General features: G+C 36.8%; 6 protein-coding genes across 9 annotated transcripts; 3 read left to right on the forward strand and 3 right to left on the reverse strand.

Moving 5' to 3' along the window:
* Nucleotides 1–7,066: 7,066 nt before the first annotated feature.
* kcnj10a (potassium inwardly rectifying channel subfamily J member 10a) lies at nt 7,067–40,432 on the reverse strand. The gene is made up of 6 exons (XM_056460952.1): nt 39,907–40,432; nt 29,562–29,924; nt 28,120–28,331; nt 25,354–25,485; nt 25,090–25,267; nt 7,067–8,916 (listed from the first exon to the last, which is right to left on the reverse strand). Exons 2-6 carry the CDS (start codon nt 29,920–29,922, stop codon nt 8,522–8,524), a joined length of 1,278 nt encoding a protein of 425 aa, XP_056316927.1. The 5' UTR covers nt 29,923–29,924; nt 39,907–40,432; the 3' UTR covers nt 7,067–8,521.
* Nucleotides 40,433–71,286: 30,854 nt separating this feature from the next.
* Nucleotides 71,287–81,626, forward strand: LOC130232616 (purine nucleoside phosphorylase-like). The gene is made up of 5 exons (XM_056462593.1): nt 71,287–71,379; nt 76,943–77,109; nt 79,599–79,698; nt 81,256–81,434; nt 81,545–81,626. The coding sequence occupies exons 1-5, from the start codon at nt 71,287–71,289 to the stop codon at nt 81,624–81,626; spliced, it is 621 nt and encodes a 206-aa protein (XP_056318568.1).
* A 22,281-nt stretch (nt 81,627–103,907) lies between these two features.
* Nucleotides 103,908–118,043, forward strand: LOC130231608 (purine nucleoside phosphorylase-like). Its single transcript, XM_056460953.1, has 6 exons — nt 103,908–104,149; nt 107,153–107,322; nt 109,831–109,934; nt 111,498–111,673; nt 113,963–114,153; nt 116,067–118,043. The coding sequence occupies exons 1-6, from the start codon at nt 104,127–104,129 to the stop codon at nt 116,282–116,284; spliced, it is 882 nt and encodes a 293-aa protein (XP_056316928.1). The 5' UTR covers nt 103,908–104,126; the 3' UTR covers nt 116,285–118,043.
* A 1,151-nt stretch (nt 118,044–119,194) lies between these two features.
* On the reverse strand, nt 119,195–124,473 carry dusp19b (dual specificity phosphatase 19b). 2 transcript variants are annotated; one of them, XM_056462657.1, is made up of 4 exons: nt 123,789–124,465; nt 123,358–123,404; nt 122,923–123,075; nt 119,195–120,438 (listed from the first exon to the last, which is right to left on the reverse strand). In XM_056462657.1, the coding sequence occupies exons 1-4, from the start codon at nt 124,012–124,014 to the stop codon at nt 120,253–120,255; spliced, it is 612 nt and encodes a 203-aa protein (XP_056318632.1). In that variant the 5' UTR covers nt 124,015–124,465; the 3' UTR covers nt 119,195–120,252. The 2 variants fall into 2 exon arrangements, with proteins under 2 accessions (XP_056318632.1, XP_056318633.1); XM_056462658.1 differs by having other exon boundaries at nt 120,280–120,438; nt 122,918–123,075; nt 123,789–124,473.
* A 449-nt stretch (nt 124,474–124,922) lies between these two features.
* Nucleotides 124,923–186,107, reverse strand: capn1 (calpain 1). Of its 3 annotated transcripts, none has more exons than XM_056460955.1 (22): nt 185,921–186,107; nt 171,131–171,439; nt 170,722–170,791; nt 165,540–165,658; nt 153,116–153,249; nt 152,172–152,340; nt 146,878–146,961; nt 143,632–143,717; nt 143,467–143,541; nt 141,855–142,015; nt 141,582–141,742; nt 141,469–141,480; nt 137,744–137,955; nt 136,685–136,724; nt 135,354–135,419; nt 133,727–133,784; nt 130,265–130,329; nt 129,819–129,887; nt 128,556–128,634; nt 128,353–128,469; nt 126,655–126,713; nt 124,923–125,660 (listed from the first exon to the last, which is right to left on the reverse strand). In XM_056460955.1, exons 2-22 carry the CDS (start codon nt 171,380–171,382, stop codon nt 125,634–125,636), a joined length of 2,115 nt encoding a protein of 704 aa, XP_056316930.1. In that variant the 5' UTR covers nt 171,383–171,439; nt 185,921–186,107; the 3' UTR covers nt 124,923–125,633. The 3 variants fall into 3 exon arrangements, with proteins under 3 accessions (XP_056316930.1, XP_056316929.1, XP_056316931.1); XM_056460954.1 differs by having other exon boundaries at nt 171,131–171,498; XM_056460956.1 differs by lacking the exon at nt 141,469–141,480 and having other exon boundaries at nt 171,131–171,498.
* A 3,487-nt stretch (nt 186,108–189,594) lies between these two features.
* sf3b2 (splicing factor 3b, subunit 2) lies at nt 189,595–231,683 on the forward strand. Its single transcript, XM_056460957.1, has 21 exons — nt 189,595–189,732; nt 190,156–190,199; nt 190,284–190,340; nt 193,388–193,543; nt 196,611–196,737; nt 200,926–201,023; nt 201,121–201,229; nt 204,218–204,306; nt 204,382–204,573; nt 209,175–209,297; nt 209,373–209,453; nt 210,667–210,894; nt 214,571–214,720; nt 216,677–216,766; nt 216,858–216,965; nt 218,343–218,450; nt 220,812–220,954; nt 222,377–222,484; nt 225,085–225,184; nt 228,220–228,414; nt 231,487–231,683. The coding sequence occupies exons 1-21, from the start codon at nt 189,633–189,635 to the stop codon at nt 231,556–231,558; spliced, it is 2,478 nt and encodes an 825-aa protein (XP_056316932.1). The 5' UTR covers nt 189,595–189,632; the 3' UTR covers nt 231,559–231,683.
* The last annotated feature ends 18,317 nt before the right edge of the window (nt 231,684–250,000 follow it).

Genomic DNA, 250,000 nt, shown 5'->3' on the forward strand with positions numbered 1-250,000 from the left:
CTGTAATTATATTAAATAAATAAATAAATGAACATATATAAACACATACAGCCCCTTACAGTCTCCGATATGTTACCAATTACAGAAGAACTACACACAGACATTTAGTGCTTATTTAGGTTCAAAACAACACAAAATATAGCCCACAGTCAGTGCAAACCTCTCATCTGTGTCTGTAATCTTCAGCAGCACATGTAGCCTCTGTTAGACAGTAATTCCGTCATTCCCGGTTCTTATTAGTCCAAAAGGTGAAGATAATAAGTTAGTTAATCAAGGCATTTTGTTCATGTTTGCTGAAAAATAACGTGCTCCTTTTTTCCGGCTTCTCCTTTGTTTCTTCACGCTTCACTCTCGCGTTTGTCAGTGTCTGACAGGATCGGGTTTCAAAAGCACGTCAATAATCAAGTGCAGGTTATTATCATCAGCTCAAGAAGTTTGTTATTTCAGATATAATGTGAGACGCGCGCGAGCGCTAGCAAGAAAGCGAAACTGCTCGCGCCTCAGACTGGCTCGTAAAAAACTACGCGGCACAGGGTAAATCTGCTCTTCTTCTTGGCTTTGTGGCTGTTTATCAAGACGACGACAAGGTTTGTTTGAGCCTAGATCGACCATGGCTCGTTATTATATGTATTTATAATTCCGCTGTGATCTCTCGCTGTGTATTTCAAACATGGCGGTTTTTTGTTTTCATTCTGGTTTGTTGCGTAAGTGAATGACGCATCTCTGTAAACCAATAGCGTTCAGCTGCGTGTGTGCCTCCGCCTTTTGGTACTCTTTCTCATGTTTGGTACCCTTTCGAAAGGGTGCCGAAAAAGTGGTACGGTTCGGTTCGGTACGCTTTTTGACAGTGGAAACGGCCATAAAAGCGTACCAAACCGAACCGTACCATACCACTCAGTGGAAACGGGCCATTTGTGTTTCTCTCTCTCTCTCTCTCTCTCTCTCTCTCTCTCTCTCTCTCTCTCTCTCTCTCTCTCTCTCTCTCTCTCTCTCTCTCTCTCTCTCTCTCTCTCTCTCTCTCTCTCTTTCTCGCTTTGTTCTCCCATATCCGCTTTCATTACTCACAGGTTCCGTTCATTGGTCTATTCAGCTGTCAGTCATTTCCTCCCCAGTTACATCATTCTTATATCACATCCAATAAGCAAAGACCACCCGTCATAAAAGCAGGCGCCTGACCACTTGCCAGCCCCTTTCTTCTCTTGTTTTCTTGTTCCGCTTGTTTGTGTTTATGGCGTTGCCTTTAGAAAAACCCTGTCTAACTGTGTATTGTTGTTGCCCGTTTCTGTGTGCACGTTATCTGTCTGTTATTTGTATATCATTCCATTTCTCCGTTTACATTGATTACGAGGCTTGGACGAAGAGGACAGGTAAGAAGGTCACGTGACATACATTTTGCAACACTTAGGACTGCTCTTCTGTATAGTACATTAGGCTAGGGGCGAGCGCCACCCCTTGTACTTTTTGGTTAGATAGATGGAGTAGACAGTCAGGACTCGGAAGACTCTTCGCGTGTTAATTATTTTATTTTCACATAGTTAGTTAGCTAGATGCTTCTGGGAAGTTAGATTTAGTTTGGGTTTTGTTCTTTTCGTTTCTGTAGCGCCGTCCACGTCCCTTCTGCCAGCTCTCCCGTTTTTCCCTGTCTTTGTATTTGTCTCAGTGCAAAGATCATTTCTCATATTGAATATTTTCCCTTTTTTTTCAGATGGTTCTTTCTTAATTTTTGTATTTATTAAAATTACAGATTGTAAGTTCTGTTTGTTAAACCAATGGTTTTTGCAGTATTATTTTTGTATAAATGGAAAGCAAATGACATTTGTCTCCTCCCTTTTTTGCTGATCCGAAAAATGGTCCGATCTGCGAGTCAAAAACTGTAGTGTGATCCGAATATTTTATATTTTAACTTATCCATCAATCTCTCCATCTTTTGGCCTATCTATCCTTTCATTTCATTCTTATATTTGGCTATCTATCCTTTTATATACTCATATATGTACGTATCCACCAATGCATCAATCTACCTATTCCTGCATACATTTGTCCACCCATCTACCCAAGTCTCCAACCATTTATTCATCTATCTGTCCATCCATTTGGCCATCTGTCCATCCATCCATTTACGTGTCCATCCATCCATCTTTCCACTTGCCTATCTGTGCCTCTATTCTACTGTACGCCTCTTTCTCTCCATCCATTCCATCTATCCTTTAATCCATTCATCTACCATTCATCTGCCCATCCTTTTATCCATCCATTCATATATCCAATAATCCATCCATCCATCAATTCATCCAACCTTCTATCCTTCCATCTGTCTACTTATCCATCTGTCCTTCCATCCATCCATCTATCCCCCATCCAATGTAACTTTTCATCCATACCTGTCCACATATCTGTCTGTCAGTCAATCCATCATCCATCTTTATCCATACATCCGTGCGTCCAGCCATCTGTTTGTCCATCCCTCCAACTATGCCCACCTCTCTTTCCATCTATCTATCTGGTTGTCCATCCTCTAATCCGTCTATCATCCAGCCATCATTATCCATCCATCCATCATTGTCATTTCATTTGTTGGTCTATTGATCATTCCATTCGCTCATTTCATCCATGTCATTGCATTCATTCATACATCTTTGTCTATCTATTTGTCTGTCTGTCCACACATCAATCCATTTATCCATTCACCCATCCATCTGTCCATCCATCCACACATCTGTCCCTTCACACAACCGTCCATCTATCTATTCATTTTTAATTCATTATTCAATCATTCATCCATTTTTCTATCCACACATCCATCCGTCTGTCCATCCATCCACATATCCACTCATCCTTCAATCCGCACATCTATCATCCATCCACACATCCAGTCATCCATCCATTCACACGTCCATCCATCCATCCATTCGTCTTTAATTCATTTCAGTCATCCATCCATTCATTATTCCGTCCACACATGTATCCGTCTGACCATCTGTTCATCCATCCACACATTTGTCCCTTCACACATCCGTCTATCTATTCATTTTAATTCATTATTCAATCATCCATCCATTTTTCTATCCACACATCCATCCGTCTGTCCATCCACCCATCAGTCTGTTCATCCATCCACATATCCACTCATCCTTCAATCCGCTCATCCATCCATTCACAAGTCCATCCATCCATGTCTTCATCTTTCATTAATTTCAGTCATCCATCCATTCATTATTCCTTCCACACATCTATCCGTCTGACCACCTGTCCATCCACATATCCATTCGTCCTTCAAATTACACATCCATCCATCCACACGTCCTTACGTCCATCCATTTATCCACACATCCATCCATCTATTCATCATTCTATTCATCCATCCATTATTGCATCATCCATTCATTCCTTCATTATTCCATCATCCATCCATTCATTCATCCATCCCATTCCATTCAAATATCTAGCTGTCCATCTATCTATCTGTATCCACACATCCATCCGTCTGTCCGTTCTTCCATTCACCCATCCATCTGTCTATCAATTCACACATCCATCCATCTATTCATCATTCCATCCATTCATCATTCCATCAACTATTCATTGATTCATTAATTCCATTCATCCCATTCCATATATATATATGTCTGTTCACACATCCATCCAAACGTCCATCCATCCATCCGCACAGGCATTTCTCATTCCATCAACCATTCATTCGTCATTCCATCATTAATCCATTTGTCATTCCATTCCTCCACCCATCCAATACATTTTTTAACTGGGCCTTAAACAGCAAATCAATTTCAATAAACGGACAGGAGAGTAAAAAAATTCTGTCAAAAATTACAAATTTGGGTGTTTTGATTCTCCCTGTATTACTACGTTCACAATTCCCAGAAACATGCTGTAAAGTGATGTAATCTAAGGTGCACCTGTATCACTTCACTCTTTCATTTTCAAGAAGCAGGGAAGTTTGGGGAACATACAGCGCTCCGCTCAGATGATCAGCAGGTGTTAAGAAACTAACATATTACACCGTTCTGCGAATACACTGATAAAATCACGCAGCAGCTGCTTCAAAACTTCTCATTTATTAAAAACAGTCATTTGACATCATTAGCAGTTAAAGTGATGAAAGTCCAGTTCTGACAGTGACTAAACACCAAAGGAAATTCATGAAAAACACGTTTCCTCACAGCCACAGTTAAAGACAGGCAAAATGTGCTTAAGACCAAGCAAAGTCCTTCTTTTTTAACAACATTAACCATTCATAATAACAATAATAATAATAATAATATGTTAAGTAAGCGGTTGCCAATTCATAATTAGGTTTATATTATTTACATCAAGATAAAGAGCTTAAATTTGAACTCTTATGAAATAAGATTCATAAAATTTATGTTTGTACAAACAATACTAATAATAATTGTCTTAATTTTTGACATATAGCTCAATTGTTATTATTTGTACTCTTAAAATGCTGGGTACTATTGTAACCCAACATTGGGTCAAATATGGCCCATATTAGGTTAAATTTTAATTTGAAAATATAATACAAAATTAACTCAACTTTGAGTTACGACAAACCAAGCATTTTACTCTGTGTTATTATTATTATTATTATTATTATTATTACTGACTCTTACAACCCAGGTTCTTTCTGAACACGTACCGCTATTCTGGAGAGCGCCGAATACGTCCCAGGAGCTATGTTTTTTTTGTTGTTGTTTTGTTTTTTGTTTTTTTGCAGTTTTTGTTTTTGCGAATCCACCAGAGGCCGCTGTGTAAGCTTTTTCAGATCTCAAATTTGTCTCACGAGTGCCATTCTCTCCTGCTGTTCTCATGTAAATCCACTAGAGGCCACTGTCGACTGGCTGACGGACCCACCCCCCTCCTTCCCCAAACCCTCCTGATAGTGTTTTCAAAAGCACCAACTGACCAGCGCTCACCCACTTCTCTTAACCCAACCGATAGTGTTTTCAAAAGCAGTCCAGAAAAAGAAAAGCCCTCAGGGCCGCCTGATTTTTACCCCGATCTCAGATTTTACCACATTCTCACCCTGTTATTTACATATTTCATTTTTTGTCTTTTGTTTTTGTTTTACTTGCTTTCTAGAACTATTCTTTGCTGGGCTTGAACCCTGTCTTCATGGTCAACTCCGCTCGGCATCTAAAGTCTTCCGACGTATGCGGTGAGCCACTGGACAAACTGATAACAGCAGGAAAGCCGTCCGCACAGAGGTAAGTGGTCAGCTGGTAAACGCAAAAGGGAACGGCGTCATACCACCTCGTAGTGTTCGTTTTAAAGACGAAATGCAGCCATTACGTTCCTCTGGCTACATAATTCACGATCTCCAGATATGTATATAGGGGTATGTTTTCAGAATGAACCTATGTTGGACTCATAGTCACTTTGACTATATGTCAAAATACATTCTTTCTCTTTTCTTCATCATCATCATCGTCATCATCATCACATTTAAAGAGCATGTACAGTTAAGTTGGACCCCAAAAATATCAAAAATAAACCTTCCTCCTCAAGTTAAAGTGCTTTTAGTATTGTTAACAAACATCATTATGTTTATTCCAGTGACAAAAAATCAACTATAGGGAAAAAACCTACACATTTACCCAAAATAGCTCTATACTGGCACTGTTAGACATGAATATAGAGTTTAAAAAATCACGTAGATGGATTCCAACGCAGTCTCTCAATAAAAACACGCACATGTTATTCAATCTATCCTGCTCTAGCATCAGCTACAGTACAGTGGCTTAAATAATATGATTTAGTTTTCAGTCGGTGAAACCCTCCAGTTCATCCGTAATCCTTCTGCAGAAAAAACAGGGGGATATCCGCGTGTCTATTAAATCAGGTTTTGTCCATCAGAGTTGACAGAATAGCTGTTTCTCAGATCTGTGGCACTGCTTTTGCTTGGCCACAAGGTGGTGGTGAATTAATCCATTATTCCCAGTGAGCAGGTCCTTCATATGAGCGCCGGTTTTGTCATGTATAAAGCAGCAGATCTATGTTGAATCATCCTTTTGATTCCACATGGTGTAATAGTTTAGTAGCTTACAGTATTTCTCTTTTATACTCTCTTGACTGTGTTCGGAGTGGTAGACTAGCATGCTTTGCCACTGTGCCATTAGTTTAGTATTACAGTTTCATTACATGTTCAATTCAGTAAATTATTTGCTTTAAAATAGGCAGTTTAATTGTAGCTTTGATGACTTGTGGAACGTCTGGATAATGGGTTTATCAGCTGCTTGAGTGTGATGCTAAAAACAGTTTGAATGCCCTGTAAGAAGCTTTTAATGAAAGATTAAATCGTGGCTGATATTATAGTCAGTTCTGACATGTAATATCGAATGCTTTGCTCTAAATGTCTGTTCTACACATGGAAAAACATGCCTGTACACATTGTTTGCAAAATAATACTTGATAATACATGATAAACACATGTTCAGTTTTATGTGAAACCCCAATATTGCATTGATTTCGACATTGCTAGTAAGTGGCTGCAAAAGTTTAATTCCGTACTGGAGTTATAAAAACATGATCGAGAGCAGCAAGTCGTATATGAAATAAAACCATATCATTTTTAGGATTCTTTTAAGATTTTTGAACTTATGATTTTATTATGATTTCAATTGACTAAAATACAAGTGTAGTATAGTTATAAATGGAGTTTTTGTTGCATGTTTTTCCTTTAATCTCATTCAGTGTAAAAATTAGTTTTCCCTCGGCTTAGTCCCTGATTATCAGGGGTCGGTACAGCAGAACGAACCCCCAACTACTCTGGCTTTAAGCAATAGATGCCCTTCCATTTACAACACAGTACTGGGAAAACAATTGTTTATATATATATATATATATATATATATATATATATATATATATATATATATATATATATATATATATATACATATATATATACATATATATATACATATATGTATGTATATATACATATATGTATGTATATATACATATATGTATGTATGTATGTATGTATGTGTATGTATATATAAATGTATGTATGTGTATGTATGTATGTTTATGTATGTATGTATGTATGTGTGTGTGTATGTATGTATGTATGTATGTATGTATGTATGTATGTATGTATGTATACATTTTTTTGTGTAAGCAAGTATTTTACAGTACTTTTAAAGTCCTTTAAATGGTCTGTCAGTGTTTTCAAACTATTATATTTGATTCACCAACGTCACACAAGTGGAAATTTTACATCTGTCACATCCATAACAGAAAAGTGTCACATGCATAACGGATCTTTTCCCTCATAAATGCAAAAATGTCAAATCAAATCAACCATTTTTGTTCTGTAGTGATCCAACTCTTATTCTTTTGATTAGCATTGTTTCTTTTGGGTTGTGCAGTTTAATTCACAGAATTTCTACCGAGTATGTTGTATACTGTAAACTCGCAAACTATTTGTCACATCCATAACACATGTTTATTTCCCTCATTTAAAGTATTAAACATGTTTACAGACTGATATTTTTCTGATCCCATAACTCTGTGGGGAGTTGTTTTGGAAAATGTAAACCATTGTTTCAATATAATGTTAATGTATACTTTCTGTGTGTATTTGTGTTTTGAGTTTTACTGCAAATGTCACATCCATAACGCTGGAATTGCTCATATATAATACCCAAACATGGAAAATCTCATCCTTTTCACCCATGTGTAGCCATTCTCAGTTTCTCTGGATCTGCTAGATTTATTAGCTATGGATTTGAGTAAAATGTTAATATTTGTCTTATTATATATCATCTGATATCATTTCTTGCCAATTTTAGATTATTTATTTATTTTTAGGATGATGGTTGGTCTGAATTGCGAATGTTTTCATTTGCTGTTATTGAAAGTGAAGGTTATTTGACTAAATATTGTATTTTTTACGTCTTTTGAGGTTCAAAAATTGGCATTGTTTTATCTACAAATTAATGTAAACATGTCTAAACATTTCTTTTTTTTTTGTTACAGAATTTTATACATAACAAAAACAGTTAACTGAAAATTTGGTAATGTCAGCCAAAGTATTGTCATCAGTAGTATTCAGAATAATGTTTTACTCAAACACATAACTTTTAAATATCCACAGAAACTCCAAATTTTTCAAGTATTTCAGTATTTAAAGTAGTCTATGTATGTTTTGATTTTAGTCTTTGCAAAAACAAATGTAGGCAGAGGCATATTTTTCCAACCGTTTTGCCATATCTGATCTTTGGCAGAGAAACTGCACAGGTACACACACACACACACACAACATACCGCAGAAAAATCAAGGAAAGTATGCTAGTGCACTAATCCGAACACAGCCGCTCTATCTCTTCCTCTTCTCCATTTCATGCTTGTATGCCAGTGTATTTCAGCGCTAGCCAACTCTGCTGGCATGCTACCTTGTAACACAGGTAAGCTCAGTGGCATCAAAAAAAAAAAAGTTGGCTAACGCTGAATCGACTCAAGCAATTTATCTCCATCAGAGCTCCAAGTTATTTTTCTCTGATTACACGTTACTGATGCGCACGCTAAGCTGATCTCGGACACGCCCTCTGTCCCGCCCCCGTTCCTCCCGGTAACTCTCCTCCAGTCGCATCTTCTCAGTATCCGCCCCTTTTTCTCCGCTGCCTTGATGCTGTGGTGTTTGTGTATGGGAGGGCGGGGCTTGTTTGAAAAGGGGTGGAGTCTTGGTCTTGGCAACCTTGTCAAAGAAAGCGAAGTCTGCGACGTATTTTCCAGAGGGTGAGAGGGAGACGACGGGCGGGAACTCGTAGCCCCACAGGATCTCGTCAGGCAGGTAGGAGGTGCGCACCTGACAGGTGGCCGAGGTCGGTTCAACTGTAGCACTCATGATCACCAGCAGCTCAAAGTCAGCCAGCTCCGGATCAGTCCACCCGCCACCTTAAACAGACGAGAGATAAAATATGTGGTCAATCCATCCAAATTAAGCAATTTTTAAAACTGTTTCTCTCCTCTCTAAGTAATGTGTATTTATATAGCGCATTTATTCACCCAAACACCCAAAGCACTTCACAATCATGAGAGGGGAGTTTCTCCACACCACCACCAGTGTGCAGCATCCACTTGGATGATGCAATGGCAGCCAGAGGACAATGGCACCAATGCGCTCCCCACACGCCAGTTATAGGGGGAGTGGAGAAACAGTGATAGAGCCCATGGAAGAAATTTGGCCAGGACACCGAGGCTACACCCCTACTCTTTTTTCCAGAAGTGCCATGGGATTTTTAATGACCACAGAGTCATGTTCACACCAGACGCGGCACGTACGGATAAATCACAATATTCACGCGTAAATAGACGCGTAAACATTTTAAGTTAACTTGCTTCGTTCGTGCGTCGAAATCACTTCACAATAGACACGTATTCGTGTCATCGGCAGGGCTTCTATCTGCCCGGTGACTAGCTTAATTGCTAAATGGCTAACATGGATTTTATTGAGAGAATTGCTGTGTTTATGTGCTTTATCAAGGCTGAAAAACAGCATCAATTCATTTGGAGCCGTGTCTTAGACCACTAGATCCTTTCAGAGGTGCAGCTGCTCTGTATCAACTCCCCCAGAAACTGTACCTGGATGATGGAAGCGGGGCTTCCGATTGAGCCGAGTCCAGTTTGATCAACTGTTGTTTGGTGTCGGCAAGAGGATTTCCCCCTAGCACGACAGGTGCTACATCATAAGCACGAACCTACAAGAGAAAGCTCCTGATTGGTTAACGCGGCGCGAATGTTGGCTAAAGTTCAGATTTTGTCTATTCGTGTCTTTGCATTGACTTAACATGTAAGTCACTCGTGCTTGACACTTCTTCTGCGTCTGGTGTGAACGCAGCAAGTCTCATCCGAAAGATGGTGCTCACTGTGGCTTCTACTTCAGATGTGGTATAGAAGAAGGTACATTTTTGCATATTACATGGCTGTGCCCTAAAGTCAAAGTGTTGTGGGTACGAGTATGCAATATCATATCACAGATTCATGGAATTGATTTTCCATTGATCTGGTTATTGAGCAATTATACACATTCTAACCTCCACCATAATCATGCTATTAAGCATTGAGCTATTTGACGTTGTTTTCTCTTCTGGCTGTCGTTATCGGTCTCACACAATTTTTTCCATTTTTTTGAAAGTCTTGATAACTCCATCGTAGAGTTTTTCTTTTATTTCAATAAATGGGATTGCAAAGAAATTACTTTCCTATTCACTGCGCTCTAAGTTTATCAACTATGATGACTTCTGCGGCCGAGAAACCTGGAAATGTGAAAAGGGTCTATCTATATGTGGGTCTATCTATAAGGATCTATCTATATGTGGATCTATCTATAAGGGCCTATCTACATGTGGATGTATCTATAAGGGTCTATCTATATGTGGATGTATCTATAAGGGTCTATCTATATGTGGATCTATCTATAAGGGTCTATCTATAAGGATCTATCTATATGTGGATCTATTTATAAGGATCTATCTATATGTGGATCTATCTATAAGGGTCTATCTATATGTGGATCTATCTATAAGGGTCTATCTATATGTGGCTCTATCTATAAGTGATTCAGAACTGCACTCCACCCAGTGGTCCAACAAAGAATTACAATCCAAAAGAATACAAAAACAGACAAAGAGAATTGGATGAATAAATAGACTGAGAATTGGATGGATGGATGAAAAGAGACAAAGATAATTGGATGGATGGATGAACAGATAGACAAAGTATTGATGAACGGATTGATGAACAAGTGGACTGGGAATTAGATGGATGGATGTACAGATATTGGATGACGGTATTGGATGGATGGATGAACTAATAGACTGAGAATTGGATGGATGGGTGGATGGATGGATGGATGAAAAGATAGACAAAGATAATTGGATGGATGAACAAATAGAATAAGAATTGGATGGATGGATGGATGGATGAACGGATAGACAAAGTATTGATGAACGGATTGATGAACAAGTGGACTGGGAATTAGATGGATGGATGTACAGATAAACAAAGATAATTGGATTGATGGATGAACAAATAGATTGAGGATTGGATGGATGGATGGATGAAAAGACAAAGATAATTGGATGGATGGATGAACAGATAGACAGAGTATGGGATGAATTAACAAATAGACTAAGAATTGGATTGATTGATGGATGGATGAAAAGATGGACAGAGAATTTGATAGATAGATGAACAGATAGAGTATTGGATGGATGGATGGATGAACAAATACACTGAAAATTGAATGAATAAACAGACAAGGTAAACTAGATGGACGGATGAAGAGATAGACAGTATTGGATGGATGGATGAACGAATAGACTGAGAATTGGATGGATGGATGGATGGATGAAAAGATAGACAAAGATAATTGGATGTATGAACAAATAGAATAAGAATTGGATGGATGGATGGATGGATGAACAGATAGACAAAGTATTGATGAACGGATTGATGAACAAGTGGACTGGGAATTAGATGGATGGATTTACAGATAAACAAAGATAATTGGATTGATGGATGAACAAATAGATTGAGGACTGGATGGATGGATGGATGAAAAGACAAAGATAATTGGATGGATGAACAAATAGAATAAGAATTGGATGGATGGATGGATGAACGGATAGACAAAGTGTATGGGGTGAATGAACAAATAGACTAAGAATTGGAAGGTTGGATGGATAAAAAGACAGACAAAGGTAATTGGATGGATGGATTGATAGATGTATAGAAGTTCCAAGATACATGAATGGATGCAAGTTGGGTGGATGGTTGATGGATAGATTAAAGGATATGCAAACGATATCATTTTGAGGTTGACTTAATAAAAAATAATTACAGATTAAGACAGGAACTTGTAGCCACAAAACGATAATTATGATGACAGGCCTTCAAACCAGCACAAAAACACTCTCTGCAAATATTGCTCAATTATCGTCACAAGAAAAAAATCCCCCAAAATATCATGATAATCCCTATGAGCAACAGTGAATGCTCTGTACTTTTAGTCTGCCATTTTAACTATAGTTTAAGGCAAAAGATGAAATTTCACTTTATGCGACTGTATGCAAGTATGAAACTATACCAGCAGAAATACTAATGCCTTCACTCGTAAACATGCCATTCACCCACTGACACACACACACACACACACACACACCTGCATCAACATCCCACATTCAGAGCGAGAGACGATCATCTGTGAAAACAGTCTGTCTTTTAACCCAGAGCCAGTTCTGCATTCTGGGAGCAAAAAACATTGGTTTCATAACCCACAAACACACAAGATCGCTTCATGCTCACAAAATGTCAGACATCGACACACAGATGTCACCAATTAAATGTATTTGAGCACTTGACATTGAACACAACGATATTAATTTAAGTATATTTTTGAAGTCTTAATTTAAAGACAGCACAAGCATATATTTCAAGTAACTATAAGGGTATTGCAGTAACAACAGATGATTATTTTTAATGCGTTTTCTGATCCATTAATTCAAAGCATGCTGCGTAATGACTGCAAACACGCCGACATGTTCATTGTGAGTGTATAGAGATGCTCTGGTGTCGTTCACACATGCTGATCATTGCTGGACTCAGTGGAAAGACCCTCAGGGGATGTCGCTGCGTATACTAGCAGGCATGTTGATCACAGATCTGATGTGGACTCTGACTGTGTCTTCAAACCGTTTGAGGAGACACACATACAATATATAGGTCATTTCCACTATCTGTTTAAAAAAAATAGGGATCTAAGAACCAAATATTATAACTACATTAACATTAGGGCTGCACTTTATATCATTTCAGCCAGGATATCGTAATGCAATGTCAAGTAGGGATTATAATACCACATTTTACATATGATTATTGAATTTCTGACTACTGTTAGATTCCACAGAAAATCCTAAAACACAAATCTCCTTTATGGCTGTTTCACATTATTATCCTCTGAATAACGCTTCGTCTGATCCCGCTGGACTTCTGAAGTAATTCCCAACCTGGTCTTGATGACAAATCTCCTCCCAAAATGACAGCAGCCTCTTCGTTTACAAGTTTGTAATGTCGAGTAGGGATTATAATAACTAGACACCACATTTTATAATTGAATTTCTGACTACTGTTAGATTCCACAGAAAATCCTAAAACACTGTTTATTTCATTTGTGAAGTTTATTTATAAACTAATTTCGAGAGGATCACGAGATTATGATTGAACACGGCTGGTTCTGCATTAACTATGTATGATCCACCAATCAGATGATTCCTAACCCACTATAAAGAGCCAGGGTTTCTCACTACAGTCATCTTCGATTTGAAAAACCCCCCTTCCACCCCTACTCCTCCACCTTTCCGTTCATAGGGCGGCACGGTGGCCCAGTGGTTAGCACTGTTGCCTCACAGCAAGAATGTCACCGGTTCTAGTCCTTTAACAGGTCGTTTCTGTCCGAAGTTGGCATGTTCTTCCCTTGCTCGCGTGCGTTTCCCCCGGGTTCTCCGGTTTCCTCCCACATCCCAAAAACATGCTCTACATGTGAATTGAGCAATACAGTCAAACTTTCATCCAGCAGCATTTCTCTTCATAGCAATCATTTTAGTCATCAGCTCTTATCAAAAAGGGGAGTTGTCGAGATCTACCTGAGCTCAAAGCTCCCCTCTCGCCCTGCAAACGGGAGGGAGCCCAGGGCTCAAGGACCTTTTGAGCTCAGGGCTCTCTCCCGGGAAAGCATGCCAATCTTGCTTATTATCAATCATCAGCTAAGTGTGAACTCTTGAAATATCTATTATGTAGTCCTATTCATCTCTCCTTGTAATTAAGCTTATTATATTTCATGCACATACTCCCCTTCAAAATAATCCCAATCAATCTAAAATCATGAAATATTTCCAAATAGAGTTAATAAGTCATCTTGTGAAATTATATATGACCTCTGTAGACTACAGCGACCTCCGTAGACTACAGCGAATAGTCCGGACTGCTGAACGAATCACTGGCACAACCCTTCCTACACTTCAAGAACTGTACTCTTCCAGAGTGAGTAAAAGGGCTCGCAAAATCACTCTGGACCCCTCACACCCAGCACACTACCTGTTCGAACTGTTACCGTCTGGTCGGCGCTTCAGAGCACCAAGCACAAAAACAGCCAGACACAGGAAAAGTTTCTTTCCTCAGGCTGTCTACCTTATGAACAGTTAAATATCCCCCTACTGTGCAATAAATATGTGCAATACTTTCTCATACGCACGTGTACACAGCACCTTATATCAATATACAATGCAATACCTTCTCCATTCGCACTTGTACACAGCACCTTATAACCTGTATATTTATAGCAATCTGTACATACAACTCAACATCCAGGTTTCTTGACTAACCGCATCTGTTTAATGTTTATCTTTTTCATATTTTTTTTCTCATATTTATTTTGTGTTGTCACTTGTCACTTTATGTACACTGGAAGCTTCTGTAGCCAAAACAAATTCCTTGTGTGTGTGTGAAGCACACTTGGCAATAAAACTGATTCTGATTCTGATTATATTCATATTTCAGTATATATTGCAGACAAACAAAATATCGCAATGTCGTTCTTTTCCAATACCATGCAGCACTAATTGACATTGACTATGTTTACATGGACATCAGTAGTCTAGTTATTTGCCTTAATCCAAGTAAGATAATAATATAATTAAGATGTTTACTTGAGTTGCTTTTTGAATGTTCCTTTCATGTTCCCGTTTCACATGTTAAAGTAAAAAGTCTGATTAACGTCTTTACCTCACCATTCAACGCTAGTTTCCTCTGGCATTTCACGGTTTGTGTTCGTCATGGCATCAAGCATTTCAAGTTCATGAACTGCAGTTCATTTCTCACACTCTGCGTGCAAACAAATGGTGACGGATACAAATTCTCAAGCAGCAGGCCACCTCTGCCATTTCATTCACTAACTCTTCATTCATGCCCCCGTGACAAGCTCTGAGGTACTTCATAATGTACATTTCTTTCAGAATTCTCAGCATAGTTAATGTTTCCTGAAAAGTGCTACAAAATGGTAATAGTTTGATTTAAGATGTTACATGTCATGCGCTTATAATGCCACTAAGACAGACATACTCCACATCTTAATTTGATTTTTGTTTAGTATGATTATGACTTTAGTCATATGACTCTAGATTCAGGTCATCAAAAATTGCTGTTTACATAGTAGACATGTACTCTTAATCAGAGTATTGTCTTAATCATATTAAAATCAGAGTATTGGTGTCCATGTAAATGAACTGAGTACAATATACAAAATATTAAGTCAAAAAACTACAAGTTATAAAAGTTCAAAAGGCGGACACTCAATGAAGCGATAATTGATCTTCTTGATGATTGTTTTTTCATAATTGTTGGAGGCCGAAATCAAAATTGAAGTTCAATTGATTGTGTAGCCCTGCTTGCAAAGTTTCTTATAGTCAGGAGAATGTCTGGTGATGCAACAGATATTAAGCAGCCTCTCTACTAATGCTCTGAGAATTATTTGCCAATTAGCATGTAGTTGAAATGTAACTTATAGCAAAGTCCATTTAGGGCAAGTCATTTCACCTGGCAGCCATCTTTAAAACACCTCTCTCTGGCATTCTGCTTGAAAGGTGAAACATCAAATTCTCCAAAACTGTTTGCCAAGCCTATGCTTAAACTTCATATTTGGAATCATCAATAAATTAAACAGCCACTGTCTCAAAGTTTAGTTTCTAAGTGTTTGAATTACACACAATCTTAATTTTTCAGGTTGCCCTATCTAATGCGCATGCACACAGGAAGGGAACAAGATCTGGACACTAACCTCTTTTATGGCTGTTTTACACATTATCATCCTCTGAATAATGCTTCGATAGGTTACGCTTCTCTTCTAAACTAATTCCCAACTTGGACTTGATGTCATATATCCTCCCACAATGATAGTGCCATCTTTGTTTACATGTTTGTGGTCATTTGAATAGTTGCTGTCATGTGTTATGCATTTGACAGGACGGACTGTACCTCGCGATTCTTTCATACAGATTACAAAAGCCGACAACATTTCTTTTCGACAGCAGTTGGTTCATTTAAAAGGAGAGATTTCAAGCTTATGTGGATATCTTTCTTGTGTGTGAAGCAAGTATTCGCTGAGAATCCAGTGCGTTTGCCGACCCCAAAGGGTTCAAAACAATCTCAGAAACTGTCATAAAAACAAACGTCTGATCCGAGCATCTCCCCTGGAGAATTGTTACTCTATTGACCTTATTTGGCGATGTGGAAATGCGCTTGAGTAACAATAGGAATATCAAATGGCAACTGCTTGCTCTACAAACAAGTGTGTTCATGACTATATGTAAAAAATAGAATAATATAATAAGATCAGTTTGCAACAAGCAGCATAATGAGCCGTTTTGTCAATGAGATCCAAAGTCTTGAGCCAAAACGATTCTTACGTGAAGAACATGGTCAATTTCCATCAATGTCTGACTCCTGTACTAGAAGGCGTCGCTTCATTCGCCATATTGACCGTTATACTTTCCCTCCATTCAAAACTAAACAAGTGACAAGTCTTGTTGTATCCTATAGTCTGATTAGAGCTGATAGTCAATTAAAAAAACCCTCAAAATACAGTGATACACAAATTTAGTGTGTAACCACAACTGAACATGCAATCTTTACGTAATCCTTTACATCAAATGCTTACGTAAGTCAAGTGGACACAAGCTCTGTGGTCCATATGGCTTTATTGTGAGTTTTCACTAGTCTCCTGCAGAGGCCCGTGTCTTTCCTCCTCACCCTCTTACACAAACACAATGCCACATTCAGCAGACTGGCACACTGGGTATTTCGTTTTTTACTATAGATTCACACACACACATTGGCACTCATCCGCACACATACACTTACACACAGCCACTCATGCGTGTGCATATTTAAGTGGTAACACAGTGACACGCTTCACCGCACGTTTTTTCGAAACCACTGCCAGTTTCTACTTAATTGATATGCAAATGTGAGAGCAATCTAAATGGCTGTTTGTGTTAGCAGAAAATATTTACAGTCAACACACAAAACAAGCGGATATGATGAAACGGGAAGACTTTAATTTGGATAAGGGTAGCATTAGGCGTAAGTGGAGTCCATTAAAAATAACCCTATACCGTATAATCCGACTACAGTCAATTACACTGGGGCAATCAGGCGAGATGCGCAGAAGCATTGAGACACCAAAAACGAGTACAAGAGGAGATGCGTGTGCTTTTAAAAACGCATAGGCATGCAAGATGATGGATTAATTCAGTGAATAAAGTGCAGACACAGGGAGCGGAGGGTCTGAAAGTTTGGGCCCTCGATGGGGTAGAGACTGGGACCGTAACTGGATCCACGACCTGCGTGTCAGCACCAGGAACTGGGCTGCTTTGTGCCTCTAATGAGACGCTCTGGCACGCTTTCATACACGCATTCCAGCCAAAGAGAGGGAATGTATGAAAGAGAGAGGGATGGGGGACTGATAAACGCTACATCTGAAAGAAAGAAGGGGGAAAATGAGATGGAGGGAGGAAGGGGACAATTAATGCATCTCTTCTGCCAATAATAGAAATCCCCCAAGTTCCTGTAAACAAGCCCCCCACCTCCGTTAAAAAGTCATTATTGAATTTTCTGCAATTCACACTAAATCTTTGTTTAAAGCGGAGAGAATGTGAAGTCTGCTTCTCTCATTTAACCTCTGAAAATTTAATTTTAAGAAACGTTTTTCCCATAAAGGACTTCAGTAATCTCCAACTCCAGCCTTGACACCAGAGTTCCTCTGTAATTTGGGCTTGTCTGTTTTTGACCACTTCCAGAGGTATTCAAAAACACATTTGAAGGGATCGCTTTTATAGTACACTCATGTTGTCGAATCCATTTGAACAGCACAAGTTCACGTACCCTCGGCTTACTGACCAAACAGGGATCTGAATGTTATGAGAAAGCGCATTAAAACAGGGTATTCATACTTCTGTGTGTTGTTCCTAAACACAAAAAGTAGGACTGAAATCACTCTTATGTCATGTAAAAAGGGTTCAATCGAAAATATCAATGAAATCTGAAGACAATATAGATACAAGAGATCCAGCTGCATGTTAATAGAGTTATAATGAAAGGCCGTCACATCAGGTTTTGACACAGTCTAACCACCAGGCCTGGTTCCACAAGAACTAATTTCCCCCTGACCATTGTCTTCCTTGCGTTCGCATCCTCACTAGGAACCCTACAGTCATGTGAACCCGCCAACAACAACGTCAAGCTATTCTACTGTACATGTATATGTCATGTATTTGCCCAATTAGCATACACTTGTATTACTATTAATTCCTGTTGTACTGGATTAGACTTTTTTTAGAACCAATCCGATCCCGATACCAAAATTCTGAGAATCAACCGATACAAATCCGATCCCGATACTGTGCCGTTTTTTATTTATTTATTTTTTTAACATAATAGTTTCTAAATTTCTGGTGCTAAACTGAAATATTTTATCTTCTTTAGTAAAAATAACAGACCTATAGACCTACTGTATGACAGAATACACAATATAACTAAAAACATGATGCTTGCTAAAAACTATAGGCTACATTATCATTAAAAATCATCTTTTTGAAACGAATTTCGTTATAATTTTCTGGTTTATGTATTTTTTGTTGGTCAGTTATCTACAAAATAAACAAGAATATTTGAGGTGACGTTCAAAACAAGGTCCGCTTATACGCTCCAGCGCACAAATTGACAAACAGGTCTGTTAAATAAAATATTAATATAAATAATAATACAGTAAAACATTCACAGTTTCAGAGTGGACTATATTAGACTAAATAATTTTCTGTTAATGACAATCCATATATGCGCCCGTCAGTTTCACTTTTATAAATTTCAAGAGTTCACACTTAGATATTGTTTGACAACTGTTAGCAGGTTTGGCATGCTGTCCCGGGAGAGAACCCTGAGCTCGGAGATAGGTGAGCCCAGGGCTCCCGCCTGGTCCATAGAGCATATGAGGGGAGTACGAGATCAGGTGGTTCTCGAGAGCTCCCCGTGGTAAAAGAAGAAAGGAGGAGAAGGGGTGGATGGGGGGTTTCTTCAGAAAACGAAGATAAGAGAGTAGTTCTAGCTAGGCTACTTATAGTGAGTTGGGGTTAATCTGATTGGCTAACTAGTGAATGTAGATGAGTGGCCAGCTGCAGTCAATCATATCAAGTGCTCCTCTCCAAATTAGTTTGAAAACTTCACTTAATCAACTATTCTGGCCACAGTGAGCCAGGCTTTACAAACTTTTCGCAGCACTTAAAGTATTCTCCTCGGAAGAATAAACTCAGTCGGAAGGACGACAGAACAGAAACTTATTGTGAGAATAATTTTACTGAGCGGCGCTCGTCACGTCTGCGCAGCCGTTTGCATGAATGAAGCGCTTGATGCATCGCTGAGACACAACGCGCAGCCCTGCGGACACTTTCAAAACTAGCACAAAGAGAAGAAATCAGTGCGTTGAGGATCTGTCCAATGTATTATTGAGCCTTTTCTCATTTAAAGTTTCAGGTAGGCCTAGTATGTGTTTAAAGAGCAGGTAATAACCCTCTCTACTCCAGTGTTGCGAATGCTATCTGCTGGTCTAACAGACACAGTACAACATGATTTAGGAACATCAATGAACTCCTAGTTGCAGGTCAAAATGAAGCAATTTAATGCAAAACTAAATGCATTTCTCCGCTGATTATTAAAACTAACAAGAACAAATAGTCTTGGAGACATTTTTTCATGTTGTCATAAACGCGGCAGACAGTAAATGAATGGAGAATGATTGACAGGCGCAGCTGCAGGAAGCATTGAGCTGAATATGAATTTAAGCCTGAGAATATTCATCTGTATTTCACATTAAACTATAGAATGGCTTCAGAACATTTAGGTTATAGTCGCCTACATGACAACTTTCTAGTGCCTTATGCCTTCGTGGCTTTGTTGGTTTATAAATTACACAGAATTGCTCACACGCAAGATCGGATTTGGATCGGTACCAGCTGGTCGATACCTGATCCAGCAAAAATATGCGATATCGAACCGATATCCGATCCAAGTATCGGGATCGGTGCATCCCTAATTAAACTGCAGCTATAAATTGCAAACTAGTTTAGTGCACCCAAATGGCATTTCTTGAACTAAGGTCACTGTTAGGTCCTTCAGTGTTAATGCACTAAAAATCAAGTATTTCTGCCAATAGTTCTTGGAACTGTGAAAAGTTCCTCCGATATGAAAGTGCCTGAATATACTATAACACAGTGGTTCTCAAACTGTGGTACGTGTACCACTAGAGGTACGTGGGCTTCCTTTTAGTGGTACGTGTAGAAATACTGAATCACGATATAAATGAATACACTTTTAACCCTTTGACAAGAACAATTACTCTGATGTGATTAGCACCGACTGTTCTCTGAAGCGTACGATCACATCGGTGTGCTTAGAATGTTTACTTTAGTTCATTGCGTTATCAGATGCTAAACATCAACCCGCTTTGGTGCAGAGCCAGAGAAAGAGGCGTGTGGCCGCGGCGCTTGTGGAGCAGATACACGATGGAGAAGCGATTTCACAGACCAGTGGTGTTGTGTTGGCATTTCAGTTACTGCAAACTCCGGAATATCCCCATGCTGCATCATTGGTAAAATAATTATCACAAATGTATGGAAAAGAAATGTGTGTTCTTAGTTGTGTAAAATAATGCGTGTTCTCCATATAGTTATTTGTTTTGTAAAGCAGCGTGGCTTTCGATTAATTTGTTTCCTCAGATTTAGGCTAATTCATCCGGATGTGATTCAAATGCTGTGGGACACAGAACAAGCATGCTTGAAGCTTGGAGCTAGAATATAGCTTAATTAAAGTTAGCTTCTGTGTGCGGTTAACACAAACTCCACGGTCCACTTAAGATGAGATCTTAAATCATGGAAATTCGGCACGTATGAATGGATAAATCACGTATGAATTGGTCAAGCAGAGTATTTATGCATGAAATCACTCACTTTCCTGACACACGTACTATAAAGGAGGCGCAGTAAGCAGATCTAATTTCTAATTCATTTATTTTAAAATACAAGCTAATGTTTAGATTTCAAAGATACACATGTCATGTGTGCATGCAACTTATTTCAAAATGTATCATAAATGGTTTATAGTCAGCGCCAATAGCCTAGTGGTTAGTGTGTCAACATATAGCACCCCAGTGCTCGCAGCGACCCGAGTTCGATTCCCAGCTCGAGGTCCATTGCCGATCCTTCCCCTCTCTCTGCTCCTACACTTTCCTGGCTGTTAAGCTCCACTGTCTTGTCATTAAAGGTGAAAACCCCTAAAAAATAATTATAAAAAAAGGTTAATATATAAATATGATAACATATAGCCTATATTTATGAGGTCCAAGCAACATTTCCAGGTTTTGATGAATAGGTTACTATTTGTTAATACTTTACATTAAAGTACAGCAGTTTTCTTTTTACTTTAAGAACAGTAGCCCACCATTTTTATTAACGTTTAAAGCACATTTTAAATGTTGACTATTTATTTTGTTAATTTTCTTACCTATAAGCACAGTACAGTGTTAATGTTCAAACTATTTATAATGTTTAGTGTCTGACAATTATAATTATTCTTAATAATAGGACTGAATGTGCCTCGTCATAATGGTGGTACTTGGAGAGACAACTGTTTTCTGAGGTGGTACTTGATGAAACAGTTTGAGAGCCACTGCTATAACAGATACACATCGCATCTGCCATGTTTTTCTTACAAACATGGCCCCAACAGGGAAACTTGTAAGTTGGAAAATGTTTCCAATTTGCATTTATGATGTTGTGCATTTGTGCACTTCCATTGTCATTAGGCATATTTTGACTTGGCCCAGCATCCCAGAACTCAACACAGAGCAACCTAGCAGGTTGCACATCAATGGCTTAGCTGCTGTCCAATAACACTTTCAAATGGTACGTCCAGTTAAGCCGAGACAAACAGTAAACGCACAAATCCAGTTCACGTTTACCCTCATGATTAATCTAGTAGCGGCAAAATGGAAACATAAATTGAGCCACTTTGGCCTGTCACGCGCACTTGATTCAGGTGTGAAGTGTCAGTGGAAACAGGGCACCAGTGTGTGCTCCGAGTGCCAGAACTGCCTGAACTTTCTGCCTCCGCCGTGACCTCTGTGCTGAAACGGAGCTCCTCTGGTGTGTCTGACACCTTTCCCCACACTGCTGTTTCACGTTTCTCACTCGGGGGCCGAAGCTTATCCACACGGTCCCTGCTCTCAGGTGTTTCCTAATGACAGTTTTCATCTGCCAACATACAGCACCTCCTCTGCACACAAACACTCAGAAGCTAAAATACATTAAAGGCACAAATGAAAACTTACTCACTATGGACCCTTTTCACAAGCCTGTTATAATGCATTTAACAGTCATCAGCATCTTAAATCCTTTTATATTTACAAATGAAATGAAGTTGACCAGACACAATATAATAAGTATTTTGTGTTCACATTGTCTGCAATGAAATACAAGTCAAAGAATTGTTTTTATTTATGTTTTCCTTATTGTCACAAAAAGTTTCTGATTTAAAGGGCACCTATGGTGAAAAATCTACTTTAAAAGACAGACATGTGTTTAGGTATAGTGTATAGACCGTCATATTGACCAGTCCTTTTTGTTTTTTCAAATTTAACAACATAAAAAACTGGACCAATTGGAGCGGTTTTCAGGTCGACCTCAACTTTACGTAGGAGTGCGGTCCCCCCGTCCACCGAATTGATTGACAGTTGCGCAGTAACATGTCCGGTAGTCACGTGTATAATCATATCATCAAGAGAGGACGAGCGCAAAACAGCCGGGAATAAAAGCTCTGTTCAGTTCGCTAGGATCATCAATCATCATCATACGTGATCAAGAGTGAGTTTAACAAGTTTAAAATGTTTTAAAACAGCATGTGTGTAATGAATTACAGCGATTCACTTCAGCTTCACTTAATCAGTACAGAACAATTGTCAGTGTCAGAACAATTATAGAGGAAGGCGCTTCAATCCCGGTTTGTGGACGTTAAATCAGGTTTATTTTTACATTAACATAACAGATATGCGTGCAAACAGAGTGTGAAGCTAAACGCGCGTGCTGTCTCTCTCTCTCTCTCTCTCTCTCTCTCTCTCTCTCTCTCTCTGTGGGTGTCTGCGTTGGTGTGTGTCTGCACTATGTGTGTGTGTGTGTGTGTGTGCGTGAACTTTGTAATGTCATTGTGTGACTCATGGTTGAGACTCACAATAAAATGCATTAAATACTCATTGGTAAAGTTCTTACTGTAGTATTTCTCACGAACGCGACATGAGAACTGCGTCCTGAGGCAGCCGAAGGCAGCGATTGAGGCATGTTGCTGACAGGCACGTGGGAACGGTGGGCGGGGAGGACTAGCCTTAAAGGCCCAGTACAAAAAAACAGCAACCAGGTTTGACCGGCTATGATACAGACACTACAGACAGCTATAACAAATACTCGATGGTTATTTTGAGCTGAAACTTTACAGACACATTCTGGGGACACAAAAGACTTGTCTTAAATCTAGAAAAAGGGGTAACCTATGTGCCCTTTAAGTTGTATGTGAATTAGTCTGATGTTCAGTGAGGTTTGCAACATTGACTTTATTATAACAGAATGCTGCTTTGATACCGTCTAATTGTGTGCTTGGTGAGCAGATGATTGCTGGTTCATTCCCAACAGAAATCTATGAGCCAACGGTGCAAGACACATAAGGCTGCACCAGCTCAACCTGTACCTGAACTGTTTTACATTTACACATCGGGCAGATGCTTGACCCATGACCTTGGCATTGCTAGCAACATTCTCTTCCAGCTGAGCTACAATGACAACAGTTCAGCTTACAGTAGAGAGTAAGAAATACTTAATACTTAACAACTTGCACTGTCCACATGAATGGAAAATTTGGGGTGCATTAGGCAATCCCTATACCCACTATAACCCTATACCCACATTAGGCCATCCCTTTACCCATTATAACCCTATACCCACATTAGGCAATCCCTATACCCACTATAACCCTATACCCACATTAGGCCATCCCTATACCCACAATAACCCTATACTCACATTAGGCCATTCCTATACCCACAATAACCCTATACTCACATTAGGCCATCCCTATACCCACTATTACGCTATACCCACATTAGGCCATCCTTATACTCACATTAGGCCATCGTTATACCCCTATACCCACATTAGGCAATCCCTATACCAACATTAGGCCATCCCTATACCCACCATTACGCTATACCCACATTAGGCAATCCCTATACCAACATTAGGCCATCCCTATACCCACTATTCCGCTATAACCACATTAGGCCATCCCCATACCCACATTAGGCAATCCCTATACCACCATTAGGCCATCCCTATACCCACTACAGTTTCAAACACCACTAGAAATGTCTGCTCCCTCAAATAGTGCACTAGTGGGTAAATAGTGCAATATATGAGGGAGCAGCTATTTCTAGTAGTGTTTGAAACCATAGTGGACATTCTGAAGTGTGCTGTATCAATTATGTTATGCAACACAATAATGCGTGTACAACACATGTACACTAAATAGCTAGAAAATACCCATAATGCACTGTGAGTTTTCACGCCAAGTGAATTGCTGCGTCTGACAACAGTAGGGCATCCACAATGGATTCCTATCGGTGTGCGTTTCTAAATTAAATAATTTCATTAATAAATTAATATTTTTATACATGACAGAATTCATTACTAATAGGCAGTTCTCTTTTAAATAACTACCAATGGGTTTGACCAAGAAGTTGAAAAACTAATCCGTCTGAGGGATTTATCAATCAGCAAAACAAAACAGCATCCATTCAGTGCACTCAGTAGTGCTCCAATTCATTTGCTTGTTTACATTCACTACTTCAAGTGGACTAATTAATGGACCCAACATGCCATTTTTTGCTCCAGTAATCAATCTCATTCTCCCATGCTTCCATACCTTTGGCGGCCCATGCCCGCAATGGGCTGTTGTCATCTATCACATGGTAGAAAGTGAGGGGTAGGATAAGAAAGGGACTGTCACTAGATGTGTCCACTTGGAAGGCTACATTCCTCTGATCCAGACGCACAGTCTCACCCTCTTTAGTCTGCGATGTCTGCAGCAGTTTACCTGACACCTGTGCAATCAGAGATATGAGTTAAACTCATGTGACTGTACAAATGAATATGGAATTAATCACAATTTCGCCAAAGATGTGTTCACCTGGCAGCCCAGAAGCAGGCTCTTACGCATATTAGCCACTCGAATCATGAGACAAGGTCGACCCTCGTGATTGGCTACCACGGCATGCTGACTGAACTTCACCGTCTCGCCACGCTTTTTTGGCCGAGCTACCTGCAGACCACAGAGAAAACATTTACACTATATTAGATCTGAGAGACCTATACAGGTTATCAGATTGTTCAAATCTACACATGAATCAAATTCTAGAATGGCCGCATGGTTAATCTGAATAATAGTCTGATTTACTTTGAATCAAACCACTTTGAGATACTGAAAACACCAGCGGCCTCATGTACAAAGACTTGCGTTGAATTCATACTAAAACATTACGTACAGACAAAGCTGTAAATGTGCTTGCGCAGTATAAAAAAAATCAGATGTATGAAACACTGCGTACGCGGAATCCCACACATATTCTCTTTGTACATCCAAATTAACGTGTAACTGAGCGCACGAGTGCAAAACCCCTCCCTGCCTCCTCCCCTGTATAAATATGGTAATGATTCAACTTTGGCAAAACCAAACGAAAAAGCAATGGCAAAAGTAAGCAAGCAAAAGAGAAACTTCACAGAATGTGAATTGGAGGTGCTCCTATCGGAGGTAGACCGCAGAAAACTGTGTTATTTGCAAGTTTTTCCTCCGGAATTAATAACAGAAGTGAAAAAATAGAGTGTGAGAGTTTAGCTGACGCGGTTAACGCAGTGGGGTCTGAACATCGCACTGTGCGTGAATTAAAAAAGAAATGGTCTGATGTAAAGGTGCAGGTTAAGAGGAGAACAGCGGCGCACCATCAAAGTGTGGACCGAACAGGGGAGGCTGAACTAACACCCTTTGAGGAGACAGTTGCCTCAATTGTGGGCGGCACTTTACTGTCTGGAGTAGTATCTGTGTCTGTGGGAGACACAGATTAGAGGAACACTTTGTTAGAGCGGTATAGCAGTACCCCTCCTTATATACCTGCTAGACATGCGGATGATCCCGTCCCATACAGCTGGCATTGCACGGCTCAAAGACGACTGGCTTAACCCTGAGCGGTCTGTCAGTTCCCTTTGGAAAGAACCAGTTGCCAGGATACTTTGTTGGTGCGGTACTTTTTAGTGTGCAATTTAACTTAATTGCCTCTAGGAGTCGCCAATGGAAATAAAACAAACACACATAAGAAATACACGTACGCCAGGCATGAAGTTGGCATGGACCAACCAAGCAGCAACCTCCCGCTCTCCCTCGGGAGGCCAATACGGAAGTAACTGAAACTGCAATTCATCAAAATTCCGCTGGTTCTGGCTCCATAATAGAGCAAATTGCAATTGAGCGCACTGTTAGAATGGCCAACTTTACAGCAGAAAAAAAGGTGTTTACAGCCTGGTACAAAGAACGATTTTGGTTCATTTAGCTATTATTACCCTCCATGATCACTGTGAGGGGGGTGAATTTTTTTATAACTCATCCATTTCCTTTATATTAAGTTTGCATAATTAAGGGCGTGGCCACTTGAGTGACAGCTAGGTCTCGCTGGTTGCCGTCACTTCACCTCAGCTGAATCCGGCAGATTAGCCACTGATCTCGGCATATTCATCGTATTTTTGTTTTGTTTTATGTGGCTTTACACAGTCAGCTACCTTTTGGATTTATTTCTTACAATTATCAGATGATATGGGATGCTGTGTGTATTTAATTGTGCTCACAAACCATTCACGTGGCCTCCGTTTCCCATGTGAGTAAAGTTATATACTTATACACCATCTCTATAAATGTGTGTGTTTTATTTAAGATCATTTATCATTAATATTTTTCTTTAGACCCGTAAAGCACTCCAGAGTGTGACAGATTGATTATCTGTAGGCTCTAGAACAGTCATCTGAAGCGTTATCATACAGTGTTATGCTGGATTTCATCAATAGTCTTGCATTTACTAACACACACTATATTTGAAGTGTTTGGAAGTAATTTGCATTTTCCTCCTGTAGAAAAACATCATAAGAACAATGTTTAGTGGCTCAATGTATTACTACAGTGTTTTTAAAAGTCTAAACACTTTATTGATATAGTGTACAGCCAAGCACATGTGGTCAGAACACAAACAAGTCGCAGGTAATAAAGTATCAAGCGTTTCTCCCAAAGTAAAGTCTGTCTGCCAGGTCTAAGCAAAGTGCCAGCAGGTGTCTGTAGCTCCGCCCACTCTCCGCCTCTTTGCCGTTGTTTGGTATCGCGCTGTGGGTGCGATGACGCGCGAACAAAATGGCAACGGTTGGCCGCGCCTACTTGTAGCTTCTTTTGCAGTGTTCAGAAACCTATGGGTGATGTCACGGATACTACGTCCATATATTTTACAGTCTATGGGACCAACGCACATTCTCACTTTCATACATCATTAATAAATTCAAACGTGAGCGTGAAATCTGGCGTACGCAGCGTTGATACATGGGGCCCCAGATATGCTCATGTGAATGAACACAATAAACATGGTTAACTAAATTGCATTAACTCATATTAAAAAGTCAAGCTTTCTTTAGGACTTGTGGTGGTTTTCTGTCAATATAAAATTTCAGTGTACTATACAATTAACAAACACGTTTTGCAAAACCAGAAGCTTAATTCACACAAAATTTGTATATATTTTATTACAACAAAAATTACAAAACTTTATTATTCCAAACCACAATCAGCTCTAATATCCTGCAATCTCTAGTTAGTACATTTACAGAGAAAACAAACCAATGTTTACCTAAATTGTAAGGGCTATACCTTGGCGAGGAAGGTTCCAGTGATGAAGATCTCCATCACCATTGTGATCACAAGTTGCACGATCAGCAGGATGATAGCGAGTGGACATTCCTCAGTAATGCAGCGAAAGCCATAGCCAATCGTAGTTTGTGATTCCAGGGAGAAAAGAAACGCTCCGGTCAGAGTCTGAACCTGCATGACACATGGCGTATGGTTGGATGGAGGATCAAACTCTGGAGAGAAATGAAAATAACAGTGTTAGCTTCATGCTAACATTTGTCAAACAATATCCAGTCTGTGCTTAAATCAATAGCTCACCCCAAGAAAAATGAAAATTACCCCATGATTTACTCACCCACAAGCCATTCTTGATGTGTGTATATCTACACAGTTGGAGTAGTTTTTAAATTGTATCCTGGCTCTTCTATGCTGTATAATGGTGCTGGATAAGCAGCCAAGGGGTTAATGTCTTGTGAAGCGGATCAGTGTATTTTATTAAAATATTTTATTAAAAATACTTATCATTTTTAATTTATTAACGCCAAGCTCTGACTTCCAGTAGTGGTCAAATGTAAACAAACTGTGCACTAGATGCATCTATTACTTGAGCTTCTGCTACAAATGCGTCCTAAAGTCCGCTTGAGCCAGAAGTTGCTGAGACTTTTATTTCAGCATGCTGATGTACTTCCAACTGAAACTAAACATTGAGTAGGGGGCTGTGCTTTCTTTTGTGCACCATTCCCCTATAGCAAACTAACGGTAAGGGAAGGTATTAATATGCAGTTGCTATGGAAACCCTCTGAATGACATCAGCAATAGGACCACCACTTCAAATGCGGAAGCAAATGGTCAGACTTTCACTGGATTAACTTGCACAGATTAGTTATTCACCTCAAGAATAACAGCTAGTAAAAATATGTGTGCTAGTAAAATAAACATTGTAAATTTTCATTTCAAGTGGATGTCAAGTCATACGTTGTATACGTCAGTCGCGCAAAACGTGCATTTGGTCACCGCCGGAAGTCAACGACTGGAGTTTATCATTTAAAAATTGTAAATAATTTTGTTACAAAACCTATGGCTGTGCAATTACTCAAAATTTGATTATGATTTTTGGCTCCAATGTCTATGATAAAATATTAATCGAAATAATAATGTGAAAATAACGCATACGAAAATTTCAAGCTTCGGTGTGCAAAGACCTTTACTGCCATTGCATTTTCCATGTCTGTATGACGTTCACATTCAAACTGAATAACAAAACAAAACACCAAAAATTTGTTTAAACTAAATAAAATGTGCTTTTAAAAAAATGGCTACAACTATTCAAGAGCATAGATACTCCAACTGTGTTCGTCTGTCAGAAACAGTCATGTACACCGACGATTGCTAGAAAATTCTGGGGTAATTTTTGTTTTTTGTGTGAACTATTACTTTTAAAGCACATCCAGCTTCCTCCTCACCTAGTAAATCTCCATGCACGAGGGCCACTAAGTACCACAGGACCCCAAAGACAAACCAGGTGCCAGCAAAGGTGGCCGAAAACAGGAAAAGCTTGTAGCGCCACTGCATGTCTAGGAAAGTGGTCCAGAGGTCCCGCAGGTAAAGCGTCCCACGGCCGCTCACGTGTTCGATGCGAACGTTGCTCCGCCCATCTTTGGACAGAACCCGTCGCCGGCGTCTCAAAGCCGCGGGGCCATTTCCTGTGGAAGCTCCACCCCCTCCACCACCTAAGAGGGGCTTCAGGACATCTGTCTGTGTCTGGGAGTGGCAGACTTTCTGGGGGGATTGGCTACGGGAGGAAGGGGGCGTGGCTGAAGTCATAGCTGTAGGGATAAGAGAGAGATGTTCAGGAGCAGAAGTGCAATAGCGGCAAGAGCAGAATATACAGAATATTCAACCTCCTGTAATTTTCTTTTTTAAATATTTCCCAAATGGTGTTTAACAGAGCAAGGAATTTTTCACAGTATTTCCTAGAATATTTTTTTCTTCTAGAGAAAGTCTTAAGCAATATAAGCCCACTTATAGCAATATTTATAATATTTAAGCAATATTTTTTTTTATCTCGACTGTCTACAGAACGAACCATTGTTACACAACGACTTGTCTAATAACCCTAACTCGCTTAGTTAACCTAATTAACCTAGTTAAGCCTTTAAATGTCACTTTAAGCTAAATACTAGCATCTTGAAAAATATCTAGTCTAATATTATTTACTGTCATCATGACAAAGATAAAATAAATCAGTTATTAAAAATGAGTTATTAAAACTATTATGATTAGAAACGTGTTATTAAAACTATATCATCTAGAAGCGATATCACCACATGGGTTCAGGACTACTTTGACAAACCTTTATCAAGTGCCACAATACATAGTTACACCCATATATGCCAGTTAAAACTGTACTGTGCCAAACGGAATCCCTATGTTAACAAGTGTCCAGAAGTGCGTTTGACTTCTCTGAGCTCTGAGACATCTGGGATGGACCATCACACAGTTGAAACATCACTGTGATCAGATAATTCAGTATTTCGGGTATATTTGGGGAGAAATGGACGCCCTGTGCTCTGGACCAAAGAGGAAAAGCATCATCCAGACTGTTTCCAGCAACAAGTCTTAAAGCCAAAGTCTGCCATGGTACTGGGTTGTGTCAAGTGCAAGTTACCTTTGCTAAGAGTACTATGTAATGGCACCATTAATGCTGAAAAGTACATAGAGATTTTGGAGCACAATATGCTGCTGCCTTTTCCATGGATATTTCAACAAGACAATGTAAAACCACTTTCTGCCACATTACAAAGTCCTGGCTGCGGAGGAAGAAGATACAGGTACTTGACTGGCCTGTCTGCAGTCCCGACCTGTGTCCAATAGAGAATGTGTGGCACATTTTGTTGTGCGACAACCACGACCCCATACTGTTGCGCACCTTAAAGGCTTGTACACACGGGACGTTTTCGTTTGCGTTTTACGAGACATTTTTCTGCATTCAAACCCAATCGATTTTCACTGACGTCAAGCAGAAGAGTATGCAAAATCACTCCTTGACGTTAGATGGCGCTACACAACTTTAAGCTTCTGACACCGCGCTTATAACACAGAAGAAGAGGAAGAGAGAAAGTTCACATGCTTGTTGTTAAAGTTACTAGTAACTCGAACAAGCATGCATGGTTCAAGTAGCAGCTCCAGCTCTAGCGATGAAGAAATGATTATTGTTCACAGTGCAATAAGCAGCTCCACGTTCATATCGCCTCTGGGCATCTTCTTCAATGTGCGCTCGCATTGACAGTTTTGTGCTTGAGCACCTCCAAGTGCTGTTTACTGTAACTTCAGCAGCTCCATGCATGTGAACAAAAGTGGCAATCTGATTGGAGGAGATGGTTTTGACGTGGCACGTCAAAACAAAAAAACGAGCATGAGGCGTTTCTTTAGAAATGACGCTTTTACACCTGCCGTTTTGCACATTGGTGTGCACGATCATTTTGCCGCCCTTTATTTAGTCACGAGGCGTTAAACGTCAACGGAAAACAAGCGCAAAAACATCTCTGTGTGCACTAAGGCTTGTTTGCAGAAAGAATGGGACAAAATTACACCTGAAACGCTTCATCACTTGGTGTCTTCAGTCCCTAAACATCTTTTAAGTGTTGTGAAAAGTAAATGGCAACATTACAAAGTGGTAAATGCTTTACTGTTCCAACTTTCTTGCAAGGACCAAAATTGAAATACGTATTTATTTGGGGGGGGGGGTTGGGGGAATAGAATAGAAATGAGAAATTATAAGGAACACATGTTGAACTGTCTGCAGTGAAGTCAAAGTAAATTTAGAAATCACTATTTGTTTTTATTTGCATGTTTCATACTGTCAAAACTTTTTCTGATTTGGGGTTGTAGTTTATTACAGTTAAATATAAAAGTTCCAAAAATAAAATGACTATTATATTTTTTCCACTACAGTAATGACAAGACACACTTGTAAAATGCAACCTGCATATTTCTTTTTTTATTCAAGTTTTGCTTAAAGTGCACTACAGCAATACTGAACAATTGTACGGTAACTAGTCAGTCTGAATTTTCAATTGCCATTTATTTATTTCCTAATAATTCCGGTTATGCCTCAGTTTACAGTTCCAGTTATCAGATCAGGTTACAGAAGCACTTAGTATCTTATTACTCTAACATAGAAAGCAGTTCTTCTTAATGAAAAACCCATCTAGCAGTTAAGCTTGCGTGTGAGAAACCCATCACCTTATCTCATTCTCTAAAAAACCAGGTCATCCAGTAGCATTTTAGAAGAAACGGCAAAGAAAAGCAAGAGTTTCCATCTCCATCTGAGCTCTTTCCGAAGTAAAGAGAGACTCATTAGAGACACATTAGCGAAGTTTCTCTAAGAGCAGAAATGGCCAAAGTAGCTTTCACAGTGATGTTTATCGCGGACACGTGAGCGCATCCTTCCCTCTTGAGGTTCGTGTGTGCCAGGATCGGGTCCGGGGACGACACTGGTGGTCCATTTGTCTTTATTTTACTTTTTTTGACTCCACATTCAGACCCTCCAGCTGCCCGAGCGCATTAAATGCCCCTCATTGACGCAGTGGACGCAGCTGCCCTTTCTCATTTAAAGGCTGCCCATCAGCGCTGACCGGCTCAGTTGGCTGAAAAGGGCGACTTATTCACCGTCCCAAAAGCACAAAAAAAAACCTCAGGAAGGAATCGCAGATGAAAAGAGCGCCACCATGTTTTCCATATTCTCAGCATTCCTCAGGGGATGACATTTCTGAGCACTTCACCTTTAGAAACACTGACTGTTTTAAGGTGAATTGAACACTGCATCTCCTGTTGAACTTTATCACACTTTGTTTTTTAAGGTACAGTTCTTGCTGCGTGAAATGAGAAAACGACTAATATCCAATAATATTCTACATTATTTTTAACCCTTGTGTCTTGTTCAAATTGACTATACTTCCATTATAATGACATTTTTGATTGTAAAGCCATGACAACATAATCATTCGTTCTTGATTATTGGTGGTTTTCCCTGTGTGGAGAAGGTCAAATGTGATTTTTATCGTTACTCATCAGTCGGCACCATTAACCATTTAGATAGGCCTGTGCAAAAAAATGTCAGGGTTTTATATGGAATTAACAGAGATTATAACGTGTGTTCATAAATACACTTACTACTTTTACCAGTTTCTGAGAGCTGAGCTGCTTATTTCGATTTTTCTCAGACATATCAAGTGCACAAAGATCTCTCTCCCACACACTATACTCCATATAAAAGCCCAAAACTAAGCTTTTTTTGCACTGCTACTGTTGATCAACTGTACAAATGACACATTTGACCTCTTCCCAACAGCGAAAACCAGCAACAATCAAGAATGCATGATTATATGGTGTCAAGGCTTAGCAATAAAAATGTCATTATAATGGAAGTCAATGGGGCAAAAACAGACACTAACATAACAAAAAGGTAGTGGATTTGCCCAGAGTGTATTGTTGAATTTTTGTTTTCAAAGCATTTGCCCAAAATATTTGTCAAAATTAGATTTATCACCAAAAATCAGTACATTTGCTCAAACACAGAGAAAGTTGTGGCCAAATTAAGCCTCAAAATAGTGGATAAAAACACCCCCAACAGCACACAAGGGTTAATAATAAAAAGGTAATAAGCCACAAGTTAATAGTGAGAATTGGTACTTAAGATTTAATACAAGTCTTTTGTGTCTCCAGAATGTGTCTGTAAAGTTTCAGCTCAAAATACCCATCACATTATACATTATACCTTTGTGTATTGAAAATTTCAGCTGTTTTGACTTTGTAGCTGTTTTTGTTGCCTGTGCCTTTAATGCAAATGAACTGATTCTCCCCACCCACCATTCCCATGTGAGTGTCAGAGCAATCGCTCACTAAATTGCTATGATGGGTGTAGCTTCTCCTGCTGTGTCTCGCGCATAAGCAGCACAGTGACAGACAAGAATGAAGCATAGTACAGTAAGAACTTTCTTAACTGTTATTTGATGTAGGTGTTGTGGAGTTAATTCAAGCCTTTTTGCAACGATGAGTCACACACAATGTCGTTATAAAGTTTGCGTGCGTGCACACACTCACACACACACACGTTTAGCTTTGCACTGGAAATGTGACAGGATACACGTTAATATCCGCTGCTGTATGGACATCCGTTATGTTAATGTTCAAAATAAACCTGATTTAACATCCACAAACCGGGATTGAAGCGTCTTCCTTTATAATTGTACTGACATGCGGCTGTGATGATGAATTATGAAACGATTTTTACTGTTTTTATTACAAACATGCTCTGTTTTAGAAACGTGTTAAACTTGTGAAACTCATTCTCGAGGTGCTGATGATCACAGAGAGCTGAACAGATCTTTTAATCCCGGTTGCTTTGCGCACGTTAGGTCTTAGGATATGATTATTCACATCACTATAGAGACATGTTAATAATATGTGGCTGTCAATCAATTCGTGGACGGGGAAACCGCACTCCTATGTCACGTTGCGGTGGGCCTCAAAATGGGAGGGATTTGGATCCTATTTTAATGTCAAGAAATGTTTAAAAATAGACTTGTTTCTATCACTCCAATATGAGAGTGGACACACTATACTTACACACAGTCCTGTCCAAACAGCTTACAAACTTTTCATCATAGGTGCCCTTTAAACTAAAGTGTTACCAGAATTGTTTTTGTGAATGCAAACGACACATTACCTGGATGGGAAATAGAAATCATGCATTGAAAGAGACCTATTAAGCGCCTTTTTAAAAGATGTAAATTAAGTCTCTGATGCGCGTGTGTGTGTGTGTGTGTGTGTGTGTGTGTGCGCGTGTGTGTGCGTGCGTGCGTGCGTGCGTGTGTGTGTGCGTGCGTGTGTGTGTGCGTGTGTGTAAAGTTTCAGCTCAAAATAGTCTTGTTTTTGCTTTAAAATAAGGTGCTAGTGTAAGGAGGAGTGTTTCTACAGGTGGTTTGTCAAGTCCACTCACCTGTGAGAGACACAGTGAATACACAATGTTTTTTATGATGTTCAGTGATTGTTTAAAAATGTCTTCTGCAAGTAAACAAAACTGGTGCAAGTGTCGATTAAAATGACAGAGAGATGAAAGAGTGCGTTTTCTACAGGTGGTTTGTCAAGCCCACTCACCTGTGTGAAATTACCTGTGTCAGAATATTATTTCTGAAAACAACACTCATCTAAAAAACACTTCTTGATTTAAGAGTTTTTATATATTAGCACTGGAAACAAGACAAAATTTTTCATATAATATATTTAATAAAATAAATGATGGAGTAATTGGGGGTTCATTCCACTGTGGCGACTCCTGATAAATCAGGGACTAAGTCGAAGGAAAAAATTAATTTATGAATGAAAGAACAAGACAAATACTTTAAGAAAAGCATTTTATCCAGTGCAGTCTCCTGACAAACAAAAAGGACAGCCTCAATATTTCCCTACACTGACAGCTTTATTTCCAAGACTCATCCAAGAATCACTTCCTAGCCTCAACTCATTCATTCTCCCCTTTCTTGTTTAAACGTCCCAGTTTTTACCTCCGTCTCCCTTCAGACTCTGCCTTCCGCAACCAAATCAAATAAATAAATGAAATGAATGAGTAGCGGGGAGATGTGATACGCTCTCCCCTCTCTGACCCGGCTCTGGACTCACGCTGAGGGAATGAATAGGTATCTGTCTGGATCTCTGTGCTCTGAATACTAACGCTGGAGGAGGCGGTTCTCGACTGCGGGCACGTGTTATAAGCCGAGTGTACACACAGCTGACCTCTGAACTCGCCCACACAAATACAGTACGTACAGCAGACAAACGTTGACTGATCGTGCACTTGTCATGCTCTCAGAGACCTTCAGATCTGAGGACTGTACATGCATAAATGCTGGAAATTACTTCTACAGACAAACATACATTGTACCTACGCTTGAATGTTGTACCTACATTGTACCTACGCTTGAATGTGATTTATAATATGAATACGGAAATATCTTATATATATATATATATATATATATATACAGTTGGGGGGAAATTATTCGCCCCCTATGCAATGCTTATTCTTTTACAAATATTTATCAAGTTAAATTTTTCTTATAATATGTTTTCTGCTGGAGAAAGTCTTATTTGATTTTATTTCAGCTAGAATGAAAGCAGTTTTTTTTTAACCATTTTAAGGTCATTATTATTAGCCCCCTCAAGCAATGCATGGTTTAGATTGTCTACAGAACAAACCGGTTATACAATGAGTATGTTTACATAGACACCAATAACCCGATTTTATTACGATTAAGACAATCCTCTGATTAAGAGTTTACCACGTAAACAGCTATTTTATTTTATTAATTTCATCTGATTAAGGTCATAATCGAATTAAGAGAAATCGAATTAAGACATGTGGAGTATGCCGCTTTTATTACTGAAGTGCAGTACAGACATGTAAACACCTTAATCAAAATATTACCGTCATGTAGGACTTTTCGCCGCATTTTGCAACAGGATAATCCACACACACATGGCTGTTTGACACTATTCTCTGCACCTACCAAGTCAGTGAAGACCACGGGCACCTGCATCGCGAAATGCAGAGTTTTTTTTCTCCCAATTTAGCGTACGGTATGAAAATTCCATTAAAACAACACTCCTCCAGCTGTTGCATCCAATTATTGTCTTCGATTAAGGCAAATAATTTGATTACTGATGTCCATGTAAACGTAGTCAATGACTCGCCCAATTACCCTAACTTAAACCTAACCTAATTAACCTAGTTAAGCCTTTAAATGTCACTTTAAGCTGAATACTAGTATCTTGAAGAATATCTAGTCAAAAATTATTTACTGTCATCATGACAAAGATAAAATAAATCAGTTATTAGAGATGAGTTATTAAAACTATTATGATTAGAAATCTGTTGAAAAAATCTCTCTGTTAAACTATAAAATATATTAAATAATTTTAATTTAACACGAGGGCGAATCATTTTGACTTCAACTCTATATATAATCTGCCATATGTTATATACAGTAGTCAACATGTGAAGTGGATCAGAAATATTAATATTGCATAAATCTAATACATTAATTCATAAATGCATTTTAATAAATGTTAATATAAAAATATTGGTGTCGTTTAAAACACATTTTGGTTTTAGGGCAACTTTGAGGAACGTTTTTGGTCCACTTCAACACTACATTTAACATGTGTATATATACGTATTTGTATTTTTATAATAAACTCTATGCATTTATTGCAAAACATAAAAACTTATGAAATAAAATTATTTTACTTGTGTTAACTTTCAAGATTTAACTGTAATTGTTAAAGATTAATATATAATGAATTTTTTTACAATATTTTTAAATATAAATTGCATATATGTACATATAATATATTATAATATATATAATATAACTTGTATTTTTTTATATATTTATTATCTGTTTTTTGTCCTGTCTCTGTAATCCTGTTGCACTGTAGAAGCTCTGTCACCAAAACAAATTCCTCGTATGTGTGAACATACCTGGCAATAAAGCTCTTTCTGATTCTGATAATATATGCTCATGTGTATATATATATATATATACATATAATTTTTTGACACATGGCATTCATTCATTTTCTTTTAGCTTAGTCTCTTTATTCGTCTGGGACTGCCACAGCGGAATGAACCGCCATCTATTCCAGGTTCTGTTTACACAGCGGATGCCCTTCCAGCTGCAACCCAATACTGGGAAACACCCATTCACACAGACACACTCATACAGTATGGCCAATTTAGTTTATTCAATTCACCTATAGCGCATGTGTTTGGACTGTGGGGGAAACCCACGCCAACACGGGGAGAACATGCAAATTGACCCAGCCAGGACTCAAACCAGTGACCTTCTTGCGGTGAGGCAACAGTACTAACCACTGAGCCACCATGTCGCCTATACATGACATGTGTCTGAAATTGATATACATTCTTGATTTGCACATCAGAGTTCTACACTCTTTAATTAAAGTAAATTGGACAAGAAAAACAATACATTAACCACAGTATATTCTGAGTGAAATTAACAGCAAAGAATAATGAAGTGTCCAGACTGTTGACTTGCCTAATTCTTAGTTATTTTACTATTGCACTGCTTAGCAAAAAGCTTTAAAATACTGTTTAATTTTGACTAGAAAACAATACATTAGGTATATCAGTGTGAAATTTGTTTATGCACCAATGTTTGTTGTCATTACTAAAACAAATAACGAGCTGTGTCCAGAGTGTTAACTCGTATTGTAATCATACACAAGAAACGACACTTAAGAGGCCATGTTGTTTCACTGTGGAGTGTACAAATTGTCATCGTATTTTTTTTTTTCTCGCTCTTCCTCTCACTTTCTGTCCTCACTCGTTCCCTTTCTTTCTCACTCTCTGTCCTGTACACACAAGAATCCTTTTGTTTGGAGATGAGATGAAAGAGACAAAAGCCACCATTGAAAAATACAACACTGCAAGTGTGTGTGTGAGAGAGAGAGAGGAAAGAATGACATCGAGAGATGGACAGAAAACAAACTCGATATTAAAACTCTCATCAGTATTCTGAGGCTGTGCAAACTTTTACTTTGCTCTATTCAGCATGATCCAATGCACTTTTTTTCATTCGATCCAGTGCAAAGTCGTTTAAGAGATCGACATTTCTGGTTAAAGGCTGCAGTCTGGTCTGCTAAGTTCATTTATTTGCTTGAAGAGCTCGGATTAAATGTCCAAAATGATAAGGTTAAAATGAATGAGGTGGAAAAAAGGGAAGGAAAAGCCCAAAGAGGAAATCCAAAAACTTCTGCCAGTTCAGATGTTTGCCAGAAAGAGCCATGGGGAGCATATCAGATCAGTTGAAAGCAAGAAAAGAAAACCCACACGATGCTGCGTTTCAGTCAAAGTCTATGAAATGATTTGATAGTGGCGGATAATGCCTCCTCTTTTATATCTCCACATCAGTAAATGTTGTTTTTCGCTCATAAATGATACTAATTTATGCAGCTGCATTCTAGATGATTCTATGTTTTCATAACCCAACATTGGGTCAAATATGAACAAACCCAAATATAAGGTTACAATATGCCATTTAAATTTCATTTAACACTGGGAGTTTGTCCATATTTGACCCAACATCGGATCACGACAACACATCACTTATTTGAGTGTGAGCAAACTATAACTAAACTGAATTAAAAACATTAACATACACTAAATCAACTACTTCTGTAATAAAGGTATCTAAAACGTGTTTTCGCTGCAGATAAATTCATCTGACAAGACCAAACCAATGCAATGCAACCAATAACACAACACAACATTTGGATGCCAGTCAAATTTTCCTTGATAGTAAACAGAAGATGTTTATGTTCTGCATGAAAACATTAAACACATTGAAGTCCAGTGCTTCATGAAAATACAGCTAATAAAAGTACAGAAATTATCTTCAAAATTAACTTAAGCAACTTAATAAACGATAAGCCATTTAAACAAACAAGCTGTTGGCTACCCATCAGAACAACTTAACATTCAGCACTGGCTTGTGAGCATATTATTTTACCATAATGTTTACAAAATATCTTGTTGAGATGCACCTGTTTCTTGGTGAACTGCTGCATTAAGGATAAGAATAGTGATTTAGTGCAAAACTGCACTCATTTAAGATAAATGACATCGTTATGATACTTGTGACACAATATAAGCACACATACTCCTCTAGGCCTCACAATAAGTGACTTTGCCATGTATTTTAAAACTTTTACTTCAGCACTTACCTTTAACCGAGGACTTGAACGCAGAGCTCTCTATCAATGATGTACAAGTCACTCCTGATTTCCAATGTTAGGAAACATCAGAGAATAATAATCTGAGGTGGAAAATCAATATATACACACGCGCGTTCCTGTCAACAAAATTCGCGCCAAAAAAACGACTAGCCTCGGAGGTCTCATAATTCTACGCTTGTTTGTCATTCAAATAAACAAATAACACACAACTAATAACACCCTTGGTATCTAGATGTGTGACAAACAATTTAGACTCACTTAAAGTTAAACCTGTATACAATATAAAGTCGATTCGACCCTAATAATAAGTTCGCATAAGTGTCAGTCAGTGCCGGTCCCGGTCGAATGTTACCGATTTATTATGTAATGTCGTCCTCTATATCTCTCTGTCTCTCTCTCTCCCCTCCTTCTCCTTGCTCTCTTTCTATCTGCCTTGTCCTATAAGTGGAACTTCTCAATAACTTTTGTTAGCAGCTCTATCAGAAAACTGTCTCCTCTCGTCTCAGTCCTGGCTTTCATTGTTGATGTAAATACGTACTTTCAGCGCCTCAGCACTATTTAATTCATTAATTCAGTGGCCCTCCGCTCCTCCTCCCACCCCCCTGTGTCTCCATCTGTAAATAGAGCCCTTTTTGTTGAGCTCCTCCGCCTTTGTAAACTTTTCTGCTTGATTTAAATATGTCGAAATCAAGGAACTGTATGTTGCTATTGTTCACAGGACGCGTTCATTATGTATAAATGCGACCTCGGATGTTCAATTAGTTCTGTGGCTTTTTATTTCCCCCCTCCCTTTTTTTCTGTCCCCCAAGCGGAATTTGCGACTTTCGGAGTGACATGACTTTGAAGTCGATCCATGTCCGCTTGAATAAAAGCGCAGTAAGCAGGTGCAAAACTTTGAATAGAGGCGTAGAAATAATTGGACACTGTAATTCTGCTTAAGGGAGAACTTTTCGTGTTTTGTAACATTCATTAATACTAAAATTGACCAGAATAGCTGATTAAAAACAGCAAAAGTCAAGAAAAAAATCTAAAAAATACAGTTCAACAGTGAATCGTTTAGCTTGTTAAAAATATAGCAATTATTTGAAATGAATTACGCAGGGGTTATTTCGAAATATATCGATTATTTTGTTTTTTGCTTTTATTGTGAATAAAAGTAGATGTGTAAGGTATAAAAGTTGACTGCACTCAAATTACTGTTTGTTCAAACTGCATATTTAATATGAGTTCAACCAACACAATTCCTAAGTTTTTTTTGGGGGGGGGAGACAACTTAATTGTTTTATGTTCGATCCAATTATTATTTTTTTAATTATTAAGTTAACTTAATTGGTTTGTGTTGTGACAACATGAAGGAATTGTATGGAACCTATCATTTTTTACAGTGTTTTATAGTGTCAGTGGCCCTATATCAGGATTCACAACCCAGAGAGAACATTTTTAGAAAGAAATTTACCTTGCATATGTATTATTTGAAAGCTTTATGTCATGTCGACGTGTTATCTATTTTAAAAGATGACTCCACGGCTTAGACTTAATTTAAAATGCCACACTTTACATTGTCTGATTTATTTATTAATAATACTACTAATAATAAATGGGCATATAATTATAATTATTATTTTTATTTTACTATTTTTATTATTATTATTGTATAAAACGACAACGTAAAGAGTGGCAGTATGTGCAATTATCATAGCCTATAAAATTGTTTCTGGATCTTTTTTTTTTTTTTTAAGTCTCCTTAACAGTGAAAAAAAGTCTCCTTAACAGTGGTTGGAGTCTCTGAAACGTCTGAAATCCAACAAGCGCCGTCATACAAAACTAATGAAATGTAATTATTTACACTCTTAAGGTTCTATAGGCCGGACATCAACCGAGGCTTGTTGTGGCGGAAGTAAAATTTACCGCGTGCTCTATAAATGGAGCAGACACATAAATCTGCACGCAGACCGCCGCACAATCCGGTTTGCGCCGCGAGACATTTTGCGCGCCTCTTGTTCACACGCGCATCAATCTCCAGTTTTTTCCCGCCCATCTGACAAAGCGCGCGATTTTCTTGGACCGGAAAGAACTCACAGTTGAAGAAGATTTAGGAATCAAACATAAGTATAGATGAAACAACTTTAAAATAAGTGAACTTTTGAAGCACATGTTTGTGAATAAAGAGCCACTGAAAAACAAATAGGAGAATCTTTAAATAGTTAAAAAATCCATCACCCAGAGATGCAAATGAGAGGATGCAGATACACAAGAGAAGAATGGATGGATGGAGGAGAACAGGATGAGGCATAAAAAGGAAGTGGAGGTGAAGTTAGTCGATCAGGACTCTTTTTCTGTCGGAAGAGACTTGTTCTTCTGTTCTCGCTCTTTGTTGACACTTTTCTCTGGCATCAGTTTGTTTACTGGACACAAAGTTCACTTGCTTTTCCTACTGAACTTCCGTCTCTCTCTCTCTCTCTCTCTCTCTCTCTCTCTCTCTCTCTCTCTCTCTCTCTCTCTCTCTCTCTCTCTCTCTCTCTCTCTCTCTCTGAAGTGTCACTTCTAAGATGTTCACATTTATACTAAACAGAACTGAATCATGTTTAATTAGGCCTGTCACAACAGTCAATACATCGACTTATGCAATACTTGCAGATGACCTCAATAGTTTTTTGCCGTTGCAATATATATTTACAAATTCACAAATAATGTTAAAGCCATTTTACAATGACATTTACATTCTACCTCACCGCTATCAAAGTTTATAATTGGACATTTACCTAACAGGACATTTTTAATAGTGTATAATAGGACATTTAACGTTTTAACATCAAATTATAGAATCTAAATAACCTTAAAAAGGATAAATATTTTAAAGTGTTTATTAATTATTGTGTAATTAGTGGCATTAAACGATCTCAAAACGACAATATTATCGCATATCGCAACAATTTCTAACAATATATCGCACAACAAAATTCCCTTATCGTGATAGGCCTAGTTTTAATTAAACATCAACTCAACTACTAAACATTATGGCTTTTTTAAAATCTTTTCTTCCCAATGTCAAGCTGCTTTGACACCGTTTACATTGTATAAAGTGCTCTAGAAATAAAGATGAACTGAATGGAATTGATATTCAACTCCGTTTTATAGCCTGTCTGTCAGTTCAGTCTAGCTGTACAACCTTTATTGTGACTTTCAATGCTTTTTGTAGCACACACACAAACACTGAGCATTGATTTTCATTCAGGATTTGTTTTTTATTTGTTTTTTTATTTGTTTGGGGTACCAATGCACATTTACTGTCCAAGGGAGCCGCTCGGTGAAGTTTTATGCCTTCGCAGTGAGGGGAGGTTTATTTGCACAATCAGCGAGAGAAGTTTTATTGGGGTGATCAGTGTTGAGTCCTGTACCGCACAGCTGGCCTCATGGTTCAGCCAAGGGATTCTCCCTCGTGTTCGTCCATTCCTGCGTTCAGATCTGCGGTCTCTTAGGAACCCTTCGCTCTAGAGCCCTCCTGTGGCTATTAAAGAGATGCTTCCAGCTGGTAGGTGTCCAAATTCTATAAAAACAAATTAAAAACTGTTCTCATTGGTCAATTGAGGAAACCCATGCCAACACGAGGAGAACATGCAAACTCCACACAGAAATGCCAACTAGCTCAGCCGGGGCTCAAACCAGCGACCTTCTTGCTGTGAGTCCTTCATGCTACCCACTGCGCCACCCTGACGCATTTTCCTGTGATGAAAGAGTTTATAAAAATTCTGAATGATGAAGCAATTCAACTATTGATTTTTCATTTATGCCAAAAAAATATTTGAATATTAAGTAAAGATTATACTCCATGAAGTTTTTTTTTTGTAAGTTTCCAACCATATATCAATTTTTTGGTCAGTAATGCATTGCTAGGAACTTAATTTGAAGAAAAGGGGATTTTTCTCAGCATTTTATTTAACCCTCAGATTCCAGATTTTACATTAGTTGTATATTGGACAATTATTGTTCTATATAAAGGTTGAAATGTTATTTATTTAACTTTGATATGATGTTAAAAAAGTAAGAATTTGACTACTAGTTTTGTAGTCTAGTGTCAAATATTTTGTCACTTTTGTTTTCCAAAGATACTTTGGCTTTCATATTTTCAGAAATACATGTTCTGTGATGTGACTTGGTGCATTCAGTCTTGAACAAACTGAAGAACATTCAGCTTTTATGACTTGAAAATTGCTTTTAAATTACATTTCTTAACACATTTTGGCATTTTTCATTTATTAAAAATGAATGAGGGCACCTTATGCATCAATAACCTGATTGATTTGGATTTCTTTTTTGAACAGCTTCCCAAATCCTCTTGCTTTAGAGTAGGGGTCACCAATCTCGGTTGAAGCAAGTTGGTTTAGTTCCAACTTGCTTCAAAACACCTGCCTGGGTGTTTCAAGTATACCTAGTAAGACCTTGATTAGCTTGTTCAGGTGTGTTTGATTAGAGTTGGAGCTAAAATCTGCAGGACACCGGCCCTCCAGGAACAAGTTTGGTGACCCCTGCTTTAGAGAAAGGCTCATCAATATATGAACAACTCCAGTAGAGGGCAGTGCTGCGCTGTTCATCTTCAGTATAAACAGAAAAGTATTGTATACACACACACTACAGTACATCACTTACTATTTATGCAAAAATATGTGTTATATAAAGACAAAAGTATTAGCCCTTTAATTATTTGAATTTGAAAGTTGGTTTGAATTTTTTAATATATTTCCCAAATTATGTTTAACAGAGCATGTTTAACTTACATCAGAGAAAAAGGCATCATGGTGGCGCAGTGGTTAGCACGATCACCTCACAGCAAGAAGGTTGCTGGTTCGAACCTCAGCTAGGTCAGTTGGCATTTCTGTGTGGAGTCCGCATGTTCTCCTCGTGTTAGCGTGGGTTTCCTATGGGCGCTCCGGTTTTCCAAAGACATGTGGTAGAGGTGAATTGGGTAGGCTAAATTGTCCATAGTGTTTGTGTGTGAATGAGTGTGTATGGGTGTTTCACAGTGATGGGTTGCAGCTGGAAGGGCATCCGTTGTGTAAAGCATATGCTGGATAAGTTGGCGGTTCATTCCGCTGGGGCGACCCCTGATTAATAAAGGGACTAAGCCGAAAAGAAAATAAATAAATGAATGGTCGTCATATAAATCTGCTTTAATTAGTCATAATTGTGTGCAATGTAGGAGAGAACTGTGATTTTTGTGACACTGTGGCTGATAATGTGCATTGCAGAATGTGTGATAAAAGAAATCACCTGAATATGTAAATGAATGAATAATGAGACAACATTTGTACAGGAAAATGTCTTTATTTACATTGAAGTCAGCATTATAATAGTGCATATTTTGTTTATTTTCTAACGTTATCAACCTACTATTGCAATTAACCTTCAGTAATGTGTTATTGCACAGACTGAATGCTTATCAAATCTGACAGAAATTGATAATGCAAATGCAGAGACTGATAAGGGCTAATCTGCTTTCGGGTTAGAAGCTGATGCGTGAAATCCCCAAATAACTCGACACATAGATCAACTTAAAAATAAGAGGGAAAAATTATAATTGTGGCGGCTCAGTGGTTAACACTGTGGCCTCACAGTTAGAGGGTCGCTAGTTTGAGTCCCAGCCGGGCCAGTTGGTGTTTCTGAGTGGAGTTTGCATGTTCTCCCCGTGTTGTTGTGGGTTTCCTCCGGGTGCTCCGGTTTCCCCCACAGTCCAAACACTATAGGGGAATTGAATAAACTAAATTGGCTATAGTGTATGAGTGTGTGTGTGTGTGTGTGTGTGAATGTGAAAGTGTGTATGGGTGTTTCCCAGTATTGGATTGCATTTGGAAAAGGATCTACTGCATAAAACATATGCCGGAATAATTGGCGATTCATTCCGCTGTGGTGACCCCTGATAAAGAAGGGACTAAGCCGAAGGAAAATGAATGAATGAAATTATAACTGTTGTAATCTCTCAAGGAAATGTTATGCCGGCCAATCAAATGCTACTGGGGCATGCATTAATGATCCCATCTGCAACATATCATCCACGTTTTGTTCGGATTGGCCTGACCTTCACCAGGATTTCACACACAGGATTTTCATTAGAATGAGGAAACAATGGTGTTTGAGGCTCACAGTATGAACTCTTATTCATATCTAGATATTCATTCTATGGGACCTTCAAGAATATGAAAAATACATGGTCTTGTCCTTATTATTTCTCCTTTTTATTTTTAAGAGTTTATTGAGTGCTACTAGAATGGCTGAATGTGAGATTGCAGTTATTTGAATTGAATTGGGATTTAATTGATGAAAATTGCAGTATAAAATATGCACAATGCAATATATTGGAGAGTCATATATCATGTTAATCTTGAATTATGACTTCAAATATAATATTGCAACTCAGAAGAACTGCTGTATTCAAAACATTTCATTGGAATCAAGTAATTCGTACCAGTTCAATCAACAGGAAGCTGAGCAACTTTTATTAAATTCCAAATGACGTCAATTACCAAAAAGCTGTTATTATGACTATAATTCACCGCAATCTTTTTATGGCATTTATCTGGTAGAAAACAATGAGAGGGAATCTAATCTGTTAGTCATTTATTATCTCATTATCTTCATTCGACACTATGGTTCACTTATGGACTCATTTCTGATAATAATACTACAATATACACACTACCTGACAAAAGTCTTGTCGCCTATCCAAGTTTTAGGAACAACAAATAATAACTGGACTTTTAGTTGATCATTTGGTATCAGAAGTGGCTAATATGAAGGCAAAGACCTCTAGATTACTCTTATTTTACCACAATAACATATGATCATGCCTTGATTATTAATGATTTAATTAGAACAGCAAGGTCTGACGTTGCTTAGACAAAAGTCTTGTCACAGAACAGAAATAATGTCCAGTATAGAATATGTGGTCATGCTGCAGTGGAAACAGAGTGAATATTGTGTCTGACTCCATCATGAGCTTGGAGGACTGCATCCATACATCTCTGCAATGACTCAAATCACTGATTAATAAAGTCATCTGGAATGGCAAAGAAAGCGTTCCTGCAGGACTCCCAGAGTTCATCAAGAGACTTTAGTTTAATATTCAATGCCTCCTCTATCTTTCCCCAGACATGCTCGATAATGTTCATGTCTGGTGACTGGGCTGGCCAATCCTGGAGCACCTTGACCTTCTTTGCGTTCAGGATCTTTGATGTGGAGGCTGAAGTATGAGAAGGAGCGCTATCCTGCTGGAGAATTTGACCTCCCCTGTGGTTTGTAATGTAATGGGCAGCACAAATGTCTCGATACCTCAGGCTGTTGATGTTGCCATCCACTCTGCAGATCTCTCACACACCCCCATACTGAATGTAAACCCAAACCATGATTTTTTCTTCACCAAACTTGACTGATTTCTATGGGAATCTTGGGTCCATGCGGGTTTCAGTAGGTCTTCTGCAATATTTGTGATAATTGGGATGCAGTTCAACAGATTATTCATAAAGAAAATCAACCTTTTTCTACTTTTCAACTAGAAGTCAAGTTATTATTTGTTGTTCTTACAACTGTGATAGACGACAAGACTTTTGTCAGCTAGTGTATATTGCATTAAGGGACCTTAATCATTCTTCCAAAGACTTAACCTTGAAAAGTTTGAAAAAGTGACTTTAATGAACATTATTAATAGTGTAAAGTGATATATTGTCTGGGTTGTTGTTGTATATTACACTACAAAAAAACCTTGTAATAAACAGCCTGTACATTTTCTGTTATTTGACAGGCTTATTTCTCTGTATATTATTTAAAACAATTAAAATGTTAATAAAAGTCACTTTGTTGAACCGTAAAGTTGAATTTTCAACACCAAAAGTCGACAGAGCAGAGATCAACATCCCATAATGCAATTCTCAACCATAAATAAACAGAAAACACTTGTGAATCACAAAATATGGTAACTGTTAATCAACAGATATCCTTTACAGTGAGTAAAACAGTCCTGATATCCTATAGATCACATGTAAACTGTCAGACAAAATCACATTTGTTCTGCAGTTGTTCTACGTGTCTTTTTTCCTCATATTTGTGTGGAAATAACTTACGGCAAGTTCCCTAATCTCATATGTTTAAGAAACATTCAAGATTTTTGAGCATCATCTTTTTTCCTCTTATTAAAAGACACCATCAGCGAGCAGATTTCTCTTCTGACGCATTAAAAAAAGCTGTAAAGTAACAGATGACTTTAATCTTGTATTGTGGAAGTCATCTCTTCATCTGCTTCTCCTTAAATGACCGACATCAATCTCACGTGGAGGACACAGACAGGTTTGCATTTGTCCTCAACTTGCTACAGCTAATATGAAACGGCAAGCCTCTTCAAATAGTTCATCTAATTTTCCCTTTCAGCAGGAGCACGTTACTTCAACAATAAAGGCCTTCAGGATCACTCGTGAGGATGAAAGTGAAGGTCGGCGGTTTCACGCATGACACAGGAGTCGTTTTCCACGTATGTCCTTACGTAATCATCTCCGGTTTACGAGGGTCATATTTATGTCTGAGAGAGAAGTGAGAAATCGAACAATCTCTGACATCAAGGACCGAACGCGACACCATTGTTGACACACAGCAACCTCTGTGTTCTGTTATCAGTACTGTGTGTTAGGTACAGTTCGTTTCTGTATGTATGACTTCCTTCTGTTGAGCGCAAATACGAGGTTTTGCAATGTTTGCATGTGCTGTTTTCCCTATTGGATACATTCTAGGGGCTAGCTGTGTTTATTGATTTCAGACTGTGACTTGGCACGGTGGCTCAGTGGTAAGCCTTGTGGCCTCACAGCAAGAAGGTCGCTGGTTTGAGTCCCAACTGGCATTTCTGTGTGGAGTTTGCATGTTCTCACCGTGTTGGCGTGGGTTTCCTCCGGGTGCTCCGGTTTTCCCCTAGAGTCGACAGCAATCCAGAAAAACAAAGGCCCTTGTGTAATTTATACCACGTTTTCAGATTTTAACACGTTCTCACCCTGTTATTTACTTGTTCATTTTATTTTTTAGCTTTTTGTCTTACCCGCTTTCTGGATCCGTTCTTCGTGGTCAACTCCTCTCTGCGTCTCAAGTCTGCCGACGTACATGGCGAGCTACTGGACAAACTGGTAACAGTTGAAAAGCCGTCCACACAGAGGTAAGCGCGATACGGAACGTTGTTATACTGTCCCATGGCGTTCGCTTTAAAGATGAAATGCAGCCATACGTACTAGGACTGTGCAATTAATCGAAAATTCGGTTTCAATTTTGTTTTCTAACGATAACGAAAAAGTATTAATCGAGATAAACGATTATTGCAGCATATACCGCCCCCTTTGCAGTTGTACACATTTGTTGCTCTGCAGAGCTCAGTTCCACGTGAACATTACTGAAAGCAGGTGCTGTAATGCAACGTCTGCAGCACGGGATGCTCATCATTCACTGATGTACATTCGAATCATTCATGTTTTTAAAAGTGCAAAAGAGATCGCATGCTGTTGTGTGTGCGCACTCAGTCTCAGAGACGAGACGATTGTTCCAACACAATCTCACGGCAATTCGTAACTTTTTGATTTAGTGGCTAATTCGTATGAATTCGTACGATCTAATTCGTACATTTTCGTACGATTTGCTCATCCCCCAATAACGGTTGGGTTTAGGGGTGGGGTTAGGTGCCACGCCTCCTTTTAAAAATCGTACAATTTCGTACGAGTGAACTCTGACTGAATTAGCCACTATACTGACAAAACGTAAAATACTTACGTTTTCTCGTGAGATCAGGCTGGATTATTCATATTAACTCTCATTTATGTAATAAACAAACGAGTTAAGAAACAAAAGACATGTGAAAGAGACGCCATTAAACAGAACCGTACTGCTCTTAAAGTGACAGTGCACAATATTCCTGCTGCCGACTGTCTTTATCATTAATCAAACAACAAAAGGAGAAAATCCCTTACTGCTCTTGACTGAAGGACTTTTGTAGCGATAATGAACGTTTTTTTCTTATAGTGAAGATGCTTAAAGCACAGTTTGTTTCATATTTTTATTCTATTGTTTATTTCCCTTTCCTTATTTACAAGGAGGAAAATAACTGTATATATACACAGTTGAAGTAGGAATTATTAGCCCTCCTGAATTATTAGTGACCCTTTTATTTAATAGAAAGAAGTTTGTTTTTTTTTTCAACACATTTCTAAACAATAGTTTTAATAACTAGTTTTTATATATTGCTTAAGGCGGCTAATAATATTGACCTTAAAATAGGTTTCAAAATATTTAAACCTGCTTTTATTCTAGCCAAAATAAAACAGAAGCAAAAGCACGAGAAGAAAAAATATTATAGGAAACACTATAAAAAATTTCTTGCTCTGTTAAACATCATTTGGAAAATATTTATAAATTTATTTGTAAAAATCACAGGAGCGCGAATAATTTTGACTTCTACTGATAATAGTTTTGATTAATCCTGATTACAATTATGACCAAAAAAATCGTGATTATGATTTTTCCCATAATCGAGCAGCCCTAATACGTACTTCTGGCTACATAATTCGTGATCTCCAGGTGAATTGGGTAAACTAAATTGGCCAAATGAGTGTGTGTGTGAGAATATGAGTGTGTATGAGTGTTTTCCAGTACTGGGTTGCGGCTGGAAGGGCATCCGCTGCGTATAGTTGCTGGAATGGTTGCCGATTCATTCCACTGTGGCGACCCCTGATAAATAAGGGACTAAGCTGAAGGAAGATGAATTAACACTTAGGTTTTTTCATTGGATGGGTTCAGGAAGCTAAAGCAAGTTAATTTTTAATTCTCATGGTGCGTTTACCAGAAACATGGGTTGTTGTTGTTCTCTCAGAATGCCTGACAGGCTTATCAGCAGTTCAATGTGAAGTGGAGCACTGTTTTATTAGGCTTTTTTACAGGACCACGATGTAGCCAGAAGCAGACATTTTTCCCAAGATATTTGTTAAGTTTATGACACCTGTTCTCATTTCTTGAGAGACTTTATTTATTATATCTGTGTTTTGAGAAACGAGCCTGATAGGAGTTATCTAGCCTTGAAGCAGCTCTCTCTCTCTCTCTCTCTCTCTCTCTCTCTCTCTCTCTCTCTCTCTCTCTCTCTCTCTCTCTCTCTCTCTCTCTCTCTCTCTCTCTCTCTCTCTCTCTCTCTCTCTCTCTCTCTCTCTCTCTCTCTCTCTCTCTCTCTCTCTCTCTCTCTCTCTCTCTCTGGTGTGTGTGTGTGTGTGAGAGAGTGAGATGTGTCAGAAAGGTAACCAACTACATCTCCGACATTGTGGCGCAGGAGGAGCAGATATACTGTACTGGGCCTTGAGCGACATCTAAAAAGTCCTTGAAAGATATGCTTCTTAAACTGACGTCCACATGTTAAGATTTTCCAATTTTATCTGTTCAACCAACCAGAGTCTTTTAAGGGCATGACGTGGTTGACCTTTTAGAGTATAATCACTTGAATTGCAATATCGGACCATGATGTTTCTTTCAACAACTTTTAACCTTTGAAAAAGGGACTTTTATTGAACATTTTCAATAGTTTAAAGTGATAGATTTCCTGTTAATGTTGTTTATTTCCAACCCAGGCTCATTCTGAAAACGTACCTCTACCGACATTTCTGGAGATTGCGAAATACATCCCGACGGCACGTTTTTCTGCAGTTTTTGTTTTTGTGATTCCACATGAGGCCGCTGTGTATGCTTTTTGAAATCTCAGATTTCTCTCACGAGTGCCATTCGCACCTGGTGTTCTAACGTAAACCCACCAGAGGCCGCTGTCGACTGACTTTTTGACTGACTGAGTGAACAATCGACTGACACCCACCCTCCCTAAACCCAATCAATTTTATTGATTGACCCGCACACCCACTTTCCTAAACCCAGCCAACACGTTTCAAAGGCAATTCAAAAAAAGAAAAGCCCTCGTCTGATTTTTACCACGTTGTCAGATTTTACCACATTCTCGCCCTGCTATTTACTTGTTTATTTTATTTTTTATATTGTTTTTGTTTTACCTTCTCTCTGGAACCGTTCTTCACCTGACGAACTCCGTCGTCGTGGTCAACTCCTTTTTGCGTCTCAAGTTCGCCGATGTACATGGGGTGCTAACGAGTCAAACTGGTTGCAGCCGAAATGGCATCCATACGGAGGTAAGCAGTCAGCTGGTAAGCGCGAAAAGGAACGGAGTCACACCGCCCCGTAGCATTCGTTTAAAAAAAAATTATATTCAGCCATACGCACCTCTGGCTACGTAATTCGCAGTCTCCAGAAACGTCTGTAGGGCTACGTTTTCAAAATGAGCCCGTGTTGTTTATTTCACTGTATATTATTTTTTATACATTATATTAATTCAAACTACTCAAATGTCAATAAAAGTCACTTTGATAAACTGAAGAGTTGAATTTCCAACATCAGAAGTCAACAGAGCAGAGATCAACATCCCATAATGCAATTCACAGCAGGAAATAAACAGAAAACACTTGTGAAGCACAATATATATATATTTTTCAGTATAAGTTTTCAGGAAAAAAAACAACTGGAATAACTTGGAAAGTCATGATTGGCCAATCAGAATCAAGTATTCCAGAGAACATTCATTCATTCATTTTCTTTTCGGCTTAGTCCCTTTATTAATCCGCGGTCGCCACAGCAGAATGAACCGCCAACATATCCAGCACATGTTTCCAGCTGCAACCCATCTCTGGGAAACATCCATTCACACTCATTCACACACATACACTACGGACAATTTAGCCTACTCAATTCGCCTGTACCGCATGTCTTTGGACTGTGGGGGAAACCGGAGCACCCAGAGGAAACTCACGCGAACGCAGGGAGAACATGCAAACTCCACATAGAAACGCCAACTGACCCAGCCGAGGCTTGAACCAGCAACCTTCTTGAAGTGAGGCGACAGCACTACCTACTGCGCCACTGCGTCGCCTCCAGAGAACAGTATTATAATATTAGTTAATAAACTGGGAACTAACAGGAGCAGTCCCATTACTAACTGTAAACATAAAGAGTTCAATAAGGCCTTATTAGTAATAGCTATAAGATTTTTAATTGGCTTAAAATTGAACAATCCTTGGCCTTAACACTTCACAGTCCCAGCAAAATTAATATGCTTATATATAATAATCCTTTCAATTCTTGGAAATCTGTAAATAATGTGTTATTAAGTGTTACTCAGACTTCAGGTTTGGGTCAGAGAAACCATGTTGAAGGTGAGAAACACTGCTGAATGTGTTTCCATAATGTTATGTAATGAATGTGTGGGTCAGTGTGACTGCAGAAAGGCATTTGGACTGGAACCAAGACAAATGTAGACTTTTACACGTTTTAAATGCTGAACTTTATGCGCAGCAAACACAGCTTTGGCAAATACACAGAGGAGGCCAGAACTCATTAGTGAACTACTCCAATGTGGAATACTTGGTCATTTAAAGAGACGGTTCCCCCTGAAGTGAAAATCTTTCATTATTTAATCACGCTCAATCTGTTCCTGTTTGAGTTTCTTTCTTCTGTTGAACACAAGAGGAGATGGACTGAAGATTGTGGTTGTTGCTGGAAAGGATACAGCTGTGACCTCTACCATAAACTCAATCCTCACAGTCATTATACAAAGCATTATTTTATTAACAACTACCTATACTCCAACCGTAAACCTACCCCTCATTTTAATGTACTAATATTAATTGTTGTACAGTGTCACAAAAAATGTGCTATATATACGTTAGTACCCACAGCTGTATCCCATCTAGGTTTACCGAATATTATTGGAAAATGTATTCACTTCTACTTCCTGTTTTGCCAACCCAGGCTCATTCTGAAAGCGTATATATGCTATATAAATTTCTGCAGAGCGCCAAATACGTCCCAGAAGGAATGTTTCTGCAGTCTTTGCTGTAGTGAGTTTACCAGAGGCCGCTGTATGCATTTTTCAGATCTCAAATTTCTCTCGCGAGTGGCATTTGCGCCTGCTGTTCTTGTGTAAATCCACCAGAGGGCACTGTCGACTGACTGACTGACCAATCGACTGACCCACCCTCCTCCTTCCCTAAACCCAACCGACAGTGTTTTCAAAAGCAGTCCAGCCCTCGTGTAATTTTTACCACGTTTTCAGATTTTAACACGTTCTCACCCTGTTATTTACTTGTTTATTTTCTTTTTTGCTTTGTTTTTGTTTTAGCCGCTTTCTGGAACCATTCTTCGCGATCAACTCCTCTCTGCATCTCAGGTCTGCCGACGTACATGGCAAGCTACTGGACAAACGGGTGACAGCGAAAAAGCTATCCACACAGAGGTAAGCGCGATAAGGAACGGCGTCATACTGCCCCATGGCTTTCGCTTTAAAGACGAAATGCAGCCATACATGCTTCTGGCTACACAATTCGTGATCTCCATACATGTACATAGGGCTACGTTTTCAGAATGAGCCTATGTTGCCTTTTGTTTCTACTATAGACGTCAATGGCTTCCTTACCCACAACATTCTTCAGAATATCGTGTTTTATCTTGAAGAAATTCATCCATAAAAGTTTAGAACCACTTAAGTTAGTAAACAGTGAGAAATGTACACTTTTAGCTGACGTTTCCCTTTGATATAGAACATTTAAACTGAAAAGAGATTTTGAACACTCTTAGAATTAGAAAGAACACAGAGTTACAGGAACACAGAACACATTCCAAAAGTGATGTAAGAGGAAGTGCAGGCTTTAACCACAGAGTATTTTGGTTGTTGCTTGAAGGGATACAGCTGTTCAGCTATTCATATTATTAATTACACGGTTTCTGCAGGGTCTTAAAAGGTCTTAAAATGACTTAAATCTCAAAATCTAATATTTAGGCCTTAAAAAGTCTTGAATTTACTGAAATATTGTGTTGTTGGTCTTAAATCTTTTATAAACAGGTCTTAAGTTTCCTTTGTTCATGTTTTGCTACCAAATCTGGCCAAAACCCATACAATCACCAACAGTCATCTCAATAAAACTTTAAACTTTTTAATGAAAAAGGTCATTTTTAATTCTGTTTATCACAATAGTTTAATTATTTTCCTCACAGTAACATTTGTTCAGTTCTCCATGTATTTACTGCTGAAAACGCAGACCGGGACAGATTGTTGTTATAGTTTTTAAAACTTAACATTTAATTTTTTTATTTTAAAGAAAGATTATGTAGGAAAAACGTGTATGAATACAACTAGAGCTTGGCTTGTTTTTACACAATATTTAAAATATTTAGCCAAGAAATAAAATCTCAAATATATATATTTTTTAATTAAAAATGCATTATTGTATTAATAAATGTATTAAATTCTAATCATTTTTTTAAAAGGGCAATTAAAATCTTTTCCATCTGGGCCCTTTGAAAAATTCCTTAGCCTTTAGCTCTCTTTTTTTTATAAACATTTATTTATTTTTTTTTATTAGATAGGACAGTATTGAGACAGGAAGTGAAGTTGGAGAGTGAGGGGGGGTAGGGTAGGGAAATGTCCTCGAGCCGGGATTCGAACTCGTGACGCCCTGACGTGCAACTGCACCATATGTGGGCGCGCTAACCACTAGGCTATTGCGCCAACAGCCTTTAAATGGGTCTTTAATTTTAATGGGTCTAAAATTTCATACATAATGGGACCAAAAAGTCTTAAATTTAAGTCTGTGAAACCTGCAGAAACCCTGTAATGAAATTAGCCATTAAATTGCATTTTATTAACAGCTACCCCTGCATGAGCCCTCACAGTAATGAAAAAACAGTACTTATACCAAGCATTATTCATATTATTAATCAAATTACCCATTAAACTGCATTTTATAGACACCTAACCCTCACAGTATTGCAAAACCAGAAATTATATTGAGTTTTATTTATATTATATTAATTAAATTCGCCATGAAATTGCATTTTATTATCAGCTACCCCTGCATGAACCCTTACAGTAACATTAAAATGGTAACCACTGTTGTAGTGTCACAAAAATGATGCTATATTGCTGTGTGTATCCACAGCTGTATCCCCTCTAGACTTTATCTATTATCCTTATAGCAAAAGCAATTTGTTCTTCAAGATGACCTGCTCATTGTGTCTTATCAGGCATATGAAGAAATTATCACCGAGTCGACTCGACTGCCACCTTCTATCAGAATGTGGAGACTCTAGAACATGCCGTCTCTTTATATAATCTCTCTAAACAGTAAACAGTGAGTTAAAATGGGTGATAAGCCAAGATAAGTGCATGATTTATCAAGTGTGTCGCCATAAAACACTTCCCATCACTTACTGTCAGACTTGGTCAACAACGTAAACTAGCCGGAATTTACCGTTTCAACATGTCCCAAAACTCACCCCGTCACAAGTGTCATACCAGCGTTATCAAATCCAGAAACTGTGTAAAAGAATAATACGTGGCACAGACATATTATAATGCGCAGACATTGTTTATTTTAGCACATATTTAGGCCAAGGCCCTTTAGGTCAGTCAGCTTACATTGGGACGTGAAGGAACTGTGTGGGACTGGGGCGATTGGTGCGCACGGGGGGCGTTTGTGTCGCTTCAGGAATAAAAGTGAATGTCCTGCATGTCCCTCCCAAAACTGTTTTCTTTGATTACCGTTGCACAACACTATGTGCTTTTTTGCAAGTCACTGTACACAAAGTTTAGGGATCAGTAGAGTTTGCTGATGTATTGAACAAAGACAAAACTTCCAGTGTTTTCGGCACTGAAAGGGCATCCTTAAAAATCCAGAGCTCTTCTTAAGGGGCTGTTTATGTAATACCATATTCACCTAAACACTGAAAGGTTTGTATGCATGTTGGCTGATCTTTTTGCATGACGGGCCTAAAAGTAATTTTTGGATTCAAAGTTTTTGGAAATGGTAACATTGCCATGTATCTAGAAAAATGCAGTTTTTATGTAAAAAAGCATGTGTTTGTATTAAGGTTTTCAGTTTATAGGCATTCAATTTCATTCCAGAATTGTGGACATTTCAAGAATTTCCAATAGATTTGCTGAATCTGTAATGATGTAAGCCTATTACAGATCTATGATTTACAGTAAACTGAATCCATTATTAATGTAAAATGCTTAAATGGGATCGTATGGTGGCCAAGAGAGCTTAACGTGCTGTAATTTAATTTAATTTAAGAAAAGCGACAGCAAATAGAGAAAAGATCATCTGTTTGACAGCAGACATGCCGCGCATCCTCACAACGCAAACACATTTTTAAAAAATGAGCTGCATGTTCTCAAAATGCAAACAAATTAATAAAATGCACTGAATTTCACACAACACCAACAATTTAATAAAACGCACAGCATTTTCGCACAACTCAAACAATTTAATAAAACGCACCACATTTTCACACAACGTAAACAATTAACAAAAACGCTCCACATTTTCTCACAACGCAAATAAGTTCATAAGACGCGCTACATTTTCACACAATGCAAATAAGTTAATAGGATGCGCTACATTTTCTCACAACGCAAATAAGTTAATAGGACGCGCTACATTTTCTCACAATGCAAATAAGTTCATAAGACGCGCTACATTTTCTCACAACGCAAATAAGTTAATAAGACGCGCTACATTTTCACACAACGCAAATAAGTTAATAGGACGCGCTACATTTTCTCACAACGCAAATAAGTTAATAAGACGCGCTACATTTTCACACAACGCAAATAAGTTAATAAGACGCGCTACATTTTCACACAACGCAAATAAGTTCATAAGACGCGCTACATTTTCACACAACGCAAATAAGTTAATAAGACGCGCTACATTTTCACACAACGCAAATAAGTTCATAAGACGCGCTACATTTTCTCACAACGCAAATAAGTTCATAAGACGCGCTACATTTTCACACAACGCAAATAAGTTCATAAGACGCGCTACATTTTCTCACAACGCAAACAAGTTAATAGGACGCGCTACATTTTCACACAACGCAATTAAGTTCATAAGACGCGCTACATTTTCACACAACGCAAATAAGTTAATAGGACACGCTACATTTTCACACAACGCAAATAAGTTAATAGGACGCGCTACATTTTCACACAACGCAAATAAGTTAATAGGACGCACTACATTTTCACACAACGCAAACAAGTTAATAGGACGCGCTACATTTTCACACAACGCAATTAAGTTCATAAGATGCGCTACATTTTCTCACAACGCAAATAAGTTAATAGTACGCGCTACATTTTCACACAACGCAAATAAGTTAATAGGACGCGCTACATTTTCACACAATGCAAATAAGTTAATAGGACGCGCTACATTTTCACACAACGCAAATAAGTTAATAGGACGCGCTACATTTTCTCACAACGCAAATAAGTTCATAAGACGCGCTACATTTTCACACAACGCAAATAAGTTCATAAGACGCGCTACATTTTCTCACAACGCAAATAAGTTCATAAGACGCGCTACATTTTCTCACAACGCAAACAAGTTAATAGGACGTGCTACATTTTCTCATAACGCAAATAAGTTCATAAGACGCGCTACATTTTCACACAACGCAAACAAGTTATTGGACACGCTACATTTTCACACAACGCAAAAAAGTTAATAGGACACGCTACATTTTCTCACAACGCAAATAAGTTCATAAGACGCGCTACATTTTCTCACAACGCAAACAAGTTAATAGGACGCGCTACATTTTTACACAATGCAAATAAGTTAATAAGACGCGCTACATTTTCTCACAACGCAAATAAGTTCATAAAACACACTACATTTTCTCACAACGCAAAAAAGTTAATAAGACGCGCTACATTTTCTCACAACGCAAATAAGTTCATAAAACACGTTACATTTTCTCACAAAGCAAACACATTATTAAAATTCACTGTATTTTCTCACAACGCAAACAAATTACAAAAGTGTGAAGCATTTTCACACAACGCAAACAATTTACGAAAACGCACTGCATTTTCACACAAGGCAAACAAGTTAATAAGACGCGCTACATTTTCTCATAACGCAAATAAGTTCATAAGACGCGCTACATTTTCACACAACGCAAACAAGTTAATAGGACACGCTACATTTTCTCACAACGCAAACAAGTTAATAGGACGCGCTACATTTTCTCACAACGCAAATAAGTTAATAGGACATGCTACATTTTCTCACAACGCAAACAAGTTAATAGGACACGCTACATTTTCACACAACACAAATAAGTTCATAAGACGCGCTACATTTTCTCACAACGCAAACAAGTTAATAGGACGCGCTACATTTTCACACAATGCAAATAAGTTAATAAGACGCACTACATTTTCTCACAACGCAAATAAGTTAATAGGACACGCTACATTTTCTCACAACGCAAATAAGTTCATAAGACGCGCTACATTTTCTCACAACGCAAACAAGTTAATAGGACGCGCTACATTTTCACACAATGCAAATAAGCTAATAAGACGCGCTACATTTTCTCACAACGCAAATAAGTTAATAAGACGCGCTACATTTTCTCACAACGCAAATAAGTTAATAGGACGCGCTACATTTTCTCACAACGCAAATAAGTTAATAAGACGCGCTACATTTTCTCACAACGCAAATAAGTTAATAAGACGCGCTACATTTTCTCACAACGCAAATAAGTTAATAAGACGCGCTACAACGCAAACACATTATTAAAATTCACTGTATTTTCTCACAACGCAAACAAATTACAAAAGTGTGAAGCATTTTCACACAACGCAAACAATTTACGAAAACGCACTGCATTTTCACACAAGGCAAACACGTAAGAGCAGCAGTGAGTAAGTGCTATAGACAAGTTTCAGGTGTGTAAAGTCTAAGAAGCTAAGCATTAGTAAATTTTTTTTCGAGAGAGAGTACAGTTAGTGGTATAGCCAGAGAGGCAGTTACAGATTAGGAAGGAAAGTGGAGACTAAATAGTTGAGTTTTTAGTCGTTTCTTGAAGACAGCAAGTGACTCTGCTGTTCTGATGTAGTTAGGGAGTTCATTCCACCAACTGGGCAGATTGAATGTGAGAGTTCGGGAAAGTGATTTCTTCCCCCTTAGGGATGGAACCACGAGGCGACGTTCATTCACAGAACGCAAGTTTCTGGAGGGCACATAAATCTGCAGAAGTGAGAGCAGATAAGGAGCACAGCTAGAGGTCGCTTTGTAAGCAAACATCAGAGCTTTGAATTTGATGCGAGCAGCAACTGGCAGCCAGTGCAAACGGGTGAGTAGCGGAGTGACATGTGCTCTTTTGGGTTCATCAAAGACCACTCGTGCTGCTGCGTTCTGAAGCAGCTGAAGAGGTTTGATAGAATTAGCTGGAAGCCCGGCTAGTAGAGAGTTGCTATAATCCAGTTTGGAGAGAACAAGAGCTTGAACAATGAGTTGAGCTGCATGTTCAGATAGGAAGGGTCGGACCTTTCTGATGTTATAGAGTGCGAATCTGCGAGATCGAGCAGTTCTAGAAATGTGGTCAGAGAAGTTTAGTTGATCATCAATCGTTAATCCAAGGCTTTTTATTAAGGTGTTTACGTAAAGTGCTTTCATGTAAGATTTACCTGTAATTTTGGGGTGACTTTAACTGCAGTTCGGCAGTTTCACCTTCACTCATGAACATTTCATTCATGCCCCCGTGACAAACTGGAGTTTTAGACGCAAATAAGCAGAAAGGACTGGTGAGAGTGTTATGGAATTTAATAACGCACAGCAAATGGAAAGAAAAAACTCCCGAATTTCGGGATGTTTGTGTGCGTGTGTGTGTGCAGTCCTTTACTGACAGCCGCTTTGTGTAGATCTTGTCGGAAAATATGGCGAAAAGTCCTACATGACGGTAATAGTTTGATTGCGGTGTTTACTTCAGTAATGCCACTAATATCTGCATACTCCACATCTCTTAATTCCATTTCTGTTTAGTTCAGTTATGACTTTAGTCGCATTAAGGTGATCAAAAATCGCTGTTTGGAGCTTATGTAGGCCTACAGTTCAACATTCATGTTTACCTGAATAAACAGTTAGTAAACACAAGTACATCTTATTGAACATCATTTATTTTCATCACCAATTATCATAGTAGAACAGTTTCTCAAGCTGTTTGTGATGCATTTTGGAAACAGGAGATGAGCCCCTGGTCTAATGCGCCACCTGGCTTGAGAAACCCGTTCACGACTTACTTTTAGTCATCATTTAGGTAGCACACATATTCTGAATGCCTTCTGCAGAATTCAAATGAGCCATTTTAATCTAGATTCATTCCAAGATTACAGTGAGATTAATCTAGATTACAAAATGAATCTATGCCCGCCTATAGTTTCAATAATGCATTAGTAAATATTGAGATTAATAATTGCTAGTCTTTGTGCCTAGCCTTGTGGAACAGTACACAGACATATAGAGCAACTGTTCTTATGGGGACCCTAATTTGATTCCCATATGTACAGTTAAATCTAAATTATTAGCCCCCCTGTATCTTTTTACCCCAATTTCTGTTTAGCAGATTTTTTTCAACACATTTCTAAACATAATAGTTTTAATAACTCATTTCTAATAAGTGATTTATTTTATCTTTTCCATGATGACAATAAATAATATTTGACTAGATATTTTTCAGGAAACTAGTATTCAGCTTAAAGTCACATTTAAAGGCTTAACTAGGTTAATTAGGGTAATTAGGCAAGTCATTGTATAACAGTGGTTTGTTCTGGAGACAACCCAAAACAAATATTTCTTAAGGGGGCTAATAATATTGACCTTAAAATGGTTTAAACAAATTAAAAACTAGCCGAAATAAAACAAACAAGACTTTCTCTAGAAGAAAAAATATTATAGGAAATACTGTGAAATATTTCCTTGCGCCTTGAATATTTCCTTGCTCTGTTCAACATCATTTGGGAAAATATTTGAAAAAGAAATTCACAGGAGGGCGAATAATTCTGACTTCAACTGTATGTATCTTACAGGACCCTTCTGTTTGATGCAGATCACAAGAGTAAACTCTGATTATCGTGCAAGGCAAAAGCATCTGGTTCTGCCATACAGGTTGCACTTCATTCACTGAGCCAGGGTTTGTGCAGATTCTCCAGTCATGTGTCTCTGTGTCAATCTGTAGATCCTTATCATAAAGGTCAAAGTTGAAGCCCAGAAAATTCTCCATTCCTGAATCTCATAGCAAGTTAAAAGACGTGCCGTTTTTTACTCGTGACCGTCTCAACTGAGCTTGTGGTTCTTTGAGAATCTTCTCAATAAAGGCTGATGCATGAACTTCTGTCTGTCTGTCCGTGTGTTTGTGTGTGTGTGCGCGCCAGCTGATCAGCCTCAGAGAAGCCGAGCTAAACTTGTTAAACACACAAAGGCATTTCACATGTACTTCACACACTCTCGCTCATTAATAAGAATGGGGTCAGTGTGTGTGATGATGCTGCGATGTGCTCGCTAGACTTGCGCTGTCCAGGACATGTGACATTACAATTATCAAGCGCAGATAATTTGATTAACAGGCTCTTATGCATGCCGCTTGTTGTGTAAAAATGAATGCATTCAAGTCAATTATTCAAGTAACTCTTTGATAATGAATGTACTGTACTATTAACTCTAGTGAACTGATAAACTGTAATCAATACTGTAGTATACTTTAGTTTTTACTATAGTAAACTGTGGTTTATTGTAGTATAATATACTTGTAGTGTAACAATTTGAAATAAGTGTAGCTCCTTTAAGAGAGAAAAGACGGGGAAGGGCATGTGAAGGAGATTTGGTTCGATAACTGGGAGTGGGGGCCATAGTTGTATAGTATCTTACAATACTATATAGTTGTTGAAAACTCATTTGTTTCCATTACTATAGTTGTGTTACTATAGCAACTATAGAATACTATAGGAACTTTAGAATGACCACAACAGATTAAGATAAGTCAAAGACTATAGAATACACAAGACATGTCACTTGTTTACTTTTGAATGGGGAAAAGTGTAACAGTCAATATGGCAGTGAAGCCCTGCCTTCTAGTACATGAGCCAATCAGTGATCACTATATGGCGAACAAAGCCCGCCTTCTAGTACATGAGCAAATCAGCGATCACTATATGGTGAATAAAGCCCGCCTTCTAGTACATGAACCAATCAGCGATCACTATATGGCGAATAAAGCCCGCCTTCTAGTACATGAGCCAAGCAGCGATCACTATATGGCGAATAAAGCCCGCCTTCTAGTACATGAGCCAATCAGCGATCACTATATGGTAAATAAAGCCCGCCTTCTAGTACATGAGCCAATCAGCGATCACTATATGGCGAATAAAGCCCGCCTTCTAGTACATGAGACAATCAGCGATCACTATATGGCGAATAAAGCCCGCCTTCTAGTACATGAGCCAATCAGCGATCACTATATGTGAATAAAGCCCGCCTTCTAGTACATGAGCCAATCAGCGATCACTATATGGCGAATAAAGCCCGCCTTCTAGTATATGAGCCAATCAGCGATCACTATATGGCGAATAAAGCCCGCCTTCTAGTACATGAGCCAATCAGCGATCACTATATGGTAAATAAAGCCCGCCTTCTAGTACATGAGCCAATCAGCGATCACTATATGGCGAATAAAGCCCGCCTTCTAGTACATGAGCCAATCAGCGATCACTATATGGTAAATAAAGCCCGCCTTCTAGTACATGAGCCAATCAGCGATCACTATATGGCGAATAAAGCCCGCCTTCTAGTACATGAGCCAAGCAGCGATCACTATATGGCGAATAAAGCCCGCCTTCTAGTACATGAGCCAATCAGCAATCACTATATGGCGAATAAAGCCCGCCTTCTAGTACATGAGCCAATCAGCGATCACTATATGGCGAATAAAGCCCGCCTTCTAGTACATGAGCCAAGCAGCGATCACTATATGGCGAATAAAGCCCGCCTTCTAGTACATGAGCCAATCAGCGATCACTATATGGCGAATAAAGCCCGCCTTCTAGTACATGAGCCAAGCAGCGATCACTATATGGCGAATAAAGCCCGCCTTCTAGTATATGAGCCAATCAGCGATCACTATATGGCGAATAAAGCCCGCCTTCTAGTACATGAGCCAATCAGCGATCACTATATGGCGAATAAAGCCCGCCTTCTAGTACATGAGCCAATCAGCGATCACTATATGGTAAATAAAGCCCGCCTTCTAGTACATGAGCCAATCAGCGATCACTATATGGCGAATAAAGCCCGACTTCTAGTACATGAGCCAATCAGCGATCACTATATGGCGAATAAAGCCCGCCTTCTAGTACATGAGCCAATCAGCGATCACTATATGGCGAATAAAGCCCGCCTTCTAGTACATGAGCCAATCAGCGATCGCTATAAAATGACAATTCCCCAGGGGAGGGGCTTGGACTAGACTGTGACTGTGATTGGCCGTGAAGGTCATCAGTTCACTGCTCTTCACCGAGTGCAAACACAGATACACGAACACTGGAGCGTTTTAAAGCCGCGAAGATCAGTCAAGTCATCAGCGGATCGCTCGGCTGTGGTTGCACTCGGTAAACATCAGTGTAGAGCGGTGAACTGATGACCTTCAAAGCCAATCACAGTCATTTCTGTTGAGCACTGGTGAATACTATGGCAAATCAGAGGTGTTTATGAACGCGCTCACAAAAGCTTAAATGTTGGCAGGACATTGACAGGGTTTTTTTTTTTTTTCAATTTCAGTACAGAAGTTCAGTATCGTCACAATGTATCGTCTAATGTAGTGAAAGAATCAGTTCATTAACTTGAGTTCGATAAATGGCATCCAAAAATGTGTGTTTGGGAAAGATAACGTTAGCCAACTAGTGCCATTTCTCTTAACTTAGCTGAAAATGAGCTCTGATATCCTTTTTATTTTCACTATCCATTCTGAACAGACCTTCAGGTCACTCGGAAGGCGGTTATATATTTATATATTTATTTTATTTATTATAAATTTGAGTCACTTTCTCTTTGCTGATAAGATAACAGCCAGGTACACAACGTTCCTCTGTGACTACAGGCAATACTTCAGGGTTTCTTCCCACTGCAGCCTCGATTTCGCTTTTAAAATGGCAGCCGTCTGAAATCAGTCTATTACTTCAGAAGACCAGCATGATCTGACGAAGTATTATCCAGAGGCTGATAATGTGTAACACGGCCATAAATGAGGTTGGTGTCGTGATCTCGTTCCTTTTGAGGCAACCTGAAATATGCAGATTTTGTTTGATTTGAACGTTTATAAACAAAGCTAATGAGACAGTTGTTGTTTAATTTTTATGACGATTCCGATTATGTAATGTAATCGTAAGTTTGGCTAACAGTTTTGGAGAATTTGATGTTTCCCCATTCAGACAGAATGCTCTAAATCATAACAGTGAGAAATTAGGCCTCCTGTCCTTGTTCTGCTGGACACGTTGCGTAACAAACCTGGCACTGGGAAAGCTTTGGGAACATTTTTATTGATTCTTAAAGGCTGCAGCCACTGGAGGAAAAGGCGAGATTGTTTAGTGTCATCATTACCGAGCGGCTGACGGATTGGTCAGGATACAGGCGTGTCGCCTTGTGCAAAGAAAAACCTCAAATACCACGTCATCCGATCAGCCATTACTGATGACCCTCTTTAAGAGCTGTGACTGAAACAAAAACAGCGGCTCCTAACAGACTTTACATTATAGGTGAGGATGTAAATATTATGCTTATCCGTGTGTAAATTAGTCACATGTCTGCCTCGACAACAACAACAGCCTCTTTCATAAAAAGCAGCATTTCATTGACGTCAAGGACTGCGATGGTGCAGTTGAGTAAGTTGATGTGCTGTCGAAACAAGTATTGCACGATACTGGAACTCACAGGATTAAAAGGAAATCACTTCATGTTGGCTTGAGAAAATCTTTCTTCATCTTCTGAGACTATTTTTAAAGTGTGTCTCCTCCTAGACCTTTCAAGCTGTAGCCACTAAACACGGGTCAGACCTTTAGACTGTTCTCACTCAGGCTGCTATATCTCTTCCATCTGATAGAACTTTCAGTTGTCCAAAAACAGACCTGGAAATGTGGTAATGCATGTTAATCATGCTAGAAAAGATGATAATCATGTTAGCAACATGCTAATCATGCTATAATTGTCCTAGTAACTTGCTAATCATGTTAGGACAATGCTAGTAGCATGCCCTTTTTTAACCTACTGTTTGGGTAATTTGACTCAACCTTGACTTATAACAACCCAGCATTTTTTAGAATGCACACTAACCATAGTTTAATGGTATTTGTGGTAAAACTGTAGTAATATAAATGTAATCAATACACCAAGGAAACATGGTTATGGCACTTCTACTCCAAAAAAATCATAGAAAATTATTATAAGGTGCTTAAAAACAAACATTTTACCAACATGTTAATCATGCCCTACCCTGCTGAAAAATCCAGCTTAAACCAGCCTAGGCTGGATTGCTGGTTTCAGCTGGTTGACCAGCCTGGTTTTAGAGGGGTTTTGGCCATTTCCAGTCTGGTCTTAGCTGGTTAGGTGGGAAAATGACAAGCTAAATCCAGCTAAAACCAGCTTGACCAGTCTGGTTTAAGCTGGACATAGCTGGTCTAGACTGGTCAAGCTGGATTTAGCTGGTCATTTTTCAGCCTAACCAGCTAAGACCAGGCTGGAAATGGCTGGAAACCAGTCTGGAAATGGCCAAAACCCCTCTAAAACCAGGCTGGTCGACCAGCTAAAACCAGCCAACCAGCCTAGGCTGGTTTAAGCTGTTTTTTTCAGTATCATTCTAGTAACTTGCTAATCATGCTAGGAAATGCTAGTAGCATGCTAGCCATATTAACAAGGTGCTACTGACATGCTAGTCATACTAGAAACATACTAACATGATAATCATGCAGGCAACTTTCTAGTAACATGCTAATCATGGTAGAATCATGTTAACAACATGCCAATCCATCATGATGGAAACATGCTAACAACGTGGTAATAATGTTACCAATTTGCATTTAATATGTTAATTGTGCTAGAATCATCATGCTAGCAACCACATAGCAACACCTTAACAACTGCCTTGGGACCACCTAGATCAGAGATCACCAAAGTTGTTCCTGGTGGTCCGGTGTCCTGCAGATTTTTGCTCCAACTCTAATCAAACACACCTGAACAAGCTAATTAAGGTCTTACTAGGTATACTTAAACACCCAGGCAGGTGTGTTGAGGCAAGTTGGAGCTAAACCCTGCAGGGACACCGGCCCTCCAGGAACGAGATTGGTGACCCCTGACCTAGATTATCCAACCACTCTATTCAAGCAACTGCCGAGCCACCACTTAGATTACTGTCTTATTTTTTAATACAAACCGTTCTCACTCCTGTTCACTCGGTTTTCCAAAAACAGACCCTGAAAATGTGTTGACGCATGCTAATAATGTTAGAAAAAGACTAACAATGTCATGCTATAATCATTCTAACATGCCAATCATGCTAAGAATATGCTAGTAGCATGTTAGTCAAGCTAGCAATGTGCTATTGTCATGCTAATCATACTAGAAAGATACTAACAACATGATAATCATACTAGCAACATCCTTGTAAGATGCTAATCACGCTAGAATCATGCTAATCTTGTTAGAAAGATGCAAGCATTATGCTAACAACATGTTATTGACATGCTAATCATACTAGAATGATGCCAATCATGTAAAAATAATGCTAACAACATGATAGTAAAACTAACAACATGCTAATTGTGACAAAAACATGCTAACAACATGATAATCATGCTAACAGTTTGCAAATAACAGGTTAATCATGCTAGAATCATCTTAATCATGCTAGCAATGTTCTAGCAACCACACAGCAACACCCTAAACTCCCTTTAAACTCCAAGCTTTTAAACTACTTCAAACTTTCAGGCTTGTCTCAAAGTTTGTCTTTAAACTTTATCTAGTTTTGATATTATTTTCCATTACTAACTAACCGTGAGCTGGTTTTTGATGGACAGGATCGCGTGTGGGAAGTGAGGTGCTATTTAAATATAGCACTTATCTTCTACATTGTGTAATGTGTGTAAAACAGGTCAGAGGTCAACGAGGGTCACGACCTTGCCCTCACAGAGCACTATTTGGTCTGGTATGTAACTTCAAATCTGAAATAAAGCATGACCATTCAAACATAGCACCCCCATTATAAAAACAGAGCCGTGGTTTTGTTGTTAAACCACACAAAATGCTGGGTTGTTTGTAGCACAATTGAGTAAGTTACTTCAAAAAGTGATTAATTACATCTTTAAAAACGTATTTCAATGACTTTTCTAATTAATTTTCTGCAAAGTAACCTGTTTACACAATAAGTAACTGAATTACTTGACTGAATTCAATCAATAAATTCAATTAAAAGAAAATTCACAGAAATCCCAATGCATAGACAATAGAAATTAAACTCTTATTTAGTAGTGTTTAAAAAAATTACCCCCTTTAATTTTAAGCAACATATGTATAAAAAAGCCAAATGTTTACAAAGTAATGACACCATATTTCATACACACCATATTTTGAGATACATTTTCTCAAGCATGTATTGTCAGATGAATATTTATATATGAAAATATACACAATTACTGTGGTTCTCTGAATGTTTATCCTGTATTGTCGTTAACTAATTTCTCAATACAGTTTTGCGTAAGTATATGCAAATATCTTGATAAATGTAGATCTTTTTATTAATAATTCTGTATATATTTTGATATACAAATATATTTTGCAATTACTCTGCGTCTCTGAACTGATTTATACACACTTAAAACTGTTGGGTTAATAATAACCCAACAGGTAACCCATAGATGGGTCAATTTGGCACCGACCTTCTGCTGGGTTATTTTTAACCCAATCCATTGGGTTGATAAGGTTAACCCAACAATTTGGGTTATAAAAATAACTAATTTGTTGGGTTATTTTGCCAAAAAGTGGCTTAACCACTATATAATAATAAATTATTATTATTATTATAATAGTCGTAATCTTTATATGTAAATAAAAAATACACAGCTTTTATTACATTGGCAAAGCTTTATTTAAATCCCTGAATTCAGTGCCACTCCTTTCACAATAACAAACGTCTGAGAGCAGTTTAGTTCATCCCCCAGCAGCAGGACAAGAGGGTTCTGTCTCTGTTGCTCCTCCTCCTCTAAGTACTGAACTGAATACAAGTATACACACATGAATTAAATAATGTCCAACATTTATTGTCATAAATAATGCACCTAGAATTCACAAATCAACAAATTCTTGTTTTGCCTCCTGGTATGAGGGCCCGAACCTTCTTGCTGCACAATCTGTATGGCAGTGAAGAAATGATAGCTGGCTGAGTTGTTAAAGCGACATCTCCAAAGTGGAATCTCCAAGGCTGTCTTTATATCAAACAGAAAAAGAACAATAATTAAACTCAAAATAAGATCCTCATATCAAAGGTGAAATGCTACAAATTGGGATTAAAACAGAGCTGTTATGCAGGATTCAAAAATTGTAACCCAACTGGTTGAGTTATTAAATAAATAACCCAATAAAAGTTTTAAAATAACCTAACAAAGCACCAAATATTTTTTACTCAACCATTGGGTTAAATAAATAACCCAACGTTTTTTAGAGTGTACAGAACTGTTGCATTCATGTACAGCATTTAACAACATAAGTAACAGTTTACTTTGCTTTTAGTTGTTATTTACTTGGGTGCAACTAACTACACCCAACACTGTCAAATATACACAAACCAAAGTAAATCTATTTCATTTAAATTAAAATGACACTTTTTAACCCAATGGTTGGGTCATTTGACTCAACCTTGAGTTAAAACAACCCAGGGCTTTTTAGGCAAGGCAAGGCAAGTTTATTTATATAGCACATTCATACACAGTGGCAATTCAAAGTGCTTTACACAAACAGGAATAAAAGAAACAAGTGAAGAGAAATAAAAACAAATAATAAAAATGGTAAAAAAAATTAAATAAATAAGCATAAAACAGATAAAATGTGTTATAAAAGAATGAAAAAGAAAAGAAAGACACATAATGCGATCTGTTCGGATGTAGCACAGTGCTCATTCAGTAAAGGCACAGCTAAACAGATGGGTTTTCAGTCTTGATGTGAATGTGTCTAATGTTGGAGCACATCTGATCATTTCTGGAAGCTGATTCCAGCAGCAGGGGCGCTGTTAGTAGCTGAAAAGCCGATTCACCCTGCTTTGACTGAACTCTTGGAGTTTCTAGTTTATTTGATCCTAAAGATCCGAGTGATCTGTTAGGTTTGTATTCAGTGAGCAGATCTGTAATGTATTGAGCTCCTAGGCCATTTAGTGATTTATAGAGCAGTAAATAATACTTTAAAATCTATTCTGAATGTAACTGGGAGCCAGTGTAAAGACCTGAGGACAGGTGTGATGTGCTCTGATTTCCTGGTTCTGGTCAGAATTCTGGCCGCAGCGTTCTTGGATGAGCTGCAACTGTCTGACTGTTTTTTGGGGAGGCCAAGTGGAGGAGGCCATTACAGTAATCCACCCTGCTGCTGATAAAGGCATGAACAAGTTTCTCTAAGTCTTCAATGGAAACAAAAACATCTAATTCTTGCAATGTTTTTGAGCTGATAGTATGCTGATTACTGACTGCTTTGACATGAACCTATTAAAACTCAGATCTGACTCCAGAGTCACACCAAGATTCTGGACCTTATGTTTTGTTGTTTGACTCTTAGAGCCAAGGTACGCATTCATCACTTGAGAACCGCATCTCTGTTCCCAAACGCAATCACTTCAGTCTTCTCTTTGTCATCAGCATAGCGGTGGTAGAAGATTTGGTTCTTTCTCATTATTTGGCTCAGAGGGAGCATATAAAGGTTGAACAGGAGAGGTGCCAGAATCGAGCCTTTTTAGAGTATATACTACCATGTTTATTTACACTGTTAACGCTTTTTGTAAATGACACGGTATTTAACTGTAATATGAACTGCACTTTACTGTAGGACAGTTTATGCGGTATGTTACTGTATTTAAAGTTGCTCTGTGAACATTACTGTATGTTTTACAGTGAAAATATATATATAATTCTGTAAATACATGTACAACAAGATAAACAGTGCTGTAAATACTGTATTTTTGCTGTAATTGATTTACAGTAAGTTATTGGCGAACTGCTGCCAGTTAAGTTACTGTAGATTCTTCAGGGAAATTAACAATGTATGGTATTTGTGGTGAAATTGTGGTAATACAATGGCAGTCAATACACTGAGGAAACATGGTTACGGCACTTTACTAAAATAAAATTATTATTATCAAAAGGGTGCTCCAACGATGTCTGTGACAAACATGATATTTAGGAAAAATGAAGAGCATGTTGAAGGACTGAATTCTGTGGTCTTGACTCAGGAACAGGGAGGGGGTAAAGTGAGTCAAATGTGTGCACTTAAATACACACCCAAACATTCAAACTATTATAATTAGCTGTTTTTGAAGTTCAGTTTTTTGTTAATAGCAAGTCAAGCAGCATGTTTTTAAACAGTGTTGCATCAAATCTGGACAAACCCAACATTGCAACATTTTTAAATTGTATTTCTTTAACCCAAACTCAGCTTTTGGTTTAATGCTTAAGATTGCATTATTAGTCCCTAATTTATTAGGGGTCACCACAGCAGCTGTGGTTGCCAGTATTTCACCGTTAAAAATCGGTACAAACCGCAAAAGTAATTCCGAATTCTTACAGTAAACTACCGTATTTCATTAATTTAGATGTAATATGTCTGTATTTGAATTACCAACATTCAACACATATTTGTTACACAGATAGACACGTTAACACACGCCACATGCAGGTGGTGATGAGTAGTTACATAATAAACCAATGTTCATCACAAAAACTTTTCCTACAAGCAGAAGAGTGTATCAGTGTATAGAAGGTGCTCAGTGTCATTCACACAGATACTAAACACCCGTATGGTGACACACATAAAATTAAAGTCATCAGATAAACATTGTTTATCATATTAGATGTAACATAAACCTCTAATGTACAGAACTGATGGGGAAACGACTAAAAAGATCCATAATCGCATCACAAAAAGCATAAAAAGTGATGTGCCATGCAGGGATTCTGGAAATGTCAATTACGGTTATTTGCTGTATATTTAAGAAAACAAATTGTTAACCAGGTTACAGATTTTTACTGAAGGCATTTTTACAGTTTTACCGTTGAAATCACGGCCATTTTTTACAGTGTAACTTGAACAAACAATTAATAATACATTTATTACAGTATTTATTCATATGTGTAATCATCAATAAAAACACACTACACTGTAAATAAGCAGTTTTCCATATTTTGTGATTCATGTTTTAGTTTTCTCCATTTATTTTCTGCTTCTGAATTGCGTTGTGTGATCTTGATCTTTCTTCCAACAACTTTTAACATTGAAAAGTTCGAAAACTTGACTTTTATGAACATTTTTAATAGTGTAAAGTGCTATATTGTCCTGGGTTGGGGTTGTATATTACACTACAATAACCTTGTAATAAACTGCCAGTCATTTACTGTTATTTTACAGACTCATTTCTCTAGATATTGTTCCTTATACATTATATTATTTTAAACTACTCAAATGTCAATAAAAGTCCTTGTTAAACTGTAGAGTTGATTTTGGAACATCAGAAGTCAACAGAGCAGAGATCACAAACTCCCATAATGGCAATTCACAATTCGTAAATAAACAGAAAACACTTGTGAAACTGTTAATTAACAGATATTTTCAGGTGTATTTATTAGGTCTGTTAATTTTAAAAATGTATACTGTAAAAAAAGCGATTACTTAGGTTATTTGACCTTTTTAAAAGTGATTAAACCCGTTGCCTTAAAAGCAACAAGTTGATTTTACTTCCCACGTCAGTAAACCCATTGACTTAACTAATTTTTTAGAATTATGCAGTTTATTTACTTAATATTATAAGGCGACGAGTTTACTCTCATTTTTTTTTATTGTCAAATTTGTACAATAACAGGGAATAGACAATTATATTTCGTACCTGTAAATGTCGCATAGAAGGAAAAACAAATAATAATAACAGGAAAATAACCAAAAGAAGTGTTTGCTTGAGTGCGATTTACATGAATTAAAGCTGTTTACTCTCATTTTAAAGTAAGACCATTTCAATGTGGTGCTGGCATTGGCCCATGAACATTCCTGGTTGTTACAAACTATTTAACCGTAACAAGAGGCAATTCAATCATGACTTTAACGTTAAAACAGCTATCATAACATTATTTATCATCATATAGCTCTTTTTGGGTTCTCTGAAGCTTTGGATATTAAAGATGTGAAACAGGAAACACTGTGGCACCATTGTTTTTGTTTACGTCCCTCAAAATGGTCTAATCGCTTTTTACAGTGGTAGTAGCCTACATTTTAAGCCATGATTATAAATGCTGTTTGTTTGTGCTGGCTAAAGTCAGACCAAGTTCATTCATTGTCGGCTATTTCTATATCCGAATCATTGTGAATCTGAGCCCAAAACACATTAACCCACATGCTGGTGTTTATATAGTTGGATGACGTTCAGTCACATGCCTTGTATCCCTACATTTCTAATAGCTGAAACCAGTTTTATGAGGCCATTTTAGACTGTGATAGCTGTTACTCAAGCCCAAAACTCACCCTGGCCACGGGCGCTTGCGTCAGAGGGGTGTGTGTGTGTGTGTTCATTTGCGTCATAGCGCGGGAGGAGTGGTGGAAACGGAGGCTCTATAAGAATACCGGCTACGTGAGCGACGCTTCAGGAATTTTAAATCACTTTCAACGAGTGTTCAACCGTTATATCGACGACGGTTTCTTTTAAATAGGCATTTCCGTTATTCGTTTCCCCGGTGCTTCGTTGGATACTTTATACACATCTGGCGCTTAAAAACACTGAAGTTTCCGTTCTGCATTGTTGAAGGACCAAACCAGCGATTTGAAAGATGTTTCCTGAGAGCAACACTGGGTACAGTATTATTATCATTCATTTTTCCACTTGTATTTTGGTTTCTTTCGAGTTTTTAATGTGTTGTTAGATTGTGAATTTAATTTGATTCCCGCTTCATTGTAGCTAAAGCAATGCCTTTGTTAAAAGTTTTTAAAAGTTGATCTTTATTAATAATGTAATTCATTATCGTTGTGGAGTTAATTTAATCGGGTTTTCTCGGTGAGGAGCACGTGGTGATGCGCGGGTGTGAGTCTAGAACAGCTGCCAGTGGGCGGAAACTGGTGCTCCGTTTTTTTGTGTCGTGATTTAAAGGGACAGTCCACCCTGAAATAAATATGTCATCTACTTTCCTGCACTTGTTTCAAATGTGTTTGAGGTTTTTCTTCTGTTGAACACACAGGAAGATATCCTGGAGAATGTTGGATAAGAAACAGCCATTGACTTCCATATTTGTTTCCTATTATTGTCAATGTCAATGGCTGCTTTTCCCCAACATTCTTCAAAAAACTTCTTGTTGGGTGTTTAATAGAGGAAATAAATGATTAAAAGTTAGAACCACTTGAGTGTGAGTAAATGATGAGGAAATTGTCTTTTTTTTAGATTAACTGTCTCTTTAAGGGTGGACATTTTGAGTTTTAACGCTCAGATTTATGTAATAATTGAAACAAAAATCTGCTGTTTTCCTTTATTTTTATTATCTCAAAAATTAGAATTTGGATTTCATTTCAGTTCTGATTTCTATTTCAGTTGTATCCAAGAAGTATAATAGTATTATTGTAAAATACACAATTAGCACCATTTTTATTCAAAATGCTCACTACCTAGTGGCTCGTTACCTACCAAATATTAAGAAATTGGCTGTTTATAATCACTTATAAAGCACATATTCCACATCCTTAACCCCAATACCTAACTACTACCTTAATAACTGTTAATAAGCAGCTAATTATGAGTTTATTGAAGTAAAATCCATAGTTAAGGGTTATTAATAGTGATAATTGTACTTTAAGATAAAGTGTGACACAATATTCAGTTGTTGGCTGTTCCAGATTGACTATATCTACAAGAATTACCTTTGGATAAAAGACTGACAATATTTTACAATCATTTATGTTGTTGGACATTGTCTGTTTTTACATTTTTTTATATATATATATATATATATATATATATATATATATATATATATATATATATATATATTTTTTTTTTTTTTAATTTATTTATTTATTTTGACAGCTCAAAACTGTACTTTCTACAGTTAAACTCTAAATCTACTTGCGAAGTCAACTTAGGCCACTGTGCTAATCATAAAGATGCTCAGTCACTGAAGGTTTATTTCAGTAGCAGATTCTCCGATTACTGCAGTGAAGTGTTGAAGAGTGGCTCACGTTTCACATCTGCAAACACATTTTTATTTGCTATCTGCAAGCTTTACAGCCATTCAGATCTGTTACAGTATTTGGTATTGAAACTTAATATATATGCAGATGCCTTTGTTTACACAACTTGCATAACTGATGAATGTGAATGTCTAGTATGAACGTGCCTCCTGAATGGGAAGTGTGCGCGCGCTTACATAACCAGAGGTCTCAAGAATTTTTCCACTCTTTCTCTCCCTCTCTCCCCATTTTATTCTCTCTTTCTCAGCATTGTGTTCGATAGGCAAAATTGGCCATTTACACAAGCTGAAGGGAAATAAAAACTGAACAAAACACAAATCAATTATTTTATTAAATCATTTAATTATGGTGGATTTTCTTTATTGTAAGTCATGATGAATTTGTCACATTTGAAAGCATTTGGTGGAGTAATAACACTGTTTATTATGTCGAATGATTTATTTCTATTTTTAAATGCAATGTATTATAAGTAGGCTCATGCAGAAATACGCAGATTTTTAGCTCATTGAGTCTATTTACTCATGTAAATGTGTGTAAATATGTTTAGTCAGTTTTATATTAATATCAGTAATATTATCGCCTACTATGAAAATTTATATGATTTTATTAACAATACAGTTTATAAAATATTTTCTGTCTTTTAGTAGATATAGTTTCACCAAACAAGTGGATCTAATTAGATTTGGATTGTAAACCTAATTTAAAAAAAAAAAGTTATCATTTTATTCACTCTTTAAATTTTTTAGTTACTGTACTGCCAAAAACAATCTGCAGCTTCTGTCTGGCCCTGATTATGGCTGTGTATTGTCAATCCTTTTTAATAATTATGTTTAATAAAAGTTGTTCAAATTTTCTCTCTCGTGATTTGGAAAAGTCAGTGTTTTAAGACCGTTAAATTCATCTGTTATACTGTTCCTAAGGTATTGTATGTTTATTTTTTTTTACGTGTTTGTCGTGACTATTTAATTGAGTATTTAGGGCAACAGCATCTCCAGCAGTAAAGGACTACTGTGCACCCCATGATTCAACTAACATCTCAAAATCAAATCGCTTATAAACCAACAACCAAGCATGCTATAGACCTGAACAGTGCAGTGGCTTTACTTTATATCCACTGAAAAGAAAAATCTCCAAAGATGCGTTTTTAAGCTGTAAAGAAATCAGTGTTTTTAAACTAATGAAGACAGCAGAAGTCAGTGATTTATTTGAATTATTTTAATTATAAATGTTTTATAATTATATTATAAACAATATAATTATATAATTATATTATAAATGTTTCTTAAAATAAAATATATTGTGTTCAATGGTTGAAAAAGTTGCTGTTTTTTTTACATTTAGAAATAACTTCTAATAGAGCAGTAATCGCAATCCTGTGATGGTTTTATCCAAGGTTTTCATACCGTCAGAATCTTCTAGCAGCCCATGCCTAAATGGTGTGTGAATGAAGCTTAATGTTTGTTAAATGAAGAGGAAATGCTAGTTTTTAATTGCTGATCAGATAGTTTTCTGACATTTTGTAAACATTTGACTTTGTTTTTGAGATTTGAATGTAAATTAAAGAGGTTTAAAGAGCCCTTTCTGTCTGTCTGCAGGTACAGTTTGAGGATTGCCAGGCCACCGCTGACTGGCTCCTGTCCCAGACTGCAGTGCGCCCTCTGGTGGGCATCGTGTGCGGTTCGGGTCTGGGTGGATTGGCTGATGCTCTGAAAGACCAGGTCCTTCAACTACCGGGACATTCCCAACTTTCCTCAGAGTACAGGTGAGGCTTTTCAGAGACAGTTGAAGTCAAATTATTCGCCTTCCTGTGAATTTCCAATTTTTCTCAAATGATGTTTAACGGAGCAAGGAATTTTTCACAGTATTTCCTATAATTTTTTTTCTTCGGAGAAAGTCTTATTTGTTTTATTTTGGCTAGAATAAAAGCAGTTTTATTTATTTTTTTCAATTTTAAGGTCAAAATTATTAGCCCCATTAAACAATATTTTTGAATAGTCTACAGAAATAGCCATTGTTTTACAATGACTTGCCTAATTACCCTAATAACCTAGTTAAGCCTTTAAATGTCACTTTAGGCTGAATACTAGTATCTTGAAACATATCTAGTCAAATATTATCATGGCAAAGATAAAATAAATCAGTTATTAAAATGAGTTATTACTATTATTGTTACGTGTTAAGTTGTTAAGATATCAAAAAGGATGAAACGAACAATCAGTGAGTCTACTGATGCTGGATGAATGAGAACACAACAAACCACTTGTTAAGTGAAACAAATTAAGTATTTAATATTCAGTGAATGTCAGACAATGAATAGAGAATGTAATATAAATGTAATTTTAAATAATCGAATTAAAGAAAATAGGAGTGTTGCCAAAACAAAGAAATAAATATAACAAAACGGTCTAACTAAACCCCAACCCACTAAACTGACTAACCAAAGAAAAATGCAGAAACAAAACTGTAATCTTCAGCACGTAGCTTAACTAAACTTCATAACCTCAAAACATAATCACACATGTGGCAACGCCTCCTTAAACTAACTAACAAATAAATATCCTAAACTGCTCACATTACTAGAGTTCTCGTAAAGTACACACTGTTAGTCATTAGCAAAACAAAACCTCATATAATCCAATTCTCACAAAGATCGTTCAACTTCTCACTAGATAAAAACTGAGCTGCACAAGCATATCTAATAAAGCAGTCTCTTAATGAGAGAGAAAACTAGAACACAGCAAATCGTAAGCAAATCAACACAAATGAACAGGCTGGCGACAAGTGAGGAGACTGGCTGTGAGCCAAGCGCTCCTCAAGAACAGCGCAAGCGCACGGCTTTTATACGGAGCGGACCGGTTCTGATTGGCGTGTCGATGGTGATTGACAGCTCCTTTGACCAATGGTTGCACACCTAGAACCAGCACATGACACACAGCAGAAAAGAAAGAGAAGAGCACGCAAAACAGAACAAACAAACATACGTGAAACGTAACAATTATGTTTAGAAATGTGTTGAAAAAATCTTCTTTCCGTTAAAACATAAATTAGGGAAAAATTATACAGGGGGGCTAATAAATCTGACTGATACTGAATGCTTTGTCTCTCAAAAACCTGGGCTCTTATTTATAAAACTTTGCTTAGAATCCATCCTGAAAGTGAACGCACACCAGAATACAGCTGTCCACATTCTCCCGTCAGGCCACTTCCCACACAAAAGTTGTGATCTATAAAAAACAAACTTGATGGGAGAATGTGCACAGCAGTAAGTCTTAAATTTAACTCAATCCAGCCACTTTAAATCATCATGTTTACTTTTAGTGATGGTTTCTACGCAAAGTTTTATAAATAATACACCCAGGCCATTACTTATAGGAATAGTTCGCCCCAAAGTTGAAGTACACACCATGGATACATAAAAAAGATATTTTGAAAAATGTTAAATTTTTTACCCGTAGAATTCTATTAGTTAAGCATTTTATTAAAAAATCCTGACTTTTTTTTCTTTAAATTGTACATTCACATCTGGAAATAGTGAATTTCTGAGATTATATTTAATGATTCTGACTTTTCTTTCCTCATAATTCTTCATTTATATATTTTCATTTTGACTATTGTATCACTATTGTGACATTTTGTACATTTCTTTTTTCTTTATACATTTACATCTCAATTCTCAAAAAATAAATGCATTCCTGTTTGCAACTTTATTCATGTTTTTAATGCAGACTGAGTTAATATTTCCTGATTCAGATTTTCTTTTCTTAGTTTATATCTTTTATTTTGGACTATTTCCCTGGAAATCACTTTTATCTCATAATACAGATTTTTTTCTCATCATTTAAAGTTAATATTTTGTCATTTTTGTTAATACTTTACATTTTTTTTCTAATTTCTCTGTTTACATCATTTTTATTTATTCAGACTTTTTGAATTCTACATTTACATCTTGAAATTGTGAATTTCTGAGTTTACATTTGCCCAATCGGACTATTTTCCTCATTCTCAAGTTTATCAAACAAACCTGTAACCACTGACACCCATAATAGGACAAAAACAAATACTATTGTGGTCAATGGTTACAGGTTTCCAACATTCTTCAAAATATCTTCTTTTGTGTTCAAGATTAACAAAAAGAAACAAACCAGGTTTGTGACAAACGAAGGGTGACCAGATGCTAACAGAACTTTTAGTTTTGGGTGAAAGATCCAGTTAATTTCTTCCCTGAATTTGTGCATTTGTCCTCGTCTGCAGTTCACGGTCGGGTCGGCTGGTCTTTGGCACTTTAAAGGGCAGGCCGTGTGTCTGCATGCAGGGGCGCTTTCATCTCTATGAAGGATATCCCATCCAGAAGGTATGGAAAACCTCTTAATATTTGCATTTCAGTTTAAAATCTGGCTGCACGATGACTCAGTGGTTAGCACTGTGGCCTCACAGCAGGAAAGGTCGCTGGTTTGAGTCCCGGCTAGTCCAGTTGGCTCTTCTGTGTGAAGTTTGCATGTTCTCCCCATGTTGGCGTGGGTTTCCTTCCCTAAATTGAGAAGTTTGTATGTGTGTAACTAGTAGCTGACAGTCAGTGTGTAAAAGATATTAAAATATGATACTCATAAGCAGCTTTTTTGGCAGATATTTTTGTCCTCAATGGACCTATGTTTTTTTAAGCTAAAATTGAAAGACCTCTGACTTCAATATCCATTTAACAGGAGCTAACCAAGTGCAGCCGACTTTACTCTAAATCACCTGATAAATCTAATAGTCTGAATGAAAACCCAATTAGATTTAACTGTTAGTCTTGTGTGTGTGATTGATTATTTGACCCTGAGGAATGCAAACATTACACTTGTGTGTGTGCCGTATGTATGTGTGTGTGTGTGTGTGTGTGTGTGTGTGTGTGTGTGTACATGTTTTTGTGACATATCAGGACACAATCTGTATAATGACATAGGTATGACACAGGTATTTCAAGAAGGTGGTGAAATATGGGGGCATTGTTCAATTCCTCATTTTTGAAAAAGCTAAAGGGTTGGGTTTAGGGGTATGGTGGGGTTAGGGCAATAGAAAATACAGTTTGCACAGTATAAAAACAATGGAAACCTATGTAATGTCCCCCACAATGTAAAAAACAAGCGTGTGTGTGTGAAAATGTAATGCTAAAATAACAAGATAAAACAGGTGTGCATCTAAAGGTCGAGAACTGCATTAACACCCACTATAACACACGTTACCAAAAATACTCCCACTCTGTGTCATCATCAATGGGGAAAAAAACGTAGTTAAATTGATTCCAACATTATTTTTCTGTCACGTTGTAGTTGTATGTGGTGTGGTGTGAACTCTAATACTCTTTTAAAGGGATAGTTCACTTAAGAAAATTAACATATACTTATCAAACATTGCATTAAAAGGTTGCAAACCTTGATGACTTTCTTTTTTCTGTTGTACACAAATATATATTTAATAAATGTTATTGATGTGTTTTTCTCTACTATTCAAGTCAATAGTTACTTTCATTTTGTGTGAACTATCCCTTTAAATTTACAATGTTTTACTTCTATCTGTATCATTATAGTATATTAGTTATTATAGTTATCATCCTTGGTGTGAAAGTAATGACGTGAGTTTCAGATGGGGATGGATTGGATTTTTTGGCTGATATTAATAACTGATAACTCTTATGATTTGGAGACTGATAACTGATATATTAGCCGATATAAAAGCCGATTATAGTGCACTGGACAAGACTAAACAAGTTCTGTACAGGCAGTTCTGTACAATTACATAGTCTATCAGCTTAAAGATATCAGCCTAATTTTGATATCAGACCGATAACATTGTAAATAGCTATTGATATGGCTGCAGATATATCGTGCATCCCTAGTTTCAGAGCATTTGTTTGTTTGTTCTGCTGCAGATTACGATGCCGATGCGGATTTTCAAGATGCTGGGTGTGGAGACAGTGATTCTTACCAACGCTGCTGGCGGTTTGAACCAAGATTATAAAGTAGGAGACATCATGATCATCAAAGACCACCTCAACATGCCTGGATTTGCAGGAGGAAACAACCCTCTGGCGGGACACAACGACGAAAGGCATGTTATATGTGTTATTATATTCACAGCGCTGCCTTTACATTAACACACTCACGCAATGCAGATGTTTGAGATTCCACACGTTCCCTGTTATATAAGCCTTATATAAGCGTTGTGGACTTGAAACCCGTAACCAACTACATCTCCGACATTGTGGCGCAGGAGGAGCAGATATACTGTACTGGGCCTTGAGCGACATCTAAAAAGTCCTTGAAAGATATGCTTCTTAAACTGACGTCCACATGTTAAGATTTTCCAATTTTATCTGTTCAACCAACCAGAGTCTTTTAAGGGCATGACGTGGTTGACCTTTTAGAGTATAATCACTTGAATTGCAATATCGGACCATGATGTTTCTTTCAACAACTTTTAACCTTTGAAAAAGGGACTTTTATTGAACATTTTCAATAGTTTAAAGTGATAGATTTCCTGTTAATGTTGTTTATTTCCAACCCAGGCTCATTCTGAAAACGTATCTCTACCAACGTTTCTGGAGACCGCGAAATACATCCCGACGGCACGTTTTTCTGCAGTTTTTGTTTTTGCGAATCCACATGAGGCCACTGTGTATGCTTTTTGAGATCTCAGATTTCTCTCACATGTGCCATTCACGCCTGCTGTTCTCGCGTAAACCCACCAAAGGCCGCTGTCGACTGATTATTGACTGACTGAGTGAACAATCGACTGACACCCACCCTCCCTAAACCCAATCAATGTTATAGATTGACCCGCACACCCACTTTCCTAAACCCAACCAACACGTTTCAAAGGCAATTCAAAAAAGAAAAGCCCTCGTCTGATTTTTATCACGTTGTCAGATTTTACCACATTCTCGCCCTGCTATTTACTTGTTTATTTTATTTTTTATATTGTTTTGTTTTACCTTCTCTCTGGAACCGTTCTTCACCTGACGAACTCCGTCGTCGTGGTCAACTCTTTGCGTCTCAAGTCCGCCGACGTACATGGCTCGCTAACGAGTCAAACTGGTTGCAGCCGAAATTGGCGTCCATACGGAGGTAAGCAGTCAGCTGGTAAGCGCGAAAAGGAACGGCGTCACACCGCCCCGTAGCATTCGTTTAAAAAAAAAATTATATTCAGCCATACGCACCTCTGGCTACGTAATTCGCAGTCTCCAGAAACGTCTGTAGGGCTACGTTTTTAGAATGAGCCCGTGTTGTTTATTTCTCTGTATATTATTTTTTATACATTATATTATTTCAAACTACTCAAATGTCAATAAAAGTCACTTTGTTAAACTGAAGAGTTGAATTTCCAACATCAGAAGTCAACAGAGCAGAGATCAACATCCCATAATGCAATTCACAGCAGGAAATAAACAGAAAACACTTGTGAAGCACAATATATATATATATATATATTTTTTCAGTATAAGTTTTCAGGAAAAAAAACAACTGGAATAACTTGGAAAGTCATGATTGGCCAATCAGAATCAAGTATTCCAGAGAACATTCATTCATTCATTTTCTTTTCGGCTTAGTCCCTTTATTAATCCACGGTCGCCACAGCAGAATGAACCGCCAACTTATCCAGCACATGTTTCCAGCTGCAACCCGTCTCTGGGAAACATCCATTCACACTCATTCACACACATACACTACGGACAATTTAGCCTACTCAATTCGCCTGTACCGCATGTCTTTGGACTGTGGGGGAAACCGGAGCACCCAGAGGAAACTCACGCGAACGCAGGGAGAACATGCAAACTCCACATAGAAACGCCAACTGACCCAGCCGAGGCTTGAACCAGCAACCTTCTTGAAGTGAGGCGACAGCACTACCTACTGCGCCACTGCGTCGCCTCCAGAGAACAGTATTATAATATTAGTTAATAAACTGGGAACTAACAGGAGCAGTCCCATTACTAACTGTAAACATAAAGAGTTCAATAAGGCCTTATTAGTATAGCTATAAGATTTTTAATTGGCTTAAAATTGAACAATCCTTGGCCTTAACACTTCACAGTCCCAGCAAAATTAATATGCTTATATAATAATCCTTTCAATTCTTGGAAATCTGTAAATAATGTGTTATTAAGTGTTACTCAGACTTCAGGTTTGGGTCAGAGAAACCATGTTTAAGGTGAGAAACACTGCTGAATGTGTTTCCATAATGTTATGTAATGAATGTGTGGGTCAGTGTGACTGCAGAAAGGCATTTGGACTGGAACCAAGACAAATGTAGACTTTTACACGTTTTAAATGCTGAACTTTATGCGCAGCAAACACAGCTTTGGCAAATACACAGAGGAGGCCAGAACTCATTAGTGAACTACTCCAATGTGGAATACTTGCTCATTTAAAGAGACGGTTCCCCCTGAAATGAAAATCTTTCATTATTTAATCACGCTCAATCTGTTCCTGTTTGAGTTTCTTTCTTCTGTTGAACACAAAAGGAGATGGACTGAAGATTGTGGTTGTTGCTGGAAGGGATACAGCTGTGACCTCTACCATAAACTCAACCCTCACAGTCATTATACAAAGCATTATTTTATTAACGTCTACAATACTCCAACTCTAAACCTACCCCTCATTGTAATGTAGTAATATTAATTGTACAGTGTCACAAAAAAATATGCCATATTGTCTTTAGTACTCACAGCTGTATCCCATCTAGATTTACCGTAGATTATTGGAAAATGCATTCACTTCCACTTCCTGTTTTGCCAACCCAGGCTCATTCTGAAAGCGTATATACGCTAAATAAATTTCTGCGGAGCGCCAAATACGTCCCAGAAGGAATGTTTCTGCAGTCTTTGTTGTAGTGAGTTTACCAGAGGCCGCTGTATGCATTTTTCAGATCTCAAATTTATCTCGCGAGTGACATTTGCGCCTGCTCTTACTGCCTAAATCCACCAGAGGTCACTGTCGACTGACTGACTGACTGACAAATCAACTGACCCACCCACATCCCTAAATACAACTGACAGTGTTTCAAAAGCAGTCCAGCCCTCGTGTAATTTTTACCACGTTTTCAGATTTTAACACGTTCTCACCCTGTTATTTACTTGTTTATTTTTTTTTGCTTTGTTTTTGTTTTAGAGCTTTCTGGAACCATTCTTCGCGATCAACTCCTCTCTGCATCTCAGGTCGCCGACGTACATGGCAAGCTACTGGACAAACGGGTGACAGCGAAAAAGCTATCCACACGAGGTAAGCGCGATAAGGAACGGCGTCATACCCCATGGCTTTCGCTTTAAAGACGAAATGCAGCCATACATGCTTCTGGCTACACAATTCGTGATCTCCATACATGTACATAGGGCTACGTTTTCAGAATGAGCCTATGTTGCCTTTTGTTTCTACTATAGACGTCAATGCTTCCTTACCCACAACTTCTTCAGAATATCGTGTTTTATCTTGAAGAAATTCATCCATAAAAGTTTAGAACCACTTAAGTTAGTAAACAGTGGAAATGTACACTTTAGCTGACGTTCCCTTTGATATAGAACATTTAAACTGAAAAGAGATTTTGAACACTCTTAGAATTAGAAAGAACACAGAGTTACAGGAACACAGAACACATTCCAAAAGTGATGTAAGAGGAAGTGCAGGCTTTAACCACAGAGTATTTTGGTTGTTGCTTGAAGGGATACAGCTGTTCAGCTATTCATTATTAATTACACGGTTTCTGCAGGGTCTTAAAAGTTTAAAATGACTTAAATCTCAAAATCTAAATTTTAGGCCTTAAAAAAGTCTTGAATTTACTGAAATATTGTGTTGTTGGTCTTAAATCTTTTATAAACAGGTCTTAAGTTTCCTTTGTTCATGTTTTGCTACCAAATCTGGCCAAAACCCATACAATCACCAACAGTCATCTCAAAAAACTTTAAACTTTTTAATGAAAAAGGTCATTTTTAATTCTGTTTATCACAATAGTTTAATTATTTTCCTCACAGTAACATTTGTTCAGTTCTCCATGTATTTACTGCTGAAAACGCAGACCGGGACAGATTGTTGTTATAGTTTTTAAAACTTAACATTTAATTTTTTTATTTTAAAGAAAGATTATGTAGGAAAACGTGTATGAATACAACTAGAGCTTGGCTTGTTTTTACACAATATTTAAAATATTTAGCCAAGAAATAAAATCTCAAAATATATATTTTTTAATTAAAAATGCATTATTGTATTAATAAATGTATTAAATTCGAATCATTTTTTAAAAGGGCAATTAAAATCTTTTCCATCTGGGCCCTTTGAAAAATTTCTTAGCCTTTAGCTCTCTTTTTTTATAAACATTTATTTATTTTTTTTTATTAGATAGGACAGTATTGAGACAGGAAGTGAAGTTGGAGAGTGAGGGGGGATAGGGTAGGGAAATGTCCTCGAGCCGAGATTCGAACTTGGAACGCCCTGACATGCAACTGCACCATATGTGGGCACGCTAACCACTAGGCTATTGCGCCAGCAGGGTCTCTTAATGGTTCTAAAATTTCATACATAATGGGACCAAAAAGTCTTAAATTTAAGTCTTAAACCTGCAGATACCCTGTAATGAAATTAGCCATTAAATTGCATTTTATTAACAGCTGCATGAGCCCTCACAGTAATGAAAAAACAGTACTTATACCAAGCATTATTCATATTATTAATCAAATTACCCATTAAACTGCATTTTATAAACACCTAACCCTCACAGTAATGTAAAACCAGAAATTATATTGAGTTTTATTTATATTATATTAATTAAATTCGTCATGAAATTGCATTTTATTATCAGCTACCCCTGCATGAACCCTTACAGTAACATTAAAATGGTAACCACTGTTGTAGTGTCACAAAAATGATGCTATATTGCTGTGTGTATCCACAGCTGTATCCCCTCTAGACTTTATCTATTATCCTTATAGCAAAAGCAATTTGTTCTTCAAGATGACCTGCTCATTGTGTCTTATCAGGCATATGAAGAAATTATCACCGAGTCGACTCGACTGCCACCTTCTATCAGAATGTGGAGACTCTAGAACATGCCGTCTCTTTATATAATCTCTCTAAACAGTAAACAGTGGGTTAAAATGGCCGATAAGCCAAGATAAGTGCATGATTTATCAAGTGTGTTACCATAAAACACTTCCCATCACTTACTGTCAGACTTGGTCAACAACGTAAACTAGCCGGAATTTACCGTTTCAACATGTCCCAAAACTCACCCCGTCACAAGTGTCATAACAGCGTTATCAAATCCAGAAACTGTGTAAAAGAATAATACGTGGCACAGACATATTATAATGCGCAGACATTGTTTATTTTAGCACATATTTAGGCCAAGGCCCTTTAGGTCAGTCAGCTTACATTGGGACGTGAAGGAACTGTGTGGGACTGGGGCGATTGGTGCGCACGGGGGGCGTTTGTGTCGCTTCAGGAATAAAAGTGAATGTCCTGCATGTCCCTCCCAAAACTGTTTTCTTTGATTACCGTTGCACAACACTATGTGCTTTTTTGCAAGTCACTGTACACAAAGTTTAGGGATCAGTAGAGTTTGCTGATGTATTGAACAAAGACAAAACTTCCAGTGTTTTCGGCACTGAAAGGGCATCCTTAAAAATCCAGAGCTCTTCTTAAGGGGCTGTTTATGTAATACCATATTCACCTAAACATTGGAAGGTTTGTGTGCATGTTGGCTGATCTTTTTGCATGACGGGCCTAAAAGTAGTTTTTGGAAATGCTAACATTGCCATGTATCTAGAAAAAGGCAGTTTTTATGTAAAAAAGCATGTGTTTGTATTAAGGTTTTCAGTTTATAGGCATTCAATTTCATTCCAGAATTGTGGACATTTCAAGAATTTCCAATAGATTTGCTGAATCTGTAATGATGTAAGCCTATTACAGATCTATGATTTACAGTAAACTGAATCCATTATTAATGTAAAATGCTTAAATGGGATCGTATGGTGGCCAAGAGAGCTTAACGTGCTGTAATTTAATTTAATTTAAGAAAAGCGACAGCAAATAGAGAAAAGATCATCTGTTTGACAGCAGACATGCCGCGCATCCTCACAACGCAAACACATTTTTAAAAAATGAGCTGCATGTTCTCAAAATGCAAACAAATTAATAAAATGCACTGAATTTCACACAACACGAACAATTTAATAAAACGCACAGCATTTTCGCACAACTCAAACAATTTAATAAAACGCACCACATTTTCACACAACGTAAACAATTAACAAAACGCTCCACATTTTCTCACAACGCAAATAAGTTCATAAGACGCGCTACATTTTCACACAATGCAAATAAGTTAATAGGATGCGCTACATTTTCTCACAACGAAATAAGTTAATAGGACGCGCTACATTTTCTCACAATGCAAATAAGTTCATAAGACGCGCTACATTTTCTCACAACGCAAATAAGTTAATAAGACGCGCTACATTTCACACAACGCAAATAAGTTAATAGGACGCGCTACATTTTCTCACAACGCAAATAAGTTAATAAGACGCGCTACATTTTCACACAACGCAAATAAGTTAATAAGACGCGCTACATTTTCACACAACGCAAATAAGTTCATAAGACGCGCTACATTTTCACACAACGCAAATAAGTTAATAAGACGCACTACATTTCACACAACGCAAATAAGTTCATAAACGCGCTACATTTTCTCACAACGCAAAAAGTTCATAAGACGCGCTACATTTTCACACAACGCAAATAAGTTCATAAGACGCGCTACATTTTCTCACAACGCAACAAGTTAATAGGACGCGCTACATTTTCACACAACGCAATTAAGTTCATAAGACGCGCTACATTTTCACACAACGCAAATAAGTTAATAGGACGCGCTACATTTTCACACAACGCAAATAAGTTAATAGGACGCGCTACATTTTCACACAACGCAAATAAGTTAATAGGACGCACTACATTTTCACACAACGCAAACAAGTTAATAGGACGCGCTACATTTTCACACAACGCAAATAAGTTAATAGGATGCGCTACATTTTCTCACAACGCAAATAAGTTAATAGGACGCGCTACATTTTCACACAACGCAAATAAGTTAATAGGACGCGCTACATTTTCACACAATGCAAATAAGTTAATAGGACGCGCTACATTTTCACACAACGCAAATAAGTTAATAGGACGCGCTACATTTTCTCACAACGCAAATAAGTTCATAAGACGCGCTACATTTTCTCACAACGCAAATAAGTTCATAAGACGCGCTACATTTTCTCACAACGCAAATAAGTTCATAAGACGCGCTACATTCTCACAAACGCAAACAAGTTATAGGACGTGCTACATTTCTCATAACGCAAATAAGTTCATAAGACGCGCTACATTTTCACACAACGCAAACAAGTTATTGACACGCTACATTTTCACACAACGCAAAAAAGTTATAGGACACGCTACATTTTCTCACAACGCAAATAAAGTTCATAAGACGCGCTACATTTTCTCACAACGAAACAAGTTAATAGGACGCGCTACATTTTTACACAATGCAATAAGTTAATAAGACGCCTACATTTTCTCACAACGCAAATAAGTTCAAACACACTACATTTTCACAACGCAAAAAAGTTATAAGACGCGCTACATTTTCGCACAACGCAAATAAGTTCAAAAACACGTTACATTTTCTCACAAAGCAAACACATTATAAAATCACTGTATTTTCTCACAACGCAAAAATTACAAAAGTGGAAGCATTTTTCACACACGCAAACAATTTACGAAAACGCACTGCATTTTCACACAAGGCAAACAAGTTAATAAGACGCGCTACATTTTCTCATAACGCAAATAAGTTCATAAGAAGCGCTACATTTTCACACAACGCAAACAAGTTAATAGGACACGCTACATTTTCCACAACGCAAACAATTAATAGGACGCGCTACATTTTCTCACAACGCAAATAAGTTAATAGGACATGCTACATTTTCTCACAACGCAAACAAGTAATAGGACACGCTACATTTTCACACAACACAAATAAGTTCATAAGACGCGCTACATTTTCTCACAACGCAAATAAGTTAATAGGACGCGCTACATTTTCTCACAATGCAAATAAGTTAATAAGACGCACTACATTTTCTCACAACGCAAATAAGTTAATAGGACACGCTACATTTTCTCACAACGCAAATAAGTTCATAAGACGCGCTACATTTCTCACAACGCAAACAAGTTAATAGGACGCGCTACATTTTCACACAATGCAAATAAGTTAATAGGACGCGCTACATTTTCTCACAACGCAAATAAGTTAATAAGACGCGCTACATTTTCTCACAACGCAAATAAGTTAATAGGACGCGCTACATTTTCTCACAACGCAAATAAGTTAATAAGACGCGCTACATTTTCTCACAACGCAAATAAGTTAATAAGACGCGCTACATTTTCTCACAACGCAAATAAGTTAATAAGACGCGCTACAACGCAAACACATTATTAAAATTCACTGTATTTTCTCACAACGCAAACAAATTACAAAAGTGTGAAGCATTTTCACACAACGCAAACAATTTACGAAAACGCACTGCATTTTCACACAAGGCAAACACGTAGAGCAGCAGTGAGTAAGTGCTATAGACAAGTTTCAGGTGTGTAAAGTCTAAGAAGCTAAGCATTAGTAAATTTTTTTTCGAGAGAGAGTACAGTTAGTGGTATAGCCAGAGAGGCAGTTACAGATTAGGAAGGAAAGTGGAGACTAAATAGTTGAGTTTTTAGTCGTTTCTTGAAGACAGCAAGTGACTCTGCTGTTCTGATGTAGTTAGGGAGTTCATTCCACCAACTGGGCAGATTGAATGTGAGAGTTCGGGAAAGTGATTTCTTCCCCTTAGGGATGGAACCACGAGGCGACGTTCATTCACAGAACGCAAGTTTCTGGAGGGCACATAAATCTGCAGAAGTGAGAGCAGATAAGGAGCACAGCTAGAGGTCGCTTTGTAAGCAACATCGAGCTTGAATTTGATGCGAGCAGCAACTGGCAGCCAGTGCAAACGGGTGGTAGCGGAGTGACATGTGCTCTTTTGGGTTCATCAAAGACCACTCGTGCTGCTGCGTTCTGAAGCAGCTGAGAGGTTGATAGAATTAGCTGGAAGCCCGGCTAGTAGAGAGTTGCTATAATCCAGTTGGAGAGAACAAGAGCTTGAACAATGAGTGAGCTGCATGTTCAGCTAGGAAGGGTCGGACCTTTCTGATGTTATAGAGTGCGAATCTGCGAGATCGAGCAGTTCTAGGAACTGTGGTCAGAGAAGTTTAGTTGATCATCAATCGTTACTCCAAGCTCTTTTTATTAAGGTGTTACGTAAAGTGCTTTCATGTAAGATTACCTGTAATTTGGGTGACTTTAACTGCAGTTCGGCAGTTTCACTTCACTCGTGAACATTTCATTCATGCCCCCGTGACAACTGGAGTTTTTTAGACGCAAATAAGCAGAAAGGAATGGTGAGAGTGTTATGGAATTTAATAACGCACAGCAAATGGAAAGAAAAACTCCCGAATTTCGGGATGTTGTGTGCGGTGTGTTGTGTGCAGTCCTTACTGACAGCCGCTTGTGTAGATCTTGTCGGAAAAATATGGCGGAAAAGCCTACATGACGGTAATAGTTTGATTGCGGTGTTTACTTCCAGTATGCCACTAATATCTGCTACTCCACATCTCTTAATTCCATTTGTCTTAGTTCAGTTATGACTTTAGTCGCATTAAGGTGATCAAAAATCGCTGGTTGGAAGCTTATGTAGGCTACAGTTCAACATTCATGTTTACCTGAATAACGTAGTAAACACAAGTACATCTTATTGAACATCATTTATTTTCATCACCAATATCATAGTAGAACAGTTTCTCAAGCTGTTTGTGAGCATTTGGAAAACAGGAGATGAAGCCCCTGGTCTAATGCGCCACCTGGCTTGAGAAACCGTTCACGACTTACTTTTAGTCATCATTTAGGTAGCACACATATTCTGAATGCCTTCTGCAGAATTCAAATGAGCCATTTTAATCTAGATTCATTCCAAGATTACAGTGAGATTAATCTAGATTACAAAATGAATCTATGCCCACCTATAGTTTCAATCATGTATTAGTAAATATTGAGATTCATAATTGCTAGTCTTTGTGCCTAGCCTTGTGGAACAGTACACAGACATATAGAGCAACTGTTCTTATGGGGACCCTAATTTGATTCCCATATGTACAGTTAAAGTCTAAATTATTAGCCCCCCTGTATATTTTTCCCCCAATTTCTGTTTAGCAGATTTTTTTCAACACATTTCTAAACATAATAGTTTTATTAACTTATTTCTAATAACTGATTTATTTTATCTTTTCCATGATGACAGTAAATAATATTAGACTAGATATTTTTCAGGAAACTAGTATTCAGCTTAAAGTGACATTTAAAGGCTTAACTAGGTTAATTAGGGTAATTAGGCAAGTCATTGTATAACAGTGGTTTGTTCTGGAGACAACCCCAAAACAATATTTCTTAAGGGGCTAATAATATTGACCTTAAAATGGTTTAAACAATTAAAAACTAGCCGAAAATAAAACAAACAAGACTTTCTCCAGAAGAAAAAATATTATAGGAAAAACTGTGAAATATTTCTTTGCGCCTTGAATAATTCCTTGCTCTGTTCAACATCATTTGGGAAAATATTTGAAAAAGAAATTCACAGGAGGGCGAATAATTCTGACTTCAACTGTATATATCTTACAGGACCCTTCTGTTTGATGCAGGTCACAAGAGTAAACTCTGATTATCGTGCAAGCAAAAGCATCTGGTTCTGCCATACAGGTTGCACTTCATTCACTGAGCCAGGGTTGTGCAGATTCTCCAGTCATGTGTCTCTCGTGTCAATCTGTAGATCCTTATCATAAAGGTCAAGTTGAAGCCCAGAAAATTCTCCATTCCTGAATCTCATAGCAAGTTAAAAGACGTGCCGTTTTTTACTCGTGACCGTCTCAACTGAGCTTGTGGTTCTTTGAGAATCTTCTCAATAAAGGCTGATGCATGAATTCTGTCTGTCTGTCCGTGGTGTTGTGTGTGTGTGCGCGCCAGTGATCAGCCTCAGAGAAGCCGAGCTAAACTTGTTAAACACACAAAGGCATTTCACATGTACTTCACACACTCTCGCTCATTAATAAGAATGGGGTCAGTGTGTGTGATGATGCTGCGATGTGCTCGCTAGACTTGCGCTGTCCAGGACATGTGACATACAATTATCACGCGCAGATAATTTGATTAACAGGTCTTATGCATGCCGCTTGTTGTGTAAAAATGAATGCATTCAAGTCAATTATTCAAGTAACTCTTTGAAATGAATTACTGTACTATTAACTCTAGTGAACTGATAAACTGTAATCAATACTGTAGTATACTTTAGTTTTTCCTATAGTAAACTGTGGTTATTGTAGTATAATATACTTGTAGTGTAACAATTTGAAATAGTTGTAGCTCCTTTAAGAGAGAAAAGACGGGGAAGGGCATGTGAGGAGATTTGTTCGATAACTGGAGTGGGGCCATAGTTGTATAGTAATCTTACAATACTATATAGTTGTTGAAAACTCATTTGTTTCCATTACTATAGTTGTGTTACTATAGCAACTATAGAATACTATAGGACTTTAGAATGACCACAACAGATTAAGATAAGTCAAAGACTATAGAATACACAAGACATGGCACTTGTTTACTTTTGAATGGGAAAAGTGTTGTAACAGTCAATATGGCAGTGAAGCCCTGCCTTCTAGTACATGAGCCAAGCAGTAGCACTATATGGCGAACAAAGCCCCTTCTAGTACATGAGCCAAATCCGTCGATCACTATATGGTGAATTAAAGCCCGCCTTCTAGTACATGAACCAATCAGCGATCACTATATGGCGAATAAGCCCGCCTTCTAGTACATGAGCCAAGCAGCGATCACTATTATGGCGAATAAAGCCCCGCCTTCTAGTACATGAGCCAATCAGCGATCACTATATGGTAAATAAAGCCCGCCTTCTAGTACATGAGCCAATCAGCGATCACTATATGGCGAATAAAGCCCGCCTTCTAGTACATGAGACAATCAGCGATCACTATATGGCGAATAAAGCCCGCCTTCTAGTACATGAGCCAATCAGCGATCACTATATGTGAATAAAGCCCGCCTTCTAGTACATGAGCCAATCAGCGATCACTATATGGCGAATAAAGCCCGCCTTCTAGTATATGAGCCAATCAGCGATCACTATATGGCGAATAAAGCCCGCCTTCTAGTACATGAGCCAATCAGCGATTCACTATATGGTAATAAAGCCCGCCTTCTAGTACATGAGCCAATCGCGATCACTATATGGCGAATAAAGCCCGCCTTCTAGTACATGAGCCAATCAGCGATCACTATATGGTAAATAAAGCCCGCCTTCTAGTACATGAGCCAATCAGCGATCACTATATGGGCGAATAAAGCCCCGCCTTCTAGTACATGAGCCAAGCAGCGATCACTATATGGCGAATAAAGCCCGCCTTCTAGTACATGAGCCAATCAGCAATCACTATATGGCGAATAAGCCCGCCTTCTAGTACATGGAGCCAATCACGCGATCACTATATGGCGAATAAAGCCCGCCTTCTAGTACATGAGCACAAGCCAGCGATCACTATATGGCGAATAAAGCCCGCCTTCTAGTACATGAGCCAATCAGCGATCACATATGGCGAATAAAGCCCGCCTTCTAGTACATGAGCCAAGCAGCGATCACTATATGGCGAATAAAGCCCGCCTTCTAGTATATGAGCAATCAGCGATCACTATATGGCGAATAAAGCCCGCCTTCTAGTACATGAGCCAATCAGCGATCACTATATGGCGAATAAAAGCCCGCCTTCTAGTACATGAGCCAATCAGCGATCACTATATGTAAATAAGCCCGCCTTCTAGTACATGAGCCAATCAGCGATCACTATTATGGCGAATAAAGCCCGACTTCTAGTACATGAGCAATCAGCGATCACTATATGGCGAATAAAGCCCGCCTTCTAGTACATGAGCCAATCAGCGATCACTATATGGCGAATAAAGCCCGCCTTCTAGTACATGAGCCAATCAGCGATCGCTATAAAATGACAATTCCCCAGGGGAGGGGCTTTGGACTAGACTGTGACTGTGATTGGCCGTGAAGGTCATCAGTTTCACTGCTCTTCACCGAGTGCAAACACAGATACACGAACACTGGAGCGTTTTAAAGCCGCGAAGATCAGTCGGGTCATCAGCGGATCGCTCGGCTGTGGTTGCACTCGGTAAACATCAGTGAAGAGCGGTGAACTGATGACCTTCACAGCCAATCACAGTCATTTCTGTTGAGCACTGGTGAATACTATGGCAAATCAGAGGTGTTTTGAAACACGCTCAACAGCGCTTAAATGTTGGCAGGAAATTGACGGGTTTTTTTTTTTTATTATTTCAGTACAGAAATTCAGTATCGTCACAAGTCTAATGTAGTGAAAGAATCAGTTCATTAACTTGAGTTCGATAAATGGCATCCAAAAATGTGTGTTTGGGAAAGATAACATTAGCCAACTAGTCCCATTTCCCTTAACTTAGCTGAAAATGTGCTCTGATATCCTTTTTATTTTCACTATTCATTCTGAACGGACCTTCAGGTCACTCGGAAGGTGGTGAAATTATACATTTAAGTCACTTTCAAGATAACAGCCAGGTACAAAACGTTCCTGTGTGACTACAGACGATACTTCAGGGTTTCTTCCCACCGCAGCCTCGATTTCGCTTTTAAAATGGCAGCTGCATGAAATCAGTCTATTACTTCAGAAGACCAGCATGATCTGACGAAGTATTATCCAGAGGCTGATAATGTGTAACACGGCCATAAATGAGGTTGGTGTCGTGATCTCGTTCCTTTTGAGGCAACCTGAAATATGCAGATTTTGTTTGATTTGAATGTTTATAAACAAAGCTAATGAGACAGTTGTTGTTTAATTTTTATGACGATTCCGATTATGTAATGTAATCGTAAGTTTGGCTAACAGTTTTGGAGAATTTGATGTTTCCCCATTCAGACAGAATGCTCTAAATCATAACAGTGAGAAATTAGGCCTCCTGTCCTTGTTCTGCTGGACACGTTGCGTAACAAACCTGGCACTGGGAAAGCTTTGGGAACATTTTTATTGATTCTTAAAGGCTGCAGCCACTGGAGGAAAAGGCGAGATTGTTTAGTGTCATCATTACCGAGCGGCTGACGGATTGGTCAGGATACAGGCGTGTCGCCTTGTGCAAAGAAAAACCTCAAATACCACGTCATCCGATCAGCCATTACTGATGACCCTCTTTTAGAGCTGTGACTGAAACAAAACAGCGGCTCCCTAACAGACTTTACATTATAGGTGAGGATGTAAATATTATGCTTATCCGTGTGTAAATTAGTCACATGTCTGCCTCGACAACAACAACAGCCTCTTTCATAAAAAGCAGCATTTCATTGACGTCAAGGACTGCGATGGTGCAGTTGAGTAAGTTGATGTGCTGTCGAAACAAGTATTGCATGATGCTGGAACTCACAGGATTAAAAGGAAATCACTTTATGTTGGCTTGAGAAAATCTTTCTTCATCTTCTGAGACTATTTTTAAAGTGTGTCTCCTCCTAGACCTTTCAAGCTGTAGCCACTAAACGCGGGTCAGACCTTTAGACTGTTCTCACTCTGGTTGCTATATCTCTTCCATCTGATAGAACTTTCAGTTGTCTAAAAACAGACCTGGAAATGTGGTAATGCATGTTAATCATGCTAGAAAAGATGATAATCATGTTAGCAACATGCTAATCATGCTATAATTGTCCTAGTAACTTGCTAATCATGTTAGGACAATGCTAGTAGCATGCCCTTTTTTAACCTACTGTTTGGGTAATTTGACTCAACCTTGACTTATAACAACCCAGCATTTTTTAGAATGCACACTAACCATAGTTTAATGGTATTTGTGGTAAAACTGTAGTAATATAAATGTAATCAATACACCAAGGAAACATGGTTATGGCACTTCTACTCCAAAAAAATCATAGAAAATTATTATAAGGTGCTTAAAAACAACATTTTACCAACATGTTAATCATGCCCTACCCTGCTGAAAAATCCAGCTTAAACCAGCCTAAGCTGGTTGGCTGGTTTTAGCTGGTTGACCAGCCTGCTTTTAGAGGGGTTTTGGCCATTTCCAGTCTGGTCTTAGCTGGTTAGGTGGGAAAATGACAAGCTAAATCCAGCTAAAACCAGCTTGACCAGTCTGGTTTAAGCTGGACATAGCTGGTCTAGACTGGTCAAGCTGGATTTAGCTGGTCATTTTTCAGCCTAACCAGCTAAGACCAGGCTGGAAATGGCTGGAAACCAGTCTGGAAATGGCCAAAACCCCTCTAAAACCAGGCTGGTCGACCAGCTAAAACCAGCCAACCAGCCTAGGCTGGTTTAAGCTGTTTTTTTCAGTAGGGTAATCATTCTAGTAACTTGCTAATCATGCTAGGAAATGCTAGTAGCATGCTAGCCATATTAACAAGGTGCTACTGACATGCTAGTCATACTAGAAACATACTAACATGATAATCATGCAGGCAACTTTCTAGTAACATGCTAATCATGGTAGTATCATGTTAACAACATGCCAATCCATAATGATGGAAAGATGCTAACAACATGGTAATAATGTTAGCTATTTGCATTTAATATGTTAATTGTGCTAGAATCATCATGCTAGCAACCACATAGCAACACCTTAACAACTGCCTTGGGACCACCTAGATCAGGGACCACCAAAGTTGTTCCTGGAGGGCCGGTGTTCTGCAGATTTTAGCTCCAACTCTAATCAAACACACCTGAACAAGCTAATCAAGGTCTTACTAGGTATAGTTAAAACACCCAGGCAGGTGTGTTGAGGCAAGTTGGAGCTAAACCCTGCCGACCCTCCAGGAACGAGATTGATGACCCCTGACCTGGATTATCCAACCACTCTATTCAGGCAACTGCCGAGCCACCACTTAGATTACTGTCTTATTTTTTAATACAAACCGTTCTCACTCCTGTTCACTCGGTTTTCCGAAAACAGACCCTGAAAATGTGTTGACGCATGCTAATAATGTTAGAAAAAGACTAACAATGTCATGCTATAATCATTCTAACATGCCAATGATGCTAAGAATATGCTAGTAGCATGTTAGTCAAGCTAGCAATGTGCTATTGTCGTCCTAATCATACTATAAAGATACTAACAACATGATAATCATGGTAGCAACATCCTTGTAAGATGCTAATCACGCTAGAATCATGCTAATCTTGTTAGAAAGATGCAAGCATTATGCTAACAACATGTTATTGACATGCTAATCATACTAGAATGATGCCAATCATGTAAAAATAATGCTAACAACATGATAGTAAAACTAACAACATGCTAATTGTGACAAAAACATGCTAACAACATGATAATCATGCTAACAGTTTGCAAATAACAGGTTAATCATGCTAGAATCATCTTAATCATGCTAGCAATGTTCTAGCAACCACACAGCAACACCCTAAACTCCCTTTAAACTCCAAGCTTTTAAACTACTTCAAACTTTCAGGCTTGTCTCAAAGTTTGTCTTTAAACTTTATCTAGTTTGATATTATTTTCCATTACTAACTAACCGTGAGCTGGTTTTTGATAGACAGGATCGCGTGTGGGAAGTGAGGTGCTATTTAAATATAGCACTTATCTTCTACATTGTGTAATGTGTGTAAAACAGGTCAGAGGTCAACGAGGGTCACGACCTTTGCCCTCACAGAGCACTATTTGGTCTGGTATTTAACTTCAATCTGAAATAAAGCATGACCATTCAAACATAGCACCCCCATTATAAAAACAGAGCCGTGGTTTTGTTGTTAAACCACACAAAATGCTGGGTTGTTGTAGCACAATTGAGTAAGTTACTTCAAAAAGTGATTAATTACATCTTTAAAAACGTATTTCAATGACTTTTCTAATTAATTTTCTGCAAAGTAACCTGTTTACACAATAAGTAACTGAATTACTTGACTGAATTCAATCAATAAATTCAATTAAAAGAAAATTCACAGAAATCCCAATGCATAGACAATAGAAATTAAACTCTTATTTAGTAGTGTTTAAAAAAATTACCCCCTTTAATTTTAAGCAACATATGTATAAAAAAGCCAAATGTTTACAAAGTAATGACACCATATTTCATACACACCATATTTTGAGATACATTTTCTCAAGCATGTATTGTCAGATGAATATTTATATATGAAATATACACAATTACTGTGGTTCTCTGAATGTTTATCCTGTATTGTCGTTAACTAATTTCTCAATACAGTTTTGCGTAAGTATATGCAAATATCTTGATAAATGTAGATCTTTTTATTAATAATTCTGTATATATTTTGATATACAAATATATTTTGCAATTACTCTGCGTCTCTGAACTGATTTATACACACTTAAAACTGTTGGGTTAATAATAACCCAACAGGTAACCCATAGATGGGTCAATTTGGCACCGACCTTCTGCTGGGTTATTTTTAACCCAATCCATTGGGTTGATAAGGTTAACCCAACAATTTGGGTTATAAAAATAACTAATTTGTTGGGTTATTTTGCCAAAAAGTGGCTTAACCACTATATAATAATAAATTATTATTATTATTATAATAGTCGTAATCTTTATATGTAAATAAAAAATACACAGCTTTTATTACATTGGCAAAGCTTTATTTAAATCCCTGAATTCAGTGCCACTCCTTTCACAATAACAAACGTCTGAGAGCAGTTTAGTTCATCCCCCAGCAGCAGGACAAGAGGGTTCTGTCTCTGTTGCTCCTCCTCCTCTAAGTACTGAACGAAATACAAGTATACACACATGAATTAAATAATGTCCAACATTTATTGTCATAAATAATGCACCTAGACGTCGCAAATCAACAAATTCTTGTTTTGCCTCCTGGTACGAGGGCCGAACCTTCTTGCTGCACAATCTGTATGGCGGTGGAGAAAGAATAGCTGGCTGAGTTGTTAAAGCACCATCTCCAAAGCGGGATCTCCAAGGCTGTCTTTATATCAAACAGTAAAAAACACAATAATTAAACTCAAAATAAGATCCTCATATCAAAGGTGAAATGCTACAAATTGGGATTAAAACAGAGCTGTTATGCAGGATTCAAAAATTGTAACCCAACTGGTTGAGTTATTAAATAAATAACCCAATAAAAGTTTTAAAATAACCTAACAAGCACCAAATATTTTTTACTCAACCATTGGGTTAAATAAATAACCCAACGTTTTTTAGAGTGTACAGAACTGTTGCATTCATGTACAGCATTTAACAACATAAGTAACAGTTTACTTTGCTTTTAGTTATTATTTACTTGGGTGCAACTAACTACACCCAACACTGTCAAATATACACAAACCCAAAGTAAATCTATTTCATTTAAATTAAAATGACACTTTTTAACCCAATGGTTGGGTCATTTGACTCAACCTTGAGTTAAAACAACCCAGGGCTTTTTAGGCAAGGCAAGGCAAGTTTATTTATATAGCACATTTCATACACAGTGGCAATTCAAAGTGCTTTACACAAACAGGAATAAAAGAAACAAGTAGAAGAGAAATAAAAACAAATAATAAAAATGGTAAAAAAAATTAAATAAATAAGCATAAAAACAGATAAAATGTGTTATAAAAGAATGAAAAAGAAAAGAAAGACACAATAATGCGATCTGTCGGATGTAGCACAGTGCTCATTCAGTAAAGGCACAGCTAAACAGATGTGTTTTCAGTCTTGATGTGAATGTGTCTAATGTTGGAGCACATCTGATCATTTCTGGAAGCTGATTCCAGCAGCAGGGGGCGCTGTTAGTAGCTGAAAGCCGATTCACCCTGCTTTGACTGAACTCTTGGAGTTTCTAGTTTATTTGATCCTAAAGATCCGAGTGATCTGTTAGGTTTGTATTCAGTGAGCAGATCTGTAATGTATTGAGCTCCTAGGCCATTTAGTGATTTATAGAGCAGTAATAATACTTTAAAATCTATTCTGAATGTAACTGGGAGCCAGTGTAAAGACCTGAGGACAGGTGTGATGTGCTCTGATTTCCTGGTTCTGGTCAGAATTCTGGCCGCAGCGTTCTGGATGAGCTGCAACTGTCTGACTGTTTTTTGGGGAGGCCAGTGAGGAGGCCATTACAGTAATCCACCCTGCTGCTGATAAAGGCATGAACAAGTTTCTCTAAGTCTTCAATGGAAACAAAACATCTAATTCTTGCAATGTTTTTGAGCTGATAGTATGCTGATTTACTGACTGCTTTGACATGACTATTAAAACTCAGATCTGACTCCAGAGTCACACCAAGATTCTGGACCTTATGTTTTGTTGTTTGACTCTTAGAGCCAAGGTACGCATTCACCTTGAGAACCGCATCTCTGTTCCCAAACGCAATCACTTCAGTCTTCTCTTTGTCATCAGCATAGCTGTGGTAGGAGATTTGGTTCTTTCTCATTATTTGGCTCAGAGGGAGCATATAAAGGTTGAACAGGAGAGGTGCCAGAATCGAGCCTTTTTAGAGTATATACTAACCATGGTTTATTTACACTGTTAACGATTTTTGTAAATGACACGGTATTTAACTGTAATATGAACTGCACTTTACTGTAGGACAGTTATGCGGTATGTTACTGTATTTTAAAGTTGCTCTGTGAACATTACTGTATGTTTTACAGTGAAAATATATATATAATTCTGTAAATACATGTACAACAAGATAAACAGTGCTGTAAATACTGTATTTTTGCTGTAATTGATTTACAGTAAGTTATTGGCGAACTGCTGCCAGTTAAGTTACTGTAGATTCTTCAGGAAATTAACAATGTATGGTATTTGTGGTGAAATTGTGGTAATACAAATGGCAGTCAATACACTGAGGAAACATGGTTACGGCACTTTTACTAAAATAAAATTATTATTATCAAAAGGTGCTCCAACGATGTCTGTGACAAACATGATATTTAGGAAAAATGAAGAGCATGTTGAAGGACTGAATTCTGTGGTCTTGACTCAGGAACAGGGAGGGGTAAAGTGAGTCAAAATGTGTGCACTTAAATACACACCCAAACATTCAAACTATTATAATTAGCTGTTTTTGAAGTTCAGTTTTTTTGTTAAGTCAAAGCAGCATGTTTTTAAACAGTGTTGCATCAAATCTGGACAAACCCAACATTGCAACATTTTTTAAATTGTATTTCTTTAACCCAAACTCAGCTTTTGGTTTAATGCTTAAGATTGCATTATTAGTCCCTAATTTATTAGGGGTCACCACAGCAGCTGTGGTTGCCAGTATTTCACCGTTAAAAATACGGTACAAACCGCAAAAGTAATTCCGAATTCTTACAGTAAACTACCGTATTTCATTAATTTAGATGTAATATGTCTGTATTTTGAATTACCAACATTCACACATATTTTGTTACACAGATAGACACGTTAACACACGCCACATGCAGGTGGTGATGAGTAAGTTACATAATAAACCAATGTTCATCACAAAAACTTTTCCTACAAGCAGAAGAGTGTATCAGTGTATAGAAGGTGCTCAGTGTCATTCACACAGATACTAAACACCAGTATGGTGACACACATAAAATTAAAGTCATCAGATAAACATTGTTTATCAATATTAGATGTAACATAAACCTCTAATGTACAGAACTGATGGGGAAACGACTAAAAAGATCCATAATCGCATCAACAAAAAGCATAAAAAGTGATGTGCCATGCAGGGATTTCTGGAAATGTCAATTTACGGTTATTTGCTGTATATTTTAAGAAAACAAATTGTTAACCAGGTTACAGATTTTTACTGAAGCATTTTTACAGTTTTTACCGTTGAAATCACGGCCATTTTTACAGTGTAACTTGAACAAACAATTAATAATACATTTATTACAGTATTTATTCATATGTGTAATCATCAATAAAAACACACTACACTGTAAATAAGCAGTTTTCCATATTTTGTGATTCATGTTTTAGTTTTCTCCCATTTATTTCTGCTTCTGAATTGCGTTGTGTGATCTTGATCTTTCTTCCAACAACTTTTAACATTGAAAAGTTCGAAAACTTGACTTTTATGAACATTTTTAATAGTGTAAAGTGCTATATTGTCTGGGTTGGTGTTGTATATTACACTACAATAACCTTGTAATAAACTGCCAGTCATTTACTGTTATTTTACAGACTCATTTCTCTAGATATTGTTCCTTATACATTATATTATTTTAAACTACTCAAATGTCAATAAAAGTCACTTTGTTAAACTGTAGAGTTGAATTTTGAACATCAGAAGTCAACAGAGCAGAGATCAACATCCCATAATGCAATTCACAATCGTAAATAAACAGAAAACACTTGTGAAACTGTTAATTAACAGATATTTTCAGTGTATTTATTAGTTCTTGTTAATTTTAAAAATGTATACTGTAAAAAAAGCGATTACTTAGGTTATTTGACCTTTTTAAAAGTGATTAAACCCGTTGCCTTAAAAGCAACAAGTTGATTTTACTTCAAGTCAGTAAACCCATTGACTTAACTTAATTTTTAGAATTATGCAGTTTATTTACTTAATAATTATAAGGCGACGAGTTTACTCTCATTTTTTTTTTATTGTCAAATTTGTACAATAACAGGGAAATATGACAATTATATTTCGTAACTGTAAATGTCGCATAGAAGGAAAAACAAATAATAATAACAGGAAAATAAACCAAAAGAAGTGGTTTGCTTGAGTGGATTTACATGAATTAAAGCTTGTTTACTCTCATTTTAAAGTAAAGACCATTTCAATGTGGTGCTGGCATTGGCCCATGAACATTTCCTGGTTGTTATCAAACTATTTAACCGTAACAAGAGGCAATTCAATCATGACTTAACGTTAAAACAGCTATCATAACATTATTTATCATCATATAGCTCTTTTTGGGTTCTCTGAAGCTTTGGATATTAAAGATGTGAAACAGGAAACACGTTGGCACCATTGTTTTTGTTTACGTCCCTCAAAATGGTCTAATCGCTTTTTACAGTGTAGTAGCCTACATTTTAAGCCATGATTATAAATGCTGTTTGGTTTGTGCTGGCTAAAGTCAGACCAAGTTCATTCATTGTCGGCTATTTCTATATCCGAATCATTGTGAATCTGAGCCCAAAACACATTAACCCACATGCTGGTGTTTATATATTTGGATGACGTTCAGTCACATGCCTTTGTATCCCTACATTTCTAATAGCTGAAACCCAGTTTTATGAGGCCATTTTAGACTGTGATAGCTGTTACTCAAGCCCAAAACTCACCCTGGCCACGGGCGCTTGCGTCAGAGGGGTGTGTGTGTGTGTGTTCATTTGCGTCATAGCGCGGGAGGAGTGGTGGAAACGGAGGCTCTATAAGAATACCGGCTACGTGAGCGACGCTTCAGGAATTTTAAATCACTTTCAACGAGTGTTCAACCGTTATATCGACGACGGTTTCTTTTAAATAGGCATTTCCGTTATTCGTTTCCCCGGTGCTTCGTTGGATACTTTATACACATCTGGCGCTTAAAAACACTGAAGTTTCCGTTCTGCATTGTTGAAGGACCAAACCAGCGATTTGAAAGATGTTTCCTGAGAGCAACACTGGGTACAGTATTATTATCATTCATTTTTCCACTTGTATTTTGGTTTCTTTCGAGTTTTTAATGTGTTGTTTAGATTGTGAATTTAATTTGATTCCCGCTTCATTGTAGCTAAAGCAATGCCTTTGTTAAAAGTTTTTAAAAGTTGATCTTTATTAATAATGTAATTCATTATCGTTGTGGAGTTAATTTAATCGGGTTTTCTCGGTGAGGAGCACGTGGTGATGCGCGGGTGTGAGTCTAGAACAGCTGCCAGTGGGCGGAAACTGGTGCTCGTTTTTTTGTGTCGTGATTTAAAGGGACAGTCCACCCTGAAATAAATATGTCATCTACTTTCCTGCACTTGTTTCAAATGTGTTTGAGGTTTTTCTTCTGTTGAACACACAGGAAGATATCCTGAGAATGTTGGATAAGAAACAGCCATTGACTTCCATATTTGTTTCCTATTATTGTCAATGTCAATGGCTGCTTTTCCCCAACATTCTTCAAAAAACTTCTGTTGGGTGTTTAATAGAGGAAATAAATGATTAAAAGTTAGAACCACTTGAGTGTGAGTAAATGATGAGGAAATTGTCTTTTTTTTAGATTAACTGTCTCTTTAAGGGTGGACATTTTGAGTTTTAACGCTCAGATTTATGTAATAATTGAAACAAAAATCTGCTGTTTTCCTTTATTTTTATTATCTCAAAATTAGAATTTGGATTTCATTTCAGTTCTGATTTCTATTTCAGTTGTATCCAAGAAGTATAATAGTATTATTGTAAAATACACAATTAGCACCATTTTTATTCAAAATGCTCACTACCTAGTGGCTCGTTACCTACCAAATATTAAGAAATTGGCTGTTTATAATCACTTATAAAGCACATATTCCACATCCTTAACCCCAATACCTAACTACTACCTTAATAACTGTTAATAAGCAGCTAATTATGAGTTTATTGAAGTAAAATCCATAGTTAAGGGTTATTAATAGTGATAATTGTACTTTAAGATAAAGTGTGACACAAATATTCAGTTGTTGGCTGTTCCAGATTGACTATATCTACAAGAATTACCTTTGGATAAAAGACTGACAATATTTTACAATCATTTATGTTGTTGGACATTGTCTGTTTTTACATTTTTCTTATATATATATATATATATATATATATATATATATATATATATATATATATATATATATATATATAATTTTTTTTTTTTTTTAATTTATTTATTTATTTTGACAGCTCAAAACTGTACTTTCTACAGTTAAACTCTAAATCTACTTGCGAAGTCAACTTAGGCCACTGTGCTAATCATAAAGATGCTCAGTCACTGAAGGTTTATTTCAGTAGCAGATTCTCCGATTACTGCAGTGAAGTGTTGAAGAGTGGCTCACGTTTCACATCTGCAAACACATTTTTATTTGCTATCTGCAAGCTTTACAGCCATTCAGATCTGTTACAGTATTTGGTATTGAAACTATATAATATATATGCAGATGCCTTTGTTTACACAACTTGCATAACTGATGAATGTGAATGTCTAGTATGAACGTGCCTCCTGAATGGGAAGTGTGCGCGCGCTTACATAACCAGAGGTCTCAAGAATTTTTCCACTCTTTCTCTCCCTCTCTCCCCATTTTATTCTCTCTTTCTCAGCATTGTGTTCGATAGGCAAAATTGGCCATTTACACAAGCTGAAGGGAAATAAAAACTGAACAAAACACAAATCAATTATTTTATTAAATCATTTAATTATGGTGGATTTTCTTTATTGTAAGTCATGATGAATTTGTCACATTTGAAAGCATTTGGTGGAGTAATAACACTGTTTATTTATGTCGAATGATTTATTTCTATTTTTAAATGCAATGTATTATAAGTAGGCTCATGCAGAAATACGCAGATTTTTAGCTCATTGAGTCTATTTACTCATGTAAATGTGTGTAAATATGTTTAGTCAGTTTTTATATTAATATCAGTAATATTATCGCCTACTATGAAAATATTTATATGATTTTATTAACAATACAGTTTATAAAATAATATTTTCTGTCTTTTAGTAGATATAGTTTCACCAAACAAGTGGATCTAATTAGATTTGGATTGTAAACCTTAATTTAAAAAAAAAAAGTTATCATTTTATTCACTCTTTAAATTTTTTAGTTACTGTACTGCCAAAAACAATCTGCAGCTTCTGTCTGGCCCTGATTATGGCTGTGTATTGTCAATCCTTTTTAATAATTATGTTTAATAAAAGTTGTTCAAATTTTCTCTCTCGTGATTTGGAAAAGTCAGTGTTTTAAGACCGCTAAATTCATCTGTTATACTGTTCCTAAGGTATTTGTATGTCTTTATTTTTTTTTACGTGTTTGTCGTGACTATTTAATTGAGTATTTAGGGCAACAGCATCTCCAGCAGTAAAGGACTACTGTGCACCCCATGATTCAACTAACATCTCAAAATCAAATCGCTTATAAACCAACAACCAAGCATGCTATAGACCTGAACAGTGCAGTGGCTTTACTTTATATCCACTGAAAAGAAAAATCTCCAAAGATGCGTTTTTAAGCTGTAAAGAAATCAGTGTTTTTAAACTAATGAAGACAGCAGAAGTCAGTGATTTATTTGAATTATTTTAATTATAAATGTTTTATAATTATATTATAAACAATATAATTATATAATTATATTATAAATGTTTCTTAAAATAAAATATATTGTGTTCAATGGTTGAAAAAGTTGCTGTTTTTTTTACATTTAGAAATAACTTCTAATAGAGCAGTAATCGCAATCCTGTGATGGTTTTATCCAAGGTTTTCATACCGTCAGAATCTTCTAGCAGCCCATGCCTAAATGGTGTGTGAATGAAGCTTAATGTTTGTTAAATGAAGAGGAAATGCTAGTTTTTAATTGCTGATCAGATAGTTTTCTGACATTTTGTAAACATTTGACTTTGTTTTTGAGATTTGAATGTAAATTAAAGAGGTTTAAAGAGCCCTTTCTGTCTGTCTGCAGGTACAGTTTTGAGGATTGCCAGGCCACCGCTGACTGGCTCCTGTCCCAGACTGCAGTGCGCCCTCTGGTGGGCATCGTGTGCGGTTCGGGTCTGGGTGGATTGGCTGATGCTCTGAAAGACCAGGTGGCCTTCAACTACCGGGACATTCCCAACTTTCCTCAGAGTACAGGTGAGGCTTTCTCAGAGACAGTTGAAGTCAAAATTATTCGCCTTCCTGTGAATTTCCAATTTTTCTCAAATGATGTTTAACGGAGCAAGGAATTTTTCACAGTATTTCCTATAATTTTTTTTCTTCCGGAGAAAGTCTTATTTGTTTTATTTTGGCTAGAATAAAAGCAGTTTTTATTTTATTTTTTTCAATTTTAAGGTCAAAATTATTAGCCCCATTAAACAATATATTTTTGAATAGTCTACAGAAATAGCCATTGTTTTACAATGACTTGCCTAATTACCCTAATAACCTAGTTAAGCCTTTAAATGTCACTTTAGGCTGAATACTAGTATCTTGAAACATATCTAGTCAAATATTATCATGGCAAAGATAAAATAAATCAGTTATTAAAATGAGTTATTACTATTATTGTTACGTGTTTAAGTTGTTAAGATATCAAAAAGGATGAAACGTAACAATCAGTGAGTCTACTGATGCTGGATGAATGAGAACACAACAACCACTTGTTAAGTGAAACAAATTAAGTATTTAATATTCAGTGAATGTCAGACAATGAATAGAGAATGTAATATAAATGTAATTTTAAATAATCGAATTAAAGAAAATAGGAGTGTTGCCAAAACAAAGAAATAAATATAACAAAACGGTCTAACTAAACCCCAACCCACTAAACTGACTAACCAAAGAAAAATGCAGAAACAAAACTGTAATCTTCAGCACGTAGCTTAACTAAACTTCATAACCTCAAAACATAATCACACATGTGGCAACGCCTCCTTAAACTAACTAACAAATAAATATCCTAAACTGCTCACATTACTAGAGTTCTCGTAAAGTACACACTGTTAGTCATTAGCAAAACAAAACCTCATATAATCCAATTCTCACAAAGATCGTTCAACTTCTCACTAGATAATAAACTGAGCTGCACAAGCATATCTAATAAAGCAGTCTCTTAATGAAGAGAAAACTAGAACACAGCAAATCGTAAGCAAATCAACACAAATGAACAGGCTGGCCGACACAAGTGAGGAGACTGGCTGTGAGCCAAGCGCTCCTCAAGAACAGCGCAAGCGCACGGCTTTTATACGGAGCGGACCCGGTTCTGATTGGCGTGTCGATGGTGATTGACAGCTCCTTTGACCAATGGTTGCACACCTAGAACCAGCACATGACACACAGCAGAAAAGAAAGAGAAGAGCACGCAAAACAGAACAAACAAAACATACGTGAAACGTAACAATTATGTTTAGAAATGTGTTGAAAAAATCTTCTTTCCGTTAAAACATAAATTAGGGAAAAATTATACAGGGGGGCTAATAAATCTGACTGATACTGAATGCTTTGTCTCTCAAAAACCTGGGCTCTTATTTATAAAACTTTGCTTAGAATCCATCCTGAAAGTGAACGCACACCAGAATACAGCTGTCCACATTCTCCCGTCAGGCCACTTCCCACACAAAAGTTGTGATCTATAAAAAACAAACTTGATGGGAGAATGTGCACAGCAGTAAGTCTTAAATTTAACTCAATCCAGCCACTTTAAATCATCATGTTTACTTTTAGTGATGGTTTCTACGCAAAGTTTTATAAATAATACACCCAGGCCATTACTTATAGGAATAGTTCGCCCCAAAGTTGAAGTTTACACACCATGGATACATAAAAAAGATATTTTGAAAAATGTTAAATTTTTTACCCGTAGAATTCTATTAGTTAAGCATTTTATTAAAAAATCCTGACTTTTTTTTCTTTAAATTGTACATTCACATCTGGAAATAGTGAATTTCTGAGATTATATTTAATGATTCTGACTTTTCTTTCCTCATAATTCTTCATTTATATATTTTCATTTTGACTATTGTATCACTATTGTGACATTTTGTACATTTCTTTTTTCTTTATACATTTACATCTCAATTCTCAAAAAATAAATGCATTCCTGTTTGCAACTTTATTCATGTTTTTAATGCAGACTGAGTTAATATTTCCTGATTCAGATTTTTCTTTTCTTAGTTTATATCTTTTATTTTGGACTATTTCCCTGGAAATCACTTTTATCTCATAATACAGATTTTTTTTCTCATCATTTAAAGTTAATATTTTGTCATTTTTTGTTAATACTTTACATTTTTTTTCTAATTTCTCTGTTTACATCATTTTTATTTATTCAGACTTTTTGAATTCTACATTTACATCTTGAAATTGTGAATTTCTGAGTTTACATTTGCCCAATCGGACTATTTTCCTCATTCTCAAGTTTATCAAACAAACCTGTAACCACTGACACCCATAATAGGACAAAAAACAAATACTATTGCGGTCAATGGTTACAGGTTTCCAACATTCTTCAAAATATCTTCTTTTGTGTTCAAGATTAACAAAAAGAAACAAACCAGGTTTGTGACAAACGAAGGGTGACCAGATGCTAACAGAACTTTTAGTTTTGGGTGAAAGATCCAGTTAATTTCTTCCCTGAATTTGTGCATTTGTCCTCGTCTGCAGTTCACGGTCATGCGGGTCGGCTGGTCTTTGGCACTTTAAAGGGCAGGCCGTGTGTCTGCATGCAGGGGCGCTTTCATCTCTATGAAGGATATCCCATCCAGAAGGTATGGAAAACCTCTTAATATTTGCATTTCAGTTTAAAATCTGGCTGCACGATGACTCAGTGGTTAGCACTGTGGCCTCACAGCAGGAAAGGTCGCTGGTTTGAGTCCCGGCTAGTCCAGTTGGCTCTTCTGTGTGAAGTTTGCATGTTCTCCCCATGTTGGCGTGGGTTTCCTTCCCTAAATTGAGAAGTTTGTATGTGTGTAACTAGTAGCTGACAGTCAGTGTGTAAAAGATATTAAAATATGATACTCATAAGCAGCTTTTTTGGCAGATATTTTTGTCCTCAATGGACCTATGTTTTTTTAAGCTAAAATTGAAAGACCTCTGACTTCAATATCCATTTAACAGGAGCTAACCAAGTGCAGCCGACTTTACTCTAAATCACCTGATAAATCTAATAGTCTGAATGAAAACCCAATTAGATTTAACTGTTAGTCTTGTGTGTGTGATTGATTATTTGACCCTGAGGAATGCAAACATTACACTTGTGTGTGTGCGCGTATGTATGTGTGTGTGTGTGTGTGTGTGTGTGTGTGTGTGTGTGTACATGTTTTTGTGACATATCAGGACACAAATCTGTATAATGACATAGGTATGACACAGGTATTTCAAGAAGGTGGTGAAATATGGGGGCATTGTTCAATTCCTCATTTTTGAAAAAGCTAAAGGGTTGGGTTTAGGGGTATGGTGGGGTTAGGGCAATAGAAAATACAGTTTGCACAGTATAAAAACAATGGAAACCTATGTAATGTCCCCCACAATGTACAAAAACAAGCGTGTGTGTGTGAAAATGTAATGCTAAAATAACAAGATATAAACAGGTGTGCATCTAAAGGTCGAGAACTGCATTAACACCCACTATAACACACGTTACCAAAAATACTCCCACTCTGTGTCATCATCAATGGGGAAAAAAACGTAGTTAAATTGATTCCAACATTATTTTTCTGTCACGTTGTAGTTGTAGGTGTGGTGTGAACTCTAATACTCTTTTAAAGGGATAGTTCACTTAAGAAAATTAACATATACTTATCATTAACATTGCATTAAAAGGTTGCAAACCTTGATGACTTTCTTTTTTCTGTTGTACACAAATATATATTTAATAAATGTTATTGATGTGTTTTTCTCTACTATTCAAGTCAATAGTTACTTTCATTTTTGTGTGAACTATCCCTTTAAATTTACAATGTTTTACTTCTATCTGTATCATTATAGTATATTAGTTATTATAGTTATCATCCTTGGTGTGAAAGTAATGACGTGAGTTTCAGATGGGGATGGATTGGATTTTTTGGCTGATATTAATAACTGATAACTCTTATGATTTGGAGACTGATAACTGATATATTAGCCGATATAAAAGCCGATTATAGTGCACTGGACAAGACTAAACAAGTTCTGTACAGGCAGTTCTGTACAATTACATAGTCTATCAGCTTAAAGATATCAGCCTAATTTTGATATCAGACCGATAACATTGTAAATAGCTATATTGATATGGCTGCAGATATATCGTGCATCCCTAGTTTCAGAGCATTTGTTTGTTTGTTCTGCTGCAGATTACGATGCCGATGCGGATTTTCAAGATGCTGGGTGTGGAGACAGTGATTCTTACCAACGCTGCTGGCGGTTTGAACCAAGATTATAAAGTAGGAGACATCATGATCATCAAAGACCACCTCAACATGCCTGGATTTGCAGGAAACAACCCTCTGGCGGGACACAACGACGAAAGGCATGTTTATATGTGTTTATTATATTCACAGCGCTGCCTTTACATTAACACACTCACGCAATGCAGATGTTTGAGATTCCACACGTTCCCTGTTATATAAGCCTTATATAAGCGTTGTGGACTTGAAACCCACGATTAATTTGTACATAAACGAGACATGGCAAAGGGAATGGGACATCTGCATAAATTATAAATTACATGAACTTAACCTGAAAATAAATGAAAGACACTTAGTAAATTATCATTTTGAGACATGGCATGATCAAACTGTCTATACTAGATGTTGAATTGGACATTCTAGGTTGACTCATTTTATTTACTCAATAACGAAGACCCACCTAAATATAATTACTGCCAGGCTGCTCTTACTATCAAACATATTCTGTTGGAAGGTGGAAGTTTGAATACAATTAGACAACACTTTTATAAGGAGAGTACTTTGATGGACATTTTTAAAAAGGTACCACCAGGAAGAGTATTAAATTATTTATCAAACATTGAACTGAAAATCATATGTAACTTTGAATATATTTTTAGTGTGAATTTTATTTATTTATATTTTATATATTTATCTAAGTAACTTTTTATTGTAAAACGAATTTGTTTTTATCATGTAATATTTTCTGTATATCCATCTAGCCATGAAAAGCCATGAAAGTTGCTGATGTGGCAATAAATAAATAATAATATATAAATGTTGTTACCATCTACTTATTTTCTAGAGGTTTTGAGAAAAGGTAACAAGGGGAAACTTTTATTTATATATATATATGGGAACATTTTATGTAGGGTATATTGGTCAAATGAAAAATAGGACAAAAGAAGCTGCATGAATAATAAAAGTGAAGCCATCCCCTGAAAGACTGACCCCCTTCATGTTTACAAACACAAGTGCAGCTGGTTAAAGCTCAATTCTGGTTCATGATCTCAGAATTTACTGCTATTTTGACATAAATGTGTGAACGGTGCTTTTCCGTAAAAAATTCAGAATGTCCTTGCCTGTGTGAACAGCAAATTTTTTTCATTTAGCTATGAAGTTCTGGAAATTTTCTGGATATTTAATGGTATCACTGTGTGAAAGGGGCTAGAGTCACAATTTCACAGGTATAATAATAATAATATACAGCTGAAGTGTAAATTATTTGCACTCCTGTGAATTTTTTTTTCCTTATATTTCTCAAATGATGTTTAACAGAGCAAGGATTTTTTCACAGTATTTCCTATAATATTCTTTCTTCTGGAGAAAGTCTTATTTCAAAGTTGTCGAAAAGGGGTAACAGATTTATTAAACACAAATTTCCAATATCAAAACCAGCAAGGGAACAAAAGGCCAAAACAACAAATAAAACAAAGTACGCTACCTAATATAAAGGATCTCTTACCTAAAATACCAAACTACCAAAAATAAAGTTCTGTAAATTAAACAATTCTACCCTCCTTGACTATCCTTTAAACAGGAGAAAAAGTGACAAAAGAAAAAGGGCCTTCCCTTATATCATTCAGCAGGAAATAAACATTTAGCCGCAGCTTATACAGAATACCGTCATATTACCGCACTTAACAGAGTATCTCACCAGATGAGAGGGTTGCGGACAGGAAATAAACGCTCATCCACCACTAATGCAACTTACCATCCTATTACCGTATTTAACAGAGTAGATACTGTATTTAACTCACTAGATGACTTTAAAAAAGGATTTCGGACAGAAAGATATCAATGCACACACGGAGAACTTAGAGCGATCTGCTCACACACACACACAACAGCCAGGGGAAACGGGAGGAGAACTCGATGACCAGTGTCAACAGCGTGCTTTTATAATTGGCGCCGCCCCTCTCACAGCTGCACCTGATCTCCGCTCATGTGGAGAGAATTGTCAAAATAAGTTACTCAATATGTAACCGTTTTATTTTGGCTAGAATAAAAGCAGTTTTTATTTTTTTTAAAAACATTTTAAGCCCTTTTAAGCTATATTTTCTGATAGTCTACAGAACAAACCACTGTTATACAATGACTTGCCTAATTAATCTATCTTTACCCTAATTAACCTAGTGAAGCTTTTAAATGTCACTTTAAGCTGTATAGAAGTATCTTGAAGAATATCTAGTCTAATATTATTTACTGTCATCATGACAAAGATAAAATAAATCAATTAGAAATGAGTTATTAAAACTAATATGATTAGAAATGTGTTGAAGAAATCTTTGTTTCGTTAAACAGAAATTGGGGAAAATATACAGGGGGGCTAATAAATCTGACTTCAACTGTATATTGTTGATTTTCTTCAGGTTTGGAGTGCGTTTCCCCTGCATGTCTGACGCGTATGATCGAGAGCTGCAGCAGATGGCTCTGGATGTGGGCTCAGAACTGGGCTTCAGTGATTTCCTGCGGGAGGGGGTTTACTGTGTTCTCGGAGGACCGTCGTTCGAGACCATCGCTGAGTGCCGCATGCTGCACAAACTGGGTGCTGACGCTGTCGGTAAGAGTTTGCAGCTTCATTTATCATCCGATCCAACAGCTCTGTCATAGTTATGCAGTTCTCTGATTGGAGTATTCAAACACTGACAACAATTTCTAATGACAGCATGCTAAGTGCTCTAGGCTAGTTTTTAACAGGAGACGGTGCTCTAGGCTAGTTTACAACAGGAGATGGTGCTCTAGGCTAGTTTTTAAAGCTAGTTTTTAACAGGAGATGGTGCTCTAGGCTAGTTTTTAAAGCTAGTTTTTAACAGGAGATGGTGCTCTAGGGTAGTTTCTAAAGCTAGTTTTTAACAGGAGACGGTGCTCTAGGCTAGTTTTCAACAGGCAATAGTGCTCTAGGCTAGTTTTCAACAGGAGATGGTGCTCTAGGCTAGTTTACAACAGGAGATGGTGCTCTAGGCTAGTTTTTAAAGCTAGTTTTTAACAGCAGACGAATCTCTAGACTAGTTTTTAAAAAAGTGCTCTAGGAAATTTTTTTTTACAGCAGATCTCTTTCTGGGCTAGTTTTTAACAGCAGATGGCACTCTAGACTAGTTTTTAACAGCAGATGGCGCTCTAGGTTAGTTTTTTTTACAGCCGATCTCTTTCTAGGCTAGTTTTTAACAGCAGATGGTGCTCTAGGCTAGTTCTTAAAGCTAGTTTTTATCAGCCTATAACACTCTAGGCTAGTTTTTATCAGCAGACGGTGCTCTAGGCTAGTTTTAAAGCTAGTTTTCAACAGCAGATAGCTATCTAGGCTAGTTTTTATCAGCAGACGGTGCTCTAGGCTAGTTTTTAACAGCAGGTGGCACTCTAGGCTAGTTTTTATCAGCAGACGGTGCTCTAGGCTAGTTTTAAAGCTAGTTTTCAACAGCAGATGGCTATCCAGGCTAGTTTTTAACAGCAGACGGTGCTCTAGGCTAGTTTTTAAAGCTAGTTTTTAAGAGCAGGTGGCACTCTAGGCTAGTTTTTATCAGCAGATGGCACTCTAGACTAGTTTTTAACAGCAGATGGCGCTCTAGGTTAGTTTTTGTACAGCAGATCTTTTTCTAGGCTAGTTTTTATCAGCAGATGGTGCTCTAGGCTAGTTTTTAAAGCTAGTTTTCAACAGCAGATGGTGCTCTAGGCTAGTTCTTAAAGCTAGTTTTTAAGAGCAGGTGGCACTCTAGGCTAGTTTTTATCAGCAGATGGCACTCTAGACTAGTTTTTAACAGCAGATGGCACTCTAGGCTAGTTTTTAAGAGCAGACGGTGCTCTAGGCTAGTTTTTATCAGCAGACGGTGCTCTAGGCTAGTTTTTAAAGCTAGTTTTCAACAGCAGATGGTGCTCTAGGCTAGTTCTTAAAGCTAGTTTTTAAGAGCAGGTGGCACTCTAGGCTAGTTTTTATCAGCAGATGGCACTCTAGACTAGTTTTTAACAGCAGATGGCACTCTAGGCTAGTTTTTAACAGCAGACGGTGCTCTAGGCTAGTTTTTATCAGCAGACGGTGCTCTAGGCTAGTTTTTAAAGCTAGTTTTCAACAGCAGATGGTGCTCTAGGCTAGTTCTTAAAGCTAGTTTTTATCAGCAGATGGCACTCTAGGCTAGTTTTTATCAGCAGACGGTGCTCTAGGCTAGTTTTTAAAGCTATTTTTTAACAGCAGGTGGCACTCTAGGCTAGGTTTTATCAGCAGATGAATCTCTAGGCTAGTTTTTAAAAGAAAGTGTTCTAGGCAAATTGTTTTTACAGCAGATCTCTTTCTAGGCTATTTTTTAGCAGATGCTATTTATCAGGGAAAAAAATGTCAATAGCTACGGGTTTCTGACATTTTTCGAAGTATCTTATTTTGTGTTTAAAAGAAGAAAAAAGTTCCACTGGATAAGTAAATGATGAGAGAATTTTCATTTTTGAGTGAACTATCCCCTTAATAAGCAGACCATATCTCTCTTTCAGGCATGAGTACAGTTCATGAGGTGATTGTAGCACGTCACTGCGGGATGCGCGTCTTCGCTCTGTCTTTGATAACCAATAAAGCGGTTATGGATTATGACAGCGAGGAAAAGGCCAACCATGAGGAGGTCCTGCAGACGGGCAAACAGAGAGCGGAGCAGCTGGAGAGACTGGTGTCCACTATAATCACCCGGCTGGAGCACAACAACAACTACGCCTAAAACCGCTCGGGGCGGAAAAATACCTGCTGCTCAACTGCCATATTATAATGCACTGTTGAAGAAACTAGCTAGGTTAATCAAGACCGTCCTAGAAGGGATACAGCTGCGGCCAGAAGTTAACAATAATTATTAATATTATTTATTAAATTGTATTTTAATAATGTTTACCCCTAAACCCAGCCCTCACTGTAATGTAAAAACAGTAATTATACCAGAGTATTATTCATATTATTTATTAAACTACCCATTAGTTGTATTTTATGGTCTACTTCGAACCTCAAACCATCACAGTAATGTAAAAACAGTAATTATACCCTAATATTATTCATATTATTTATTAAACTACCCATTGAATTGTATTTTAACATCTACCCCAACCTTAAACTCAACACTTATAGTAATGTTAAATATATATAATATTGTTGTACAGTGTCATAAAAAATGAAGCTATACTGATGTGTATCCACAGCTGTATCCCTTCTAGACTTGTTTCTTTCTCAAACAGTGTCGCACATCATATCCCAACATTAATCACAGACCAAAGAACGCATACAACTCATCTGTGAGCAAAAACAAATGGTTGTGGTTTCAGAAACCATGTTTTACAGGTCAATTCCATTCAGCTGATGTTTATTTATGTTTATTGAATCTTCTTTTACATCGAAATTCTGTCAGGGTGCGAATTATACATGGACTTTTCAATGGGGTCAGATTTTTGGGTAATATTAGTTTAATACATGCTTCAGTAAATCAAATGTATATTTATATCAATTACATCTAATTTATTAATAAGACGTAATTAAGTTTTCAGTGTTTTGAAGGATATTCGGTGTACATTAACCTCATTTCCGAGATTATTGTAGGTAAAACTGTCTAATTATAGTTTATTTTAAGTTATATGTCGATTAAAAACACATATTTAACGAGAAATACGTCTTTTGAATACTCACGATGTCCGCTGGTGCTCTTGAAATGCCGGTTTCAGACTGTTGAATTGGCGCGATTATGACTCCTATAATGGTATGACCCGTTATAGGGGTGGTCAAATGTACATTTATATTATCTATTATTATAATTATTAATAATATTATTTAAGATACAGACAAGAGAAACTATTTCTTACTTTTAAAGGTCTGACCCCCATTTTGTTTTGACGTCCTTCAAGGAGGATCAAGCTTTAATTAGGGAAGTCAAGCCACCCCTGTAATTCGCACTCTCAATACTGTTTTACAGCCTTCGTTCGTGTTTGGTCTGGCTGATGTTTTGCTCTTATGTATATAGACTCGGTCAACAGGATAGTGCTTATGTTTTCGTTTTCTCTTTAAAAAGACCTAGTAATAATTATAATTGTTACATTCCTTTGAATGCTAATGTTTCTTATCTCTAACTTGACGTTTACAATGTTACAGGTGTTTTAATTCTGAGAAGTTGAATCGTCTGTAAAACTTATAATTCTTTGTAGTGTTTGTCTGGAGATGTACAGTTAAATATCACCTTTTTTTAACATTATTAGTAAAATTGGCTATTTATTATTTATGTCTCCATCTTGTTTTTAGTGTGAGTTTTGTGTACAATATATTGCACATTTTATTTGTCAAAAAAATGCTTGTCATGTTTCTACAGAGCCATTAGAAGAAATATGTGGGGGGGGAATAAGATGTCAGTAGAAATGACATCCGTGCTCTTGCTAAACATTTGGATTCCCCTAAAAACTTGTCATGCAAAAGCATTTAATAATAAATATATTACATTTTTTGTCCCATGTTGTATGTTGTCCATTGTGTCGTCCAATATATGTATTTCCCCCAACCTTAGTTTATTTAAAGTTTATTAAAAAATTTTACTTGAACGTCATTTAAAAAAAACAATTGTCTTTTAATCCACGTTAAGACTTTGTGCACCGTGACTTCTCCAGTGTTCATATTTAATCAGATCTAATACAAAAATAGTTGATTTTAAGGAAGCAAAACTAGCTTCACAACTGGTTCATTTTCGCACGCTGACAATTGCAATAATACAAATATTTATATACATATTCCAGCTAATTCTATCAAACCTCTTCAGCTGCTTCAGAACGCAGCAGCACGAGTGGTCTTTGATGAACCCAAAAGAGCACATGTCACTCCGCTACTCACCCGTTTGCACTGGCTGCCAGTTGCTGCTCGCATCAAATTCAAAGCTCTGATGTTTGCTTACAAAGCGACCTCTGGCTTTGCTCCTTCGTATCTGCTCTCACTTCTGCAGATTTATGTGCCCTCCAGAAACTTGCGTTCTGTGAATGAACGTCGCCTCGTTGTTCCATCCCTAAGAGGGAAGAAATCACTTTCCCGAACTCTCACATTCAATCTGCCCAGTTGGTGGAATGAACTCCCTAACTACATCAGAACAGCAGAGTCACTTGCTGTCTTCAAGAAACGACTATAAACTCAACTATTTAGTCTCCACTTTCCTTCCTAATCTGTAACTGCCTCTCGGGCTATACCACTAACTGTACTCTCTCTCAAAAAAATAAATTACATTACTAATGCTTTGCTTCTTAGACTTTACACACCTGAAACTTGTCTATAGCACTTGTTCACTGCTGCTCTTATAGTTGTGTAAATTGCTTCCTTGTCCTCATTTGTAAGTCGCTTTGGATAAAAGCGTCTGCTAAATGACTAAATGTAAATGTATATATATATTTTTTTTTTTTCTTTTTTGAGGGGGGGGGGGGGGTTCTGACCAAATAATATTAGTAACTGTATAGCAATATAAAGAATACAGTAAACGAATACAATCATTTTACACAATATCCACATCGGATAAACAGGAAAGAAGAAAAAAGTGAAATAAAAATAATAAAAAGTTTGAAAGATTTATATTATAAGATATATATGAAAGATTATATATACATACCTACAACACAATATAAAAGGTGAACATAAAAAAAAACTATTATAACAATGGTAAAAAATAAACGAATGTAAATAAAAAAAATGTAATTTAAATACACAAAGCATAGAGTGCAGCGTTTCTACATCCAACGATTTTAAGAATTAACAGGGGAATCGAAATTGGTATAATTTTGACCTAAATAAAATCGTATCTGCTACTGTTTCCGGGTCTAAGCCGCTACTCATTTGAATTGAGAAAATGTCCGTTCATGGTCACTTTTACACAACAGTCTCTGGACTTGCTGCATCACAAATACCAAAATATTACCAATTTTTAAAAAAATAAATCACTTTCTGGCCATCGGATATTACGTATGGATATATATGTTGCGATCGTAATTTTGTAAAACGTAAAGCTTTGTAAACGTTTATTATTACCATTTGATGAGTCTCCCCATTCAGTTTGATAAAGCGTTTAGACCCGAAAGCCGCTTCGCGTGACGTCACACTTAAAAAGCGGATATTGTGACGCAAGCGAGGGTTCTAGTTAAAATTGCGTCACAATGAATTTTAAAATAAAAGTCCCAAACTAAACCAATTGAAAATGTCAAGAACATTAATAAAAAGTTTAATTCATGAAACAAGTGTAACCATTAATTTAAAAATAAATATATATATGAAGCATAATCAATCAAACAAACATTAGAAATCATCATGGAATTTCTTTACAGTTTTATAATGGAAATTAGATTAGTTTTAATGGAAACTATAATGGTCTTTTGGGCTTCTACTGGTAATTATTTGCCTTCTATTGGTGGTATGTTAAAATGACAATATACAATTTAATGGTGTTTGTGTTGGAAAACATTATAACTTTTATAATAGTTTCTGTATATTGTTTAATTCTGTTTCCATTTATTGGCAGTAAAACGTCTCAATACTGGTTCTGGAGCTTCTTATGTTGTGTGTGTGTGTGTGTGTGAAATATCCAGCACACCTGTGTGACCTCATCAGCTCATCAGCATAATGATGCAGCAGGTGTGAGAAACATGTAGGCACTGAAAACACATATGCTTGTGTGTATGAGTGTGTGTGTCATGCTGGATTGTATGTCTTGAGCTGCAGGAGGAAGCCTGGGTTTGGCTGAATGTGTGGTCTGGAGGATTTGACAACACTGAAGGCTTCATCAAACGACATCTTCAGCTCAGACATCAGGAACCCGATGACCACTGAAGCAGAGCGAGAAACTCCAGCGTTACAGTGAACCAACACCACGCCATCCTAGAGAAGAACAACAAGAAGAGGAGGACAGGTCAGAGATACACACAGACCACTTCATTCTGAACAAGAAAAGGATAGGTCAGAGAAACGCATATATATATATATATATATATATATATATATATATATATATATATATATATATATATATATATATATATATATATATATATATATATATATATATATATATATATATATATATATATATATAAGCACACCCCTCACAAATCTCTATTAAGTCCATTTGTTTAATAGGAAGCTATACAATATTATATTTGTGCATATACATTAGATTAATCAGTACTGAAGCCAAATCTGAAGCTAATATAACAAAATTACTTACGATAACGGTCCTAAACTAGTACACCCTATATGTATGTGTGTGTGTATATATATATATATATATATATATATATATATATATATATATATATATATATATATATATATATATATATATATATATATATATAATTTTTTTGCTGACTTAATAGAATAACACCAAGCATTGAATTAATTGTTTAATCGTAATCTAATTGTTATTTCGCCACCTTTACAGTGCTGTATGTGAAGCTACATGTACGTTGTGCGTGTTTTTAAAAAAATCATGGTTAATTTTATAATTATTTATGAAATGGAGCTACAGGGCTCAGCATATATAAGTACACCCCTCACAAATCTCTCTATTATGTTCAGAGTTTAAAATAAGAAGCTATACAATATTATATTTGTGCATATATATTAGATTAAACAGTACTGAAGCCAAATCTGGAGCTAATCTAACAAAATAACCAGAGTGTCTGCGGGGTCTTAAAATGTCTTAAATTCACAGAAATATTGTCTTGTAGGTCTTAAATCATTTTAAACAGGTCTTAATTTTAAAACTTGTTGAAGTAATGTTACCTAATTGGGTCGACACCCATCCAATAACCAACAAACTATCTACATTTATTTATATATATATATATATATATATATATATTGCAAAGAGATGTTCATTTCACAACAGCTGTTAGACATTTTACAGCACTTTTATTTATAATCAGGAAAACACAAAACTATTACACAATTCTTCCTGATAACAGCAATATATCCTTTACATAATCTTCCATTTACACAAAAACTATTTACAGAAGAAAGTGTGGGTGGACATAATATTTATTAATAGTCATGAAACTTATAACTGAGTCTCATTAGGTTGAATAGGAGTTTTACTCAATTAATTTGGACCAAAAGCAAACAAATATATTTATTGATTTATTCGTGCACTTTTCTTCATAATACATATCAGCGATTCCATGCAAATGTCAACCTTACCATGAAAAAAAATAAGTAATAGCAAAACTGTTTCTGTGTTTTGTGTAGGCTTGTATTTTACAGTGCTTTAAAAATACTCAAATGTCTCTGTCGATGTTTTCAAACTATTATATTTGATTTACCAAAGTCACACAAGTGGCAATTTCACATCGGTCACATCCATAACAGAGAGATGTCACATCCATAACGAAGCTTTTGCCTCATAAATGCAAAAATATTAAATCAAATTAAATCAGTCATGTTTGTTCTCTAGTGAGCTGACACTTCTTCTTTTGATTTTCATTGTTTCTTTGGGGTTGTGCAGTTTAATTCACAGAATTTCTACTAAGTATGTCATATACTGCAAACTTGCAGACTTTTTTTGGTCACATCCATAACGCATGTTTATTTCCCCTTATTTAAAATATAAAACATGTTTACAGACTGATGTGTTTCCGCTCCCACAACTGTGTCTAGTTGATTTGCAAAATATAAAGAGATGTTTCAGTATAAAGTTAACACACACTTCCTCTGTCAATTTATGTTGTGAGATTTTACTGCAAATGTCACATCCATAATGCTGGAATTCCTCATATATAACAAGGTTAAACTTATCAAAAAAAACATTGTTAAAGTCTATAAAACTTATTTTCTTCACACATTAAATTATGGGCTTATGGGCTTTTTTCCAACAGGAAACCATTGGTCCAACCGGGCTATTTCCTTAGTGTTTAGTGGTCTTAAAGTCTTAAATGTGACTTGATAAAACCTGCAGAAACCCTGATAACTTACAATAACGGTCCAAAAACTAGAACACCCAAATATATGTTATAGAAAAATATTAAATACAAATTAAACAAAGAAAAAAAATCAAGAGAACCCAAAAACATTGAAGGATTTAGTTGAAATGTTGTAGGTTGTAATTTATTTGTGCTATATTTAGCTTGAATTTAATGATATCTTTCAATTTTTAAAGATGTTTGGTGAGCAAAACATTATTTTCATAAATATATCGGTTTAATAAATCCGTGTTGTTTAAATGCACCAATATATATTGCCTATATTCACTGAAAAATGGAGAAAAACATTCATTTTCAAAATGGGCTCTGTATATACACACACATACATACATACATACATACATACATACATACATACATGTATGTGTATATACACACACCTCACCTGCTCTCTGGCTTGTGTTATGAACTCGAAGCATTCTGGGAAGTATGCAGTGATGTCCGTCTCTGGGAGATCTAACATGCTGACAGTCTTATATGTGAAGAGCTCAGGAAACACGTTCTCCACCCCGGACGCCACATTCAGCACATGCGTCACCTACAGCAATAATACAAATCAGTAAACACATCAACATCCTCGTCTTCTCTGGATTTAAGATGGGTTTGAGTAAAATATTGAACACCTTAGTTTAAGTTTATAGAGCTTAAACAACAACAACATTAAAAAATAGAAATTTTACCCAAACATAAGAATAAATCACACTTGCGGAGAAACTGAGAGCGTAAAATAGTACTTTTAATACGAGAATCTAGTTGCGTAAAGTGTGTATAGATCTAATAATTTCAATATACAAGATACATTTAAAATTAAATCTGTTACCTTTAGTTTCTTCAACGTGTCGATGTCGTGAGCAGCATCCTGAGATGCTAAATATAAATAATTGAAGGTTTCAGTGTTAATACTTGATATGTCGTAGTATAAAGTTATCCTAATATAAATAATAGCTTGTGTTTTGACCTTTTAAATGCCTCATACATAGTTTTCTCATTCATTCATTTTCCTTCAGCTTAGTAACTTAATTTATCAGGGGCTGCCACAGCGGAATGAACCACCAACTATTCCAGGACATGTTTTACACAGCAAATGCTCTTCCAGCTGCAACCCAGTACTGGGAAACACCCATATGAATTAAATGAATATAATACATGATTACCATCACGTTACAGTGGAGGTTTTGTCAGATTTTCACAATAAATACAGCAGTTTCACAATAAATAGAGAATAAATATGTGTTAACAGTAAACCCGCACAGAGCAGCAGGAAGGGTGTGATGATTCCCACTTGCAGATCCAGACTGAAGTCCTGCACGAAGCCGCAGGTGTCCGCGCTCTGGCTCTCCGGGTCCGGCGTGCTGTGGTAATCAGCGCCGCTGCGAGTCTCCATGAGGACCTGACCGCTCACTGTGGTCACTCTGGTGCTCTGCTTCCGTAACCGAGCCGTGGAGAAACCCGCGATCTCCTGCGCCAGAGAACTCATCTTTATTTATCTACTCATGACATCCGAAATACTGAGAAACTAGAGAAATGCGCTCAAAACAACACCGACAACGTTGCTAGTCATTGTGCTAAAGGGATACAGTCGCGACCGGATGTTAACGAGAATCATTTGTCAAATTACCCATTAATTGTATTTTATTAATGTATATGTAACGTCTACTCTTAAATGCCTCACAGTAACGTAAAAACAGTAATTATACCGAGTATTATTCATACTATTTATTAAATTACCCAATAATTGTAATTTATTAACATATACCCCAAGCTCCAAACCCTCACAGTAATCTGAAAACCGCAAACATGCCGAATGTTATTCATGTTATTTATTAAATTACTCATTAAATTGTATTTTATTGACGTCCACCCCAACCCTCACAGTTGTGTAAAAATATTTATTATTGTAGTTTCATAAAAATCATCGTATCCGCAGCTGTATCCCTTCTAGACTTCACAACAAAACAAACGGGAACTAGTTAGCTACACCCACGGATTTCAAAATAAAGGCCCCTCGAGCTCTTCGCGCTGTTTCCGCCTGTCATTTACACAAAATGCCGCTTCCATTGCTAATAAATATGACCTTCAATATTTATTCAGTATCTTATATTCAATATTAATAATACGCTTTTTAGAGCACTTTAACTAGTAGCTTTGAATGTACCTCGTGTTTTTCCAAGCAACAATCAACTTCCGGTGAAAGTTAACTTAGCAATTGAAATAGATTGAACATAAAACAACGGAGTTGTCCTTTCAAAAGCCTCAAGAATTGTCTTGTTTCTGCTAAATTTAAATAAGTAGTTCGAACAAGCAACAAAAATCATTTTGAGGTGAATGAACAGAAGTCAAAGCACTGTTAAATATACAATTGAATACAGATTTCATTAGTTTCTTTAAAAGAAAGTTTATTGAAAACCCACATAATAAAAGTTGAACAAAAATCATGTAAAACCTGCTGCTTGGCACAAATAAAGACAGAAAAATCCCCTCCACCACTTTTTCATATACATTTCCTTTAAGATAAGTGCAGTTCAGTCTGGCGGTGAACTAATGAAATAAACCAAACATGATCTGTTCCCACTTCTGAATGAATGACATGTAAACGGTACTAAAGGAATGTGTATGACATGTGAATAAAACAGTCGGCTTGTTTAAAACATCCTTTGGTTTTCTAGCACATTGAACAGTTTTCCCAGATAAAACATTTAAAGCTGGCTTCAATCTACAGCATCATCATCTGTTCATTAATAAAACAGACACATTCAGATATGACATTCACTAAAACAAAGATATGCATCATAAAATATTGAATAAAAACTGATTTCTCTTGGCATAGTAAGTGTGAACGTGTCTCATCTGGCAGTCCAATGGAAATACATGCAGCTTGATTCAGAAGTGACTATAAACTCCCTGTAAATGAACACCTTGATGCGTTTCTTCTTGGCTTTCCTCACATTTGGCACTGTATTTCTGTAATCGCGCTGTGATTACAGACGCTGTAAACAGGGCTTCATTAATAAGGCGGTTTCTCTGAGAGATGCATTGCAGGAGAAGTGGAATAATGAAGGCACAATGAACGTCTGAGCGTCAACATCGGTGTCCATTTCAGGCAAACATGGTCAGAGTGATCCACTGAGAGAGAGAAATAACATCATATAAGAGCAGACAATAATTACAGGGTGCATACAGGAATCAGAGAGCTGACTTTAATACTTTTAAAACACTTTTAAAGGTCCCAGAAATTAAAATAAAGTGTTTTATTAGGTATTAGTATCAGTATTGCTAGTATTAAGCATATCTATTAGCTAGTGTGTTCTAAAACAGTGAAACAATTTGTGTTAGGATAGTATAAACATGTAAAGCTTGTAGTTTGTCACTTCAGCCTAAATGCATCAATGGTTTTATTCACGTCACCTCATACTTCAGTTTCTCATCAAATCTTCTGACCAATCAAATGCTCTCTAGTGTCTGACATGCCCCGCACCCTTCAAGACCCTTCTCATTTGCTTTTCATTTGATGCACTTGAGCTTAAGCACTCTTACTGGCAGACCTGTGAGAAACGAAGCTCTATTGGCTGTTTTTTTTTAAAGGGGAGGAGCTACACTACGTCCCACCCTCTCCTTGTTTCAGTTGAGATTACGTCAAACATTGAATAAAAACCAAAGCACTTCATAGGACGTTTAAACCTTTTTTCGTACATCTTAAGATCTCATCGCTACTTTAGGTTTTAACCTGTAACATTGATGACATTTGAACTTGCTGTTTACTTTAATACTGATTGTAAGAAAGCATAACCAACAAGTCTTGACTAGTGATGACGTATTATCAACGCATTATAATTTAGAAGGGGGAAAAATAAATATTTACCAAATCAATGATTAGACCAATGTAAAAAAAGAGAACTTTATGTGAGGCTTTAGCAAACTGAATTTAAATGAATGAATGAAACTCACTGATGTATTGACTTTATGGCCGTCTGTGATTTTCAAAAAAGTGCCAAGTGCCTTGGTTACTCCATGAGCAAAATTAGCTTAGAGCACTTTTAAATGCGTATTAGTTTGTTTTCCCCGCCCCCTGTCTAAAACAGCAGTAATTAGTGATTTAAAATGTTTATGAGAGTCAAACCTGGAAGAATGTGAGTGAAATGACTCCATCAGCATCTGTGTCCAGACTCTTGAACGTCTCTGTAAAACACAGACCGAAATATCAGGACAAGCTCACTGAGCTCTGATTTTGAGACAATTTATTCTCTTAATGTCCTTGTACTGCTCAAAGCTGCATTCATTTGATCGAAACATATACAGTCTGTCCAGATTGTTGCAGGGACGCTCCGTTTACACTATTTATTTATTTATTTTTTCCATGTGTGACCTTAAATGACTGCTTCTGTGACTGCCTTTCTCATAACGTATGGCATTATTTGCTTTAATAATAAACATAATAGTTTTAATGACTCTTTCTTTTATCTTTGCCATGATGACAGCACATCATATTTGACTAGATATTCTTCAAGATGCTTTTATTCAGCTTAAAGTGACATTTAAAGGCTTGACTAGGGTAATTAGGGTAAAGTTAGGGTAATTAGGCAAGTCATTGTATAACAGTGGTTTGTTCTGTAGACAATTGAAACAAATATTGCTTAAGGGGCTTAATAATATTGACCTTAAAATGGTCTAAAAAAATGTAAAGCTGCTTTTATTCTAGCCGAATTAAAACAAATAAGACTTTCTCCGGAAGAAAAAATATTATAGGAAATACTGTGAAAAATTCTTTGCTGTTATTTCTGTTTGAAATGCTTGAAAAGGGGAAAGAAAGAAAGAAAAAAGTAAAAACACAGGAGCACTAATAGTATTACGCATCCCACATGACAAGATGACAAGCAGAGGAATAAACTCACTACAGTTTGACAAATATTGCAGCTGTTGGACAACATAATGGACTTTTTTTGAGGCTTTTTAGGTGAGAATGTAGTCGTTTAGATTGCAACTATGCAGTTTATTTATAAGGACGGTGCCTATTTTTAATAGTTATAATTTCGGTCATTAGCCTGTCATATTGAGCAGAGCAAAGACGGTTGACATTCCGCCACAAGATGGCGACAGAGACTGCATAATAAGTGCTTAGAGGAGAAAAACAGCGTAAATTACAGCTGATCAAATCATTATTAAACAGGTAAGTGACACTAAGCTGATCTCACTCTTTTGTATTTTGTAGCGCTGTACTATGCTGCATTTATACCATAGTGATCTGCTAGTGTCTGCTTTGGTTTGGCTTTTTCCGAGTTAATTATTTTAATCTCCTGATCCCAACAGAGAAATACTGGGGAATCTCTCTAGACTTACAGCATTTCATGCCGTTCAGCCTTAAAATCAGCTGTTTTGTCATCAATTTAGACATTACGCTAGAGAATCATTCAAACAATAGCTCCAGTGATGGTGGTGAATTAGTAACGGCTTCTGCTGTTCTGACGTCAGCTGCAGATGTGAATGAATGGCGGAAGAAAGTAGTTCCTCATACAAAAGGATTTTTAGACTCTCCGTGTTTGATTTTCTTTTTTATATACACGATTACACCACTGAACTGTTGTATAAACGCAATATCACGCTCGTAGCAGTGCAATATAGCTGTATATAGTCACGCCTGCCTCCGACCAGTGCAAATATACAGCTATATTGCACTCCTACCAGTGTGATATATATTTTGTATGTGTATATATATAAACCAACCAGCTATAAGGACAATCCCAACATGCAATGCAAACGTGAAGAAAAGCCTATAATATTATATAGCATAAATGATAGTATTTAAGACTTCAACACTGACTGAACATGGTCTCCAGTCGCACTAAACAGGACACAAAGTTGTCGAAATCCACAGAGAGATCCTCCTCAGTGTAGCGCAGGATGATCAGCTGGAATAAATGATTGTTCAGCTTAAATCCTGCAGAAAGACAAAAACAAAGTCAGGACAGAGAGAGTCCACACACACACACAAAACGCAGCAGATATCAGTGTGTGTCGCTGTACCTGCTGTTTCCAGAGCTTTCCTCATCTCATACGAGCTCATAGTGCCTGATTTATCCACATCGTGATCGCGGAAGATTTGCTAGAAACACACGAGCAGAAAGAGAAAGGAAAATCGGGTCAATTTAAAGCAAGCTGGAAGTCAAATTATTTTATTTTACTTTAATGGTGATGATTCAGTTTTTATTTGTCTGAAAACAAACATCTTCATTTATAGGACTGTACTGTTATATAGAGCAGAGGTGGGCAAACTCGGTCCCTGGAGGGCCGGTGTCCTGCAGAGTTCAGCTCCAACTCTGATTAAACACACCTGCTTATAGATTTCTAGTGATATTGAAGACACTGATTAGCATGTTCAGGTGTGTTTGATTGGTGTTGGAGCTAAACTGTGCAGGACACCGGCCCTCCAGGACTGAATTTGCCCACCCTTGATATAGAGGATGTGTGTGTGTGTATATATAGGATAGTTTACTGAGATATACAAGTAAATCTGTCCAGAAACATTTTTGTTATCTGTGTGCTTTTCCAGAGGTCGTGGCTGCTTAACTTTGATTTATTTAGTCACTCATATTAGTATTATTAAATATTCAATATTAGAGTTATTTAATAATAGGAATTTATTTTAGTACTTATATTATTTTAGAATTCCCTCTCCATAATTTATTTAAATTTATTTTCCTCTTCAAATTTGTATTTATTTACTTGATCAATTTTTCAATTTGTTATAGTTTATGATCTACTTTTGTAGTAATATAACCCCTGTCACAATATCCTTACGTTTCCAGCTTATAATTGATCGTATTATTTAAAAGCACATTGTATATTCACCCTGAACATTTGAAATGCCACATGTAAAAATTGTTTATTTATTATGTTGGCTATTAGATTGAAAGGTAATTTTTCTTTTTTTTTTTCCTTTACATTTTTCTTTATTATTATTATTATTATTATTATTATTATTATTATTATTACTACCAATACTATTTTTCTTTTCATATGGTTGTGTAATTATAAACAAAAATCACTAAATTAAACTGTATTGAATAAAAATGGGTTAAAAGCAATACAGAATTGTCATGCATTAGTTAAACTTTTGTTTTTGTTTTTTTAGTAACATGTAAATACTTAACATTTCAGGCTGGCAGGTCATAACATGGAAAACGTACATTAAAATAAGTAATGCTTTTAATAGGTGTAAATCTCAATGCTTTACTAACCCATCATAAACGCTACATACTATAACCATGCATATAAATATCCTCTCACCAGGTAGCGTTTAATCTTCTCCCACAATACATGAAACTCTACGAGTCCGAGTTTCCCACTGCCATCAGTCTGAATATATCAAGGACAATAATAGTAATGATATATAATAATAATAATAATAATAATAACAGCAAATCCAGCAGAAATAAAGTAAGAGAGACTGAAATTAATGTTAGATGTGAGACTTTCCATCATAACACAACACTGTCTGTCTGTCTATCTGTCTATCTATCTGTCTATCTATCTGTCTATCTATCTATCTATCTATCTATCTATCTATCTATCTATCTATCTATCTATCTATCTATCTATCTATCTATCTATCTATCTATCTATCTATCTATCTATCTATCTATCTATCTATCTATCTATCTATCTATCTATCTATCTATCTATCTATCTATCTATCTATCTATCTATCTTTGTGTTTTGTTATTAAAGGATACGTCCATGAGGTTGATCATACTCCGACACGACTCCTTACCAAAGCCGTCTGTCTTTAAATCTTTATCTGTGGATATAAACACAAAACAGACTCATTATTCATTTACTCTGCTTGAAATACACTCTTTTTACTAGGTGTAATGATAATCTCAGGTGTCCCTGTAATGTGTCTGTGATGTTTCAGCATGACATAGGTCATGGATCATAAATTACCACGCTGTAAAAGTCATTTTTTGAGTGGAAACAAAAATACTGTTTTCATGTGTCTCTTTAAATGCAAATGAGCAGGAGGAGCCATTACAGCTTGTGCTTTGGTTACACTTAGAAACAATGCTGTTTTCATGTGTCTCTTTAAATGCAAATGACCTGGCGGAGCCTTTACAGTGTATGCTTTGGTTACACTTAGAAACAATGTGGTTTTCATGCGTGTCTCTTTAAATGCAAATGAGCGGGAGGAGCCTCTAAACAGCTTGTGCCTCGGTGACTCTAGAAACAAAACTGCATTCTTGTGTGTCTCTTTAAATGCAAATGAGGAGGTGGAGACTTTACAGCTTGTGCCTCAGTTAATCTAGAAACAAAACTTTTCATGTTTGTCTCTTTAAATGCGAATAAGCAGGGGGAGCCTTTACAGTTTGTGCCTTGGTTACTCAAAAATAGCTTTTGTTTTTATGTGTGTCTCTTTAAATGGAAATGAGCTACTGGAGTCTTTACAGCTTGTTCCTAGGTTACTCTTGAAACAACAAACCAAACATCTGCATGTGTTTTAAAGTCTGTTGATGAACCTTAATTTGCATACTACCCATCGTATATAATATTCGAACATAGAATTAGCGTCCCAAATCACAGTATATTAAAATGAGTATTCCAAAGTTACCTCGATGGTCTACTATTTCTGGTAGTTAATTTAACCAGTAATATTACCCACAAACTATTTTGTTTGTGAACTTTGTATGTCTCACAGCTAAAACGCTCAATCTGTGCCATGTCATTGGCTCATATTGCATCGTTCACACCGCCTCATTTGCGTGAACTGTGCTGTAGCATAACTATTGTGTCTTTGCAAGCTTCAACTGCATCTGATGTAAACGCACTGTAACAATGTGCACTAATACAAAAAACATTGTATATATGGATGCAAACTTTATAAAGTCTTGTCACAGGGTTTCTGCACATATCATAATGTCAAATTTAAGACATTTTAAGACCATTAAGTATTAAACTTAAGACCTACATCACAATATCAAAAACGAGAGAAAATCCAAAATCACAAAATTAGTGGTAAAATATGTATTTAAATTGAACAGTACTGAAGACAGGTTATATACACCAGTAAACTACAGAATAAAGACATCTTAAGGCTGATTTATACTTTCACCTGGCGCTGCATCGCGGACATCCGCTGACTGTGCGCGCACCTCACGAAACGGATGAGGCTTTTATACTTGACTCATTTACCGTTGTGATATTTTTTTCATTTTTAAACTAATTATTTTTATCGTTTTACAAATTATTTTATTGATTTTTTTAAGGATTTTATAACCATTCAAGATTTTTTAAATTAAACTTTGATGCATCACTCGCTTTTGTTCATATCTCAGACAGTTCTACCTATTAAAGTTCTTTACAATTATGTTTTTATTATGGCAAGAATAAAAGCAAAAAAACCTTAAACTAAAAATACGGATGTTTTCTTTATTTCTATTTTGCCCACTCCACAATTCACACATTACTGTCTGGCTAGTTTCTGTCCTCTACTTATAAGCTAAAAAGGCAACAATGGTCCAACATTCCTGACCATTATCACCAATAAAGTCTAGAAATTGGGCATCAGTATACTGTAAACCGATAGGTTCAAATATTCATTTCCAGTTATCAAAGAAATAATTTGTTACTTAATTTTAGTTTGTAGCTATTAAATTGTTTTATCTTCAAAATGGTAACCTATACACATCAGTGTAAGACCTATAAATGGTGGAAAAACATACTCTGTAATATTAAAACCACCTGGGTCTCCACTTTAGCCATGGCATCTTTTTTTTTTGTTTTTTTATTTATTATTTTTTTTAACACTCTCATCCCTCAAGTTTTTTCGAACTTTTCCAAAACCGATCCTCTTTTCCCACTGCTGTTGCAATTTCTAGCCGAGAATTATTGATCATCTGGTTATCTCTGTGATGATCACGCATGGACGGATCATAAAGATGTCTGTACAGTCGTACCTATTTCAGACAAAATCTCTTCAAAGTGATTCATTCATTCATTTTCTCTTCTGCTTAGTCCCTTTATTAATCTGGGGTCGCCACAGCGGAATGAACCACCAACTTATCCAGCATATGTTATACGCAGCGGATGCCCTTCCAGCTGCAACTTATCACTGGGAAACAAAGTGATTCATATTCAACTCAAATAAAATGCGGTGCCGCGCGAACTGTTCACCCGAAAACGGTTCACTCCACCAGCGGAAATCATGTCGCGCGCACCAAAAGTGAACCTCTGCAAACACAGCGATGACATCACATTCGCTGCGCGCACAGAGTTTAATAACAGAGAGCTGATTGGCTATTGCATGTTGGCCTCATTTGTAGTCTTAATGCTGCAAATTACATTTGGACTAGTGAAATAAAGAACTACAACACCACGAAAACCAAGCAACAGCAACAAAAAATATTTAAATGAGCATTAGATGTAGCGTTACATGGACATCGGAAAAATGTTCAATTTAAAGGCCTAAAATTTCAATTATTTTATTTTATTTATTTTTTTTATTGTATTTATTTATTTATTATTTATTTATTTATTTATTTTTTAAATAATTTTATTTTATTATTTTTTTTTATTTTTTAATTTTTAGATTAAGACCCCGCAGAAACCCTATTGCAGTGTTTCCCAACCCTGTTCCTGAAGGCACACCAACAGTCCACATTTTCAACCTCTCCCTAATCAAACACACCTGAATCCTCTAATCATAACATCAGAAGAGACTCAAACACCTGAAGTTAATGGGTCAGAAAAGGGAGACATCCAAAATATGTACTGTTGCTGTGCCTCCAGGAACAGGGTTGGGAAACACTGCCCTATTGTCAGTTTAAACTCCTGATATACAGTTTCCTGAGTGACAAAGTGCACATACAAGACATTTCAGTATATTACATTTCAGAAAATCTTAAGTATTTGTTTTAAGCATTGATTTTAAAAGGTAACCCCTTTATATTAAGTCACAATGATTTTAACTAAGACTATAACCCAAATAAACTACTACTTAGCAGGTTATTAATAGCAAGCTAGAAGTTGGGCAGGATTGGGGATGTAGAATAATATCAAACTTCTATAACTACTAATGAACAGTCAATATCTTAATAATAGGCAGGTCATAAACCAGTAGTTAATAGCCTGAACTGTGACTCAAACTAAAGTGTCATCCTTTAAAATAAAAAAGGCTTTTGTGTAACATGCTTATATCTCACGTTTGGCAATGATTCTGTTCAGGATTGTCTGTAGCTCCGTCACACTGATCTCCATGTCCTAGAGAACACATTTATGCACAAGTGAATTACATATAATAATAATAATAATAATAATAATAATAATAATATTTATAATAATAATAATAATAATACATTTTATTTGTAATGCGCTTTTCTTAAACTCCTTAAACAAGGCAAAATACTAACAATACAAGGCAAGCAAAACAGCACAACAATAAAATGATGCAATAAAACAGTAAGAATATGAACCATAAGAGAATAAAACTTATCAAATTGATCATCCTAAGTTAAAGGCAATGCTAAAAAGGTGAGTCTTAAGAAGTTTCATAAAACAGTCCAGAGAGGCAGCATTCCTAATCCTGATGGGTAGTGCTTTCCACAGCTTAGGCGCACTGTATGACAAAGCCCTCCCACCCATGGTCTTGAGTTTACAGCGTGGCTGATGCAGGGTAAGTCCTGCTGCCGGACGAAGACTGTGGGCTGGGGTGGCGAGAGTCACCAGGTCACAGATGTAACATGGTGCCAACACCATGCACTGCTTTGAAGGTTAAACTCAATCCGGGATTTAATAGGAAGCCAGTGTAATTGTTGTAGCACAGGAGTAATATGGTGGCGTGATGATGTGTGTGTCAGAACCCGTGCAGCGAAATTTTGTATATACTGTAGTCTTCTGAGGGAACTTGTAGGTAAACCCCCAAAAAGTGAATTACAGAAATCGAGACTCGATGTGATAAAGGCATGGATAAGCCTCTCTGCATTAGGTCGTGAGAGAAATGGACTAATCCGTGCAATATTGCGGAGATGAAAGCAAGCAGTTTTTGTTAAGTGTTTGAAGTGGGAGTTAAAACTGAGCTGTGCATCAAAGAGCACCCCAAGGTTACGCACATGGGTAAAAGGAGACCGTTGAACATTATCAACCGAAAGTGTGACATCCTCATACTGGCTAACATTATTAGGAGTGCCCATTAGTAAGACCTCAGCTTTGGAACTGTTTAATTTAAGGTAGCTTTGATTCATCCAAGATTTAATTTCTAAAAGACAGGTAGATAAAACCGACGAAGCATTGTTAAGATCAGGGCGAGCACTAACATAGATTTGAGTGTCATCAGCATCGCAGTGGTACCCCAAGCCATATTTACTTATAATCTGATACAACTAAACAACAGTGGACCAAGGACAGAGCCCTGAGGAACACCCTGATGCAGTGGTACAGTCCGAGATCTATGAACATCTCGCTGACCGCTCTCAGTTTGTCTGCTTGGGTAAGAGACAATCCAGTTAATCACTGTACCAGACAAACCAATCCCCTTCCTGAGCCTGTCCAGCAGTATACTGTCACATATAGTGTCAAAAGCAGCAGTGAGATCTGACAAGACGACAATGCCACAGGCCCCAATATCCGCAGTTAGACGAAGGTCATTTATGACCCTAACTAGAGCAGTTTCGGTACTGTGACCTGCTCTGAAACCAGACTGAAACTTCTCAAATAGAGTGTTTGCATGAAGATGATTATGGAGTTGGCTCACCATCACATGTTCAAGGACTTCAAGGATATAAAACATGATTAATATATTGAGCATGTGCATTCGGAAGGCGTTTCTCTCACCGCTCCAGCCAGCTGTCTGAAGAGACTCTTAAAACCAGCGTCAATCTGACTCTCATCCAGACGTTGCTAGACAGAAAGAGGAAGAACGTTTATTATAGATCTGTATTAAATGTAAATATTGCAGTTTAAGTTTTTACTAACATGAATAAACAATGAACACAATCATTATAGTGTTTATTCACCTAAATACAGTCATTCCTTGTTAGTTCTAGTTAACTTAAAGTGCATTAACTACTGTAAACAAGCACTACTTTGATTTTATTCATGCATTAGTGAATGTTCAACTATGATTAATAAATGCTGTACATGTTTTATGGTCGTAATTAATGTTAGTAAACACATTAACTAGCATCACCCAATCGAATCTTATTGTAAAGTGACTCATTTAATCTTTTAATATATTCATGTTTATTTTTAAATATCTTTTTATATATAGATCTAGTTATTTATAGTTATATACGGTGCTTAATTTGTGAATTGCGAGGTCCCGGAACAGATCTGGTTAACGGATCCGGCATGTTACCTCAGGATGTAAAGGTGTCGCGCACGAGCGTAGCGTGGCATGTGGGTTATCGGGGGGGGTATCGCGGACTAAAGTGAGGAGGGTTGGGGAGTCGTGAAAAAAAGTGAAAGTGAACCGCGGGTGGGGAGGAGGACGGTCGGTAAAATGAGGTGCTGGATCCGGCGTGTTCCGGCTAAAATTAAGGCCTGGTTATACAGCAGCGAAAATCTAGCTTTATCTATAGTGAATGCAGTAGTGTATAATGCGTAACAGTAATCTTTAACTGAGACTGTCACAACATAATGAAATCGCTGATCTATATTTTAGCAAATAAAAAAAAAAATATATATATATATATATATAAATAACATATGTACAGTTAAAGTAAAAAAAATAGTTTTTTTATATTTCCCAAATGATGTTTAACAGAGCAAGGAATTTTCCCACAATATTTCCTATAATATGTTTTCTTCTGGAGAAAGCCTATTATTATTTCGGCTAGAATAAAAGCTTTAAAGTTTTAATTTATTAAATCTATTTTAAGGTCAATATTATTAGCCCCCTTAAGCAACATTTGTTTTGGATTGTTTACAGAACAAACCACTGTTATACAATGACTTCCCTAATTACCGTAATTTACCTAGTTATTCATTAAAGTCACTTTAAGATGAATTCTAGTAAGTCAAATATTATACACTCATCATGTCAAAGATAAAAGAAATCAGTTCTTAGAAATTTATAAAAGCTATTGTGTTGGAAAAAATATGCAGGTGGGCTAATAATTCTGACTTCATCTGTATATCTTTAAAATATAGAAATTTCTTCTCACCTCCTCAGGAATTTCAGCTGTGACTTTATCATCCATTTCTCTGAAAGGCATAAAGACGGTTACATTCATTCATATTCATATTTATATTTATATTTATATATATATATATATATATATACATACACATACACAGTTCTGTCAGGTTCTTGAATTTGATTCTGCAATGATTGTACAGCATCTTTACCCTTGTGTATTACTTCATGCACATACAGCGACAAGCAGAGGACATCCTACAGTTTGACAAATATTACAGCTGCTGGACAACATAATGTACATAATGACCAACACATTATCAAAGTTTAACTTTTTCAGCATTGATTCAATCTCTATAAAAGTACAATTCAATTAACCAATCAGAACTGGCAGCAGTATCCATTCTAATTATGGCTACATCAGTATAGTGTGTGTGTGTGTGTGTGTGTGTGTGTGTGTGTGTGTGTGTGTGTGTGTGTAATGCACAAGAAAATGGCCTTTTGCTTATTCACCCAACCCCTGAGAGAACAATATAAAATGAAAGCAAAAGATCCCACAATATACAGTTGAAGTCAGAATTATTAGTGCTCCTGAATTATTAGCCCTCCTGTATGTTATTACATTTCTAATCATAATAGTTTTAATAACTCATTTCTAATAACTGATTTATTTTATCTTTGTCTTGATGACAGTAAATAATATTAGACTAGATATTTTTCAAGACACTTCTATACAGCTTAAAGTAACTTTAAAGGCTTAACTAGGTTAATTAGGTTAACTAGTAGGTTAGGGTAATTAGGCAAGTCAGTGTATAACAGTGGTTTGTTCTGGAGACGATTGAAAACAAATATTTCTTAAGGGGGCTAATAATATTGACCTTAAAATGGGCTTAAAAAAAATAAAAACTGCTTTTATTCTAGCCGAAATAAAACCAAGACTTTCTCCAGTTGAAAATGATTATAGGAAATACTGTGAGAAAATCCTTGCTCTGTTAAACATCATTTGGGAAATATTTAAAAAAGAAAATTCACAGGAGGGCGAATCTAATTCTGACTTCAGCTGTAGGCCTCGTGACCCCAGACTTACTCTGAGTTGGCGGGTTTCTCTGAGAAAACTCTGAGCACGAAATCGGCCTCTTTGTTTGGCTCGAAGGTGGACGGGACGATGATGTACTCGCCCGCGGGCAGCCGGAAACGAGAGCTCACCTCCCGCAGGTTAATGAAAAGCTCAGATCGAGCGCTGGATGCGTGAGTGAGGAAGAAATCCCGCTTCAGATGAACACCAGACTGACCCAGAAACTGAAAGAGAGCGCAAAAAGTAGAGTACAGGGTGAGGGGGGGGGTGTCCTTTTATAGAAACAGTACACTTTTTTAGGGGGGGCGGGGGGTGTGGGAATCGACTGATTTTATAGATGCCCTAAAAGTTAAACTGTTGAGTTTTAGCATTTTTCAATCCATTTAGCTGATATCTGGTTTTGGCGGGAGCACTTTTAGCTTAGCTTAGCATAAATAATTGAATCGGATTAGACCATTAGCATCTCGTTTAAAAAAATATATATAAAAAAAATAAAAAGTTTTGATAATTTTACTATTTTAAAGCATTAAGACCATTGGAAAACGGAAAAGTTGCTATTTTCTATGCTCATACTGTATATAGCTAGGAACTAGAGGTCTCCACAGGACAATTTTTATTTATTTATTTAGTTTTATGTCCTGCTCCCACCAGGTTTTCTCCTGCACTCGACTGCTCCCACTGCCCACTTAGAATAAATTTCTACCCGACCCGACCAATCCAGCTGAATTTAGTTTCCAAAACAGAGAGATAACGGATAAAACAGTAGGTTTTGCAAGAATTGTAGGCTAAATGTCAGTTTTATTTGCCCCTTTGTGTTGAGACATGAGTGCCGCCTTAAACCTGAGGTTCCAGTCTTCTGAACATTAGCATGTTACTTAAAATGAAACCATTCAGATGGCGCTCTCTGGTGCAGTAGAAATATGAATATTGAGTCATAGATGGGTGCCACGGACAGCTGCCGACTTGCAGCATCAGTGTGCGTACGCTGATGTTTAAAATTCTAAAATGTATGGTGCTACGTGGCGCGACGCAGCCGGTGTGACCCCCTTGACTGCTAAAGGGTAAAACCTTTAGGTATTATCACATCGCGGAAAGGGTATCATTAATGCATAAACACTCCCATGCATCAGACTTGCCTGATGTTGGTTTACTAACAGTAAACTAACCATTTTCTGATGCAAGCTGAAGGACGGCACATCTTCACTTTGCTCTGCCATGGTACAGCCTGCTCTGAGGACCGTTTTGCAGATGATTTGCTCACAGACTGTGCGAATAAAATAAATGTGCAGAAAACACTGGTTATGCGTTCAGCATGTGTAACAGGCGTGAGCACTGGCTGTACTGGTGTTCAATAAGTATGAGGAAATCTCAGATATGCTATTTTGAAATAGCGTTGAGACTCGGCAGCGCTATATTGTTAGCCTGCTTGCTCCAGTTCAAATTACACGAGTTACCGACCGCTACTGCGTTTTTATTTGGAAATTTATTCCCGCGCCGCAAGAAATCTGGTCGAATCATGCGGCTCCCGCGGTACAGCAGTGGAAATGCAGACCTCTGCTAGAAACTTTATCCTCATTCTGCCGTAATAATCGAGGTATTTTGTTGCTGTAACAGAAGCTGGCACAATGATATTCCGCTACATTAGACCTAAAAAAAAGTCAGAAAATAGCAACATTTCTTCTTCTGTTGCTCTTAGTACTTGATTTCTTGTGAATAGTTATCCAAATTCTTTCATCATTTTTAAGTGAGATGCTAATGGTCTAATCTGATTCAATGATCTATGCTAAGCTAAGCTAAAAGGGCTACAGAGTTCACCTGAATATATTAAAAAGTGGTCACTGTTTAACTCTGGAGAGTTGTAAAATGAGACCATTTCCAAAAAAAAGTGGAGTATTCCTTTAAAACGTTGCTTAGTTATTGCTGAACCTTTTAATAAGCTATTACTGGGGTAACTGTGTGGTTGTTAGGGTATTTCTAGGGCATTGGTAACTGGTTGCTAAAGTGTTTTGAACATCTTGTTATAGTTTTGCGGTTTCTAGGGGGTTGCTAAGATGTTATATTTAATTTGTTTGTTCTTGTTGTGGTTGCTGGGTGGTTTCTAGGGCGTTACTTGAGAGTTCCGTGTTAGGATGTTGCTTTATGGGTAATAAGGTGTTTTGAATTGTTGGAGGTACTGTTGCTAGGGTGTTCTGTGTGGTTGCTAGGGCATTATTAGGGTGTTGTGCTACAATTTTATGGTGTTTTGAATGGGTTAACACTTATACATTGCTGCTAGGGTGTTCTGTGTGGTTGCTAGGGCATTATTAGGGTGTTGTGCTACAATGTTATGGTGTTTTGAATGGGTTAACACTTATACATTGCTGCTAGGGTGTTCTGTGTGGCTTCTAGGGCATTATTAGGGTGTTGTGCTACAATGTTATGGTGTTTTGAATGGGTTAACACATTTATACATTGCTGCTAGGGTGTTCTGTGTGGCTTCTAGGGCATTATTAGGGTGTTGTGCTACAATGTTATGGTGTTTTGAATGGGTTAAAACATTTATACATTGCTGCTAGGGTGTTCTGTGTGGTTAATAGGGCATCATTAGGGTGTTGTGCTACAATGTTATGGTGTTTTGAATAGGTTAACACATTTATACATTGCTGCTAGGGTGTTCTGTGTGGTTTCTATGGCATTACTTGGCTGTTGTGTTACAATGTTATGTTGTTTTGAACAGTTTAAAAACAATTATACATTGTTGCTAGGGTGTTCTGTGTGGTTTCTGGGTGATTACTTGAGAGCTTTGTGTTAGGATGATGCCTTATGTAGTAAGGTGTTTTGAATAGTAAAGAGATATTATTGCTAGGGTGTTCTGTGTGGTTTCTAGGGCATTATTTGGGTGCTGTGCTACAATGTTATGGTGTTTTGAATGGGTTAAAACATTTATACATTGCTGCTGTGGGGGGTTTCTTGGGCATTCCTTGAGTGTTCTGTGTTGGGATGTTGTTTTACGGTGGGTAGCAAGAGGTTTTGAATAGTTTGAGATTGTTGCTAGGGTGTTTTGCTAGGGTGTTCTGTGTGGTTGCTGGGTGGTTTATAGGGCAACAATTGGGTGTTGTGCTACAATGTTATAGTGTTTTGAACAGTTTAAAAACATGTATACATTGCTGCGAGGGTGTTCTGTGTGGTTTCTGGGTGCTTTATAGGGCATTACTTGGGTGTTGTTACAATGTTGTGATGTTTTAGAGTTTTTAAAATGCATACATTGTTGCTAGGTGGTTTCTATCTAGGGTGTCACTTAGGTGTTAGATGTTAGGGTGTTGCTCTATGGGTAGTACGATCTGTTTTTTTTTTTTTTGGCTGTTTAAAAGACATTTATATATAGTTGCTAGGGTGCTATGTGTGACTGCTATGTGGTTTCCTAGGACATACATGATTGCTAAGGTGTTTTGAATGGTTATTAGTAAATTTTTATAAACGTGGTTTTATAAACATTGTGTGTCATACATATGGTTGCTATGTGGTTGTGTTGTATTCTGTATTGCAATTAGTGAAATTTTATAGACAAATATTTATTATTAACCCACTCATTTTCTAAAATCGAATTCATTTCACATTTTATAAGCCATTGCTAACACAACTTTTCTTATTTATTTCTCTGAAGCTGTTCAGGAACAATCTATTGTATGGATAGCTGTGTATTTATAAATGATAATTGTCTTGAATTGATTTAAAAGGCCATGGTCAGCTGTCCTCACCTCTCTTGGCACCTGAAAAAAAATGTTGAAAATCAGAAAATGTGCAACTGAACTAAAATACCTAATTTGAACACACTTTTAGACGGTAAAACCGAAGCGACGCGCTCTCTGACCTCATAAATGGCGAATCCGATGGTCTCCATGTCCTGCCCTTCTCTCCTCTTCTTCCTGCGGTCCTTCTGCATCAGCGCCACCAGGAAGCTGCACTCTGATTGGCCGGGAGAATCCGGGTGTTTCAGAGCCACCTTGAACTGCGGGTTGATCCAGAATGTTGCTGTGGGAAGAGAAGATTTTGAACCAACTATGATAACTTCTGCTACTGAGGAGCTCGTGAATGTGAAAAGGGTCCATAGTGTGGTAAAATCTTCAGCGTTTAATTGCAATACCTGGATAGTTCCTGCAGCCGCCGGCAGTGCTTCCTCTCCTCCATTCACCGTTATAGTTGGCGGTGCTCCACTTCTTCACCTGACTGGCCTGCAGAGCGTCCGCCGTCAGGTTGCAGATTTCTAAACGGGTGAACTCGCGCAGAAAGTCACTGAACGACATCCTGATGGAGAGACACCAACAACAGATGATGCAACTTGAGAAGTGCAGTCAGACATGATGAGTTATACTGAAATCATTTTACAGTGTTATTTTATTTAATAATTTAAATAAAGTTATTCTGTTCATCAAGGCGGCATTTATTAAATGTAAAAAAAACATTAAATTGTTAAATATTTATTAAATAGTTATTTATTTCTTATTGTGTGTAGTTTCAAATTAAATTATTACTCCAGTCATTATTGATTTTATTACAATAATAATAATAATAATAATAATAATAATAATAATAATAATAATAATAAATTTAGAGTGATTTTGAAGGATCACGTGACTCTGAAGACTGGAGTAATGAAGCTGCAAATTCATCATTAAAATCACTGGAATAAATGATTAAATTAAATTATAAACTAGTTTTGAACAGTTATTTTGTAGTGCGATACCATTTCACAGTTTGTACTGTATTTTTGATTTAATGCAGCCTCAGTGAGCCGGATAAGATTATTTTAAAAACCTTTAAAAATCCTACTGACCCCAAACTTTTGACCGGTAATGTAAATTGTTTATTCATACAGATTTTATCAGATCAATTATACAGTGAAGACTGTACAGTGTTAATTTACATTGATTATTGCATTTCTCAACCTCAATGCTGTTACATTCCACCAAAAACTACGAAGCGCTGTTTATTGTATTTATTTATTTTTGTTCTGTTGCTTTCGTCTGTGCTTGATTTTGTTTGGTATATTTTTGATAAATTTGTATATTTGGTGCAGATGCAGTCCACTAAAATTATAAATACTTTCCAAATAGAGTTACTCAAGTCATCTTGTGACATTATATAAAAATTGCAGACAAAACAAAATATCAAAATGTCCGTTTTTTCCAATGTCGTGCAGCCTTACTGTGGGCTATTGTTTTTATTAGATTTAAAATTGTTGTTTTAAGTAATTTTATTCCATCATGGAATGTTAATGGCTCTTTATATGCAAGTAACATAGTAGTTACAGTATTAAATATCGAATTTAATTATTAAATATTGAATTGTTTGGCGTCAGGTGTTATTTTTGCTAGCTCACATTGTTATTCTGAAAGTGAATAGTTAATCCAGTCAAATTAATCCGCTGAGAATTAGTTTGTTTTTGTGATCTTCAATCAAAGTCTGAACATTTGATTCTAACCAGTGAATCCAGCTCGTGTAATCAATATTGTGAAGCACTAGCTTTGTTTCCATCCACCTATTTTTATGCTCATTTAAGGTATGCACAGTAAAAAAAAAAATCTTAATGTAAAACTGCACACAAATTTAGAAAATTTAATATTCAATTTTAGTTGGAAGCACATCAACATACTGAAGTAAAAGTCTCAGCAACTTCCGGTTTATGAGGATGAGTAAAAAAATCCATTGAAAAAAAAAAAACATCCACAGAACACCTTGACAATATCTGAGCTCACCAGAACTCTCCGTCCTCACTGCGGTTCTGTAATCGGCCCCTGACGGAGCGGTCCACATTGTCCCATTCGCGAGAGCTGAAAACACGCATCAGAAACATCACCAGGACAGTAAAACACAGTGTGAACAGTAAAACAGAAGTTTTACTGGTGTAAATGAACACTCACTTGTCACTCCAGGCTCCAGTCCACTCCACTTCCCCCCACGGGTTCCTGATGCGCACCAGTTTGGTCATGTTCCCCCTGTAGACCACCTGATCACACACATTTACATCTTAATTACAGTACATCTTTAAAATTAACTATTTTCTAATACAGCAAGCACTTATCAGCCCTCCTGTTGACTTACAGGACAAATATAACCTATAACCATTTTAACAGCACCTAAATAGTTTTTGTTCGTTTTATTTATTTATTTATTTTTAATCTTGAAATGTTGTTATTTTTTTCTAAAAACTCCAACATCATCAGGCATGTGATCAGCCGGGGACAAACAGGTAGACGAGACATCGCCACCCTTTGAAAAATAAATAAATAAATAAATAAATAAAATTAATCTATTACAATTTATTTATTTATTTATTTATTCATATATATATATATATATAAATGGTTTCCGCTACATTCATTCTTCCATGGCGGGGGGCCACGCCAAAATTCATCCCGCCACGGCTACATTACAGCTTTTCATTAAAAACATATTTTTTTTAATAGTGGGTGATAATCGCACCAAAACGTATTAAAGGGTAAGTGAATTATAACCACGTGAACTTTCCTGTAATCGACCGTAGTAGTGCTGTGCGTCATTTGCTTAACCCTTTAAGGTTACGAGCTGACTGACTGACTGACTGGCAGGTGCGTGATGCGTCAGGCCAGCAAACACGACGTATAGCCATTTTACTTTACTTCAGGACGCATTAATACTACTCTGTAGGTCTATTGGAGACATTCAGAAATATTCCTAGCAAATCTAATAAATGTTGGAGACATACTCGTTGCATAAACGCACTAAATCACACTTCAGCAGTGTTTATTTGAGAGCGCACAAGAAGATCTGCGCTCAGTGTTGCCAGATGATACTGACTGTTTCCAGCCCAAAAGCTGTCGAGATCACAAGCGTTTATACACTGTTCTAAGCTTATGTATGCGAAGAACGGGGGCTATGGCATCTCTTTGGAAGATCAAAACAGGTTTATAAGGGGAGACCGGGGCTGGCGGGCACGCCGTTGCAAAACCGCTCTCATTTTCACTACCCGCCTATGTCACTTTTTACCTGCAAAAATAAATTTAAAACCGCCCAATCTGGCAACACTGTCTGCGCTTGAGCAGCGCGTATTTGAGGGCGCGCAAGAAGCTTTGTGCACAAACAGAGGAAATCTACGCGCAAGCAAAGAGATTCACATGCTGTAGGCTATTACATGAATGCGATCTCGACTCGTAAAGCTGCGGTCACATTAAGCTGCGGTCACACTGGGCTTTTCCTCCCATAGACTTCCATTCATACGCACGCGAATGCGTCAGACCGGAAACGCATGGTCATGCGTTAAGTTTCGCACTTCGCTGCTGTGCAAAGTAGCTTGTTGAACTCTGACCTGCGAAATCGCATCACTTGAGTCGTGAGACCAATCAAGGATCAAAACACGACCTCTCTGGACAGAAATTTTTAACATGGAGCAAATCGCTCACTCGCTAAGAAAAAACTTCTTAACACCACAAAATCTACACACACACACACACACACACACACACACACACACACACACACACACACACACACAAATCCTTTTTTTTATCCTTATAAGGATTCACTAAACATGCAAGCATGTGAATTAAAGGTACTGTGGTACTGTGTGTGTGTGTGTGAGTGTAAAATGAGCCCACAGAGGAGCCGGAGCCTGCTATGAGAAGCTACTGTAGGCTGAATATGTAAAGCACTGAATATACAGTTGAAGTCAGAATTATTAGCCCCCCTGAATTATTAGCCCCCTGTTTATTTTTTTCCCCAATTTCTGTTTAACGGAGAGCAGATTTCTTAAACACATTTCTGAACATATTTTTAATAACTCATCTCTAATAACTGATTTATTTTATCTTTGTCATGATGACAGCACATAATATTAGACTAGATATTTTTTAAGACACTTCTATACAGCTTAAAGTGACATTTAAAGGCTTAACTAGGTTAATTAGGTTAACTACGCAGGTTGGGGTAATTAGGCAAGTTATTGTATAATGATGGTTTGTTCTGTAGACTATCGTAAAAAAATTTGCTTAAAGGGGCTAATAATATTGACCTTAAAATGGGCTTTAAAAAATTAAAACTTTTATTCTAGCCGAAATAAAACAAATAAGACTTTCTCCTGACGAAAAAAACATCAGACCTGCTGTGAAAATTTCCTTGCTCTGTTAAACATCATTTGGGAAATATTTAAATAATACTAATAATACTGACTTCAACTGTATATGATAATTTATATGAAGTTATATCTGTGAAAGGCACTCAGGAGAGTGAGAAACACATTATTAAGTTAATAATAAAGTTAATAAACACTTGAAGTTGCATCTATGAAGTGACATCTCTGGTGTGAAAACGCGGACCTGAGCTAGCAGGGCTGAGAGCCAAGAATAGCAGAACCAGCTAAACATACGCTTGACCTTTAAGTAAAGTAAAAACTCAGCCAAAGATGGTCAGAAGTTAAAACGAGAGCACCTAGAGGTGGGGTGGAGACACCGTATAAAATGTACGCGGAAAACAAACACTTCAGAATTGTTCAGGAGACACTTCAGATTGCTCTAAGGTAGAGATCACCAAACCTGTTCCCGGAGGTCCGGTGTCCTGCAGATTTTAGCTCCAACCCTAATCAAACACACCTGAACAAGCTAATCAAGGTCTTACTAGGTATACTTGAAACACCCAGGCAGGTGTGTTGAGGCAAGTTGGAGCTAAACCCTGCAGGGCACCGGACCTCCAGGAACAAGATTGGTGACCCCTGCTCTAAGGTCTGCTCTGCACTTTCTCGGCTTTATTATGTGTGAATGAAGTCTATTTTCTGCTATCCAAAACCGCCAGTCTATTCGTCGTTGATTACTGAAAAGGTTTTTGGTGAAGATGAGGTTGTTTCTTCATCCAAAATAGATTTGAGGATTGAAATTAAATTGATCTGCTTTGGTTTAGAGGTTTAGTGAAGGCGGGAAGTTTTTGACCCATATGATGAATGGCGTATACAGAATTATAAGACCATGCTGAGGTTAAGACAATAGGAAGCATACATTTTGATTCAATGCTACATTTAATTTAGAGTTTTATGAGTTGATAGGAGCTTTAGTTGACTGTAAAGGATGAAAGGACCCTCAGATAGAGTCAGTCTGTCAGATTGTGTGTCTAGTAGCTGTTTTAGTAAGTCTTTGGCTCACCTCTTCTGCTCCGGTCACAGAGTATGCATGACCTTTGACCAGCTTCTTAAAGGTCACCGCCTCCATGTCAAACTTACTGGTGATCTTGTAAACAAACAAACAAAAAATACAAATCGGATATTTAGTATTAAAATCTATTAACTTCCAAGTTTTATTTTTATCTCCCCTTTTATTTCCATAAATTGATTAAAAATGAATGTTTTGACAACTAAAGATAAAGATAATGGAATTAAATAAAAGTTTATATAAAATAAATAAAGTTTCCCAAAAGTCTATTAAACATGACAAAAGCACAAAATTTAAAACACTAAAACTATTAAGTCATTTATGAGGAAATAAAATAAAGCTGAAAATAAAGTACTATTAGACTTAAATAAAATAGACTTAAACCAAAATAAATTGAAAAACTGCACCTCTAACAGTATTAAAAAAACATCTATATACTTTTATATAAATGCAAACAAATGAAACTGTTAAAAGCACAAAGTTGCATTGAAATCTTAAGTTATAAACATGCTAATTGAAAATGTCTAGAAATACTATACAATACTGGTCTTTGGTGGAGATGTGGCCACAATTAGCAAAAAACAGGTCCATTTAAGTTTCTGTGTCTGTACAAACCTCATGAATGATTAAAATGGTCCTTCCTGATTAGTTGCCTGTTGCTTAACATCTGCCAATGATATTCCAGCACCTCAGTGTTGCATACCACACACATTTACTGCTGCAGTTCACACTGAGCACTGAGGCTTCAAAACATACACAATTCAGATTTTACCGCTAGGATAAGAATCACTCAAAATAAAAATAAATAAATAAATAAATAAATAAAATACAGTGTACTTACACCTTTCCCAAAATCTAAAATAAAATGTTTAATTTCATATTTAAGATGCAAATAAACGACATTTAAGAGTTGTTCGCTTAATGTTAAATATATTTGCATTCACACTGACGACATGATGATTGTTTTGTTTGTTTTTGTGTAGGCTTTTCTTGCATTACCACTTGTAACCAGCAGATGTCCTCAGTGTGCTGCATTTCTAATGCATCTTACCAGTGAGTCCAGCTCGTCAGGTGTGGTGTAACGGATCACAGATCTCACGGTTCAGATCACATAATGGGTTTTTTTAGCCAAAACGAGACAAATAATTTGCAAGAAATTTGCTTTCCATTTATTACAAAAACAGCACTGCAAGACACTTTTGGTTTTAACAATCAGAACTGAGAACCTGTAATTTTATTACAAATAAAATGAAGAAATAATCAGCTGAATAAAAATAAATAGTAAAATATTCAGTCCTGTGAAAAATTCACTGTTACTGCTACTGTTGCTGATAACACTAAATGTAGAAATCTAACATTATCATTGGTACAACCCATATTTATAATTAGTCTCATTTTTAATAAATGATTCAGTGATTCACTCAAAAAGCATCATGTTTCATTGCTGGATGATCATTTTTGAAGAAGTATTTAGTGGCATTTTCTTGAAGGCTGGTTGTCGCCACCTACTGGTTAAATGTAATTTCTGCCTACAACGTTTATTTTTGAGCGTCAAGTTAAATGCAAATGACTGTGATTTTAATCTTTAGCATAATCATCAGTGGTTTTATCTAAACTATGAACTGTTCTTCTGTGTTATTTGACTGTAACTTAATTTTTGCGTTTTAAGATGTGAATGCAGCAATTTATGTTGTGTGGGTGTTAAGTTCCTGATTTTTTAATGATTAAACGTGCAGCTTACACTGAATGCATTGATGGAGGCTAAACAAGCAGTGACCTTTATTGAAACCCATCACTTCCTCAATAACCCATCACAACTTCTTCTGTCATCATTATATTTTACAGGAAAGTCTAAATGCTTTTAATACATGTAACTTAAATGATGCTAGAGGCGACCTCTCTGCGATCATTATAAATTTAGGATTAATTTACTAGTAAAAATGTATTAATCCATGGCTCACGTGTTTCGTGAACCGTAGGTTATGATCCGTTCAAATCACAGATCAACCATTATCTGTTACACCCCTACTCGTCAGTCTGGTCAAACACTAGCTACTAGGGCTGCACGATTCTGGCTAAAATGTGAATCATGATTTTTTATTTTTTTGCTTTAAATCAATATCACAATTTTCTCACGATTCTGTAGATGTAAAATAAAGGTTAATATGATTAGCCTATTATTATTGTTAATTCTCAAACATATTGTAAAACAATAATAATATTAATAATAAATAATAATAATAATAATAAATAATAATAATAAATAATTAATAATAATAATAATAATAATAATAATAAATAATAATAATAATAATAAATAATAATAATAATAAATAATAATAATAATAATAATAAAAAATAATAAATAATAATAATAATAAAAAATAATAATAAATAATAATAATAATAATAATAATAAAAAATAATAATAATAATAATAATAATAAATAATAAATAATAATAATAATAATAATAATAATAAAAATAATAATAAATTAATAATAATTAATAATAATAATTAATAATAATAATAATAATAATAATAAAAATAATAATAATAAATTAATAATAATTAATAATAATAATAATAATAATAATAAATAATAATAATAATAGGCCTACAGTATGTGTAGCTCTACTGTTGGTTAAAATGCAACATTTTGTACAGTCATTATGGTGGTTGAACAGACTTTCAATATGTCCTGTAAGCAAACATTTATTTTCATGCACAACACTGTGTTCGCTATGAAAGAAAGAACATATCAAATGCTTTCACTTTCCAGTGCGGTTGATGGCTGCCTTCTGAGGAAAAAGCACACATGCTAATCATTCTTTCAGCACGGCTCTTAAACGATCGCTCTGTGCAACAAACTGAACGTTATTTACAACTTTATTACTTGTTATTCACAGCATATGCAGGTTCTGTTCACAAAAGTAGTCGTGATTGGTGTGCACGCGTGCATTTTTGTTAGTCAAACAGCTCATGGACCGTTCGCCTCATGTGATTTCGCAGCCGTGAATACATCATTACATTTAGATAGAAATGACATTTCTGGGTGAATTCTACCTTATGAATACAGTCTGTGACACTTTTAATGCCATTTGAAGGTGTCCATGTTGCTGTGAAAACTTGTGCTTCTGCCCTTTACGCTTCCCTCCTGACCTTAAAAATATAATTGGCTGAATCGTAGAAAAGCTGAATTAAGATCGTGTGCGAGGTCGAACTGAGATTGCGATCTATTTTCGATTTAATCGTGCAGGCCTACTAGCTACATTTTCATTCCACTTTTTAAAAGCTTATTTTAGATATGCACAATAAAAAAAAATATCTTAATTTAAAAGCCAAGATGCGTACAAATTTTTAAAATGAAAAAGCAACGAAATTTCTTTCTGATAAAAGAAAATGCACAAACTACAAAGGAAACATTTACCTTTTATAAACTCCAACATGTGCATCAAAAAGTTATGTTTTTTGTTTTGTTTTATTATTAAAACCTGAAACCATTGTAATTTCAGCTTAAATTTATAATTATTTTAATTTTTAAATTAGAACTGATTTAAAATAAAAACACAGATCCTGCTACAGGCACATGCACAGACTCTAGTGTTTTATTTGGTCACACTTTATTTTGATGGTCCATTTGTTGAATTTAAGTTGCATGGCAACGAATTCTCATTAAATTACAATTAGACTGTTAGGTTAGGGTTACTGTAAGTTGACATGTACTTGCAAAGTTTCTTTATGGCCCGTTTCCACTGAGTGGTACGGTTCGGTTTGGTTTGGTACGCTTTTATGGCCATTTCCACTGTCAAAAGGCATACTGAACCGAACCACTTTTTCGGCACCCTTTCGAAAGGGTACCAAACACGAGAAAGGGTACCAAAAGGCGGAGCCACACGCGCAGCTGAACGCTATTGGTTTACAGAGATACGTCATTCACTTGCGCAACAAGCCAGAATGAAAACAAAAAACCTGCCATGTTTAAAATACACAGCGAGAGATTATAGTGGAATTATAATTACATATAATAATGAGCCATGGTCGATCTGGGCTCAAACAAACCTTGTCGTCATCTGGATGAACAGCCACAAAGCCAAGAAGAAGAGCAGATTTACCCTGTGCCCCGTAGTTTTTTACGAGCCAGTCTGAGACGCGAGCGGTTTCGCTTTCTTGTTAGCGCTTGCGCGCGTCTAACATTATATCTGAAATAACAAACTTCTTGAGCTGATGATAATAACCTGCGCTTGATTATTGACGAGCTTTTGAAACCCGATCCTGTCAGACTCTGACAAACGCGAGAGTGAAGCGTGAAGAAACAAAGGAGAAGCCGGAAAAAAGGAGCACATTATTATTCAGCAAACATGAACAAACTGCCATGATTAACTAACTTATTATCTTCACCTTTTGGACTAATATGAACCGGGAATGAGGGAATTACTGTCAAACAGAGGCTACATGTGCTGCTGAAGACTACAGACACAGATGAGAGGTTTTCACTGACTGTAGGCTATATATTGTGTTGTTTTGAACCTAAATACTGACGAAATGTCTGCTATTTGTATTTCTTCTGTAGTTGGTAACATATCGGAGACTGTAAGGGGCTGTATGTGTTTATATATGTTCATTTATTTAGTTATTTAATATAATTACAGACGTTACAGTAGACACTGTCTTTGATCTGCAGTTATAATCAACTCCTGTTCATTGAAAGGTTAGTAATAAACATTTCTACACAAGTATTTATGTGTGTAAAGCATCTGTTTTGTGAGAAGTGCTTCTCATATGATATGTGAGTGACCTGTACAGCTTTATTGTAGACATTTCCTCGAGCGAGAATGACGTCGACTGAAACTTTCTGTCATACACCACACCCACCAAAAGGGTACCCTTGGTAGTGGAAACGCAAGCCTGATAAAGGTGACCTGTACCAAACCGAACCGTACCGTACCAGTCAGTGGAAACGAGCCATTATAGTCAGTTAAATGTCTGTTAAAGGAGCAGTATCAGCAGATGTTAAGCAGACAGTCTACTAATACTCAAATGACCATCAAAATAAAATGTTTCCTTCAATCTTATGCAAAAAGCAAAGTGGTTTATTTACTTTTATTTCAATAGTTAATAATTATTACCTTTTTTAGTAAGACAAATGATTATTAAAGAAACACTTTCAAGCAGTTTCAAGAACTTCATCCAAAATCTAAGCACTTTTTCTTAATAAAAGGTGAAAACAGAAGATTAAAATTCAAGTGTTCAAGCATTCCCAGCCCGCTGTAAATCCCACACTCACATCAATAGAGCAGCCCAGCAGTGAGCCTCTCTCGATGGCGCGGCCGATAATGCTGAAGAGGTCAGCGGGAGCTTTCTTTAACTCGTACATCTCTGTGACTCCACCGGTGAAATCCTCGAAACCCTCACACGTGCTGCCGCCGGACAGAGCCTCGTAACAGCCGTTCAGCCTGTAGACAAAGACCGAGTGCATGAGGTTTGAATGTATGCGAGGTAAAATATTAAGCCCCGTTCACACGAAGCATGATAACTATAAATATGATAAATATATCTGCATCCACACTGACGAATGATAACAATCTGTTTATTTTGATTTTGCGCTTTTCTTTTTGCATTACCCCCTTGTAACCAGCAGATGTCCTCAGTGTGCTGCCTTTCTAGCACATCTGACCAGTGAATCCAGCTCGTGTAATCAAACGATCACAGTCACTACTACATTTAAAACTCTAATGGCAATACAAACTTGTAGGCGCACCCTGACCTGTGGTTGAGTAATTTAATTTCAGAATCAATTTTTGGGTAAACTGAATTATTTAAGGGCCGACGTGGTGGCGCAGTGGTTAGCACTGTCACCTCACAGCAAGAAGGTTGCTGGTTCGAGCCTCGGCTGGGTCAGTTGGCATTTCTGTGTGGAGTTAGCATTTTCTCCTCACATTCGCGTGGTTTCCTCCGGGTGCTCCGGTTTCCCTCAAAAGTCCAAAGACATGTGGTACAAGTGAATTGGGTAGGTGTGTGTGTGTGTGTAAATTGTCCGGTGTGTGTGTGCGTGTGTGTGTGAGAGAGAATGGATGTTTCCCAGTGATGGGTTGCAGCTGGAAGGGCATCCGCTGTGTAAAAACATGCTGAATGAGTTGGCGGTTCATTCCGCTGTGGCGACCCCAGATTTATAAAGGGACTAAGCCAAAAAAAAAAATGAATGAATGAATTATTTAAGGACTGTCATACTTGGCGTAGGCCTTCTCCAGCAGAGCGCTCCAGAACTCTCCACCCTCTGCCGAGTGCACGAATAACAGTTTGCCATCCTTCACCGGCAGCCGGTCGTCGATCACCACGTCCACCCATTCACCGAACTGCCAGAACTGCAGAGCGAGAGACAGATTCATGCACACTCTTAAAGAGACAGTTCACACAGTAATAAAGATTTTACTCTTCATTTACTCTCCCTCAAGGGGTTACAAACCATTATGAGTTTCTTTCTTCTGCTGAACACAAAAGAAGATATTTAGAAGAATGTTGGAAACCTGACATCCATGGTAGCAAAAAATACTTTGGAAGTCAGTGGTGACGGGTTTCAAACCTTCTTCAATAACTTTTTGTGTGTTCAGCAGAAGAAAGAAACTTGTAAAGCTTTGAAAAATACACATTTTTGGGATGATCTCTTTAATCCAAGACACTACAGTACACTGGTACAACCCTTCCTACTCCCCAAGAACTGTACTTATCCAGAGCGAGCAGGAGGGCTGCCAAAATCACTCTGGACCCCTCACACCCAGCACACTGCCTCTTTGAACTGTTACCTTCTGGTCGACGCTACAAAGCACTGCGCACCAGAACAGCCCGACACAGAAACAGTTTCTTCCCTCAGGCAATCCATCTCATGAACACTTGATGATAATAATTGTGGAACCAACATCACTACTTGCTGTACACCTTTATACACATATACACTTATTTAACAACACACTTTACATGCCAATTTGCACATAACAGCTGCACATATAACATTGTATATAGTAATAAACACGTACATACACTTGTCAATCTGTATATTTGCACTCACTACTTACTTCTATTTTTTTAAATATATTTACTATCTGTTTTTGTCCTGTCTCTGTTATCCTGTTGCACTGTAGAAGCTCTGTCACCAAAACAAATTCCTCATATGTGTGAACATACCTGGCAATAAAGCTCTTTCTGACTCTGATACAGGCAAAAAACACATCATTCACAGGTTAATTTAGGGTTTTTGGGGTTATTTTGCATTTCATAATATCCAGAATACACTTCTGTGTTTCACGTTATCTAGCTGCGTCTGTAGATTTCAATCGCAATGCATATTGTTAACACCTTTACAGGGCACTCACTTAAATACTTATCCAGCTCACCTTTATTTGTATAGCGCTTATACAATGTAGATTGTGTCAAAGCAGCTTCACATAAAAGGTCATAGTAAATAGGAACAGTGTAGTTCAGTTTGTAGTGTTTAAGTTCAGTTTACTTATTAAAAGATCTTTGAGCTGTCGTGATTTTTCTATATTTTTTTCTATTATTTTCTAATTTCCTTTCTATAAATTCTGTTGAATGCATACGTTTTTATGAAACCTTTATTTATGAAACCTTTTCAAACTAAATAAATAAATTTTACTTCTATAAATGATCACTTTCAGATAGAAAATAAATAAATAAAGATCAATGTTTCATGCTGAAGTGATCTATCGGTCAGCCAACACGTTTATCAACAAATTTTGTCAAAAAAACAGGGTTGCCAAGTCTACAGTTTTCACGCAGAACTGAACTACTTTTAACAACTTGACATTTTTTTTCTTCTGCAGGTTGAAAGTTTGTCATATTGCATAAATTACACAAACAAAATACTGGAGATGTGCAGTTTCTGTTTCCATAGTAAGAATTGACAAAGCTCTATCTTACGTATTTGTAATCTGCAACCGTTTCGGTTTCCAAGCTAACAGAATGACAGAACTCTTCAGGATTGTTGCTAAATAACAGCTAATGTGTTAGCAATGTGTGACTGTAACGGTTTTCACGGTAACAAATTAGCAAAACTCTGCATGACTGTTGCAAAATGTAGCTAATGTGTTTGTAATGTGCGACTGCTTCGGTTTCCATGATATAAATATAATATAACTACTGTAGTCTGTGAGCTACAGAAAGAAGTCCATTCATTAAAATTTAATTAGGAATATATTGAATGTTTATTTTAGACTTTTAAAATGCCATTATTTTAAAATTTAATCTCACAAGTTTGGGGTTCGTTTTCGTTGTAGTGGTTGTAGCGTTTGCTCGCATATATTAGATTTTTAATTCAAATGCAAATGGCAGTCATATGATTTTATTCATGAAAATACATTTTTGTTTAATTAAAATATTTTAAAAATATACATTGCTTGTCAAAAAAAAGAAACGTGTATAATGCAAACAGTGATGTAAGACACATTTAACAAATCGGAGTGGCTTATTTTGACACTTGCCTGGTATTAATTGGGATGATTTTGTTGTGAAAACCTGGCAACCTGGCATCAACTTTTGAGGCATTCATTTGTATTAGTGTTTGTCCAGCAGGTGGAGCCCAAACACACACACACACACACACAGCTGCATCTAATCAGTTAATAATCTGATTAATAGATTACAATGATTACATCTCATTAGCCCAGAGATAATATTCTACAATACCCAATAATTCACTTTGATGACGCTTCGTGTGTGCGTGTGTGTGTGTGTGTGTGTGTGTGTGTTTTTTCAGGAATAACATGAATTGCACAGATAATATTGAAATAGCTGGCTCCACATATAATGCAGATCATTTGCTGTTTGTTTTGTTGCATTTACTGCTAAAAAGCCTCCGCTGTTTTCCAGGAAGTAATAAAGAAATTAGATGGAAACACTTGGATGATTACATTCATTCATTAATTTTCTTTTCGGCTTAGTCCCTTTATTAATCCGGGGTCGCCACAGCGGAATCAACCGCCAACTTATCCAGCCTTTGTTTTATGCAGCGGATGCCCTTCCAGCTGCAACCCGTCACTGGGAAGCACATACACACTTATTCACACACATACACTATAGCCTACCCAATTCACCTGTACCGCATGTCTTTGGACTGTGGGGGAAATCGGAGCACCCGGAGGAAACCCACGCGAACGCAGGGAGAACATGCAAACTCCACACAGAAACGCCAACTGACCCAGCCGAGGCTCAAACCAGCGACCTTCTTGCTGTGAGGCGACAGCACTACCTATTGCACCACTGCGTCGCCTGCATGATTACATTATAACATAATTATGACTTCCGAAGCTTCAATAAGGCCATTTTCTTTTAGATTTAATTAAATGTTTGTAGTTATTTGTGAAATGTAGAGGCATCATGCGAGTGAAAATGTTGAAGGCTGTCCTCCAGCAGTCATGCACTGTGAGAATGGCAGCTTGACTCTTTAGGGAACTCATTAATTATTCATGAATAGGCATTTATTGGTGCAGCAGGAAACGCAGCACTTGTGGGTGTCTATTCAAATGATCTGTCATTAATACTGACACTTACGATTATAGAAAGAACTTGTGTTTGTTAGTTAGATTTGTTGAATTGGAGTTTGTGAAAGTATTTAGTGCTTTAGTTCTTGCTTTGTTGACATTAAAAGTCTGACCTAAGTGACTACTCTGACTACCACTCTGTTTTGCCCCTTTTGGATTTGTTTGCTGATTGTAAATTAGGGGTGGGCGGTACACCGGTGTCATAGTCATCACCGGTGTGACATTGCGACACGACATGGATTTTCTAATACCGTCAATACCGTAATAAATCAATTATGCACCTTGAACGGCTGCATTTACATCAATAATAGCTAATTCTAAATAATAAGGCATTCAATTTTCTTCAAACGTTCAGTTGTGGTCTGAATACATGTCCTTATACTACAGGGCTCGAAATTGCAACCATTTTGGTCGCATGAGCGCCCGAAATGGAATCTATGCGCCCTCATAATATATTTGGGAGCATTTGTGTGTCTGAATATAATGGTTGTAGAGCAATCTGATTTGATTTTCTCTAAAAACTTGCTGAATCGCTCTACCCTGCTGCTGTATTGGTTCATATTAGCTGTCAGTCACTCAACGCTTCCCGCTGTCAGATAACAGGGAGCTTTTGTTACTGCAGGAAATGCAAACGGCTGAAGAGTGAAAAGTGCACAGGTTTGCAAACCTCACCTAAAGTTATAATAATAATAATAATGGCGCAGATGACAGCGATCATGACATGAGGTAAATGTTGATCCGCCAGCTGAGATCAATCGAGTGTTTTCGGAGAAGGTGCCTGAATCTCGATGCGTTGCATTCACCGCGTGTTCAGCGCAAATGTCCGCTAAATATAAAGTCTAATACTGTACACATCATCGCCAAAGAAACTCACCTTTACTAAGTTTACACTGAAACTACGGCTCATAACAAAGAGCGGAATTGCGCCGGTGGTCATCATGAGAATCCTGCTCTGTCTGCTTATAAATTGGTGCGGCTGACTCGCCTGCTTTATTCCACCAACACAGAGAAATGAAGATCAGCTCATAACGAGACTGAGCATTTACAATGACCCAAACCAAAACTTTTAAAGAGTGATAAAAGTGAGACTTTCTTTTGTCCGTTCTTCCTTGAGATGTATATAATTTTGTTATTTAAAGTAATACTGTGATATTATACCGTCACCGTTCAAAAGATGAAAAATATTGTGATATTAATTTTAGGTCATATCGCCCACCCCTATTGTAAATATTTGTACATGCTAAGTAGGGAGCTTGACGCCATTTTCTTTTGTACTTTTTTTAATTGATTGTTTTTTGGACGAGGGAGTAAGGTAAGAAAGTGTATTTCATTTTCTTTCTTTTTGCTGAAAATAGGGAATTTAGAGGGGATTTAAATTAGTATTGTTTTGTTTATTGTTTTGGCCTGGACAGCTCCTGAAGTTGAGAAAAAAAAAAAAGACAAATTTAGTTTGAGAAAATCATTGTGAAAATAAAATCTTTATATATTTTCTTAAGCAGCATTGTGTGTGTAGTCTTCCCTTTTATGTTGCGTCCTTACCACTAGACGGGGCGTAAAACACACACACACACACGCACACACACACACACACACACTCACTCACTCACTCACTCACTCACTCACTCTTACTTTAAATGCGCACTTGTGTAAACAGCCATTCAAGTAAGTTACGATAGATTTAAGAAATTCGTCAAAAATGCTGCATGTATAATCTAGTTTAGTTTCAGAAGGTGTGATTACTAAAAATCTAAAACTGATTTATAGATTATTATTCGTTAATAGTAAGCATGTAGGTTATATTATGTAAGCAGAGTTATTTAGAGCCACTTTTTGTTTAATAAAAACACTGTTTATATTAATTTTGACTACACATAACCAACATTGGGTGTTACGGTGGCTCAAAGGTTAGCACTGTCACCTCACAGTAAGAAGGTCGCTGGTTTGAGCCTCGTCTCTGTGTGGAGTTTGCATGTTGTTCCCGTGTTGGCGTGGGTTTCCCTCACAGTCCAAACACATGCGCTATAGGGGAATTGGATTAAATTGGCTTTAGTGTATGAGTGTGTGTGTGTGTGTGTGTGTGTGTGTGTGTGTTAAAGCAAGTGTGTATGGGTGCAAGTTTGGTGGAAGTGTATCCGCTGTGTATAACATATGCTGAATAAGTTGACGGTTCATTCTGCGGTGGCGACCCCTGATTAATAAAGGGACTAAGCCGAAGGAAAATGAATGAATGACCAACATTTTAACTTGAGAAGAGTTAAGAAATCATCATGTTGAGGAATCTCCCTCATTTTCAGTCTAAACATTTATTCAGTTGTCATTTTCTAAAACAAACTATATACAGTATGTATGTATGTATGTATGTATGTATGTATGTATGTATGTATGTATGTATATATGTATATGTGTATGTATATGTGTGTATATATATATATATATATATATATATATATATATATATATATATATATATATATATATATATATATATATATATATATATATATATATATATATATATATATATATATATATGTATATATATATATGTATATATATATAAGGGCTGTCAAAATTAGCGCGTTAACGCATGCGATTATTTTGAAATATTTAACACGTTAAAAAAAGTGAACGCAGTTGCAGTTTTTATTTATTTCCTGTTGTGGCCGACGTGTGTTCAACGTGCAAAGAAATATTGATAAGACCAAGGACGCGCTTTTAGAAGGAAAGTTTCAGTATAAAACAATTAATGTAGCATCACCAGGCTATCCAGCGTTTCCTCCAGAGTTTCATGCGATTTCGGGAGTTTCATTTTTAATCTTAAGACTTTAACTGCAGTTCACTTTTATTCAGCAACATTTGTTCATGCCTCGTGACAATTATTGGATGAAAATATTAAGTAAGGACTGTTTTAATGAAATATAATACCGCATGGCGAACGGAAAGAAAAACCTCCGCATTTCGGGACTCAGTGGTCCTTTAAAGCAATCAAAAATTGCTGCTTACATGGTAGACTCTTAATCAAAGTATTACTGACTGTGCCAAAGGAAGTCTCTTTAAGGCATTCGATATGTATTCTATAGACTTTGCAGTGTCTGTATCCCTCAAAGCTGTTTAGCATTAAATGTTTAGAGATGGTGTGACCAAAGTCCCTGTAAGAAGTCTTTAGTTTTGATATGTGCCTTTGATGTACCTCTTGGCCACAATTGTCCCCCAATAATGTCAATAGACTGGACTGTCTTAGCAACTGGCTAAATGTTAAGGAGGACTAAGCAGAACTGTTTCTACTTTATAATTAATGTTCTCAACTCTCAGCAATACAACTTTACAATGAGTACAATAGTTTGTATTCAATACTTTATTATTATTATTTATAATATTTTTTTTTCCATATTTGCAATGCCTGTATTTAGGACTTTTTTTTTGTAGTCCACTTAGAATCCAACATGGAAATCATTTTTGTTTGTTATTGCCATTTTATTGTTTTGAAATTCAAATTACACTTACATGCCTGTTTTATTTCTGTAATAATAAATATGGCTTTTTTATGATTAATCACCAAAAAAATGTTTTTTAATATTTTTTTTAATTAATTGACAACTCCAATATATATATATAGATTAGACTTCCCCTTTAACTGTATACCAAATTTGTTTAACTCTCATCCTAATTTGTTGCAATTGGTGCATTTTTGTTTATATTTTGCGCCATTCCCCGCCCCCTGATATATATATATATATATATATATATATATATATATATAGATATATATATATATATATAGATATATATATATATATATATATATATAGATATATAGATATATAGATATATATATATATATATATATATATATATATAGATATATAGATATATAGATATATATATAGATAGATAGATCGATCTATATCTATATATAGTGTTTAACACCGTGAAAGTGTGTGTGTGTGTCTTTATAACTGAGTGAGAGAGTTGTGTGTGTGTGTGTGTATAGGAGTGACAGATGCAATAGTGAACACATTTAAATCCTAAAACAGCTCAGTGTTTTTGTTCACCTGCTCATCCATGCACGATGCACAAGTGCGACCGTGCATGCGTGTATTTTTGGAGCGTTTGTGCGCGTGCAAGTGTGAGAGTATTTGATGATGATGATATATTTAGCAGTTCAGGGTCTAACTGAACTTTCGTAAGACTGACTGCGTTGCATTTACTTTATTATCCAGAAAGTCTCCTGCAAATAATAAATACACAAAAAAGAGTGGATGGACGGACGGACAGACAGACAGACAGACAGATAAAGACACGTAAAGTGTGTATATATACGTTTATATGTATATACGTATAGACAAGTCTGCTGTTTAATAGTTTTTTTCTGGATATGAGTGTGTCCAGCTTTCATCAGTAGACAACAATGTCTATCTGACAGTGAATTACAGTGAATTATACTAAAATGTCCTTCAGTGCAATAATAATTTATATACACTCAGCTTTTAGCCATCCGTTAGCAAGTTTTCCTAAAAGAAAAGAAAATTAATGAGTTAATAAACTTGTTTTAGTAAATTAATAAGCAAGTTAATTGCTAAATAAGCAAGTTAATTATAAAAAATAAACAGTTTTAATTTTAATTGAATTGCTTTTAAATGGTTTACTGTTTAGTTTAATAAGACTTAAGCAAGTTAATCGTTAATATAAAAATATATATTAATTACTAAACTTGTTTTCATAAAAGATGAAATAACTTAAGACTAAAGAAGCACGTCTTAATTAGAAAACAAAGCTAATTAATTACTAAATCTGTTTTGTAACTGTTTTAACATAATATTTCTTAATACATTTTAATAAATCCAGGTCAGATTAGGTATGTTCTTTAATTTATATGTAAATATACCCGTTTTATTCTAGTTTTTCTCCGTTAATTAGCTGATCCTTTTTTAATTAAAAAAAGACTCCATAAGACTAGTAAGACCTAGGTCCAATCCCAATTCTATTTTTGTACCCCTTTCCCTTGGCCCTTGAAACAGAATGTAAAGGGGAAGGGCTTCAAAATTTACCCCTAAATAATGGGACAGCACTACAGCACCTGCACATGTCATCATATATATCATGGCAATCTCTTGCTTCATATGAGATCAGACGATGGCGACTGCTGTAGTTACTCCAGTTGTGTTATTTTTCGGTATTTATCTTCAGGAAATCCCTGAAGGCATATATCATGGCCATAATCATCTATGTAAACACAAAAAACAGCATTAACATTATAGCAGACACTGTAAAAAGCTCATGCTCAGCCACTAGACTTTTCTGACAGGGGATTCCAGTGTCATTTAGTGATAATGTTGTGGGACTGCTATACAGGAGTTATTATTAGGGATTATAGAAAGCAAAATGTAGCTGTTTTTATTGTAGTATTGTACCGAGCGCTTTTAGGAATATATTAAAACATGTGCTTGTTTGGTGTAAGAATTCATAATAATGACTTTAATAATAATAATTTGTGGATCTCCTTACTTCCGTGTGCAGCCATGCTGCCGTTGTAGATGGTGCATTCTGGAATATTTTCTCACCCCTTGGTTTCGAGTGTGGTCCTGAAAAATCTCCCTTTGAAGGGGTATCTAGCCCTTCCCCTTAGCCCAGTGGTGGGCAAACTTGATCCTGGAGGGCCGGTGTCCTGCATAGTTTAGCTCCAACACTAATCAAAAACACCTGAACATGTTAATCAGTGTCTTCATGATCACCAGAAATCTATAAGCAGGTGTGTTTGATTATAGTTAGAGCTGTACTGTGCAGGACACCGGCCCTCAAGGACAGAGTTTGCCCGCCCCTGCCTTAGCCCTATGCCTTCAAGCTAAAGATAATTAGGTAAGGGCTAACGGGTAGAATTGGAATTGGGCCTTAATAAAACTAAAGAAAACGTAAGACAAAAAAAGATTTGAGAATTTGAGAAAAAAAATAAATAAATAAAATAAATAAATAAATAAATAAATAAAAAATAATAAAAAAATCACTTTAAAAAATTTAATAAAATAAAAGATAACTTTAAAAAAATTAAATAAAAAAATCACTTTAAAAAATTTAATAAAATAAAAAATTACTTAAAAAAATAAATGAAATAAAAAAAAAATCACTTTAAAAAATTTTATAAAATAAAAAATTACTTTAAAAAAATAAAATAAAAAAATCACTTTAAAAAAATTTATAATAATAATAATAATAATAATAAGTAAAATAAAAAAAAATCACTTAAAAAATTTCAAAAAAAAGAAAAAAAAAAAAAAGAAAAAAGTCTTAATTAATTCATTTAGGTCAGGTTAGGTATGCTCTATAATTTGTATATAAATATACCCTTTTTTACTCGTTTTGCTCTGAAACAAAGACAGGGCCTTAAAGGACTAATAAGAATAAGAATTAGTTTTATTTAGGTTTATTATGATAAAGTTATAATTTAAACATATTTAAAGTGCATTAATTACTAAACTTGTTTTGCAACTGTTTGACACGATAACTTACTACTTAATACATTTGAATCATTCTAGGTAAGTTCTATAACTGTGTGTGTGTGTATATATATATATATAAATATAGAAAGTATAAGCCATATGTGGACATCTCTTAAATGCAGATGCTTGTGAAAATGAAAAATAGACTCTTACTTGCACTTAATGTTTTTGATGTCTGAGAACTTTCATGAGTATGATCATCATGCCAAACTATTTCTCAAACATGAAGGATTTAGTGTTGCATTATCACTCGCTGTCTGGACAAATGGTGAAAGAGCTCTTGTCGTGTTTGCTGTGCCCCCATTACCCATAATGCCACTGAGGTTATTTGAACGGTGTAGTGAACAAACCTTCCCTCGACACACACATTAACACACACATCAAGCGTAATCACTCACACTGAAACACACTTACTGTGAGTGCATTAATCTACAATGAGAACATTTCAAGCTTTATCAGCTTTACACAGAAGACTAAACTATTAGCCCTCCTGTGAAATGAATTCAATTATTTAACAAAATAATATGCTAAAAAATAATATCTTAAGTAGGCTACTAATATTAGCAGTTTTAACTTCTTTTTTAATTCCAAAAATAAGACTTAATGACACTAATAAAACTTAAGAAATAAGACTTAATACTCAATAAGACTTGAGACTTAAGAATAATACAACTTTATGAGACAGACTTCACGTTATAAGACTAATAAGACTTAAGCCTAATAAGACTTAAGACAAATAAGACATTAGACTTAAAAATAATACAACTAATACGACTTAATAATACTAATAAGACTTAAAACATTATAAGACTAATAAAACTTAAGACTAATCAGACTTGAGACTAATAAAACTAGTTTGACCGATTCTCAATTTCGATGTTTTTTTTATTTTTTATTTTATTTTTTTTTTATTGTATTGTCCTTCATACATGTTTTGAGCTTATCGACTTGATCAGGGAATATGTCTTGACAATCCACACGGACGTGCCTTAGTAAAGCATAACGTCATGTATCATTTTAATTGTTGCACATTAGTCTGAATGTAAATCCCCTCGTCAGGCAGCACTGGAGCAGCGTGAGAGAGTGGACCAAAGCGCGTCAAACGAAAGGTATTAACAAAAGAAAAATACACAACTGAAGACATTATTTAAATGCCTGTATTTGTTGTTTTTGCACCAGCTCTGCAATGCACATCCACAACTTCATGCATTGGGTTAACTTAGGCTGTCTAGTCTCCGTGTTCAGTCCGTTTCTACCATGAAACCCAGACAGGCAGTCAGGCAGCGTAATACAGAGAGTGGACCAAAGCGCATTGGTGCAATTATAATGCATCTAATATTTTTCTAACAAAATAAATAAATTAAATTAAATTTAATCGCGATACCTCGGTTTAATAAAAAAATTAAATAATCTTAAAACGTCATTTCTAATTAATTGAGGGGGGAAAAAAAAACAAATTATCGCCCAGCCCTAAATAAGACTATTTTTACTTAAGACTAATAAGACTTAAAACTTTATAAGACTAATAAAACTTAAGACTTAATAAGACTATTAGGACTTAATACTCAAGACTAACTTGAGATGTAAGATTTAATAGTCATTAAGGAGGTCGCACACCAGATGTGATGCGAACATTTTTTTATTTAAAACATAGATTTCTAACAGGGTACGCACACCGGCGTATTATTAAGACTAATCAAACTAATAAGACTTAAGACTAATAAGACTTAAGACTTAATAAGACTTAATGCTTGATAAGACTTAAGACTATTAAGACCTTAGAATAATAAAACTTAAGACATAATAAAACTTAATATGTAAGACTTAATACTCATTAGATGTAAGACTTAATACCCAATAAGACTAATAATACTTAAGACTTAATACTAAAGACTTTTTTTATCTCTACGTTTTATTATTCTATGGTCTAAATAGTCTTAAGACGTAATAAAACTTAAGATGTCAGTCTTAATACTCTTTAGACTTAAGACTTAACTCAATAAGACTAATGAGACTTAAGACAATAAGGCTAATAAAACTAATACAACGTAAGACTGATAAGACATAAGACATGAGAAATAAGACGACTTAAGACGTAATTCAATAAAACTTAAGACTAATAAGAATTTAGATTTAATAAGACTAATAAAACTAATATGACTTAAGAATTAAGCCACAAGAAATAAGACTATTAAAACGTATTGGTCTTATTAAGTCTTAGGAAATAAGACAAAAGACTTGATACTCTATAAGATTTAATACTTTAATAAGATTAATAAAACTCAAGACATAAGACATTATAAGACTTAAGACTGAATACTTTACCCAAAAGAAAAATATAATAGGAAATACTTTAAAAACTCACAATTGAATAATACATTCAAACTAATAAATAATTTAATAATAAATGTCTTTAATAATAAATAACAGGGCAAATAATAATTTTGACTGTGCACTGTACATGCGGTGTTTCTAAGCAGCGCTTCATTATTTACTCACACACACACCATTGCCCTTGGCAGTGTGTTTACAGAGCAAAGTTCACAGAGGGTTTACAGCTATAATGGCAGACAGGATTGCTGTTGTTGTCTCTTTTTTTTGACGTACCTGGAAGTGGAATATTCCTGCATATCTGCTGTCAAAGTCCTGTCCGTGCGGCACCACACGGTGCAGCAGATTATCATTCAGAGTCAGAGACGCGATAGCAGCTAGCAGCCAACAATCACCTGAGCAAAACATACACACATATATTACACAGGAGACAAAAGATGACGTGAGGGAAAGTAGTTATTATGCAGTGTCCAGCATTAATAAGTCATAAGTGTACATATTTGGGAATTTTTTATAGATCATCTGAAATTGAATAAATCTTTCCATTGATATGTGGGAGGTTAGGATAATGTTTGGATGAGAAACAACTATTTGGAATCTGACACCATTTACCAACTACACACTACAAACTTTATAAGACTAAAAAGAATATAAGCTGTATAAAGACTCAAGACTCTATAAGACTTAAGACTATATAAGACTAAATGTGACTAAATACCACTAGAGACTTAGTCTTATACAGGCTTAAATAGTCTTATTTAGTCTTTTAAAATATTAAGGACTCCATAAGACTCAATAAGAGTTGAATAAATACAACTTAAGACTTAATATTTCATCAGAATAAATTAGACTAAATGAAACCTAATACTTTATAACAGTAAAAAAGATTATATGAGACTAAATAAGACTTTATAAATGACACTTAAGACTTACAATCCTGAACGATTGTAGCATGAACATGGCTCCCATGTCACACTGTAATCTCAGCTGTCATAATGTCAGACTGAACAACAATGAGAGGTGCCAAAGATGGAAGAAAACTCCATCAAAATGATGAGTTTGACATCATCCAGCCGTGACACTTTCACTTTCACATATATGGCGCTCCGATTGGTTCTTGGATTGATACTCATCGCTGCTGTTGTCACACTGCAGGAAAGAGTCGGAAATCTTCTGACACTGCCAGAACTTCATCGGAGGACATATCTGATCCCAACGAGCACTAAGCGGCTGTCAGTGAACATGTCAAACTAACGATCAAAGATCACCGTTTTTAGCCTACGATTTCAGGAATAGTTTAGGACTGCCCGGATTTATCGCAGATGACAAAATCGTGGCTGAAATCTCACAGTGTGAGCAGGGCTTAAGACTGTATGACTGTAAAGACTACTTAAGACTTAATACTTTATAACACTGATTGGAGCAGGGCTTAATACAATATGAGACTAAAGACTATATGAGACTAAAGACTCCATAAGACTGCTCTATTCAATGTTATAAAGTATGGGGTCTTAAGTCTTATGGAGTCTTTAGTCTCCTATAGTCTTAAGTCCTGCTCTTTTCAGTGTTATAAAGTATTGAGTCTTAAGTCTTATGGAGTCTTTAGTCTCATATAGTCTTAAGTCCTGCTCTATTCAGTGTTAAAAAGTATTGAGTCTTAAGACTATATGAGACTAAAGACTCCATAAGACTTAAGACTTAATACTTTATAACACTGATTGGAGCAGGGCTTAATACAATATAAGACTAAAGACTCCATAATACTTAAGACTTAAGACTCAATACTTTATAACACTGAATAGAGCATGACTTAAGACTATAGGAGACTAAAGACTTCATAAGCCTTAAGACTTAATACTTTAACACTGAATAAGGCTTAAATGAGACTAATAAGACTTGAAACTTAAGTCTTAATTAGTCTTATAAAATCTGTAGTCTTATAATGTATTAAGAATAAATGAGATTTAATAAGACTTAAGGCTAAATCAGACTTAACAAGACTTAATGCTTTATAAAAATAAATGAGACTTAAGACTAATTAAGACTTTATGAGACTTAAGATTAAATGAGACACAAATATACTAAACATGACACTACAATAAACAAAAACTCAAATTAAATAAATAAATTCCTGCCCCATAGATAACCAACATATAATTTTGATTATAGAACCACATAAAAAACTGTAATTGGATACATAAATATTGTTGTATTGTGTGTAGTTATGACCGTGTGTGAGGGTGTAAAATACCAAATTAAATATTGAGAATATTTAGTTCTCAACAATGCATATTACTAACCAAAAATTAAGTTTACGACAGGAAATGTACTACATTTCTTAGTCGATCTTTATTTCTAATGGGGTTTTTTCCCTCAGCATAAGGTGAAAAAAAACAACCTTTGACCCAAAATATAACCATGTACAAAAACAAGACAAACTATATTTTAATTTGTAGTAATTACTATTAGTAATTTGCTAGATTTTGAAATGAAATTATTTTATACTATGATTATACTTGTATCTATACAGTATATTTGTTTGTGTGTGTATAAACTGTGTGTATGTGTGTGTGTGTGTGTGCACGCATTATAAAATACTATTTAAGCATCAAATTTAAATGAATGAATTTCTAAATAAACTACGACAGTGAAAGTGATAGTCACGGTTTCATTTCAGTAGAGGTAACTGTGCAAGTTAAATCTTTTAATGCTTTATAAATCTGCAGAAATTTGTAGATAGCATGGTTAGTAAGTCTTGCTAACCATGAGTCCTGCTGTAATTAAACGCATGTCCAGCATTCATTCCTCTGTGTGTTTATCATTTTACTAATGCTCTCATCTAAATGTCGCAGTCTCTGGGATAATTCACGTTATTATTTGTTGCGTCAAACAACATGCAGAAAATGTGTAAATAACTTCAAACATCCCTCTGAAGCAAAGCACAAGATGGTCCTGACCAATCACAGCTCTTCCTGCAGGTTTTGCATGTTTAAACATCATATCTGGTGATGATGTCATCATAAAGCATAATCTGCTCTGCCGAGCGACAGCAGCGCTTTATTTAACGCCTGCAGAGCTTTAATGAATTCTACACGAGGCGCTGTGTGTGTATCAGTGCGTGTCTGTGTGCTTGAGAAAACGCCACAGCTGTGAACTCTGCTCTCTGAAATACCACACGCTTTGTTTACAATCCAGACAGATGGTCAGTCCGTTCATTTCAGTCGAACGCTCTTATTTTGAAATGCAAGGTCACATGTATAATTGTGCATACATGGATTTATTTACACTTCAAACTAAGATACATTGGTCTTTTTAATGCTTCACAACAGCCAACTTTTTATTTTTTAGATACTTAAGACAATAATAAATTTTAAAATAAATGTAATTTTTAATATAACACGCACTGTTCGAATACTAACGAATGCATTAAAATGAGAGTGACACTAAAGGTATTTGTGATGCATTTACACATACAAATAAATGTATTTATATTTTTTTTTATTCATTCATTTTCCTTTTAGCTTAGTCCCTTTATTAATCTGGTTTCACCACAGCTGAATGAACCGCCAACTTATCCAGCATATGTTTTACGCAGCGGATGCACTTCAAGCTGCAATCCAGTACTGGGAAATACCCATACACTCATTCACTACGGACAATTTAGCTTACTCAATTCCCCTATAGCGCATGTGTTCGGACTGTGGGGGAAACCGGAGCACCCGGAGGAAACCCACGCCAACACGGGGAGAACATGCAAACTCCACACAGAAATGTACACAGGCCCAGCCAAGGCTTGAACCAGCGACCTTCTTGCTGTGAGGCGATCGTGCTACACACTATGCCACCATGACGCCCCAATTTTTTTTCTATTTATTTATAAAACGAATTAAGGCTGTTTTCAACTTTCAGATTCCTAAATAATTGACTGGTTAAAAAAAAAAAACTCAAGTTTCATCATCTATATCATCATTTTAGTGTGACTTCTGCAGAATCACATGACGCTGAAAACTGGAGTAATGATACTGAGTGAAAAATTCAGCTTTCAATTATAGGAATAAAAAATTACTACTTAAATATTCATACATAAAATTAATTATTTATATATATATATATATATATATATATATATATATATATATATATTTTTTTTTTTTTTTTTTATAAATATTTATTTTATAGGTGGGCATGGATTAATTTTTTTTTTTATCTAGATTAAAATGGCTCATTTGAATTCTGCTGAAGGCGTTCAGAATATGTGTGCTACCCAAATAATAAGTCTTTCAGAACAGGTTTCTCAAGCCAGGTGGCGCATTAGACCAGGGGCTCATCTCCTGTTTCCAAAATGCATCACAAACAGCAATAATAATTGGTGATGAAAATAAATGATGTTCAATAAGATGTACTTGTGTTTACTAACTGTTTATTCAGGTAAACATGAATGTTGAACTGTAGGCCTCTTCTTTTTAATTCTTTTATAACACATTTTATCAGCTTTTATTTTATTTTATTTCTATTTTTACCATTTCTATTAATTGTTTTTATTTCTCTTATACTTGTTTCTTTTATTCCTGTTTATGTAAAGCACTTTGAATTGCCACTGTGTATGAAATGTGCTATATAAATAAACTTGCCTTGCCTTGCCTTGCCTTACATAAGCTCCAAACAGCGATTTTTGATGACCTTTAATCCGACTAAAGTCATAACTGAACTAAACAGAAATGGAATTAAGACATGTAGAGTATGCAGATATTAGTGGCATTATTGAAGTAAACACTGCGATCAAACTATTACCGTCATGTAGGACTTTTCCGACAAGATCCACACATGCGACTGTCAGTAAAGGACCACACACACACACATAAAGGTTGTTTCTCAATATGCATTCTTCAGCGGTCTTGCGTTCTCGTGTAACGTCTTCATCAGCTGCCAAAGTTCAGTTCCAAAACTCAAGACCGCAAGAACGGAGCATGCGTGAAACTTAATTAATATTTAATTCATATGATAGAACTAAATTGTGGTTGCATGTGTGCCTGTGTGTGTGTGCACCTTGTATTACTTGTATTATGGGGACCAAATGTCCCCACAAGTATAGCAACACCAGTAAAAAAAATTTTACCTCATGGACATTTTTTGGTCCCCATTAGAAAAACGTCTCATAAATCACACAGAATTAAGTATTTTGAAAATGTATAAGTTCAGATTGTTTCCTGTGAGGATTGGGCAGAGAAAACATACAGTTATGTCTGTTTTATTTATTTATATATATATATATATATATATATATATATATATATATATATATATATATATATATATATATATATATATATATATATATATATGTATATGTTTTGTTTTGTTTGGAGCAAACTGAGGTTGTAGAGTGGTGTGTACTATGGTAAAGAGTTGTGTGTGTGGTGAACTGGTTAAGTGTGTGTGTGGTGAATTCCTGACTCACCCAGAGCTCCCTGACAGATGTCGGTGCGAGTGGCTCCATCCACGATAAACTGAGGACGCGAGCACATCTCCTGAAGACACAGAAACACAGCTAGATTACATCACTATCTATATATTGTGTGTGTATGTGTATGTATGTATATATATATGTATGTGTGTGTGTATAGATAGATAGATAGATAGATAGATAGATAGATAGATAGATAGATAGATAGATAGATAGATAGATAGATAGATAGATAGATATAATTTTTTTCTGAATCTGTTAAACATCATTTGGGAAATATCTGAAACATTAATGAGATAATTTAGTATACTATTTTGATCCACTTCAAATGCTGACCGCTGTATATAAACACACATACCATCAATAGTTTCCAGCATATTTTGAGTCTGTGTGGTCCGCTCACCTTGGGTCTCATCCAGCGCACTCCTTGTGTTTTGGAGGATCGTGGGCCGAGTTCATTGAAGCCCAGAGAAGAGCTGCTGGCCGTGAATATTGGATCCTCAAACAGTCGTCTGCTCTGCTGGCTCTGAGCTCTCAGCGTCTCGTAATCTTGACCCAGGAACTTCACAGCGTTGTGGTTTTGACCCAAACCTGCATCTCGGTCCCACTGACTCCGCAGCCTCGCAGCCATTCCAGTGGCGCAGATGGGCTCCATGTTTTCACTTCGACTAGCGCGCTAGCAGACGATGCTTTTTCAGACAGCCAATTAGAACTGACAAAAAAAAAAAAAGAGCCAATCAGCAATCAGCCAATGGATCTGATTTTGAAGTCCTGGAAAAGAAAAAAAAAAAACTGCATGAACCAGATGCTCCGACCGTTTTTTTTTTTCGTATTGTGACGCAGTTCCTAGAGAAACTGCATATTAAATGAGGGAAAAAAAGTGGGCGTGGCTTGTTTTTCCTACTGCGAGCTGATTGGATGTAGTAAAGTAGGCATTTCATCTGAAAAAGATCTGAAAAAGATTTTTTGGGAGAGTTATTACAATCCAAAAGACTCCACCACCTCACCATTTCTATTTGTTGTCATAGCAACAGTTGGAGGGGTGTGGTTAAGTATGTTAGCCATGCCCAATACCTCAGCCAAACCTAATCTGAGAATTTGACTGAAAACAAACAGGAAGTGCATTTTCAGATTTCAATTAAAGATTATAAAGGCAAACTATTTGTTCTTAATGACATGTACAGATGAATTGTTCACCACAAAACTGACAATGAGATAACAAAATCAATCTGGTTAGTTGATTTCATCTGTACTTTAATTTGTAAATGTTCATTCATTCACTGCAGCTTTTACGGGGCCGGGTCGCGGGGGCAGCAGTCTTAGGAGAGAACCCCAGACTTCTCCCTCCAGCGTGTCTCCCTCCAGCGTGTCCTGGGTCTTCCCCGAGGTCTCCTCCCGGTGGGACATTCCTGGAACACCTCCCTAGGGAGGCATCCAGAACAGATGCCCGAGCCTCCTCAACTGACTTCTCTCGATGTGGAGGAGCAGCAGCTCTACTTCGAGCTCCTCCCGAGTGTCAAAGCTCCTCACCCTATCCATAAGAGTGTGCCCTGCCACCCTTCGAAGCAAACTCATTTTGGCCGCTTGTATCCGAGATCCTTTTGTCTCAGCTCCTTCTTTACCACAACGGACCGGTACATCGACCGCATTACTGCTGCACCAATCCACATGTCAATCTCATGTTCCAACCTTCCCTCACTCGTGAACAAAACCCAGAGGTACTTAAACTAGTCCACCTGAAGTAAGGACTTTCCTCCAACCTGAAAATGGTTAATCACCTTTTTCCAGTGGAGCACCATGGCCTTGGACTTGGAGGTGCTGATTCTCATCCCAGCATCACACTTGGCAGCAAACAGACCCAGTGCATGCTGAAGGTCCATGTTCGATGAAGCCAACAGAACAACATCGTCTGTGATTAACAGATGAAATCCTGTGGACCCCGAACCGGACTCCCTCCCTCCCTCCTGCACCTTGAAAATTATGAACAGAATTAATGACAAGGGGCAGCCCTGCTGGACTCATGAACTGGAAACAAGTCTGACTTATTGCCGGCAATGCGAACTAGACTCCAACTCTGTTCATACAGGGATGAGACGGCACTTAACCGAGCGCCTCTGACCCCATACTCCTCGAGCATCCTCCACAGAATGCCACGAGGGACTCAGTCAAACGCCTTCTCCAAGTCCACAAAACACATGTGGACTGGTTGGGCATACTCCCATAAACCCTCAAGCACCCTGGTGAGGGTATAGATCTGGTCCAGTGTACCATGGCCCCGGACGAAAACTGCATTGTTCCTCCTGGATCCTAGGTTCAACCAGGTTCTTAGGTTCAATTTGTAATTATTCGGAATAAAATTAACTTGTCCTATGGAGAAAAATTTACATTTTTCCTCCATCTGAGGAGGACTAGAAGAATATAGATTTCTCAAAGAGTCCCAAAGCACACTTGTATGCAATCAGCAGTAAGGGGCGTGTCTAGTAACTAAAGAGACAGGTGCATTTAGGACACACCCTCATTTGGTGGGGAAAAACTCATTTTTTTTGCATCCTTGTCAAAACAGAACATCTAAAAGTAGCTCCAGTATGTGACGAGGTGTACAGTAAACAAAATAATAAACAAATCAGAGTGGCAGATGATTCTGGATGTCATTTAATCAGAGATCGGCCAGTGGATCTGGTTTCGATGTCCTGGAAGAGAGAAGAAACCTTTCTGTCACAGCAAAAACTTCTTCTGTGACAAAGATGCACATGGAGCCGTGTCCTGTGGTGTCATTTTTTTGGCTTCCGCCGATTATTACAGGTTTATCCAGTTGTACTGCAAATTCTTTGGCATTTTGATAGCAAGACGGTGCCACCTTTTACTGTGGAAACAAACATTTACTCTGACAACTGAATTCAAGATGCAACTCTTTCTTTGGAAAATATTGCGTTTACAATACATTGCAACTTTAGTGCTTCTAAGACGGGATCCGTTTAGATTCACTTCTACAGACTGTCAATCTCATCCTTAGGGTTTTTCAGTTGCAGATTACATTAAACTATAGTCTGTACATTGTAAAAGTATCTGTGAATTGTGCATTTAAAATGTCTGTGTGTTGATGTTCATGCGTACATTGTACATGGGTTATTTCTAAATTTGAACGGTCCCACATATATTTGATACATAATGGACACTATACTTTTTTATTTTGTTTAATTATTCTGTTTATTTTTGGTGTGTAATTGTGATTGAATTTCGTTAGCAGTATTGGAGAAAGTTACTTTTGAAAGTATCGAGTTACTCTCCAAAAAAGTAACTAGTTTCTTTTTAATGATAAGTAATGCATTACGTTACTTTTGAGTTACTTTTCCTTACTTTTGCTGAGGCTTGATCTCTTTCAGAACCTGCAGCGTTTTTTTTTTTCCTTTTAGTTTTTTTAATAGAGGAGCTCTGCATTTAACAACGCTCTGTATAACCTACACCTCACTGGTCACTGGTTCGACCCCCGGCTGGGTCAATTGGCGTTTCTGTATGGAGTTTGCATGTTCTCCCCGTGTTGGCGTGGGTTTCCTCTGGATGCTCCAGTTTCCCCCACAGTCCAAACACATGCGCTATTGACCTTATTCTAAAATGCGGAAGTGCGCCTGTTTTCACGATTGTTTTAGAACTTCCGATTAGGTCCCCTATGGGAGAAATGACTAGGAATAATAAATAATAAATGGAGACTAATCCAAAGGAAAATGAATAAATGAAATATCAGTATCGTTTAGCAAAATTCACTTTTAAAGTCAATCGGATCACCATCTTACTGTCTGTACCCAAATGTTTTACCCGACAAAGTTTCCCGCTGGAGGACTTGATGACCTGCTACTCAGATTGATCATTCTGACATGACTCTGAATGCAAAATAAACCAGCATTCATCTCCAACAAAGCCTGAGATCTGCTGTCACAACCTCCCCTAGGCACGACTGTCCTGACCATCAATCTAAGTCATTTTAGTTTACTTAAACGGCACGTAAAAATGAGAGGCGTCCTTTATAATCCTGCATCTTCATACAGATTCAGAATAAAGATACTCCGATATTATCTGTGAATTCAGAAGGAAAACGATGGTTAATCCTACAGCAAACACAGTCCACACAAAACAAATACCTGATGCTCATGTTTCCCAAATAACATTCAAGATTTTGCAAAGAAAACAGTGGACGTCTCAATGGAAAAAGGAATGTGTGCATTTAAAACTTTATGAAACCTATGCATTACACCCTCGAGCTTGAGTAATTCAAACCGCTCCTAGTTTGTTCATTCTCACAGTAAAAAGGACATTATTTCACCTAAAAAAGTGAGAACTTGTTCACTTCAGAGTGATTAGTTGACTTTATTTTAAAAAAAGTGAGAACCTGTTGTAACTTGGAACTGTTAAGTAACTTAAGTTGACTTAATTTTTATAATTATGCAGAGACGTTACTGTATGGGTAAAAACTGAATAAATTATGGCTTTGTCAACGTAGCACTATGGTGCAAGGTGCTTTTATTTACAGTGCAAGGTGTCAAAATGCCCAAAAATCCCCAAAAATAATAGTACAGCCCAAGTTCACTCACTTAAAGAGCCCATATTATACATGAAATAGGGTCATATTTAGGTTGTAAGGGTCTCCAACAACAGTCTAATATGCATGCAAGGTCATAAAACACTTTGATGGTCTTATAATCTGCATTTATTTTTACCTAATTATCCCAACGACTCCCATATGAATCGTTCAGCGATTCATTTGTTCCCAACCCCCTCCTCAGCGCGAAGCTAATCTGCGCTGATTGGACCGATGACAGCCTGCTGCGATTGGTCGACAGTGACAGGCTTCAGCATGAGACAGAGTGAAATGCCCAGCTGGTAATCAACTATATAAAAGTAGTCACAGTGCACACGCGCTTCATAGTGTAAGGCTTTTTTCACACACACAAACAACCCTCTTCAGAAGAACTGGGGAGATCGACGCGAGTCTCTCTCTCTCTCTCTCCCTCTCCCTCTCTCTCTCTCACACACACACACAACGCTCCTCAGAAGAACTAGGGAAAGCGACGCGAGTCTCTCTCTCTCTCTCTCTCACACACACACACACACACACACACAACGCTCCTCAGAAAAACTAGGGAAAGCGACGCGAGTCTCTCTCTCTCTCTCTCTCACACACACACACACAACGCTCCTCAGAAGAACTAGGGAAAGCGACGCGAGACGCGAGTCTCTCTCTCTCTCTCTCTCTCTCTCTCTCTCTCTCTCTCTCTCTCTCTCTCTCTCTCTCTCTCTCTCTCTCTCTCTCTCTCTCTCTCTCTCTCTCTCTCTCTCTCTCTCTCTCTCTCTCTCTCTCTCTCTCTCTCTCTCTCTCTCTCTCTCTCTCTCTCTCTCTCTCTCTCTCTCTCTCACACACACACACACAACGCTCCTCAGAAGAACTAGGGAACGTGACACGAGTCTCCTAGCTTACGATCGATCGCCATAGCAACGACAAACGGCAGTGGAACGCGAGCTCACAAAAGCCTTTAACGTTAAATCCGTAAACAAAGCGGCACGCGTCGCGTTTTTAACGTGGCTTACATGTGATAAGAGAATATAAAGAGTAACCGTGTGTACTGTACCAGGTTAACAACTCATCTTTGGGTAGAGACTGTCAATATTATCCATCTGAGCACAGCGTGACTTCATTCGACCGGCGGCGTCTGTGTGTGTGTGTCTAGTGTTTTTTCTGTGTTAGTGGGCGGGGCCGCAGGTTTCAAATCTCCCTGGTTTGCGCGCGTAACTACTGGCGAGGCTTGTGTTTCGTGGCTGCGTCATCGCGAAACACCTAATGACTCGTTATCAAGGCGACTCGTTTGAAGCACTATGAGTCGACTCTTTTATAGATGAATCAATAGTTTTAAACACTGTACACTTACAGATTTAAGCCTTAGCTGGATATTTCACTTCACTTAGAGCTGTGCTACAGACTACATGGAAGGGCATTTTCAAAAACCCATAATATGGGCTCTTTAATAATTTGTCAATGAGTTTACTCACTTTACATCAAGTCAAAGAATCCTTTAAAAGCAATAACTTTACATAAAGTGTTTAAAACCAACCCATTGGTTTTTAAAAAGTGAGTAAACTCATTGCTTTTAAAGTCAACTAATCGCTTTAAAAGCAACAGTTTTACTCCCTTTTATTAAGTACAGTCGACTAATCGCTTTAAAAGCAACAGGTTTACTCACTTTTTAAAAAATATTCAACTGTTTGTAAAAACATTGCAAAAATTAGATGTTTTGTTTCCATTGAGAAACTTGTTCATGCTTTTATCAGCAGCAGGGTGGATTACTGTCAACTGTCAAGACAGAAAACACATCTGTTTAGCTTTACTGAATAAGCACTGTGCTGCGTCCCACATATCGCACTATTATGTCTGTGTTTTGTTTCTTATTCTTTTATAACCTGTTTAACACATTTTAATCTGTTTTTAATCACTTTTATTTTCTTATACTTGTTTCTTCTATTTCTGTTTACGTAAAGCACTTTGAATTACCATTGTGTGTGAAATGTGCTATATAAACTTGCCATGACAAATTGCTTTTAAAGCAACAAGATTTCCTATTTTTTAAGGTAAACCCAACTAATCATTTTAAAAGCAACAAGTTTACTCACTTTTATTAAGTAAAGTCAACTAATCGCTTTAAAATCAACAAGTTTACTCACTTTTGAGTGAAGTAAACTAATCGCATTAAAAGGAACAGGTTTACTCCCTTTTATTAAGTAGAGTCGACTAATCGCATTAAAAGCAACAGGTTTACTCCCTTTAATTAAGTAGAGTCGACTAATCGCATTAAAAGCAACAGGTTTACTCCCTTTAATTAAGTAGAGTCGACTAATCGCATTAAAAGCAACAGGTTTACTCCCTTTTATTAAGTAGACTCGACTAATCGCATTAAAATCAACAGGTTTACTTCCTTTTATTAAGTAGAGTCGACTAATCGCATTAAAAGCAACAGGTTTACTCCCTTTTATTAAGTTAACTAATCGCTTTAAAACCAATGACTTCTCACTTTTCAGTCAATTAATAGCTTTAAAAGGAACAGGTTTACTCACTTTTATTAAGTAAAGTCAACTAATCGCTCTTAAAAGCAATGTTGTTTGTTTAAGTCAACTAATCGCTTCAAAAGCAAGAAGTTTACTAACTTTGTTAAAGTCAAATAATTACTAATCAGTGCTCTGCGGTGTGCCGTTTACTCACTGTTCTGATTTACTTTGCTTTGTAAAACCATAAACAAACATCAGCTTGTCTTTGCCCATTATTGCACAGGTTGTCTGGGATTTTTACAATGTTCAATTTGCAGTTTAGTTTGAGCAAACTCTGAGTTTTTAGGCTCAAGAAGGTGGGTTGGTTTTGATCAGTTTGTATAGTAACTTCAGCTAAAAGGCTAACCTGCTCCAGAGACCATTTCATTCTGGATTAGAGATCAAACTTAAATTTCACACACACACACACACACACACACACACACACACACACACTACAAATACATCTAATTGTCTATTATATTATATTTTCTCCTAATATATGTTTATATAGTTTTTGTTAATACATTTAAATCCATTTTGTGACAAAACTGAGACACAAATTTGAGACAAAAAGTGGCTTAAACATGCACAGACTAAGGGAAAGATTTGCATTTTTTGTCCAAAATGTTACCCTTTATTTATCAGATTTACTTTTTTGTCCAAAGCTTTCTAAGGAAAGGTTTTTCTCGAAATCTTTGGACAAAAGTGTCTGCTAGCAATCGAAGAAAACAAGTTCTGCAAGACCTGAAACCATTCGCTGTCATATAATCTGTGTAATATAGTACAACAAAGCTACATAAGCTGCAATCCCTAGTTCGACTTTACCTTCTCAAGCTTTTGCTACATCATTTCTGCTTCACAAATGCGTTCATAAAACACTGAGTATACAGAGAATGTTTATTTCAGGGGTGTCCAAACTCGGTCCTGGAGGGCTGGTGTCCTGCAAATTTTAGTTCCAACCCCAATTAAACACACCTGAACCAGCTAAGCAAGCTCTTACTAGGTGTACTAGAAACTTCCAGGAAGGTGTTAAAGGAAGTTGGAGCTAAACTGTGCAGGACGCCGGCCCTCCAGGACCGAGTTTGGACACCCCTGGTTTATATCAAGTGTTGTGAAATGAATAAATCTATGATTGGTTTGATTTTGTCAAATCTAAATCCACTCTCCAACTCAGTTTATTAAAATAGCTGCAATAGGCCACAGAGTTCTGCCTAAAGCGTTTACATGATATCAACCCATTTTGTTTCCGCTTACAGAAGTGTATTGTGGCTGGGAATAGACTGACATCATTCAGAAAGTGGAGCAGTGAAGGGTGTGGTGTGTGTGTGCATGAGATCCCAGGAAAATCCAAAGACGAGCTGCCAAGAGTGTGTTAAACTGCAGGAGTGTATGGACGTTTGCCAGCAGAGCAAATAACGCAGCACTCAGAGCTTCAACGGTGACTAAGCAGAAACACTCGCACTAAAACACGCTTCAGCTTCAGATTAAGCTTCAGGTCAATGCTTTTCCACTTCAGAGAGTTCATATCTGCGCTGCTTTGTTTTAGTTTTCTTCATATTTCATGATCGTAACATCTCCTGCTCCAGCAATCGGCATTAAAGAGTGTAAACAGACACTTTGATGAAGTCTCATGCATTGCTCAGGGATGAGTTTCAACACCGTGTCGAAATCTTGATGGTTCTATGGGTCTCTTCTTTCACTTTCTTTCACTTTCCCGAACTCTCACATTCAATCTGCCCAGTTGGTGGAATGAACTCCCTAACTACATCAGAACAGCCGAGTCACTTGCTGTCTTCAAGAAACGACTAAAAACGCAACTGTTTAGTCTCCACTTTTCCTCCTAATCTGCAATTGCCTCTCTGGCTATACCACTAACTGAGCCCTCTTTCTCTCTCTCTCTCTCTCTCTCTCTCTCTCTCTATTAAAAAAAAAAAAAAAAAAAAAAATTCTACTAATGTTTTTGCTTCTTAGACTTTTACACGCCTGAAACTTGTCTATAGCGCTTGTTCACTGCTGCTCTTATAGTTGTGTAAATTGCTTCCTTGTCCTCATTTGTAAGTCGCTTTGGATAAAAGCGTCTGCTAAATGACTAAATGTAAATGTAAATGTAAATGTCTCATCTCTCAAATCGGAGCTTTATTTTGTATTCTACATTGGATTCAGCTCAGGGGATTGGCTAAGCCATTCTACAGAATTAATTTTCTTTCTCTGAAACCATCTGAGAGTTTCCTTGGCTGTGTTTTGGATCATTGTCTTGCGGAAATGTCCACCCTGGTTTCACCTTCATCCTGCTAATGTAGATGTTGGACTGAAGCAGCTGATATTCATTTACACTGAGGGTTGCTGAGGAACTACTGAGAGATTTTAGCTGCTGTCTGGGCTCTCACTATCTTCCTACACCTCCCTTTCTTCATGTGTTCAATACTTTTTCCCTGCGTCATTTTATTTTATTTTGCATAACTTAATTTGTAAACCAATTAGATTAGTTTTCTTTGCATATATAGATTTCTTTGGTTATCAACATCCGTGGAAAATTTCAAGTCAACGACAACAGAATATGTTTTCTGAGGAAACTGGTGACGAGTTCAATACTTATTTCCCCCTCGCAGTATGCATGAAAATCTGCTTTGATTAATATCTTAGCCCTATAAACAAGTAGAGACCCATCATGATACCTCAGTTTCTGGACAGATGCTGTCGACCAATCAGAACGAGGCTTAAACAGGCACAGACTGAGAGAGACATTTGTAAGAAAAACAAGTTCTGCAAGTCCTGAAAGCTGTGTCATATAATCTGTGATATATTATCTGTGAGATATATATATATATATATATATATATATATATATATATATATATATATATATATATATATATATATATATATATATATATATATATATATATATATATAAATCTATGATGTTTTCTTTTACTGTGATTTTTATATATTGCAATATGAATACAAGCTCTCCAGATTGCTTGAATGTGTATTTGTAAATAATTCATAATGTTAGACTGATGTGATTTTGTAGGGGAGCATATCTGCATAAATTATAATAAAAAAACGACAAGCAAAGTTAATTACAATAGAGAAAAGATACAATAATTTAAGATTTTCTGGGGAGTCTAACAGTTTTCAGGAATAGAAATTAGGTCAAGTGTAAAATAACACCATATGGTTTTCATTGTATAAACAATTAGATATTGCAGAATTAATCTTTAAGCTACAAATGTTTAATTTATTGTGCTCAAATGTCTTAAATTTGCTGCAAATGCTTACACAGCCACAGCCCTTAAAAACAAATGCAAATATATCTAAATAAAAAGAGAGATATAACATATATTGCACAAAATATATTACGATAAATGATATTATTATAATTTTAAACCATTTTATTCTGCTCATTATATAATAATGCCAATATATCAGCATCATAATGCATGGTCACTCTTCCAAAGAACACACAATATTATATTTCTAAGAATATTCAATATAATTAGTCGTTTTAACCATTTAATAATGTCTCTGCATGTCTCTGTACACATTTACAATGCGAGGGAACAGCAGGGGTGTGTTCATGAGGTTATCGTCGCCTACAGGTAGGATTTTACCTCTGGGCGTGGATGAAATGTAGACAACGGTAACAACAGACATAATTACTGCACTTCTCACTGCTTTATATACATGCACAATGCTCAAGAATTAAACATTCTGCACTGTGAATACTGTAAACAGTGGTGCTCTTAGAGACGCTGCTTTTGATGTGTCGTGATCAAATGTCAAATGGAGAACTACAATGCTTCTGTGCGCCGCTCAAATCTGACATTTTGAGTTCACTAAAAGCTAAACATTATGTAAATCTTGAAAAGCAACAGGGGTTTATTGCTTTAGAGCAGCGGCTTTTTTTTAAGAGTGCAGGGGGTCTGTTAAAGAGAAAAAAATACTTATTTTAATAGTAAAGATACTATCATACAACTAATTTGATTTTAAAATGCAATGATAACTAAATATGTGAAAATAACATTATATACACAAGTCTTGTCATGGATCCCAGTTCTAAGAGCAACAAATAATAACTCGACTTCTAATTGATTATTTGGAAAAGTGGCAGAAGGTCGATTTTTCTGATGAATCATCTGTTGATCTGCATCCCAATCATCACAAATACTGCAGAAGCCTACTGGAACCTGCATGGAGCCAAGATTCTCACAGAAATCAGTCAAGTTTGGTGAAGGAAAAATCATGGTTTGGGGTTAAATTTCAGTATGAGGGCGTGCGAGAGATCTGCAGAATGGATGATCAACATCAACAGCCTGAGGTGTCGAGACATTTGTGCTGCCCATTACATTACAAACCACAGGAGAGGGCAAATTCTCCAGCAGGATAGCGCTCCTTCTCATACTTCAGCCTCTACATCAAAGATCCTGAAAGCAAAGAAGGTCAAGGTGCTCCAGGATTGGCCAGCCCAGTCTCCAGACATGAACATTATTGAGCATGTCTGGGGTAAGATGGAGGAGGCATTGAAGATGAACCCAAAGACTCTTGATGAACTCTGGGAGTCCTGCAAGAACGCTTTCTTTGCCGTTCCAGATGACTTTATTAATCAGTGATTTGAGTCATTGCAGAGATGTATGGATGCAGTCCTCCAAGCTCATGATGGAGTCAGACACAATATTCATTCTGTTTCCACTGCAGCATGACCACATATTCTATACTGGACATTATTTCTGTTCTGTGACGAGAGTCTTGTCTAAGCAAAGTCAGACCTTACTGTCCTAATTAAATAAATGAATATCAAGGCATGATCATATTTTATTCTGGTAAAATAAGCCAAATCTAGAGGCCTTTGCCTTTCATATAAGCCATTTCTGATACCAAATGATCAACTATAAGTTATTATTTGTTGTTCCTCAAACTTGAATAGGCAACAAGAATTTGTCAGGTAGTGTATACTATTAGACAACAAATATGATTTTAAAATGCTAAATGATAACTAATCATTAGAAAAAGTGACATTAACAAAAGAAATGCTAAATTCAATCTTCGAAAAAAATACTAATAAATGTTCAAATAAATATAGTGAATTAACATGATAGGCAAAAATATCAAAACTTACATATGCAACTACAATTAAAACTAGTAAAAATACAAGACAATTACTAAATAATGTAAATAAATATGATATAAACTATGCAAAAACTTAGAATAAATGTCTATAAATTATGTAATGTTCTGTTTTAAAATAATCAGTCTACACTAGGCATGGTATTCAGACCCCTTAAATTTTTCACTGTTATATAACAGCCATTTGCTAAAATCATTTAAGCTCATGTTCCCTGATTAATGTACGCACAGCACCCCGTATTGACAGAAAAAACACAGAATTGTTGACATTTTTGCAAAAAATAAATAAATAAACTGAAATATCACATGGTCCCAAGTATCAGACCCTGTGCTGTGACACTCATTTATTTATCTCAGGTGCTGTTCATTTCTTTTTATCATCCTGGAGATGGTTCTACACTTTTATTTGAGCCCAGCTGTGTTTGATTCTACTGATTGGACTTGATTAGGAAAACCACACACCTATACAATACCTTACAGCTCACAAAGCACGTCCGAGCAAATAAGAATCTTGAGGTCAAAGGAACTGCATAAAGAGCTCAGAGACAAAATTGTGGCAAGGCACAGATCTGGCCAAGGTTACAAAAACATTCTGCTGCACTTAATGCTCCTGTGGCCTCATAATCCTTAAATGAAGGAGTTTGGGACGACCTGAGCTATTGGGGTGAAAGAGCCTTGGTGAGAGACGTAAAGAAGCTGAAAATCACTGTGGCTGAGCTCCAGAAATCCAGTCGGGAGATGGGAGACAGTTGTAGAAAGTCAACCATCACCGCAGCCCTCCACCAGTCAGGGCTTTGGCAGAGTGGCTTAACAGAAGCCTCTCCTCAGCTCAAGACCCACTAAAAACAGCGGAAGGACTCCAAGATGGTGAGAAATGAGATTAATTCCTTAATGTCCTTAATTCTAAGCAGTGTGTGTGTGAAGAAAACCAGGCGCTGCTCATCACCTGTCCATTACAGTCCCAACAGTGAAGCATGGTGGTGGAAGCATCATTCTGTGGGGTGTTTTTCAGCTGCAAGGACAGGACGACTGGTTGCAATTTAAGGAAAGATGAATACGGCCAGGTTCAGGGATATCCTGGAGGAAAACCTTCTCCATACTGCTCAGGACCTCAGACTGGGCAGAATGTTTACTTTCCAACAAGACAATGACCCTAAGCACAAAGCTAAAATAATGAAGCAGTGGCTTCACAACGACTCTGTGACTATTTTTGAATGGCCCAGCCAGAGCCCTGACTTAAACCCAATTGAGCATCTTTGGAGAAACCTAAAAATGGCTGTCCACCAATGTTTACCTGACAGAACTGGAGAAGATCTGCATGGAGGAATGGCAGAGGATCCCCAAATTTAGGTGTGAAAGGCTTGTAGGATATTTCCCAAAAAGACTCATGACTGTGTTAGATTAAAGGAGCGCTTCCACTAAACACTGAGCAAAGGGTCTGAATATTTAGCACCATGTGATATTTCAGTTTTTCTTTTTTAATAAATCTGCAAATATTGTGTTTTTCTCTCAATATAGGGTGATGTGTGTACATTGAGGGGAAAAAATTACTTGGTTTTAGCAAATGGCTACAATATAACAAAGTAAAAATTAATATAAAAATATTAAATTAATATATAAATATATAATATAAAATTAATAAATAATATTTTTGTACCCACTGCGTAATACATTTTCTGACATAGTCTTACAATAAAGTTATATCATGTCCTGTAGCTTATAAACTGCCTATTTAATTTTTATTAGGCATATTTATATGTGTTTCACAGTATAAATTGGGTCTTTATCCAGTAATAATAATATGATGATGCTATTTAAATAGTATAACATCTCTCATAAAAGGAGGATCATATTTGTGGGTGCATATAAGATCAGTTTGAGTCATATATAAGTAACAGTGTGGGTTTTTACACTGAAAATAAAAACTTACTTAGTTTTTTGTCTTGTTTTTAGTCCAAATATCTAAAAAAGTCTTAATCAAGAAGCATTTTTCAGACGAGCAAAACAATATTGTCTTGTTTTCATCAATAACATGTCAAAATTAAGTGAGTTTTTCCTTAAAACAAGCTAAATAATCTGCCAATGGGCTAAGCAAAATAATCCTGTCAAAACAAGAAGTTTATTTTGCTTACCACATTGGCAGATTACATAGCTTGTTTTAAGGAAAAACTTACTTCATTTTAGCATGTTATTTCTGAAAACAATTTTTGCTAGTCTAGAAAATGATTCTTGATATTCTGTCATAAAACAAGATCAAAACTAAGTAAAAAAGCGTTTTATGTGTGTAAAACTGCACCAGCTGGCCTGAGTGTGCATCAAAGATAAGAAATAACAGGGTCGTTATGGTAAAACAGACAGCCTTGACTTTCATCACTTCCTGTGCCACTCATTAAAAACCCACCCTGACCACAGCAGCTGACCGTGTGTTTCTCGTTTAAAAGACTTTTAATAGCCATAACAAGCATGAAATCAGACTCACATATTTCAGAGACTGTAAATAGACACAAACACCATCCTCTAGTGCAAACTATATATAAATATATATATATATATATATATATATATATATATATATATATATAAATATATATATATATATATATATATATATATATATATATATATATATATATATATATATATATATATATATATATATAAACGCGTAGAAAGCCATTCACGCACGCATTCACAGCCATAAACAGTTTTAAGAGGATTTTTTAAGAGGATTATTTAATAGTTTTAGCGTCAATGTAAACTTGCAAACATGTTTTGGTCTTTGCTGAAGACTGCAGACCGCAAAACAAGGAAATTGACTTCATAAATCTTCTCAAACACGTTTTAAAGATGTTAAACTTCCTGATAAAAGTTTTTTATGACACAGTCTTCGTGTGAAGATTATTATATGTCCAACGACACACGATAAAATCATGAGAAGTAAAACAAAATGAGTCTCGTTTGTATGGATGCAAAAAGTCAAGCGTTCAGACGTTACCTCGTGTGATGATTTGCAGTCCACTTCCGACTATGAGTTTATATTATAGAATCCAGGAGTTCTGGCTGCTGTTGTGTCCTCCAAACATCTGGAGTTTATGCAGTTTACCGTTTTGCCTCTGATTTTTTTTTCACTCCGTTAAAACGGCAAAACCGCCCAGCAGATTCGGGGCGCGTCTGCGCAATACGCGATGATAACGGAACGCGTTGTGACGTATCGACCCGTCGACCAATCAAAGAGTTCGGTTACGCGTCGCGTACAAACGCAAGAAATCTAAATGAATATAATTAGAAACATTAAAATAATAATATACAAAACAAATATGACATGAACATTACTAACATTATTGACATGAACAAATTAACTTCAAGGTAATGGTATTAAATATTACAATTGTTTGAATTCATTGTTTAAATATACTGCCGTGTGTGGTTTAAATGCAATAAACATGTTCTGCTTAATATAATATAATATATTATATTTATAATAATACATTTTTATATTATAATTGTTATTATATTATTACAGTATCTGATATTTTTATATTACAGGTAATACTATTATATTACAGTATAAAATAATAATTACAATTATTTTAATTATAATTATTATAATATAATATAATATAATATAATATAATATAATATAATATAATATAATATAATATAATATAATATAATATAATATAATATAATATGTTCAAGCGCCATATAAAGTTAATTTTAAGCCTTTTATCAACAATTTCCACATGATTTGAGGTGTTGGCGTTAGAAAGACCACCATCTTGTGGCAAAACATAGCAGACGCAGCGTAGAATGGCCTAAACCGAACATCCCCGAACTATGGCCCGTGGGCCAATGTTGACTCATGTAACCTTTCTGAGAAGAGAGGGAGAATGGTGGGGATGGTTTAGAGCAGAGACGCCCAAACTAGGGCCCGTGGGCCAAAGTTGATCCATGAAAACCTTCCCATCTGAGAATCCTATCAATTCAAATTTAAGGTAAACATTCGTTTGTTTGTTATGTTGTTAAAAGCTAACTAATTAAATGTTTCAATTAAATTGTGTAAATGAATCAGATTTAGTTTAAAATGTACATATCTGACAAATAGAGGACAACACAGAGACTTTAATGAGCAAATCAAGACAAAGGCAGATTCTGCTTAACTAGTGTACTCAGCATTGAACTCCACTGTTCACTGGTATGTTTGATTGCAATAAGTTATCATTTTAAATGTTATGCTGCAGTAGTTCATACAATTAAAAGTAACGTTTTCTATTTATTTTGAAATATTGTGAAATAAATTAGGAAAAGACCCATGGCAACTTTTAATGTAATGTAGTCATATTTATCTTCGCCCTATGGCTCTCACTGATTTTCAGTTTTTGGCCCTTCATCCGAAAATGTTTTAGATATTATTAGATATTATTATTTATAATATTATATTATTTATACTATTGTTATTTATGTTGTTATAGATATTGTCATTGCAAATCTAATGTAACCTTTTGTTTATTTTATTTATAAACGCTGACTAAATTAAATGTGTTAATTAAATATTATAAATGATTCAGATTTAGTTTAAAATACTCTCACCCGACAAATAGAGGACAATGGAGAGACTTTGGTGAGCAAATTAAGATAAAGGCAGACTCTGCTTAACTAGTATTCAGCATTGGACTCCACTGTTCACTGTTATGATTTTATTGCAATACGTTATCATTTTAAATGTTATGCTGCAGTAGTTAATACAATTTAAAGTTTTATTTTTTAACTTTTATTTTTAAATATTAGAAAATAAATTAGGAAATTATCCATGGCAAATTTAATGTCATAAAGTTTGGTATATTCGGCCCACAGCTCATAATAGTAGTTGGTTTTTGGCCCTTTATACAAAAAAGTTTGGGCACCCCTGGCATAAACACATTTGCTCTGATGAGAAGACGTATATTTCACTTACACTATTATTATAAGACTTTAAATGCATGTTTATTGCACCTTTATAGTACAACATATACAATAATACAATGCATATCATACATTTACATTTACATTTAGTCATTTAGCAGACGCTTTTATCCAAAGCGACTTACAAATGAGGACAAGGAAGCAATTTACACAACTATAAGAGCAGCAGTGAACAAGTGCTATAGACAAGTGTCATACATCATATCATGTCTTATTTTCAGTCTTATTTTCAGATTCATTACAAAACTAAGTTTAAAATACATTTTAAAGAAGGCTATGTATAAACTAAACGTAGCCTAGAAGTTTTTATATGCATTTTTATTTACATTTAGTAATGACGATGCAGATGTTTTTCTTATTTAAAGGGATACTTCTCTCAATATGAAAATTATGTCATTATTTACTTATCTTTTACTTGTTTAAAAATTTCTAATTTCTTCTGTTGAACGCAAAAGAAGATATTTTGAAGAATGTTAGAAACCTGTGGAGTTTGCATGTTCTCTCCGTGTTGCTGTGGGTTTCCTCAGGGTGCTCTCAGTCCAAACACATGCGCCATGGGGGAATTGAATCCGCTAAATTGTCCGAAGTGTATGAGAGTGTATGGGTGTTTCCCAGTACAGAGTTGTGGCTGGAAGGCCATCCGCTGTGTAAAACATATGCTGGAATAGTTGGCGGTTCATTCCACTGTGGCAACCCCTGATGAATAAAGGGATTAAGCCGAAAAGAAAATGAATGAATGAAAAATCCATATCATCTTCCTTATGTATTTATGAAGTTGTGTCTTATTTTCAGATTCATTGCAAATCTCAGTTTAAAATATATTTTAAAAAGCTAAGTATAAACTAAACGTAGCCTAGAAGTAATTTTATACGTTTAATAATGACGATGCAGAATTTTATTCTATTTAAAAGGATAGTTCACACAAAAATGAGTATGATTTAATCATTTATTCACCCTTTACTTGTTTCAAAACCTTTGAGTTTCTTTCTTCTGTTGACCACAAAAGAAGATACCTCTACCCAAGAAACCTGTACCCATTGACCCCCATAGTATTTGGTTTTCCTACAATGGAAGTCAGTGGTTACAGGTTTTCAGCATTCTTCAAAATATCTTCTTTTGTGTTCAACGGAAGAAAGAAACTCATAAAGGTCTGAAACCACTTCTGGGTGTGAGAAAGTAGAGTATTTTTATTTCATTTTTGGGCGAACTATCCCTTTAATGGTATAAAATAAATGCAATAAAAATTAATCTGAACAAAAAATAGTGTAAATAATAAAGTAATTTGAATTAAATCTAAAATAAACCGTTATTAAAATGTTACCAAAATTATTTAATCAAGATTTGAAGCTTATAACCTAATTCCTCTGATTATATGTTATAAAATACTGAAATAAAATAAATACAACTAAATTTAAAACAAGCAAAAATGCTTCAAATTGTTATTATAAATCTAAATTAACTTAAATGAACAATGAAATTAAATAAACAATGAATTTAAAGTAACCAAAATCTACCATAATGAAGCAAAGACTAAATTCAATCACATTTAATTAAGCAATTCCATCTAGCTAATCAATAAAAACAACAATAGAAAGCTTTATGTCGCTTGTTTATTTGACAGAACACGTAAATTAATCGTCGCAGTTTTAAAACTCGACGAACAGGAACAACAACCCCCATAATGAATTGCGTCGCAATCCCGTGATCCCTTGCGCTCGAACGCGTTCGTGCCGTACGGCTTCAACATGGCTAACGAAGGGCCGCAGGATCCAAATATAGATTTTAATACATGGAGCCACGGCGAGCTGCAGGCCAAATTGGCCGAATTCGGCGCTCCCAACATGGGTAAGATAACAAGGCTTTTATAACATCGCTGCGGGACAGTGTCGCTGAGTTTTTCTATTGTTAGCTAGCGTTAGCCTGTTAGCCTGTTATTTTCCTCTCCGGTGCCTGGGCCTCAGTGCACCAAACGACCCGCTAAAACATGTTGTTCATTTAAATGTGTGAAGGAAAGCTGGCTTTGTTTGTAAAACATTAAGTCGTGTAACGTTACGTGATATAAGTAAAATCTACGTTAAGTCGTCCCCGGTTGCACACTGAATGTTTTTGTCTAACCCAAAACTCCAATGGTAACGTTATTTAACACATAATTTTTTTACACAACAATGCTTTAGTTGCATATTTAAGTCGTGTAAAATATAAATGTAAAATGTCTAATTCAGTTCAGTGTTGTTTACCATCATTTACCAGTGGTTTTCTGTTGTTCAGGTCCAAGAGAGGAGCTCATAGACAGACTGAAATCTTGTGCACAGGTAAATCATTTAAGGTCTTTACAGATCCAATCGTGATTTACATGTTTTTTTTCTGTCTTAACATATCCTTTATTACATTTTCAGCCTGGGATGATCTTTAATAAACCAAACATACCAGGAGAAGACAAGAGCATGACTACGGTACTGTTTCGTTTCTCTTATTCTCTTAACAGGATAGTTCATCAATAAATGTAAATGCTGTGATTTGCTCACCCATTACTTGTTTAAACCCTGTTGGTTTTGATCAGTTGAACGCTAAAGAAGACATTTTGAAGAGTTGTGTAAACCTGTAACCATTGATTTCCATAGTATTTGTTTTTCCTACTTTGGAAGTCAATAAAAACATGAGCAATTCCATGCAAATGTGAATCTTGCCATGAGAAAACTAATCTTCAACCAAAATAGAGAAACCGTTTCTACATTATTGGTGTTAGCAAGTATTTTACAGTACTTAACTACTCAAAAATGTCTCTGTCAATGTTTTAAAACTATTATTTTTTATTTAGCAAAGTCACGCAAGTGCCAATTTCACATCCGTCACATCCATAATGAAGCTTTTACCTCATAAATGCAAATATGTACAGTAAAATAAAATCAGTCATGTTTGTTCTATAGTGAGCCGACTCTTCTCCTTTTGATTAGCTTTATTTCTTTTGGCTTGTGCAGTTTAATTCACAGAATTTCTGCAAAGTATGTTGTTTACTGTAAACTTGCAGACTTTTTTGGTCACATCCATAACGCATGTTTATTTCCCTCATTTAAAATATAAACCATGTTTACAGACTGATATTTTTCTGATCCCATAACTCTGTGGTTAGTTGTTTTGGAAAATATAAACTGATTTTTTTAAATATAATGTTAACATATGAAGAGTTCAGATGCAAAACCCTCTAAATCCATCAGACCTCTTTTTCTTGCAAATGAGCATTTTCTATCAGGCTCCTCTGATGTTCAGGAGTTTCATTTTATATGTATTGATGAGGTTATTAGCTAGTAAATAAAATACCTTTTTTTTTTTTTTTTTTTTTTTTACAAAAATGTCATTTTAGACAATTCTTTGTTTTGTTTTTTTACAAGGTAAATTTTCTTTAGCGTCAAAAACAGCTAAATCCACTTGTGCTTTTTATGCAAAAACCTCTAAATCCTCCTATTGAGACAAGACAGTGTAATTACTGGAAAATCACTAAAGATGCAGTTAGAGATTATTTCACCAACCATAAAACACATTACACAAACCACCTGAAATTAAAAATATATAAATCTGTCAAGTAAGTGGCGGTTCATTCCGCTGTGATTTAAACCAGGGAAAAAGCAGGAAGGAAAATGAATGAAATCTGTCAAGTAAATGCATTAATAACATTAAAACTGACATTAAATATTAACAATTTGTTGTCAATTCTGATATTTGGGATTTAGATTTAATGTAAGTAATGTAAACATTGCAAACATTGTAAGCTAAGCTTGGTAGATTCAAATAATGTAGTGTAAAACATTATGAAGCATCGATATCTGTGAATAGTCCATTAATATAAAAAGCTTATCAGATGTATAGCTATTATGAAGTAATATAATACTGTATAGTTTTATACATTATGTTTAATCTTTTAAAAATAGCTTAAAATAGCAATTAATGATGTTTTCACACTGCGTGACTGTCTGGGCTAGTGTTTTGTCGCTGCTTTGTTTACACTGCAAGATGCATCGGCGACAGGGGCTTTCACATTGCATGACTTTACAATAGGAAGAATCGCCAACAAATTAGTCCAAACTACGTCTCGCATCCAAAAACACATAGTATATCTTTTGTTATTAACTACATAACGAGAAAGAAGCCTTTAATGGGGTAGAAAAAGTACACATTTGCTCCCCTTGGTTTGAAGGGAATTAGCCATTTCTCCTCAACTTTCTTATTTAGCTTTCTGTATGAAACGTCAAACCTCCACTAGGTTTTCCTCCATTTCTTGAGTCCAAATAAACCAAAAATAAGCGCTTTTATCTTCTACCTCAACCTCCCACTGGCCTGCAGTTACACACACACACACACACACACACAAGTAATTGCTGCTCTCTTTTCAGTCAAAACTCATTTCACACGGCATGATTTGAATCGCCGACAGCTCTAGATATTCAGCACGCCAAATATCTCACAGGCATCGGCGACTCATCGGCGATTCTCTCAGATCACATCTTTGATAGTTCAGACTGTGTGATTGTCACTAGCGTGCACGAGCACCGGTTTGCCTGTGATTTCAGGCATTTGTCTGCGATTTCTCAAAACTTGTCGGCGAATCAAAATCGGGGCTAAAATCATGCAGTCTGAACTCGGCGTAAAACACAAGGTAGGCCTACTGAGCAAAGAGGGATGTCTCAGACACTTTTAGAAGCTGTCATTCATTCTCCCTATACTCAAGGTCTTGGTCTCTTGTTTATCCTCATAGCATCCATGTGGGATTAAAGAACGGCATCTTTACTCTGTCTTTCCTGAAACACAGTTGCCGTTTAATGTATAGTAAATCAAATTCATTCAAAGTGGCGTCACTGCGCAAATAAACGTTATAAATGCATGTTACACTTCTGACTGCACAGTGTGTTTTCTGTTTCTTATAATGCACAGAGTTTTGAGGTAAGGGATGTTTTCATTTGCCATTCACTGACAGTCTCCTCATAAAAGGCGGCGTATCAGCACGCTGCTACATTGAAAACATTTAGATTCGCACCTTCTGATTGGCTCTCAGGATATAGCGGCTTTTGCTGTGAAAGGCAAGTGGCGTTTAGCGGCTTTTGCCAACAAACTGTTATTTCTAAAGAAGCTGACGCTGGGATTTGGATGATTGGAAGCAAATCTATTTGTTGATGGTGTACAATGTGACTAAAGCATTCACTCAATGTCATTAGCTCATTTTTGGTAGCGTTTAGCGGCTTTTGCATCTGAACTCTTCATATATACTTTCTCTGTGAATATAAGTTTTGGGTTTTTACTGCAAATGTCACATCGATAATGCTGGAATTTGTTTCAAAAAATATTGTGCGGTCAACTTTTTTTTTTTTTTTGGTAACAAGTCAAGGGCGAGTAAATGACAGAAACGTGAACTCTAAAGTCTTTGTAGTCTAATATTCACTTTGCTCCCGTTTGTTGTTATGCTTCAGATTATAAAAGCAATAAGATTTGTTTTGTGTGTGTGTCTCAGATGCCAGGTCTGCCACCCATGCCCCCAATGCCCTCAATGCCCCTGCCGCCCAGCATGAACATGATGCAGGCCATGAACATGATGGGAGGCCCTCCACCGATACACATGGCTATGGAGCCACCGGGTATGATGCAGCATGATGACAGGGGCCCACAGGTGAGAGACATTTTAAACTACTGATTTATTTTAACATGCGAACAGCAGCATACAGAACATAACGTAGCATCTTCACGCACATGCAGTTTTCCAACAGCATAGAAATCAAGAATAAACTAAACAAAAATAAATAAACAAATAAATAGTCCTGCTCTAGATATTTTTCACTTAAATGAAAAATTTATATTACAAAACGAAAACACTGACTGAATCCTTTTTAAGAACCGGCATAGGCTGTTTGTCTAATTTTATTTTTCTTCCACCAAATAAAAAAATCAGGCTACCTCAAATCGATCGCTTCACAGAAAATATGCGTTTAATTAATGCTTTGTCAACCCTGGGCCCTTATATTAACAGGTCTATGCCTTTTCAAATCATGTCCAATCAACTGAAATTACCACAGGTGAACTCCAATTAAGCTGCGAAACACCTCAAGAATGATGAGACACGGATCGCTGCAGAGCCATTTGAGCTCCAGCGAGGGGTGCTTGAGCTCTCGCTCCTCCTCCTGTAAGCTGTTTTAATGCGTACACCCTCCCCTAACCCCAACCCCCAGTGACATCACTCGTAGAAGAAGTGCAAGGAAGGAGGAGCTGGAGCTCAAGCTCCTCCTTGCTGGAGCTCAGCTCTGCCCAAGTGGCTCTGCAGTGAGCAGCACTTGAGAACGATCAGTGGAAACAGAATGTACCTGAGCTCATTTTACAGCTTCACGCCAAAGGCTGTCAATACTTCTGTACATGTGATTTCTCAAGTTTTTTGTTTTGAATAAATTTGCAACAATTTCAGTAATTCTTTATTTCACATTGTCATTATGGGGTATTGTGTGTAGAATGTTGAGGAAATAAATTAATTTAATCCATTTTGGAATAAAGCTGTAACATGAAAATAGTGAAGCGCTATCAATACTTTCCGTATGCACTGTATGTGCTTTGAAAATACCCGAAAAGTCTTTAATTTCACCATTAAAGGGGCATGAAACCCCCTTGTTTCAGCAGGGTTTTTTCACACCTCTACTTTTGAAAAAATCAGGAAAGTGGGCGTGTCCAACTCTGCTTAGGGGGGCGTGTCAGAGGAGGGGAAGAGGGAAGGTCCATAAAATTTGCATAAAAATGGGAGTGTCGGTTTGGGCACGCGGCTGATTTTCACAGAGGCATAACAAACACGCAGACGCAGGGCAGAAAGACAGTGACTGTGTTAACATGGACATCAGTAATCAAATTATTTGCCAAATTATTAAATGGTGGAGTTTAACTGCAGCTTGCTTACATGTTTACACTCGGGAGAGCAGCATTTACAGCAGATCTTTCAGTCCATAATATTGTAGTGATATTAACGTACGATAAACTTTATCAACTTAGAAATCATTTGACTAAGGCAGTGTTTCCCAACCCTGTTCAAGAAGGCACACCAACAGTCCACATTTTCAACCTCTCCCTAATCAAACACACCTGAATCATCTTATCATAACATCAGAAGAGACTCCAAAACCTGAAGTTAATGGGTCAGATAAAGGAGACATCCAAAATATGTACTGTTGGTGTGCCTCCAGGAACAGGGTTGGGAAACACTGGACTAAGGTCTGTCTTTAAACACTGAAAGAGTACTGCTAACGATACGAACTAACTTTGCCTCTAAATAAACAAACAAAGAACACTGATCACACACTTACCAAATCTGTAGAGACAGGACAATCAACACCAACTGGAGCCGCGTCTTTATTTAAAGAAGACGAGCGGCAAATCAGGATTTCACCATTTCCAGATGAGAAAAGCTATTGGGTAAAAAAATGTTCCTTATACACGTATTTCTGTCGCGCGTCGCGAGCACTGTAATCCACACGTGAGTCCAGCTGCACTCTTAATACATTTATTGCAGTGTTTGTCCATGTTATTGAAAATAAAGTTGTTCATGTTAACTCATGGTGCATTATTGTTGATGAACATGAACGTAGATGTTCAAAATGCATTAGTAAATGTTAAACTATGATTAATAAATGCTGTGCAAGTGTTGTTCATTATTAGTTTGTGCTAGTAAATACATTACAATAACATTTCATTAGTTAATGTTGGGTCAAGTGTGACCGAAAATATAATAATCATTATGGCAATGTGCTGTTATAATGTTACACAGCTAAACTAGGTGTATAAACCAGCATGAAATGTCAACTACTACACATAAATACACTCCGACAGTTTATAAAAAACATGCTGCATGTCTTTTTAACTTTGTGTGAGCTTGCAGAAGAAACTTAAACACAAAATAATCAACAAACTTTAATTAATTCTAATTTCACCTTTGAGAAAATATTGCCTAATTATCCTGACAGATGCAAAATTGCTCAACATTTGCTCTTAAGCATATCATATCGTGTCTTTATTAAAAGGAGACGAGCGGCAAATCGGGATTTCACCATTTCCAGGTGAGAAAAGCTCTCGGGTAAAAAAAATGTTCCTTATACACGTATTTCTGTCGCGCGTCGCGAGCACTGTAATCCACACGTGACTCCAGCTGCGCTCTCATAGAGGGAAAATAAAAACAAAACCTTCACTGCAGCAAATTATAAACGCAACACTGACAACCCATGTCTCCAAACAATTCATGTTCTCCCGCTTGACAACACAACGTGGCGTCTCTCTGCCGTCTGAACACTGTACACAAACAGTCTTCGAAGCTATCATGCATATTAATGAGGTTGTATGCATACACAATAGAGCGCGCTGATTGGTTTGAACCAACTCTTACTCATGAATGAATGCAGCACACTCAGAGACGTCATAAGGTATTCCCAGGTGCAGACGTCCAGTCTACACGCTAAGATCTCATGGCCGCGACGCAGCTTCAAAAATTCGTTTCAAACCAGAAGAACGAATTTGCTCGAAATAACGCAAAAACAACCAATTTTCACTTGTTAGTGAGATATGTGTCCTAATAGTGTTTATAGCAGCGTGGGACACAAATATGACTGTCAACAGCTCAAAATATGTGTTTTGGTGTTTCGTGACCCGGATTGAGACTGAAATCGGAAATTTCATCAAATCCTCATGGTGTTTGTGTGCGTTTCTCTCAGGCTGTTGTTCTTCTGGAGCACGAGCGGCAGCAGGAGCTTGCTAAAATCCAGCAGGGGCCACCGGGAGCCAGAGGACCAGATCTGGGACCCCGGCCCAACCTCCTACCCCCTATCCCTCCACTCAGAGGTGAGCGCTCATGCTGGGGAATTATGGGGAAACACTCACTCCTATCTGATACCACTTAACACCCTGGAAAAATGTTGGCAGAGTCTTCATATGTTACTTTAATAAGAAAATATGGCAACACTTTACAGTAAGGTTGGATTATTTAATGTTAGTTAATGCATGTACTAATATGAGCAAACATTGAACAGTACATTTATTGCAGTGTTGGTCCATGTTATTTAAAATAAAGTTGTTCATGTTAACTCATGGTGCATTAATGTTGACAAGCATGAACGTAGATGTTCAAAATGCATTAGTAAATGTTAAACTATGATTAATAAATGCTGTGCAAGTGTTGTTCATTATTAGTTTGTGCTAGTAAATATATTACAATAACATTTCATTCGTTAATGTTGGGTCAAGTGTGATATATATATATAAAATAGTCATTATGGCATATGGCAATGTGCTGTTATAATGTTACACAGCTAAACTAGGTGTATAAATCAGCATGAAATGTCAACTATTGCACATAAATACACTCCGACAGTTTATAAAAAACATGCTGCGTGTCTTAACTTTGTGTGAGGTTGCAGAAGAAACTTAAACACAAAATAATCAACAAACTTGAAAATTAATTCTAATTTCACCTTTGAGAAAATATTGCCTAATTATCCTGACGGATGCAAAATTGCTCTACATTTGCTCTTAAGCATATCAAAACCCAAGACAGACATTGAAACAACAATTTAAAGGGCACCTATGGTAAAAAATCAACTTTTCAAGCTGTTTGGACAGACATATGTGCATGTATGGTGTATAGACCGTCATATTGGGGTGATATAAACACACCCAGTGCTTTTTTTTTTCAATTTAACAACATAAAAAACTGTGGACCAATTGGAGTGGTTTTCAAACCGACCGCAAATTTACCTAGGAGAGCGGTCCCCCGCCCACCAATATTGATTGACAGGCGCGTCATCATATCCTCAGTTTGTTGATTCACATCCGCCATTTTCAGCGTGAGTCTAAGCGATATCACTAAAGGAACACGCTAGCTCTATTTTTAGATGCAAGGCTCATTGGGCTCAACACAAGATCAATATTCTCCACATTATCGCTCTAATCGGAATTATTGATTGTATCTTTAGGTAGGTTTGCAAACATGTGTACTTCTCATTGAGTCTATCCGAAACTAATCTACATGTGAAGCAACACACCCCTAAATCAGCGAGCTGTGGACACGCCCCTAACATGACACTTTTTAACACATTATAATAAACAAATCTGAATTGTGTTTTAAACTGAACCTAAACTGGCACACTCAGAAGAACCATAATATTAATATTAAATCATAAAAAAGAGGTAAATTGTTCCCTTTAAAGCTTGAATGTTCACCACGGTTTTTTATTATGGGTTTTCTCATGTCTGAGAAAATGCTTGAATTTTAGTCTAGTGTTTATAATGTTTGAAAAGTGCTTAAGACTGCATGAAAATATAATTGTTTTACTTTTAATAAGTCTTACTAAATGGTTAATAACTATTAAAAAAATTTGTAAATCTTTTTATTTTTCATAAAATTGCTGAGTATGTTTGTAATGAGGCAACAGACACATGTAGACTCATGAATAGAAACGTTTTATGCATCGTGTCATATCTCTCAGCTCATACTGGCTACGTTTCCATCTACCTGTTTTTATGCGCATTTTAAATATGCAAATGTTGCTTTGGTCATTCTAAAAATGCCCTAACCATTTCAGCATTAGTGTTATTATATTATTAAAGACCTCCAGAATCAAGAGCGTCTGTGCTCCACGTCTCACGCCTTCAAACGCCACCGTGCGTTCACTGCATGTCAGGATTGCCTTCTGAAATGCAAGTCATTTATTAATTAAAGAAAAGATTCACGCAGCTTCTACCACAGCAAATTCCGTTTTCATTGTTGATATTTGGCGCCGGTTAATTAAGAAGTGACGATTTTGTTTGGATTTTTGTGTGGAAACGCTACTTTATTCGCATGTCTTTTATGCAATAATCCAGTTTTGCGCATAAAGTTTGCATTTTTTGGATGGAAACATAGATGGTGTTTTTTTAGGATACTCTACATTACTAATGAGTAGTATACCAAATAGCATCTGTTGTAATGAACTATGTAAATGTCAAATGCCAAACTTCTAAAGTTTGAAATCGCAAAAAATGCTGGAAAATGCAGCTGAAAGCATAATGTAGGTTGTTTTCACATGATGTCATTGATGACGCACAAAATTCAGATGGAGGGCAGGAAGTGATTCTTCTACATGGGAGTCGCTTTCAGAACATCAAAATGTTTGCTTTTATGTTGTTTATAATTGTTTAAATCGGCCAAAATAAGAAATAAGCTTTTATAGTCTTCCAAATGTTTTAGCACTTTTAAAGGGGAGAAAGTTCAAGAAACTGGCTGAAAAACAGAAGAAAAGGCGGAATGTAATAAACATTTTTTTCAATACATCCATGTGTACTAACTTTTTTTGAACGCCATAATTTGTTTGACAGCACCAATAAAGATTATACACAAATACTTCTGTATGAATGTTTATTACTAACCTTTCTATGAGCATGAGTTGATTATAACTGCAGGTCAATGACAGTGTGAAATAGCCTACTGTAACGTCTGTAATTATATAAAATAAATAAATTGATGCAATATATATTACCAACTACAGAAATGAATATTATAACTACAATTAATATAGATTACCAACTACAGAAAAACTACACACAGCAGACATTCAGTCCTTATATGGGTTCAAAAACAACACGAAATATAGCCCACAGTCAGTGCAGACCTCTCATCTGTGTCTGTAATCTTCAGCAGCACATGCAACCTCTGTTAGAGAGTAATTCCATCATTCTGAGTTCATAATACTCCAAAAGGTGATGATAATAGTTAATCATGGCAGTTTGTTCATGTTTGCTGAAAAAAATAATGTGCTCCTTTTTTCCGGCTTCTACTTTCGCATGTCACTCCCGCGTTTCTCAGCTTCTGACAGGATCGGGTTTCAAAAGCACGTCAATAATCAAGCGCAGGTTATTATCATTAGCTCAAGAAGTTTGTTATTTCAGAAATAATGTTAGACGCGCGCTAGCAAGAAAGCGAAACCGCTCTCGCTTTAGACTGGCTCGTAAAAAACTACATGGCACAGGGTAATCTGCTCTTCTTTTGGCTTTGTGGCTGTTCCTCAAGACGACGACAGGGTTTGTTTGAGCCCGGATTGACCATGGCTCGTTATTTTATTTTTATATATATATATAAATAAATCCGCTGTAATCTCTCGGCTGTGTATTTAAAACATGGCAGTTCCTTTGTTTTCATTCTGGCTTGTTGCGAGAGAGAATGACGTATCTCTGTAAACTAATGGCGTTCAGCTGTTTTGTACCCTTTCGAAAGGGTGCCGAAAAAGTGGTACGGTATGGTTCTGTATGCCTTCTGACAGTGGAAATGGCCATAAAAGCGTTCCGAACTGTTCTGTACCACTCAGTAGAAACGTGCCATAAGGCGTTCCACAGTAACGCGTTACTGTAATGTAATTACATTTTTAAGGAACGCAGTAATGTAGCGAATTACATTTTACATGTATGTAATTTGATTACAGTTACTAAAGTCAATGTAAATGCGTTACTTACATTACAAATTTAATATTTTGAAGAAAAAACGCTTCTTTTAAATTTCTTCTTTTAAAGTTTTCCGCTGCAACGTCAGTTAATGTGCATGCACTTATAAATTGCTTGATAACACGAGCTAAAATGGCTGCTGTCAAGAGCGGCTGCTTCAAGTGGAAATACAGACGTTACTTTGATTTCATTGAGCATAAAAACTAAAATATTATGGTGAAATGCAGCCTATTTCCAGTCTCTAAAGAACTTTTGACTGCTTTTAACTCCACTTTTTGCATGAAGTAATTAGTAATGTAATTAGATTACAATTTTCGAGTAGTAATCAGTACAAAATCATAAACAAAATTCAGGAGAATATAAATTGATTATTTTCTCTTTCTTATAGCATTCTTGTTCTGACTTGTTTGTAGTGGGATCAACGTTTGGGCTAGTTGTGAATGTTTAGAAGCAACTCGTTGAATTTTAATGTTATTTTAGCAAATTGAAGGTTTCGAATCGCTAAAATGATCTGAATTTCCCATCACTACATTAAACCTGATTGTTTTCCTCCTTTAGTTGGGATTCAGAGCGGTCTACCTCCTCCAGGCCTTTCATTGGTTGCCCAAAATCAACGGCAGAAAGTCCCGCCCCCTCCCGGAGAGGATGGCAGAGAGGTACGAGAAACTGAAAGCCTGAAAGTTCAACTCAATCACTACACGTCTTCAAAATGTTTGTGTGTTGATCTAAGGTGTATTTTTTTCATGTGTTCAGTCGTGGCAGGGGGAAGATGTCGGCATTGGACCCAAGATTCCTCAGGCTCTGGAGAAGATCCTGCAGCTGAAGGAAATGAGGCAGGAGCAGCTCAGCGTCGCCCCTACAGGTCACTATGTGTAACTGCACAGGGCTTATTTAACATTTAATAGCCTTAAAGGGGACCTAATATGCAAAAAGAGGGGTTTAAACACAGTGTCAGCAGTGTGTGAGTATAACCAGCCTTTAATGGTCAAAATTGATAAATTCTATTTGTTTATAATTAGACTTGATAAAAACAGACTGCAGAAACACTTTGATTGACATTTTCCTTTGCATGTGTAATCAGAGGGGGAAAGCCCCGCCCACTAGTGACCGTCTCTCCCTCATTAGCATAGGATGTTAGTCTTGTTTTTGAATCTGCCACTATGTTGACACAGCTATTTGTAGCTCCACCCACTTCAAAAAAAGAGCACAATCTCATTTGAATTTAAAGCGACAGTCACCAAAACGGCACGATATAATGAGCTGAATCTTCACCTAAACACTAGGGACATTAGAGACTTATTTTACATCTTGTAAAGAAGTGGCATAATATGTCTCCTTTAATGCTGATAATAATTATATTTACAAGATGAGAGCACTGGAGTGCACTTCAAGCTTAATTACCCACGGGAGAAACACTGAATGTACTGTTGAGACTTCCATTAGCTATCTGTGTGTGCATTCATGAAGTCAAACTGAATGCTCTTCAGTTTGTAGCATCATTGAATAAAAAAATCTTGTTGACTTTAAGGAAACAAGTGTGAGAATAGTCCCAGATAGTTGAATGTGAACATATACAGTGCTCAGCATTAATGAGTACCCCCCCTCCCCTCCTTTGAATATGATTTTTATACCCATTTCTCAGTGATAATATACACTTTTTGATGCATTGGTAACACTTTACAATAAGGTTGTGTTAGTTAATGTTAGTTAATGCATTTACTAACATGAACAAACAATGAACAATATATTTATTAGTGTTTGTTCATGTTAATGAAAATACAGTTGTTCATTGTTAACTCATGGTGTATTACCAATGTGAACGAGCACAAGTGTGGATTTTAGTATGGCATTAGTAAATGTGGAACTATGGTTAATAATTTCTTTACATGTATTGTTCATACTTAATGTATTTACTAACATGAACTAACTAATGAAACCTTATTGTAAAGTGACAGATGAGTTTAAAGTAATGCTTTATTAAACAGTCAATTAATAATATTAATAATTCAAATGAAAAACAAAGTTATCACAAGAAAAAAATTTCAAGCTACAAAATATAAAGTAAATGTTAAATATTTTATGTTTCTCTTGATTTTTCCAGTTTAACATATTCATTTGGGTGTACTCGTGATGATCTTGGATGCATTAATGTTAACGTGCATGAATTTGGATTTTAATAATGCATTAGTAAAGGTTGAATAAATGCTCTACAATACTGTTCATTATTGTTTCATGTTAGTAAATACATTAACTGGCAACTTAATGAGATAAAATAGGTTTTGACATTTATTTTATCCAAAATTATATATCATAAATGAAATATGATATGTTTGAAATGGGAAATAGAGATAGGTCTGAGTCGAATTTTCTCTGGGTCTGGACTTTGAGAAGTGCTGATATACAGTGCATCTGGAAAGTATTGATAGCGCTTCCCTTTTTCCACATTTCTTTGTTACAGCTTTTTTCTAAAATGGATTAAATTCATTTATTTCCTCAACATTCTACGCACAATCCCCCATAATGACAATGTGAAAAAGAGATTTGTTGAAATAGTTGCAAATTTATTAAAAATAAACAACCTGAAAAATCACATGTACATCAGTATTTACAGCCTTTGGCGTGAAGCTCTAAATTGTGCTCAGGTACATTCTGTTTCCACTGATCATTCTTGAGATGTTTCAGCAGCTACATTGGAGTTCACCTGTGGTAAATTGAGTTGATTGGACGTGATTGGAAAAGACATACACCTGTTTATATAAGTTCCCAGGGTTGGCAGTGCATGTCAAAGCACAAACCAAGCATGAAGACAAAGGAATTGTCTGTAGACCTCTGAGACACAAGGCTGGGGAAGGTTACAGAAAAAGTTCCAATGAGCACAGTGGCCTCCATCATCTGTAAGTGGAAGATGTTTGGAACCACCAGGACTCTTCCTAGAGCTGGCCGGCCATCTACTGTAAACTGAGTGATCATGGGAGAAGGGCTTTAGTCAGAGAGGTGATCAATAACCCGATAGCCACTCTGTCTGAGCTCCAGCGTTCTGTGGAGAGAGGAGAACCTTACAGAAGGACAACCATCTGTGCAGCAATCCCCCAATCAGGCCTGTATGGTAGAGTGGCCAGACGGAAGCCACTCCCCACCTGGAATTTACCAAAAGGCATCTGAAGGACTCTCAGACCAGAGGAAACTAAATTCTCTGCTCTGATGAAACTCAAGTTGAACTCTTTGGAGTGAATGCCAGGCGTTATGTTTGGAGAGAACCAGGCACCGCTCATCACCAGGCTAATACCATCCCTACAGTGAAGCACGGTGGTGGCAGCATCATGCTGTGGGGATGTTTTACAGCAGCAGGAACTGGAAGACTAGTCAGGATAGAGGGAAAGATGAATGCAGCAATGTACAGACATTGAAGATCTCTGGAGAGATCTGAAAATAGCTGTACACCGTCGCTTACCATCCAACCTGAGAGAGCTTGAGAGGTACTGCAAAGAGGAATGGGCAAAAATTCCCAAAGACAGGTGTGCCAAGCTCGTGGCATCATATTCAACAAGACTTGAGGCTGTAATTGCTGCCAAAGGTGCATCAACACAGTATTGAGTAAAGGCTGTGAATACTGATGTACATGTGATTTTTGCAGGTTTTTTATTTTTAATATTGTCGTTATGGGGTATTGTGTGTAGAATGTTGAGGAAATAAATTAATTTAATCCATTTTAGAGTAAGGCTTTAACAAAAAAATAGTGGAGAAAATGAAGCGCTATCAATACTTTCCAAATGCTCTGTAAATGCTGAACTGTATATACTGAAACTGTGTCACGATTAAATGTCTGTCTTTTGTCCCCTGTTATCTTCAGAGGAAGACGATGATGATGATCTCGCAGAGCTGGCTAATGTTCACGGATATTCCGATGAAGATGACGAAGGCAGTCTGTCTAAAAAAGATGTGAGTTTCTTTACTCTCTCAGCCATCTAAGCTCTCCTGAACTCTTGTGCTGAATTTCGTCTCATGCACTTTCAGAAAAACCGCAAGCGCAGGAACAGGAAGAAGAAGAAGAAGAAGCAGCAGCGCGAGCAGGAGAAGGAGAAGCAGGACGAGGAGAAGAAGAAAGATGAGAAGGAGCCGGAGGTGGAGATCGAGTACGTGACAGAGGAGCCGGCCATTTATGATCCCAACTTCATCTTCTTCAAGAGGATCTTCGAGGCGTTTAAGGTCAGAAACTACTCCCAAATAAAATGACTACATATTTACAAACTACTTATTTAAAATGAGCTGAAACGACATCAAACAATATTTCTTTTGGGGGAGGACTTAATTGTTTTATGCTCATTAAACTAAAATTGAAGTTAGCTTTTTACAGTGTAAGGCTGCTCAATTATGGGCAAAAATCATAATCACAACAGTTTCGATGACTTTGTGTTTATTGTAAACGCTGGAGAAAAATAGTTTGTTGTTTTTATTCCACCTCATTAATTATGATCGTTAAATTAGTTTGATTAGATCACACCAGCTGGATCCACTGGTCACATGGGTGAAAAATTGTAATCATGATTATTTTGGTCTTGATTGAAATCTCGATGATTTAAAATGATTATTAATGAGCTGTATGACCAAGTTTTGGATAGTTTGGATGTATTAATATTAATTTTGAATAACTAATTACAATTAATAAAAGAAAAAATACAATAGAATAAGAGTATACAAATCAAACAAACTGCTTTAAGCATCTTCCCTGTAATAATTAAAATAAAATATTTCAAATTAATCATTAATTTGATTTGTTTATTTAAATGAGCTGAAACGACAATTCTTGAAATGTTTTTGGGAATACTTTTTTTTGTTCAATATACTTAAATTTAAGTTAACACTAATAACTTTTTGACATGTGGCTCACTTTAAAAGCATTTTGGACCAATGACCCACTATAATAACCTTTTGGACATGTGACCCACTATAATGTTTTGGACATATGACCCTCTATATTAACTTTTTTGAATGTGGCCCACTAAATTAACATTTTGGACATGTGGCCCACTATATTAACATTTAGGACAAGTGACCCACTATATTAACGTTTTGGACATGTGGCCCACTATATTAACATTTTGGACATGTGGCCCACTATGTTAATGTTTTGGACATGTGGCCCACTATATTAACATTTAGGACAAGTGACCCACTACATTAACGTTTTGGACGTGGCCCACTATATTAACATTTAGGACAAGTGACCTACTATATTAACGTTTTGGACATGTGGCCCACTATATTAACATTTTGGACATGTGGCCCACTATATTAATGTTTTGGACATGTGGCCCACTATATTAACATTTTGGACATGTGGCCCATTATATTAACATTTTTAGACATGTGGCCCACTATATTAACATTTAGGACATGTGGCCCACTATATTAACATTTTGGATATGTGGTCCACTATATTACCATTTTGGATATATGGCCTACTATATAAAATTTTTGGATCTGTGGCCCACTATATTAACATTTAGGACATGTGGCCCACTATATTAACATTTTGGACATGTGGCCCACTATATCTACATTTTTAGACATGTGGCCCACTATATTAACATTTAGGACATGTGGCCCACTATCTTAACATTTAGGACATGTGACCCACTATAATAACATTTTGGACATGTGGCCCACTATATTAACATTTTGGACATGTGGCCCACTATATTAACGTTTTGGACATGTGGCCCACTATATTAACGTTTTGGACATGTGGCCCACTATATTAACATTTTGGACATGTGGCCCACTATATTAACGTTTTGGACATGTGGCCCACTATATTAACATTTTGGACATGTGGCCCACTATATTAACATTTTGGATATGTGGTCCACTATATTACCATTTTGGATATATGGCCTACTATATAAAATTTTTGGATCTGTGGCCCACTATATTAACATTTAGGACATGTGGCCCACTATATTAACATTTTGGACATGTGGCCCACTATATCTACATTTTTAGACATGTGGCCCACTATATTAACATTTAGGACATGTGGCCCACTATCTTAACATTTAGGACATGTGACCCACTATAATAACATTTTGGATATGTGGTCCACTATATTACCATTTTGGATATATGGCCTACTATATAACATTTTTGGATCTGTGGCCCACTATATTAAAAATTTGGATCTGTGGCCTACTATTTAAAATTTTTGGATCTGTGGCCCACTATAATAACGTTATGGACATGTGACCCACTATAATAAAGTTTTCCACATGTGACCCACTATAACAACTTGTACATTTGGCCCACTCATAATTAATTTTAATAATCGTGATTACAATTATGACCAAAATATAGATTGAGTGGGGTGTCAAAATTAATTGTTTCTTTGGTGCACCGCGATGCAGACGCGGACAATTCGGTATCGGTTCAGTAATAATAATAACCGGTTATTATGTAGTGACGTCATTTATCCTATATGCATATGTCGCCGTAGTTTACTATGGCGAGGGAGGCGAGCGTGAACATTTACAACTCTCTAAAAACTTAGAAACTGTGCACAATTTCACTGCATGTGTGTGTGTGTGTTTGCTGGACAGTCTTTCACTGACACTTACAGCAGAAGCCCTTATTTCACTGCGATTGAGAGAATGAAAGTAAACTCCATTTCTCTCTTTCTCTCTCACTGTGGCCCATTTGACCTGCTGGCGTGACTTTTCCTCTCCTCTCTGCGGTTAGAGCGATACATCGGGATACAGACACAAGCGCGTGCCTACAGAGTTTTCTCCACCATGACTATTATGAATCAGCTGTGATCGCCGCTGCCGTTTATCAGTGTCACTCTCATATGAAGAGCGCAGCACGCAAGAGCCAAACGCAGCCCTTTCTGTTGAGCGTGTGACCAATGACATTGCGCCATGACATGGATTTTCTAATACAGTCAAAACCGTAATAAATCAATTATGCGCCTTGAACAGCTGCATTTACATCAATAATAGCTAATTCTAAATAATAAGGCATTCAATTTTCTTCAAACGTTCAGTTGTGGTCTGAATACATGTCCTTATACTACAGGGCTCGAAATTGCAACCATTTTGGTCGCATGAGCGCCCGAAATTTAATCTATGCGCCCTCATAATATATTTGGGAGCATTTGTGTGTCTGAATATAATGGTTGTAGTGCAATCTGATTTGATTTTCTCTATAAACTTGCTCAATCGCTCTACCCTGCTGCTGTATTGGTTCATATTAGCTGTCAATCACTCAACGCTTCCCGCTGTCAGATAACAGGGAGCTTTTGTTACTGCAGGAAATGCAAACGGCTAAAGAGTGAAAAGTGCACAGGTTTGCAATCCTCACCTAAAGTTATAATAATAATAATAATAATAATAATGGCGCAGATGACAGCGATCATGACATGAGGTAAATGTTGATCCGCCAGCGGAGATCAATCGAGTGTTTTCGGAGAAGGTGCCCGAATCTTGTTGCGTTGCTTTCACTGCGTGTTCAGCACAAATGTCCGCTAAATATAAAGTCTAACACTGTACATATCATCGCCAAAGAAACTCACCTTTACTAAGTTTACACTGAAACTACGGCTCATAACAAAGAGCGGTATTGCGCCGGTGGTCATCGCGAGAATCCTGCTCTGTCTGCTCATAAATTGGTGCCGCTTTATTCCACAAACAGAGAAAAATGAAGATCAGCTCATAACGGGACGGAGCATTTAAAATGACACAAACCGAAAGCAAAACTTTTAAAGAGTGATAGAAGTGAGACTTTCTTTTGTCTGTTCTTCCTTGAGATGTATATTATTTTGCTATTGAAAGTAATACCATGATATTATACCGTCACCGTTCAAAATATGAAAAATATTGTGATATTAATTTTAGGTCATATCGCTCACCCCTAGTACAGTTTATATATCTGACTGTTTGTATTAAAGGACAAAATTGTATTACAAATAGTAGATAAATATATTTATACACTTTAATACAAAAATTACTGTGCTCTTAAGAAAATATAAAACTGTATGAAAAGCATCGTCGATGCACAGAGATATCGACTTGAACTGAATCGATGGCATGATAATTGTAACCGAACAATGACACCAGTGTAGGTTCACAGCTCTATGGATTAGTCTTAACTCCACCCCTTTTTAATATCTCCACTATTGACCTTATTTTACAATGCGGAAGTGCTCTCGTTTTTGCGATTGCTACAGGACTTCCGATTCAGTTGCCTGCGGGAGAAATTACTAGAAATAATAAACAGCAGAAAACGATCAAACTACTTGCTCTACAAACAAGTGTTTGCATGACTATGCATAAAAAGTAGAATAATATAATACGAAAAGATCAGTTTGCAACATCAAGCAGCAGAACGAGCTGTTTTTAACCTCTAAAAATGAATGGAAGTGAATGAGACCGGAACTTTTCAACCAAAAAGATTCGAATGGCTGCACCTGCTCATACGCAGAGAATAAGGTGAATAGTTACTAAACACACTCCTTACTGCTGATTGGTTGTGTGTGTTTTAGGAACCAGGACTACATTGTAATCAAAAGCGTTTTGAATGAATTATGAATGAAACCCTTAATAATAAATAAAAAAAAACCACTAGATATTAAAGTCTCCCTTTTCAACCTGTGGGTTCGAAGTTTCATATAGATCTGATATAATTCATGCTCCTCCATCACAGCTCGACATCCATCCAGATTCATTCACCTGGGCCGATGTTTAAAACTGGGAAATGTTATTGCGAGTCATGTTGTGATGGATGTGGGCTTTGAACGGCTTCTTTTTTTCTCACAGCTGACGGATGATGTGAAAAAGGAGAAGGAAAAGGAGCCAGAGAAGCCTGAGAAGCCTGAAATCCTGTCCTTTAAGAAGAAGGGATTCGAGCTGGAGAAGAGGGACAGCGACGACAGTGATGAGGTGAGTGGAAGGACACGTAGACGTCGTGTGGTCTAATAATATTCCTGTCTAACTCCTCCACTTCCTGTTTGACAGGAAATCAAGAAGGACTTGCCCAAGCTGTCCAAAAAGAAGCTCAGGAGGATGAACAGGTTGACTGTGGCAGAGCTGAAACAGGTAATTTAACTACTTTAAAAGGCACCTATTATGCAAAAATCACTTTTGTAAGGGCTTTAAAGACAGTTGTGCGGCAACAGTTTGTGATTATGACCAGCTTATAATGTTAAGTGTTACAACCCTAGTCTGGGGGGGGTAATCAAAAAACAAAAGTCAAAATGTACTCACTATTTACACAATCAAAAAATAACACTTGCAACTATATATATTTTTTCTACAACACCAACCAACACGTTCCTCCGCTCCACGCCCATTTCTCTTTTTTAAAAGACGCCCTGGCTCACTCCAGCCAATCCCAGGGATTTGTTACGTTCAATTACGTTGTCTGCATAATTGGGGCGGGGCCTGTAGAGAGGAAAAGCACGAGAGACACACACACACCAGTCTACAGAAACACTTTGATTGACATTGTCCTTTCGTATGTGTTATTAGAGGGGGAAGCCCCGCCCATTAGTGTCCCTCATTAGCATATCAGCCCTAAGTGAGAAGCAGCTGTCCGCCATTCGAGTTTTGAGCTGCTGAAGATAATGTCAGCGACTGAGAGGATCATCTCCATATACTTGCGCATTCTGACACACTTCTTGTTTTTGAATTGACCATTGGTATAGTTTACATCTCTCAAAGTGGTCTATAGGTGTGGGTAAATGCAGAGCTTCACTATAAAGCTGGTGAAAAAACGCCTGCAAGTTCTGAAAGAGATCAAACCTCACGCAGGTAAGAAAAAGTAACGCAAAAGTAACTCAAAGGTAACCTAACGCATTACTTTCCATTAAAAAGTAACTAAGTAATGCAGTTAGGTACTTTTTTGGGGGAGTAACTCAATATTGTAATACACTACTTTTAAAAGTAACTTTCCCCAACGCTGCCTGCTCATATGGTAACCTATTGTAACAAATGGGGGCTCGTCCGGGATCCGAACCCGGACCTCTCACACCTCAAGTGAGAATCATAAGCCGAGACCAATGTGTTTGTTTTTATTAAGTGTGTGTGTTTTATAATGACGTTAATACATTTTTACTATTAGAAGCTGGTTATATTCGCACACTGTCACCACACGACTGTGTTTAAACCCCTCATAAAAGTCATTTTTGCATAATAGGCGCCCTTTAATCACCATATTAAGGGGAAACGGCTAAGATGTACAACTGATATTAGCACTATATCAGTTACTATAATCGTCCATCATAATGTTGTTCTGTCTTGTGTGTGTCAGCTGGTGGCTCGTCCTGATGTCGTGGAGATGCACGATGTGACTGCGCAGGAGCCCAAACTGCTGGTCCACCTGAAGGCCACCAGAAACACAGTCCCTGTCCCGCGCCACTGGTGCTTCAAGAGGAAGTACCTGCAGGGGAAGAGAGGTATTGAGAAACCCCCATTTGAGCTGCCCGAGTTCATCAGGAGGACTGGCATCCAGGAGATGAGGGAAGCCCTGCAAGAGAAGGTCAACACTCACACGCAATCATATACACACACTCCTATTTCACACCGGTACATCAAGTTTTTATCTTCAAAGAGCACCAAGTTATAAAAACATTGACTTTAAATGTAAATGTTGAAAATTAGAAGAATACAAGGACTGTAATGGGTAAATAAATGCATGACCCTTTAAATTATATCTTCATGTCCTGTTGGTATCTTCACCTAGTATAAATATCAGCGGAATTAAATTGTTTGAGCTCATATTCCTGTATGAAATCTCGCAGAAGGAAGCTCATTTCGGCCGCTTGTATCCGAGATCTTGTCCTTTCGGTCATGACCATAGGTGAGAGTAGGAACGTAGCACCAGGTTGGACCCCCTTTTGCCTTCAGAACTGCCTTAATCCTTGGTGGTATAGATTCAACAAGGTACTGGAAATATTCCTCAAAGATTTTGCTCCATATTGACATGATAGCATCACGCAGTTGCTGCAGATTTGTCGGCTGCACATCCATGATGTGAGTCTCCTATTCCACCACATCCCAAAAGTGCTCTATTGGATTGAGTTCTGGTGACTGTGGAGGCCATTTGAGTACAGTGAACTCATTGTCATGTTCAAGAAACCAGTCTGAGATGATTCATGCTTTGACATGGCACGTTATCCTGCAGGAAGTAGCCATCAGAAGATGGGTACACTGTGGTCATGAAGGGATGGACATGGTCAGCAACAATACTCAGAGAGGCTGTGGCCTTGACACAATGCTCAGTTGGTACTAATGAACCCAAAGTGTGCCAAGAAAGTATCCCCCACACCATTACACCACCACCACCAGCCTGAACCGTTGATACAAGGCAGGATGGATCCATGCTTTCATGTTGTTTATGCCAAATTCTGACCCGACCACCCGAATATCGCAGCAGAAATCGAGACTCAACAGACCAGGCAACGTTTTTCCAATTTTGGTGAGCCTGTGCGAATTGTAGCCTCAGTTTCCTGTTCTTAGCTGACAGGAGCGGCACCCGGTGTGGTCTTCTGCTGCTGTAGCCAATCTGCTTCAAGGTTGGACGTGTTGCCTTTCTGTTGCCTTTCTATCAGCTGGAACCAGTCTGGCCATTCTCCTCTGACCTCTGGCAAGGCATTTGCACCCACAGAACTGACACTCACTGGATATTTTCTCTTTTTCAGATCATTCTCTGTAAACCCTAGAGACGGTTGTGCTTGAAAATCCCAGTAGATCAGCAGTTTCTGAAATACTCAGACCAGCCCATCTGGCACCAACAACCATGCCACATTCAAAGTCACTTAAATCCCCTTTCATCCCCATTCTGATGCTCAGTTTAAACTGAAGCAGATCGTCTTGACCATGTCTACATGCCAGTTGGACGGGTGTACATATTAATAAAGTTTTGAAAGCATCAACACTCTTCTTTATTTACCTTCAATATTTAAAGTTTGACCAAAATAGATCAGTAGATGTGAAAAGCTCAAATGTGATCTTATTTATTTTCGTCCCCCTCAGTTTGGCAGCATTGAGTAAATCATTGCATAAAGCAGCTCAGTATTTCTGCTCTGTCTTTACATCATGACACACGCGCTCTCGAGGCCTTGAGGACTGACAGTGATTTGTGATTATTTTATTCCAGAGCTCGTCTTGTTTTTTATGACACCGTTCCTGACTGACGTTTATAATCTAGTGAAGCGACTTCATATAAACTGTGCTGCTTCATTGACGTCTCTATCCAGCAGTCTTGGTCTCAAAGGCTATTCCTGGAGCTCTGCAGAGTTTAGCTCCAAACACCTCCAACTTACAACTACTTATAAGCTCTAATAGGGGGGTGCGACAATACAGGCTTCTCACGGTTTGGTTTTTAGTTTTAGGTCACGGTTTCATATACAGTTGAAGTCTGAATTATGAGCCATCCTGTATATTTTTTTCCCCCAATTTCTGTTTAATGGAGTTTTTTTCCTACACATTTCTAAACATAATAGTTTTAATAACTCTTCTCTAATAACTCATTTATTTTATCTTTGCCATGATGACAGTATTTAATATTTGACTAGATATTTTTTGAGATACTAGTATTCAGCTTAAAGTCGCATTTAAAGGCTTAACTAGGTTAATTAGGCAAATCATTGTATAACAGTGGTTTGTTCTGTAGACAATTTAGAACAAGTATTGCTTAAGGGGGCTAATAATATTGACCTTAAAATGGTTTAAAATAAATAAAAAACTGCTTTTATTCTAGCCAAAATAAAACAAATGAGACTTTCTCCAGAAGAAAAAATATTGTAGGAATTACTGTGAAAAATTCCTTGCTCCAGTAAATATCATTAGGCAAATATTGGAAGAAGAAGAAAAAACAAACAGGAGGGCGAATCAATTTGACTTCAGCTGTATGTTCTGTAAGAAAGCACTGTCAAATATAGATGTTGGATTTATAAAACTGTACAAGCTAAACAATACAAAATAAATTCAATATAGCAGAAATAAATATTTTTCCGTTTTTTCATGTACCTAACCATAAAAATATAACCCTGCGCACTGTATATAATCTTCACTATATAAAGTAAATAAAGGTGAACCATTACTGAGCTATAATCAGTCAAGAGCAGAGCGATTTCATTGGTTTTAAGGTCACTGTTTTGTAGGGATGTGCTGAAACTCTGGTACTTTTATCGGTGCTAAATTTTAAAAGACTGAAGTATTGATAAGCTCTGACGTTAACAGTTTTGCTATCGGTACTGGATAATTGTTACTAAATGATTGTAACCTACAGTAGCAGAAGTTAACAGAACAACCTTTTCTAATTTGCGATATTTGATATTCGTCTGCGCTGTTGGCAATCTCACGTGAAAAATGTTTGTCTTGTTCCACCAAATAGTACAACAGCAAGCGCATACAGTAACCATCCCTACTGTTTCAGTACGGTTCGGCATACATGTCCAATAATAAAAAAATGGCACTTAAAAATAAAATAAAAAAACACTCTACTAGCAAAATAAAGTACAAAATAAATACAATATTGCAAACTAAAATAACTCAAGCTGTGCTTTTCAGGTTTATGTAACTAACGTTGAAAAATATAATCCAATATAACCCTGCAGACAAAACCATTTCCCAAGTGTTCACATTTCAAGGCATAACCGATTGAATTTGAGTTACGTCTCAAGTAAGACAGGTGGACATAGTAATTGGGATTTTACCATTGAGAGGCAAGACTTGATGTGCACGTTGTAACTTTTATTCAGCTGCTCAGTTGAGACACTTGACAGATCTGTCAATACGGCTCACGTCACTTTCATTCTCAGGTGAAAGCGTTTCCTACTTTAGTGCTCAGTAATGGACATTTACTCGCAGGGAGCCGTGTTTCAGTGCATGAATACGCATTTCTACATGCACAGAGCCAGTTCAGAGAGTAATTAAAGCAATTTGGGAAATGCAAAATACAATACAAAATTTTATGCAATACCGAAAGCTTCCATATGCTTATTGAACTGTGGAGTTCGTACCACATGGTTCAATATTATACAGAGTATTACAGCCTCTGTAATATTTGTATATGCGAGTATGTCTTTTCCAACATTTCCAGCACATTTCAAGTGTGGCGAATTATCTAATGTACCTAGACAGTCTTTAAAAAGTACTTAAATTTGACTTTGTGAAAAGGTGTAAAACCCTGTTTCTCTCTTTCCCTGCAGGAAGACGCCAAAACCATGAAGACCAAGATGAGAGAGAAAGTTCGACCCAAGATGGGGAAGATCGACATCGACTACCAGAAGCTGCACGATGCCTTCTTCAAATGGCAGATCAAGCCCAAACTCACCATCCACGGAGACCTTTACTATGAGGTACGCTCCAGTTACTGCCGTTTTTATAGGGCTACTTCATAATGATGCTCTGATTGGGACGGGAAACGCATGGTTTATTTAGGCATGGGCTGGTATAAGATTCTGACAGTATGATAACCTTGGATAGAAATGTCCCAGTATTGTGATTTCTGCTCTAAAATATGTTCTTTTTTAATGTCTGGGTAAAAAAAAAACTACTTTCTTTATAGCTTAAAGGGCATCTTTGAATGGCTTTCTTTTCTGTGGATATAAAGTAAGCCCCTACACTGTTCAGGTCTACAGCATGCTTGTATGTTGGTGCATAAGCAACAAATTTTAAAACAGAAGATTTTAGCAGCTTTAAAACTTTTCCAAACCATGATAAACCTTGAAACCGGTTATCATCTCATCCCTGGGTTTACTACACATGATTTAACACTTTTTTTTTCACTGACCAATAGGGTCGTCTTACAAAGACTAGTGGAATGATACTGAAAATGTAGGATGCATCACAATCAGCACGGTTGTTCAGTAATCAGTGCAATGACTAGAGCATCAGCAGCTTTAAGTGCAAGTCTGTTTTGGGGCTCAGTCGGATACTGTGTTCTTTCAAAAATCGCTTAATCCACCTTTTAATGCATATACATCATATAAAACATGAGAAAACAAATGAGAAACAACTAATTTTCACTTGCTATTAAAGTGTTCGAGTCCTATTCAGCAATGTGATCTGTTAACATCGCAACAAATGTTGGTAACACTTTAGTTTAAGTACTAATTAATTAAGGTTTTGGCTGTTTATTAGTACTTCTAAAGCACATATTCTGTATTTTCTTATTCTACATCTCTAATCCGATACCTAAATCCAGTTACACACCTTAATAATAACACTGTAAAAACATGTTGGGTTCCACGCAGTTGATTTTATGTTGGGACAACATAAAAGAATTGAGTTAACTTATTAGTTTTTATAAATTTGAGTGGATTGAACATAAAAAAATTAAGTTATCCCCCAAAAAACTCCAGAATTTATATTTTGTGTATTAATAAGCAGCAAATTAGGAGTTTATCATGGTAAAAATCAAGTTAATAGCTTATTAAAAGCAATAATTTTACTTTAAAATGAAGTGTTACGATCTTTTCAGGTCTAGGGATGTGACCGCAACGGAAAATGAATGATTGGTGGTGGGTGATGTGCAATGGCTAGAAAAAACGAGATTGATGAGTTATCTCCTCAAACAGAATTTCTAGAGACTTAAACAAGGTCAAATCAAGAAAAGAGAAGTTTATTTACATCAAAATATAACAAAGAAAACAGGGTATTAATTTAGAAGGGGGCAAGGCCAAAACAACAAACATAAACAAGCTAACTCCTAATATCAACTCTTGCTAATCTGAAATGAGAAGAAACAAAAATACATAAACTAACTAACTCCCTCTACTAACAAACAGGAGAAAACTGATTCAAAACAAAATGGCACCCACCTTCCTACTTAACCCTTAAAATAAACAAACAAACAAACAAATCAACCAGACTCGCTTCTCTGTGGGTGAATTATTAGATGTTATCAACAAGATCACTGAAAGTAGAAGTCTGACTTAAATAGCTTCACCACACTGTAAATATTGAAGTCAACTCAAATTTTGAAAGCTCTAACAAACACAAGGTCTCTATGTGGAGAAAAGTTCTGCCACTGCACGATCTAGCCACCACCAACAATGGTTTGAAGTGTAGATCAGGTTAAATGGTCTCTCTCCTCTCATAACAGTCAATCACTAGAAAGATCCAATGATCACTACCAGGTGGACACAATTACCTGCAGGGAGAGAGAGAGAGAGAGAGAAAACACAAGCACATTGTGCCCACAAAAAGATACGTCTCAGGACGTAACAGAAGTGTGACTAAAATTGTCTTTTATGCGTTCATGACTTTTTAATAATCCCCTAATGAGTTGCTACTGTTGTTGATTTTATCAGGGTAAGGAGTTTGAGACGCGGCTGAAGGAGAAGAAGCCGGGCGATCTGTCGGATGAGCTACGGGTGGCTCTCGGGATGCCTACCGGACCTGTGAGTTCACTTCACACTACAGGACGTCTCCTCATGCTTTCTACTATGAAATAGCTCTTGTGTAATGTTATCTGTGTGTTTGTTTCTGCAGAACTCTCATAAAGTTCCTCCACCGTGGCTCATCGCCATGCAGAGATACGGACCTCCACCATCATACCCAAACCTGAAGATCCCCGGCCTCAACGCCCCCATACCTGAGGTCTGACACGCACACACACACTGAACAACATGATGGGCATAATATGGAATCAGAATTTCTTGTTGTAAATAAAATGTTGAAGGGTAAAGTACATTTAGGAGGTTGTTATCATAAAGACTGACAGGTTTATCAACTGTATAATGTAAAGCGGAACGCTGTTGTATAAGACTGAAGGCTTTATTCTGCGAAAACAACCGTCCATTGTTGCGTTCCCAGAACCATCATTAGCTAACTGAGGGCGCAAGTTTCATCGTCGCAATTTTAGTTCAGCAATTTGGCATTTCCCAAATCCGCCGTTCCAACGAACATTCGCAAACGTGTGCGGTTGAACTGCTTCTCTAGAGCTGTAGTAGAAGCAGAGTTCCTGGTTGTGTTCTACTCCCAGTTATTCCCCCTATGTCCTATTCCTTTCCAAGATTCCAACATCCACACTGAATGCTTAATAAATAAAACCATATTAATAAATGAAGAAAAGTGATCTCTAACATGTTTAATGTGCTTTCAAAGTAATTTGTTTTACAGTTCTCTTTTAGCGAACTTCGTAATGACAATTGTGCTCCTTTCATAGTGCACTCTGAAATCATTCATGGCATTTTTAAAGCAGCCGTGGCCCTTTAGATGGTGCAAAACACTCAAAAACACAAAGCTGTCTAAAGCAAAAACAGCTGAATGCAGTATACATTAATCTATGCATTATTCAGATACAGGATGGCGCCAAACAGTCAAAGAACTGAATACTGACTGAAACGAAACGGCTGAATGGAGTATACACTAACCAACGTATTATTCAGACACAAGATGCCATCAAACATTCAAAAACGACAAGCATATAAATATGGATGCCAACGTATTTAATGAGGGTTAAGATCATTCAAAGTTCCAGAATGAGTGCTGTTCAGCGATTTGTTATCTGGGAAAAACATAAATTGTAATGTAGTGACTGACCAATCAGAATTAAATATTCCATACAGTCGTTTAATAAATGGTATTATTTCTCTCATATACTAGTTGATTCTGCATGGTCAGTCGCTACATTACAAGGTATGTTATTTCCAGATAACAACCGATTATGTATATGAACAAATACAATAAAATTGGGGGGAAATGAGTCATTTTTCACTATACAGAATAATGCAGGAACTCTGATCAGTGGGATGGAGAATATTTGTTATCGAGAATGTCCCCATAAGGAAACTAGAGAGTGTACATTTTATGTTGTGAATAATTGGACAGGAAGTGATGTGTATTGTTCATGGCACCTGATCTAGCCAAAAAGCAGCAGATTATCGTCTAATAGAGGAGCTGATGTAAATATTTATGAAATGTTATACTGTTGAAATGCCGTTTGTTCATACTGAGCTGTGTTTGTGATTCCAGGGCTGTTCGTTTGGGTATCACGCTGGTGGTTGGGGAAAACCTCCTGTTGACGAGACAGGAAAACCGCTCTACGGAGATGTGTTTGGCACCAACTCCATAGACTTCCAGGTCAGGACATGCAAATCCTGTCCATTATTATAAATATGAAGCAGCAGTAGATGACACACACTAGTCATAGAAGTGCCTGATTTAAGTGTTTTAAAAACTGCCCTTATGGTAGAAATATTATATTAGATTAGAAAAATGATACTACTTTGTGGCCCTTGACCACAAAACCAGTCTATTATTTTGAAATTGAGATTTATACGTCAATGAAAAGCAAGTTTATTCAGATTTCAGAGGATGTGTGGTTATAATAGGACAGTATTTGACAGAAATTACTATTTGAAAATCTGCTCTGGGAGTTTACAAATATAAACATTGAGGAAACAATGCCTTTAAAGTTGTCTAAATTACATTCTTGGCAGTTCACATTACTAAGTTTTAGTTTATTTCTGGAAGGACGTTTACTAAATGTCTTCATGAAATATGATCTTTATATTCTAATGGTTTTTGGCATAAAATGAAAATCAATAATTTTGACTTCTAAAATGTATTTTTGGCCTTTGCCGTAAATAGACCTGTGCAACTTAAGACTCCATTAAACAAAAATACAAAATATTTAAAATAAAAAATGTAATTTAACAACAAAATATAATGTGTAAATAATTCAAATAATCATACGCAACATGTTTTTAAAATATTAAGTATTAAAGAATATTAATAAATAAACAATATTGATTTAAAGCATTAACCTCTTAGGGCAGGGGTGTTCAAACTACGGCCTGCGGGCCATCTGCGGCCCGCAATCAGTTTTGTGGCGGCCCGCGAGGCTTTTTATAAATAATAATAATAAAATTTGGCCCGCTATACACAACTGAATGTAATTCAATAAATAACCACCGGATGTCGCTATCACATGCCTTCAATTAGGCAGCAGTTCCTGTTATGAAGTAAAACAAACCGCCCAAACTGAAGGAAACATAATTAATAATCACATTTTGGCAAGCCATGGCGCAACCAAGAAAAAGGAAAATCAACAGTGAGTGCAGGAAATTTCAGTCACGTTGGGGCAAAGAATATTTCTTCACAGAGGTCAGCAGGAAATGTGTCTAATTTGCCAGGAATCAGTTGAAGTAATGAAGGAATATAATAGTAAAAGACATTATGAAACAAAACATCAGGCCTTCAGCTCTTACACTGGTGCCGAACGAGATCATGAAGTAAAACAATTAGCAACTGCCCTATCAGCTCAACAACAGCAGCTTTTCTGTGCTAATAAAGTGCAAGAAAATTCTACGCTGGCTAGTTATGAGGTAGCTCAGCTAATCGCACAGCACAGGAAACCCTTCACTGAAGAAGGATTTATAAAGGAGTGTCTGATGAGTGTTGCAACTGTAATTTGCTCAGAGAAGATTCAAGATTTTAAAAATGTAAGTCTTTCTAGAAACACAGTTGGACGACAAATTAAAATAATTCCATAATACACACACACACACACACACACACACACACACACACACACACACACACACACACACATGTATATATGTATGTATGTGTGTGTGTGTGTGTGTGTGTGTGTGTGTGTGTATATATATATATATATATATATATATATATATATATATATATATATATATATATATATTAAAATATGCATGTCTGTGTGATGCATGTAAAGTTTGGCCCGCAACAATTTTTTTTTTTTTTCTGGCCCTCAGCCCAAAAAGTTGGGACATCCCTGTCCCTAGGGCTTGAGCGTCAGCACATTTTAGCTTTTAAGTGGCTATTTAAAATACTTTGAATGTTTTATATTTTGTTACAGACATAAATTGTCATCCTGCAACTGTTTTGCAGTATATGAAATGTCCCGAACATTATTTTTACTGTCCAAAATGAAAAAAAAAAATTGTTTTTACTCTCTGATAGTCAAAGCAAGTTAAAACAAAATTCAATGTTAAATATGCATTAAAAAAGTCAGAAAGTGTTTTATGTAAATTCTGACCATGAGTCCACATATATGGATGTCATTTATCTTAAGTACATCGTATCAAAAGATGATGCTTAGATTTTTATTCTAATTAGGTTCTAATAAGCCCAAATAGCAAAGAGAAATAAAAAATGCATGTAAAAAAACACCTTGGGCCTTAAGAGGTTAATAGACGTGTAATATTACTTTTACACGTAATCTGAAAAAAAAAACATATATATATATATATATATATAGAATAAAACTATATACTATATATATATATATATATATATATATATATTGATTTTATTTATTTTTGTGAAATTAAATGTTTTAAGAATATAACTTCTCACATAAAATGTTAGCAAGCTAAAATATCACTTCTGTATTATGTTTTACATGCTTTTGACTCCCTTGGTGTTTGACTGTTTTTGTGTGTGTTCTGCTGTGGACAGGCTAAAGCGGAGGAGGAGGAAGTGGACCGAACCCCGTGGGGAGAGCTGGAGCCGTCAGATGAAGAGTCCTCTGAGGAAGAGGAGGAGGAGGAGAGCGATGAGGAGAAACCAGACGAAACCGGCTTCTTCACTCCTGCAGACAGGTGAGCGGTCAAACTCTGGCCATCTCCACACGAACACTGAATCTTCATTGCTTTATTTTTTTTTTAAATCTCCATCCACATGAAAAATCTCAAATGCACTGATGCATGTTGAGGGCACGCTGAACCAACAGGGGGCAATAGTTACCACCAAATGGAGAATTAAGTATGTTTCGAAGTAAACAGCATACAAGTCGATGCTAACTTGAGTATCATCCTGCTGTCAAACAATGTGGAATGTGATACATTTGCCGCAAATGTGCCAAAGTTATGTCTTGCACATTTGGAGTGACCCAGCCATGTTAGCCAATCAGAAATGAGAAAACTGCGCTTGCTGACATCATGAGGCGAAAGCTCCTGTTGTGTCTGTATGACCACACTGTACTCGAAGTTTTGAGATATCTTCACCCTGGCCTGAGTTTTCAGAAAGTTTCTCTTTCAGTATCTGAGGCCAGACTCGAGGTGTCTGTAGGGTCCAAAAATACTTCAACCATTTTTTTAGCTCTTATAAAGTCTTAAATAACTGTATTGTGTTGTAGGTCTTAAAGCATTTTAAACAGGTCTTCATTTTCTTGTATCCATGTAAGACTACCCAATTGGGCCGACATCCAACCAATCACCAAACAGTCTGTCTCAATACCACTTTTAACAAATGTTTTCTTCGTTAACTCTATTCACCAATATGATTTCATTATCTTTCTCACAATAACATTTGTTTAAAAGTTCCTCTTCTATTTATTGTTACCTGGTAAGGACAGACTGTTGTGCATACATTCAGTTTTTAAAACGCGTCTATTAAAAAGAGATGTTATTTTGGAGAAAAAAAATTATGCAACTAGAGTTTGCCTGTGTTATGAGACAAGTAACATCGTTTCCATTGGCCAACTGGACCATTAGTAGAAATCCTTTGTGTTTAACCCTGTGTAAGTCTGAAAAAATGGTTTTAACCCTTGTTTATTGTTTAAATGGACTACCCTTTCGTTGTGTTGGGGGCTGTTTTTGCCCCATTGACTTCCTAAATAATGATTTTTTTGGATTGCAAAGCTTTGACGGCATATAATCATGCATTCTTGATTGTTGCTGGTTTTCCCTGTTGGGAAGAGGTACATTTATTAATTAATTTATTTGGAAGTCCAATGGGGCAAAAAAAAAAACTAAACATTGAAAGGGTAGAACATTTGCCCAGAATGTGTTGTTGCATTTTCCCAAAATAGGTGTCAAAATAAGATTGGTCACCAAAACTCAGTCCCGTTTGCTGAAACACAGAGAAAGTTGTGGCCAAATTACACCTAAAAAAGCACCCCAGAGTGGATGAAAACATCCCCAACAGCACACAAGGGTTAAAAAAAAGTCTGTCTTAAATCTGTGTTGATGTTACCCTGCTGTGGTCTGTGTTGACCCGCTCCTCTGCGTTTCTCATTGCAGTCACAGTGGTTTGATCACTCCGGGTGGATTCTCCTCTGTTCCTGCCGGTATGGAGACTCCAGAGCTGATCGAGCTGAGGAAGAAGAAGATCGAGGAGGCCATGGACGGGTGAGAGTCTTCTGCAAACATCACAAATACACTTAAGGGTAGAGTAGTGATGGGAGAAACTGAGCTTTTCAAAGCTTCGAAACACACTATTTATTCGTTTATATTATTATATAAAACTTATAGTGACACCTGCTGGTCAAACTTGTGTAAATGCTACAAAATCAGCAAGACCTGCATTAGAACTGACTTTATCAAACATATTCGAACTTCAGCTCAAAAATATAACCTGTAAAATAACTTTGCTCATCGTCTAATGTCATTAAATGTCTGTATAATAGGTGTTCTTTTAACTTTTCAAGGCTTATAATTTGATTGTTTTATGGTGGGCTCTGCTAAACAAGCTAACAGGAGACTATTGATAGCTATTATTAACTGTTATTAATTTTCATTTTACAAATGGCTCATTGAAATGTCTACAAACTCCAAAAAATGATCCGAGATTAGATAAAAACAGCTGTTTAGAGATTCACCACTAGAGGGCGATTTTGAATGAATCTGTGATTCATTTGGATTTTATGGTACATGCCCAAGCTGAGAACCATTTTATTTATCGTTTCGAAACACTTATGACATTAAAAAAAGCCTAAATTACTGTAATCACATGACTTTGCCAATTAGATACGCACGCCGAAACCACTGATTCGAAACTAAAGATTTCAAAGCTTCATGAAGTGTTTTGAAAGCAGCCATCACTGCTTAAGTGCTCTGGGCAATATTTGAAGAATGTTTTTGACCACAGACCAAGTACCAAAACACACTTTTGGCCAATCAGCAGTGAGGGGCAGGTCTAGTAACTGTAGTTGTGACGGGGTACTGTGCCTCAGTCAACTGCGTTATTTACAGTTCTATTGGCGGACAAATATGGACATTGATTCCGGTCAGAGAATCAGGCAACAACGAAGAAATCCTCTGCAAACTTCTTTAATAACATTTGTTAAGCAGTCAGTGAAATCAAACTTTCCATCAATTATGTTGTGGTCTGTCAGATCAGGAATACAGTATAAATATAAGGTATCTTTGCACATTCACTTCAATGAGAAATCACACCATATAAACAATGATTAAACCATGATAACAAAGGAACAAAAATAAACAAACGGATTAAGTAAACTGGCAGTAAATGGCAATAGGCGGAATGACGCAGCTTATATTGCATCGATAATTCTCCGCGATCGCGGCGTGATCGTTGTCATGTATAACAAACAGTCCCTTATATCAAAGGTGTACATGTTCGTTCAGTGATAGTCACATTATTACTCACATTTGGTGCATGAACGCACAACATGTAGGAAGAAAGGGAGTGCATTGTGATCAGGCACCGGCATCCGTATATGGGAAGTTGCACCGCTAATAACGGTCCGTGTGAAACTCACTGATTATTTTCAGTTCCTAGTGGGCTTTCTGACAGTAGTATTTTTTTAAAAAGTGGGCGGAGTCCGGTTGGGTTATGGACGTGGTTGTTTTGGTGCTTAAAAATCGTTGGTAAACTTTGCATGAAAGTCTAATCATAGAAATCAGGGTTTCAAATAAGGGTCTTATTAATCAATGTTTTTACTAGCATGAACTAAAAACAGCAATACGTGTGCTGCATTTAATCTTATTTCAACATTTACTAATGCATTATTAAAATCCGAAGTTGAGCTTGTTAACATTTACTTAATGCACTGTGAGTTAACAGTAAAGGCTGCTTTATACTTCTGCGTCGAGTGATCGGCGTGACCCACCCAATATATACTTCTGCGTGCTGTTTGTGTTGCTCTGCAGTTACACTTCCAAAACACTAGATGGCAGTAGGTTTTTATGTTCCTCTGTGTCAAGTATTTTTGCCGGTGTTTTTTAATTTTTTTTCTGAACACTACCTAATGTACAAGTAGCTCAAACTCGCTCATTTAGCGAGCTACTGGCGGACGTGCAACAACTTTAATCATGAGGTAAACACAAAACAAAAGTTTCCATCTGAAGTTCCTTCACGGCACTTGACACTTGTGAACACTCGCTCCAATGAGCTTGCGGCTCTCAGCACCGCCCACACTCATCACAACTACCAAGCCGACCGATCACAAAGCTTGCACTATGCGCTGTTGTAACGTCAGCGTCGGTGTCATCCACGGCAAGGGCTATGCGACCACACGAAGGCTGCATCAGAGCATACGCTTGACGCAGAAGTATAAATTAGCCTTAACGGTGAACGATTGTACTTTCGTTAACGATTAATAATAAATGAATAATTACTGATAAATAAATAAATGAATTAATACTGTAATTTATTTGTGTTAGGTAACATTTAACTAATGGAATCTTACAGTGAAGTGTTATGGAAATGTTTTAATTTTGGTTTATTTTAAACAAAACAAAAACGGAGCAGTATATGAATACCTTAGTTGTTTTATTATGGAACATAGTATGACAGAAAACATCTCAATTTACACCTTTTAATCTAATAGGCCTCAGATTTTAAACTCTCGTTTGGAGGGAAAGTGATATTTATGTTCTGAACACAAGACACAAATTTAGCTTGTAAATTGCAGCTTATACATCATAATAAAAGTACAATATGTGCTTAATTTAGTGTAACGTGTTAAGTCATTGTGTGTTTTCAGAAACGAGACTCCTCAGCTGTTCACGGTACTGCCAGAGAGGAGGACAGGACCTGTTGGAGCTGCTATGATGGCCTCCACACACATCTACGACATGACTACGGTACGCTCTTATACTTTTTTGTTGGGTGCAGCAACTGACCTTAATTGTGTGACCATTGAAATGAATGGGTTTCATAGCGCAGTGCTTTCTGTGTCCGCTGTAAAAGCTGCCACTTATATTGATACGGGACCCTTTAAAGTCTGCATGAACCAGAAGATGTGACTGTATGTGATGCAGTTGCTAGTGAAACATAATATTAAATGAGAAAGCAGTGGGTGTGGCTTGTTTTTTTTTCTACTGCGAGCTGATTGGATGAAGTAAAATGGGCATTTCTTTCAGAAAGATCTGGAAAAGGATTTGGGGAGAGTTATTACAACCTAACAGACTCCTCGCCATTTCTGTTTGTTGTCAAAACTGACAGCTGGAGGGGCGTGGTTAAGTGTGTTAGCCACGCCCAATACCTCAGACAGACATAATCTGAGAATTTAACTGAAAACAAACAGGAAGTGCACTTTAATTTTAATTAGATTGCGAGGGCAAGCCATTTTTCTTTTCTTAATCACATGCAGAGATGAACTGTTCACCACAAAACTAGCAACATGAGCTAACAAAGTGAATATGCTTAGTTTTGATTTCACTCGTACTTTAAACCTGAACACTGGTGGTTTGTATTTCTAATATTATTAAATCACTTCACCTTCAGACAGCATCTGCCTCGTATCCCAGAGTTCTCTCTGATTTAGTGGCTGATTTAGATGTCTGGATGGCTGATGAGATAGCCGAGCGTCTGCATCAGATCCGCTTCACAGCATCACACGCTGCATCCATATGGCCTTCATCTGCATTTAAAATGACACAGAAGAGAGAAACGAGCAGCAGCTGGCGGATATGATGCTGTAGATCAGAAAACTGCAGCTATATACGCTTTATATCACTGCAGACAGCACTGACATGCACAAATAAATGCCTCCTTTACTTGAGACAAATTACATTTTAGACATTTGATGGGTTTGTTGGGAGTGTGTGATTTAAAACAAACAAAAGCATTGTTTTTATATTAATATTTAGCAATGTGTATTTTTTTGTGCTGGTCATGGCTGGTTTAGGCGTCATGCATAGATAAGATAATTTCAGCCAGTTGCAGTTTGTCTTAATGAGCGATTCACTGAGTCATATATTCAAATGATTTGTTGCTCATTTATGTAGAATCATTTTATGAATAGATCAATGATTCTGATCAAATGATTTGTTCAGAACGAAATGAAGCAATCAATCATTTTTCTGACTGGATTGATTCAAATGATTCATTCAGAACAGCCGATTTATTTAGATTGAAACAATCACTTTTTTTGAATGGATTGATTCAAAAGATTCATTTAGAACGGCTGTTTTATTTAGATTGCATCAATTAATCTTTTTTTCGAATGGGTAGACTCAAATGATTCATTTACAATTGTTGTTTTATTTAGGTAGAGGCAGTGAATCAAATGAATCATTTTTATGAATGCGTTGACTCAATTGATGTGTTCAGAACAGCTGTTGTATTTAGATTGTAGTGAATCAAATTTATGAATGGATCATCAACTGAAATGATACATTCAGAATTACAGATTTATTTAGAATAAAGCAATGACTCATATTTATGAATGGATCGACTCAAATTCATTCAGAACAGCGGATTTATTTATAAATTAAACTTTTTTTATATGAAACTATCATTGACTCTTTGACTCGAATGATCTGTTTAGAATAGAACATTTTTAAATAAATGTATTTAGATTAAAGCAGTGAATCAAATTTATGAATAGATCATTAACTCAAATGATTTGTTCAGAATGACAGATTTATTTAGAATGAAGCAATGAATAAATTTATAAATGTTTTGACTCAAATGATTCATTCAGAATTGCTGATTTATTTTGTAAATGGGTATTGCTTAAATTATTCATTTAGAATGGCTGATACATGAATGGATGGATCATTGACTCAAATGATTTGCTCAAAAATGCAGATTTCGTTTACAATGAAGCAATGAACCATTTTTATGAATAGATCAACTCAAATGATTCATTCATAATGGCTGATGTATTAATAATTGAACCATTTTTATGAATTGATTGAATTATGAGTCGTCCAGATTGGCTGATTAATAAATGAATCATTTTATAATTGACTCATTGATTTAAAAGATTCACTCAGATTCGCAGATTTTAGAATAAAGCATTGTTTCTATAAATGGTTTGACTAAAATGATTCATTCAGAATAGCTTATTTAATTAGAATGAAGCCATAAATATTTTTTTATGAATGGATAATTGACTTAAATTATTAGTTTAGGATGACTTTTATTTACAGTGAATTATTTTTAAATGGATCATTGACACAAATTATTTGTTCAGCGTGTCAGATTTATTTAGAATGAAGCAATGAATCATTTATGAATATATTGACTCAAATGATTCCTTCAGAATGGCTGCTTTGTTTATTAATGAATCATTTTTATGAAAGATACTTTGACTCAAATGATTCATTCAGAATGGAGGACTTTAGAATAAAGCATTTCCTATGAATAGATCATCGACTCAAGTGATTCGTTCAGAACAGCTGATTAAATTAAATGAATCATTTATAAATGGATTGACTCAAATGATTCATTCAGAATGGCAGGTTTTAGAATAAAGCATTGTTTCTATAAATTGAGCATCGACTCGAATGATTAATCAAAATGTCTGAACGATTTATTTAGAATGAATCATCGAGTCATTTTTATCATTAAGTCAGAATGAAGTAATTTATGAATCAATCAAAGACTCTGACTCAATTGATTCATTCAAAAATGATTCATTCAGGATGGAAATACTGCAGTGTTTCTTTTTCAAAATACTTTTGTCATTAAAACAGGAAAAAACAGGCAATCTTGCCTTAAATGTCAATTTTAGGTCATTCAGTATAAATTTTTTGCTCGTCTAAACTGTTTTATAAGGTCAATATCTATTTTTATTATTACAATTCAGCTTTTTATGTATTATAAGGTCTTTTTTAAAATGCATGTCAGAAATGTTAAAAGTGCTTCCTCTGTGCTGTGATTGGTGCAGACGGTGACGAGTCGTAAGGTGGGCGTGTCTGTGCTGGGCGGAGACTCTCAGGGTGTAGAGGTTGCTCTGGCCCCGGAGGAGCTGGAGCTGGACCCCATGGCCATGACCCAAAAGTACGAGGAGCACGTCCGAGAGCAGCAGGTGGAGAAGGAGGACTTCAGCGACATGGTGGCAGAGCACGCCGCCAAACAGAAGGTCAGTTCAATCAAAACAAGGACTTTACTTGGCATCATTAAAGCAGGGGTGCACAAACTCAGTGCTGGAGAGCCAGTGTCCTGCAGATTTGCCTTTCTTTATTTAAGTGGAAATGGATCTTTGGCTTCACCACACAACCACATCAGCGTTGACATCACAAATACATTCAATATCATTACATTAAAAGCTCAGCTCCATTAACGCTACTCATACTTAAAGCCAGTGTTTAAAATTTTAATGGCAGTCGGCACAGGACATCTGATATTCATTTCTCTTTAGCTCCAACTTGCCTCAACACACCTGCACGGATGTTTTTAGCGTAGTAAATCCGCTGTCACACTAGACCTTGTGTGTCGTACACCGCTGATTATAACGAGTGCACGTGATGGCTATCACCGCGCACACACAAACACACACATCGTGATCTGACAAAGCCTTCACAGCAGCATGAGAGACGAGCGCCAGTCACTCAATCCAGCATACAGTTCTCAACCCTCCGCCACGTCTGTCTTTATATTATAAGATGATTGTTAGGCTTTTATTCTAATTCGGTTTTAATAAGCCCAAATAGCAAAGAGAAATAAAAAATGCATGTAAAAAACACCTTGGGCCTTAAGAGGAGAAAGTCATCTGTGCTCAATGCTCAGGTGTTATCAAAATCTGACGCGCATCACACAGCGCCTGCAGTTAAAGTGCTAGATCGAGCATAGAAGCATTGTCTGATCAACATGCAGCACCTACATGTTCAAAAGAGTCTAAAACGCCAAATGGGATGAATTTACACCACATTTTAAGTAAATCATACTATCTGTATTTGGCTTTTCACCTGTATGGTGACTCTGAACTGTCAAAACTCTCAATTCTTTTTTTTGGATATTACATATTTGCATGTACGCACATCACTGTAACACGTTTTATTCAGGAACATTTGAGCGGGTTTCAGTCCTTAGCTCTTTCATTTTCATTTGATTTAAAATGTTTACTTGTTAATTAAGTCTCATTTTGTTAATTAACCTGTTATTTTTATACAACAGTCAAGTTGCATGTTAATTTGATATGCGATTATTTATTCATGCTGATTTATGTCTATATTCAGTTCATAAGATCCGTTCAAACTTTCATGAAGTCATTCAAATAAAATCAGCTGTTTATTGTATAAACATATAACATTTTGAAATTTATGTTTATCGGCTATAGTATATCAGTTATCAGCCTCCAAATCTAAAGAGTGATTGGTTATTGATATCAACCAAAAAATCCATATTGGTGCATCCCTACTTTTAGTTGCAGCAGTTTTGTTTACTTGTTAATTAAGTGCCATTTTGTTAATTCACCTGTTATTTTATACAACAGTAAAGTTAATAAATAATTCATTAATTAAATTTATTAAATTAATTTAATAATTAATTTAATATAAGAAAAGGACATTTATTTATTTTCTATTAAATGTATTTATTAATTCATGCTGATTTATGAATAGACTATTCAGTTTATAAGATCAGTTCAAACTTTCATGAAGTCTTTAAAATAAAATCAGCTGTTTATTGTATAAACATATAACATTTTGAAACATTTATGTTTATCGGCTATAGTATATCAGTTATCAGCCTCCAAATCTAAAGAGTGATTGGTTATTGATATCAACCAAATAATCTATATTGGTGCATCCCTACTTTTTTAGTTGCAGCAGTTTTGTTTACTTGTTAATTAAGTCTTATTTTGTTAATTAACCTGTTATTTTATACAACAGTCAAGTTGCATGTTAATTTAATATGAGAAGAAAAGGACATTTATTTATTTTTTAATAAATGTATTTATTAATTCATACTGATTTATGTATAGACTATTCATTTCATAAGATCAGTTCAAACTTTCATGAAGTCTTTAAAATAAAATCAGCTGTTTATTGTATAAACATATAACATTTTGAAATATTTATGTTTATCGGCTATAGTATATCGGTTATCAGCCTCCAAATCTAAAGAGTGATTGGTTATTGATATCAAATAATAAATCCTACTTTTAGTTGCAGCAGTTTTGTACTGTGCAGAAACTCTGTGTTGAGAAGCCCTTATTATTAATTAGCCATGACTAAATAAAACTAGGGATGCACCAATCCTGATACTTGGATTGGATATCGGTTCGATACGGCATATTTGTAATGAATCTGGTATCAGCACATCCGATCTTGCGCGTGCGCTATATTCTGTGTCATTTATAAGCCAACAAAAGCCATAAAGGTAGCCTATTATAAGGCACTAGAAAGTTGTCATGTAGGCTACTACATCCTAAAAGTTCTGAAGCCATTTTACTGTTTAATCTGAAGCACAGATGAATATTCATGTGGTTAAATTAATGTTCAGTTCAGCGCTTCCCGCCGTGGCGCCTGTCAATCATTCTCCATTCATTCACAATTCAAACTGTGCGTCGCGGTTATGACCACACGAATAAACTTTCTCCAAGACTATTTCTTCCTGTTAGTTTAAATAATCAGTGGAGAAATGCATTTAGTTTAGCATTAAATGGCTTCATTTGACCTGCTGCTGTTTTGGAAGTGTCCGCATATACCGGAGGGCTGAGCGCTGTGTCTCAGTGATGCATCAAACATGAATGCTCAAATAATGTAGCCTAGTTTACAGCACACGTCATGTTTTAGTTAGATTGTGTCGTCTGTCATATACAGTCGGCCTATAGGTCTGTTATTTTTACTAAAGAAGATATATTATTTGAGTTTAGCACCAGAACTATAGAAACTGTCTTATGCTTAAAAAAGAAAGAAAACGGCACAGTATCGGGATCAGATCTGTATCGGTCGATACTCAGAATTTTGATATCGAGATCAGTTACAAAAAATGGTATCGGTGGATCCCTAAATAAAACGCGGTTAACCGTGAAAATCGGTTAATATCTGCATCCCTAGATCAGTGTAGACACCGTCTCTGACCCACAGAAACTGAACATTTTGAGGATGCTAAAGATCCTGTTTTAGATTGGAAACTCGTTCTTTCTTTGTGTTTGTAAATGATTGTGTGTGTTTTTTTCTGAAATATTTCTGTGGTTTGTTTCTCTCAGCAAAAGAAGCGCAAGGCGCAGCCGCAGGACACACGCGGAGGAGCCAAGAAATACAAAGAGTTCAAGTTCTAGAGCTGCTCGTCCTTCAGTCTTTTATTGTGCAGGAGCACACGTGTGTATGTGCGTCACCTTACAGTGAGCCACCTTTTTCATTTACGGTCAATGTTTTTGTAAATAAAATCCCAGTCCATGACAAACACGCTCATGATCTTTTATTTCATCCCCCGTTTTGAGGCTTTTAGATGATTATTAAGGTCATACACAGATTCCCACATTGCTGCTGAACTATAAAAAAAAAATCAATCCATAAATTAGCAGTTTCATGTAATTTTGTTAAAGTAAATTGGCCATTTTGTGTGTGTGCGTGCGTGCGTGCGTGCGTGCGTGTGTGTGAGAGTGTGTATGGATGTTTCCCAGTACTGGGTTGCGGCTGGAAGGGCATCCGTTGCATAAAACATGCTGGAATGGTTGGCAGTTCATTCCGCTGTGGCGACCCCTGATGAATAAGGGACTAAGCCGAAGGAAAATTTAATGTATTTTTTTGCTTTTGGATTGCACTATGGGATTTTGATAAGTCCTATTGTTTTACTAGTGCCATGCAAAAAATAATCACGATTAAGCACTTCCAAAATAAAAGTTTGTTGACAACTTGTGTATATTTAGTATGTTTATGTAAATACACATGCATATATTTGAGAATATTTATATTTAAAATATTTGTATATGACATGATATATATCTATATTTATATATACATATACACTGCTCTGCATAGAGTACAGCCCATTTTGAAAATTAATATGAATATATTAATCATATTTAGAAATTGAAACAGAATACAATTAAAGCAAAATGTCACTAAAAAATGCAACCTAAAAATTTCAACTAAATTTTTTACTTTTTTTGCTGCTTCCTCTTTTTTTTAAATTTGTATCTGAATTTTTCTATAACATATACATTTGGCTGTACTAGTTTTTGGGCCGTTATCGCAAGTTATTTTGTTTGATAAGCTCCAGATTTGACATCAGTACTGACTAATGTAATGTAGATGCGCAAATATAATTTTGTATAGTGTCCTATATATATATATATATATATATATATATATATATATTAGTTTTATATATATATATATATATATATATATATATATATATATATATATATATATATATATATATATATATATATATATATATATATATATATATATATATATATAGCAACACCTCCTCTCCTCGATTTGGCATCACTCTGAGGTAGGCTTGTGCCGGTATTCGGTAATGCGATAAATCACGGTAATGAATATGCACGATATTGTTATCGCGGGCACTTCAAAATACCGTGAAAAATAATAGATCCGAATTTATATTCTTAGAACGCGCCTTGGCTTATTTTCTATCAACCGCTTGAAGAAAAACTGCGTATATGCTGCGCAGAACTGATGCGCACTCTGATGTAAACAATCCCCGCATGTAGAAGCCCTGTGTGCGCAGTGCGCGCCGCCGCTGCCACCGCACTATAATCCTCACACCCATGCCATCTGTCAGACCGGGCACTTTCCCGGTGGGCCGACGTACTTTTTGGGCCGGGCTGATCATCGTCTTATGATCTGATCGGCCCATAAAAGGCTTAGCAGCCTATCGTTTTTTTCTGCCTTATTGATTGACGCTGCTGTGATCTGTGACTCTCTGAAAGTAGATGCTTTTTTTCCCGGACAGACAGACCGGGCCGGCCCATGTGACACCCTGCAGCCCATTGGCTCTTTTCGGTATTGACATTGGGCTGGCCCAATCACAAACTCCTATTTTGGACTCCGCGTGAGCGTGCGTCGTCTTTGTGTATTTGTCAAAATAGTCGAGAGTCAGAGAGAAGAAACGCAAGGGAGGCGCAGAGAAATCGCGGGAAATACACCGGCGTTTCATTTAGCGATTCTGAAAAGTTCTCTGTTCATTCTAGTACATGGCTAAAAACGCAAATCTCGTGACCACACACTCTCTGCCCAGAGCTGCCAGCCACTAGTTCAGCGGGTGAGCATAAACCCCAGGTCAGAGTATAGTGCATGTCAGACAGTTCATCTGCTGGAGGATCTCATCTCACTATAGCTGTTAAACGTGATATTAAATTCATCTTGTTGTCTCTATCTAACAATTCTTATGTCTTTTGAATCACTTGTTCTCAGTTAACTGTTTTGGCTGAGTGCAAAGATAAGCTAATATATTAATTTATGTAACCACATACACTGATTCTGCACATTGACTGATTGCTAACCTTTATCGTTTAAATTTAATGTACGTTATACTATTATAATGGCCATTATTGGTTATTAAAACTGATATTCTGCAAAAGAGACAGGGTAAAGTTCATTCTTTTCAATGGAAATGAAAGGAGACAGTTATATTTAAGCCCTGTTTTGTTATAAATATGCAGTGTGAAGATGATGCTCATAAAAATATGCAGCTACACAAGGCTGTTTGGTGTCTGTTAATCATAATATCAAAATGAAACAAATTTGACTTATATTATGTTTTCATTGTTTAGATAGTGAAACAGCAAGCAGGATGAGGTGAAAGAGCTTAAAATGTAACACTGTTCCCTTTGAAGATTTACCCATGCATTATCAGGCAGTTTTTGTTATGTTTATTATTGAATATAGGCTGAGTCAATAGTGTATTGAATAAGCTAAATTGGCTGTAGTGTATGAGTGTGTGTGAATGAGTGTGTATGGGTGGTTTCCAATATTGGGTTGTGGCTGGAAAGGCATCTGCTGCATAAAACATGCTGGAATAGTTGGCAGTTCATTCCACTGTGGCGACCCCTGATAAACAAGGGACTTATGCGAAGAAAAATAAATGAATGAATAGTGTATTTTTTTAGAACTCAACAAATATCTTTATGGACAGCATACAAAAATTAAATTGAGATTAAAGTTTGTATTTATTTATTTATTTCATATATATGGCTTTTGTGTTTTATAGAATATGAGTTGATAAGGAGGAACGCTGCCGACAATTTATCCCCCTTTAAAAAGGTTAAAGTCAGAAGTTTGGAAATATTTTTTGTTTCCAAAAAAATGCAGAGGGATTACAAAGACGGTTTCCCTTTTGCACATTCACTTTGATATAATTGCTCAAGTTTACTTTTATTTTGTGTATTGTTTTATTTATATTTATTTGTATTTAAATGTTTGAAGTACTTTTAGTTAATTAAAAAGTTATTAAAGTTTTGTTATTGAAGTTTTTTGTGTTTTTTTACCTGTTTCTCTAGTAAAATTACAATATCGTGATAATACCGTATACCGTGATAAAAGCTCAATCAATTAATCGCAGCATGAAAATGTGATACCGGCACATGCCTACTCTGAGGGGGTTCTACAGAATTTGGCTATACTGATTAACACTCTCTTGAAACAAAATGATATCAATTGTAAACTCTTTTATTTTACACGCATGCATGGATTTATTACCAAATAAACAAAAAACAATCACAACAAAAATAAGATATACCAAAGTCAGAAACTAAATAGTCTTTCTGGAAAAAAAAAAAGGTCAGAGACCACTTATCACTTAGAGCACTTGAGAGCGATGCAATAAATCACGTATGATGTCCTGTGACTCCTTAGAAGAGAGGTGGTTGTTTGTAGAAAAACAGACAATTTGCCTTGTTTAAGTGAGTTTTGTGTTGCTCCCCAAGAAATTAGATAAACTTGGTGTATCCCCGTGAGAACAGCAAACCAGAGGCATAAGGATAGCAACATATAAACAGTCCTTTAATTGAGCGATAACTTCAATAGTTCCCAAAACATTGGACTGAATTAGAAGGCCTGTAGCAAAAGAGATGGATGTGGTGTCCACTTTACCAAACACTCCTACTTTACTCTATGGTAAGTGGCTCTTTATAAGGGTGCAAATCAACCTAGTGCCCCCGGAGGTCGGAAGCAGTATTGCATGTCAACATACCAGACAATACACCATGCAAAAAAATAAATAAATTAAAAAATAATAATAGTAACATTTAACATTTATCAAAACACAATGTTTCGTGCATGTATATTATAGTGGACAAGTTTTAGCATTTGCAATAGTTTAGTTAGGTAATAAAATATAATTATTATGTCAAATATATGTATAACAATAAAACCTAATCCCTGTTCTTCTCTGAATTATGTACAGTAACTGTAAATTACCTAAAAATAAAACAATTTATTATTTTCCAGCAGATAAGTAGTTTAATTACAGTATCTAATTACTTTGTTACTAACTTGTAATGTGGTGTAGTTAGTAGCGCTTTGAGTTGTTAACCTTTTATGCAGTGTGTGAATATAAGCAGCTTCTAATGATCAAAATTAACTAAATCTATTTGTTTATTATCAGACTTGATATAAACAGTCTGCAGAAACACTGATCGATTCACATTCTCCCTTTGGACGTGTCATAAGAGGGGGGGGGGGAAGCCCCGCCCACTAGTGATCATCTCTCCCTCATTATAGGATGTTAGTTTTGTTTTTGAATCTGCCATTATGCAGACACTCAGGCATTTGTAGCCCCGCCCTCTTTTGAAAAGAGCACAATCTCATTTGAATTTAAAGCGACAGTCACCAAAACACCACAATTAGGATCAAAGCCTAAAAGGGGCAGATTCAAAGAGTTGTAAAACATCTGTGTGGTATTTTGAGCTGAAACTTAACACACACACACACACTCTAAGCACAGCAAAGACTTATTTTACATCTTGTAAAAAGGAGCATAATAGGTCCCCTTTAAAGCTGAATCTTTCAGACTGCAGTGGCGCTCTCAGGCCAGCAGGAGGAAGTGTGAGATGCTGACAGGAAGTCTGATAGCGTCACCTGACGTCTGGGCTTCAGTTTGACCTACATAACACTTTCACTAGTGCCTGACCTCAGTCCAGAGCAGACAAAAACACACACCCACGTCTCCTGAATGAGCACAAGGGGGCTGCACATCAGAGTGAGTGAGATTTGATGCCGCCTGACTGTGACTTCAATTACACTGATATCATTTCAATGTGTTTTCTGATGAGTTTATCATGACTGGCTCCTGAAGTTTTGTTAATCATCACATATACATATTTCTGTATTGATGGCCATTTTAAAGGTTCTGTGAAATTAAAGTTTTTAGATGTTATTATCGGTGTGTTTAAGTATTTAGGATATCTATAAGCTAGTGTGCTCAAACAGTGACAACTCGCATTAAAAAGACATAAACATCCAGAGTTCAGTTTGTCACTTCCTCCTAAATGGATCTATTTTTTGTTATGTCACCTCATACTTCAGTTTCTCGTCGAATCTTCTGACCAATCAAATGCTCTCTAGTGTCTGACATGCCCCGCCCCTTGCAAAAGTTCTTTTAATGTGCTTGAGCCCAACCGCTATTAAAAAACAAGTGTTTTTTTTAATGCAGATCATTAATTCTGTTTATTTACTTGAGTAAATGTGTGTAAATCTGTATTTTATAATTTTTTTTAATTAATTACTGTCATAATTATTGACTAATATAAAAATGTTCATCTGATTTATGTACAATGCAGTTTGTACAGTAATATTTTAGTATTAATATTTAGTCTTTTAGTAGAGATATTATATCAGACTTGCTTTGTTTACCAAATAAAGTGAATCTAATTGGATTTGCATTTTAAACATTAAGTAAAAGTTTTAAAAGATAATATTTTTTATTTCACATATTAAGGCTTTTGTTATGATACTCCCAAAATAATTCTGCAGAAATCCGCAGATTTTTACCAAAATTCTCCGCAGAAATAGCAAAACAACGTCTGCAGATTCCGTCTGGCCCTAGCCATTGGATTTTATATAAAGGGGCGGGGCTTCTCTGTCATGTGACTGTAATGAATCTCATAATTTCAACTTTTCATTAATTTCGATTTAAAAATTGCGCCGATTATGACAATTTCAACAGTATTTTATTATTTTGATGTAAACTGAGTTTTTTTTTGTGGGGGTGGTGGGGGGGGTTGTTTGTTAGTTTCGTATCTCATGATCAAATTAATATTCACAAAATCATAATTTTTCCCATGTAGCATAAACACTTCATATAGTACAAACATATACAATTGAAAACAAAAGTATTAGTCCTGCTGTGAAATTGTTCTGTAGTCAAGCCTAGGCTATTTTTTCTTTTCCTTCAGCCAGCCTCTGCTAAACATCGCTTGGGAAGTATTTGGGGGGGGGAATGAGAATTTCACCGAAGGGCTAATAATCTTGCCTTCATCTGTAGTTTGATTGTTTTTGTACTTCTCATCTTATTCATGACTAAATCAGTGACGCCGAGCAGTAAAAGCACTGGTGTGTGTACTAATACTGACTCAGTTTTAATGAGCGGTTTGTTCTGAGTTCCCGCCGGCGCGGAGCTGCTCACCTCCCGCTACACTTCCACAACAACCGCGTCCTTCCGGCGATGTTTATGAACACACACACACAGAGAGAGAGGGAGAGGTCAGCATCAGATGGCTCATATTCTCTCTGTCAGACGCCCACAGGGTTAATGACACGACAAATATAGATGTGCTTTATTTCATCACCGGCCTACTGTACGGGTTTCCCGCTGGAACTCGGTGACTAAAATCTATTCACATGTAAGACAGGATCTGTTTCATTACAGTTTCCGTAGTTTTACATGCTTTAAAGACGATTTTATTGACTTGTTGTGTTGGGTATTCATCTTCAAGATCTCATTTAACATATTTTAATGGGGAAAACGATAAAGAAACATATAAAACGTCGAATATAATGTACGTAACTTACCTCAGAGTACCGTTGCTGATGTCCGTTACGCTTGATTGATTCAAATGATGGGCATGCGCAGCATCAAACTAACGTTATAATTTCGATATTAGGCTGAAGGTAGCCTATATAAGTTGAAATATCAATTTAATAACCAAGTAGAATCAATTTTTTACCTTCTGATGTACTATATCTAAATAATGAACACTGATTTAGTCAAGTTTTGATTGAGGACTATTACCCTTTTAACCAATAATCGGTGTTGGTTTGCTATCTGGAAGTTGTGTGTGTGTGTGTTTGTTTCCCCGTACTGGGTTGCAAAACATATGTCGGAATAGTTGGGGGTTCATTCAGCTGTGGCGACCTCTGATAAAATAAGGGACTAAGCTGAAGGAATATTAATGGATGAGTAAAAATTCTGTAACTTAATGACTTTTCCTGAGAAGTTATTTAATTACTTTAAGCTGCATGTTTAAAATATCTATAAACCTCAACACATTGATAGAAATGTAATTATTTTAATTCCTTAAATTTGAGGCAAACAGGACCGTTTAACTTTACTAAACTAATTTAATACTTAAGAACTGTTAAACATGTATCAAAACATGAGATGTTTCAGAGTAATGGATATTTCATATCGCCATGACATAAATTTCTTCAATTCATTGTCACTTAAGCATAGAAATGCAATTGTTGGACGTTTACTATGCAAAATATATTAATTATTAATAAAGTCATCTGGAATGGCAAAAATACCGTTGTTGCAGGACTCCCAGAGTTCATCAAGAGTCTTTGGATTCATCTTCAATGCCTCCTCCATCTTACCTCAGACATGCTCAATAATGTTCATGTCTGGTGACTGGGCTGGCCAATCCCGCAGCACCTTGACCTTCTTTGCTTTCAGGAGCTTTGATGTGGGGGCTGAAGTATGAGAAGGAGCGCTATCCTGCTGGAGAATTTGCCCTCTCTTGTGGTTTGTAATGTAATGGGCAGCACAAATGTCTCGATACCTCAGGCTGTTGATGTTGCCATCCACTCTATAGTTGGGGAATAGTTGGGGGTTCATTCAGCTGTGGCGACCTCTGATAAAATAAGGGACTAAGCTGAAGGAATATTAATGAATGAGTAAAAATTCTGTAACTTAACGACTTTTTCTGAGAAGTAATTTACTTACTTTAAGCTGCATGTTTAAATCTCTATAAACCTCCACACATTGCTAGAAATTTTATTATTTTAATTCCTTAAATTTGAGGCAAACAGGACTGTCTAACTTTACTAAACTAATTTAATACTTAAGAACTGTTAAACATAATGTATCAAAACATGAGATGTTTCGGAGTAATGGATATTTCATATCGCCATGACAAATTTCTTCAATTCATTGTCACTTAAGCAATTGTTGGACGTTTACTATGCAAAATATATTAATTATTACATTTTTCAGGCTGCAAACTAGCAGTTTAAGAGTCAATCCGCTAAATTAACGACATTAGAGAAGCAGATTTTGATTAAAGATTACCAAAAACAAACTTTTATTTTACAGTGGATTAACTTGCACAGATTTTCTGTTCACCAAGACTAACAGTGTGCTCTGTCAAAGCAAACTTTATATTAATTCATACAGACTTTAATGAAACAAAAGAGGTATAATATTACCAGTAGAGAGGTCTAAAAGATCAATACAGTTTCTAGTAAATCCAACATAATTTCCTTTATAACCACATTCTATAACGATTTCTGTAGTTTTTTCATCAGGAAAGGCACACAGGAAGGCACGTCACAGTCTTAATAATCACAGCGGATTGTTATGACGTGTCTAATTGACCTTCTCATCCCGATGATGTGCATGAGTGTATTATAGGACAGCAGAGGATCACTGTCATATCTGATTCATTATAATGTGACTGACATGACATGATCACATGACCAAAACAATGCATGAGCGCAGATGAAGGATTGTTTGGGCTCGAATTGCAGCTGCGATATTTCAGATGCATCCATCCATGCTTAATTATTAATTTAATTATAGCAGTAACAGTAAAAGGCTTTTAATAGCCTTTGATTATGCTTTTAGTTATGATAAACCATTCGACATCAATACTGATTTATATATATGCACAATAGAGCAACTTAATCATTGCTGTTTTTATAAGTTAATATTAAAATGATTCTTTTTGGTGTTTTAAAATTTAATAAAATGTGTAATAAAGTAAATATTGATAGATAAAAAAAATATTTTAAAAATGATTGAATTTTAGACACACACTGATTCTAAACTATTAAATAAGAAAAATTATTGAAGCTATAAATAAAAATGTATTTTATTATATTTGATTTGATTATATACACTACCTGACAAAAGTCTTGTCGTCTATCCAAGTTCTAGGAACAACAAATAATAACTTGACTTCTAGCTGATCATTTGGTATCAGAAGTGGCTTATATGAAAGGCAAAGGCCTTTAGATTACGCTTATTTTAGCAAAATAAAACATGATCATGCCTTGATTTTTAATGATTTAATTAGGACAGTAAGGTCTGACTTTGCTTAGAAAAAAGTCTTGTGACTGAACAGAAATAATGTCCAGTATAGAATATAAAGTCATGCTGCAGTGGAAACAGAATGAATATTGTGTCTGACTCCATCATGAGCTTGGAGGACTGCATCCATACATCTCTGCAATGACTCAAATCACTGATTAATAAAGTCATCTGGAACGGCAAAAAAAGCGTTCTTGCAGGACTCCCAGAGTTCATCAAGAGTCTTTGGATTCATCTTCAATGCCTTCTCCATCTTACCTCAGACATGCTCAATAATGTTCATATCTGGTGACTGGGCTGGCCAATCCCGCAGCACCTTGACCTTCTTTGCTTTCAGGAGCTTTGATGTGGAGGCTGAAGTATGAGAAGGAGCGCTATCCTGCTGGAGAATTTGCCCTCTCCTGTGGTTTGTAATGTAATGGCAGCACAAACGTCTCGATACCTCAGGCTGTTGATGTTGCCATCCACTCTGCCCTCATACTGAATGTAACCCTAAACCAAGACTTTTCTTTCACCAAACTTAACTGATTTCTATGATAATCTTGGGTCCATGTGGGTTCCAGTAGGTCCTCTGCAGTATTTGTGATGATTGGATACTAAAATATATATTTTAAAAAATGCTAAACATGTACTTAAAAACAATACAAATGACAAAAAAACACAACAAACTAAACTTTTAAATGAAATTGAAAAATATTAAAATAAACACAAATTCAGACTCTTAATAAAAACATCAATACCTTGAAATCACGATTATTTATAAATGATACATATTGATATTATATTCATACACCAATACTAAAATAACAATCAATAAATATACTTAAAACAAATAAAATTGACAAAAAGCATATCAGTGCCGCAGCCATATGACCCTGCAGCCAAAGACCGGTTACTCACTGAAGCTAAGCAGGGCTGAGCATGGTCAGTATCTGGATGGGAGACCACATGGGAAAACTAGGTTGCTGTTGGAAGTGGTGTTAGTGAGGCCAGCAGGGGGCGCTCACTCTGCGTGAGTCCTAATGCCCATGTATAGTGAAGGGGACACTATACTGTCAGTAAGCGCCATCTTTCAGATGAGATGTTAAACCGAGGTCCTGACTCTGTGGTCGTTAAAAATCTCATGGAGTAGGGGTGTAACGCTGGTGTCCTGGTTAAGTTCCCTCCATAGGCCCTCACTCATTATGGCCTCCCAATCATCCCCATCTATTGAATTGGCTCTGTCACTGTCTCTCCACTCCCCCTATAGCTCGTGTGTGGTGAACGCACTGGCGCTGTTGTCCTGTGAATGCTGCCCACTGGTGGTGGAGTGGGGAAGCCCATACACAATAATCGCGCTATATAAATGCACACATTATTTACGTATTTACTACTTACTAAAAGTCAAATAAAGTAGAGCTAATGATGAAAAATGATCAGCTATTATAAAATAATTTAATTTAACAGTTATTTCATACGACATTTACTCAATAATATTTTGTATCTAAATATGTAATATAACATAGACATATTTATTTAGTGACGGTATTTTGTGAAGTGGACAAATATTAATAAATTATTTTACTGTGTCGTGTATTAATACACTCAAAAGCCCAAGAAGCAAAGCGTTCAGTACAGATGAGTTTCTTGGCAGCCTTAAATCCTCCTGTTGTCCTGAGAAACTCCAATCTGACCCACATTGAAGAGCATCAATAATTCATAAATTCTTAATTACGCTTCAGTGGCGCTAAATGAGTTTTATCTGCTCCCAAAGTGCATTATGACGGAGAGAAAGAACATTTACTTTAATACTGATGGAGTAGAACACAAGCGGAATGAAAGCAAACGTGATGCGTTTTATTATTTGGTAATGAATGGGAAACTTTTAAAAGCTTCAGTTTTATTTCATGTGTAATTCATGAGTGTGTTTAATTATGAGGACACATTCACTATACTAAACTAATTCATCTATAAATATTAAAACCCTTCATCTGTTTACTTTGAATAAAAGTGTCTGCTATACGCATAAGTAAATCTATATCACTATTGTATTTATATAATAATAGTGGGCGGCACGGCTGAGTCTGTTGGCATTTCTGTGTGGAGTTTGTATGTTCTCGTGAGTTTCCTGCGGGTTCTCCGGTTTTCCTCACAGTCCAAACACATGCGCTGTTGGGGAATTGGATGAACTAAGTTGGCTGTAGTGTATGAGTGTGTGAATGAGTGTTTATGGGTGCTTCCCAGTACTGGGTTGCAGCTGGAAGGGGATCCGCTGCGTAAAACATATGCTGGAATAGTTGGCGGTTCATTCCGCTGTGGCGACCCCTGATAAATAGGGGACTAAGCCGAAGGAAAATAAATTAATGATTGAATTTGAAGTATTTGTCAAATTCATAGCGATTTAGAAGGAAATTTATTGTCAATTAAGTAAATGACTTGGTTTGAACCTACAAAAGAGAAAACAAAGTGTCTGAAATCAAAGTTAACGATGTTTTTCTTGCTAGCGCATCTCGTTATTTTATAGCTGAACAATTAATCTGCGCAAGTTAATCCACCGATAATTAAACGTTTGTTTTGGTAATCTTCAATTAAATCCGAGCATCTGTTAGAAGCTTCGAAACTTTATTTTATTAATTAGTTGCTGCATCCCTACTCGCCTACTTATTCTACATCCTCAAAGTATTGACTTTTTTCCTGAGGAACTCCGAATCCTCTTTACTTAACTGTTGGTCTCACGTGTCCGCCATGTTAGCAGTTTGTTAACACATTACCCGGGTTTGTAGTTCTAATCAAATTTACATCCAACGCGCAATGTCTTGTGGCCAATATTAGCCGTTATGTATATGTTAGCGTTTACAGACACAGCTTGTGTGAACAAATCAAGTTAATAGTGCGTAAATAGACAAGTGAGACATTTTGAGTTTACTCGCGGGTCCAATTCGCTTCACAATAGACGTGAATTTGCATCATAGACAGAGGGCTTCTGTCTGCAGTGACTATAGTTTCATTGCTAAGTGGCTAGCATGAGTTTTATTGAGAGAGTAGCTGTGTTTTACGTGTTGGGTACTAATATATAATATAATATATATATATATATATATATATATATATATATGCTAAACATTAAAAACAATACAAATGACAAAAAAACACAACAAACTAAACTTTTAAATGAAATTGAAAAATATTAAAATAAACACAAATTCAGACTCTTAATAAAAACATAATACCTTGAAATCACGATTATTTATAATGACATATTGATATTATATTCATACACCAATACTAAAATAACAATCAATAAATATGCTTAAAACAATTAAAATTGACAAAAAGCATATCAGTGCCACAGCCATATGACCCTGCAGCCAAAGACCGGTTACTCACTGAAGCTAAGCAGGGCTGAGCATGGTCAGTATCTGGATGGGAGACCACATGGGAAAACTAGGTTGCTGTTGGAAGTGGTGTTATTGAGGCCAGCAGGGGGCGCTCACTCTGGTGAGTCCTAATGCCCCTGTATAGTGAAGGGGACACTATACTGTCAGTAAGCGCCATCTTTCAGATGAGACGTTAAATCGAGTAGGGGTAACGCTGGTGTCCTGGTTAAATTCCCTCCATAGGGCCTTACCCATTATGGCCTCCCAATCATCCCCATCTATTGAATTGGCTCTATCGCTGTCTCTCCACTCCACCTATAGACTGATTTCACGCGGCTGCCATTTTAAAAAGCGAAATCGTGGCTGCGGTGGGAAGAAGAAACCGGAAGTATCGGTTGGGAGTTACATTAGAACATTGTGTACTTGGCTGTATATCTTTATCAGCGAATAGAAAGAGACACAAATTTATCATTTCACCGCCTTCTGAGTGACCCGAAGGTCCGTTCTGAATGAATGGTGAAAATATAAGGGATATCAGAGCTCATTTTTCAGCTAAGTTAAGGGAAACGGCACTAGTTAGCTAACGTTTTCTTTCCCAAACACACGTTTTAGATGCCATTTATCAAACTCAAGTTAATGAACTGATTCTTTCACTATATTAGACTCGTCACGTTACTGAATTAAAAGAAATTTGTCAATTTCCCGCTAACATTTAAGGCACTGTTGATGGCTTTCTTAAAACAGCGCTGATTGGCCATTGTGTTCACGTGCTCAACAGATATGCTTGTGATTGGCTGAGAAGGTCATCAGTTCACCCTCCGCTGTTTACTGAGCACAAACACAGCCGAGCGATCTGCTTGATGACTCTACTGATCCTTATGGCTGTTTTGCGCTTGCGCTCCAGTCTCCGTGTATCTGTGTTTGCACTGGGTGAAGAGCGGTAAAACTGAGTGCAAACACAAGATACATGGAGACTGGATCGCGAAGCAGCCGTGAAGATCAGTCGAGTCATCGCGCTCAGCGGCGCTTCAATTTTAACTTAGCGGGAATTAGACTGTTTTAAAACTTCAGTACCGGGACAACACGAGAGTGTGCTACAGAGGACTGCAGTGTTTATCGCTCACCAAGTTACATAGGCTGAAGCAGGAGGAAGCGTCCCCTCTGTTTACCTGCTGCCATGAACTGAAGCCTAGGAGGACACTTGAGCATATTACTCTTACAGAGCTTGTGATGTTGTTTGATGCTAAATTGCTTTTAATTGTTAAATTAAACGTGCTGACTGATATTAAAGTGATGTTTATACCATATCTGTATTTTAAATCTCAGCAACAGCTGGAGGTTTGTAGTCCACAGCATGTCACTGCAATGTTTACAGTGCTGGTCCTATACTTCCGCGTTTCTTCCACCACAGCCTCGCTTTGGTCTTTAAATGGCGGCCGCGTGAAATAAGCGTATAGCTCGTGTGTGGCGAGCGCACTGGCGCCGTTGTCCTGTGGATGCTGCCCTCTGGTGGTGGAGTGGGGAAACCCTTCTTATGATTATGAAGCTCTTTGGGTGTATGGCCATACACAATAAACGCGCTATATAAATGCACACATTACTTACTTATTTACTACTTACTAAAAGTCAAATAAAGTAGAACTACTGATGAAAATTGATCAGCTATTATAAAATAATTTAATTTAACAGTTATTTCATACGACATTTACTCAAAATCCACTTAAATAATATTTTGTATCTAAATATGTAATATAACATAGACATATTTATTTAGTGACGGTATTTTGTGAAGTGGACAAATATTAATAAATTATTTTACTGTGTCGTGTATTAATACACTCAAAAGCCCAAGAAGCAAAGCGTTCAGTACAGATGAGTTTCTTGGCAGCCTTAAATCCTCCTGTTGTCCTGAGAAACTCCAATCTGACCCACATTGAAGAGCATCAATAATTCATAAATTCTTAATTACGCTTCAGTGGCGCTAAATGAGTTTTATCTGCTCCCAAAGTGCATTATGACGGAGAGAAAGAACATTTACTTTAATACTGATGGAGTAGAACACAAGCGGAATAAAAGCAAACGTGATGCGTTTTATTATTTGGTAATGAATGGGAAACTTTTAAAAGCTTCAGTTTTATTTCATGTGTAATTCATGAGTGTATGTTTAATTATGAGGACACATTCACTATACTAAACTAATTCATCTATAAATATTAAAACCCTTCATCTGTTTACTTTGAATAAAAGTGTCTGCTATACGCATAAGTAAATCTATATCACTATTGTATTTATATAATAATAGTGGGCGGCACGGCTGAGTCTGTTGGCATTTCTGTGTGGAGTTTGTATGTTCTCGTGAGTTTCCTGCGGGTTCTCCGGTTTTCCTCACAGTCCAAACACATGCGCTGTTGGGGAATTGGATGAACTAAGTTGGCTGTAGTGTATGAGTGTGTGAATGAGTGTTTATGGGTGCTTCCCAGTACTGGGTTGCAGCTGGAAGGGGATCCGCTGCGTAAAGCATATGCCAGAATAGTTGGCGGTTCATTCCGCTGTGGCGACCCCTGATAAATAGGGGACTAAGCCGAAGGAAAATAAATAAATGATTGAATTTGAAGTATTTGTCAAATTCATAGCGATTTAGAAGGAAATTTATTGTCAATTAAGTAAATGACTTGGTTTGAACCTACAAAAGAGAAAACAAAGTGTCTGAAATCAAAGTTAACGATGTTTTTCTTGCTAGCGCATCTCGTTATTTTATAGCTGAACAATTAATCTGCGCAAGTTAATCCACCGATAATTAAACGTTTGTTTTGGTAATCTTCAATTAAATCCGAGCATCTGTTAGAAGCTTCGAAACTTTATTTTATTAATTAGTTGCTGCATCCCTACTCGCCTACTTATTCTACATCCTCAAAGTATTGACTTTTTTCCTGAGGAACTCCGAATCCTCTTACTTAACTGTTGGTCTCACGTGTCCGCCATGTTAGCAGTTTGTTAACACATTACCCGGGTTTGTAGTTCTAATCAAATTTACATCCAACGCGCAATGTCTTGTGGCCAATATTAGCCGTTATGTATATGTTAGCGTTTACAGACACAGCTTGTGTGAACAAATCAAGTTAATAGTGCGTAAATAGACAAGTGAGACATTTTGAGTTTACTCGCGGGTCCAATTCGCTTCACAATAGACGTGAATTTGCATCATAGACAGAGGGCTTCTGTCTGCAGTGACTATAGTTTCATTGCTAAGTGGCTAGCATGAGTTTTATTGAGAGAGTAGCTGTGTTTTACGTGCTTTAGGAAGGCTGAAAAACAGCGTAGTTCAGGGGCATCGCTAGACCCCATTTACTGGGGCACGTGCCCCAGTAAAAATCATCAGTGCCCCAGTAAATGCTTTGAGATACTATTTTTGAGATGCTATTTACTTCATATGCAAGTGTATTTAGCTATTAAGAGTGGTAACTTCAGAATAAAGACGTTACTCTCTATGTGCAACCGAACCAACGCTGATAAAAGCAATGTAGTTTAATCAAAAAGCAAACTGAGCATGTGCACAGAAAAAAAATTATAATTTACCCGTGCACCTCACGCACCGCTCCAGCTTGATGCTGACGCGCTGCTCTGCTCCCGGTCCAGTTGTGAATATGCATGCTGAAAAAATAGCCGCACCGCTCATGCGTTGTGAAACCGGCGTAACAGTCTTTTATGTGGAGGTGTCGGCACGCAGTGAGTTTTGCAAGTCGACAAAACAAAGTTTAAATAGTATGATGGTGATCTTATTTATACTGCATGGCTCCTTTTTTGGTATGAAGCAGAAAGGAGGGATGAAGTCACATGAGTCAGGTATGGGACAACCCACAACAGATAATTCTATAAAACATATTTTTTGTACTTTATTGAACTGTCTATAGAATTTCATTCTAATAAAATTAATATGCATACAAAAGATTTCTTAAATTATCTCATCACTCCAGTTTTGTCTTTAGATTGTTTTCCAGTTACATTTAGGATTAATTTTTGTTATTTATTTAGAATAATAATAATTGTATAATAACAATATTACTGTTATTTATTTAAAATTCTATATAATTTTTTTGTCTTATAATATATATATATATATACGTAACACGTGGATGACAGAGACAACGTTAAGATCCAAGTGCAGGTTTATTAAGGGTCAACACAGGTGCAAACAGATGAATAAAGGCAAATCCAGAATCGTAGTCACTATAACTGGCGAGAGGTCAGAAGGCAGGCAGTAAACATGGACAAACAGACAAACTTGGCGAGGGTCAAAACACGGAGAAACAAGACTGGGAAAACGCGTTGAATTGTCACTTTACAGGTAAACAAGACTCGGCCAGGAAGTGAGTGTGATTAGTCCAGAAGCAGCATCAGCTGTGGGAGTCCAATCAGTGGAGACTTGGAGCAGGTGTGTGTGTGTGTGGCATGACTGAATTTGTAGTTCATAAGATGTAGTCCATGTGAAAGTGAGTTCTTACCAGCGACCTCTGGTGGTTAGAGATCGCTGGTAATCATGACAATATATATATATGTATATAAATATGTTTTTTATATATATATGTGTATAAAATATATATAAAAAATATCATTTTTATTTATTTATTTATTTTTATTTTTAAGGGGGTGCTGTGCCCCAGTAGAACTTTATGTCTAGCAACGGCCCTGGCGTAGATTCATTTGTTAAGTCCACTAAATTCTTTCCGAGGTTCACCAAGCTCTGTGAGTTCATCAACTCCTCCAGAAACTGTACCTGGATGATGGAAGCTTTCAGTGAGCCCAGTTTGATGAGCTGTCGTCCGGATTTCTCCTCAGGACATCAACAACAGCGAGCTCCTGATTGGTTAATAGGGTGCGAATGTCCGCTGAAGTTTCCAACTCGAGCGATTTGTGCGTTCAGTGTGTCAAAATGCTAAATTCACGCGAATCGCATCGTTCACGTCACCAGATGTCTATTCGCTCCTGACGCTTCATCCATGTTTGTTGTGAACACACCATTAGGGAATTGGGATGCAGTAAGTGGTTTCAGAGAGCATATCAAAGGTAAAGTCTAGATTAGATACGTGGCCGGCCAGAAGTTCGATATGCACATCAATTATAGCAGTATTTTTTATGACACTGTAGAATAATAAGTAATATTTTTACAGTACTGTGACGGTTGCGTTTAGGGTTGGAGTGGGGTTAGGTGTTAAAAAATATATTTTATTAGGTAATTTAATAGATAACATAAATAATACTCTGTACAACTGCTGTTTTTATGTTACTGTGACGGGTTTAGGGTTGGGGTGGGGTAGACGTTAATAAAATACAATAGATGGGAAATTTAATAAATAATTCTCATTAACTTCCGGCCACAATATCCGATCTAGCAACAACGCATATCAAATTGGCAAGAACACATGATTTCAGTAAACAAGATTCATTGTATTGTAAGTGTTTTGAAATACTTCGAAAATTGAATGATTTTCTACTTGAATGGGTGATCTACTAAATCGAGATTAATCATGTGCCCCCAGTGGCGAATCGCAGAACACCTTCATAGTTAAAAAAAATTGATCTGTTTGTAAAGTAATACTTTCTGTCTTTTAGTAGGTATATGATATATGTATCATATGATAGACTTGCTTTGTTTACTAAATAAATGGATATAATAGGATTTGCATTGTAAACATTAATTAAAAGTTAAACATGTATTCTTTTTTATTGAACATATTAAGTTTGTAGTTACGATACACCCAAAATCATACTGTATAAATCCGCAGATTTAGTTTTTTACAATATTCTGCGCAGAAATAGCACAAACTCCACAGATTCTGTCTGGCCCTGCCCATGGGTAACAAC

Source organism: Danio aesculapii, chromosome 7 (genome assembly GCF_903798145.1).
Source record: "Danio aesculapii chromosome 7, fDanAes4.1, whole genome shotgun sequence".
In the NCBI taxonomy this organism is placed as follows: Eukaryota; Metazoa; Chordata; class Actinopteri; order Cypriniformes; family Danionidae; genus Danio; species Danio aesculapii.

Excerpts from the sequence above, each read along its gene's own strand:
- kcnj10a (XM_056460952.1), bottom strand. The coding sequence starts at position 29,922 with ATGACTTCAGCCACGCCCCCTTCCTCCCGTAGCCAATCCCCCCAGAAA. Across the intron at positions 25,268-25,353 it reads GCCTGCTTCTGGGCTGCCAG|GTGTCAGGTAAACTGCTGCA; the intron begins GTGAACACATCT and ends CTGATTGCACAG. Across the intron at positions 8,917-25,089 it reads GCGGGCATGGGCCGCCAAAG|GTGGCGGGTGGACTGATCCG; the intron begins GTATGGAAGCAT and ends CGTCTGTTTAAG.
- LOC130232616 (XM_056462593.1), top strand. The coding sequence starts at position 71,287 with ATGTCTGTGACAAACATGATATTTAGGAAAAATGAAGAGCATGTTGAA. Across the intron at positions 71,380-76,942 it reads AGGAACAGGGAGGGGGTAAA|GTACAGTTTGAGGATTGCCA; the intron begins GTGAGTCAAATG and ends GTCTGTCTGCAG. Across the intron at positions 81,435-81,544 it reads GCGGGACACAACGACGAAAG|CGTTGTGGACTTGAAACCCG; the intron begins GCATGTTATATG and ends GCCTTATATAAG.
- LOC130231608 (XM_056460953.1), top strand. The coding sequence starts at position 104,127 with ATGTTTCCTGAGAGCAACACTGG. Across the intron at positions 104,150-107,152 it reads TTTCCTGAGAGCAACACTGG|GTACAGTTTTGAGGATTGCC; the intron begins GTACAGTATTAT and ends GTCTGTCTGCAG. Across the intron at positions 111,674-113,962 it reads GCGGGACACAACGACGAAAG|GTTTGGAGTGCGTTTCCCCT; the intron begins GCATGTTTATAT and ends GATTTTCTTCAG.
- dusp19b (XM_056462657.1), bottom strand. The coding sequence starts at position 124,014 with ATGAGTTCTCTGGCGCAGGAGATCGCGGGTTTCTCCACGGCTCGGTTA. Across the intron at positions 123,076-123,357 it reads ACACGTTGAAGAAACTAAAG|GTGACGCATGTGCTGAATGT; the intron begins GTAACAGATTTA and ends TTATTGCTGTAG. Across the intron at positions 120,439-122,922 it reads TAACACAAGCCAGAGAGCAG|GATGGCGTGGTGTTGGTTCA; the intron begins GTGAGGTGTGTG and ends GTTCTTCTCTAG.
- capn1 (XM_056460955.1), bottom strand. The coding sequence starts at position 171,382 with ATGGAGCCCATCTGCGCCACTGGAATGGCTGCGAGGCTGCGGAGTCAG. Across the intron at positions 170,792-171,130 it reads TGCGCTGGATGAGACCCAAG|GAGATGTGCTCGCGTCCTCA; the intron begins GTGAGCGGACCA and ends CTGTGTCTTCAG. Across the intron at positions 165,659-170,721 it reads CATCTGTCAGGGAGCTCTGG|GTGATTGTTGGCTGCTAGCT; the intron begins GTGAGTCAGGAA and ends TGTTTTGCTCAG.
- sf3b2 (XM_056460957.1), top strand. The coding sequence starts at position 189,633 with ATGGCTAACGAAGGGCCGCAGGATCCAAATATAGATTTTAATACATGG. Across the intron at positions 204,307-204,381 it reads GCAGTCTGTCTAAAAAAGAT|AAAAACCGCAAGCGCAGGAA; the intron begins GTGAGTTTCTTT and ends ATGCACTTTCAG. Across the intron at positions 214,721-216,676 it reads ACGGAGACCTTTACTATGAG|GGTAAGGAGTTTGAGACGCG; the intron begins GTACGCTCCAGT and ends TGATTTTATCAG.